General features: G+C 42.2%; 3 protein-coding genes across 3 annotated transcripts; 1 reads left to right on the forward strand and 2 right to left on the reverse strand.

The window, feature by feature from the left end:
• The first annotated feature begins 33,635 nt into the window (after positions 1-33,635).
• LOC126088420 (uncharacterized) lies at positions 33,636-158,612 on the forward strand. The gene is made up of 6 exons (XM_049906561.1): positions 33,636-33,678; positions 94,524-94,744; positions 123,188-123,331; positions 135,256-135,462; positions 148,169-148,249; positions 156,512-158,612. The coding sequence occupies exons 1-6, from the start codon at positions 33,636-33,638 to the stop codon at positions 156,656-156,658; spliced, it is 843 nt and encodes a 280-aa protein (XP_049762518.1). The 3' UTR covers positions 156,659-158,612.
• Positions 158,613-160,957: 2,345 nt separating this feature from the next.
• On the reverse strand, positions 160,958-172,635 carry LOC126191108 (CDK-activating kinase assembly factor MAT1). Its single transcript, XM_049931848.1, has 3 exons — positions 172,424-172,635; positions 162,768-162,898; positions 160,958-162,395 (listed from the first exon to the last, which is right to left on the reverse strand). The coding sequence occupies exons 2-3, from the start codon at positions 162,889-162,891 to the stop codon at positions 161,584-161,586; spliced, it is 936 nt and encodes a 311-aa protein (XP_049787805.1). The 5' UTR covers positions 162,892-162,898; positions 172,424-172,635; the 3' UTR covers positions 160,958-161,583.
• A 26,970-nt stretch (positions 172,636-199,605) lies between these two features.
• On the reverse strand, positions 199,606-202,928 carry LOC126088421 (uncharacterized). Its single transcript, XM_049906564.1, has 2 exons — positions 202,892-202,928; positions 199,606-201,329 (listed from the first exon to the last, which is right to left on the reverse strand). Exons 1-2 carry the CDS (start codon positions 202,926-202,928, stop codon positions 199,606-199,608), a joined length of 1,761 nt encoding a protein of 586 aa, XP_049762521.1.
• Between the last annotated feature and the right edge of the window lie 85,430 nt (positions 202,929-288,358).

Consider the following 288,358-nt stretch of genomic DNA (forward strand, 5'->3'; position numbering starts at 1 on the left):
TTGTTATCACGAAGAAACTGTTGCGTAACGTTAGCTCGATGTGCGGGTGCGTTGTCTTGGTGAAACAGCACACGCGCAGCCCTTTCCGGACGTTTTTGTTGCAGTGCAGGAAGGAATTTGTTCTTCAAAACATTTTCATAGGATGCACCTGTTACCGTAGCGCCCTTTGGAACGCAATGGGTAAGGATTACGCCCTCGCTGTCCCAGAACATGGACACCATCATTTTTTTAGCACTGGCGGTTACCCGAAATTTTTTTGGTGGCGGTGAATCTGTGTGCTTCCATTGAGCTGACTAGCGCTTTGTGTCTGGATTGAAAAATGGCATCCACATCTCATCCATTGTCACAACCGACGATAAGAAAGTCCCATTCATGCTGCCGTTGTGCGTCAACATTGCTTGGCAACATGCCACACGGGCAGCCATGTGGTCGTCCGTCAGCATTCGTGGCACCCACCTGGATGACACTTTTCTCATTTTCAGGTCGTCATGCTGGATTGTGTGCACAGAACCCACAGAAATGCCAACTCTGAAGGCGATCTGTTCAACAGTCATTCGGCGATCCCCGAAAACAATTCTCTCCACTTTCTCGATCATGTCGTCAGACCGGCTTGTGCGAGCCCGAGGTTGTTTCGGTTTGTTGTCACACGATGTTCTGCCTTCATTAAACTGTCACACCCATGAACGCACTTTTGACACATCCATAACTCCATCACCACATGTCTCCTTCAACTGTCGATGAATTTCAATTGGTTTCACACCAGGCAAATTCAGAAAACGAATGATTGCACGCTGTTCAAGTAAGGAAAATGTCGCCATTTTAAGTATTTAAAACAGTTCTCATTCTCGCCGCTGGCGGTAAAATTCCATCTGCCATACGGTGCTGCCATATCTGGGACGTATTGACAATGAATGCGGCCTCATTTTAAAACAATGCGCATGTTTCTATCTCTTTCCAGTCGGGAGAAAAAAAATCGGAGGCCTTAGAACTTGAATGCACCTCGTACATCTCTTCGGAAGCGTTGTGGAAGGTACCAAGCACAAGCTTTCGATCAACAGATCACCATCAAGAGTGCTATTTGCTCTCACTGTGTAAGACACATGTTTGCGTTTTAACCCGAGACATTGACTTACAGTCTCAGAGTAAAGAAGTGAACACCACTTCCTTTGTACCCTTGTCGGCCACATGGAACGGCCATCTACTGGCATAGTTTTTGGGCCACTACCAGTTGAAATGTGCGAATTCCTAAGAGACCAAACTGCTGAGGTCATCGGTCCTTAGACTTACACACTACTTAAACTAACCTATGCTAAGAACAACACACACAGCCATGCCCGAGGGAGCACGCACAGTCCATGACATGACGCCTCAAACCTCGCGATCACTCAGCGTATCACTACCAGTGTATATTAGTAACCTTGGTTACAGAATGTTATTACCCCCGTTGGTGGTACATTTTAACAGAAGCAACAGTGTAAATTGTCATCACATTTAGAATCACTTCTTAACATATATTTTGATCAAATTAAAAATAATCATTCGATGACTGAACTGTCTAACACAAATTAAACACGAAGACGATAAAAATCTAGTCACTATTCTGCCAACAGCAGGATGTTGATGCATTGCCATTACATAGTAGTGCTACTCATAAGGTGCACACAAAATGCGTAAATCCTGTAACATACACTCCTGGAAATTGAAATAAGAACACCGTGAATTCATTGTCCCAGGAAGGGGAAACTTTATTGACACATTCCTGGGGTCAGATACATCACATGATCACACTGACAGAACCACAGGCACATAGACACAGGCAACAGAGCATGCACAATGTCGGCACTAGTACAGTGTATATCCACCTTTCGCAGCAATGCAGGCTGCTATTCTCCCATGGAGACGATCGTAGAGATGCTGGATGTAGTCCTGTGGAACGGCTTGCCATGCCATTTCCACCTGGCGCCTCAGTTGGACCAGCGTTCGTGCTGGACGTGCAGACCGCGTGAGACGACGCTTCATCCAGTCCCAAACATGCTCAATGGGGGACAGATCCGGAGATCTTGCTGGCCAGGGTAGTTGACTTACACCTTCTAGAGCACGTTGGGTGGCACGGGATACATGCGGACGTGCATTGTCCTGTTGGAACAGCAAGTTCCCTTGCCGGTCTAGGAACGGTAGAACGATGGGTTCGATGACGGTTTGGATGTACCGTGCACTATTCAGTGTCCCCTCGACGATCACCAGTGGTGTACGGCCAGTGTAGGGGATCGCTCCCCACACCATGATGCCGGGTGTTGGCCCTGTGTACCTCGGTCGTATGCAGTCCTGATTGTGGCGCTCACCTGCACGGCGCCAAACACGCATACGACCATCATTGGCACCAAGGCAGAAGCGACTCTCATCGCTGAAGACGACACGTCTCCATTCGTCCCTCCATTCACGCCTGTCGCGACACCACTGGAGGCGGGCTGCACGATGTTGGGACGTGAGCGGAAGACGACCTAACGGTGTGCGGGACCGTAGCCCAGCTTCATGGAGACGGTTGCGAATGGTCCTCGCCGATACCCCAGGAGCAACAGTGTCCCTAATTTGCTGGGAAGTGGCGGTGCGGTCACCTACGGCACTGCGTAGGATCCTACGGTCTTGGCGTGCATCCGTGCGTCGCTGCGGTCCGGTCCCAGGTCGACGGGCACGTGCACCTTCCGCCGACCACTGGCGACAACATCGATGTCCCACGCCCCACGTGTTGAGCAATTCGGCGGTACTTCCACCCGGCCTCCCGCATGCCCACTATACGCCCTCGCTCAAAGTCCGTCATCTGCACATACGGTTCACGTCCACGCTGTCGCGGCATGCTACCAGTGTTAAAGACTGCGATGGAGCTCCGTATGCCACGGCAAACTGGCTGACACTGACGGCGGCGGTGCACAAATGCTGCGCAGCTAGCTCCATTCGACGGCCAACACCGCGGTTCCTGGTGTGTCCGCTGTGCCGTGCGTGTGATCATTGCTTGTACAGCCCTCTCGCAGTGTCCGGAGCAAGTATGGTGGGTCTGACACACCGGTGTCAATGTGTTCTTTTTTCCATTTCCAGGAGTGTATAACTGCAAGATGACTGTAGCTGGGCATCATATATGACTGAAATTGTTCGCTTTTGTGCAATCAGTCATAGAGAAAAGTTGTGCAAACAATAATTTACCCCAGAAAATTACAGCGTAAGACATTAATGCGTGGAAATGTGTTGATGTGTTTTGTTTCAAAACTAGCAATTATCCGAAGCACTAAAGTTGCTGAATTCTGGAAAAAAGTCTAGTTCAAGAAAGGTTTAAATGTATTCTTATAGCTTTGAACTGTAGTTCCGATATTTTCTTCAAACGAGGTTCCACAGTTGAGGCAAGCTGCCCCATGTTAAGGAAGAACGTGTTTCATATCCTCATCGGCTCATCATAATATTTTCCATGCTTTCCTTAAATCTCTTACTGAATGCCAGAATGATTCTTCAGATTGGGTGTAGTCGACTCTTTCGCCCACATTTGTTCAGTCCAAGTTGCTGTCAGTCTCTAATCTGTCAATAACGATGGAACATTAAACAGTAACGTTCTTCACGCGCATTTTCAACTCTTCGCGGCGTTATGAATAGTCCATTAACTTTTGGGCGTGCAGCCGCGCAAATAAAATTTCTTCCACTGATATTTCGACCGCGTACGGTCTGGCCATCCTCAGAATATATTTCTTGATGCAATAATTTAGCAAGAGCCGTATGTATTGTAGAAGTTTATTTTATGAACTTCTTAAGTACTATCAGTTTCGGCATTACACTGATGCCATCTTCAGGCCCCACACGTCATAGTCGTAAAATCGCTATACACGGAAGGAGCCATATAACTGGATCCGTGAATCAAATCGCTTTGCAAAGAGCTCTTGGTGGCCAGGTGACACGGACTGGTAGCACAAAAGAAGTTCATAAAATAAACTTCTACAATACATACGGCTCTTGCTAAATTATTGCATCAAGAAATACATGCCAGCCGTTGTCCCACAGTCCATAATGGATCAACAAAGATCCTCAGAATGAGTCGCAAGACTCGTGCGACTCACTCTGAGGACGGCCGGACGATACGCTGCCGAAATATCAGTGGAAGAAATTTTATTTGCGCGGCTGCATGCCCGGTGTTTAATGGACTAGTAATGTTCTTTCTCTCTAGACCAACGGTCGGCAACTGGCGGACCGAGATCCAGATCCGGATCGCGGAGGCCAAAAACTGGTCCGCCAAAAATATTTTGAAAGTATATTGAAGAAAATTATTTAAAAAAAATAGTTTTTTTGTAGATAGCAATACGTTTGAGTGTCACTCTTACCACTTTTAATAGTATTTTACAAGTAACAGCGAGACGCATTTGAGTTCTTGACGGTTGTTAGGTAGTTTCAATACACAGTCGCTATGCCGAGTAACGCAAGAGGGTTGCGCTGGAGAGCGGAGGCGAATGGGAGCTAGCTGGCCCGCGGGCACAGCGTTTTGTATTTGATCCACACTTGCTCTGTCCACCCGAAGGCAAAAGTTTTATTTAATGAAATAGGAAATTTTATAAGTCTATCACTGACTTTGGCAACCTATGAAGCCTCTTATAACCGGGGCAAGCATATTCATTTTAACACAATTTTTGTGTTACTAACTTGGACGAAAGCTTAACGCCGCTTTATGAAACTCTGATGTGAAATGATTATTTTGTCTTCCGGGTGGGTGTACACGGCGGGGGCGACATGTGGCATGGAAGCGTCTCCTTTAGAGGGCGTCGGCACGCTCTTTATGCCGGGCGGCGGTATCATTATAAAGAACGAATCTAAATAAAATAAACAAAGTTTATCGTCACTTCGTCAAGAGTTGTTGCGACTTCGTACGGAGCTGTCATTAATTGGTCTGATGATAACAATAAGCTAATAACGTTTCTTTGCATCGATATGGATCCTCCTAAAATACGTAAAGATGATAGTGACAATAGGAAGTTTTTAACTGAGTGAACTGATTTTTTTTTATGCTGCGTGATAGGCCTGAAGTTATTTCAGTTTGTCTCATACGGAATAAAACTGTCGCTTGTCTTAAACGTGCCAATTTAAAGTGGCACTACCGAAAATCTCATCAACAGTTCCATAAAAATTTTCCTCTGTGTGGTGAATGGAGCTCGCCAAAAAAAAAAAAAAAAATCTATAGGCATCTCCACCTTCTTGCAAAAGAAGCACGCCCTTACAAAATAGCTCTATAAACGTGTAAGCAAAATCTGCCGAAAAGGTGTTGCGTGTGTGTTGGGCGCTCAATAAAGAGTAGAAGCCATTTCCACACTCTGAGATAGGAGAAAAGGAATTATGTTGCAAGTGACTGCGGTACTTTTTGAAGGAAAAAATTAAGTTGTTGCCGCAGTTCATGGTATTCAGTGTCAGCAACAAGCAATACAAGAAGTACCGAAATTTTGGCTGCTGGCAGTAGAAGCAGTTTGCACGAACGTCTGCAGAAGACACCTTGCCACGCCTTAGCACTTGATGACTCATATGACGTTTTAGTAAATGTCCACTTTCGTGTGATTTTTGGATGTTGAAAACAAATCATTTGGGAAAGCGATGATCGGCAAAGAAAAGAGAGCAGTATAGAAAATGGAGGATAAGAATGCCGGGCTGGTATCTTATCATCGCACAATACACCAGGCAGCCCTTTGTGGAAAACTTATACCACTCTGATATGAGTAATGGATAGCTTGGCCAAGTTTTCGGAAACAGCCGCAAGTCGCAGTTTGTATTTTTTATTGACCGGTTTCCTTCTTCAAATGAACAAGAGCATCATCAGAATATACAGTTTAAAGTTGTCTGACAGCGTTAAAGATTGCCTATAAAGTTGGCTGGCAGCTTTAAAGATCAATTTGGCTGTACCGTAGACTTTAAACGTTTCACGCACAGTAGTTAATGATATTAACAGTCAGTCCCCCTCCAGACAATGCCTGCTCTTGGTGGCTTGACCAAGTTGATTGACTTTATGAGGTCCACTTCTGATCTTAGGCACAAAGAGTTTCCTATCTGAATATTCCGACTCAATGCAGCACAACCATATTCGCTGGCTAAGTGATTGAATGTATTTGGCAAACAAGAGAAGAGGTAACCTCTTTCGTAGACAAGAAGCTAGGACTTATCTGGAGTTCCTAGCAAACGAACGCAATATTTTATCTGTAGCGTTCCTGAAAGAAAGTCTGAATGTTCAGATGCTCCCAGTACCGAGCTACACTTAAATGGGAAATTAATACACGACCTGATACAAAACATGTCTTCTTTCAGTCACAAGCTGGATATCTTTGAAAAAGAAATGCAATTCAAGAATGTATTCACTTTTCAACAATTCTTAAATATAAAAATAATTCTGAAACAAACATTGCAGTATTTTCAAATTTTAGTCCCATCTCTGGAAGGAATCTGCAGCACGATGCCAAGACTACGAAGATATAGAGAAGTTGTCGCCATTTTGAAAATCGTCTTTTGAAGTTTCTCCAGCGGCAAAATGGACTGATGTGGCTGCGAAGTTGTTCCGCCATTCAAAGCCTTTCCTCCAAATGGAGATAATGAATTTGAAGGAAGAAAATTCCTTCCTTTCAAACTTATAAAACTCTATCCAGCGAAGAATTTTGGAGTAAACGTTTCCCAGAAAATGAGGTATGGTAAAAAATTAGCCAGCTACCTGCTATCATGTTTGCCACATATTTTTGTGAAACTTATGTTCCAGTGTCTGTCGCATGTTGTCTGTTTACTGTTGAACCGACCATAATGCTGCTTTGATCGTCTCTCCAGGGGTAGTTTTGCACAAAGGCTTTCGCTTGAATAAGCACACGACGCGGATGGTTTGAAAACGGACACAGGTATCCAAAACTAGTGGCATCGAGAAATAAGATGGATACTTCCTAATGCAACTTATGACCAAGCTACAGCCATTTATTTAATTCATTTTTAAAAATGATTTTTTTTGAAGTACTAGTATATCTCAAGATTAACGGTCGCCCACTTTGCAGACGCTCTCTCGTAACCTGTTCCCCAAGGCTACGTACCTTAAAAAATGGCTCAAGATCGCAAATGTAGTTCCTCCCACAGATTTTCGAGTACATGTTTGCCTACCTATTGCAGTTCATATTATTTTCTGAGTGAAAATTAAAATAATATTAGGAAGGAATATGAGTTGCTTTTTTTGGGGGACCTCGATACGGATATTCAAAAGTATCCACACCCCACTAAAAATTAATTGCCTACCCCTGTTATAGACATGAAAGTGAGGGGCCATCCTCTGATTGCCTTGTTGTTACAGCTCGGCGTTCGACAAAATGAGATTTGCGATTATCAGTGTTTGAGATCTCACAAACCTACTACGTGGCTGCAGGAGTGTTTCATTATTTTGACCCAGTGCCTGAACAATACACGACATACGTTTCCCTGATAAACGGTATTGACAATAAAACAGCAAGATCACACCACATAATGCCTGTGGCGGCGAAAGCACCTAGTGGACGCTAATGAAACCAATCAATCACAGAGAAGACTTGTCGTTTGACGGTGGCCTATTACACAGCGGCGCTTAAATATGACGTAGATAGTGACGTTAGGAAAATTGTAGCTGGTTCTCACTTCCATTGCACTTCTCAGGACGGATGTATTTTGATAACCAGAAAAATCTTAATTTTATTTGCAGCATATTTAACAACGCATAATAGCAATTGGGAACGAAACATGGGTTAGGACTACTCTCTGCTTTTTCACCACAGAAGTATTGTTGAGCTCACCTAATAACTCAATATTCTCCATGAACTATTGTAATATTCCATTCTTTGCCTGCATCTACAATATCTTCTCTCTATTACTCTCTATAATGCTGTACATTTTTTCTCCATTGAAATATCTGTTTGTCTATTCCTTGTATTATCACTTAGTTTCGTGCATAAACTATCCTCTTTATTTTTCGAGATATTCAACGACAGTATGTTCCAATTTTTTTCTATAGTATTTTTGGTATCCACATTTTACTTTCATACCCAGTCAGTCCAAAAAGTTTAGAGACTGAACCAATAAAATATAGTGAAAAGTTAAGTTGGTAGTTTTAATGCTTCAGGTGTTCTACACAGTCTCGCCCCACCTGAGCACAACGCACAGAACTCTCATACAACAATGTGAAATTATCAGAAAAGTTGGGATTTTGTTCAGCTTACAGGTCACATTCGCACCTTCTTTGGTCTTGACGAATTATCGGAGACCCATTCTGCACTTTCTCGTTTTGCGGTAGGTTCTTGTTGATAACACCGAGCTCGTCACCCGCTAGGATTTTTTTTCTCAGAAAAGAACTGTCCGTACTTTTCATTTCAATCAGGTTGCGGCACATGTCCACACGTCTTTGTTCTCGGTCGGGAATCAAGGTGAATGCGTCAAACGATGCACAACACTTGACTCTTCTTCAAACCATTCTGAAGAATATTATCAACAGTTTTTTTTACAGATCTTCTGTTCGTTGCCTCATAGCGATTCGTTATACGACGTTGACACACCACGGCAGCACTACTGACTGATCGAATGCCCATTTGTTGTTTACAGTTGTTAGTTCAGGCTGCCACCGTAGTTATTGCGCTGACGTCACTTATACTCCAGAAATGAAATCATTCCCATGACGGACGGTGTATACTGCGGTCCTCCAGATATATATCTTCTAACATTTTTTTTCTTAATTTAACTTCTGTATTAGATATCAGAAGACAGCTTTTGCTGTAGAACTGTTTTTTCCCTCATTTCCTGTGAATACTCTTTGTTTTGACCATAGAGGAGTAGGGACGCCCTGTCCCGACAATGTTAGTGACTTGGCTTCCCTGTATTTCAGGAACCGCTGTAACCATTGACATGAAACTTTTACAGGACACTAAACTGTATGTTGTGAGTCTATTGAACTACAACAATTGCATCTCAGCCACTGCTTTCGGAAATAAAATTTTTTAATTACACTGTTAAAATTTTGTGTACTTTTTTGTCCACTATCCTAAATAATTTTAAGTATACATAACATTATGTTCTTCTTTTAGTTCAGTAGACCCAGGATATGTATGTTATTACTCCCTGAAAATTTGAATACTCTACTCGAAATGGTTTATGAGATTTAGGGTAAAATGCAACAGAAAATGTAACTTTTCAGGAACTGCTTCTAAAGTTTCAAAAGACTGTAACTCACTTAATGTGTGCTTAATTTTTTATTTTTAGTCACTCAGAAGCATCCTGCACCATACTGTATATCATCCTCTTGATCTTTTTCCAAGTTTTTTTGTTTTTTTTTGTTTTTGTTTTGTTTTGTTTTCTGTTTTGTTTCTGTACTCCTTAGTGGCCAACTGCGCAGCATACTCTGCTTTATTAATGTGAACCTTGTCCATCCGTTCAAGTTCTCTGATGCAGTTTGCTCCAGGATTAATTCCCATACGCTGTAGCACTTTCACCCTACCAATGTTGCCATCATTAAAACCAATAACAGCATCACTACCCTCCCCCCCCCCCCCCACTTTAGTGTCTTCATTGCAACAAAAACATTTTTTGGTAAGTGAGTCCATACAAGATTATTGAACGACTCATTGGGATTTTGAGTCTGACCATGCAGACACTTCTTCAGTAATTCAGGATTTTCCAGGTCTCTGAATGTGACACCGTAAGACAGTAGTGACCGAAAACACGATAAATGAGTCAACTTGTTGACATTAAGCTATTATCCATACCACTAATGTAAAAGCTGGACAGCTTAGACATTTCAGATCTGTCACATGTGAGTACCACTTCATATTCTCGTTCTCATCAATATAGGTACACTACCTGACCAGAAAAATAAAGGATCCAGGGGGGGAGGGGGGGGAGGAGGAAACGAAATGTAACTTCACAGGCTGAGAGGATATGTGATGTTATTTCAGTGACTACAAAATCAGGTCACATTTACGAAGAATTCGGCAACATGAGTGTAGTGTTAATGACTGAGAGGAACAACCTACTAAGATTGATGTGCCTAGGTAGCCAATAACAATGGAGCTTTATTGAGTGTAATAAACAAAATACAATAACAGTTTCTTGGAACAGAAGTCTGTACTGCACAATTCAGTCTGATAATTAATCATTGAAGCATGGGATGTCCTAGCAGGTATCACTGACGTTGTGCTGGAATGTTCTTATCTGAAAGATGTCCATTGTGATAATGTCCTGTGAGGTGGTGAGCTCAGATATAGTGAAAGATGAAGTGCCAAGAAGCACTGAGCTGCGGTAGACTCTAATTGATTGACTGCTAGGCGTCTCCGACATAGAGGACAGAATGCTCGGGGCGCTCGGCGGGAGAACTGGAACTAAAGCCGTCGGCACACGGACCGTGCATCCGAACGTTGAGCGTTGGGCGTGCCGAGTTTCTGACGTCATGGCGTGGAATAGCACGCTCGGGAGTCTTTCCGAACGTGCAGAGCAGTATCTGGCATGTCAGATATTCTGAGCGTGCGTCTGAGCGTTGACCAATGAGATGGCACAACGCCACCTACGTCACAAGCACGCCGTCTCCCTTCAGTACAGAGTTGTGAAGCGCCATATTGGCATTCATTTCTAGCCTATATGTATATATGCCGTTTCTGAGCACCAGCAAATTGAGAATCACTGGAAAACCCGTGATTCGTTCCAATAAAATAATGAGAAACATCATATTCGTGGCAAAAGAATTATTGTAACTTGCGTATTATGAGAGTAGGCTATTTTAAGGCAGGGACACACTGAAGATCCACACAAAAGGTATTGTTCTTGGTACAATTTGTTATAATTAAATTTCAATTAGTAACATATCTACGATTAAGGTTTTCAGCAAAGGGTAACATAATATGTTATAGTAGCAGGGGTCTGATGTTGGTTACTAGCCGGCACGGCAGCTCAGCGTGTTCGGTCAGAGGGTTACGTGCCCTCTGTAACAAAAAAAAAAAAAAAAAAAAAAAAAAAAAAAAACTGAGTTAATCGATCATCAACGAACTTAAACGGATGTCTTACGACGTCCGCCCCGAGCAGACACAACGGACACAGCGAACAAAATGAGACTAAAAAAAAAAAAGCGTAATGAGTAGCGTCACTGTCCTATATGCAGTTATTAATCGGGGCGGTAGTTCGCGTCGTGAGTCTACCAAATTTTCTTTCCTAACATTCGCGTTTTGATTAAGTTCTGATACTATATTATCAGTTTAATATAAATAGATACTATAATATTTGATGTTATGTAAATGTAAGTTCATCTTTTTGTGAGGGGTAAGTTTGTTCGATTGGCTTAATCTACAGGACAGCTTGCGCTACTTGTACAAAGATATTTTGCTCCTTTTTCTTTTACGCTTCGTAATTTACTTGTTGCAAACATTCTGCTACTGGGTAGGAACAGTGATCGAGTGAGACTGACCTTGGGGTTTTACTAAAATGTGGGAACGATGAAATAATGTTTATCTGATGTGGAGAAGTATTCCAAATTTGTAATGCACTGTTTGTTATGGGACTTTTATTAGCAGCCTGTGCCCTTATTGATTGGACATGGTACTTTCCTTTTCGTGGACGATGGAGGAAATGTGCGTTCTAATAGAGCTAGCGTAGGAATTTTACACGCGCGTTGAGCAAACAGTGTGATTTACGAACTAGAAGCATCCCTCAACTGCCGCTGGAGTGCGTTGCGATCGCGTATGCCACGTTGGGGCCCACGTACTGTATGCACAAGTCGCATCGTTCCTGAGCGTTCAGCAGCACGTTGAACTTGGCACGCTCAACGTTAACGTTCGACAACACGGTCCGTGTGCCGACGGCTTCAGGAATACTACGCGCGGCTAGCGTGGAGCACGGAGCATAGAAGGCGCTTGGTGGAAGAATTGCAATTGAGGAACAGTTAGGCATAGGGAGGTATGAAGTCCGGAGTCTGCACTGACGGCAAAGTGGTTGAACAATGAAACAATGAAACTCGTTCGGTGGACAGATATTGATAGAGGCACATGGCCTGCAGAAGCGAGGTAGTGCCACGTTGGCAGCCCTGTTTGTGGCAGAGCTTCCTCCTCTGGCGGCGAGGTAAGAGCCACATGGTACTGTGGCGGTGGTGGAGGCTCGGTTGTAAACAACAAGCGTATTTGTGTCTTGTTGCGGATTGTTTTCGTCTGAACGCCAGAGGAAGTGTCGTTTGCAGGCTCAACCTGGAGCACTCCGCGGTACATGATTATATGGTTGATGGCTGTGTCGCCACAGGAGACAGCAATGAGCCCACATATCACTATGATGCACCCTGTCTGGTCTGACCGTTCGAGATGGCATGGTGGTTAGTACACTGAACTCGCATTTGGGAGGACGGTGGTTCAAACCTGAGTCCGGCCATCCTGATTTAGTTTTTCCGTGATTTCCCTAAATCGCTTCAGGCAAATGTCAGGATGGTTTCCTTCGAAGAGGGAACGGCCGACTTTCTTCCCCATACTTCCCTAATCTGATGGGACCGATGACTACGCTGTTTGATCCCCTCCCGCAGATCAACCAACCAACCAAGCAATCTGGTCTGCTTGCATACATGCAGCAAGCTGACGCACAACTGTTGTAACTGTTTCTTACTATCCTCTATTCCGGCACAGATGGAGTTGACATCCAAGAGGCCCCACACATGTTTTGTCAGGGACAGATTGGAGGGTCTTGTTGACCACGGGAGTACCACAATATCATGCAGATATCTTTTATAAATGATGATGCCGCCGTTTGACTGTAATAACTTTTATTTTGTTGCTGTACGATCTAGATTTCGGCGTTAGACGACTTTCAAGAACAAAAACGTATTTGTGTCAAAAGACATCAGACTGGTATGAAGTACAAATCCTTTCCGAAAAAGCATGTCTGGTAATATAGGCCAGATCTGTAATTAGTAAAAGTGAGAACATCTCTAAAACGCCTAAAGTATATTGCAGACTTTCATCTCTGGACCCTACAGTACAGCTGTTAAATGAAAACACTAACCAATCCTGTGCATACATGTTTGTTGGTAAGGTCTGCTATAGGGCCCAGAAACGGAAGTCTGCTGTATACTCGTATTTAAGCGTAGTAGACATTTTCTCACTTTTACTAATGACTGATCTGGCCTATATGATCAGATATGCTTTTTTGGCATGGACTTGTATTTAATACCAGTCTGGTGTCTTTTGACGTATAACGAAGTTTTTGTACTTGAAAATGACAGAAAGCCGAAATCTGGATCATATAACAATAAAATAAAAATTATTACAGTTAAATGGCTGCAGCATCATCCAAGAAATGTAACATGGCTGTGGCTCCAGCCAAAATAAAAATTAACTGGCAGATAGTCCATGCAGATCCCACTTGGCAGTTTCATTCTTCGTCGTGTGTGCTCCAAGTGGGTTTTAAGTGTGTTGTTGCGGAGTGTTTTTAATACTGTGGCCGACTTTTAACCTGTGCATGCGCATTCAGTGTCTTCTCTGTGTTTTAAGAATCGCCAACTGTGTTTTTCTTTTAACTTTCTGGTGACTTTTTTAACTGTCCCCCATGAACATCTCCCTGTCAGTGTATTTTTACCTCCATTTTCTCCCCTTACTCCGTTTTATGTTCCCCTTCTTTATCGCCTTATGTATGTATCATTTTATTCTTGTTTTATTTGTCGTGTCACTCAGTTGAAGAACGGCGGATTGTGCCACTGACAGCCCTCCCCTGCCCATATGGGGCAGGGGAATGAAATCACAATAAAGAAAAGAAAAGTCCATACAGATAGGTGTCATGTGTGGACTAGAATTGTCCTGTCGAAAAATGGCATCGTGATACTGTCGCATGAGAGGTAACACATGAGGACACAGGATGCCCGTGGCCTACCGTTGTGCCATCTGAGTTTCCTGACTCATTACCAGTTGTGATGTGAACTCATACCTATCACTGCCGCACTTATCCACAACATTGTAAGATTGATACCTCCTCCCAGCACCTTATACAAGCTAACGATGTTCGTCTGGGGTAGCTCAGAACAACGATTCATCTCTGAGCACAATACGGCGCCATCGCCAGCAGTCCATGCTTTCTCGACACCATTCCAGAAACACTCGTTTGTGTTATGGTATTAGCGGCACCCTATACGTGGGACAAGTTCAACTGCCGGCCGCGGTGGTCTAGCGGTTCTGGCGCTGCAGTCTGGAACCGCGGGACTGCTACGGTCGCAGGTTCGAATCCTGCCTCGGGCATGGGTGTGTGTGATGTCCTTAGGTTAGTTAGGTTTAAGTAGTTCTAAGTTCTAGGGGACTTATGACCTAAGATGTTGAGTCCCGTAGTGCTCAGAGCCATTTGAACCATTTTTTTTGGACAAGTTCAACTGCTGTTAGTCTCAGACCGAAAGCATGGCATGAAAAGTGCCCTAGTTAGTTGAGCGAGGATATTCAGCGCACGGGAAACGCGGCCGGGGATGGGCAGAGACAGTACTAGTGGAGACGCGATAGCGGACACTTCTGGCCTAGACATGAAAGGGAACAGTACGGGTGGAGACGTGAAAGTGGACGGTCGGTTTTTAGGTAGCTAAGAAGTGAAATGACTTAGAAAATTTCGCGTTGTGCGGTATCGCAGGACTTAAGTCTCTGGGTGGTGAGCAGCTGCGCGCCTGGTGTGAACTCTAACTTTCCGCGTAGTTAACGAGATGGAGTTCAAAATGTTCAAATGTGTGTTAAATCTTATGGGACTTAACTGCTAAGGCCATCAGTCCCTAAGCTTACACACTGCTTAACCTAAAGTACCCTAAGGACAAACACACACACCCATGCCCGAGGGAGGACTCGAACCTCCGCCAGGACCAGCCGCACAGTCCGTGACTGCAGCGCCTGAGACCGCTCGGCTAATCCCGCGAGGCTAACGAGGTGAAGTGTTGGACTTTCAATTCACGATGAGATTGTGAATGATCAAACTGTGTCAAATGGATATGCGCTCGAGTGTAATAGTAATTCTAAATATGACCACTTTCGTTATTAGTTTGCTTTCAGAATAAACATTATTCTAACCAAATCGCAAATGTGTGGCCTACATCATTTATGGGTCGTTAATTTAGTTACCGACATTATTATTACTGTTATTATATGTTACATTAACTGTGTACTTCGCAAACTTGCCATCGGCCAGACAATTTAACCAAAAGGTCACAAGTGCCTAATTTAGGGCGCGTAATGAGACACGTGTGGTTCAACCCCTAGACGAGTTTGAGCCTAGACATATTTCGACGAATAGGAACCGCGTGTGAGCCCGAACATCTATGGAATGTTAGCTCGCACATGTTATAGACCGATGCTACTCTCGTCACCCTTTGGTCACTGCTATCCATGAGTTCCTGTATGCCCTTGGCTGTGCCGCCTGCTCAGTTGTCTATCTCTGGATTCCAAGTCATGAGGATATCCCAGGGAATGATCTGGTCTACAATCTGGCTATAGAAACAGATACTTCCCCCCTCCCTCCCTCCCTTCCATTCTATCAGGAGATGTTAAGGAAGATCTTTCGGGGACCTAGACTAAAAAGCGTCACATTCCCATTAAAATGACCGAGGTGAACGGAATAATTGACAATAGGTTTGACCATAATGCTCACATTAAAAATAAAACTTTGGTGCAGTTCTTAAGACAGTGCCTGGAGGCACTCTATATCGATAGTGACGGCCCCAAAACAGTGTCTTTGTTGGAAGCGAGTTCTACATTCCATGTCTGAAAATATCAGGATTATTCAAATAGCTAACAGAGGCAAATATCACGACCGCGATTGCTATAATAGAAACACTATGTTACTGCTCACTAATGACAGCATCTCTATAGTTACTACTCAGTGACTCCGCATCTGTTCTAACAGAATTTAAAGGACTGTAGCACCGTTTGCCTGAAAACTCCGTTGTACACAGGATTATCGAACTGCTGGAAACGAAAAAAGCTATTCCGTTAATTCCTTGGGAGAAACCACACTGTGCGGTCACTGGCAATGAAGCTGCAAACTGCACAGCCAAAGAAGCTACTGTAAAGGGGCATACCACGTGGGCTGCAATCACAAGTACAGCTTACCGACAACTGGCAACAAGAGTGGGAGGAAACAAGACACAAAGACGAGGTACACAATAATTCACCTATCACTCTCGTATTACATGAAATCTCATAGAAATTCAAAGTCTAGGCACCTCACCTTTCCGATAGCCACACTAAAATTTAACCCTGGACGTTTCCACAAACATCTTCACAAGCTGTACACCGTAAAGACACCTTTCCACACATGTGAACATCAAGAGGACGCAGCTCACCTTTTCTTTGGGTACTCCAGAGCACTTGGAAGTACTACAATCCTTTTAGAACAGCTTCCTGAGATTGGTCATCAGTTGCCAACCTGTACGGCGGCTTTTTTAGCTAGAGCAATCGAGCAAACAGATGTTCTAACAGTAATCATCGATCAATATGTGTATATTTTATTTAAGAATGAGCTGGCTGTGTAGTGTTAGCTTAAGGCCAATAAACTAAATTTTAAGAAAAAACAGAGATCCGTGGAATACGGTTTGAGAAACATTGCTGTGTAGGACTGGCAGTTGATCCACAACACAAGCATATCTAGCGTATTGTGGATAAATAGGAGGAATAGGAGGATTCCATTACACATTACTCTTCATGGTGAGACATGAAATACCCAAGAAGACAGTGTAGCGAATTGCCTAGACACATGCTAGCGATTTTTAAGATTTACATTTGCCGAATTGTGTTATCGATTTCTTTTTATTAATGGAACTACGCACTATTTTCTGTTATCTTGGAAAGAGCCTTAGAGAGACAGTTTCTGCGGCGTCTTTCTTCGATTGACTGCAAGTCAGAGTATTTCAAATTTATTTGGGGTGGGAGGGAGGGGGGGGGGGGAGAGGGAGAGGTAGGGGTGCTCAACGACTACGCTATCAGCGCCCATACGAAAATTAGTCGAAACGAATGTGGTTAGACGTTGAAAATGGACGAAAGAAATAAGAATCAGTCTGAGATAAAATTGCACTCACTCATTCTCCCTCACCCATGATCACCAGCACAAGCTCACTAGCTCACATCCTTGAAATATATAAAATAGTCACATGTTATGTAACTGACAAAGGACAAATAAGACAAGAGGACAACTAAAATAGGTTCTGTAATGCCCCTTCTTTAATACCTATGATTTATGTAAGAATTTATCTAAACATTTTCACTAAAGAGTCGATGTTCATGTTTGTATAACATGTGTAATAAAATGAGGTGCAGCCCTCAAATTTTTTGAGAGCAGCTAGGAGAAATCTGGCTGTTTGAACTTCTCTTTCTGCTTTCAACCTCCATGATGTAAGCATCGTGAGCTGTAGTTTTAGTGATTTCAGAATGTACTAACTTATTCTGAGTCACTTAAATGCTGTTTTATTATCAGTTAACCAATCCACATGTTTATTTGATTGTTCATTGTATTTCAAGTTTTTAGTTTTTCTTGGTTTCTAGCAGGGAAGACGCCACATTTAAATGTGGTACCTATCCGCCATTGACGTGATTTCATTATTAATTTACAATGTCGATTCTTACTCATTTTGTGTGCTGGACCTACAGTCATCCAGAAAAGAAGTCCAAGGTTTTCCAAATCTGTCATACAGCATACAGCGACTACCAAATGGCGATATGCAATTTACGTTTTCAAAAAGTCAATCGGTCCACATCCTCAACTGAGCCGTTCCCACCACCAGTCTAGAATCACTGTCTTCATTGTGGTAAAGCAATATAAAATAATTGAGTTGGCGAACGTGGAAGCCAACTTAAGTTCTCAGGAATATGTGGCTGGCTGATCACTATCAAAGTATGTGGATGAACTTGCCAATCTTATAACACATTAACAAACGTCGCCGGATATGTCCTTGACCATTTGCACGCCTTTCTTTTATACGCTCGATGTCCCCTACTAGTGTCACATGATAAGGATGCCATTACTTGACCAGTATTTAGGTATACGCCGTACAGGTGTTGTGCGTGCTGTAGACGAATTATAGGTTCCCAGTATCCTACCGATGAATCGTAGGTTGCAAATTTTTTATCTACAGCTCACGCTGTTCAATCGTTTCACTTCATTTCTCTGCGCATTCGAGAACAGTAAATGTATTTAAACATTTCTATTCTGTTGCTTTTGGAAGCTCTGTTAGGTGGGCATGTCATTTTGATTTTTGTGAGTTATCGATGTGCACTTCAGAGAGAGAGCAAGTTATGTTAGTGTTAAACGATCTTTGGTCTTAGACGAAGAAAGTTTTATTGTAAAGGACAGCAAGGATAAATGTGATGTATATATTTGGAAGGCGAAAAGAATATAAATTTTGAATAACGTTACTATTTTTGAAGAGAAGTCTGATGTAAGACTGCAGCACTGCTTAGCTAATTTGTTAGAATAATTATTGTCAGCTAGTTAACTTGCTCAGACCTGAGGCAAAGACCACCCCATTTCCCTGAGTCATGCATTAAGATAGCGACTGGTTAAGGTGTTTGGTATTTGTAGAAATTCTCTCTTTACATTGTGCCCTTTACAAATTATTGTTCACTCTGTTACGCACAATATTGTTCAGACCAAAGTTATGTGTGAAGATCACGCGAAATTTTACTCTGTCTTTTTAATACATACTGCATTCTAAAATTGTTGACTTGGAATATCATTTCATAGGAATAGTTACTCTTCCCATCCCACCTGTTTAAAGAAGGTTTATCATTAAGCTTTACCATATTGCATCATATGGTATGCAACAGTCAGAAAATTGTTCGGAAATTTTACTTAAAAAATTGAAATCTAGCTTAGCCGCTGCTGCTTGTTGTTTGCTGTTGTGCTTTCGGTAAACCTGCAACGATGTTATCAAGATGCGAGGTAAGTGAAAATATTTATTAGGGCCAGATAATTGTTTTATTTCAGTTGCGCATTTGATATAAATACATGTTGTAACCCCCCCATGAACCATGGACCTTGCCGTTGGTAGGGAGGCTTGCGTGCCTCAGCGATACAGATGGCCGTACCGTAGGTACAACCACAACGGAGGGGTATCTGTTGAGAGGCCAGACAAACGTGTGGTTCCTGAAGAGGGGCAGCAGCCTTTTCAGTAGTCGCAAGGGCAACAGTCTGGATGATTGACTGATCTGGCCTTGTAACAATAACCAAAACGGCATTGCTGTGCTGGTACTGCGAACGGCTGAAAGCAAGGGGAAACTACGGCCGTAATTTTTCCCGAGGGCATGCAGATTTACTGTATGATTAAATGATGATGGCGTCCTCTTGGGTAAAATATTCCGGAGGTAAAATAGTCCCCCATTCGGATCTCCGGGCGGGGACTACTCAAGAGGATGTCGTTATCAAAGAAAGAAAACTGGCGTCCTACGGATCGGAGCGTGGAATGTCAGATCCCTTAATCGGGCAGGTAGGTTAGAAAATTTAAAAAGGGAAATGGATAGGTTAAAGTTAGATATAGTGGGAATTAGTGAAGTTCGGTGGCAGGAGGAACAAGACTATTGGTCAGGTGACTACAGGGCTATAAACACGAAGTCAAATAGGGGTAATGCAGGAGTAGGTTTAATAATGAATAGGAAAATAGGAATGCTGGTAAGCTACTACAAACAGCATAGTGAACGCATTATTGTGGCCAAGATAGACACTAAGCCCATGCCTACTACAGTAGTACAAATTTATATGCCAACTAGCTCTGCAGATGACGAAGAAATTGAAGAAATGTATGATGATATAAAAGAAATTATTCAGATAGTGAAGGGAGACGAAAATTTACTAGTCATGGGTGACTGGAATTCGAGTGTAGGAAAAGGGAGAGAAGGAAACGTAGTAGGTGAATATGGATTGGGGCTAAGAAATGAGAGAGGAAGCCGCCTGGTAGAATTTTGCACAGAGCACAACTTAATAATAGCTAACACTTGGTTTAAGAATCATGGTAGAAGGTTGTATACATGGAAGAACCCTGGAGATACTGAAAGGTATCAGATAGATTATATAATGGTAAGACAGAGATTTAGGAACCAGGTTTTAAATTGTAAGACATTTCCAGGGGCAGATATGGACTCTGACCACAATCTATTGGTTATGACCTGTAGATTAAAACTGAAGAAACTGCAAAAAGGCGGGAATTTAAGGAGATGGGACCTGGATAAACTGAAAGAACCAGAGGTTGTAGAGAGTTTTAGGGAGAGCATAAGGGAACAATTGACAGGAATGGGGGAAAGAAATGCAGTAGAAGAAGAATGGGTAGCTTTGAGGGATAAAGTAGTGAAGGCAGCAGAGGATCAAGTAGGTAAAAAGACCAGGGCTCTTAGAAATCCTTGGGTAACAGAAGAAATATTGAATTTAATTGATGAAAGGAGAAAATATAAAAATGCAGTTAATGAAGCAGGCAAAAAGGAATACAAACGTCTCAAAAATGAGATCGATAGGAAGTGCAAAATGGCTAAGCAGGGATGGCTAGAGGACAAATGTAAGGATGTAGAGGCTTGTCTCACTAGGGGTAAGATAGATACTGCCTACAGGAAAATTAAAGAGACCTTTGGAGATAAGAGAACCACTTGTATGAACATCAAGAGCTCAGATGGAAACCCAGTTCTAAGCAAAGAAGGGAAAGCAGAAAGGTGGAAGGAGTATATAGAGGGTCTATACAAGGGCGATGTACTTGAGGACAATATTATGGAAATGGAAGAGGATGTAGATGAAGATGAAATGGGAGATACGATACTGCGTGAAGAGTTAGACAGAGCACTGAAAGACCTGAGTCGAAACAAGGCCCCCGGAGTAGACAACATTCCATTGGAACTACTGACGGCCTTGGGAGAGCCAGTCCTGACAAAACTCTACCATCTGGTGACCAAGATGTATGAAACATGCGAAATACCCTCAGACTTCAAGAAGAATATAATAATTCCAATCCCAAAGAAAGCAGGTGTTGACAGATGTGAAAATTACCGAACAATCAGTTTAATAAGCCACAGCTGCAAAATACTAACACGAATTCTTTACAGACGAATGGAAAAACTAGTAGAAGCCGACCTCGGGGAAGATCAGTTTGGATTCCGTAGAAATACTGGAACACGTGAGGCAATACTGACCTTACGACTTATCTTAGAAGAAAGATTAAGGAAAGGCAAACCTACGTTTCTAGCATTTGTAGACTTAGAGAAAGCTTTTGACAATGTTGACTGGAATACTCTCTTTCAAATTCTAAAGGTGGCAGGGGTAAAATACAGGGAGCGAAAGGCTATTTACAACTTGTACAGAAACCAGATGGCAGTTATAAGAGTCGAGGGACATGAAAGGGAAGCAGTGGTTGGGAAGGGAGTAAGACAGGGTTGTAGCCTCTCCCCGATGTTATTCAATCTGTATATTGAGCAAGCAGTAAAGGAAACAAAAGAAAAATTCGGAGTAGGTATTAAAATCCATGGAGAAGAAATAAAAACCTTGAGGTTTGCCGATGACATTGTAATTCTGTCAGAGACAGCAAAGGACCTGGAAGAGCAATTGAACGGAATGGACAGTGTCTTGAAAGGAGGATATAAGATGAACATCAACAAAAGGAAAACGAGGATAATGGAATGTAGTCGAATTAAGTCGGGTGATGCTGAGGGAATTAGATTAGGAAATGAGACACTTAAAGTAGTAAAGGAGTTTTGCTATTTGGGGAGCAAAATAACTGATGATGGTCGAAGTAGAGAGGATATAAAATGTAGACTGGCAATGGCAAGGAAAGCGTTTCTGAAGAAGAGAAATTTGTTAAATCGAGTATAGATTTAAGTGTCAGGAAGTCATTTCTGAAAGTACACTCCTGGAAATTGAAATAAGAACACCGTGAATTCATTGTCCCAGGAAGGGGAAACTTTATTGACACATTCCTGGGGTCAGATACATCACATGATCACACTGACAGAACCACAGGCACATAGACACATGCAACAGAGCATGCACAATGTCGGCACTAGTACAGTGTATATCCACCTTTCGCAGCAATGCAGGCTGCTATTCTCCCATGGAGACGATCGTAGAGATGCTGGATGTAGTCCTGTGGAACGGCTTGCCATGCCATTTCCACCTGGCGCCTCAGTTGGACCAGCGTTCGTGCTGAACGTGCAGACCGCGTGAGACGACGCTTCATCCAGTCCCAAACATGCTCAATTGGGGACAGATCCGGAGATCTTGCTGGCCAGGGTAGTTGACTTACACCTTCTAGAGCACGTTAGGTGGCACGGGATACGTGCGGACGTGCATTGTCCTGTTGGAACAGCAAGTTCCCTTGCCGGTCTAGGAATGGTAGAACGATGGGTTAGATGACGGTTTGTATGTACCGTGCACTATTCAGTGTCCCCTCGACGATCACCAGTGGTGTACGGCCAGTGTAGGAGATCGCTCCCCACACCATGATGCAGGGTGTTGGCCCTGTGTGCCTCGGTCGTATGCAGTCCTGATTGTGGCGCTCACCTGCACGGCGCCAAACACGCATACGACCATCATTGGCACCAAGGAAGAAGCGACTCTCATCGCTGAAGACGACACGTCTCCATTCGTCCCTCCATTCACGCCTGTCACGACACCACTGGAGGCGGGCTGCACGATGTTGGGGCGTGAGCGGAAGACGGCCTAACGGTGTGCGGGACCGTAGCCCAGCTTCATGGAGACGGTTGCGAATGGTCCTCGCCGATACCCCAGGAGCAACAGTGTCCCTAATTTGCTGGGAAGTGGCGGTGCGATCCCCTACGGCACTGCGTAGGATCCTACGGTCTTGGCGTGCATCCGTGCGTCGCTGCGGTCCGGTCCCAGGTCGACGGGCACGTGCACCTTCCGCCGACCACTGGCGACAACATCGATGTACTGTGGAGACCTCACGCCCCACGTGTTGAGCAATTCGGCGGTACGTCCACCCGCCCCCCCCCCCCCCCCATGCCCACTATACGCCCTCGCTCAAAGTCCGTCAGCTGCACATACGGTTCACGTCCACGCTGTCGCGGCATGCTACCAGTGTTAAAGACTGCGATGGAGCTCCGTATGCCACGGCAAACTGGCTGACACTGACGGCGGCGGTGCACAAATGCTGCGCAGCTAGCGCCATTCGACGGCCAACACCGCGGTTCCTGGTGTGTCCGCTGTGCCGTGCGTGTGATCATTGCTTGTACAGCCCTCTCGCAGTGTCCGGAGCAAGTATGGTGGGTCTGACACACCGGTGTCAATGTGTTCTTTTTTCCATTTCCAGGAGTGTATTTGTATGGAGTGTAGCCATGTATGGAAGTGAAACATGGACGGTAAATAGTTTGGACAAGAAGAGAATAGAAGCTTTCGAAATGTGGTGCTACAGAAGAATGCTGAAGTTTAGATGGGTAGATCACATAACTAATGAGGAAGTATTGAATAGGATTGGGGAGAAGAGAAGTTTGTGGCACAACTTGACCAGAAGAAGGGATCGGTTGGTAGGACGTGTTCTGAGGCATCAAGGGATCACCAATTTAATATTGGAGGGCAGCGTGGAGGGTAAAAATCGTAGGGGGAGACCAAGAGATGAATACACTAAGCAGATTCAGAAGGATGTAGGTTGCAGTAGGTACTGGGAGATGAAGAAGCTTGCACAGGATAGAGTAGCATGGAGAGCTGCATCAAACCAGTCTCAGGACTGAAGACCACAACAACAAACAACATGTTGTATTCAGATCAGTTACAATTCAATTCAGATTTGGTTCTCTTTAGTCTTAGCTTAGCATAAGAGTTTAAGTGGGATAACAGTTTGTAGGGACACGATATACTTTTATAGAGTGGGAGGTACAGGTGGACTAAATGTCATGCACACACATATAGGACGGATGGTACAGCTTCATACATCTTTCGGTTTCCCACTTTTTGAAATCCGTCCGTCTCTACACCTTTAGGAGAGTGGGAATATTGCTGTGCAGCCGGAAGCTTCTAGGAGTTCACCGAGGGAACTACTTTTTCCTGTTCGTAGATAGCGATGATGGATGAGCGCAAGGATCAGTTTAATTAAAAAGTGCGCCATTAACGTAAAATCGCGGATACAGTGTCACGGGCAGGGGAGCATAATCGCATCGGAAGGTATTATCGGGAGATAAGTGAAGCGTTTCTCTGGCGGTGACACTCATCTGCAATGGTACAATGAAATGCGCGTCCGTGAGCGAGCAATCTCAACAGAGGCGGGGACAGTTGTTCGGCGACAGGTGTCGATAAATATCGCAGACGGGGGACCGCGTCATACAGAAGGCGAGTGTCACTCGGATGTCAGGGGCCCAGCGGTGCTCTGGAATGCTGCGGGGCTGATTTTCTCACCTCACAACGTGAGTTATTTTCGCGCGTGCGTCTGCATTTGTAATCCGTAAACTTCCGTACCGACTGTGGCAATGGGCACCCAGTGTATCGATACCCTTTTACCGCATTTCTGTCTCGTTTGCTGGTAGACTTATTTCACTCTCCTATATTAACCTAAATTGCTGTGACTTTAACGTCATGATCATTAAACAAGTAATTTTGAGGGTTCTATGCCTCAGTCGGTAAAAAGGGATGACACTGTTGTCCGCCAGTCTGTCCTAGAGTTTAGTCCTCTTTTTCTCAGGAACAGGTAGACGCATAAAGTCGACATGCATGTCGCATAGTAAGGTGTACAGTCCCTTGGCTTGTAAAAGATTGATGCTTCTATGTTTGTGCAGTCATAACATACGGCAATTTACGTCACATATTTTGATACATACAGACACCCACTGGGTACTTCCCCTTGGCCTAGAATCATGTAATTTGGCAAGAATCAGGATTTCATAGTAAAACTAAAGCAAATAATCCGAAAAACGTTAGTTTGTAATTATATGACACGAAATTTTTTTGTCATTTGTTACCCGACTGTCTGTCCGTCCGTCGGTTAAGACTTCTTTTTCTCAGAAACGGATAGGAGTATCAAGTTGAAATTTATGTTACCTACTAAGGTCTATAGTCCCTTGGCGGTGTAAAAAATTTAGCTTCTCAGTCAATGCAATCGAAAGATATAGCCAGTTACCTCACATATTTTGATACCCGCAAACCCACTCATTAAAATATATAAGGTACTTCCCCTTGAACTAGAGTAATGAAATTTGAAGAAAACAAGATTATACAATACGAATAAAGGAAAAATCAGAAAATTGTCAATCTGTAACTGTATCAATCAAAAAACATTTCTTTTGTCGTTTGTAATTTGACTTTAGACTTGATACTGAAAGAGTTTAGAAAGTCTTGGAATTCCGAAGACCAATATCTTGGCAGTATCAATGTCCGTAACAGCCAAAATCGTTGACTTTTGATTGCTAAGATAGATGGACTGTCAATATACACAACTGCGTGCAGAACCCTCAGAGCACGAGTCCTACTATCCATTGGCCAGTTCGTTTAATTCTTTATAGTTATTTTATTTTTAATATTGTTGGAAACAATACAGCCGTTCAATAGTCCAAATTAACTTCATTGAGCAGTGCTGAAAAATTACCTGCTTCGACCTTTTGTTCCAATGTTTCCCGAGGTGTTTCAGCATCTCTTAGTACACTACTGGCCATTAAAATTGCTACACCACGAATATGTGCTACAGACGCAAAATTTAACCTACAGGCAGAAGATGCTGTGATACGCAAATGATTAGCTTTTCAGAGCATTCACACAAGGTTGGCGCCGGTGGCGACACCTACAACGTGCTGATATGAGGAAAGTTTCCAATCGATTTCTCATACACAAACAGCAGTTGACTGGCGTTTGCTGGTGAAACGTTGTTGTGATGCCTCGTGTAAGGAGGAGAAATGCGTACCATCACGTTTCCGACTTTGATAAAGGTCGGATTGCGGTTTATCGTACATTGCTGCTCGCGTTGGTTGAGATCCAATGACTGTTAGCAGAATAGCGAATCGGTAGGTTCAGGAGGGTAATACGGAACGCCGTGCTGTATCCCAACGGCCTCATATCACTAGCAGTCGAGATGGCAGGCATCTTATCCGCATGGCTGTAACAGATCGTGCAGTCACGTCTCGATCCCTGAGTCAACAGATGGGGACGTTTACAAGACAACAACCATCTGCGCGAACAGTTCGACGACGTTTGCAGCAGCATGGACTACCAGCTCGGAGACCATGGCTGCGGTTACCCTTGACGCTGCATCACAGACAGGAACGCCTGCGATGGTGTACTCAACGACGAACATGGGTGCACGAATGGCAAAACGTCATTTTTTCGGATGAAACCAGGTTCCGTTTACAGCATCATGACGGTCGCATCCGTGTTTGGCGACATCGCGGTGAACGCACACTGGAAGCGTGTATTCGTCATCGCCATACTGGCGTATCACCCGGCGAGATGGTATGGGGTGCCATTGGTTATACGTCTCGGTCACCGCTTGTTCGCACTGACGGCACTTTGAACAGTGGACGTTACATTTCAGATGTGTTACGACCCGTGGCTCTACCCCTCATTCGATCCTTTCGAAACCCTACATATCAGCAGGGTAACGCACGACCGAATGTTGCAGGTCCTGTGCGGGCCTTTCTGAATATAGAAAATGTTCGACTGCTGCCCTGACCAGCACATTCTCCAGATCTCTCACCAATTGAAAACGTCTGGTCAATGGTGGCCGAGCAACTGGCTCATCACAATATGCCAGTCACTACTCTTGATGGACTTTGGTATCGTGTTGAAGCTGCATGGGCAGCTGTACCTGTACACGCCATCCAAACTCTGTTTGACTCAATGCCCAGGGGTATCAAGGTTGTTCTGGGTACTGATTTCTCAGGATCTATGCACCCAAAATGCGTGAAAATGTAATCGCATGTCAGTTCTAGTATAATATATTTGTCCAACGAATACCCGTTTATCATCTGCATTTCTTCTTGGTGTAGCAATTTTAATGGCCAGTAGTGTATTTTATACGCACTGCTGAAAAAAATGCAGCACCCTCAAGTAACGAGTTCAGTGGCACAGGTTATAATATGTGCAGGTTGGGGGAGGGGTGGCGATTGTAACGTTAGTGATTCATTTATCAGTCATCGGCGATCATATGTCGCTCACGAGGTTTGTCTGTGCACCCTCTGTTTTTTTTCTATAAACAGTAATTGTTCTGAGTATGGAGATGAACAGTGATTGCATGATGCATTCTAGGGTACAACCAGGCCCCACCGACGAGTATATACTCCTATTGGACAACTGCTGCCATTTGAATGTGGTCGCATTGTAGGCATGCACGAAGTTGGATGGAAGCATCGACAGATTGCTGCACATATTGGGCACAGTGTATTGGTGGTGTGTCACCGCTTTCAGCAGTGGTCTGTGGGATATTCCCACACCTGCAGACCACCTTCTGGGCGTGCGCATAGTATAGACGCACTTCAAGATCGACGCATTGTTCGAGCAGCATTCGCTGGACGAACATCATCCAGGGAAGAAATCTGAGCATATGCTGCACCTGGTGTCATCAAGGATCATTGGGCGATGACTGCTTGTAGATGGATTAAAGTTACGTGTGCCTCTAGCCAGGCAGCCAAGGACACCACAACTCCGCCAAGCACAGCTACTGTGGAGGTGTGAAACAGTCGACTGGAAGGTGAAATGGCGCTCTGACACCGCCAAGTACAGCTACTCTGGTTTCGTGAAACAGTCGACTGAAATGTGCAATGGTGTACTGTCACCACCAAGCATAGCTGCTGTGGTGTTCTGAGACTGTCGACTGGATGGTGGAATGGCACTCTGTCACTGCCAAGCGCAAATACTCTGGCGCAATACGGATCAGTTGCTTTCTTTCGCCTACTACATTCCACTTCAAAAGAACACGTATTTTCGAATTTTTAATCATTTTCTACAGACCTCTAGCAGACATCGGACAAATGATTTTCCTTATACCTCTGAGTTTCCGGAACTTCTGCAGGGCTACTGGACCACAGTCACCGTTCTTGTAAAAGAGCTTTGCCTGAAGGGCGCGACTCTTCATGGAGACAGTGATTTGGGCGTCTGGGACGAAAATTGACGCCCACCCTTGTGCCAAGCGTCTGTTGGTTTGCATGTTATGACGCATAGAGCGTCATCTATCGGTCAAATTTTCGTTAAATTTTTGTTGTTACATGACGTTTCCCCTTGCATCAATAATATGCTGTTAAAATTTGACGTCATTCTGAGCAGTGGTCCTTTTTCTAGAGTATTTTGAAATTGAGCCTTGACTTGTGGAGACCCCTTATGTTAGAGTCCAAAGTCATGATTTCACTTGTGGAAACCCCGTACATTGAAGTCCACAGTCATCATTTATAGTCACCAATTTGAGGATATTTGTGGAAAATAACAACGTTATACTGGCTGTAAACTTTGTAATAAATGACGTAAACACTGCACCGTTTTGCAGCCCTGAAGCATTTTTGATGCGTTTTAGAGTATTGTGACGTTTGACAATCATCTTAGATGTGAAAAATAATTAATTTAAGGCTGTATTGTGTCATACACCAAGAATGCTACATATAACAAAGTTTAACGTTTTTAGCAGCGCAGACATCTGCTGGTAACAGTAAGCAACTGGGGTATAAATCAGCAGTTTATTTTATTTAACCTTTTTTTGGTCTTTGAGGATTAGTATTTAAAAGTAGAACTCATCTTCAACAACTATGTATTACTAACTCGTTAGTTACTTTTTAGTAGCAGATGTTGGTTTTTAATTATTTATAGAGAGAATATCATATAACTGTTCCAACATTCCATTGAGAATGATATATATCTTCAAATGAAATTTATCGGTGCAACTGGCCAGTCAATTCAGAAACCACTTTTTGTACTCAATAATGGAAATATAGCTGATAACATTCTCGCCATTTTACGCTCTTCATATACTGTTTAAAGTGCGTAACGTATTTTTTGGTAAATGTTTCAGGTAGGTTGGATATTTTTGAGAGCTCTCACGTGAGGATACGTTGTTATTGACTCTTTCATTTTAATGTCACTGATATGCTAGGCTCTGACTGGTGAGCAAAGGATGGGGGTGGTACGTTATGCTGTTTGTGTTTACCCAGTTTTACATAAATATCACAGAAGTAATGCAACTTTGAGCCATTTTTACCCATCATTTTAACACTACACTCTTATTGGCCGGAAAGAGGAGTAGGAGGGAGAACGCAGCGGTATAAATCAAATCACAATTGAACTGGTTCCCCCATCTTGGATTTACAATTGGCTGTTCCATGCTTAATACTATGCTGTAATTGGTTGGAGACAGGGAGAGGTGGTTGGGGCATAAAGCACTTTTGAACTATTTCACCCATCTTCAATTTTTTAGTAGGGTGGAATAGGAGGAATGGGGAGTGAGGAAGGGGAGGTTTTTAATTTTCCATTAAACACAGTTGGGTCAGTTCCATCATTTTGGATTTTTGTTGACTGTTTGATTTTTAATACTGCACTATGGTTGGCTGGAAATATGGAGGAAGTGAAGCGGAGGGGAGTTTAGGAGGTTGGGCCTGATTACATCCCGAGGTAAAGATAAAGGTCAAGGTCACAGTCTAGATCAAAAGTCATTGATCCCGTTGTTATGAACAAGGTGGCGCACATTGCACTTTTCACGGTCATTTAAGTTCAAAGTGGCCCAGATAGTTGGTTTCTACACTACTCTTACGACTTTCAATAAATGTTGGGGATGTTGAGCATAGTTTCTAAAACGCAAACCAAAAAGAAAATCTTGATTAAATGAAGGTAGCTGGTAAGAGTAGACATGAGTAAAATTGCTGATGTGAGAGGATACAGATAATTTCAGGTACTCTTACGTTGCAGCTGAAAGTGTCTGTTATATTACATCGGAACCAGCTTTTAAAATGTGAAAATTTCGTTTGTATCTACATTCACATCTACATGAATACTCTGTAAATCACGGTTAAGTGCCTGGAAGAGTGTTCATAGGACCACCTTCGCATAGTTCTCTGTTATTCAACTCCAGAACAGCGCGAGGGACAAACGAACACCTGCATCTTTCCATGTGAGCGCTGATTTCCCTTGTTTTATTTCGACGATCGTTCTCCCTATTTAGGTCGGCGTCAATAAAACATTTTCGCATTCGGAGGAGAAAGTTGGTGATTTAAATTTCGGGTAAAGATTCCGCCGCAACGAGAAACGCCTTTGTTTTAATTATGTCCACTCCAAATTCCGTATTATTCCCCTGGCATTCTCTCATATTTCTCGATAGTCCAAAGCGTGCTGCCCTTCTTTGAACTTTCTCGATGTATTCCTTTAACCTTATCTGGTAAGGATCACACACTGAGCAGCAGTACTCCAAAAGAGGACGGACAAGTGTAGTGTAGGCTGTCTCTTTAGTAGATCTGCTGTATATCGAAGGTTTCCGCCAATGAAACGCAGTCTTTGGTTCGCCTTCCCCACGACGTTTTCTATGGGTTCTTTCCAATTTAAGTTATTCGTAATTGTAATTCCTAGGTATTTAGTGGAATCCATGGCCTTTAGATTTGATTACTTTATCGTGTAACCGAAGTTTAACGGACTCCTTTTAGCACACATATGGATGACCTCGCACTTTTCATTATCTAGGATCAATTGGCAATTTTCGCACCATGCAGATGTCTTTTCTAAATCGTTTTACAATTTGTTTTAATATTCTGATGACTTTAGTAGACGGTAATCGACAGTGTTATCAGCAAACAAACTTAGACTGTTGCTCAGATAGTCTCTTAAGTCGTTTATGTAGATAAGGAACAGCAGAGGGCCTATTAATACTACCTTGGAGAACGCCAGAAATCACTTCTGTTTTACTCGATGACTTTCCGTCAACTACTAATAACTGTGACCTCTCTGACAGGAAGTTACGAATCCAGTCGCATACCTGAGACGATATTCCATAAGCATGCAATTTGATTACAAGCCGCTTGTGAGGCACTGTGTCGAAAGCCTTCTGTAAATCTACGAATATGGAATCAATTTGAAATCCCTTGTCGATAGCACTCGACACTTCGTGTGAAGTGTTTCACAAGAACGATGTTGTCTAAATCCCTATTGACTGTGTGTCAATAGACCGTTCTCTGCGACGTAATTCATAATGTGCGGACAGAATATATGTTCCAAAATCCAGTTGCATATTGACGGTAATGATATGGGGCTGTAATTTATTGGGCGATTCCTGTTGCCTTTCTTGAATATTGGCGTGAACTGTAGCTTCCCAATCTTTGGGTACGGATCTTTCGTCGAGAGAGCGTTTGTATGTGATTGTTAAGTGCGGAGCTACTGCGTCAACATACTCTGAAAAGAACCTAATTGGTATACAGTTTGAACCGGAATACTTGCCTTTATTAAGTGATTTAAGTTGCTTCACTACTCGGAGAATATCTACTTCTGAGTCACTCATGTTGGCAGCTGCTCTTGATTCGAATTCTGCAATATTTACTTTATTCTTCTTTTGTGGAGACGTTTCAGAAACCTGTGTTTAGTTAGTGCTTTAACAGCACTGCCATCGATTGTATTTCCATTGCTATCGCGCAGAGAAGTGATTGTGTATTGCCGCTAGCATATTATTATAAATACATGATGTATTTATGTCGGAAGTAATTGGCTAGATGTAGATTGAGTGCTTGCACTCCATCTCAGACTGGAAAAAGTGGCAGCGAATCCGAACAGAAGTAATTTGTTGACATCAGCAGTATCCAGTATGTTACGTTAAATATTACTTAGTATATAATGGCTACACATCTAAAAACGGTAGCATTACAAAAAACAAACGGGGCACACCGTAATAAGTACAACAATGTGTTTGTCGTGGAAAGAATTTGCTAATTGTTATTTGATGTTTAGACCTCTTACAAGTTGGCTTACTAACAGCCAACTTGTTTTGCTAAGAGGTGAGCGAAGTCAAAGTATGTAAAACGATTTATAAATTTACTCTTTTATATGATGAAGTTCAAAACAGGTTTTAAAAACATTGACTTGTATAAGAGAGAGGTAGAGAAAAAGTCAACGTCGCTTATATGTCTCCTATAGAAGATAATTTACTGTTTGCCTTGACTTTAGCACACATCATTAAGCTAATAGATTTAGATTAAACATCGTGTAATTTAAACATCGTTTGAAACAAATTATCTTCTCTTATAAGTAATAAGTTATTGTTCATTATCTGTCTCACTTTTAGTCGCAATGCTGCTTCTTTAACAAGTTCCTGTCACAATCTCTTCACATTTATTAATAGTTAATGCACTTTATTTTTGTTTTGTATTATCACGTAATAGGGGAGAGAGTGTGGCAGATATGATACGCGAGTTGGGATGGAAGTCATTAAAGCAAAGACTTTTTTCGTCGCGGCGAGATCTATTTACGAAATTTCAGTCACCAACTTTCTCTTCCGAATGCGAAAATATTTTGTTGAGCCCAACCTACATAGGTAGGAATGATCATCAAAATAAAATAAGAGAAATCAGAGATCGAACGGAAAGGTTTATGTGTTCGTTTTTCCGGCGCTGTTCGGGAGTGGAATGGTAGAGAGATAGTATAATTGTGGTTCGATGAACCCTCTGCCAGGCACTTAAATATGAATTGCAGAGTAATCATGTAGATGTAGATGTAGATGTGGATCACATTTTCTCCGCATCTACGTTATTGTCTCGTGTCGTGTAGATCACTGCTCCTTGCCGGGTATGTCTTAACACCACTGCCCTGACTCCCATTGACTCTGACTGACCAAAGTTGAAAGACTGCATGCGATCTCGATTGAAAAAGCCCCACATTGTTAAAGCTGCAACGCCTCGTAATCAAATAAGCCAACCTAGTAGATAAGGTGTGCTACAACCAACCAGTTCGCGCCAGAGCAACTGAAATGTTTCCAAATGGTTCAAATGCCTCTGAGCACTATGGGACTTAACTTCTGAGGTACCGAGCGAGGTGGCGCAGTGGTTAGCACACTGGACTCGCATTCGGGAGGACGACGGTTCAATCCCGTCTCCGGCCATCCTGATTTAGGTTTTCCGTGATTTCCCTAAATCGCTTCAGGCAAATGCCGGGATGGTCCCTTTGAAAGGGCACGGCCGATTTCCTTCCCCATCCTTCCCTCACCCGAGCTTGCGCTCCGTCTCTAATGACCTCGTTGTCGACGGGACGTTAAACACTAATCTCCTCCTCCTCCTTCTGAGGTCATCAGTCCCCTAGAACTTAGAACTACTTAAAGCTAACTAACCTAAGTACATCACACACATCCATGTCCGAGGCACGATTCGAACCTGCGACCGTAGCGGTCGCGCGGTTCCATACTGTAGCTCCTAGAACCGCTCGGCCACCCCGGCCGGCCAAATGTTTCCAAAAGCAATCTCATCGGCTCTGACCGACTCCTGTCAGAGGAAATAAGTCTTACGTTAGGAGCTACACTGTTTGACGAGTGGTACACAATTAGATTGGAAACAGTTCATGAGTTTTTTGCATGCAATTCGCTGTCATCAGCAACAGTGTTTTCATTATTTTGACTGCTGTTTAAAACAGCAGATCATGTACTGACTGTAAGATGACAGTGTTCAGTTAATTATTTTGCAGGTCGCACGCTGGGACGATTTTAGGCGAGTCCTACCAGCCTACTTGCACTACGTTGGCCAAAGATGCTTGAAACAGACAGATCGCTTGCTAGAGGGTTTGTAGCAGGTAAGTAAAATTAAATGCACGTTCTTGTTTTAAGGGAACGTATTTCTGTTTTTTATTTTTAGTTTCCTTTTCGATGCAATGTCATTTAGTTACCGAAAGAAGGGGCGCACTGGTTAAGACCCTGGATTTACACTGAGCTAGACAAAAGTCATGGGATAGCGATCTGTACATATACAGATCGCGGTAGCATAGCGTACACAAGGTGTAAAAGAGCAGTGCGTTGGCGGACCTGTTATTTGTACTCAGGTGATTCATGTGAAAAGCATTTCGACGTGATTATGGCTGCACGACGTGAATTAGCAACTTTGAAAGCGGAGTGGTAGATTGTAAGTAGGCTGTTTATGTTTTCTTTATGTAAGTAGGCTGTTTATGTTTTCTTATTGGCAACGTTACGTAGCGCTCTATATGAAAATCACTGGCTGTGCTGTGTGCAGTCTGTGGCTAGTTTGCATTGTTGTCTGACATTGTAGTGTTGGGCAGCGGCAGCTGGATGTGAACAGCGCGTAGCGTTGCGCAGTTGGAGGTGAGCCGCCAGCAGTGGTGGATGTGGGGAGAGAGATGGCGGAGTTTTGAAATTTGTCATGAACTGCTATATATATTATGACTATTAAGGTAAATACATTGTTTGTTCTCTATTAATATCTTTCATTTGCTAACTATCCCTATCAGTAGTTAGTGCCTACCGTAGTTTGAATCTTTTATCTAGCTGGCAGTAGTGGTGCTCGCTGTATTGCAGTAGTTCGAGTAATGAAGATTTTTGTGAGGTAAGTGATTTCTGAAAGGTGTAGTTTAATGTTACTCAGGGCCATTCTTTTGTAGGGATTTTTGAGAGTCAGATTGCGTTGCGCTAAAAATATTGTGTGTCAGTTTAAGCGAGCTAGACGCATGGGACAGTCCATTTTGAAACTCGTTAGGAAATTCAAAACTCCGAAACCCACGGTAACAACAGTGTGCCCAGAATACTAAATTTCAGGTATTACCTTTCACCACGGACAACACACTGGCCGATGGCCTTCATTTAAGGACAGAGAGCAGTGGTGTTTGCTAGAGTTGTCAGTGCTAAGTGACAAGCAACACTGCTTGAAATAACAGCAGAAGTCAATGTGGGACGTGCGACGGACGTGTCCGTTAGGACAGCGCGGCGAAATTTGGCGTTAATGGGTTCTGACAGCAGACGACCGACGCGAGTGCCTTTGCTAAAAGCACGACATCGCCTACAACCCCTCTCCTGGGCTCGAGACCATATCTGCTGGACCCTAGACGACTGGGAAACCCTAACCTGATCAGATGAGTTGCGATTTCAGTTGATAAGAGCTGATGGTAGGTTTCGAGTATGGTGCAGACCCCACGGAGCCACGGACCAAATTTGTCAACAAGGTACTGTGAAGCTGCTGGTGGCTCCATAATGGTGTGAGCTGTGTTTGCACGAAATCCTGGTTATGTTCGGCTACTTGGAGACGAATTTCAGCCATTCATGGACGTCATGTTCGAAAACAACGACGGAATTTTTATGGATGACAATATGCTATGTCACGGGACCACAATTGTCTGCGATTGGCTTGAAGAACATTCTGGAAATTTCGAGTGAGTGATTTGACCACCCAGATCGCCCAGCATAAATCCCGTATAATACACTCCTGGAAATTGAAATAAGAACACCGTGAATTCATTGTCCCAGGAAGGGGAAACTTTATTGACACATTCCTGGGGTCAGATACATCACATGATCACACTGACAGAACCACAGGCACATAGACACAGGCAACAGAGCATGCACAATGTCGGCACTAGTTCAGTGTATATCCACCTTTCGCAGCAATGCAGGCTGCTATTCTCCCATGGAGACGATCGTAGAGATGCTGGATGTAGTCCTGTGGAACGGCTTGCCATGCCATTTCCACCTGGCGCCTCAGTTGGACCAGCGTTCGTGCTGGACGTGCAGACCGCGTGAGACGACGCTTCATCCAGTCCCAAACATGCTCAATGGGGGACAGATCCGGAGATCTTGCTGGCCAGGGTAGTTGACTTACACCTTCTAGAGCACGTTGGGTTGCACGGGATACATGCGGACGTGCATTGTCCTGTTGGAACAGCAAGTTCCCTTGCCGGTCTAGGAATGGTAGAACGATGGGTTCGATGACGGTTTGGATGTACCGTGCACTATTCAGTGTCCCCTCGACGATCACCAGTGGTGTACGGCCAGTGTAGGAGGTCGCTCCCCACACCATGATGCCGGGTGTTGGCCCTGTGTGCCTCGGTCGTATGCAGTCCTGATTGTGGCGCTCACCTGCACGGCGCCAAACACGCATACGACCATCATTGGCACCAAGGCAGAAGCGACTCTCATCGCTGAAGACGACACGTCTCCATTCGTCCCTCCATTCACGCCTGTCGCGACACCACTGGAGGCGGGCTGCACGATGTTGGGGCGTGAGCGGAAGACGGCCTAACGGTGTGCGGGACCGTAGCCCAGCTTCATGGAGACGGTTGCGAATGGTCCTCGCCGATACCCCAGGAGCAACAGTGTCCCTAATTTGCTGGGAAGTGGCGGTGCGGTCCCCTACGGCACTGCGTAGGATCCTACGGTCTTGGCGTGCATCCGTGCGTCGCTGCGGTCCGGTCCCAGGTCGACGGGCACGTGCACCTTCCGCCGACCACTGGCGACAACATCGATGTACTGTGGAGACCTCACGCCCCACGTGTTGAGCAATTCGGCGGTACGTCCACCCGGCCTCCCGCATGCCCACTATACGCCCTCGCTCAAAGTCCGTCAACTGCACATACGGTACACGTCCACGCTGTCGCGGCATGCTACCAGTGTTAAAGACTGCGATGGAGCTCCGTATGCCACGGCAAACTGGCTGACATTGACGGCGGCGGTGCACAAATGCTGCGCAGCTAGCGCCATTCGACGGCCAACACCGCGGTTCCTGGTGTGTCCGCTGTGCCGTGCGTGTGATCATTGCTTGTACAGCCCTCTCGCAGTGTCCGGAGCAAGTATGGTGGGTCTGACACACCGGTGTCAATCTGTTCTTTTTTCCATTTCCAGGAGTGTAGTATAATACTTTTGGGAGATAATCGAGAGTTCAGTTTCTGCACAAAATCCTGCGGCGGTAACACTTTGGGAATAACGGACTGCTATTGAGGCAGCATGGCTCAGATTCTGCATGGCACTTCCAACGATGTGATGAATCCAGGCCACGACGAGTTGCTGCACTATGCTGGGCAAAAGAACGTCCGACACGATATTAGGAAAAATGGAAATGAGCGTTTGGCGTCATTGGCCGGGAGCCTCCTTACGGGGCAGGTCCGGCCGCCTTGGTGCAGGACTTATTACGTACGACGCCACATTGGCCGACCTGAACGCCGGATGGGGATGAAATGATGATGAAGACAACACAACACCCAGTCCCTGAGCGGATAATATCCCCGACCCAGCCGGGAATCGAACCCGGACCCGTAGGACTACAATCCGTCACGCTGACCACTCAGTTATCGGGGCGGACACGATATTGGGAGGTAGCGTTTGACTTTTGTCACCTCAATTTGTAACCCCAGGGAATACGGTCCAAATCCCCGTTTACTCATGCTACTTTCGGTTTTCATAGTTCCTCTAAATAATGATTCCTTTAACATCCAAATCTAGGCGAACCATACTAGGTAGCAGCGAAATTGGAAACTGGAGTGGCAAGTACAGGAGGTACCCCATCACCTTTATTCCCTCCACCTTTACGCCCGCCACCTTTACCCCCTCCACCTTTTCTGCACGTTTACCCCAGTCATGTTGTCGCAATACTCCTCAGTCGTCACAACTCGAAAGCCTTCAGTCCGAAGTCCTCCACGTGTTGAGCCGAACCCAACAACTATATCGTTCAGACAATGGTGTCTGACAGATGTGTGCACAACGTGCTACAAGCGCTCGCTTGAAAACAACGTAATAATTGAAACTGGAAGATAGCATACAGCAATAACGGCTTTAGCACGAGAACCGGGTGACGTTTTTTCTTAAAAAGTTATTGTGAGTGCAAATTCACATGCCAAGCAACGTTTTGAAAATGCTGCAATGAAATAACTACCTTAGCTCCATTCTTGAGCATTTCCATGTTAATGTCCATTGCCTGATAAAAAAGAAACTGAAGCACCCACAATCGGAGATCGGAACGAAATGAAACTTCGTGGGTTGAGTGTTTATGAGATGTTATTTCGGTGATTACAAAACGGAGTTATATTTACAAAGAACTTAGCAGTATGAGCCCACTTACCATTATGACGTTGTGTCCTCTCTGGCCTGGATGCACTCGTTGATTCAGTTGGGAAGGGTGTCGTAAATCCATTGTATCCTGAGGCAATTTGGCTTACACCTGTTGTAAATGGTCCTTGATATCGTGGATACTGCCACTGGAACGGAGTTGACGTTCAAGTTCTTTTCAGTCCGAGCTCGTCTCACACATACTCTATCGGCAAGACATCTGGGGATCCTGTTGGCTACGGTGGTATCTCAATATCATGCAGACAATTGACAGAGACTCATGCGGGCGAGCGTTATCCTGCTGAAAAATGGCAGCACGATAATGTCGCATGAGAAGTAACACAAGAGAACACAGCAGGTTTGTGACGAGCTGTTGTGCTGTTAGAAAACCCTCAGTCACTACCAGCCGTGACCTATAGTCGTACCTGATGGCTCCCCACACCATGACCTCAGGGATAGAACTGCTGCGCCTCTCTCTAGGTCATCTCCATACTCGCCGACGATGATCATCTGGGGTACTGCAGGACCGCGTCTCTTTGCTGAACACAGTGCGATGGCAATCATCGCCAATGTATCCTTCCCGGTGGCGACACCACTCCTAACGCAGCTGTTTGTGTTGTGCTGTTGACGGCAACCTGTGTTTGAGACGGCACAGTAATTCTCTAGCGCTGCTGCTGCTAGTCTCCGACGAACGGTGTGGGATGGCGAAATGTTGCAGGCAGCACATTCTTTTTCTCAGATAGCAGGTGTAGATGTGAAGGCGTTAACGATCCTCCCTTTTTGCAATCAGATGTGGTCGACCGGAACCGTACCGCCTGCCCTCATGTTCCCATAGAGTTCAACAACAGGTTACCATCACATCCAAATGCTCAACAAATCTGGATAGTGTACGATTCGACCAGTCGGCCAAATGGAGACCCACAATAAGCCCCCTTTCAACTCTGTCAGGTGCAGATAAGGCTGTCCAACACGAGTACACGGCATCTCTGTGTCCTTCACAGCGAACATCTCTCGCTGTTCACACCCCTCATACAGGATGAACATTAATAAAACCGACAAATTGTAGGGACGTATGGAGGAAAAAAGGCCCTATGGCAGGGCTTCACAACATACGTGCTCGCGGAGCAAGCTGTGAGCAGCAAGGCGCGGGCACGGAGCAGCGCGAGCACGCTACCCCCACTACCAGACCAGAGCGGAGAGTGGGGAGTGTCACGTGGGGCACACAACAGCTGCCGCCAGTCAATGTAAATCTGCGGCCACCTGCAGGGATATCACTCACGAATTATTACTGCGACAAATGAAACAAATAAAGGAGAATGTACATGTGCCACATAATTTTATTAGCTTAGTGTATGCCTCTACATTCGTATTAATTTGTGAACTGTTACACAATAAAAGATGTCACTGAAGTGTGGGATTCTCGGTTATCTTGTACTTTTTGCTCTTTACAATTGCGTCTATGTTCGGGGTAATTGTTCTTGTGCATTGTAGGCGCAGCGTGCAGTTTAAATTTCGATCAGACAATGCGTTTCTCAGGCGCGTCTTGTTACATTTCATTGCAGAGAATGGTTGTTCACAGACATACGTGGAACCGAACATTGATATTATTGTAGCCGCCAATTTGTGCAAACGAGGAAATCTATCTGGAGGGAAGTGTCTGTAGAATTCCAAAATGTTTTGCTTGTTCTGAAATTTGTCTCTGTATTCTCTGTCACACTGCAGGTCAATAATTTCTAGTTGCAGCTCATGACGAATCTCTTCAATGTTCGCTGAATATGGAGAGGAGAACAGATCAAAATCACTGTCTAGTGCTGTCAGATCTTGAAAGCGTTGATCAAATTCTTCCTTAAGGGCAACTAAACTATGTGAACAACGTTCACAGTCTTTGTGAACATCATGCACGGATGATAATTTAGGAAAATGAGCTAAATTTCCTGTTTCCAGTTGACTCACCCATAGCGTCAATTTCATTTTAAAAGCTCGTGTTCGATCTATGAAATGAGTAATTAGTAGATCTTTACCTTGTAGTGAAATGTTCAAAGCATTCAGATGGCTAGTTAAATCTGCTAAGAACGCGAGATCACATTTCCATTAAGGCTCTTTCAATTCAGGAACACACATGTTATTTATTTCCATGAACATATTTATCTCATCTAATAGGCAAAAATTCGATTTAACTTTTCGCCACGACTAAGCCAGCGGACCTCGCTGTAATAAGGCTAAGGCAGGCTACCATACTGGCTTTCTACATCCTCAAGAAAGCTTTTAAATTGTCTGTGTTGTAGCCCATGCTTTCTTATATAATTGACTGTACGAACAACAACACTCATCACATTTTTTAGAGTGATACTCTTTGCACATAAGTTTTCCTGGTGGATCACAAAGTGAACGCCCCTTATTTCATTCGGCACGGTCAGTTTTTACATTTTCTCCTTCAACAGCGCAACAAAACCTGACTTCTTCCCTGGTGCACCGTCTGTAGACACTGAAACTAAAGAATTCCACGACAATCCTATATTTTCAACACTTTCTTCAACACTACTTAAAATATCACCTCCGGTTGTAGTGTTCTTCATGGCTACTACATCGAGGAGCTCCTCCCTCACCTGAAGATCTCTATTAACACCTCTAATAAATATGGCAAGCTGCGCTGTTCCAGTGGTATCAACACTTTCGTCCAGAGCTAGACAATACGCCATAAAATCTTTACAGATATTTGCAAGCTGGCTCTGGACGTAGTCTGCCATGTCCTGTATGCGACGCATAATGGCCCTGTTAGATAATGGCACAATCCGAAACTGTTCAACTTGAGATGGACTCAAACGTTCCGCTGCAACTACCAAACATACTTTTATTAAATCGCGATAGTGAAGGGGCGCAGGGATTTTGCTAAAAGCAAAGCAATTTTGTAACTCACTCTGAGAGCTGCCTCAGTTGATTTTTCTTCGTCGTCCAGATCTTCTTCGGATAGCTTTCTTTTAAGTTTAATAACTTCCTGTGTACGATCTGGTGCATCACATTTTCCACTTCCGTAGTCTTTCGCGTGGTACGACATATAATGTCGCTGCAAATTAAATTTCCTAAAAGAATTCAGCGTTTTGTGACATACTAAACATTTTGCAACACCATCTTTTTCTGTAAACAGATACAATTCCTCCCAATGGGGGTTGAACTGCGAAAGCATGGTTGGGGTTACACAACGGCGACTTGACATGATTCTTAACCAGCGAAGTGACTGTTAGAGCTGATCTTAGTACTTTAAAAGTTACACAGTCGGCACGAATTCAATAGGCACGCTGCGGCCCTATTCAAACGTGCGCGCGCATTTCCCTTCCCTCCCTTCCCTCCCCTCCCTCCCTACTCCGCGACCTTGCACCTGCTCGCGAGCACGTGCCTGAGCAGACGCGAGTACTCGCGCTCAAAACCGGCCAGTTGTTAAGCCCTGCCCTATGGACATGTGTCTGTAAATGCATCGTTCCCATCGTAGACGGATCTGACGAATGACTGTTCCTCTGGCAATGCGCAGTGTGTTCTTTTTGTGTTGAAGGGATACCAGTGGTTGTCATGCAGGATACACATAATCGTACTTTGGCTTACACCATGATGGCGGGCCACTTTGCTGGAGCTTGTACTAGGGTTCGTCTCAATATCCTGTAGAACCCGGACCTTCAAATCTGGCGTACATCCAGTCCATCACCTCCGTGTACGTTCGTCTCTCAGAAACGACCGACGATCATACAACTCCCAGAAAGGGATTGAAATTTTGTGTGATGTGTTTGGTGTGTGTGAGGGCACTTGTTTTGGTATAGCTGTGCTGCCTCTCGACCGTTCCCATCTGCCTGACCGTACACAAACGCCAACTCGGCTTGTTCTCGACATGAGTACCGGACCATTCTTCTACTTAGAGTACGCTGCTTCAGTCACACAGCTTCCAACACACACAAGGTACACACGACACGTAGTCAGAGGAACTGTCATTCATCAGCGCCACCTCCTGTGATAACGATGCATTTGTGCACACACATTCATAGGGCCTTTTTCCCTCCATTTCCAGTCACGAATACGTCCCTGCATTTTGTCATCCCTGTATACCCTACGAGGTTCTGGTAACAGCAATAAGCAGGACCAATATTAAGTGCACATTGATGGCCGCTCTTACTTGTCACAGAGAACTGCAGTTTCTAGTCATTTACTGTTACGCCGTCGTCAAGGTAGCCCCTGCGGGCCAGCAACACATCTGACACCACACAGGACCGAGGTTGTCTATGCCCAAGGCGTAAGCAATGGTAAACATAGGCTGTTTTGGAAACAGACATTCTGCGTACTACTTCCTGCAGAGGGAGTTCGAGATGGCCTGCAGGAAGTATTACTACACCAACATCTGACTGGCTGGCGAATACTATTTAAAGGTTAGAAGCAGCACCGGACGTCAGTTCACGCCGAATACCGACCTCAAGGACGTCTCCACGGAAGACTACGTCTTCGCCATCAGAATAAGACTTGGAATTAAGTGTATGTGTGTTACCACGGACTCTTGCGGGAAACTTAGAAGTTATCTTTTGTTGCCTCTAGTAGAAAATTCTTACTGGCCTTGTGATTGTGACTTTTCGGTGTTATTCAGTCATTTCCATGTGTACTCACGTAAATAAAAGTTGTGTTGTAAAAACTTTCAATTTATCGGTTACAATATTTACATTACTGCCTATGATGTGTACATATACAAAGTTACACTGTGATCCGACCATGTCTTTTTGATGCTTCACTTTTTTGTTAGGCAGTTTATTCTCATGAAACTGTGAGGTATGTTATAGCAAAGCCTCTTTCAGTGCACATCTGTGAAATTATGAAGTCTCTTTCAGTTTTTATTACGTCAAGATTTGAGTATTAATCAGCTCTGCGTGTTAGTTTCAGTACTAATCAGAAAATACGGGTCTTCTCTTCCCTCACAACTAACATTGAAACACACACCAGCACAGTTACTGTGTACTGCGCGACCCATCTCCATCGTATTGATAAATTGTCGGGGAAAGGGATCAAAGAGGAAGCCGACAGGAAAGGAAGCGGATGGAGGTAAAAGTATTAACAACTTTGGAGAGGAGAAAGAACAAGAATGTAATTTATTATTCTTTAATAGATCTCTTCTGAGGAACTGTGTGAATCCGAGAACTAAGCAGCAGAAAGGTCATTCGAAAGAACGATAGTGCTATCAATGAAATGATCTCTGGTGGCTTCCTTCAGCAAGTTATTTTCTTAGAAATATTCTCCACACACCTGTAATTCGGAATGTTCATCAGTTCGTGCACTTTATATATGACTCACTTTTCTTGCTCCGTGTATCGTGTAACTGAATCATCTAAATTAGATTAGAGTACATTAAAACGTAACCAAGAATAGTAGTAGCATGCAATGAAATTTTAAGTTTTCTGTAAAATAATGGTAATTCACTGATGGTGGCACAAATCTCTTGAAATGTGTTTGGAAGAACATAAGAAGCAGTTTGTGGTTTGGTGAAACAGACAGAACTCAAAATTATAGTTTGAGTATTTAGAGATCAGATGTCATAGGTCTGAAATGAATAATTAAGGTGGTGTGAGAGATGGAATGAGCGATGTGCTTGAGTAGTAAGGCTTTATATGGAAGTCCGTTCAAGTGCAGATACCCGCAGATATATTCGTTGATATCTGATTTTGCAGATAAAAGCCTGCATCGATGCGGATATCCAGGCTATATCTATGGATATTAGCAGTAGTACATTGAGATGATAAAAGACATGGGATAACGATATGCACGTATACAGATGGCGGAAGTATCTTGTACACAAGGAGCATTGACGGAGCTCTCATTTATACTCAGTTGATTCTGCTGAAAATGTTTCCAACATGATCATGGCCGCACGAGAATTAACAGATGTTGAATGCAGAATAGTAGTTGGAGCTAAACGCATGGGACATTTCATTTAGATAATCGTTAGGGAATTCAATATTCCGAGAGCCACAGTTCAAGAGTGTATCGAGAACACCAAATTTCAGGCATTACCTCTCACAACGGACAACGCAATGGGCGACGGTCTTCACTTAACAAGCGAGAGCAGCGGCGTTTGTGAATAGTTGTCAGAGCTTACAGAAAGCACCATTGCGTGAAATAACCGCAGAAATCATTGTGAGAGGCACGGCGAACGTATCGTTCTGGAAAGCGCGAAGAAATGTGGTGTTAAGGGTCTATGGCAGCAGACGAACGACACGAATTCCTTTGCTAACAGCACGACATCTCCTGCAGCGTCTCTCCCGGGCTCATGACCATATCGATTGGACGCTAGACTAGTGGAAAACCGTGGCCTGGTCAGATGAGTACCGATTTCAGTCGGTAAGGGCTAATGGTAGGGTTCGAGCGTGCCGCAGACCCTACGAAGACACGCACCCAAGTTGTCAACAAGGCACTGTCCAAGTTCATTGTGGTTCCATAATGGTATGTGTTGTGTTTACGTGAAATGGACTGGGCTCTCTGATCCAGCTAGACCGATCATTGACTGGGAACGGTTATGTTCGGTTACTCGGATAATTTTTGCAGCCATTCGTGGACTTCATGTTCCCAAACAACGATGTCACGTTACTGGCCCACAATTGTTCACGATTGGTTTGAAGAACGTTCTAGATAATTCGAGTGAATCTGACCACCCAAATCACCTACCATGAATCCCGTCAAACATTTATGGTACTTACTCGAGAGGTCAGTTCGTGCCCAACATCCTGCATCGGCTACACCTCCGCAATTATGGACGGCTAGAGAGGCAGCGTGGCTCAATATTTCTGCATGGGACTTCCAACGACTTGTTGAGCCCATGCCACGTCGAGTTGCAACACTACACAGGGCAAAAGGAGGTCCGACACGATATTAGGAGGTATCGAATGACTTTTACCACCTCAGTGTAATTACTCTGTGGCTCAGTTTCATCCATTGATAATGGTTCAAATGGCTCTGAGCACTATGGGACTTAACATCTATGGTCATCAGTCCCCTAGAACTTCTAACTAACCTAAGGACAGCACACAACACCCAGCCATCACGAGGCAGAGAAAATCCCCGACCCCGCCGGGAATCGAACCCAGGAACCCGGGCGTGGGAAGCGAGAACGCTACCGCACGACCACGAGATGCGGGCTCCATTGATAATGATATAAATGACTGATAGTGATATTGGCTTGAAAGAGGAGTAGCCTTGAGCTGTAAATGCTAACGATGGCGATATAGCGCCCTCCTGACGTCTTTAAGTTTCCGAGGTTGAGGAAACATCCCGCAGAAAGTTTCACAAAATGCGTTTGAGCAATTACGACAGAAAGTTATAACAAACGGAATGTATTAAGAATGTGGCAAACTATGTTGTATTAAAATGTGGCCATGATCGCTCTCAACGTTCTTAGTGTGTGGGATGTAAGTTACGCGTCTCAACTTCAGCAGACAAAAATTTCGGACTTTCGCTTGCCATCAGAACTTCATCGTTCCGAATGCACTGAGATCATGCAGATGCAGATAAGAGACTTCCGGAGGCAGTACGGATACGGAAAAGACTTCTGTCATTCGCGCAGATGTCTAGTATATAAGTTCACATATAACGACGTCAGTTACACAGGTGAATCAAAACATTATGACAAATTGCTTAATAGCTTGTTTGTCCGTTTTTGGAACGAAATATATCACTGATTCTGCGTATCCTGGATCTGACAGTTTGTTGGTAGGTCTGTGAATGTATGTGGGCAACGGCCTTGCCGCAGTGGATACACCGGTTCCCGTGAGATCATCGAAGTTAAGCGCTGTTGGGCGTGGCCGGCACTTGAATGGGTGACCATCCAGCCACCGTGCGCTGTTGCCATTTTTCGGGGTGCACTCAGCCTCGTGATCCCAATTGAGGAGCTACTCGACCGAATAGTAGCGGCTTTGGTCAAGAATACTATCATAACGACCGGGAGAGCGGTGTGCTGAGCACTCGCCCCTCCTATCCGCATCCTCCTCGGATGATGACACGGCGGTCGGATGGTCCCGGTAGGCCACTGGTGGCCTGAAGACGGAGTGGAGTGCTGTGAATGTATGCGGCATTAGATGTCTATGCACAGGTCACGTAATTCGCGTAAATAACGGGCCGCTGATTTGTGTACACGGTGATGGCGCCCCATAGCGACCCAGATGGATACCATAGGATTTATATCAGGCAAATTTGGTCACAGAGACATGAACGTGAATTCACTATAATGCTCTTCAAACTACTGTAGCACGGCTCTGGCTCCGAGACACGAATAATTATACTGCTGAAAGATGACATCGCCATCGGGGAAGACATCAAGCATGGAGGAATGCAGGTGGTTCGCAGTTGTCAGCGTGTCTTCGATTGCTACCTCAGGTTCCATGTAAGTGCAGGAGAATGTCTTCCACAGCATAATACTGCTCCCACTAGCCTTCGTCCGTGACGCGCTGCACGTTTCGAGCCATCGTTCACCTCAATGACGGCGTTTGTGGAGACGACCTGAAACGTAGTGTAGCAAAAATGTGAACACCCGAAGAGCCGACACTTTTCCATTGATCGACGGTCAAATCCCGACAGTCCCGTACCCATTGCAGTCCTAACTGAGTATGTCGTTGGGTCAACATGTGCACACATAGGGGTGGTCTGCTGCGGAGCTCCATGTTCAACTACACTCCTGGAAATTGAAATAAGAACACCGTGAATTCATTGTCCCAGGAAGGGGAAACTTTATTGACACATTCCTGGGTTCAGATACATCACATGATCACACTGACAGAACCACAGGCACATAGACACAGGCAACAGAGCATGCACAATGTCGGCACTAGTACAGTGTATATCCACCTTTCGCAGCAATGCAGGCTGCTATTCTCCCATGGAGACGATCGTAGAGATGCTGGATGTAGTCCTGTGGAACGGCTTGCCATGCCATTTCCACCTGGCGCCTCAGTTGGACCAGCGTTCGTGCTGGACGTGCAGACCGCGTGAGACGACGCTTCATCCAGTCCCAAGCATGCTCAATGGGGGACAGATCCGGAGATCTTGCTGGCCAGGGTAGTTGACTTACACCTTCTAGAGCACGTTGGGTGGCACGGGATACATGCGGACGTGCATTGTCCTGTTGGAACAGCAAGTTCCCTTGCCGGTCTAGGAATGGTAGAACGATGGGTTCGATGACGGTTTGGATGTACCGTGCACTATTCAGTGTCCCCTCGACGATCACCAGTGGTGTACGGCCAGTGTAGGAGATCGCTCCCCACACCATGATGCCGGGTGATGGCCCTGTGTACCTCGGTCGTATGCAGTCCTGATTGTGGCGCTCACCTGCACGGCGCCAAACACGCATACGACCATCATTGGCACCAAGGCAGAAGCGACTCTCATCGCTGAAGACGACACGTCTCCATTCGTCCCTCCATTCACGCCTGTCGCGACACCACTGGAGGCGGGCTGCACGATGTTGGGGCGTGAGCGGAAGACGGCCTAACGGTGTGCGGGACCGTAGCCCAGCTTCATGGAGACGGTTGCGAATGGTCCTCGCCGATATCCCAGGAGCAACAGTGTCCCTAATTTGCTGGGAAGTGGCGGTGCGGTCCCCTACGGCACTGCGTAGGATCCTACGGTCTTGGCGTGCATCCGTGCGTCGCTGCGGTCCGGTCCCAGGTCGACGGGCACGTGCACCTTCCGCCGACCACTGGCGACATCATCGATGTACTGTGGAGACCTCACGCTCCACGTGTTGAGCAATTCGGCGGTACGTCCACCCGGCCTCCCGCATGCCCACTATACGCCCTCGCTCAAAGTCCGTCAACTGCACATACGGTTCACGTCCACGCTGTCGCGGCATGCTACCAGTGTTAAAGACTGCGATGGAGCTCCGTATGCCACGGCAAACTGGCTGACACTGACGGCGGCGGTGCACAAAGGCTGCGCAGCTAGCGCCATTCGACGGCCAACACCGCGGTTCCTGGTGTGTCCGCTGTGCCGTGCGTGTGATCATTGCTTGTACAGCCCTCTCGCAGTGTCCGGAGCAAGTATGGTGGGTCTGACACACCGGTGTCAATGTGTTCTTTTTTCCATTTCCAGGAGTGTATTTACGATGAATGGTGTGCTCCGAAACATTTGTGCGTACACCTGCTCTTTTAGTAGAGACGCCACAGATCACCATTTGTCATACTTTACAGAGCAGACAAGCCTCCGAAACCCACGTTTTGTGAAGAGTCGTGGACGCCCAACTATTTGGCGCCTAATGGTAGTTTCACGGTCCTTCCACCTCTTTCCGTAGATGCTCACTACAGTAGCACGTGAACATTCGAACAGCTCCGTCATTTTCGTGATACTCATTATACAGGATCTATGTAATAATAATCTTCTTTCTTCAAAGTCGCTTATCTCAACGAATTTTCCCATTCCCAGCCTATATCTTCGCTAGGGTGATACCCTGTCCACGTCTGCTCTATTTGCATACTTTTGTTACAGCGTCACGTGCCCGCAGCGCACCAGACGGCATCCAACGTCGCGGTCACCAGTGATCATACTGTTTTGGCTGATCAGTTATCTCTGATGTCATAAAACTTCACTCGATCTGTGGTATACAGAGAAGATGCAGCATTAGAAAATTGCAGCGAAATGCAGGAAGATCTGCAGCGGATAGGCACTTGGTGCAGGGAGTGGCAACTGACCCTTAACATAGACAAATGTAATATATTGCGAATACATAGAAAGAAGGATCCTTAATTGTATGATTATATGATAGCAGAACAAACACTGGTAGCAGTTACTTCTGTAAATATCTGGGAGTATGCGTGCGGAACGATTTGAAGTGGAATGATCATATAAAATTAATTGCTGGTAAGGCGAGTGCCAGGTTGAGATTCATTGGGAGAGTCCTTAGAAAATGTAGTCCATCAACAAAGGAGGTGGCTTACAAAACACTCGTTCGACCTATACTTGAGTATTGCTCATCATTGTGGGATCCGTACCAGGTCGAGTTGACAGAGGAGATAGAGAAGATCCAAAGAAGAGCGGCGCGTTTCGTCACAGGGTTATTTGGTAAGCGTGATAGCGTTACGGAGATGTTTAGCAAACTCAAGTGGCACACTCTGCAAGAGAGGCGCTCTGCATCGCGGTGTAGCTTGCTGTCCAGTTTCGAGAGGGTGCGTTTCTGGATGAGGTATCGAATATATTGCTTCCCCCTACTTATACCTTCCGAGGAGATCACGAATGTAAAATTAGAGAGATTCGAGCGCGCTCGGAGGCTTTCCGGCAGTCGTTCTTCCCACGAACCATACGCGACTGGAACAGGAAAGGGAGGTAATGACAGTGCCCTCCGCCACACACTATTGGGTGGCTTGCAGAGTATAAATGTAGATGTAGATCCTATAATAGTAGTGGTAGTAGGGCTATATATGTTCCAGCACAGCAGTGCCATGTCCAACTACAGCACTTATCTTTGACGCCACGATTACTTCATCGATAAAGGACGCACTAATAACAGCAGTATCAGTGTTGAAAATTTGTATTACTATGAATTAAAAAAAATTATGCAGCCGTGATGTTGCTGTGCTCAGAGATGCATTGCTTTTCTACTATGGCATCGAGTGATGTCTTGTGACAAACGAGACAGGTGACTTAGGTGGGCATGAGCCGTCGTTGTGCCACTCGAGTGAGGCACTTGTTGGTACACTGCTGATGTTTTGTAAGAAACAATTGCCTGCCGTGCCGATGTAGGCGAAGCTGGTTTGAAAATCAATACACTGTCATCTGTCCACAGTGAATCATCATTATGGAAGACTTTTCCTCATGGAAACGTGTAGGTATTTATTTGATGTTGGTTTAGCAAGATGTTGTGCCCAGAAAGTGAAACGAATGCAATGAGAAAATACACACATAAAGTTTTGCGTCACCCCAGTTCCCGGAACACTTGAAGATAGACGCTGTCTGTGGATACTGTATCACAGACACAGTCCCTTTGGCTGTTCAGAGATGTCACTAAACCGCGCCAAAGATGTAAACAACCATGCCTGCATGGACATGGAGGAGATACAGAAAGACAGGAACTGACGATGGGATACCTCGCTCAGGCCGCCCAAGGGCTACTACTGAGTGGGTGACTGCTACCTACGTATTATGACTCGAAGGAACCGTGACAGCAACGCCACCATGTTGAATAATGCTTTTGGTGCAGCCACAGAAATTCGTGTTACGACTCAAATTGTGCGCAGTAGGTTGCATGACGCGCAACTTCACTCTCGACGCCCATGGCGAGGTCCATCTTTGCAACCACGGCACCATGCAGCGCGGCAGAGATGGGCCCAACAACATGCCGAATGGACCTCTCAGGATTGGCATCACGTTCTCTTCACCGATAAGTGTCAGATATTCCCTCAACCAGACAATCGTCGGAGACGTGTTTGGAGGCAGCCCGGTCATGCAGAACGCCTTAGACACACTGTCCAGCGAATGCATCAGGGTGGACGTTCCCTGCTGTTTTGGAGTGGCATTCTGTGGGGCCGACGTACGCCGCTGGTGGTCATGGAAGCCGCCGTAACGGCTGTACGATACGTGAATTCCATCCTCCGACCGATAGTGCAACCATATCGGCAGCATATTGGCGAGGCATTCGTCTTCATGGATGACAATTCACGCCCCCAACATGCCATCTTGTGAATGACTTCCTTCAGAATAACATCGCTCGACTACAGTGGCCAGCATGTTCTCCAGACATGAACCCAATCGATTATGCTAGGGATAGATTGAAAAGGGCTGTTTATGGACAATGTAACACACCAACCTCACTGAGAGATCTACGCCGAATCGCCGTTGAGGAGTGGGACAATCTGGAACAACAGTGCCTTGATAAACTTGTAGATAGTATGCCATGACGAATACAGACATCCATCAATGCAAGAGGACATGCTACTGGGTATTAGAGATACCGGTGTGTACAGCAATCTGGACCACCAATTCTGAAGGTCTCGCTGTATGGTGATACAACATGCAATGTGTGGTTTTCATGAGCAATAAAAAGGGAGAAAATGATGTTTACGTCGATCTCCATTCCAATTTTCTGTACAGGTTTCGGATGCAACACTTTTTTTGATGTGTGAATTTACAAGAGTCGTCATCTTCATTGGAAGAAATTTATCACAAAGGACAGAAGCTTATAGGAAATTGAGTCATTCACGTCACGAAGAGAGGGGAAAGTTTCTCGAAAAAGAATTGTTCGATCAACAGAAATTAAGGAGCAGCTGTTGGATATTCCCTGTGCAGTACACACGTCGAAGAATGCAGTTTGGAGATAACTAGCGGAACAGCAATGACACTTCAATCTTTTATTGCTATCTATAAAGCCAAGCTATTTCGAACCCAGAGCTCTGCTGAAATGCATGAAACAATACAGACTGTTGTAGTTTTGAAAGGTTTTTGTCAGGTTAAGTTTGCAAGTTGTAACTGTTTTATGTCAAAAACATTAAATAATAATTTAAAATCCTTTGTTCCCTGTTTTAGGTTTGTATACTCTCACATCTGTAGGGTTCTGATCCTACTGGATCTGGACACCCTGCGTGCGATGCACGGTTGCCAGGTATTAAGGGGCGGGGTTAACCCTAGCATTACCAACGTATTTTTTGTTACATGTAATACCAACGGGGGGGCCTCAAAGGCCCATAAAGAATACCACAATTTATTTTATCATAAATCAAGTTTATTTACTTCTGATACCTCTAATAACAATTCAAAATGCTTAGACATTGTTATTGTATACTGGATAATAAAAGATGTTATTATAATAGGAATAAAATGAACAAATCACGAGATTCAGTTTATATATTTTCTGGAATAATGTTTCAAAATAGTGTTTTCTTATAAAAACGACTTTTTTAATTCGATACACTACATGAAGCAAACAAAATTTACTGTCTCATTCTGCAACGCATTTTTCACACAACACTGTCTTCCTGCAGTGTTTCCCACAGACGTGTTTGTGGCACTGAGAGCAGGTAACAGTTGACTTTCCCAGCTTGTTGTACTTGATCTTTTTAGATGCAGCTTCTTGGCAGCATAGGTGGCACCGTCCACGTGTTCCTGGTTCTGCTGTTGAGGATGATGGTTCTACAGAGCAGCTGAGCTTCCGTTGTGTGATGCTTTCCATTGCCATTATTACTGGCTTCTGAAGTCCATACAAATTTTGTGCCCGTTTATCTACTTGAGATCTTATTAGTTCGAGACCTAAGTTAGTGATAAAAACTCTTCTGCGGTTTAGCAAATTCTTTTTCCAATTCGGAAAGTTGAGGAGGAAGAGTGAATATGCATTTATTGCTGCTATGTCAATGAGTGTGTAGAAGAGGGACAAAGGCCATCTTCTTGTTCCTCTCTTTGTGCTGTAGTGTCTTGCCATCTGGTCTATGGTGTCCACGCCTCCCTTTGTAGAATTATAAAAAAGATTTATGTTAGTCTTTTTTGAGTCTTCATTCAACACCCCTTCTGAGTGATAAGTTGAAAGCATCAACAGCAGTCGTTTTGGCTTCTCGCGGACTAGCGTTGATGCAAGAGTAACTGGTGGCCTCTGTGTCTGAGGGTCAGTATAAGCAAAGATGGAAGAGTGTAAACTGCGGCCAGTTGTAGTCTTCAGCTCTTCAGGTATGTGTCGTCTGTTAGACTGTAGGGTGCCAACAAGTGTGAGGTGAAAATCATTCCATAGAGTCTCAGCAAGCTCCACTGAAGTATAGTACCGATGTGTGGTAACATTACGGCCTGATTTTTCAATAGGTTTTATTAGTCTCTTTACAATTTCCATCGGTCCATTTGAATGCTGTGTATTTCCTGACTTGCCTGTATAGATGTCCATGCTGATCACATATCTAGTCTCAGAATCAGACAGCATTCGAATTAGAATGCCGTATTTTCCAGGTTTTTCTTTTAGAAACACCTTGAATGGACAGCGACCACGGAACAAAGACAACATCTCATCCACTGTTGTATGTAGACCAGGAATGAAATACAATGGAAGTGAAGAATTGAAGCTTTCAAAAATTTCCCTCATTGGAGCAAACTTGTCAGTCTGGCGACGAATTTCTCTTGTGTTCTTATCATCAAACCTCAATATTTTAGTCAATTCGAAAAATCGGGTCCGACTCATTGATCCATAGTACACTTGTCGGCCCTGAAGCAAAGACCATAAATCTTGGACACAAATCTTATTGTCATGATTTGAACCCATGATTAGCAAGAGTCCTATATAACAAAATAACTCATCTTCATCTGTGTGCTGAATACCTAGTCGAGAAGCCTCTTCATTTGAGTGTAGTTTTATTAGATTCATAATTTGAGGTGTAAAAAAGAGCTCTATAGCCTCTTTCGGAGACGCAATTCTTCCTTGTTGTCCTAGCCCCATTCTTTCTCGCACTATATTTTGTACAGAACGCCGATATTGTCGAGATGGCTTCGTAATATACTCTCGTCCACTTTTTGCAATGAATTTATCACATTCCGTATCATTATCATCTGGTGGATTGGCTTCAACCTCATCTTCATTCTCAGACGATGAATCAGTTCTAATTTCTTCCACATCATCATCCACTTCACTTTCCTCTAAATATGATTCGTTCAAAACTTCTTCTAGCACTCTTTCAATGGAACTATCACGTAAACGATGTCTACTCATGTTGCTGGTTCAACAGCAGCAGAAACACTGAAAATAACAATGGTCCGCTTCATAATAATATGTCTGAAGGCAACAATGCCAAAATTCGTTTCATGGTAAGAATTTGAAACGAGAGACTCAACCTCGTAAATCTTTCCTTGCTATTACCAACGGGTGGGCTTCTAAGACCCACAGAGAATTAAATCAAGTAAATGAATTTTAATTACATTTTTATTCCGAAATTCTGTAATGACTCAATAGTACATTCAATAACGAACAATTACCTTTGCTTTCAAGTTCATATATCAAAGGGTGTGGATACAACATAGAAAAACTGAGTCAGTGGGCCTACGAGGCCCCCCGTTGGTAATGCTAGGGTTAAGGCCCAAACGACAGCTGGCAGTGGCGCCAGAGGCACCAATTTCTGTATAGGATGCAACACAGTTAGTAGCAGCGACTTGGGACGCCATACTGAGAGAGGTGCCCAAAAGTGCAAGACTTGCACGCTGTGTGTACTACAGTTAGGAGCGAAAACAGGCATGGGTGAAAGTGGTCGGGGGAAGGGGAGGTGGCGCCAAATGATAATTTCTTCGCGTGAAAAAGCGTTTCAAAACCAGCTCTGCGAGTATCCCGATTGTTGAAAACATGGCTCTTGATTGAATTTCGTCGGCATACGTAAAGACTTCGATTGAAAAAAATGGATAATATTTAACATAATGATTATGTGTCAACAAACGACGATCATGCCAAAATATTCAACCGAGAAGCTACCAGTTTGTCGTATAGAGTATTTTGACAAGTGTAGCTACATTGACAAGCGTTTTGATTTTGCATAAAATCTGTACAGAGAGTTCTAACCATGTTCATTGACAAAGAAACAACACTCAGTTACAGAATTCTTAGTACAGACTTCTCGATAAGGGCTCTGTGTTACTGAAGATTTGATTTTCAAAGAATGTGTTCAATAAAGTGACATTGTCAAAGAAGACGGGAAGAGCTTTTTTAAGCTCTAGAGTGATGAAAAGTGGATGCCGTTATTGGGCTGTCGAGCAAAGTTTGAGAATTTGTTTCATGGTGTCTGCTATGTGTTTCCTGTACCTCACTCTAGTGCCATCATGGAAAGACTTTTTAACCTCCTGAGGAACAGATGGTAAAATGAGAGACACCGTTTGTTGGAGGCCTCTTTAGAAGCTAAATTACTACTGAACATGCTTATGTACTTGTCCTTAGTTTTGTCGATGCGAAAGAAGAGAAAGTTCTGATGATGAGCTTGAAAAGGAAAGGTATAACAATAAGGTGAAAGCAGTGTTTTGCTTCAATTCAAACTTTTGTGTGCATTATGTTTTCGTAACAGCTGATGGACTGAAAACAAGAAATCACTAATAGCAGGCTAAATGTTTAAACTTTGGACTTGCAGTTGTTAACCTTAGTTTTAGAGACTTCGGAGAAAATACTGACTTTTCTCAGTTTGGTAATGTTATATTTATTTAAAAAATCTCGATTTTATTTGGAAAAATCCTGGTAAACTTGTTCCCACGGCAAGGTGAAAATTTTTTGGCCAGAGAACAGAGAACAGAGGACGAGGAGATGCATAAGAGTGTGGATGTGTTCAGGCACGGATGCAGGACGGGTTTAGGGTGAGGTAGGGGTGGGAGTCGAAGTTCTTACTTTCTTTTCCCCCAAATATGATCTGCTTGCTGTCACTCCCACTTTTAACGTACCACAGTTGCAACAACAATAACATATATATATATATATAGTAAACAATAACTTGCTTACATTAATTCTTAGCACACTGGGTGAGCATAACTTGCAAGAGTAACAATTTACACAACATAAAATCTAATCGAATTCTCGCAGTTATCAGTATGCTGTTCCTTTCAGTCGTTTCCTCCTACGGTCAGAAAGTCGCCTTTTCTGTTATTTTTTTCCTAGCGAAAGGGCTTTCATCACTCTGTCTTGCCTACTTCTTGTTGTTTGCCGGTTCTACTGTGCTTGTGGGCTCAAGAACAGTGTCGGGTTTGCTGTTGTCAAGAAGTATGGTTAGCCAATATACAACTGCAAGTTCTTTCCCTAACCATTAGTCTATCTGAGTACGCTTCCAGGCTGTAACGTACCCCTCAGTTCCTTCTAAAGTATGTAATATAATGTAGCCTTTCACAGCTGATGTTTGAGTTATTGGTGATAATATTTTATGAGCAGTGAATTATGCTTTGGACCACGGCCTGATTTCCATAAAACTAATATTACCAGTGACTTACGAGGTGCGACAATAACGTAAAGAGAGTGATTTTCTCTGCAAGATGTGGCAACCCTGCAGGCTTGCGTAGGCACAGTATCATTGACCTTGGTCTATAAGGTGCTTCTGGTCCAAGCGGCACATCGATGCAACTGCTTCAGTCTTGAGTAGTGCTGTAATAAGTTAACACGTGTTTGTGTCTCTCGTCACGGAAATGGAAGTGCATGATATTGCGCAACGGTATGCCATTTCTTTTTGCATTAAATTGGGTGAAAACGCGACGTCAACTTACGGTAAGCTTCAGAAGGCTTTTGGAGAGGAGATTATGTCAAGAGCTCAAGTTTTTCGTTGGCATAAAAAGTTTAGTGAAGGCAGAACGAATGTTGAAGATGAAGACCGCAGTGGACGACCATCAACCTCACAGACGGATGTCAACTTGGCCAGGGTGCATGAACTCGTACGATGATGAAGATTATCCGTGAAAATGATTGCAGAAGAACTGAACATCAATCGAGAAACGGTTTGTCTAATAATAACTGAAGATCTTGGTATGAGAGAGATTTATGCAAAACTGGTCCCCAAAAATCTCGCACCACAACAGCGAGAAACACGGAAAAATGTGGCAGCCGATCTGTTAGAGCAAACGGAAATCAATCCAGAATTGTTGAACTGTGTTATCACTGGTGATGACTACAAAGAAATTTTAGAAAGACTTCGTAAAAGAGTTCCTCGTGTCCATGCTAACATTGCTGATAATTCGATTCTGCGTCACCCTAATGCGCCATCCCATATTGCTCTGTCAGTACAGAAATTTTTAACCTCAAACCAAATTTCAACACTACCAGAGCCACCTTATTCACCAGATATCGCTCCGTGCGACTTTTTTCTATTTCCAAGAGTCAAAACGGCGGTCAAGGGAGCCCATTTTCAAACAAGATGGCCAAGAAGCTGTGACGAGGGTCTCGGAGGATATTACAGAAGATGTGTTCCAGGGATGTTACCATCAATGGCAGAAGCGCTGGGAAAAGTGTGTGCAATCAGAAGGGAACTACTTTAAAGGAGACAACACTAAACTTGACTAAAACGGTAAGCAAATTTTTTTTCACATCAGTCTCATTATTTTATTGTTGCACCTCGTACATCTACTGGTAAAATTCGCTCGAGCTTCCATCCGCGTCAGTTGGTTTAAAATCCACGAGCTTGCGGTCGAGTACTCTTCGGCCATTGTCAAGTGTAACTGTCTTCTGGTTGCTGCTACCGTCCTAATCTAGCTGCGCTGCCTTCTGCGACCTCGCTGATGCTCTCTGTAGCGCTGTATTAGGTAATGTTCTCGTTGCGCGCTCGATTCATCCTTCCAATCACCGGGTCCCAAACCGTGCTTAGCTGTAGGCCGCTGTCTTTATTGAGGGCGTTGTCACAAATTTTTACCTCAATCGCTTCTTTAATTACGGTATCCCAGAAACTATTAGTCCGTGTAATAATAGCTGTCTCGTTGAATGTAATACGATGTCCGTTTTTTAGAGCATCCACATCTACATCTACATTTATACTCCGCAAGCGACCCAACGGTGTGTGGCGGAGGGCACTTTACGTGCCACTGTCATTACCTCCCTTTCCTGTTCCAGTCGCGTATGGTTCGCGGGAAGAACGACTGTCTGAAAGCCTCCGTGCGCGCTCTAATCTCTCTAATTTTACATTCGTGATCTCCTCGGGAGGTATAAGTAGGGGGAAGCAACATATTCGATACCTCATCCAGAAACGCACCCTCTCGAAACCTGGCGAGCAAGCTACACCGCGATGCAGAGCGCCTCTCTTGCAGAGACTGCCACTTGAGTTTGTTAAACATCTCCGTAACGCTATCACGGTTACCAAATAACCCTGTGACGAAACGCGCCGCTCTTCTTTGGATCTTCTCTATCTCCTCCGTCAACCCGATCTGGTACGGATCCCACACTGATGCGCAATACTCAAGTATAGGTCGAACGAGTGTTTTGTAAGCCACCTCCTTTGTTGATGGACTACATTTTCTAAGGACTCTCCCAATGAATCTCAACCTGGCACTCGCCTTACCAGCAATTAATTTTATATGATCATTCCACTTCAAATAGTTCCGCACGCATACTCCCAGATATTTTACAGAAGTAACTGCTACCAGTGTTTGTTCTGCTATCATATAATCATACAATAAAGGATCCTTCTTTCTATGTATTCGCAATACATTACATTTGTCTATGTTAAGGGTCAGTAGCCACTCCCTGCACCAAGTGCCTATCCGCTGCAGATCTTCCTGCATTTCGCTACAATTTTCTAATGCTGCAACTTCTCTGCTGCTGCTGATTTCTCAGGGTACCGAAGGCGAAGACTTCTCACGTGTACTGCACAGCGTTGTTTCATAGTACGCACAGTCTGTCCGACATAAAACTCTCCACAGCCACACGGTATATTCCATACGGAGCCAGAGACAGATGGTGCCTTGCTGTTCCTTGACGTCCTCGTCCGCCGTAAAGCAAATCGGTGTCTCAGTCACAGCGTCTACTGGAAGACCACAGGTCGCCACCGTGGGACCGATATCTGCACCTTAACAGGTATCATCATCTGTCGCATAAAGGTTCTGCTCTGAGGACTTTGGTGCATCGAGCGGAAGCCGTCTAGGGCGCTGAAAACATGCTGAAGAAACAGAGCCACTTACGGATAGTATTCAAGGGAAACGGCTACAACAACCGCCAGATGTCGCAAGCCATCATTCCGATAACACATAACCAGAAGGACCTCGAGGAGGACATGAAGAAGCCGGCCGGTGTGGCCGTGCGGTTAAAGGCGCTTCAGTCTGGAATCGCGTGACCGCTACGGTCGCAGGTTCGAATCCTGCCTCGGGCATGGATGTGTGTGATGTCCTTAGGTTAATTAGGTTTAAGTAGTTCTAAGTTCTAGGCGACTGATGACCTCAGACGTTGAGTCGCATAGTGCTCAGAGCCATTTAGGACATGAAGAAGCTTGCGATTTTGCCATACTGTGGCTCAGTAACAGGAAAGATCAGCCAGCTCCTAAAGAGGCATAAAATCGATTCGGTCTTCAGGGTTCCAGATCTCATGAGGAACACGTGAGATATTTTCGCCATTGGTACCCTAGGAAATCAGCAGTAGCAGAGCATGCTCTAGGAAACTGACTTCGTATTGCATTCGACAAGACATCTGTTATCACACGGACTAATAGTTTCTCGGATGTTGTTGTTGTTGTGGTCTTCAGTCCAGAGACTGGTTTGATGCAGCTCTCCATGCTACCATATCCCGTGCAAGCTTCTTCATCTCCCAGTACCTACTGCAGCCTACATCCTTCTGAATCTGCTTAGTGTATTCATCTCTTGGTCTCCCTCTACGAGTTTTACCCTTCACGCTTCCCTCCAATACTAAATTGGTGATCCTTTAATGTCTCAGAATATGCCCTACCAACCGGTCCCTTCTTCTAGTCAAGTTGTGCCACAAATTTCTCTTAATTCTATTCAATACCTCCTCATTAGTTATGTGATCTACCAATCTAATATTCAGCATCCTTCTGTAGCACCACATTTCGAAAGCCTCTATTCTCTTCTTGTCCAAACTATTTATCATCCACATTTCACTGCCATATAAGGCTACACTCCAAACAAATACTTTCAAAAACGACTTCCTGGCACTTAAATCTATACTCGATGTTAACAAATTTCTCTTCTTCAGAGACGCTTTCCTTGCCATTGCCAGTCTACGTTTTATATCCTCTATACTTCGACCATCATCAGTTATCTTGCTCCCCAAATAGCAAAACTTTAAGCGTCTCATTTCCTAATCTAATTCCCGCAGCATCACCCGATTTCATTCGGATACATTCCATTATCCTCGTTTTGCTTTTGTTGATGTTCATCTTATATCCTCCTTTCAAGACACTGTCCATTCCGTTCAGCTGCTCTTCCAGGTCCTTTGCTATCTCTGACAGAATTACAATGACATCGGCGAACCTCAAAGTTTTTATTTCTTCTCCATGGATTTTAATACCTACTCCGAACTTTTCTTTTCTTTCCTTTACTGATTGCTCAATATACAGATTGAATAACATCGGGGAGAGGCTACAACCCTGTCTCACTTCCTTCCCAACCACTGCTTCCCTTTCATGCCCCTCGACTCTTATAACTGCCATCTGGTTTCTGTACAAATTGTAAATAGCCTTTCGCTCCCTGTATTTTACCCCTGCCACCTTTAGAATTTGAAAGAGAGTATTCCATTCAACATTGTCAAAAGCTTTCTCTAAGTCTACAGGACTGGCTCTCCCAAGGCCATCAGTAGTTCTAATGGAATGTTGTCTACTCCCGGGGCCTTGTTTCGACTCAGGTCTTTCAGTGATCTGTCAAACTCTTCACACAGTATCGTATCTCCCATTTCATCTTCATCTTCATCTACATCCTCTTCCATTTCCATAATATTGTCCTCAAGTACATCGCCCTTGTATAGACCCTCTATATACTCCTTCCACCTTTCTGCTTTCCCTTCTTTGCTCAGGACTGGGTTTCTATCTGAGCTCTTGATATTCATGCAAGTGGTTCTCTTTTCTCCAGAGGTCTCTTTAATTTTCCTGTAGGCAGTATCTATCTTATCCCTAGTTATACGCGCCTCTACATCCTTACATTTGTCCTCTAGCCATCCCTGCTTAGCCATTTTGCACTTCCTGTCGATTCTTTTTTGAGACGTTTGTATTCCTTTTTGCCTGCTTCATTTACTGCATTTTTATATTTTCTCCTTTCATCAATTAAATTCAATATTTCAATATCTCTTCTGTTACCCAAGGATTTATATTAGCCCTCGTCTTTTTACCTACTTGATCCTCTGCTACCTCAGCTATTTCATCTCTCAAAGCTACCCATTCTTCTTCTACTGTATTTCTTTCCCCCATTCTTGTCGTTCCCTAATGCTCTCCCTGAAGCTCTCTACAACCTCTGGTTCTTTCAGTTTATCCAGATCCCATCTCCTCAGATTCCCACCTTTTTGCAGTTTCTTCAGTTTTAATCTACAGTTCATAACCAATAGATTGTGGTCAGATTCCACATCTGCCCCTGGAAATGTCTTACAATTTAAAACGTGGTTACTGAATCTCTGTCTTACCATTATATAATCTATCTGAGACTTTCCAGTATCTCCAGACTTTCTCGGATAGCGACATAAAAAAATTGAGATAAGCGGCTATATAAGGTCGGTAGCAGTAACCAGATAACCGCGACGCTTGACAATGACCGAGAAGTAGTCGGCCGAAAGCTCGTAGATTTTAAATCTCCTGACGCGGCTGGTGGGTCGAGAGAATTTTATCGGTACATGTCGCTGCAAAACTATGCATTCGAAAATATATCTACACGGTTGTTCACTCAGAATTAATGGCAGTAGAACGAGTAAAGTGACTTATTACAACACCAACCCAAGTGGGTATCATGTAACCTACGTGTCTACTGCCAATCCTTGTTCTGATTCCTATTATTGTAGGAAACTTAATTAACCACATTTCTTCAATCAGCAAAGTCATTCAGTTATACACTGTTTATTTCAGCTTCCTATAATAGAACTGGCGTAAAAGACCCTACACACCTACCAAAGTATTGTCCAACCAACTAACCAACCAATTTCGTGGCAGCCTACACACGTCCCAACTAACTCTACTCAGCAAGTGCAGCGCCATCCTACACACGTCCCAACTAACTGCATTCAGCAATTGCAGCGCCATCCTATTCCTACTAAAGGTTGCGAATAGTTTATAGTAAGTTCATTGATGTTATGCGAGACGAGATGCCACTATTTTGACGCAGAAGCAAAAACTGAGATTTACATTGCCTATCTTAGCGGTAATAAGGCCAACAAAAGCCGAGTGAAAGCTATGGGCAACAAGTGGCTTATACAACGAAAGAAGTTCACCCACTCCCTATTACTTAAGGAGCTGGGAGCCTGTGATTTTCTTAATTATCTAAAAATGGATGAAACATGCTTTTCAGAGCTGTTGAACATTATGAAACCATTCTTAACGAAACAGAATACAGGCTGTCAGCTGGGAGGAGAGGTTGTTAGCTACATCGCGGTTTATAGCCACCAGAAGAAGTTAATAAGACCTCAAATTCAGGGCTGTTGTATCTCCACGACAATGTATCTTGAAACGTGCAGCGTAATTATAGTTGCCTGAGGAAATAGATCGAGGTAATGCAAGATAAACACAAAATTAAAGCAAATTATATTCGTGTTAAGTTTATGATTGTACGTCACAATAAATAATAGTAATGAAAGCAACAGGAGGTCCCACTATTTGGAAAATAAAAAATTCTCACAGGCTACATTCTCCACACCCATTCCCCGCTATGTATAATTCAACGGGAGTGGGGATGATAGTGTGATGGTTGCGGGCCTTGAAAGAGGAAGAGGAAGACGGGATGTGTGTAATAGTAGTTGGGGAAAGGACTGGAACAGAGAAAGAGGTAATTTGTAGCAGAAGAGTGATCCTGGATAGCGCAGAAAGTAGCCCCAAATTGCGTAAACAAATGGCTCTAAGCACTATGGGACTTAACTTCTGAGGTCATCAGTCCCCTAGAACTTAGAACTACTTAAACCTAACTAACCTAAGGACATCACACACATCCATGCCCGAGGCACGATTCGAACCTGCGACCGTAGCGGTTGTACGGTTCCAGACAGAAGCGCCTAGAACCGCTCGGCCACTGCGGCCGACTTTGCGTAAACGTAACGACGAATGATAGTGGCTTCCGTTGCTGAACATTTCATATGCGGTGTCCCACAAACATTTAAAATCTCTATACCACCCCCCAGAACTCTGTCATCATACCTGTATGGCGTGCGGGGTACCCGCTGGTCTAAGGCGCCTTGTCACGGTCCGCGCGGCTCTCCTCGTCGGAGGTTCGAGTCCTCCCTTGGGCATGGGTGTGTGTCTTGTACTTAGCGTAAGTTATTTTAAGTTAGATTAAGTAGTGTGTAAACTTAGGGACAGATGACCTCAGCACTCTGGTCCCATAAGATCTTACCACCAAATTCCAAATTTTCCATACCTCTATCTTCCTCGCTATCTACCGCATTAACCATTTTAAACAGTGTATACAGAGGGGTCCACAAAAATGTATCCACTGTTTAAAAGTGAATAACTTGCAAACTAATTGACGAAGTTGTCTCATTTTTGGTGAAAGTGTAGCTTAAAGTCCAACTTAAGGTGTAACCTCCCCACAAAAATACATTCTCATTTAGTGTAACCTCCCCACAAAAATATTGTTTCTCATTTAGTGTAACCTCAAAACAGAAAATTTCCTAAACCTCTCAACAGTAAAAAATATAATTATGTCGTTCATTCTCATTCAGCGTAACCTCCCTCAGATAAATTCCGTAATCTTGCAATAATACAATGTGACTCAGTTACAACCTTTGAATAATTGAATGTTAATGTAACCTGGTAAATTGTGGACGTCAGCAGTGCTGCGTCATGGCCCTGAAAGATCATTCTCAATAAAAAAAGAAAAATTCTTACCTCAATGAAGGTCGCCGGATAACGCATATAGCCGGCCGGAGTGGCCGAGCGGTTAAAGGCGCTACAGTCTGGAACCGCACGACCGCTACGGTCGCAGGTTCGAATCCTGCCTCGGGCATGGATGTGTGTGATGTCCTTAGGTTAGTTAGGTTTAAGTAGTTCTACGTTCTAGGGGACTTATGACCACAGCAGTTGAGTCCCATAGTGCTCAGAGCCATTTGAACCATTTTTTTTGATAACGCATATATATCTACTCTTACAATAAATTTTTCTCGCACAGCCCTGTGCAATGCTGGCCGATAGATTTGTCATTTATGAAAGGAAACAACTGATTTTTCTCTTTTGCAATAATCGGGAAGATCATGGATTGGAGAAATTAGTAAATTCTTTAAATTGAAATGAATGGTTGTTAAAAGTTACTTTTTATGAGAAAGATTATTATTAGGAGATTTTTAAAACATTTACATGGGACTTGAGATAACAATACTACATATGCGTGAGGCTGCTTTTTACCTCATACAATAATGCTCAGGCTCCGGCATCGCTGCACCACGACCGGCCCAGCCAACACGATACACCAGACCAGACCAGACTGCTGGCTAGCAACAACTAACTGCTACAGCTACACAGTTCCTACTGCAGTCAACACTCCTCTCTGGTCTGAGATTCTCTTATACCTTACATATCGCAGGCAGCGCGTGAGCAATACATCGAAATTACATCTGCTCGGACCTCTTACAAAGGATATCACTGTAGGTGTACGAAATGGCCACCATTAACATCCACACACAAACGATGCCGCCGAACTGCAGTACGAACTACTGATTGCAACGTATTCAGTTGGATATTTGCACATGAATGTATGATGGATTCTCGAAATTCATCCAATGTGCGTGGCTTTTGTCGATAAACGACGTCCTTTAGTGTTCCCCACAGGTAAAAGTCCAGAGGAATTAGATCTGGGGAACGTGGTGGATACTCCACAGCACCTCTACGGCCTATCCATCCTCCTGGTGGATTTTCGTCGAGATACGCCCTAACACGATTTTGGTAGTGGGCTGGGACACCATCTTGTTGAAAGTAAACTCTTCCGTCTCCATACAAGTCTAGGATGGTAGGTTAAATGGATGTCTGAAGCTTCTGAAGGTACACCTCACCGGTAACGGTGCCGTCAAAGAAGAATGGCGCAATCAAGCACCGGTAAGACAACCCACACCACACATTTACTCCTGGAAAATTCACGGCTTTGTCTACATGGACGTTCGGGTTTTCGGCGGCCCAGTAGATGCAATTGTGGCGATTTATTGTATCATTGAGGTAGAACTGCGCCTCATCAGACCACGCAATCATCTCTGCAAACTCTTCATCGTTGCGCACCATGTTAGTAAACACTCGCAGTACTCCATTCTACGATCTGGGTCGTCCTCGTTCATTGCGTGTAGCAATCGTGGGATGTAGCATTTCCACTTTGCTGTCTTCAAAATTCGCCGAACACTTGAGCGACTCACTCCAGTTTCACGGGCACACTGTCTCATAGATTTCTGTGGTGAGCGAGTGAATTGTTGTAACACAGGACGGGAGTTAGCTGGACTTGTTACTGTTACAGGTCGTCCAGATCGTTGTTTGTGTACATCTTTAACACAGCCTTCGGCTTCAAATTTGTCTCGAATGCGACGAATCGTTAAACGTGTCGATGGCTCTGTCTGATACTCATTTCGCCATTGCTGTTGAACCTCATCAATGTTTTCGTACTTAAAATACCACTTCAAAACTGACTTCCTTTCATCGAATGTAAGCCTTGCACCAGCCATGTTTACTCGAGTAACTAGGTGCAACTAAGAACAAAACATTGACTATCTGGCGACTGTCATCTGACAAACAAAACAACGCAATACAAGCCTTGTGTGGCGATTGCCAGAACTACAAACTATTACACTACCAAAGATGAGACAACTCCGTCAATCAGTTTGCCTTGCTTTTAAACAGTGGAAAAAGTTTCTTGGACCCATCTGTATTTTCGCGTGCTCAGATAGCAGACGATCGATTCAGGTAGTTGATTGGATAGCGCTACACACGGCACAGTTTGTTGGGGGAAGCGGTGGAGGGGTCGGCTGACGAATGGTCAGATCCACCCGACCGCCGACAAGAAAAATTGGTCGGGCAGCGCCTACACACGTTCAACTAATCGGACGTTGATGAATTGGTCCGCATAAATTGATACGTGCGTAGGGGCATTAAGATGATCCCTGACAGCTAGTAGCACTGTTGTCAGCTTTCAACTGCAATGCGCAAACGGTTGCAGGCGAAAACAATAGTCGTTTATAAAACTGTGACAGCACTGAGGCCTTGCTATAGAGAAGTCTGGGAAATCGCATTACGTGATCGGTTGAGGTCGGCGCGATACACTCCTGCGCCCAACCCACTACGGCCATCACCTTACACCAAGTCGACTATAGGGCCTAGGTTCGATTCCCAGCCGGGTTGGGGATTTTCTCTGCCCGGTGATTGGATGTTTGTGTTGTCCTCATCATTTCATCATCATCATCATTCGTGACAATGGCTAGATTGGACTGTGGAATCAAATGGGACTGTGTAAAAATTGGGACTTTGTACGAGCGCTGATGACTGCACCGTTAAGCGCCTCACAAACCAAACATCATCATCATCATCACCGTCTACTATGGGTCAATTTTATGAGTCCTAAACAGGCACACTATGACAACAACCACAAACCGCGTGGCCGAGCGGTTCTAGGCGCTACAGTCTGGAACCACGCGAATCGTGCCTCAGGCATGGATGTGTATAATGTCCTTAGGTTAGTTAGATTTAAGTAGTTCTAAGTTCTAGGGGACTGATGACCACAGCAGTTAAGTCCCATAGTGCTCAGAGCCATTTGAACCATTTGAACCACAAACCGCGTTTAGCCGCAAAGATCATAAACGATCGTATGATGAAATTTAGTTATTGGGAAACTTTGCACAGAATACAAGGTGTATCAAAAAGAGTCATCTGATTTGGCACGTCTATATTTCTAAAACTGATAAACATATACAAAGAATTTTGTTTTTTGATGAACGGGAAACTCAAAATGTTTTTTTCACACCTTTTCATAAGTGTCTGCTGTTATGCGACGTCTCAGTTCATTCGTTGTTGTTGGTAACGGAAGCACATAAACAGGGTCTTTTGTAAACCCCCACAACAAATAATTACATACAATCATGTCTGTAATTAGGCTGAATCGTTTGGTCTAGTGAGACCGATCCATCGTTCAGTAATACTTTGTTTTAAAAATTCTCGCAGTTCCAGATGCCAGTGTGGCGGTGCCTCATCCTGTTGGTAAATGAAATCGTTCATATTAGTCCCCAGCAGTGGTTCAAATGGCTCTGAGCACTATGGGACTTAACATCCACGGTCACCAGTCCCCTAGAACTTAGAACTACTTAAACCTAACTAACCTAAGGACAGCACACAACACCCAGCCATCACGAGGCAGAGAAAATCTCTGACCCCGCCAGGAATCGAACCCGGGAACCCGGGCGTGGGAAGCGAGAACGCTACCGCACGACCACGAGATGCGGGCCCCCAGCAGAGGGGAAAAAAAGATCTCAAGCATATCGAGATATGTGCTTCCTGTAACAGTGTTCTCGATAAAGAAAAATGGACTACACAACTTTTCCCATGAAACTGCACAAAACACTTTAAATTTTGGAGAGTTCTTCTCTTGTTGTATGGCCTCATGTGGTGGTTCCGCACACCATATTCTCACATTATGACGATTCATCTTTCCATTTCAGTGGAATATTGCCTCGCCACCAAACACTAATCGCGGAAGAAAACTGTCATCCTCCATCTTACTAAGAACGAAATTACAGAACTCAACACGTTGTTATTTGTCACCTTCACGAAGAGCTTGGAGCAGCTGAATTTTATATGGTTTCCTGTGTAAACGTCGATTCAGTACAGGCCATACCGACATAGGCGGCATGTTGAGCTGTCGACTGCAAGGCGAACGGATTTCTGCGGACTCCTTGCGAAACTACGGTGGATATGTTCGATGTCTGTGTCAGGCGCTGAGCAGTTATTACTGACCCGCAGTGCGCAAAACGTAAAACACAAAACGCTTTCTGTTGTCCCGACACCATTTTTACTAGAACTAAAGGGGGCGCGCACAGCTGCTACCTTGCGGGAACCATGCAAAACACGAGAGCTTCGGTTCGTTCTTTTTGATACACCCTGTACTTCATGGCTTCTTCCAATATACGAAGTTCAAACACGGTCGTCTATAAAAGAAATAATTTGCCATGTTCTACACTCCTGGAAATTGAAATAAGAACACCGTGAATTCATTGTCCCAGGAAGGGGAAACTTTATTGACACATTCCTGGGGTCAGATACATCACATGATCACACTGACAGAACCACAGGCACATAGACACAGGCAACAGAGCATGCACAATGTCGGCACTAGTACAGTGTATATCCACCTTTCGCAGCAATGCAGGCTGCTATTCTCCCTTGGAGACGATCGTAGAGATGCTGGATGTAGTCCTGTGGAACGGCTTGCCATGCCATTTCCACCTGGCGCCTCAGTTGGACCAGCGTTCGTGCTGGACGAGCAGACCGCGTGAGACGACGCTTCATCCAGTCCCAAACATGCTCAATGGGGGACAGATCCGGAGATCTTGCTGGCCAAGGTAGTTGACTTACACCTTCTAGAGCACGTTGGGTGGCACGGGATACATGCGGACGTGCATTGTCCTGTTGGAACAGCAAGTTCCCTTGCCGGTCTAGGAATGGTAGAACGATGGGTTCGATGACGGTTTGGATGTACCGTGCACTATTCAGTGTCCCCTCGACGATCACCAGTGGTGTACGGCCAGTGTAGGAGATCGCTCCCCACACCATGATGCCGGGTGTTGGCCCTGTGTGCCTCGGTCGTATGCAGTCCTGATTGTGGCGCTCACCTGCACGGCGCCAAACACACATACGACCATCATTGGCACCAAGGCAGAAGCGACTCTCGTCGCTGAAGACGACACGTCTCCATTCGTCCCTCCATTCACGCCTGTCGCGACACCACTGGAGGCAGGCTGCACGATGTTGGGGCGTGAGCGGAAGACGGCCTAACGGTGTGCGGGACCGTAGCCCAGCTTCATGGAGACGGTTGCGAATGGTCCTCGCCGATACACCAGGAGCAACAGTGTCCCTAATTTGCTGGGAAGTGGCGGTGCGGTCCCCTACGGAACTGCGTAGGATCCTACGGTCTTGGCGTGCATCCGTGCGTCGCTGCGGTCCGGTCCCAGATCGACGGGCACGTGCACCTTCCGCCGACCACTGGCGACAACATCGATGTACTGTGGAGACCTCACGCCCCACGTGTTGAGCAATTCGGCGGTACGTCCACCCGGCCTCCCGCATGCCCACTATACGCCCTCGCTCAAAGTCCGTCAACTGCACATACGGTTCACGTCCACGCTGTCGCGGCATGCTACCAGTGTTAAAGACTGCGATGGAGCTCCGTATGCCACGGCAAACTGGCTGACACTGACGGCGGCGGTGCACAAATGCTGCGCAGCTAGCGCCATTCGACGGCCAACACCGCGGTTCCTGGTGTGTCCGCTGTGCCGTGCGTGTGATCACTGCTTGTACAGCCCTCTCGCAGTGTCCGGAGCAAGTATGGTGGGTCTGACACACCGGTGTCAATGTGTTCTTTTTTCCATTTCCAGGAGTGTATAATGGCTGCTCAGCGTGTGCAAATGTATCACTCTGTGGTCTGTAACTAGTAAAAAACTCTTAATTCTCCAAACTAATTTCGCAATAATACTTCCTGAGTACACTTAAATATTCTGTGGCTATAATGCTATGGGACCGCGGAAATCGCGACGCGACGCGACTGGGACGCGACACGCGCCTGCGCCAGGTCGCGCGGCGTTGTGGTTGAGGCACAGTTTCTCGCGCCGCGCGTCGCGCTTGCCTCGATAGCACCGTGAGAAATTTGTGGCGGGGAGCGGAAAAGTAGCCCGGCCATATGCTCACACCGGAACGGCGCATATGAGCAGTGGTAGTACTGCCCACACGATAAATTTTGCCTCACTGTGTACTGAATTTTATTGCCTTTGGGTAGTGTTTCGTTTTTCGCCATTTAAACGCTCCAGCTTTCTTCGCTAGCACGTTATACTTTTCTGTATCTGCATAGTTTTGTTTGGTTTTTCTTCTGTCAAGAAAAATGTATACTTCAGTTACTGATGAGCCATTGGCCGCTGGAATTGCACCATATGCCTCCGCGATGTTTTCAGATCGCAAGAAGGGACAGAGGGTAGTGAATAAGGAAGCAAGGAATATTATAAAATCATGTGATTAAGAATCAAGGCAGGAAAGTAAAGCAAGGTTATCTTCTCGCTGCCTAGTAAGCTAGCGTATCTGTACGATCTGTTACAAAAATTTAGAAATGGATAATCTCCACAGGTGTGATCCCTTTATGCTTCTGGTAAAAAGCTTCCAAGATCTGAAGTATAGAAGTTTTACTGTGATTACTCTGATATGGATGTAATAATGTAATACGACACACTGTACTACATGCATGTGAACAACAATATTTCCAATGCAAGCTAGAAACAGTCGAAAAGCAGTCACAAATAAAAATGTTTTAATTGGTTCGCCGTGATAAGAAAAAGCATTTCAATTGTTGCATTGACATTATCAGCATTAATAAACTAATTATACAACAACAGGCTACACAAATGGAGAAATTGGTCGGTATTATTACGAAGGTAGGAATATCCTAAAAGAGTGTTATGATTAGATATATTTAATTTGTTGAAATGTACTGCTGACAAAGGCAGATCTATTTTCGTGACAATGTTTTTCGAACTCCATCTCACAAGGCACACATGGCTAGCTTGTGCATTCCTTTCACGCGCATTGTCCTTCGCTTCTGACAATACACTGACCATTGTGTTGTGCGACAGATCAATTGTTTATTTTTCTCAATAACAACTATTTTATTCGCGATCACGCATTGACAGTTTGGCAAGCCCTAGGTGAGTAAACAGTATCTGGAATGTGCCTAACATTCCGCCTGAAGGAACGCTGGTCATTATTTTAATACTGCTCAGATTAAGAGAAGGAATAAAATCCTTTGGTCAGTTTCCATTCCAGTCGCTCCGTGTTAAAAATACGATGGGTTTCGGGGATTCCACCAAAATTCCAACAGAATTACCAATCTGTTTTTGTGTGAGTTGTTAACCTTTTCTCATTCGAAGAAGCATCACCATTTATGAGTAAAGGCCACATTTCTGTTGCTGACTGGTTTAAATGCACTTCCTTTGTCACAATGTAATTTGCCAAACTCATCTCACAGCAGCTATTGAGACAGAATTCCGAAACTGAGGGCCTCATTAAACAAGTAACTGGCAATCACAGGGCTCAATAGCTTACGAAAAACCTCATAGTATCGGTTTGCAGTAACATGAAAGAAGAAATTTCATGTTTATTTTCATACTAGAAAGCTCTTGTTTCGCTAGCTGTCGATAACTCTTAAAAAATTACAGTCGCTGGAGTGAAATAAATAAAAAAAGAAGTATAAGCACTGATATATCGCCACAGATAAGAAAGTTCCGTGTGTTTAATAATTGTCAAAACACTGTCCTCCTTGTGTGCTATCATTCGCCAAACTTTCGTTTCGATGTCTCGAGCGGTTTATGAGATGATGATGATGATGATGATGTCCTCCTCGCCGTGTCCGGCGACAGCGACTCCGTCAGTCTTCTCTGTCCTTGTTGTGGTAGGCTCGGATGTGGCTCGCGAATCCGAATTTCGCTTTAAATATCCTGTTGCATGAAGCACAGTGAAGTTGACCAGCAGAGTTGTAAGTATACGTGTAGACAGTCTTGAGCTGAGATTTTCGGAGCTCTCTTTTAGCATCCAGGTTCATTAGACGCTTTTGCTCGAATTGTTCGATGCTCTTATGTACAGTTGCTCGCCACTCCGATCGGCGCAATGCTAGCTCCTCCCAACGGTTGCTTGGGATGCCACAGGCTGCAAGGTGGCGTTTAATGTGTTGACCACCTTTCCTCCTCTTCTCGCACGAGAGCTGCGAGTAGAACACCTCTTTAGGTAGCCTACTGTCATCCATGCGTACTATGTGACCACTCCATCTCAGTTGATGTTTCATTATTACAGCTTCAATACCAGCCAGTTTCACGCGGCGCAAAATCTCCGTGTTTGGGACACGGTATTCCCATTTGATGCGCAGAATTGATCTCAGACATCGAAGATGAAATTTATCTAGCTTCTTTATGTCAGCTTTGTAACAGCACCAGGTTTCCGAGGCATAGAGTAAGGTGGATAATACTACTGCTTTGTAGACTGCAATTTTTGTTTGTAGTTTGAGATCATGTGATTTCCGTACTCGGTCATTAAGCTTACCGAAGGCTGAGGCTGCGCTGGCTATACGCGCTGCGATTTCCGTTGTCAGGCTGTTGTCACTTCTAATTTGGCTTCCCAGGTATTTGAAATTTGACACATTTTGCAAGGGTTTGTTAGTTATCTCAATACTGGAGTCATCTGCATTAAGACCTCTAAGTGGCTGTTTGAGAACTTGCGTCTTAGTGATGCTAATGGCTAAGCCAAATTTTCTGCAGGAGGCATTTAGCAGATTTATGTAAGTCTGAAGAGTTTCGCAAGAATTAGCCATCATGCATACATCATCCGCGTAGAGAATCTCTAAGATGGATAGTTTGGTTACGCGACTTTTTGTTCTGAGGCGAGAGATGTTGAAGACACTTTTGTCTGTCCTTGTGTCGAGACTAATTTGATTACTACAGGCTTTGGTCGCGTCTCTCATAACAACTGCGAAGTAAAGTGAGAAGAGTGTGGGAGCCAGAACACAGCCTTGTTTTACACCACATGTCACGGGAAACTGTTCTGAGAGCTTGTCCTCATGGCGGAGTTTTGCCATCATGTTTTCATGAAACTGCCGAATCAAACTGACAATTTTGTCAGGGCACCCAGTTTTCTTTAGTATGATCCAGAGAGCTTCCCGTGGGACACGATCAAATACTTTTTCCAGGTCTACAAAGCACATGAACAAAGGCCGATGTTGCTCTAAGCTTTTCTCTTGCATTTGTTTGACAACAAATATGGCATCCACTGTGTCTCTATTTGGGCGAAAGCCACACTGGGTCTCTGGTAGCAGTTTTTCTGCAAAGTGTGTTAACCGGGTGTTAATTATGTGGGCAAGGACTTTTCCCGCTGCTGAGAGAAGAGAAATGCCCCTGTGGGAGCTCCAGTCTGATATGTCACCCTTGCCTTTATAGATCTTGGAAATACAAGCATCTTTCCAGTCTTGTGGAATCATTTCATACTCCCAAATCCTTAAGATCAGAGCAAACAATGGTTTCTTGATGTTTGGCCCCCCATATTTATATAGCTCTGATGGCAAGTTATCTAATCCTGCCGTTTTGTCATTTTTCAGCTTAGCCAGTGCTGAAATGAATTCATCGTAGGAAGGGGCATCCGCAAGTTGTTCCTCAACTGGCAGGTCTTCAAGTGCTTCTATGTATGGAATATCGGTTGTTTGATGGTTAGGTTAGGTTAATACTAGTTCAATGGATCATGAATACGATATTTCGTAATGATGTGGAACGTGTCAAATTTTCCAATACATGACATAATTAAGTTAATTTAACAACATACTTAAGTTAATATAACAACTTTTTCATTTTTTGTGTTTTTTTTGTTTTTATTTTTTTATTTTTTATTTTTTTTATTTTTTTAAATTTATATCTAAAAATTCCTCTATGGAGTGGAAGGAGTTGTCATTCAGAAATTCTTTTAATTTCTTCTTAAATACTTGTTGGTTATCTGTCAGACTTTTGATACTATTTGGTAAGTGACCAAAGACTTTAGTGCCAGTATAATTCACCCCTTTCTGTGCCAAAGTTAGGATGATCTTCACTATTCAAGATTAAATCTTTCTCCTAGTATTGTAGTTATGCACACTGCTATTACTTTTGAATTGGGTTTGGTTGTTAATAACAAATTTCATAAGAGAGTATATATACTGAGAAGCTACTGTGAATATCCCTAGATCCTTAAATAAATGTCTGCAGGATGATCTTGGGTGGACTCCAGCTATTATTCTGATTACACGCTTTTGTGCAATAAATACTTTATTCCTTAGTGATGAATTACCCCAAAATATGATGCCATATGAAAACAACGAGTGAAAATAGGCGTAGTAAGCTAATTTACTAAGATGTTTATCACCAAAATTTGCAATGACCCTTATTGCATAAGTAGCTGAACCTAAACGTTTCAGCAGATCATCAATGTGTTTCTTCCAATTTAATCTCTCATCAATGGCCACACCTAAAAATTTGGAATATTCAACCTTAGCTATATGCTTCTGATTAAGGTCTATATTTATTAATGGCATCATACCATTCACTGTACGGAACTGTATATACTGTGTCTTATCAAAATTCACTGAGAGTCCATTTACAAGGAACCACCTAGTAATTTTCTGAAAGACAGTATTGACAATTTCATCAGTTAATTCTTGTTTGTCAGGTGTGATTACTATACTTGTATCATCAGCAAAGAGAACTAACTTTGCCTCTTCATGAATATAGAATGACAAGTCATTAATATATATTAAGAACAACAAAGGACCGAAGACTGACCCTTGTGGAACCCCATTCTTGATAGTTCCACAGTTTGAGGAATGTGCTGATCTTTGCATATTATGAGAACTACTTATTTCAACTTTCTGCACTCTTCCAGTTAGGTATGAATTAAACCATTTGTGCACTGTCCCATTCATGCCACAATACTTGAGCTTGTCTAGCAGAATTTCATGATTTACACAATCAAAAGCCTTTGAGAGATCACAAAAAATCCCAATGGGTGGTGTTCGGTTATTCAGATCATTCAAAATTTGATTGGTGAAAGCATATATGGCATTTTCTGTTGAAAAACCGTTCTGGAAACCAAACTGACATTTTGTTAGTACTTCATTGTTACAGATATGTGAAGCTACTCTTGAATACATTACTTTCTCAAAAATTTTGGATAAAGCTGTTAGAAGGGAGATTGGATGGTAATTGTTGACATCAGATCTATCCCCCTTTTTATGCAAAGGTATAACAATAGCATATTTCAGTCTATCAGGGAAAATGCCCTGTTCCAGAGAGCTATTACACAGGTGGCTGAGAATCTTATTTATCTGTTGAGAACAAGCTTTTAGTATTTTGCTGGAAATGCCATCAATTCCATGTGAGTTTTTGCTTTTAAGCAAGTTTATTATTTTCCTACTTTCAGAGGAAGAAGTGGGTGAGATTTCAATTGTATCAAATTGCATAGGTATGGCCTCTTCCATTAACAGCCTAGCATCTTCTAAAGGACACGTGGATCCTACTATATCCACAACATTTAGAAAATGATTATTAAAAATATTTTCAACTTCTGACTTTTTGTTCGTAAAGTTTTCATTCAATTTGATGGTAATACTGTCTTCCTGTGCTCTTGGTTGACCTGTTTCTCTTTTAATAATATTCCAAATTGTTTTAATTTTATTATCAGAGTTGCTGATTTCAGACATGATACACATACTTCTGGATTTTTTAATAACTTTTCTTAATATAACACAATAGTTTTTATAATGTTTGATAGTTTCTGGGTCACTACTCTTTCTTGCTGTCAGATACATTTCCCTTTTCCGGTTACAAGATATTTTTATACCCCTAGTAAGCCATGGTTTGTTACAAGGTTTCTTACAAGTATATTTAACTATTTTCTTGGGGAAGCAGTTTTCAAATGCATTTACAAAAATGTCATGAAATAAATTATATTTTAAATTGGCATCAGGTTCACAGTACACCTCATCCCAGTCTAACTGCTGTAGGCTTTCCCTGAAATTTGCAATTGTTAAATCGTTGACTGAACGTACTACTTTGGAGGACTGTTTAGTATTGCCGAATGGAGCTATGTCGTATATTGTAACTAGCTGTGCACCATGATCAGAAAGACCATTCTCAACAGGCTGAGCATTTATCTGATTAAACTTATCTTGGTCTATAAAGAAGTTATCTATCAGTGAGCTGCTATCCTTTACCACCCGAGTAGGAAAATCAATAATGGGTGTTAAATTGAAAGAACTGAGTAATACTTCAAGGTCATTTTTCCTATTACCCTCTTTCAGAGAATCTACATTGAAGTCCCCACAAATAATAATTTGCTTCCCCCTGTCTGACAGATAGCACAATAAGGAGTCTACATTTTTCAGAAATAGATGAAAATTTCCTGATGGGGACCTATATACAGTTACAATTATAAATGTGCCTTTATTTAATTTAAGCTCACAGGCACATGCTTCTATATGTTTCTCTACACAAAACTTTTTTGTTTCTATACTTTTTGCACAATGATAACTTTTGACATATATGGCAACTCCTCCTTTCTCCATATTTTCTCTCATTACATGTGCAGAGAGCTTATATCCACTTACATTTACCTTATCCATATCAGTAACAATGTGATGCTCAGACAGGCATAGTATATCTATTTCATCCTCAGCTTCTAAATCTTCTAAACAAACCAGAAGCTCATCTATTTTATTCTTTAAACTCCCAATATTTTGATGAAATATACTTACATTATTTTTAATTATACTTTTATGAGAACCTTTCCTTATTCTAACATTTGCAGTACTCTCCTGTCTGAGTTTCTCATTGTGCTTAGGCCTAGTTGCTATACCAGTGGTCACATGGTGTTCAGAGAGGCAGATTATGTCAACAGGGTTGGGTGACTTTAATTCATCAATGGGATTACTTAGGACTGAGATACAACTTGGTGGAGATAAAATTTCTGATGATTGGTGAAAATTTATAATTGACAGCTGTGATTGGTGATCCAATGTGCTAGAATTGTGCTGTTTAATTTCTTTCCTAAACTGAAGATTTGTTTCAATCCTGACCTCTCGTAGAACTTGACGTCTTTCTGTCTTACCTATCCTAAAAAAGGTGCTGCTCCAACACCTGTAACCACTGGTATTTTACCAGTCGGGATTAAGAACGTCATTAAAATGTTCCGCCCACCGAGACAGGATGTCACTCTGTTGCGTCAGCCGACAACTTTTATCTTTGTTATAGACTGGTGCTATCTTCCCAGCTCTTGGACCAAAGATAGTTTTCAGGGACTCAAAGAATCTGCCCGTTTCGTGTGTGTCGGCATATAACTGTATTTCATTTGCTTTATTTGCCCACCAACTGTCTTTGAGAGCACGTACCTTCACTTTCAGATTGCAATGCGCTGCTCTACGCTTGTTATCATCAGGGGTGCGAAGAGAGGTTCTGAAATCATTAATTAGCTTTCTGATCTCTGGATCTGAGTCGTCAAACCAGTCCTGGTGCTTCTTCTGAGGCTTTCCCAAGACTTCTGAAGCACAGCCACGCAGTCTGCTAGCGTATGCACTCCACTGTTCATCCACAGGGGCAGATTCAGATACCAAAAGGCCATCGACACCAAATTTTTCATCCAGTTTTGCTCTCATAGTCTGATCATTGGCCAAGATTTTGCAGGACAATTTTGTTGGTATTTTGTGTGAAGCTCGGCGTGGTGCCTTCAAAGTTATCTTTAATTTGGACCTCACGAGTCGATGGTCTGTCCATCCCTGAGCGCCTCTCATTGCACGTGTGACCAGTACGTCACCAAGATCTTTTTTCCGTACTATCACATAATCCAGAAGGTGCCAGTGTTTAGATCGCGAATGCATCCATGTCGTTTTATATTTTTCAGGCAGACGAAAATATGTATTTGTCAGACAGAGTTCAAACTCGGCACATAGAGTTAGAAGATCCAAACCATTCGAGTTGCATTTTCCAATCCCATGGCGACCGAGGACTCCATTCCAAGCACTGAAATCATTCCCAACACGAGCATTAAAATCACCAAGTAACAGAAGTTTATCTGTAGAAGGAATATCCCTAAGGACATGTCGGAGGTCTTGGTAGAACTTGTTCTTCTCTTCATCCGGAGATGGCACTGTAGGTGCGTATACATTGATTAAGTGAAGATATTTCTTGGATGCCAGGTGAAGTCTGAGTGTTATTATTCTGTCACTGATACCTTTTGGGAGTTCTGTTAGTGAGCATGCCAATTTATTGCGTATGGCAAAGCCAACCCCACTTTCCGCCCTTTCAGTGGATGATTTTCCACTCCAGTAGTAGGTATAACCTCCGAGCGGTTCACATAACTGTCCAGAGTCACTAAGATGTGTTTCACTTATGGCGGTAATGTCGATGTTATATCTAGCCAATTCTCTTGCGATAAGTCCTGTCTTTCTCTCTGGGCACTGATTATGGTCGTTATCCTGTAAAGTACGGATGTTCCAGACTCCAATCATTAGATATTTAAGGTAACTGTTTATTTTATTATTTTTTTGACCGCATATGTTAGTGAACAAGTGACCGCAGTTTGCCACTTGTGCTGGGTTGAGACGGGCTATGTTTAGGCCACCTTTTCTAGGCCCCTCCCTGGATTAGGGAAAGCAGAGCGATCCTAAATAGGGCTGCTTTGTCGTCTGACGAGCTGCCGAACCAGTCCTCCCGTCTCTCACGAGTACCAGAACGACCATCACCGTCTGACCGCCTAACGTGCAGAGCACCAACTAAGGTTCAGGTACACCAAACCCTTGCCTCACCATCAGTACTCCATCGCCGCAGGACTTTCAAAGCTCATAGTCCATTGAAACTTTGCCGAAGTCATCTGCGCGTGAAGGTATTTAAAGTGGACAAGCAGTTGCGCAGATGCAGATCCACTCTCTCGTCCTCTGCCTCTGGTTGGCAGTGGATCGTAGGGCCGATACGACTGGCAAGAGGCAGGGGATGCAGTGAATGGCCCTATGCCACTGGAAGTATCCTGACATACGCCCTTAAGGCACATCACAGGTGCCTTGCTTCGTCGGTACAGAAGCCGTGAGTGTTTACCTATCGATATTACCCGCCTCCTACACCGATGAAGAGACTGACAGAAGGGAAGAAGGAAAGGGAAGGGACTGGAAGGGAAAGGGAGGAAAGGACGGTAGGTCGTTGTGAGGCACACTTCGACTGGCTCCTCTGCTGAGACCTGACCGGCTAGGTTGAACCTGCCAGTAGCTACGCTACCACCGGTATAGCTCTCAGCATCACAGGAACACGCAAACTCTCCCACCCGCACGGACAGTGCTACGATAAGGTGGTGCCTCCAGGGAGAGATGAGATATGAGAGATGTTGCGAGTATTTCATTCTCGCGGGCATGAGATCGGAAGACGGCGCGCTACATGGGATCCATTTTCCCGAGATCGGAGGCAGATAGAGATCTCCTCCCAAGTCTAAACAAAAATTCAGCATGTTAGCTAAATTTCACACGCAGCAACATATGGCGTAATACGCACCAAACGCAAAATCATAGCGACCCCTAATTTTCGTTGCAAACTTTTTGAGTTTTGCGTAGTGTCTTACTAAAATGTGTACATCACAATAAGAATGGTCATCAGCGAGGTGATGGGCACTTCGCCACGAAGCTGACACATAACGCTACAAGTAAGGCAAAAATCATATATTTGCAGAGAATAGTTTCTGTAAAATCGTTTGAGAAAGATAAGAGGTTGCGCGTGCTTCGGTTCAGTCAACGCAGAGCGTCGCCAATCGGCGCGTGCGAAGTATGGTGTACGCGTCGCAATATGCGCTGCACCCGCGCGACCCCTTGCGGCACGTGCGTGTCGCGCTGTAGTGTCGTGTCACGTCACACGTGCTGTACGCTTCTCAATTTGCGCCTAGCCATCCACCAGAAGTGAGCTGCTGCGTCAATAGTTCGTAAGGGTATTGATAACAGTGCCTTTACAAGTCACATTTTAAACGCTCATTGTCACTCAACATCCTCCTTATTCCAAACACAGATATTTCTTCATTGTCGAAACAGGACTAAGAGGAACAGATATGACATAGGGTCATGGATCAATCTTCCGCAAGGAAAATAATGCAGTTGAATTAATTCACTGATGTGAAATGGTTGGCAATTGACAACGTTGAATTAAATGACGTGTGATTGCATGAAATTGTACCAGTGAAGTAATGCTCAGAAATGCTGAAATACAGGTGTGAATGGTGCACATAGAGCCGTCTAGTCATGGAACTGTGCTAGCTGAGTAGGGTTGTACGCCCTACGTCCCGTCAGCCGTATGGCTGTGTGTAGGTCTGGTGAATGGCTAGTGTGTCTTATTGTGTTGTGGCGACGGTGAAAATCGTTAGAGGTAGCTGAAAGTTCTGGGCCCGTTTTTCCTAGTGTGGGCTTTGCCAATAGGTTTGGTCGACGCCAGAATGAACAATGTTTACGAGAATATATGAGAACAAATCAGGAATTGCAAACTGTGGCAACGTTCTTAGAATGTGTCCTTTTCTATTTCGGTATAATAACTTCAGTTTAGTTAGCAACATGAGCAACATATACAGTGTTATTACAAATGATTGAAGCGATTTCACAGCTCTACAATAACTTTATTATTTGAGATATTTTCAAAATGCTTTGCACACACATACAAAAACTCAAAAAGTTTTTTTAGGCATTCGCAAATGTTCGATACGTGCCCCTTTAGTGATTCGGCAGACATCAAGCCAATAATCAAGTTCCTCCCACACTCGGCGCAGCATGTCCCCATCAATGAGTTCGAAAGCATCGTTGATGCGAGCTCACAGTTCTGGCACGTTTCTTGGTAGATGAGGTTTAAAAACTGAATCTTTCACATAACCCCACAGAAAAAAATCGCATGGGGTTAAGTCGGGAGAGCGTGGAGGCCATGACATGAATTGCTGATCATGATCTCCACCACGACCGATCCATCGTTTTTCCAATCTCCTGTTTAAGAAATGCCGAACATCATGATGGAAGTGCGGTGGAGCACCATCCTGTTGAAAGATGAAGTCGACGCTGTCGGTCTCCATTTGTGGCATGAGCCAATTTTCCGCGGGCTACGCGTGAAACTTGCCCGCACGCGTTCAACCGTTTCTTCGCTCACTGCAGGCCGACCCGTTGATTTCCCCTTACAGAGGCATCCAGAAGCTTTAAACTGCGCATACCATCGCCGAATGGAGTTAGCAGTTCGTGGATCTTTGTTGAACTTCGTCCTGAAGTGTCGTTGCACTGTTATGACTGACTGGTTTGAGTGCGTTTCAAGCACGACATACGCTTTCTCGGCTCCTGTCGCCATTTTGTCCCACTGCGCTCTCGAGCGTTCTGACGGCAGAAACCTGAAGTGCGGCTTCAGCCGAACAAAACTTTATGAGTTTTTCTACATATCTGTAGTGGTCGTGACCATATGTCAATGAATGGAGTTACAGTGAATTTATGAAATCGCTTCAATCATTTGTAATAGCCCTGTATTTATTTCTATTTATGTTTGTTGGCTCCATAGACAACAGACAGGGTGACTTTATGTAAATTAGTTACAAAACTACGGCGTGAACACACTTTATTCAACATGTAAACTTCACTACAGAAATTTGGATTTAGGTTATGACATGTTCGATATGCCTGTCGTCATTGACGATGATGTGGCGCAGACGAATAGTAAAATTCTGCATTACCCTCTGAAGTGTGGAACATCGATGTTGTCGATGACCTCCTGAGTGGCTATTTTCGGCTCAGCAATGGTTTTGGAGCTAATGCTGCACACCTTGTCTTTAATATAGCTCCACAAAAGGGAGTCGCGTGTGTTCAGATCCGGAGAATATGGCGGCCAATCGAGGCCCATGCCAGTGGCCTCTGGGTATCCCAGAGCCAGAATGCGGTCCCAAAGTGTTCCGCCAGAATATCAAACACTCTGCTGCTTCTATGGAGTAGAGCTTTGTCTTGTATGAACCACATCTTGTTGATATCAGGGGATGATATCATCTTCCAAAACCGTCACGCACCGTTTGGTAGTTACAGTACCATCAAGGAATATCGCACCGATTATTCTATGACTGGACGTTGCTCACCACACAGCCATCCGTTGAGGGTGAACAGACTTCTCAATTGCGAAATGCGGATTTTCAGTCCCCCAGATGCGCCAATTTTGCTTATTGACGAACCCATCCAAAAGAAAGTGGGCTTCGTCGCTAAACTAAACCATCATGCGAATGCTAATTCGCATCATGCCTCGTGCCTGTTCTAGTGCAAACCGTTCAGAAGTTATGACGATTTTATTTCGTATAGTTCAATAATTGTCACCCTGTACATACGGTCTCTGTCAATGTAGACAAGTGTAATGTGCTGCGAATACACAGAAAGATAGATCCTTTATCATTTAGCTACAAAATAGCAAGTCAGCAACTGGAAGCAGTTAATACCATAAATTATCTGGGAGTACGCATTAGGAGTGATTTAAAATGGAATGATCATATAATGTTGATCGTCGGTAAAGCAGATGCCCGACTGAGATTCATTGGAAGAATCCTAAGGAAATGCAATCCGAAAACAAAGGAAGTAGGTTACAGTACGCTTGTTCGCCCACTGCTTGAATACTGCTCAGCAGTGTGGGATCCGTACCAGATAGGGTTGATAGAAGATATAGAGAAGATCCAACGGAGAGCAGCGCGCTTCGTTACAGGATCATTTAGTAATCGCGAAAGCGTTACGCAGATGATAGATAAACTCCAGTGGAAGACTCTGCAGGAGAGACGCTCAGTAGCTCGGTACGGGCTTTTGTCAAAGTTTCGAGAACATACCTTCACCGAAGAGTCAAGCAGTATATTGCTCCCTCCTACGTATATCTCGCGAAGAGACCATGAGGATAAAATCAGAGAGATTAGAGCCCACACAGAGGCATACCGACAATCCTTCTTTCCACGAACAATACGAGACTGGAATAGAAGGGAGAACCGATAGAGGTACTCAAGGTACCCTCCTCCACACACCGTCAGGTGGCTTGCGGAGTATGGATGTAGATGTTGATGTAGACCAAGTCGAATTTGTGTCACAAGCACTGAAAAGAATACATATGTCTAATAACTAGCATTTAGCAAAATATGATTGTACACATCAACATTTTAGGCCCTTAACATTTTAATTACATCATATGTGCTCTATGTGTTTATATTTCTATATGGTTCGAGAGTTTCTCACTCTTTTTAAGGACATATTTCTCGTTTTAAGAAAGCTACATCTCATTTTGTACATTGTATTACATTGCAATTTGCTTTACTCTGTAGTACACACAAAGTCGTTTATACTACAGTAACAGTTTTCTGTCGAAAATGTTTTGAGAGATTCTTTGAAAATATTTTTATTGTTTATCAAAAATGTTCAAATGTGTGTGAAATCTTATGGGACTTAACTGCTAAGGTCATCAGTCCCTAAGCTTACACACTATTTAACCTAAATTATCCTAAGGACAAACACACACACCCATGCCCGAGGGAGGATTCGAACCTCCAACAGGACCAGCCGCACAGTCCATGACTGCAGCGCCTCAGACGGCTCGGCTAATCCCGCGCGACTATTGTTTATCCATCTCAAGTTGAGAGGCAGTGGTTCTAGTGATTTTGGTCCTGCATATGATGATTTATTTGAATTTCGTTGTGTTGTATCACGGAATAAATTCTCTTTCTTGTGTCATAGTTGTGTCTTGATATCTTGATTATTGGGGACGTATTTCAACTTTGTCCAGCATAGGAGTTAATATAGGTATGAGATTGATGGTAGTAGTATCTGGAGTGCTTTAAATGCTGGCATACATGTCCATCCGTTTAAGATTGTCTATCATTCTTATTGCTCTTTTCCGTGTTTGGTTGGGAGGTGTCTTCGCACAAAGTTACTCTATACATCTATACTGCACAAGCCGCCTTATAGTGCATAGCAAAGCTTACTTTCACTACCACTATCATTTCGGTATTTTCCTGTTCCATATGAGAAAGATGCTTAGAACAATGACTGTCAATAATCTCTTTATGAATCATAATTTTTCTGATTAATTGCACAAGATGTGTATGGGAGAAGTTGTTATTTTCTTTTTTTAGTAGCTACATTTTGGTCGCTCTTGATGAATACTCCTAAATATTTTATAGTTGTTATTTTTTACAATGATTTATCTCCTGCTATCGAACAATCATTTGTCTTTTCGCCTGCCGTATTTATGAGTAGTGCATGCATTTACGTCAAGGGCCAACTGCCAGTCTATGCATCAAGCGCCAATCATCTGTGGGTTTCTGGTGATGCAACTTTTCTGTACACAACAGCATCGTCTATGGACAGTCTCATGGAACATCTAACATTATCCACTAGGCCATTTATACAGAGTGACACACGGGAGACGGACGGTTTTGAACTGCGTAGTACTGAGGGCGCGGTGGTGGGAGGTGGTCGTGGTGGGGATAGTTCTGATCCACACAAGACGCCATTTCATTTACTCAGTCACTATGGAGCAGTGGGACTTGCAACGTCGAGTGTTTGTCTATGACAGTTTCGTGAAAAGTGGTGAGTCTATTATTGCTACACAGCGATTGTTTCGTGCGCGGTTTAATGTCGGTCGACATGGAGCTGTTCCGAGCCGTAACGCAATCCTCAGGTGGGTGGAAAACTTCAGATCAAGTGGAAACATACTGGATAAGAAGTATCCTGGCACAAGACGCAGGGTAACGACACCAGAAAATGTTGAAAGGGTAAGGCAAGCGGCAGTCAGAAGCCCAGGACGGTCAGCTAGACGCCATGCTAGTGAGTTACGAATCAATCGTGAATCGGTTAGACGAATTTTGCATAAAGAATTAAAATTCCATCCCTACAAAATGCTCACTGTCCAACAACTTAAGGAAACTGATTTTGCTGTACGAGAAGACTTCGCTTACAGAATGCAAGTGATTTTGGGATCGAATGAAAATGAAATTTTATTGAAGAGCGATGAAGCTCATTTTCATTTAAACGGGACGGTGAATAAGCAAAACCTACGTTACTGGGCTCCAGAGCATCCCCACCTTATCCACCAGCGTCCTCTACACTCAGAAAAAGTAACAGTCTGGTGTGATCTTGGTGCTGTTGGCATTATTGGACCTTATTTTTTTGAAGAGAATGGGGCCACAGTTATTGTTAATTCGGTTCATTACATCCGTATGCTTGCAACATTCTTGAAACCAGAACTAAGAAGACGACGAATCCCTTTAAAACGCGTTTGGTTTCAGCAGGATGGGGCAGCATCGCCCACCGCAAACACTTCAATGACAGTTCTTGGACGCATGTTTCCTGGCCGGATTATCTCACGTTTTGACAATGTTCCTTGGCCTCCCAGGTCTCCCAATTTGTCAGTATGTGATTTTTTTCTGTGGGGGAACCTTAAGAACTGTGTCTATAACCAAAAACCACGAAATTTGGACGAGTTGAAGAATGCAATTATTCAAGAAATTGCTGCCATCACTGCAGAGATTTTAGTCCGTGTGATGGAGGATTTTGAGAAGAGACTTGAGTCCTGCATTCAAAATGATGGACATCACCTTGGCAACATTATTTTTCACAAATATCTTTGTTAACTAAAACGACAAATAATGAGCTTTGATTTTGTGTAAATAAACATGCATTAATTTTAAAGTTGGCTGAGTATTATTTCATTAAAAACCGTCCGTCTCCCGTGAACAATAACAGTCCTATAACACTCTTTTAAAGTACTCCCTGCATTACGTTTACATTTGACAGTTTCATTTCGTTCAGAACACGCTGAGTTCTACCTACCAGAAAGTTGTGAAGTTGTGAACCCAATATTCCACTTTGTCTGATATTCCATAAGTTCATATTTTGTTCTGTCGTTATTAGAATGAAACATCATAACTGTTTCGAGCGAGTCAGTTTACAGGATATTTAACCATTTGTAAAGGCATCAATCTTTTGAATAGTTTATGCTATCCTTTGCTCTTCTTTTCTTGTGCTAAACATCCTCTGTAAGCTGTTACTGTTTTTTCCCTCTACTGCTTCCTCCAAAGCCAGCCCCTCCTTCTAGCAAGGATCTTCCACAGAGTTTTCCGCAGCTATTCTTTTTACTATTAATTTATTTAGTGCATCACCTATCCACATAATTTTAACACTCTTTGACAGTAACACGTTCAAAATCCTAGGAAGATTCCTTTCTCAGCTAACACATCCTGCTTAACAGTCAAGATGAAACAGAGCCTCATGCTAGTTTCCTCTAAGCAGGCCTCAGTCAAATAAATTATAAACTGATGAATAATAAATTCAATTTAAAATAAATTAGCTTCCTGATTAGCATTTGATCGTAATCAGAGTAGAGATGTTTGTATTAAACACATAATATAATACACTCCTGGAAATTGAAATAAGAACACCGTGAATTCATTGTCCCAGGAAGGGGAAACTTTATTGACACATTCCTGGGGTCAGATACATCACATGATCACACTGACAGAACCACAGGCACATAGACACAGGCAACAGAGCATGCACAATGTCGGCACTAGTACAGTGTATATCCACCTTTCGCAGCAATGCAGGCTGCTATTCTCCCATGGAGACGATCGTAGAGATGCTGGATGTAGTCCTGTGGAACGGCTTGCCATGCCATTTCCACCTGGCGCCTCAGTTGGACCAGCGTTCGTGCTGGACGTGCAGACCGCGTGAGACGACGCTTCATCCAGTCCCAAACATGCTCAATGGGGGACAGATCCGGAGATCTTGCTGGCCAGGGTAGTTGACTTACACCTTCTAGAGCACGTTGGGTGGCACGGGATACATGCGGACGTGCATTGTCCTGTTGGAACAGCAAGTTCCCTTGCCGGTCTAGGAATGGTAGAACGATGGGTTCGATGACGGTTTGGATGTACCGTGCACTATTCAGTGTCCCCTCGACGATCACCAGTGGTGTATGGCCAGTGTAGGAGATCGCTCCCCACACCATGATGCCGGGTGTTGGCCCTGTGTGCCTCGGTCGTATGCAGTCCTGATTGTGGCGCTCACCTGCACGGCGCCAAACACGCATACGACCATCATTGGCACCAAGGCAGAAGAGACTCTCATCGCTGAAGACGACACGTCTCCATTCGTCCCTCCATTCACGCCTGTCGCGACACCACTGGAGGCGGGCTGCACGATGTTGGGGCGTGAGCGGAAGACGGCCTAACGGTGTGCGGGACCGTAGCCCAGCTTCATGGAGACGGTTGCGAATGGTCCTCGCCGATACCCCAGGAGCAACAGTGTCCCTAATTTGCTGGGAAGTGGCGGTGCGGTCCCCTACGGCACTGCGTAGGATCCTACGGTCTTGGCGTGCATCCGTGCGTCGCTGCGGTCCGGTCCCAGGTCGACGGGCACGTGCACCTTCCGCCGACCACTGGCGACAACATCGATGTACTGTGGAGACCTCACGCCCCACGTGTTGAGCAATTCGGCGGTACGTCCACCCGGCCTCCCGCATGCCCACTATACGCCCTCGCTCAAAGTCCGTCAACTGCACATACGGTTCACGTCCACGCTGTCGCGGCATGCTACCAGTGTTAAAGACTGCGATGGAGCTCCGTATGCCACGGCAAACTGGCTGACACTGACGGCGGCGGTGCACAAATGCTGCGCAGCTAGCGCCATTCGACGGCCAACACCGCGGTTCCTGGTGTGTCCGCTGTGCCGTGCGTGTAATCATTGCTTGTACAGCCCTCTCGCAGTGTCCGGAGCAAGTATGGTGGGTCTGACACACCGGTTTCAATGTGTTCTTTTTTCCATTTCCAGGAGTGTATATTAAAAAATCAAATAGTGATTGAAGGTGCAGATAAGCGGATGGCTTTCGAGAAACCCAGACTGGAAAGTTGGTTGGACTGTATGAAATAACATTAGGATTGCAATTAAGAAATAACTGAATATTTTTTCTGGTTGAGTTATTAATAAAAATGTCAAATAACATCGTAATCAGAAGGGAATGATAGTGCTTGATAGTCATTACACAACGCAGCACACACATGGATTTTACATCAACACATGAGAATTATGTAGGACAAGTGAAAAAAGGGATTTTTTAGGCACAGGCACACGAATATTCATACTAACAGTCCACATAGCGTGAGAAACAAAATCTGCGATGATATTTTCACATACCAAACTAATATGCCTTGGGCTACAGAGTAACTAGCTTTACCGGTCAGCTGCATGGTCAGTGACTTACATAAAAGTTCCCAACTGCGCAAATATGATAAACACTGAAACATTTGGAACAAGGGTAATCTGGCATACGATACAAAGTTAGACTGAACAATGAACGTGATTACAACAACAGTTATACTATACAACAACGAACAAAGTCCTACTTCAGTAAACATACATAAAAATCACTGATCTCTCGATAAACGCTAGCAGAAAGAAGCACATTATCAAGAAGGTGAATTTAGTATTCACTGCAAGCAATAAGTGATTATATTAGGTCGATAGCTCACATTTGTCGATGACGTGGGTGGTGTGCATCAGATAGGAAACACAATACAAAATGCAGAACTCGCGACAGATATTCGTATTAAGTAAAATCACAATCATATGGGAGATTATTAAAAAGGCTACAGCAAGAGAAGATGAATTACCATAGTTGAAGGCTCAGCACGCCACATGAGAAACATGTGGAAGCAATCACACAATCTCAGACGCTATAAGAAACTCACAAACTGAAATGAGATCGAACGACAGAAAAAGAATTCTGGTGCGAACATATGGAAAATACACAATTATTTCACAGATAAGAGACACAAACTAATTGAATTTGGATGTACATTGGCTAAAACACTCTCCCATCGCTGTGTTCCTGTAGGACAAAGGGTCAAACTAAAGAAATAGAATTAATGAACATGATACCACTTCCCAACTAAAATGAATTATACTGCATGTATTTCAGTGGTTACAACTGAAACAGAGACATTATCAAACGAAACTATGTCTTACACATTCCATCTTCCTAACTTACGTTACTAGAGATGACCTGAAAGAGAACATTCTCACTCACAGAAGCCATAGAGTACAGTGAGACCCTCCATGTTATCAGACTGGGGTCCACACGGTAGCACTGTCAGAGAAACTACACACTAGATACCTGTACCAACTTACACAATAGCTACAGACCAGTAAGCACTAATGTCTCTTTGGTCCAGCATATCTCTACTTAAACTCTACACTATAGTTGGATAAACTGCCGCTACTGTCCAAAGAACACATGCACGTGAACTAAAGCGTTTGAAGCATCACACACAGACAATCACGCTCTCTCTGTAGCAGCTGAGAGCAGGAGCGGTAAATGGAGTACATAAATAATGGACAAGGTGATGGATTATCACCTCTGTTATTTAACTTAGTTCTGGATAGAGTCATGGCAGAATGGGAAAAAGAACTCAAAAAAGAAAAGTACTGGAAACCAATATCACTGGGAACCAAAAAAGATGACCTACAAATCCCCTACTTAGCCTACGCAGACGATCTTGCAATAATGGCAGATTCTAGTGAAATGGCAGTCAAACAGATAGAAACCTTAAAAGAGTGTGCAGGAAAAGTTGGCCTACAAATATCTTTTGAGAAAACGGTGTTTACAACAACAAATCTAGAAATTTCTAAGTTACAAACCAAATACGGAGAAATTAAGAGGGTACCATACTTTAAATATTTAGGAGAGATAATTTCTGAAAAATACTCACAACAAGAAAGAATATTAAAAGCTCGTAGGGGTCTAGGGCTGGTCCAAAACATTTGCAATAAAAAATGTCTATCTATAAATACAAAAATTAAACATTATAAGTCGGTAATTAAACCAATAATGCTATATGCCAGCGAAACCTTGACACTTAAAAGAAAAACAGATATGGAAAACCTGAAGAAAAAGGAAAGGAAAATCATTAGGAAAATTCTGGGACCAAGATGGACCAAAGAGGGGTATAGGTTACAGAAAAATTCTAAAATTGAAGAATATTCTAACATAGAGATAGACATGAGGAAGAGGCGTCTAAAATTCTATGGCCACATAATGAGACTTCCCGATCACAGACTTACAAAAAGAATAGTAAGATACGTAGCATCCCTTGTTAATGGAGGAGAATGGATCAAAAATGTAAAGAAAGATCTGGAATTAGCCAACATTACTACTGAAGACATGAACAAAAGAAACAATTTCAAACTTAAAGTTGACAAATGGGAGATCAAACCAGAGACAAAAGCGCCGAGAACTGGAACAAAATGGAGCGGAGAAAGAAAAGCTGAATTCTCGCAAAGAATGAAGACCTGGTGGGCAAACAAGAAGAATAAGAAGCCCCAGAAGTGAACCATCTTTACTTAGCGTCTTCCATGTTGGGAGCTTTACGACTAATAATAATAATAATAATAATAATAATAATAATAATAGACATATGGGGTGTACATTAATAAAACCTACAAACTGCAGGGACGGATTCCTGATGGTAAATGGAGAAAAAAAGGTCCTATGAACATGTGTCCGGAAATGCATCATTGCCACAGTAGATGCATTGACTAATGAAAGTTCCTCTCACCACGTTTCGTGTCTGTAGCCCACAGGTAACTATTATGCAGATTGGTGATGCCAGTTCTGGAAAAGGTTGCTTTGTCGATAAAGAGGATTGATGTCAGAAGTCCCATATCTGTGGTGGTCTGTTGCAGAAACCATCACAAAATCCATCCTGTTGAGATAAATGCACTGCTGATAATCCTTGCACTCACTGCAGGGATAGTAGCGGTTATCATGCAGGATACACAAAATCGTACTTTGGCTTACACCATGATGGCGGGCCACTTGCCTGGAGCTTGTACTAAGGTTCATCTCAATATCCTGTGGAACCCGGTCCTCCAAATCTGGTGTACGCATAGTGCACCGACTCCCTGCATGTTCGTCTGTCTGAAAGGACCTGTGATCGCACAAACGCCCAAAAATGGCTTGAAATGTTGTGTTATGTGGTTGGTGTCTATGAGGGTACTTGTTTTGGTTAACCGTGCTGCCTCTCGACCGTTTCCATCGGCTTGGCTACATCTACATCTACATTTATACTCCGCAAGCCACCCAACGGTGTGTGGCGGAGGGCACTTTACGTGCCACTGTCATTACCTCCCTTTCCTGTTCCAGTCGCGTATGGTTCGCGGGAAGAACGACTGTCTGAAAGCCTCTGTGCGCGCTCTAATCTCTCTAATTTTACATTCGTGATCTCCTCGGGAGGTATAAGTAGGGGGAAGCAATATATTCGATACCTCATCCAGAAACGCACCCTCTCGAAACCTGGCGAACAAGCTACACCGCGATGCAGAGCGCCTCTCTTGCAGAGTCTGCCACTTGAGTTTGTTAAACATCTCCGTAACGCTATCACGGTTACCAAATAACCCTGTGACGAAACGCGCCGCTCTTCTTTGGATCTTCTCTATCTCCTCTGTCAACCCGATCTGGTACGGATCCCACACTGATGCGCAATACTCAAGTATAGATCGAACGAGTGTTTTGTAAGTCACCTCCTTTGTTGATGGACTACATTTTCTAAGGACTCTCCCAATGAATCTCAACCTGGTACCCGCCTTACCAACAATTAATTTTATATGATCATTCCACTTCAAATCGTTCCGCACGCATACTCCCAGATATTTTACAGAAGTAACTGCTACCAGTGTTTGTTCCGCTATCATATAATCATACAATAAAGGATCCTTCTTTCTATGTATTCGCAATACATTACATTTGTCTATGTTAAGGGTCAGTTGCCACTCCCTGCACCAAGTGCCTATCCGCTGCAGATCTTCCTGCATTTCGCTACAATTTTCTAATGCTGCAACGTCTCTGTATACTACAGCATCATCCGCGAAAAGCCGCATGGAACTTCCGACACTATCTACTAGGTCATTTATATATATTGTGAAAAGCAATGGTCCCATAACACTCCCCTGTGGCACGCCAGAGGTTACTTTAACGTCTGTAGACGTCTCTCCGTTGATAACAACATGCTGTGTTCTGTTTGCTAAAAACTCTTCAATCCAGCCACACAGCTGGTCTGATATTCCGTAGGCTCTTACTTTGTCTATCAGGCGACAGTGCGGAACTGTATCGAACGCCTTCCGGAAGTCAAGAAAAATAGCATCTACCTGGGAGCCTGTATCTAATATTTTCTGGGTCTCATGAACAAACAGAGCGAGTTGGGTCTCACACGATCGCTGTTTCCGGAATCCATGTTGATTCCTACATAGTAGATTCTGAGTTTCCAAAAACGACATGATACTCGAGCAAAAAACATGTTCTAAAATTCTACAACAGATCGACGTCAGAGATATAGGTCTATAGTTTTGCGCATCAGCTCGACGACCCTTCTTGAAGACTGGGACTACCTGTGCTCTTTTCCAGTCATTTGGAACCTTCCATTCCTCTAGAGACTTGCGGTACACGGCTGTTAGAAGGGGGGCAAGTTCTTTCGCGTACTCTGTGTAGAATCGAATTGGTATCCCGTCAGGTCCAGTGGACTTTCCTCTGTTGAGTGATTCCAGTTGCTTTTCTATTCCTTGGACACTTATTTCGATGTCAGCCATTTTTTCGTTTGTGCGAGGATTTAGAGAAGGAACTGCAGTGCGGTCTTCCTCTGTGAAACAGCTTTGGAAAAAGGTGTTTAGTATTTCAGCTTTACGCTTGTCATCCTCTGTTTCAATGCCATCATCATCCCGGAGTGTCTGGACATGCTGTTTCGATCCACTTACTGATTTAACGTAAGACCAGAACTTCCTAGGATTTTCTGTCAAGTCGGTACCTAGTATTTTACTTTCGAATTCACTAAACGCTTCACGCATAGCCCTCCTTACGCTAACTTTGACATCGTTTAGCTTCTGTTTGTCTGAGAGGTTTTGGCTGCGTTTAAATTTGGAGTGAAGCTCTCTTTGCTTTCGCAGTAATTTCCTAACTTTGTTGTTGTACCACGGTGGGTTTTTCCCGTCCCTCACAGTTTTACTCGGCACGTACCTGTCTAAAACGCATTTTACGATTGCCTTGAACTTATTCCATAAACACTCAACATTGTCAGCTGCATACAAACACCATCTAGGCTTGTTCCCGACATGACTACCGGACCATTCTTCTGTTTATGGAACGCTGCGTCCTCTGCATCATACACAGAAGACACGGCACGTGATCAGAGGAACTGTCATTCGTCAGCGTCATCTGCTGTGGCAACGATGCATTTCCGGACACAAGTTCATGAGACCTTTTTCCTTCACTTCCAGTGAGGAATCCGTCCCTGCACTGAGTCGGTTTCATTACTGTTCACTCCGTATAGGAGCATGAAACATAAAATATAAACTGAAAAATTACAAGATCTGAATACTGAAATGGCTGTCAAATGAAGCACTGTACTGTTCTTCTTCCTCCCCAGTTCAACGGACAGATGCACCGACAGTTACAGATGCTAAAAAATATCGAAAAACCGAAGTCAGCTCAACAGAACTAATGGAACGGCTCACACGGAGATGTCTCATTTCTCCAGTTTCTTTTGCACCAGATTTCTGATTTCGTAGTTTCTGTTGCGTCTGTTCCACTACACGAACGCAGTCTGCAAGCTGGAGACCACAACGACAAAAACAGTGATAGGTGCATTTACACTCATGCTCATAAATTAAGAATAATGCTGATACATGGTGAAACAACGCTCTGGTGGGCGGTTTGCGAGTTTAAATCACCTCGGATTATGACTGTGCAGTGCATTTGACTTGCGGTCGTCGCACAGTGGTGCTGGCAGCAGTCCACATGCGCAGAGGTGTGTTGGTGCACGTCAGAGTACAGTGCAGCGAGTAAGTGTGCAGACGTGCTAATAGTGACTGTGTGTTGAAAATGGCTCAAAGAACACATATTGATGACGTTATGAGGGGTAGAAGACTATGGCAACTGGAGGCTGGTCAAACACAGCAGGTTGTAGCACGGGTCCTCTGTGTGCCACAAAGTGTGATCTCAAGAATATGGCAACGATTCCAGCAGACAGGAAACGCGTCCAGGCGCTAAAGTATGGGACGTCCACAGTGTACAAAACCACAAGAAGACAGATATCTCACCATCAGTGCCTGCAGATGGCCACGAAGTACTGCAGGTAGCCTTGCTCGGGACCTTATCGCAGCCTCTGGAACAGTTGTCTGCAGACACACAGTCTACAGACGAGTGAACAGACATGGTTTATTCACCCGGATACCTGCAAGATGCATTCCACTGAACCCTGGTCACAGGAGAGCCCGTAAAACCTGGTGTCAAGAACACAGTACATGGTCATTGGAACAGTGGTCCCAGGTTATGTTCACGGACGAGTCCAGGTATAGTCTGAACAGTGATTCTCGCCGGGTTTTCATCTGGTGTGAATCAGGAACCCGATACCAACCCCTTAATGTCCTTAAAAGGGACCTATATGGAGGTCGTGGTTTGCTGGTGTGGGATGGGATTATGATTGGTGCACGTACTCTCCTGCATGTCTTTGACAGAGGAACTGTAACAGGTCAGGTGTATTGGGACGTCATTTTGCACCGGTATGTCTGCCTTTTCAGGGGTCCAGTGGGTCCCACTTTTCTCCTGATAGATGATAACACACGGCCCCACCGAGCTGCCATCGTGGAGGAGTACCTTGAAACAGAAGAAATCAGGCGAATGGAGTGGCCTGCCCGTTCTCCAGACCTAAACCCCATTGAGCACGCCTGGGATACTCTTGGTCGACGTATCGCTGCACGTCTTCACACCCGTAGGACACTTCAGGAGCTCCGACAGACACTGGTGCAAGAATGGGAGGCTATACCCCAGCAGCTGCTCGACCACCTGATCCAGAGTATGCCAACCAGTTGTGCGGCCTGTGTACCTGTGCATGGTGATCATATCCCATACTGATGTTGGGGTACATGCGCAGGAAACAGTGGCGTTTCGTAGCACATGCGTTTCGGGATGGTTTTCTCAACTTTCTGCAATTACCCTTAATTTATGAGCATGAGTGTAGAACAAAGCACTGGGCTCAGCATTTATCCCAAACTAAGATTTGCGAGGGTTTGCAAAGCACCCATCTTCATCTGCCATAACAGCAAATAATTAAATCATATCACAGTTACACGTCCCCCCCCCCCCTCCCATGATTTTCAGGTTTCTTTTGACCCTAATTTCAAGAGCTGTCACCAGTCTGTGGCGTCTGACGTGCTGCAGGTGCTCGGCGCGCCGTGTGCCTGGAGGCTTCAGGTTCAGCGTCGCGTTTGTTTGGGCAGCTGTCTGTGAGGCGGATGGCGGCGGTGGCGTGCGCAGAGTTCCTGGGCTTGGGCCTGGTCGTCTTCCTGGGCTGCATGTCCGCCGTGGTCACGCCAGATGGCGAGCCGGAGCTCGTACAGGTCGCGCTCGCGTTCGGCTTTGCCGTCGTCGCTGCAGTGAAGGTATGTACACAGACAGGGCCGGCCTTAGCCATCCAGGTGCCCCGGGCGAGTCGTCCAGTTGGCGCCCTTTATTGTATAAACAGCGAACCTGGCAGTGCTTTGCAACACGGTATTTGACTGTTTTCTAGAAATCGTCTTAAGTGGTTAATGGCGTCATCTTATGATCATAACATGGTTTTTTCCATCGTAAATTTGAGTATTTTATTTTTTTAAATGGAAATGAAATCCAAATAACCTGAAAGCCCGCTAAGACGCTCCATGTGAGTCTTGTGTAGCCTGTGACGTCAGTCCAGCATGCTGCTGTCGCTGCCGTAACAGTCAGTATAGCAGTGATATATTGTTTGGGCATTCACGTTTTGGGAAATTGTCTAAAAATATTGCTTTTTAGTTTCTTCAAGAACTTTTTCTTTTTCAGCTTTTCTTTTCCGATTTTCTGAACCAGAAAGCTTTTTTTTAATCATTTCCTTCTCTTCTGGCATGATTTAATAATTTGACAAATTATTGCTTGGACACTGCTCTATTTCGCGACCACAATATTCGATCTATAACAAATAAAGAAATTCACCTATCAGTAGACGTAACTAGAAAAAAACCTGAACTGAAAGATAAAAATGTTTTTCGCACTTACCAGAAAATTAAAATGTTGACACAGTCACGACACTCGTTTGACTCACAATTATTCAGCCACGTAAACATGACCGCTGCCTCCGACTCTTACTGACAATTACTGACATGAGGGTGCAAATTGTAGCGCTGCCAACATATGCAGTCTAACAAACATTGTGTGGCGCTGTATTATTTCAGTACGTTAGGGGAGAATTCTCTATGAATGAAGTGCACGCATTGCATGATCTATTAATCAATGTACATGAGCCATTAAGTCACAAATATTCGATATAAATACATTCGTATTAATTAAATCATAATGTAATGTATATTTCACAGTCTGTATTTTCTTTTATTTGGAGCGACCGGTAGTTTCTGTTGTGAACGAGAGATGGTACGGCTGCATGGGCTCTTCCTTGTTGCAGTTCTTGAAACAAATAAGAGAGGCGCTTTGGTAGAGCCCGTGCTAGCCCGCGTCAAACGTGGATGGTTGCAGACAATACGAAGATTGCACTCAGCATGATTTCTCTTCTGCTACCCCGAATTCATCGCGCATTCGTGAGATTAGTGACGTATGTTGAATGAGACTGAATAATATTTTAGTTTCGCGAAATGGGTGATTGTAAATTGTAATTTTTTTTTTACATGCGTTTAGTACGTGGCGCCCCTTGGGCCCCGGCGCCCTGGGCGACCGCCCGGGTCGCCCCACCCTAAAGCCGGCGCTGTACACGGATCTACATCTGTCTCCTTAATTTATAGCATAAAAATCCGTTTCTGTTCACTTAACCAAATATTTTGTGATTACTTAATCTGCAAATCACTGTGAAATGCATAGTACAGGGTACCTTCCATTCATGAGCGTCCACAGAAATTTATACAAGAGGGAGCGAGAGTCTAAAGTACATTCGCCACATGCTGTGGTGCCCCACACGGCTCTTTTCTTGGCCCTGCTCTCTATATCTTCTTCATAAATAACCTTCCAGAACACATACTAATTCTAATTAATTTGTTATACGCAGATGATGCAAATGTATTGATTACAAGTTTCGAGCACACAGTCCAGTCTAGGTTTGAGGCAAACACTTTGCTGATAATTGCACAAAAAATAATCATCGTGAACACCCACATCCATGTCAATCCACGCAGTCAACATGTACGTATTGAAAGAAATAAAATTAGCACAATACGGGAAACAAAATTTTTTGTCCACAAACCATTAAGCTTGAAATTACGTGCAGACATGGTATCGAAAAAGCTGAGTAAAATCTGTTCCTTATTGCCATGATTGAGCGATACATCCAATGTTGACACTTGAAAGCAAGTCTACAATGCTTTATCTGTGTCTGTTATAAGCTATCGTCTGATTCTATGGCCAGTAGCCCTGAATGTCACACCATTTTTAAATTTAAGAAACAAGCAGTGAGAATAATGTCATTTAAAAAGAAATACGGACACTGTAGGCCACTTTTCAAACAGTTTAAGATTCAGCCCTAGCGTCATAATACAGCATTTTGAGTTTCTTCATAAGAACTTCGATCGCCAGTCATATGACACAAGACACAAAAGTCATTTACAGTTCACACTACCCAATACAGAACTATACGACAATAGTGTAAAATGCAAGAAAATCAAAATATATAATTATCTTGCAGTGAAAAGCATATGACAACAGTGTAAAAGTGCATGTGAATAAAAATTATAGGGTTTTTCATAAGCACCTCCAGCAATTCAGAAGATGCCTGCATGAAAACTACAACACATTATAGGAAATAGACATACGAGTGGATAGAGCACCTCTCCAAGTTTTTAACTCACGTTACAGATCCTCAACATGGGCACTGTCTGTGACATGGCAAAAATTATGGGTGGAAGAGCATGTGTGTACCATTCATTGCTGCCTGAGGAGGTTCAATGTCAGCAGTTTGCTTTGAAATCCGTTCACCAGATTGCCAAATTGCAGGATGAACTAATTTGACGCGACCGTATGGAGCGCATGATTTGTCTACATTTTATGGCACATCTGTCCCATACTGGTACATTCCACAACTATGCCGTAGCACGTATTGCGAATCTAAACTTCGAGACACTCCTATCCAGTGATATCTGTCGGTTTTCTGTTTATCTTGTAGGTCTACACAGTCGCCTTCTGAAACGCTAGAGGTACACTTGAATGTATAATCGTCTCCCAGTGGACCTCAGCTCAGTTAGATCAACAATAAAATTGGAAGTCAAATTGAAACAGCTGTAGTGGTCGCCCACTCTCAGGCTGGAAACCACAACCGTTGCTCAGGGTTTAGGCCAAGGAACCCGGGTGGCATCATCAGATGCAATAAAACAGGATTAAATATTACTTCATTTATATTTCTGAAAACACCTGATTGCCACATCTTCGGTGGCAGCTGGTGGCGTAGCAAGCTGGCAAGGAATCTTCTGAACCTAGGGGCTGGCTCAGGCTGCCGTATCTCGCTGCATCAGCCCTGCGCTCAGGCCATTGAATTCTAGGAGGACGATTCTCGCCTGTGATATGGAAGGCACCCCCTGTCTGAAACTCAGATCACGCATGGCAATGACCATGGTGTGTGTGTGCTGTGACTCACACACCATTCTGTGAGTGCTCTGTCTCTCTCCGGTCTCAGCCTGTGTTGTCCCATCAGATAGACAGTGATGTCGGATGTTGTAAAGCAGTGTTGAATGCTGATCCTGGCCCACCAGTGTGGTATGCCATCTGGCTCAAGTGATGTTGGAGTTTAAAGCAGTTTGTGCTCCAGGCTGGAACGGTATTGGTAGACCGTTGAACTACCCATCAGTGGCGGCTCGTACTGGAGGCTGTCTTCTATCATCCATGTGTAAGGATCCGTCGTCGTCTCGTAATGCGGCAGGAGTACGACCAGTACTGGAACAATCTCACACACAAGATTTACAATACAAAAATCAGAGAACTGAAAGCGAACGACATAAATGTCATCAACCCTACTGATCGACTGGTTCTAGCCTAGCGAGGTGGAGTATTTTTGACGTCGAGGAGGGGCTGTGCTTTGTGACATGACTGAACTGGTTCTGCTCTTCACAAATTGTCAGCAGTCTTCAGTCCTGCTACATTCGCTGAATCAATTTGTTTCACTGTCTTAACTGCTTTGTCGAACCCCTGACGGATGTTGTTGCGTCCTTCTTAGCGCTTTTTACGTAATATTACGGGAGTAACAGAGGAAAATTGGCCAGAACTCGTCAAACCCTTTCCTGCAGAACTCACTTGCACACACAGACGGAAGGGCTGATGTCAAATTTTGGTGACCAACTAACCGTGTCATATGTTTATGCCTAGCGGATGGCTCATGTTGATACTTCTGTGTCATTGCTTCTACTCTGTCGATCAGTTTCTACAAATGAAGTTCTGATGCGTTAAATCAGTATTTTCCGTTTCTCTTCATGTAACTGTAATTTCCAGATGAGTCACTGTGTTTTGACTTTCAGCTCTTGTAATTTGTTATGCTGTAACGCTTCTTTTATTCTGTAAACAACAATGCATGTTAACTTTGGCTGTACTACAATTGACTTTATCCCATGCTTACAGTACAACTGCGTACTTAACTGACCTATGGGATGAATAAACAATAAATCAATCAAAAACTGCTGTTTTGTTTTTTAGAACTGATTACATGAGCTGGAACTGAATTTCCTCGCCATAATGAGATTATGGACGTCAAAAATAAGATTATGGATGCACTTCTTTTGCGGTAATAGTCTGTGATTAAATCCATATACTGTTAAATTCAGCGTATCCAACGAGTTATGAAACAAAACTACAAAATGTAGAAAAGAGATATAAGGGGCAGTCAAATGAAAACTAAACAATGGGAAAAACGGGGCCATGGAATGTTCTATTGAAAAATAATCACCAGACGTCTTCACAAGACACTGAAAGACGAGATGATCCATTCTTGTTTCGGAGAACGGAACGCGATCGGCCGCTGATGGATTGACAGCTGCACCCACTTCTTGCATTTCCTTGTCCAACTGAAACCGATGTTCGTGCGTCTTTCTTCAGGTCGCCAAAGCTGTGAAAATCACACGGTGAAAGATCCGGGCTGCAAGGAGGATGTTGCATTGTTTCCGACCAAACTGCTGAAGCGCAGCTTTCGTCCGATTGGCAGTGTTGGCAGGCAGTGGCCTGGCAGGGCGGTGGGGGGAGGGGGGGGGAGTGTTAGAAAGGGTAGGGGTAGGAGGGGGGGAGGCGGGCGTAATTGTTGTGGAACAGGATGATTCTGTCCGACAGCATTCCTAGGCGGTTTCACTTTATTGCAGACCACAGTTTCTGCGGAGTGTCTTTATCATAGCCCCGCGTATTAATTGTTGTTCCACGTTCGGGGAACTCTAAGAGCAGAGGAAGCATCCTGTTACGGTCTACAAATCAGGAATTGATGGTCTCGTCTCCCAATGGAATAAATGTCTTAACGCGTGTGATGATTACTTTTGAATAGAACCATTCCTTGTCCTGTTGTGATGGCCTTTCGATTTTCATTTGATTACCCTTTATATTTTAATTCATGTATCAGTAATGTTAGGTTGATACTGAAAATTAAAACTTTGAAATTGGTGTAAAGTCAGAACAACTGTGAAAATTCAGTTACATGTCAACAAATTTAACCATCAAGAAACGCCAGCGGGAAAGTGGAAATAAACTTTAAATATGAATTACTCAGTTTTGATTCCATTTGGAACACTTGATTTACAAAGATTAAGATCTGATCATGCTAATGGATGTACTGCAGTATTTTCGTGTCTTTTATTCTTTATGTTCACTAGCGTAATTCTTTGCTCATTTATTTAGTATATGGCAGAAGACATTTTATTGTTATGCAGACGTAAAACAATGGTATTAGTGAAAAATAGATAAAACAGAGTGTGCAAATATTTTACACATATAGTACAATAGTTTGTAATATTGAATGTAATTTATCAGTGTTATGATGACGTCGAACGAATCGTCGCCAGTGTGAATGACTGGTGGCAATGCTAAATAGAAACATACAAATCTGTTCTTTGCATATACAGCAGGTTTGTCAGTGAAGTCGATAAGGAGCTGTCTGGACGGTCTAGCTCTACAACGACTAAAATAATTGGAAGTCGTTGGTAAAAAAATAATACCTTGTACTTAACTGGTGGTACAGGAGTCTTCACAGTCAGGAGGAATATAATTAAAAACAGAGAGCTATAGAGGCATCACATAGGCCATACTTTAACTAATCGTCTTGTTAGAGGTTGCTTCCTATCAGCTGAAGGCTATATTACTTTCCTACTCAACGTCCCGAGTAGAGGTGGGTCCAAAGGAACGGTTTACCAAGATGAACGGAACGAGCGAGGAACGAATTCTAATTACATAGTTCACTTCGGTCGCGGCTTTCTGCTTGTAGTTCCCGGGAACGGGAAACCGTCGGTCTCGTTTCCTCAACGGCAAACGGCCGGTCTCGTTCCAGCCTCGGTCCCGTTCCCGTCTGTCTCGGTCTCGCTCGGCCGGACTCGTCCTCGCGTGGCCACTCGTCGCAGTTCCACTGCCGACTGCTCACAGTTACTTCAGTATCGAGTTGTTGCCGTTCGTTTCGTTCGCTTCACACGCCCATTCTTGAACTGTTTCAAACCTTTTCTTAACTCTGAATTTCTGGTTCTTTTCGTATTCTATTCAGCGTCCACGACCGGTAATTAATATGTGTTTTATAATTACGTAAACTACGAGGGCAGTTCAATAAGTAATGCAACAAATTTTTTTTCTGAAACAGGGGTTGTTTTATTCAGCATTGAAATACACCAGGTTATTCCCCAATCTTTTAGGTACACAACACTATTTTTCAACGTAATCTCCATTCAATGCTACGGCCTTACGCCACCTTGAAATGAGGGCCTGTATGCCTGCACGGTACGATTCCACTGGTCGATGTCGGAGCCAACGTCGTACTGCATCAATAACTTCTTCATCATCCGGGTAGTGCCTCCCACGGATTGCGTCCTTCATTGGGCCAAACATATGGAAATCCGACAGTGCGAGATCGGGGCTGTAGGGTGCATGAGGAAGAACAGTCCACTGAAGTTTTGTGAGCTCCTCTCGGGTGCGAAGACTTGTGTGAGGGCTTGCGTTGTCATGAAGAAGGAGAAGTTCGTTCAGATTTTTGTGCCTACGAACACGCTGAAGTCGTTTCTTCAATTTCTGAAGAGTAGCACAATACACTTCAGAGTTGATCGTTTGACCATGGGGAAGGACATCGAACAGAATAACCCCTTCAGCGTCCCAGAAGACTATAACCGTGGCTTTACCGGCTGAGGGTATGGCTTTAAACTTTTTCTTGGTAGGGGAGTGGGTGTGGCGCCATTCCATTGATTGCCGTTTTGTTTCAGGTTCGAAGTGATGAACCCATGTTTCATCGCCTGTAACAATCTTTGACAAGAAATTGTCACCCTCAGCCATATGACGAGCAAGCAATTCCGCACAGATGGTTCTCCTTTGCTCTTTATGGTGTTCGGTTAGACAACGAGGGACCCAGCAGGAACAAACCTTTGAATATCCCAACTGGTGAACAATTGTGACAGCACTACCAACAGAGATGTCAAGTTGAGCACTGAGTTGTTTGATGGTGATCCGTCGATCATCTCGAACGAGTGTGTTCGCACGCTCCGCCATTGCAGGAGTCACAGCTGTGCACGGCCGGCCCGCACGCGGGAGATCAGACAGTCTTGCTTGACCTTGCGGCGATGATGACACACGCTTTGCCCAACGACTCACCGCGCTTTTGTCCACTGCCAGATCACCGTAGACATTCTGCAAGCGCCTATGAATATCTGAGATGCCCTGGTTTTCCACCAAAAGAAACTCGATCACTGCCCGTTGTTTGCAACGCACATCCGTTACAGACGCCATTTTAACAGCTCCGTACAGCGCTGCCACCTGTCGGAAGTCAATGAAACTACACGAGACGAAGCGGGAATGTTTGAAAATATTCCACAAGAAATTTGCAGTATTTTTAAACAAAATTGGCCGAGAAAAAAAATGTGTTGCATTACTTATTGAACTGCCCTCGTACATAAAAATTACGTGGTATGTAATACATACATATTTTCAGGTTACAAAACGGTGTATCAGCTTGTATTGTATGTATTGTATGTTAACCGGGTATCTAGAAACGACGGAGAGGCTTCGTCCCCGCCGCAGCCGGAGTGGTCCACAACCCCGCGACGACTACCGCAGTCACTTCACCCCTCCACCACCCCGCACCGAACCCAGGGTTATTGTGCGGTTCGGCCCCCGGTGGGCCCCCAGCGAACGTCTCACACCAGACGAGTGTAACCCCTGTGTTTGCGTGGTAGAGTAATTGTGGTGTACGCGTACGTTGAGAACTTGTTTGCGCAGCAATCGCCGACATAGTGTAACTGAGGCGGAATAAGGAGAAGCAGCCCGCATTCGCCGAGGCAGATGGAAAACAGCCTAAAAACCGTCCACAGACTGGCCGGTTCACCGAACCTCGACACAAATCCGCCGGGCGGATACGTGCCGGGGACCAGGCGCTCTTTCCCGCCCGGAAAGCCGTGCGTTAGACCGCACGGCCAACCGGGTGGGCGCCTATCAGCTTACTTCACTATTTCGATAAACAGCAGAAGAAATACTTGTAAAAAGACAAGATTGTTTGTTATTACACACGCAAAGGAAGTCGGCACGCCACACACAAGCGGCTGTTTTCCGTCTTTTCTTTTTTTTTTTTTTTTGATCCAAGGTAAAGGAGCATGTTCATTATTATGGAAGGCAGACCGACTTACAGCCGAATCTACATCTACATTTATACATCTACATTTATACTCCGCAAGCCACCCAACGGTGTGTGGCGGAGGGCACTTTACGTGCCACTGTCATTACCTCCCTTTCCTGTTCCAGTCGCGTATGGTTCGCGGGAAGAACGACTGTCTGAAAGCCTCCGTGCGCGCTCTAATCTCTCTAATTTTACATTCGTGATCTCCTCGGGAGGTATAAGTAGGGGGAAGCAATATATTCGATACCTCATCCAGAAACGCACCCTCTCGAAACCTGGCGAGCAAGCTACACCACGATGCAGAGCGCCTCTCTTGCAGAGTCTGCCACTTGAGTTTGTTAAACATCTCCGTAACGCTATCACGGTTACCAAATAACCCTGTGACGAAACGCGCCGCTCTTCTTTGGAAGATCACAAATCGTGCGTGATTGGTGAGCAGTCTGTACTCGCGGCCGGTTTTTCGTGCGCCACCATGTATTATTCGTAATCGAATGTATGGTGTCACATTTTGTAGAGAGAATATGATAATTCTTACAATATTATTTCAGTATTACAGGGTGGCGCACGAAAAATCGGCCCCTAGTACTAGACTGCTCATTGTCGCTTACCAATCGTCATCTATTGTTCCGAAGTTGTTTGCATTAACTTACTTGTTATTTCTTCACTGCCTAATTATTACATGTTTATCTATTCTGCTCGTCGTGGTCAACAAATCGTGCGTTATTGGCGAGCAGTTTGTACTCGCGGCCGGTTTTTCGTGCGCCACCATGTATTATTTCACTGCGATCAGCCAGATAACACTACAGTTGGCTAAACGAGATGTTTTGCAGAATCACGAAAATAACGAGTGTGAGAATTCTGTTATGAATAAAAACTCTGCACTCCAGGGGGGAGGCAAGTGACCCATCTTGGCGCCTTCCATCCTTCAGTCACTCATGATACTAATTTTCAATTTTTCATAAGAAACATATACCAAGCACAGTGAACGGTGAACGAGTAAAAATGAACGGTTCCCGAAAAAGAGTGATTACCAGTGATATAGTTCCCAAGGATGAACGACTTATCCCATCTCTAGTCCCGAGCAAGAGTGGACGAGCGCTCGCTAGAGACTTGGTACAAGCCGCGGAGCGGCGCTAGCGGCGCTGGTCGCGACTCGCGGGTCCAACGATACTAATACGGACCGCGGTCGGTAACTGTAACCCCTAACAAGTGTGGTATCCAACGTTGATACCACAATCAGTCCCTTTAAGAGCACCCAGGGTCAGTGTCATGAAGTCTTTGCACTGCCAGATATGATGCCAAAGAACACTCCTAAAAGATGACCTTTTTCTACTTGAAAACGGGTCACATGAGTTATATTTGCTATCTTCCTTGTACATTGAAGCAAATCAGAATCCGTTGATTTAGTGATGGTGTTCAGGTCTGTTCCTACTCCTGTTAATGCTTGATTCGCAATTGCGTCCATTTACTGCGCCAATCAAATCTTTCATTAAGAAATTCTGTAGTAGTTTTTATTGTTAGTTGTCTGGATTTTAAACTGTCACATGTGAAATATGGGATAGTCATGAATGGGAAGCTCTGGGTTGCCCAATATCTTTTTATTGTCCTGTAATAAGGCTTCCTGCCTTAGAAGTACGGGTGGAGAGTATGGCTTAGATTTGGGAGCCAGTAAGTCGGTGCAGTATACAAGGGGGTGCCGAATAGTTTCTGGCTCTGCATAGAAAGAACAAAACTAGGGTTTTGATATTACCCATTTATTCGACACACTCTCCCCTGAGATTGACACACTTAGTGCATCGCTGTTGCAGCTTTTTTAGTCTGTGAAAATAAGTTATGTGGTCGGTCGAGAAACTATCTCTCTGTAGCCTCTTTGACGTCTTCGGAGTTCTGAGTACAGTTACCCTTGCCCACCCAGTTAGCCGTGCGGTCCACTGACCCAGCCAGTCTGTGGATGGTTTTTAGGCGGTTTTCCGTCTGCCTCGGCGAATGCGGACTGGTTCCCCTTATTCCGCCTCAGCTACACTATGTCGGCGATTGCTGTACAAACAAGTTTTCCACGTACACGTACACCACCATTACTCTGTCATGTGAAACCCAGCTCGCGCTATTCGTCCACGAGACTCAGAGGGCCATAGACACGGGTTCACAGGTAGATGCCGTGTTTCTTGACTTCCGCAAGGCGTTCGATACAGTTCCCCACAGTCGTTTATTGAACAAAGTAAGAGCATATGGACTATCAGACCAGTTGTGTGATTGGATTGAGGAGTTCCTAGATAACAGGACGCAGCATGTTATTCTCAATGGAGAGAAGTCTTCCGAAGTAAGAGTAATTTCAGGTGTGCCGCAGGGGAGTGTCATAGGACCGTTGCTATTCACAATATACATAAATGACCTGGTGGATGACATCAGAAGTTCACTGAGGCTTTTTGCAGATGATGCTGTGGTGTATCGAGAGGTTGTAACAATGGAAAATTGTACTGAAATGCAGGAGGATCTGCAGCGAATTGACGCATGGTGCAGGGAATGGCAACTGAATCTCAATGTAGACAAGTGTAATGTGCTGCGAATACACAGAAAGATAGATCCTTTATCATTTAGCTACAAAATAGCAGGTCAGCAACTGGAAGCAGTTAATACCATAAATTATCTCGGAGTACGCATTAGGAGTGATTTAAAATGGAATGATCATATAATTTTGATTGTCGGTAAAGCAGATGCCAGACTGAGATTCATTGGAAGAATCCTAAGGAAATGCAATCCGAAAACAAAGGAAGTAGGTTACAGTACGCTTGTTCGCCCACTGCTTGAATACTGCTCAGCAGTGTGGGATCCGTACCAGATAGGGTTGATACAAGACATAGAGAAGATACAACGGAGAGCAGCGCGCTTCGTTACAGGATCATTTAGTAATCGCGAAAGCGTTACGGAGATGATAGATAAACTCCAGTGGAAGACTCTGCAGGAGAGACGCTCAGTAGCTCGGTACGGGCTTTTGTCAAAGTTTCGAGAACATACCTTCACCGAAGAGTCAAGCAGTATATTGCTCCCTCCTACGTATATCTCGCGAAGAGACCATGAGGATAAAATCAGAGAGATTAGAGCCCACACAGAGGCATACCGACAATTCTTCTTTCCACGAACAATACGAGACTGGAATAGAAGGGAGAACCGATAGAGGTACTGAAGGTACCCTCCGCCACACACCGTCAGGTGGCTTGCGGAGTATGGATGTAGATGTAGATGTAGATGTAAACATGGAGGTTACACTCGTCCGATGTGAGACGTTCCCTGGAGGGGAGTCTCTCCATCGTTTCTAGGCCCCTGGTTAACATATAATACAATACAATATAGTTAGCCTTCAGGTGTTTCTTTAAGTTTAGATACTGATAACAGTCTGAGGAGGCTAGGTGTGGCAAGTAGGGAGGATAGTTGACCAGTTGGAAGCCCAGGGTCGTCAGTTTACCAGCCACAACATTGAATGTGCGCGCAGACGCGTTGTCATGCAACAGAAAAATCCTTTTGGTCAACTTTCCTCAGCGTTTACTCTTAACTGCTTCCTTCAACTAGTCCAGCTGGTTAACAAAATATTGTCTGGTTATAGTAGATGCCTGAGAGAAATAGTTCATCAACAGAATGCTATCTTTGTTCCAGTAAACGGACGCCACAACTTTTTTGGCCAGTTGATGGGTGGAGAACTACTTCAACCGTGGGTACCCACTGTGGCGCCATTATTTTGATTATTCCTTGATTTCAGAGTCATACATGTGAATCTAAGTTTCATCCTCAGTCACTAATCTCGCCAAAAGATCTCTGGAGCTTGAGAATGGCGCAAAATGACTTTCGATGTCTCCACGCGTTCATAGTTCCGTCATTTTGGCACCCATGTCGTTGAAAGTTTGTGCATGTCTAGGACTGTTGCATTAATGAAATCAACACACTCCTGGAAGATGTCCAGTATCTCAGCTATCTTTTTGGTGGATATTCGTCAGTCTGAAGAATCAGCTCATGGACATCATGTGATGTTGAAATGTCTGTTGCGGATTGAGGCTGACCAATGCGGAGCTCGTCTTCAGCAGTGAAATGGCCTGTCTTGAAATGTGGTATCTAGTTTTAACAGTGATTTAGGAAGAACACTTCTCTCCCAGTGTTTGCGACGTCTCAGTGTGAATGTCTTTTGTGGACTATTCCTGGAGAAACAAAAACTTCATGATGGCTTCTAACTCCAATGGTGAGGAACTTACTTGTGACCATGCCATCTCGGCTACATCTGCAACAGAACAAATTGTATGATTTTTTTTTAATTTCAACTAAAAGGCAACAGAGCCAGGTTATTTTCAGCAACCTCTTGTAGTCGACAGCCTGTGAGCACACATACCGTTATACTGAGTTGGGTGCCAAGCTTGCTTGTATGCCTGCTGTTCTGCCACACAGTAGCCCAATGTTCTGCTGTGTGGAAGGGGCACCACAAAGCTTCTGAAAGGTTACCGTTTGTGGTGTGAACTCTGGCTGTGTTAAGGTGATCGATAGATCGAGGATCCGTCAAGTGTGACACCCATGTAGCTCAGGGTACAGTTGGATTTTACAGGATTTTCATTAAAATGGATTTGCAGTTGATGGTTGACTTGTCTGTTATTCAGATGGAAGCACAAGCTTTCTGTTTTACTTATGCTGATTTTGAGTCAACTGGCATAATTAAAGTTGAATAGATTTGTTTTTTAAGCTGCATTTTTTGGGTTGTTCATGTATAGTGTAACCAAAGACCAGTGTATGATTAGGCGAATGTGAGAAAAAAAGCTGTGCCATCCTTCGCCTCCCCATTTTGACATGTTATTGTGAAGAGATGCTTACCAAAGACCAGAATTTGTAGCTCTGTGACTGCATGTTGCACTGTGTTGCATTCTGTAGAGTTGGGCTGTATGAGGAAGCAACAGACAAAAGTATGGCGATTATTCTGTCGATGTTCTATGGAGGTTCATATCCAATTTCACTGAAGGGTGCTGGTGAAACCACCATCGTAGGCCAGGAAAACCACAAAATTCCCATCATAAGTTTGACAATTAAGCAAATCCAATTGTAAGTTATGTAGCAATTGCTAAGTCACAATATTTTCCATCCCAGCAGTGCTAAACCCGCAGCTTAGTACAAATGCAGGCAACCATTTATAGAAATTTGTGATCAATTAAACGCCACACGGGATTAGCCAAGCAGTCTAAGGTGCTACAGTCATGGACTGCGTGGCTGGTCCCGGTGAAGGTTTGAGGCCTCCCTCGGGCATGGGTGTGTGTGTTTGTCCTTAGGATAATTTAGGTTAAGTAGTGTGTAAGCTTAGGGAATGATGACCTTAGCAGTTAAGACCCATAAGATTTCACACACATTTGAACAATTTTGATCAGTTAAACATCACACTAAATTCCAGAAGCGGGCAAGTGACCTCCTCGCAGACACCTATGTTATCTTTGCACAAGGCACTAAGTTTTTTACCTGTTCCATTTGACTACTGGGCACAGGAAAATGGATTGCTTAAAAGTCTCTCTGAGCACTGTAAATAGTCTAATCTCATCGTCGCAGTCCATATGGAAGTGATATGTAGTGTATACCTAGAATACTCATTTAATGCAAGTTTTTGAAACTTTGCAGGAATGCTTTTAGGGGTAGCCAACGTCTACATTCAGGCATCTGCCACTTCATGTTTTGTACCATCTCCATGACTCTCTTCCTTGGCATGGGTCCCACACACTTGACTAATGTTCTCAGATACATCACATAAGTGTTTTCTAAGCAACTTCCTTTGTAGACTGCATTTTCCCAGTATTCGACAAACTCCATCATTTGTTTTACCTACGACTGATGGTGAGTCTATGAGATAATCCATTTTCAAATCCTAATAGACTTTTATATCTCTTTACTTGTATGAATTGACTGAGTGCAGTTGTGTCTCAGTATTATCATACTCATTGAATACCATGTTTTTGCATTTTGTAAAGAGCATATGTTTAAATTTATGAACATTTGAAGCAAGCTGCCAATCTTTGTATTACTTTGAAATCTTATCAGGATCTCACTGAATGTTTGAGCAGTTTTCTTTTCAGATAGTAATAATAATAATGACGTGTGACGAGGGCCTCCTGTCAGGTAGACCACTCGCCTGGTGCAAGTCTTTCGATTTGACGCCACTTTGGCAACTTGTGCGTTGATGGGGATGAAATGATGATGATTAGGACAACACAACACCCAGTCCCTGAGTGGAGAAAACCTCCAACCCAGCTGGGAATTGAACCCGGGCCCTGAGGATTGACAGTCTGTTGTGCTGACCACTCAGCTACTGGGGGTAGACTTTTCAGATAGTACTTAATTGTAGGTAACTGCATCATCTGCAAAAAGTATCAGCACAAGTCATTGAGCCACGCCTGAAGTTACTTGTGCATCTGTGGATGGCTTCCCATTCAAGGTAACATAATACATCCCTTCTACTTAGAAATACTCAGTCCAGATAATAATCTCATTTGGTACCCAGTATGATCATTCTCTCATTGATAGATCTTGTTGTGATTATGAATCAAATGCTTCTCAGAAAATAAGAAAAACTGCATACACCTGCTTGCCTCGATTCATGGTTTTCAGTTCATACTAAGGACTTTTCTTTCAATTTGTCTAATGCACTCCATGAAATGCTTTTTCTGCATGAACAAACATAAGGACTATGGCATTTTACACTGATATAATAATCAGCTATCAACAGCATCTCATTGAATTCCTGATATCATATGCCAAGCCTCACTGCTCAGGACAACCTCCTCTCACAAACCATGATTGTTTAGTACTCCTTGATGAACAACATATGAGGTCTGATTGAAATGGATCTGTGGTGTCACCGCCAGACACCACACTTGCTAGGTGGTAGCTTAAATCGGCCGCGGTCCATTAGTACATGTCGGACCCACGTGTCGCCACTGTCAGTACTTGCAGACCTAGCGCCACCACATGGCAGGTCTAGAAAGACGGACTAGCACTCGCCCCAGTTGTACGGACGACATTGCTAGCGACTAGACGTACGAAGCCTTCCTCTCATTTGCCGAGAGACAGTTAGAATAGCCTTCAGCTAAGTCCATAGCTACGACCTAGCAAGGCGCAGTTAACCATATCTGGAGAGAGTCTTACTTGTATTCACCATAAACGATGTATACCAAAAGGATGGATTAAAGTTAAGTATTCCCAAAGCAACGTACTTTTCTTATTAGCATTCATTGAGCATCCTGTTTCAGACTTCACGATATTCTGGGTGAGCTGATAGCATGCCTATTCGGCCCTTCTAAATAACACTGTGTCGGCACTTCTGTCGACACATAACAGGATCCACTTCTGCTTACTGGTTTGGCGGACAGGTACACGGAGGGTGGGGAGTGAGTCATTGCCTTGTCCTTCAATGTCCTCTGACAGAAAACTGCATTTCCTTTATTCAGTTCATTGTGGCAGTGGTTGAGTATGGGTCTGTTAGGTCTTGTTGCCGGATTCCGTCTGCGTGAAAATGGATGTAAAAATGGAGGAACGAATTTATGTGAAATTTTGTTTTAAAGCCAGGAAATCAGCTTCTGAGCCTTACAACCTATTAAAAAAAGATTTTGGAGATATTTGTATGAGCCAGTCAAATATTTTTGTCTGATTCAACAGATTTAAAAATGGCTGAGAATCATTTGAAGATGAACCACGGTCCAGCCGTCCTTCCACCTAAAAAATGTTGTGAAAGTTCGCGACTTAGTGCTCTCTGATCATAGACGTACAATTAGGGAGATGGCTGATGAACTTAATTTAAGTTTCCATGCAGTTCAGCCAATTTTAACTGAAGATTTGAACATGCATCGAGTATCCACAAAATTCATTCCAAAAGTTTTGGCAAGTGTCCAGAGATAATACTGACTTTAAGTGTGCCAAGAATTGATTAATCAGACTAAAAATGACCCAAACTTGTTAAACAGGATAATTACAGGTGACAAACTGTGGGTATATGGATATGATCCTGAAACCAAAGTGCAGTCTTTGCAGTGGAAGACTCCAGGTTCACCACGACAGGAAAAAGCACGGTAAAGTTGGTCGAAGGTGAAAACAATGTTGGTGACTTTTTCCAATTCTACCGGTATTGTGCATCATGAATTTACCCCTGGAGGACAGACAGTTAACCAGGAATACTGAAAGTGTGTCCTTGAGTGTTTGTGCGAAAAGGTGCAGAAGAAAAGGCCTGTATTGTAGAAAGACAGGAATTGGGTGCTACACCATGACAAAGCTCCAGCTCATTGTGTCTTCTCCATCGTTGAATTCTTGACCAAATTCAAAATTCTTGTGCTTCCACAACCACCATATTCTCGATTTGGCCCTTTCAGACTTCTACCTGTTTTCTAAACTGAAATTTTCACTGAAAAGGAAGGGATTTGACTTGGTTGAAGACATGCAGGCAAAAACCCAGAGTGTCCATAACACACTTCAGAAAAAAGTTTCCAGGGATGTTTCCAAAAGTGGAAACACTGTTGGAGTCGGTGTGTTCAGTCAGAAGGGGACAGTAGCATGTAAGTACCACCATTGTACAATTACAAGCCCACTGTTAAAACTTTCCAATCACACCTCATAATATATCTTGTCTGCCTCCACTCTTCTTCATCTACATCTACATCTAAACTAAATCTACATCTACATCTATATTCCACAAGCCACATTAGGGAGTTTGGCGAAGGGTACTGTGTGTACCAGTGTCACTTCCCCTTTTTCCTGTTTCAGTTTTGATTGGTTTGTGGGAAGTATGATTGCTAGTAAGCCTGCATGTGGGCTCAGATCTCTCTTCTTTTATCATCATGGTCTTTTCAGGAAATATAAGCATGAGGAAGCAATATATTGGTTGACTCTTCTAGGAACGTACACTCTTGGAACTTAAACAGTAGACCAGTCCACAATGCAGAAGGCCTCTCTTGCAGTGTCTGGCAATGGAGTTGGCAGAGCATCTCTGTGGTGCTTTTGCTCTTACTAAAGAAACCTGTAACGAAATTTGTTGCTCTCGTTCAGATCTTCTCTATTTTCCAGACTGATGAGCAATAATCAAGAACTGGTGAAAGTAGTGTTTTGTAAGCTACTTCCTTTGTTGATGAACTACATTTCCTGAAGATTCTTCCACTGAATCTGTCTGACATCTGGAATACCTGCAGTTAATTTTATGTGGTTGTTCCACTTCAAATCACTCCATGTTGATACTCCTAGATATTCTATGGAAGTAACCGCTTTCAGAGACTTTTCTGCAGTTGTGTAATTATCCAGTGAAGGGTCTCTCTGTCTGTGTACATGCAGTGCCTTACATTTGTTTATGTTGAGGGTCAGTTGCTCTGCAGGTCTTCCTGCATTTTGCTACAATTTTCTAGCAATGTGTTTCCTCTGTCTCCAACAGCATCATTCGCAAAAGCCTCATGAAACTTCTGACATTGTCTGCTAGGTCATTTATATATTTTGGGAAAACTAATGGTCCTATACCACTTCCTTGGGGGGCACCTGAAGTTACTTTTACGTCTGAAGACATCACTCTGTTGAGAATGACATGCTGTGTTCTGTTCATTCTCAACAGAGTGATGTCTTCAGATGTAAAAGTAACTTTGGGTGTGCCCGAAGGGAGTGGTATAGGACCATTTGTTGGAGATAGAGGAAACACATACAGAACGAGCTGCATTTCACACGATCATTGTTTTAGAAACCCTCATTGATTCCTATAGAGCAGATTTTTGGTCTCCAGAATGTCACATTATGTGAGTAATGTTAGTCTGTCAGATTCAATGAATGTGCATTTCAGCTTAACCATCTTCTTTCAGTTCTGTCCTATTGTCACTCCATCTAGTCAAATTCTTGCTCTTGGTTTGCTGTGGCATATTCTCATTTGGTGAATATGTTCCAAATATAACAGTTCCCACTTGGTATATAATATTTCATATGCAGCACCAAATCCATAGAGGGTAAGTGCTCAAAGCTTTCTTAATTATAATAGAGACAGCAGCTTTTTTCTCATATATGTTAAACAATTCCAGCCTGGGAATGGACATAATTTCCAAATTCCTCATTTTCTCATTGCATTTTTATTGCTTATGGTTATGTACGAGGGTACTCCAGGTGTCAATAATCTGTTGTGTGTTCTTGCTGAGCATATTGTTGTTAGGTCAACTGGTTTCTTTGACATCCTTTCACAATGATCTACAAGTGCCAATAAAAATAAGTAGTCATTGTGCATTTTGTGAGATTTTAACACGAACTGACTGTGAGGTCAAAAGTGTTAAATGTTTGGAAGTTGAAACTATCAGAAATTTACTGTCAATTATGTGAAGTAATGTGGTGGTGGTGGTGGTGGTTGTTGGGATGTTTAAGGGGGACTAAACAGCTAAGGTCATCAGTCCCCCATTCCAAAAACAGGCGAGACATAAATGCACGAAGCAAGTAAAACCCCAAGGGGAAGGAGACTCCCCCCAGGCCCTAAAAGAACACAAATGCGGTAACGAACACAACAGACACGAAGAGTACAGATGAACACCAGACAAAGAAAAACAGAAGAAAAGAAGATGGCCGGAGACTGGTTGACTGACCATGACTACAAAAAAGGGAAAGAGTCAACCAACCGACTACACACTAAAATCTGCAACCAAATACGAGAGACTCGAGGACAAGAGACACACAAAGGGAAAGGAGCAGGACCTCCCTAAATGGAACCATAAAAAGGGCTACCACGGATAAAATGTAAAATGTCATCAGCCACGGAGGCATTGTCGCTTAAAACCAAAGGCAAAGTGCCCGGGAGATTAAAAGACTGCTGGAGGGTGCGCAGTCGGGGACACTCCAATAAAATGTGGGCGACCGTCAGCCGGGACCCACACCGACACAGGGGGGGGATCCTCCTGACGCAAAAGATGGCCGTGTGTCAGGTATGTATGGCCGATGCGGAGCCAACACAGGATAACAGAGTCCCTGCGAGAAGACCGCAGGGAGGAGCGCCACACATCAGTCGTCTCCTTGACAGCCCGCAGTTTATTAGGTGCTGTCATGCCTCGCCACTCAGCAGACCACATCCCAAGCACCTTACGGCGCAACACCAGCTGCTGATCGCGAGCCGTGAAGCCGATTTCCAAAGCTGGGATGTCGATCGCCCCTCTGGCCAGCCTGTCAACACGTTCGTTCCCCGGGATGCCAACATGACCTGGCGTCCAAACCAAGACCACCGAACGACCAGAACGGGCAATGGCGGAAACAGACTCCTGAATAGAGGACACCAGAAGAGAAGAGGGATAGCAGCGGTCAATGGCCTGAAGGCTGCTCAGGGAGTCACTGCAAATGACGATGGACCTACCTGAGCAGAAACGCATATGCTCAAGAGCGCGCAATATGGCCACCAGCTCTGCAGTAAAAATACTGCAGCCAGCTGGCAAGGAGTGCTGCTCAACATGGGCAGCGTGAGCAAAAGCGTAGGCAGTGCGACCATCAACCAGGGAACCATCAGTGTAGACAGTCTCACAGTCCGAAAATGAGGCGAGGAGCGCAAGAAAACGGCGACGGAGGGCCACAGGCGGAACCGAGTCCTTGGGTCCCTGTGCCAAGTCCAGACGGACGGACGGCCGGGACAAACACCAGGGAGGCGTAGGTGCACGGACCCGGAAGGGAGGCAGAAGAGGGAATGACCCCAGTTCCGACAGCAGGGACCGGACGCAGACAGCTACGGAAAGCCCAGACCTAGGTCGCCGTTCGGACAGATGGAGGACCATGGCAGGGAAAAGGAGGCAATGATTGGGATGGCCTAGTGAGCAATGCACGTGGACAGCATAGTCGGCGAGCAGTCGATGGCGGCGAATCCGCAGCGGGGGAACCCTGGCCTCCACCAGTAGACTATCCACGGGGCTGGTACGAAAATCGCCAGTTGCAAGTCGAACCCCACAGTGGTGTATGGGGTCCAACAACTTCAACACTGAGGGTGATGCAGACCCATAGGCCAGGCTCCCATAATCAAGCCGGGACTGCACAAGGGCTCTGTACAATCGCAGCAGCGTGCAGCGATCTGCACCCCAAGACGTGTGGCTAAGGCAGCGGAGGGCGTTGAGGTGCCGCCAGCATTTTTGCTTCAGCTGAGTAATATGAGGGACCCATGTGAGCCGGGCATCAAACATGAGTCCGAAGAAGCGGCAAGTGTCCACCACTTCAAGCAGGTGGCCGTCGAGGTAAAGTTCAGGATGAGGGTGGACCGTCCGACGCCTGCAGAAGTGCATAACTCGAGTCTTGGCTGCAAAGAACTGAAAACCATGAGTCAGAGCCCATGATGCTGCCTTGCGAACGGCGACTTGCAGCCTGCGTTCGGCGACTCCCGTAGTCGTGGAGCTAAATGAGATGCAGAAGTCGTCGGCATACAAAGAAGGAGTCACCGACGACCCCACGGCTGCAGCCAGACCACTAATGGCCACTAGAAATAAGGAGACGCTCAACACCGAGCCCTGCGGGACCCCATTTTCCTGTATATAAGATGAACTAGAGGCGGCACCGACTTGCACCCGGAAAGAGCAGCGTAATAAAAAGGTTTGAAGAAAAGCCGGGAGCCGACCATGAAGACCCCACTCATACAACGTGGCGAGGATGTGATGCCTCCATGTGGTGTCATACGCCTTCCGCAGATCGAAAAATACAGCAACGAGATGCTGACGTCGTGCAAAGGCCGTACGGATAGCAGATTCCAGCCGCACCAAATTGTCCGTGGCAGACCGGCCCCGACGGAAGCCACCCTGGGATGGAGCGAGGAGACCGCGCGACTCAAGGACCCAACACAAACGCTGCCCCACCATACGTTCGAGCAATTTGCACAAAACGTTGGTGAGGGTAATGGGACGATAGCTGTCCATCGCCAGTGGGTCCGCACCGGGCTTCAAGATGGGGACAATAACACCCTCTCGCCATTGCGACGGGAACACGCCCTCGCTCCAAATGTGGTTAAAGATGGTGAGGATGTGTCTCTGGCAGTCCCTGGAGAGATGCTTCAGCATCTGTGCGTGGATGCAGTCCGGTCCTGGTGCTGTATCAGGGCAATCGGCGAGGGCAGCGAGGAATTCCCTCGGAAAGGAGCATTGTATGTTTCAGAACGACGCGTGCGGAACGATAACGGAGTCTGCTTGGCTCGCTCCTTGAGAGTGCGAAAGGCGGGGGGATAAGTTGCAGTCGCAGAGCTCTGAGCAAAGTGCGCAGCAAGGTGTTCAGCAATGGCGGCAGCGTCCGTGCAGACAGCGCCGTCCAAGGAGATCCCAGGGACACCCATAGGGGTCTGGTGTCCATAAATCCGCCGTATCCGGGACCACACGAGCGAGGGGGAGACAAGGGAGCCCAAGGATGAGACATACCGCTCCCAGCATTCCTGCTTACGCCGTCTAATAAGACGACGGGCGAAGGCACAGAGCCTCTTAAAGGCGATGAGGGTCTCGAGAGACGGGTGCCACCTATGACGCTGGAGGGCCCGCCTACGGTCGCGAATAGCCTCAGCAATCTCCGGCGACCACCAGGGTACAGCCTTCCTCCGAGGGAGTCCAGAAGAGCGGGGGATGGCAGCCTCGGCCGCCGAAATGATTGACGTGGTTAAGACACGGACCACCTCGTCAATGTCACCCTGTGGGGGAGACTCAACGGTTGCCGCGGAAGTAAAACTCGGCCAGTCAGCCCTGTGGAGAGCCCAGCGGGGCAGGCGCCCAGAAGAATGACACTGGGGCAGTGACAAATAGATGGGAAAATGGTCACTACCACACAGGTCAGGATGCACTCTTCAGTGGAGGGATGGGACAAGTCCGGGGCTGCAAAGAGAGAGATCAATGGCCGGATGGCCGAAAACGAGCCATGGGCCACACTGAAATGCGTGGGAGCACCGGTATTCAAGAGGCTAAGGTCGAGCTGAACCAACAAATGCTCCATGGCACGACTGCGGTCATCGGAGACAGTCCCACCCCATAGAGGGTTGTGGGCATTGAAATCGCCCAGCAACAAGAAAGATGGCGGCAGTTGGGCTATCAGAGCAGCCAGGACATGCTGCGCGACAGCACCATCCGGTGGAAGGTAAATACTGCAGACGGTAATAGCCTGTGGCGTCCACACCCAAACAGCGACAGCCTCTAAAGCTGTTTGTAGAGGTACAAACTCGCTGTGAAGAGAGTTAAGGACATATATGCAGACGCCACCAGACACCCTTTCATAAGCTGCCCAGTTCTTAAAATAACCCCGAAAGCCACGGAGGGTGGGGGTTCGCATTGCTGGAAACCAAGTTTCCTGCAGAGCAATGCAAAGGAAAGGATGAAGGCTGATAAGTTGGCGGAGCTCAGCTAGATGGTGGAAGAAACCGCTGCAGTTCCACTGGAGGATGGTATTGGCCATGGATGGGAAAGGCGTGAAGGGACTGGGGAGGCAGATTACGCCTCCTGGGCCCCTGCTGCTACTGAGTCACCACCTGGACAACAGCCATCTATTGCGTCCGAGGGACTGGCGAGATCCATGTCCTCAGCGGACGCCAGGATCTCCACCTCATCCTCAGATGCAGAGCTTGTAGGAAGCGATGGAATGGGTGCCACCGCAATGTCGGTAGCCTTGGGGAGTTTCTTCTTCTTCTGCTTCTCGCGCTGTGCCTTTGGTGGTTCAGGCTGGGAGGGCGGCACTGGGTCAGTCTCAGGGACAGACGACGACTGTGTGTCCCGACGACCAGGGACCGGCGGTTGTTTAAGCCACTTGCGGCTGTCGGCCTTGGTACCAGTCGGAACTTGAGAAGGGAGGTCCCCAAGGGACCCCTTCCTTACGAGAGTAGCCGAAGAAGTCTTACGCCTCTCCGGCTGGGAAGGGGGAACTGATGTCCCCGATGGTTGGGGGGGTGTTGCTCCTGAAGTAGATGGAGCAGGAGCAACAGTGGGTTTAGTGCCCCCCACCATCAAGGGGGCAGGTGTGGGACTTCGACTCTGAGAGCTGACTGGAGCGGATGGAACTGTAGCAGGAGTGACAGTTGCGGCATAAGAAGCTGTCATGTGCACTGGATGAAGCCGATCATATTTCCGCTTCGCCTCAGTGTATGTCAGGCGGTCGAGGGTCTTGATTTCCATGATCTTCCGTTCCTTCTGCAGAATCGGACAGTCTGGCGAGCAAGGCGGATGGTGTGCTCCACAGTTCACACAGATTGGAGGTGGGGCACAGGGATGATCAGGATGGGATGGTCGACTGCAATCGCGACAGATGAGGTCAGAAGCACAGCGTGAAGACATATGGCCAAACTTCCAACACTTGAAGCACCGCATTGGGGGAGGGATATATGGCTTGACATCACAACGGTACACCATCACCTTGACCTTCTCAGGTAACGTATCACCCTCAAAGGCCAAGATGAAGGCACCGGTGGAAACCTGACGATCCCTCGGACCTCGGTGGACGCGCCGGATGAAATGGACACCTCGGCGCTCCAAGTTGGCGCGCAGCTCATCATCGGACTGTAAAAGGAGATCCCTGTGGAAGATAATGCCCTGGACCATATTCAGACTTTTATGGGGCGTGATAGTGACGGAGACATCCCCCAGCTTAGTACAAGCGAGCGAGGCCCGCGACTGGGCGGAGGATGCCGTTTTTATCAACACCGATCCGGACCGCATCTTGGACAAGCCCTCCACCTCCCCATACTTGTCCTCTAAATGCTCTACAAAGAACTGAGGCTTCACGGATAGAAAAGATTCCCCATCAGCTCTGGTACAGACAAGATATCTGGGCGAATACGTCTCACTGTCATTCAATGCCTTTCGTTCCTCCCATGGTGTGGCGAGGGAGGGGAACGATTTTGGGTCATAAACGTTACCTTTAAAATGGGCTCTCGAACGCTTAGAGACTGCTGGTGGCTGGCCACCAGCAAGAGAAGATGTGCCACGCTTCATTGCGTGTCATCCACCCTGATGCCACCTACTCCGACCAAGGGCCCTCCCCACGGGCGCCACCCAGCCACAGCAAAGGCCACCTGGCAGGATGGCCATTGCCGGGAGTCCCGATGCCCCAGGGAGATGGGCATCTACTCCTTGGCATACAAGGGGAGTTAACGGCGCAGGCATCAGTAGAGCGATCCCTGTGTTGTCAGGGGGCTACAACCAACAGGGTACATGGCGGCCCCACCACAACGGACTGGCTACCGTGCTGGATCTTAGGTGCAAGAAGGTCCAAGGTCGTCGTCACAGTTAAAAGCAACACTGCAGAGTGCAGTGTGGTAATCGCACCCAGGGACGTATCCTCGCCCAAGAGATGGAAAACGAGCGGGACACCATTGCAACGACGAAAAACCCGGCTAAAGGTGTCAATGCATGACGGATACAGTGCACCATGTAAGGCGCCCTTCCACAATTGGCTCGCTCTTCGGAATAATTTAGAAAGATGGAGGTCAAACCCGAGAGGGGACCATTACATAAGGCCGAAACAGTTGAGACTCCTTTTAGTTGCCTCTTACGACAGGCAGGAATACTGCGGGCCTATTCTAACCCCCGAACCCCCAGGGGGGAAGTAATGTGAAATTTTCAGTACTGGATGATTAAATTTGCTCCTCAGAACTTGACCTGCACATCATTCACTCATCACATATGATTTTAAGAATCAAGTGAACGAAATTATACAAGAAATATGTGTAGAAGGGGTTACAGTTTTTCTTTTTCCCAAGAATGTTTTGGTCTTTTCGTGGTGAAACTGTGCCTGAACACCTCAGCTGTACAAAAATTAGTGCACTATGGATCCCCCAGCATAGTGGTTAACACAAAACACGGAGAAAGGCTGGAGCACTGATGTTTTTTATGTAGTTTCAAACAGAAGGAAATGCCTTTCTTAATCAGACTGTCACTGGTGATAAGACATAGTGCTCTAACTTCACTCCAGAGATGAAGCACCTAACGCCTGAGTGACCTCGATCCCTATCACCCGTAAAACCATGAAATTTCCAACTCTATCAACACTAGTTTATGGCACCTGCTTTTTGGAATTGTAAGAATGTTTTCTTGGTGGATTTCTTGTCAGAATAGACACTATGATGAATGCAAACTGGTACTGTGATTCTTCTTCTTCTCCAGTCTTCAGTTATCTACGGAAGGGAAGTTGTGTGTGCTATCTGTCTGTGAAATTTGTGAACTTTGTTCTGTATTTTGTTATTGTATTTTGACTATTTCTGTGTTATGTTTTCTGAGTTGAAAGGTGAGAATCAGCCAAGTATTTGCCTAAATGAGTACGGGAACTCACCTATAAATGACCATCAGGCTGGTTGGTGTGTCAGCCACGGTCATTAATCTGCTGTGCAGATCCGATACAGGTCTGATTCACCTTCCTGTCTCACAAACTAGTGCCCTGCGCATTGCACCACATGAGCAGTGCATACCAATATTGTGGTACCCTAAGAAAATTACAGTGAGCAACACAAAATCATTTGTGCTGATTTCTTTCTTGTGTTATTGTGTTTTTTCACGACTATGTCCATTCTCACACTACTGCTGCTGCAATCAGAGCCTCGCTGGATCAGTTTGGATTGGAAATTTTTTATCACTCACCCTACAGTCCAGATTTTGCTCCTAAGGATTTTCTCCTTTTCATAAAATTTAAAGAACTTCTGGTCAAGAAACGTTTGGGAAGATGAAATTAAAGACTGCCACGCACAACAGGTTTCCCAATGATGTGCAGCCAGCTGTCATTCACTATCACGAATGTGTCAGCCATCTTCAGTTGAGCTATCAAAGACTGACATTTTTGTTCTTTTTTGTTATTTCAGTTCTCCATGAAAGGTGGGACTGGCAGCAGATAAAACTGCTTTTCAGCCAGTGATTATATGTATCTAAAAGAAGTTTCAAAACAGATGGCAATAAATGATGTTTTTTGAAAAACACATTGGTGGACAATTTTCATTAGTTTTAAAATGCTTTATGTGATTTTATATTACCATTAAAATATTATTGCAGATGAGAATATCAATGATGCTATTATATAATGGTGATGCTGGTGGTGTATGAAAATGATCATAACCGTGATGGAGGCTGTATGATGAGAGTGTCATGGGGCCTTGTGTTAAATTCCATTATTGCAGTCTTTGAAGTACTTACATTTAGATGGCTTTCATTGAAATACTGGATTATTTCATTGGTTACATTGTTGCACAGCACTTCCAGACTGTCATAGGCTTTGTGTTTGCACACAATTGATGTATCATCCACATACAATAGTTTTTTTACAGTTAGAGGAACAATACTGTATATCATTAACATAAATCAAGAAAAGAAGGGGTCCCAAGACAGAACCTTGAGGCACTCCATATTCAATATCAGTAATTTTGGATTTGAAAGACCCACTGTTTGTTTTACACAAGACAAACTGTTTTCTATTGCTCATATGTGGTTTTATTAACTCATAGCTGGTTTCTCTAATACCCAGGATCCATAACTTGTCAAGTAATATGATGGTATTGACACAAAAAAAAGCTTTTCTAGATCAAGGAACACTCCAGTAACATACTCCTTGTTTCCCATGGCAGTTATTATTTTGTCTATTAATTGTGCTGCAGCTATTGAAGTTGACTTGTTTTCCATAAAGCCATTTTGATTTTCAAATAATAAGTTGTGTTGACTTATGTATGTCACAGTCTAGTATAAATAACTTCCTCAACTACCTTAAAAATGCAGGTAAAATTAAGATGGGGTGGTAATTTTCAGTTTCAAATTTATCACCTTTCTTGTGAATAGGGGTTACTTGTGCTACCTTTAGACTATCTGGGAAACAACTTGATGCAATTAAATCATTTACTGCTGTCACAATGCATCACTTATGTTGTCTATGTGCCTTTTCAGTGTGTTGATAGACTTTGTATCTTTTAATGTCCTCACTGTGTTTTTTTTATTTCCTTGCTATCACTTGGGGCCAAGTATATGCTTTTTTTTGTTGGAATGTCCTTATATCTATACATAAGATTGTAGGAATGGCCACTGATGGATTTTCCAACAGAAGAAAAGTGCTCATTAAAACATTTGTGATCTGGTATTGGGATTTCACGATACGCCCTTTATGGTTTATAGTAAGATCACTAGTTGATTTGTTCTTACAATCGCTAAAGCTATTTATTACTTTCCAAACAGCTAAGCCAGTTTTAGTACAGTTTCTTAACATTGTAGCTATGTATTTACTTTTAGTTCCTCTCATATCCCTGAATACTGACCACTCCTCCTGGGACACTCTTTAAACAAGCAAAAGCTAAATTGTGGCAAAGTTCTCAATCCTTGCGTATAGATCACAGTCCCACTGTTCATAAACCCACTACATTGATTGTCAGAATTTCAACACCTTCTAGCTGCTGCTCTAGCATCAGCTCTTGGTTCCAATAATCCTGTATGAGTCAGAAGTGTGCTGTATGGCATCTGACACCAATCTCTTGCACCTCTAAATTCTCCAGAATAATGCCTTGACAGTAATATCAGTAGCTGTTAAGTTATGTCCCTAAGACAATAACATAATCCACTGTGTCACAACATTCCATGGTAACCTATCTGATCTACTGCATTTTGATGTTAACCCTAGACATTATGATTAGTGGTCTGACACTTCCACTCTTAACCATCAGGGCACACTCAAAGATCAAGCAATGGTAATATCATGTTGTCAGTACTCTGGTATCAGACTACTAAAAAGTCTGCCTAAAAACCTGCAAGATAGTGTACTTCACAATGACTTTCCAAAGAAACTTAAAGACTATCTCAGTGAAAAAGAGTTTTACAGTGTTGCAGAATACTTATGCCATTAAATTTGTATAAATTGTTATTCATTATCAATGATGTAACAATGTAAGCTAAAGGTGTAGAAAAATAAGTGATAATGAATGTTAATACTTTGACATATCCTATATTACACGTACATTTACTGTACACAATGTAATTTCACAGGATCAAATAAAATTCAATTCAATTCCATTCTACCTAATGCCTCGTGTACCTGAAAGTCATCCATTGCAGAATGGTAAGTAAAACTGTGTTCGGGCCGGCAGTTCACCCATCAAGTTTCAGAGGGCCACCTGAACCCAGCCGTGACACTGGGAGCAGCACTGCGTGGTGACATCACACTACCAGCCGCTGCTGTCTACATCATCGCTCAGCTCGCTGGAAGCTCTCTGGCCTATGGCCTTCTACTGGTGAGTACTGCTCAACTCCAACTAAAGTAATCACAACACTCAAATGCAGTAAGAATCTTTTTCCCTACTGAGGAAACACCAAACTCCTTGTTTTCATGATTTGATTTGCTTTGCTTTATTTCATCTCATAACATACAATATTCAGGTCGTGTGATCTGTTGTACTGGAGACATGTCAATATATAATTTTAGGGCTTTAGTTTACAGACTTAAAAATAATAACAAGTATAGTTGTCAAACAATTTTCTAACAGTACAATACTTTTACATTCTTCATTTTTTTTTTCAGAGATGTTAGTTGCCCTGTTTAAATTATCACCTCATCATTCATAAACTCCTCCACTGAATAATAACATTTTTCCACTAAGCGTTCATGTAATTTTTTCCTTAGATGACCAATTTCCATGTTCAGAATATCACAGCCCTTTAATTTGTTGTATATTTTCATGCTCATGTATCAAGGAGTCATAGAATATAGCTATAATCGGTGTGGAGGGAGCATAAAATTTTGTTTTTGCCTCATTGTGTAAGTGTGTTTGAAGTGAAATTCTTTGCAAAGTTCAGGTTTACTATACAGGAAAATTAGAATTTCAAAAATGTGTAGTGATGGGACAGATAATATATTTAGTTTTTTAAACAATGGGTGACATGAGGTTCTTGGATGTGCGGCACACATCTTCCTAATGATCCTTTTTTTGGAGTTTTTATATCCATACCATGTAACTTGGATTACCCCGAAACATTATGCCATATCTGATGACAGATTTGAAGTAACTATGGTACACAATTTTTCGGCTGTCCATGTCTATTACATCATGTAACATTTGCATTGCAAAAGAAAGGCTATTTAGTTTGTTAACTGAATATTCTGAGTGTGCCTGCCACCTTAAGTCTTCATCCAAGTTTAGTCCTAAGAATTTCACTGTGCTTGCTGGTTCTATTTTCTCATTTCATGTAGGACATAGATCTCACTTGGTTTAGATTGTTTTGTTTTGAACTTTGTGAGTTGTGTTTTTGTAATGTTTAGTTTCAGAACATTTAATTGAAACTAGACTTCCAGAGAATCCAAAGTGTTTACAACACATTCATTGATTTCTGCAGAGATATTTTTTTGTCAATCAGCACTTAAGTGTCATCTGCAAATAGGACTGACCTTGCATTGATGTTCAAGGGTAAATCATTTATAGAAAATGGGAAGAGAATTGGTCCGAGAACTGAGCCCTGTGGAATACTTAGTGAGATAGTTTCCCATTTTGATATGTAATTTGCAGAGTTAGATGTTATTATAACTCTTTGCATCCTGTTCGTCAAATATGAGGTCATCCACTGGAGGGCACTACCACTGATCCCATATCTGTCTAATTTATAGTGCACCATGGAGTGATTCTATGAACTGAATGCTTTGCTTAGGTCACAGAAGGTACCTGTAACTTTGTGTTGTTATCCAATGAGGAGCTAACTCTTTCAACAAATGTGTTTATTGCATCTAAGGTACTTTTTCGTTTTTGGAACCCAATTTTATTTTTATTCATGATATTACATTTTGAGACAAAATTTTGTATCTGTGTTGCAGCAAGCTTTTCAAATAACTTAGAGAAAACTGACAGGTTAGAGACAGTTCTGTAATTTCCCATTTCTTCTTTTGGGCCTTTTTTGTGTACTGGTCTTACTTCGGCATACTTCAGTAATACTGGAAAGCATCCTTGCTGAAATGATTGATTAATTATTTCTGTCAGAGGATGTGATATTCTTTTAAACACCATTTTAATTACTTTAGTTGGTATACCATCCCATCTAGCAAAATTATTGTTTTTCAGGGATAATATAACATCATCTACATCTTTCGTATAACATCTGTAAATGCAGGAAGCTGGTCAGAATCTTGAGTAAGGCCAAATAACTCCACATTATCCTTATAAGTAGACACATTTACACTAGATTTAGCTACATTTATAAAAAAATTATTGAAGCAATCGGATATTTGAACAGGGTTTACAGTGGTAACAGCCTGGTCTTTGATTTTTGAAATTTTCTGGCTGTTTGTTGATGTACCTAGTTCAGAATTGATAATGGACCAGACAGCTTTTGACTTGTTCTTGTGATCTCTGGTGAACTTATTGTTAGACATTCTTTTGGCAGCCTTTACAAACTTTTTGAACACAGTTTTATATTGTTTCACATTCAACAAAGTCTAGATTTGTATTGAATTTCAGTTCATTATGCAAGTTTCTTTTTCTTATAATAGATTTTTTAATGCCTGGAGTAATCCAGCTTAGTGTATTTTTAGTCTTTTTATGCCAAATGCTGCGTGGAAATACTTCATTGAATATTGCTAAAAATGTTTCTAGAAATCTTCTAAAGTTCTCAGAACTTGAAATATTATAATCCAGGGACCAGTTTATTTCATTTAGCTTAATGTAAAACATATCCATATTGTTTTTGCTGAAGTTTCTTTTTATACACATTTTGCTATCACTTTGTTTATGTATTTGAGATGGTAGCTGCATAAACAACTATCTCTATTGCCTAATAAATTTCTTTATTACACCATTTTGGCTATTGCCCTCATCAAATATCAGGAACTTAGAACTTGCAAAATAAGGTCCAGTGTCAATATTAAATACCTATATCTACTCTCAGAGTTAGTTGACACCCTGAGTAGTTACAGGTTTTTAATATTCACATTGAACCTTGTTTTGAAAGTTCTATGTTTTTGATACCTGATAATGGCAGTAGCCAAAACAGCATAATAAAGAAAGCAATCTAGACAGTTTTATTCATAAAATTATTCACAGTGATCATGGAAGCATACAGGACATTAAGTTTCTTTATTAAAAACTTCATTTACACATTCAGCCATTTGGCTCCCATCTGCTTGATAAAAGTCTCTTACAAATTCCCCATACGTTACATATTACTTTACACATTTCAATGTTGCCCACGGATATTTTCTAATATCATCTTCCATCTTAAATTATACTGCCATCAGTCTTTTTTTATCTCTTAGATTCCAGCATAGAACTTTCTTGGTTCATCTACCATTCAGTTCTCTCATTACAATTCCATTCACCAACAGTTTATTTTATTTGCAATCATTATTCCACTCTAGTTTGCCCTCTGATTGTTACTTTGTGTTCTTGCCTCCCACAGTGAATCCTGTCATACATGTCCTATTGCTCACTTACCAACCATCAGTTTTTGAATGATTTTTCACACAGAAAGTCCATGTCTTATTGCCATCAGCCAAAACTAATCGTGAAACTTAGCATTTGAGATACAATAGATGTTTTGAATTGTGAAGTAACTAACAACAGATGGAAAACCATACAACCATTTCACTAAAATTTCAAGAGAAGTATTAGAAAGAGTGATATTGATTCTTGAAGTTTTCCCGGCGGACATAATGTTCCATCATCTTTCGGGCGTGCACTCGGGACAGCGACAATTCTTCTTGTGATATTTCGGCTAGAAACCTACAGCCATCTTCAAGGCAAGTCGGAGACTGAGTTCATAGCTAAACCGTGACGAAGGATTTCATCTTGACAATGCTTGGAAACCGCTTATTTCACACCTTCATTCGGAAAGAATTTTTGCATCTTCACTTCCAACAGATGTTACCACTTTTAAAGATTAATTATTTATTTACAAGCACTGTGGATTTGCGGCAGCACTATTTTTTTGCACTCTGCGCTTATATGTTTATCTTTGCTATATACATCTTATCTATGACTAGCGCAGTAGTGGCGACTTTGATATCTTTGACGCATGCGCTTTCAATCCTCAGCAGCTTTGTATCACGTGAATCTCCCTATAAATAGGCACACGCAAACGCTATGAACTCAGTCTCCAACTCGCCTTGAAGATGGCTGGGAGGTTTCTAGCCGAAATATCGCAAAAGAATTGTCGCTGTCCCGAATGCACACCCAAAAGATGATGGAACAGCCAGTCCATAGTGCCCATTGGACACTATTAATATGAGGGTAATCCCAAAAGTAAGGTCTCCTATTTTTTTATAAGTACAGAACTCTGCTTGTGTGGGAGTTGGTCACACTGTTATGAAGAGTGAGTCACGCACTGTGTGTAAACATGCACACGCCACGCTGAGGCGCTCAGTCTTGGCTTGGCACCCATGGAGAATGGAGCTCCCATTGGATGTTACTGCCAAGTGCGAATTGCATGCAGTTATTCGGTTTTTTTAACACAAAGGGCACTGCACCGATTGAAATCCATCACCAATTTATGGAAGTGTATGGTGAGTCATGCATGGATGTCAAAAATGTTCGTAAGTGGTGTAGAGAGTTTGCAGCTGGTTGGACCAAAATTCACAATGAACAAAGGAGCGGGAGACTGTCAATTTCTGAGGAGACAGTGTTGAAGGTTGAGCAAAGCATACGTGAAGATCGACAGATCACCCTGGATGATCTCTGGTTCCTGAGGTTTCCCAAAGCACCACTCAACAGAATTTTAATGGAAACATTGAACTACTGGAATGTGTGCTCAAGATGGGTGCCACGTATGCTGACCTGGGACTACATGTGGCAACGAGTTGATGCTTCCCGCGCATTTCTTCACTGCCTTGCAACTGAACAGGACAACTTTCTGGAGTCAATTGTCACGGGAGACGAAACCTGGGCATACCACTTTACACCTGAGACCAAGCAACAATCACGCTAGTGGTGGCATCCTTCTTCACCAAAGCCACGGAAATTCAAACAAACACAGTCTGCCGGTAAAGTGATGACAATCGTTTTTGGGATCGGAAAGGGGTATTGTTGGTCGACTTTATGCCTACTGAGACCACAATTAATGCTGACAGGTACTGTGAGACTCCGAAAAAACTCAAATGGGCAATTCAGAACTGGAGAAGAGGAATGTTGAGCAAGGGTGTATGCATTCTCCATGACAACACTTGCCCACACATTGCTCGGGAAACCGTTTCTCTCCTGCAACGGTTTCAGTGGAACATAATCACCCACCCACCCTACACTCCTGACTTGGTGCCCAGTGACTATCGCCTGTTCCCTAAGTTAAAAGAACATTTGGCTGGAAATTGAATCAGCTCCGATGACGAGGTGAAAGCAGAGGTTCATAACTTTCTGAACAGCATGGCTGCGAGCTGGTATGACATGGGCATACAAAAACTGCCACAGCGTCTACAAAAATGGATTGACAGAAATGGTGATTATGTTGAAAAATATCTAAATGTTCAAGCTGTAAACTGATTTAAACCATTATAGAAATAAACAGGTCTATGTACTTATAAAAAAATAGGAGACCTTACTTTTGGGATTACCCTCGTATTATTTTTCGAATTCTGGACAGGTCAATATTATCTCAGTTGCTCTTCTGAAAACTTTCATGTAATTTTATACACAGTATGTTATATTTCAAGCTAAAATTTATGAATAGGAATAACTTTATAAAATATTTTAGTTTCAACATTATAATCGATAAGTGTTAGTTCTGAATGTACAATTTTTTTTTCTTTTTAGAAACATTTGCAATTACAAATTATTTGCACACTTAAAATTTCTATTATTAATTACACAATCCTGTGCTGTTTACTATGTTTATTTCTGGATTCATTTATGAAATAATAATCAAAATTAATAATGCAACAAAAACTAGTAGGAATACATTTATTGAGAAAAATTGTAAACCCTTTGGAATATTGTTATTTCCACAAAGTGTGGAAGTCGTAAACTTGTCTCTCATATGATCAGACACGTTTTTGAAAAATAGGTGTGAACAATGTAATTTCGGCTTTGTTAATTTGAAAAATCAAAATACTGTATGATACACTAAAATGTGGGAAAATCAATGGGAAATATATTCACATAAAAAAGTCTGCAACAACAATCTTCCAATTTATTTAGTTCAATCCAACCATGAGGACCTGATGTTAGATTTTCAATTTCAAGAATCAGACTTATAGACTAGAAGAACTGGAGCCATCTCAACATGACAAACTAAGTAAACTTGAAAGTTTATTTTAATCTTTGCTCCTCTCAAATCTTCATAAAGGATTTTGCTTATTAATTACCTGGACTGGGCATTGTTCAGTGTGGACAATAGATGGAAGAAGGAAGGATATTACTACTGGCAGTACACCCATGGACTGTTTGATCAATGTATCATTTATATGAGTGACTTATTCTTGAAGAAGACGAATTACTCTGCCAGCATAGCACATAAAGCAGTGCACCAAGTCTAATTGGAATGGTGTGCCCAAACAAAAGGCCAATTTGTGACACCGTCAATTTGATGTCTGTCTCTCTTCCTTTTTTAACACAACATCATATGCATCAGCCATTCTCTATCATCACTGGGCAATGCTATGTCATCTTTCATGTGTGCTTTCAGTTTGTACTATAAATTCCCCCTTGAAACATGTGCATATTGTGTTCCACAATTCCTTTCACACACATGGGATTCACAAAAGAGGAAGGAAATGAGGTTTCATGCTAAATCAACATTAAAGTATTGTACGAGGGTCAGAACCAGTAGGGCATCATGTCTGCGCATCCTGTCACATGACATCCATTCACAGTTGGCCACTCTTGGCCAGTCTCTTACTATGCCACAATTACATTTTAATGTCTCTACCACTGTTGGTTGCATGGTTGTAATGCTTCATTTGTCACCATGTCAGTCAGTAATCTTGCCAATTGTGAAGTGTGCTCGGGTATTCTGTGTCCATTTTGGAGTGCTATCACAAGGATGATGCAAATTCTTGAGTCACATTGTAATCGGTGAGGAAACATGGATTGTGCACTACACTCCAGAGAATAAACATCAGTTTAGTGAGGCTTCTTTCAAACTCCCCAATGATACCACAAAAATCATGGTCACAGTTTTTTGAGACTGAAAAGACGTTCTTCTGTGAGACTTTTTCCCAAGAGGGATGACAATAAATGCTGAGAGGTACTGTTAAGCATTATTAAAGTTTAGGCATGCTACTCAAAATCGGCGGTGGGGACTGCTCTCTAGTGATGTTCTTCTTTACCAAGACAATGCTCGGCCTCACATAGCAGTGAGAACAAAGATGCAACAGGACAAGTTTCACTGGGAATGACTGGATCATCCGTCATACAGCCCCGACTTAGCACCATCATACTTTCATCTGTTTCAAAAACTGAAGGAATTTCTTGGTGGAAAGTGCTTAGAAAATGATGACATGTTGAAAGAAACTGCTACTAACTGTTTTAACGGTCAGGCAGCAAAGTTCTTTGATGCTGGGATCCAAAAGCTGGGGCCACGACTTGACAAATGTTTAAATGTTCATTGTGACACATGTTGAAAAACTGAAAAAATGTGCATATTGTAAATTTTGATACAATTTGTGTCCATAAATAATGTTTCTCTTACTCCATTACAAACTGGTTCTTACTGTAAAAATCATATCAGCCTGGGATCCACCTCCAAGCAAAACAGGAATGAACCTCAGCCTGCCGCCTCATTGGCTACTGCAAGATATACAGGATGCTCATGGAAGTTCCAATGCAAACCCTTGGGTGACACCTAGTCTCGTTGCTGTCACCGACTCATGGTGGCCGGCTTGCCTACCTTAACAACAGCCCTGCCCATCTGTGGTTTCTCAGGTCTCTAATAGTGGTGACCTTTCCTGAGGGTTGCATCATCTTCCTGGCCTCTTGGCATGGTTGCATTACGGGTGGCTGCTGCTGGTCAAGAGTCACCTTCCAGTGGCCAAAGACATCTGCCGACACTGCCCATGACTCACCAGCCTTGAGACTCCTCCTATTGCCAGCACCCTTATTACCTTTGTGTTGATTTCACCACCTCTTCTTAAGGGGTGCACCTACAAGCAACAGAGGCATGTACTACTGGCCACCACCTCTCCAATCACTTGCGACACTACTGTAGGAGATGAAGGAAAACAAAAAAATAAGCTCACCAAGTTGTCAACCACATGGCCACCATGGTAATGCCTGGTGCCAACTTTGCTGCTAATGGTGAGAGAATCACTGCAATTAGCACTGCATTGTGGGCACTGAATCTTCTTACACAGGTCACATGCCAGCCTTTCATTACAGCAATATTCTTCCACCAGTCAGCTATAAACAATGCCACCCAACCGGTCAGCAACAGTTCACATTGGGATTTGCCCAGACCAAGTGTTGAACGCATCCTGCTAGTCCCTGAATTGAAGATCTCTTCGCTCCATTGCAGTCATTTATTCTGAGCCACATACGAGTGCTCACTCTTCTCCTTGTCCAAGATCTCCACACTGGGCTCAAAGCCAGCCACACCCACAGCCATTCATTACAGCAATATTCTTCCACCAGTCAGATATAAACAATGCCACCCAACTGGTCAGCAATAGTTCACATTGGGATTTTCCCAGACCAAGTGTTGAACACATCTTGCTAGTCCCTGAATTGAAGATCTCTTCACTCCATTGCAGTCATTTATTCTGAGCCATGTACGAGTGCTCACTCCTCACCTCGTCCAAGATCTCCACACTGGGCTGAAAACCAGCCACATCCACAGCCTGTCTATCAGTCTGCAACTCACGATGACTCCCGTATAATGCAAATTGCACCCATGGCCAGCTGACAGAGCTCATCCATCTGCATTGTCTGCAGCAACCACACTATCTGTGACTGGCTAAGAGCTTCTGCCTCACTGGGAGCCCTGCTGCTGGACCGTCCTTGAGCTGTACCACTCTTCACCAATACAGCTGCAGTGTCACTGCTCTTGTAAGAATTCTCTAGAGGAATATTAGTGACTATTGGTGGACTGAAACCAAGCAGGGTAGATCAACGTCAAAATAGCTGTTTGGCTATATTCAGTTTACAAGTATAAATAAAGTTCATTAGTCTTGCTACCTGAGGCATGTTAATTGACATGGCTCTCTCAGAGGTCATTAGAAATGGAGCACAAGCTAGGGCTGAGGAAGCATGAGGAATGAAATGGGCTGTGTCCTTTTCATAGGAACCATTCTAGCATTTGCCTTAAGTGATTTTGTGAAACTGAGGGAAAAATAAATCTCTGTGACCAGATGGAGTTTTGAGTTATGGCTCTCCTCAATATAAGTACAGTAACTTCCAACTGTGCCATCTCTCTTGGTTATCACTGTAGAAGACTAAGTTTTACACAGGAAAATATGCCTGGAAACAGTATATTTCGTGTTTCAAGAAAAGTAAAATCATCTCATATTTTCAGCTCTTACACTTTTCAGGAAGTCCTTACATAGAAAAAAAAAAAGCTATCCAGCACACTCATCGCACAAATTCTATCTGCACAGTGGCATCTGATACACTTAGTAAAAAATACCTAGTGTGCAGTGTACTGTTTTGGCTCATGCGTAACCTGTCAACCTACTTATCCTAAAACTAAATGAGTGGTACTTAGTGTGGGACAAATACCACCTCTAACCGGCATTGGATCTGATTGTCAGCTTTGCTACTGAAGATGCCCAGAATAATTTCAGATTTACATCTCGATATATATCTACATACATACTTAGCATGCCACTGTATGGTGCATGGTGTATCATTACTAGTCATTTCCTCTCCTTTCCATACACAGGTAGAGCACAGGAGAAATGAGTGCCTATATGCCTCTGTACAAGCTCTAATTTCTCATTTCTTATCTTTGTGTTCCTTATCTAAAATGTACATTGATGGCAGTAGAATCAGTCTGCAGGTAGCTTCAAATGCCAGTTCTCTATACTTTCTCAACAGTGTTTTGCAAAAAGAATGTTGTCTTCCTTCCACTAATCTCCATTTGAATTCACAAACCATCTCCATAATATTCATGTGCTGATCAAACCTACTTGTAATAAATCTAGTGACTCGCCTCTGAATTGCTTCAGTGTCTTCCTTTAATCTAACCTGGTGGGGATCCTAACACTTGAGCAGCATGTAAGAAAGGGTTACACTAGTGTTCTACATGTGGTCTCCTTTACTGATGGGCTAAACTTTCTCCCAGTACATAATATAGCGAGGTACAGGAGAGTGCATACTTTTTAATTCAATGCATTATAATATTTTAAATGAATGCTGCAGCTACAGAGCTATATTTACAGGCGAGTGCAAGCACAGGGCATTCTTGGCTGCTCAGTGGTTAACCATGAGTGTGTACTGCAGATCAGAAAAAACCTTAACTTTGCTGATGACAGAAAATTCAAAAATATTGTATTTTAAATATCATGTAACTTAATACAAGACTGTGCACCTATTTTTGCTCATTTCCTTGTACATTACTACTGAACAAAGCTCACCTGAACATGAAATGTTGGCAAGATTATGTCTGAGCAAGAACTAACCTAGAATATCCTGGATGAGAGTGCTCACCAAATGTGAATAACATTACATACATCTTCATGTACTGGTACATTCAGAAATGTTAATTAACAATCAAAGTTTCCCTGAGATATTTGTCTTTTATTGTTATTGGCTTTGGTCAATAATCATTGCTAAATACTTCAACTGACACCATTAGCCTTTCAGCTATAACCAAAACTCATTTCCTCTATCTCAGCAGGCACCTCACCAGACTCTCAGCATCCGGTCAACTATCTTCCACTGAACTGAGTCATATGCACCTATCTCAATTGGAAACAAACAAGGGAATATATTTAATCACTACTGTGACTGTGTTCTTGAATAAAACTTCACCTCTTGTGCTGAAAGAGTGTTATTACATGTACTATATGAGAACAAAATGGATGGGAAAAGGCTGCAAGTTCTGTGATTGAGATATCACATGTACTGATAACATTACCAGTTATGGAAGAAGCAGTTACTTATGACCTATTGTGCACCTTGCAATGGTAGCCCTCCTACTTATAACTGAAATATTATTTAATTAATGGACATAACAAACAACAGTTACAATTCAGTCAGTGATTACCAGACATAGAATTGATTAAGATCAATTACAAGACATGGATCCAAGAAATAATTTGTTAGCACTGCTCATTGTAAAAAGTAAACAGTAGAAAATACTAATCATCTTTTTGATTGTCACTGTTGACATTGTTGTGGTTGTTGTTTCTCATTGCCCTGAAAATAAATGAGGTATGATTTTGCTGAGAGGGTTCTTGAGTCTTGAAAGTGTTTAAGCTCATCATCTCACTCTTCCTCTTGGTCTCAGTATTGTGGCATAATTCCTTCATCCATCACTTGTCCACAATCATTTGTGCTCTCAGAATGACATGTTTCAGGTATAAATATAACTCCTTTAAAATGGAACACCAGTCACTTTCACATATATTTTTCACTTTTAAATAACCACAAACAATTTTTTCACATTTTATGAAATGTTAACAATATAATCCACAAGGGTACATCAAAGATGAGTTACGTTTTGTCTTCTCTCCATCACAGCTCACATTCAACTCTTTGGTACCTGCTACTAGCCAGAGAAAAATGTAAAAGAAAGATGCATAGGAATTACCGGTATATCAACAGATCGATTTTTCAACACAGATGACATATATGGGGATAGCTTGTATCAAATAACTTCTGTCTTTAGTTAAGTAAAAGGAAATTATTAAACATGACATAAAAAATACGGGTCTTCAAACATTGAAATAAATTAAAAATCTCATATAAAAATATGCATTATCAATGTAACAAAATATTATAATAGCAAAATGGTGTATCATGTTGTATGATTGGTTACAGCTGTATTGCCCTCTACTATACTCCAGAATTACACAGATGTAGTCTTCTTATAACCTCCAGGAACATCTGGAGGAGATAACCTACTAGTGCAATGAATGGTAAAAAGAAATTAGCATGACTGAAAGCCCAACATCCAGAAAGACTTCAAGTTGTGAAGGTGTTGTGGAAACACCCTGTCTTAGCCTGTCCCACAGACAACAATCCTGTAGCCACTTAAGATACTACTCATTTTGAAAAATCTTCCAGTCATGGCAAAAACTTTATGCTTGCAGGCTGTGATGCCCGAGTCTGTAACATGTGATTGCACCACAGTGCCCAAGAAAGGCTGTACAGAGGCGCAGGCTTTCGGCATCGAGGCAATGGGTGCCACCGGGCTTGTGATGACTGCACATGCCATCTGGGACCGCCGTAACCGGGGCACTGGTGATGCAGCACCTGTGAAGCTAGGTCTGCTGGTTTCTAGCTATGCCTTGGCCTCTGTGAGTAACCACCCAGAAGTTAATACACTATGGTTATTGAAGTTTTCCCAGTGGATTGAGAGTTCCATCAGGTACTGGGCATTCAGCTGGGAACCCATTACTTCACCTTCCAGTATTTTGGCTGAAAACCTTCCAGCCATTGTCAAGACAAACTGGTGATTTACAATGATCACTGAGTATAAACTAGTGCCTGTTTGTCACTTGAGACATCCAGAACTTGTGGCACAACAATATATTGTGAAACCATGTGAGTCAGGCAACACAGGCAATAACATCATCACAGTCAAAGATAAAATTTGTTCTAGATATGAATATAATAGAGGGAAACATTCCATGTGGGAAAAATATATCTAAAAACAAAGATGATGAGACTTACCAAACAAAAGTGCTGGCAAGTCGATAGACACACAAACAAACACAAACATACACACAAAATTCAAGCTTTCGCAACAAACAGTTGCTTCGTCAGGAAAGAGGGAAGGAGAGGGAAATATGAAAGGATGTGGGTTTTAAGGGAGAGGGTAAGGAGTCATTCCAATCCCGGGAGTGGAAAGACTTACCTTAGGGGGAAAAAAGGACAGGTATACACTCGCACAAACACACATATCCATCCGCACATACACAGACACATGCTGCTTGTGTCTGTGTATGTGCGGATGGATATGTGTGTGTGTGCGAGTGTATACCTGTCCTTTTTTCCCCCTAAGGTAAGTCTTTCCACTCCCGGGATTGGAATGACTCCTTACCCTCTCCCTTAAAACCCACATCCTTTCATATTTCCCTCTCCTTCCCTCTTTCCTGATGAAGCAACTGTTTGTTGCGAAAGCTTGAATTTTGTGTGTATGTTTGTGTTTGTTTGTGTGTCTATCGAATTGCCAGCACTTTTGTTTGGTAAGTCTCATCATCTTTGTTTTTAGATATATAAAATTCATTCTGTTTAATAACAAATGTATCAGAGTTGAAATTTCACTAGCTTCCAGTAAAAACAAATATAGAGCTGCTCACTAGAAACTGACAACCTACAATGGTTGTGAATCTGATTGGCCATTGTTACAATTGGTGGCAGTTTTGAAGAGCAAAGCAGCAAAAGCTCAGAACACAAATTCCTTTAAGAGTCAAAATTGAGAAGCAAATGTATTTCACAAACCGTGTAAGTGGGAGTTCTTGTCCTGATTGACTTGGTTGTCTGTGAAATACATTTCCAATGCTTCCTTGACCACTGAATTGGGAAAGGATGAGGGTGTGACCAGGACATGATTGTCATAATTTATGGTGTAGCCAGTATACAATCTTCAGCCACAACAGAGTAATTCAGCTGAGAAAGATAAATGTGCCATTGGTGTTCAATACACTGTTCTTTTAATTTATCCCATACAACATTTTCCATTTTCACACAGAATTTGGAAGAGGAATTGGAAGAAGAAGAAGAAAATGAAATAATAATAATTTCCCAGCTGGATGCCTAAAAATTGATGGAACTTTCACACACCAGTTTATATACATTGTACAAAAGTCACAAAAACAGCTGGGATAAACAGCTTGGTTCAACAGCACTGAGGTATCACTCACTGGAAGAAATACAATGTAAGATCCCATGCAAACTGGAGACAGTTCAAGCTCAAAGTTGTCCGGGTAGTTATAAGTTTGTTCTTTTGCAGTTGTCCACTACAGCATGCAGAAGACTGAGATGGGGCTACAGGTACTGGCAATCGATGATTTTAGCTGTTATGCCCTTAGAGGAATAGGACACCTACCCCTACAATGTGACATTGTAGCTGCCACCTGGAGAGTGATATGATCAAGTAGTGTAGGTGCAGAAGACTTCACAATGGTGTTATGATTATGAGGCACACACCTACTGTTCACCATAGCAGGGAGTGTAAAGAGTGGACATCCCAGCTTATATACTGCAATATAGTCAATGGACAATTATTCTCTGCCAATGTATCTGTCCCTCTTTCCCAATCCTCTCCTTTTTTGCTTCTTTTTACCCCACCTCCCAGCCCCACCACTTCCTGACACGGCACCTGTTGGCATTCTATTCCCAGCACATTCCACCATATAGCATTTATCCCTCTCCCCACCTATACACTATTATCCCTCCACCAACCCCTCCAGATTGCTCTTGCATCCCACATGATAGTTGCATTCCATCCCAGGATGCTGGAGTTGGCTGTCACGTATACATGAGTTGTGCTTGCTTGTGTGTATGAATGATGTGTGTTTCTCTTTTGCTGATGACGGCTGCAGCTGAAAGCTTTATGTAAGTGTCTTTTAATTGTGCCCATCTGCAACTTAATGTGTCTTCTTTACAATGAGTAGCAATCTGTCTTTTCCTGCATTGTTGATATTCCTACCTGGAGTTTCCATTGATTGAACTATCAGTTTAATAATTAATGTCTGCAAAATACTGACATGAGCTGTTTCTATAAGAATGGAAAAACTGACAGAAACTCATCTCAGGGAAGATCAGTTTGTGTTACAGAGAAATGTAGGAGCATGAGAGGCAATACTGATCCTACAACTTATCTTAGAAGACGGGCTAAGGAAAGGCAAATGCTCATTTATACCATATGCAGTCTTAGAGATAGCTTTTGATAATGTTGACTGGAATACACTCTTTGAAAGTTTGAAGGCAGTAGGGGAAAAAATACAGGGAATGATAAGTTGTTTATGACTTTTACAGAAACAAGATTGCACTTATAAGAGTAGAAGGACATGGGAGGGAAGCAGTGGTTGAGAAGGGAGTGAGAGAGTATTGTAAACTATCCCCAATTTTATTCTGTACATTGAGCAAGCAGTAAAAGAAACCAAGGACGATTTGGAGAGAGAATTAAACTTCAAGGAAAAGAAAAACTACTTTGAGACTTGCCAATGACATTGTAATTTGATCAGAGACAGCAAAATACTTTGTAGAGCAGTTGAATAGAATTGATAGTGTCTTGAAAAGAGGCTATAAGATGAACATTGACTAAAGGAAAACAAGGGTAATGGAATATAGTCAAATTAAATTAGGTGGCATTGAAGGAATCAGATTAAGAAATCAGACACTTAAAGTAGTTAATAAGTTTTTGGGCAGCAAAATAACTGATAATGGCCAAAGCAGATAGGATAGAAAATGCAGATTGGCTATAGCAGAAAAGCATTTCTGAAAAAGAAGAATTTGTTAACATCTCATATCAACTGAAGTGTTAGGAAGCCTTTTCTGAAGGTGTCTCTCTGAGCTGTGTGATGTACTCCTTACCTGTTGATGCCCTCTGTTCCACATATCTCCAAGTCTCGTATCGTGATGTTCTGGAATAATATTCTGGAAACTGATTCTCTGAAGGATTGTGCCAAATGATGTAGACCACACAACAGATGAATTTTAAAAATGCCTCCTCCCACATTATTCACACTACAACTGTAGTGTTATTGTTAATCAGTTCCAGTTTACAGATCACAGTTTATACAGGTAAAAAAAAAAGACATGCATCTCTTCCTTTGTAAGCATATTCAGATTGGAACTAATTCAACCATCAATCAGAGTCACAGTATTTGTTGAACTTCACAGTAGGATACTAAAAAACAGTGACAAAAGTGCGCAGTCAATAGTGCACACTATATAACTTGCTGTACAGTCAGCAAAATTAAATACACTGTTCAATAAATAACAGTAGTCAAACATTAATATTTTGAGGTTATAGATGTGATACATAGATGTTATACATACAATGTCAAAGCAAAGATTTTCCCATGCTATATTATGGTTTTGATAAATCACCTAGTATTGTAATCAACATAGTTACGTTATCATAGACTTTCCCATTAACTGGCATAGTTATTGCATGTTCGTTTGCCTGACTGAGACTCTTAACACAATCTGAAATAGAGGTGTTACCAGGGTGCTTGTCAGTTGCAGACTTTTTGTACAAACTTAAACTCATAGTAACTGCTCATAATGACAACTGCAAACCATAGTGTATACATTACACCATGTTCCATTGACAAAACTAAACTCTGAATTCAAAACCACTTGGCCTCATTACTTGCAGAAGGTGTTTATGAGAGTGGTGTAGTTGCTGGTGCACCTGTACTCTCCAACAGCATTTTTTTGTAGTATAAATTTCACAGAAAAGTTGATTAGTGCTTATTGATGAATCTTCTCATATGTGATCAAACAGTGTTTCCTCAGATTTTACTGTGTGAACAGTTCTTTTGGTGAGAATCTTGGACACATCTCAGTGGCTAGACAAATCCAGTTTATTGGAAGTTTCTTTCCATAGTGATACATATCTTCTAATTAGGATTATGCCTGTAGCAAAACTTTCCTACATGCATTTGTGTGAGTTTCTCAGTGCTACATATTTCTGCACAGTATGTTAAATGATCATTTGCAATTTCCTTTAATGCAGAATTCAAATTTCCTGACTTGAGAAATGCTTCGTTTTCAGCAACCAGTCATGAATTGTAAACTGTGGTAAACTCCTCAGCACAGACAACTGAGTATCATTTTTCAAGATAACACTACCAACTTCAATGTGGTGGGCACTTGTTTGTGGTTAATCATTAGCAGTTCACAAAAACTTGCCTTGTACACGTTGGTCATTCAAGACTTAGGCCATCTGAAACATTCATTTCAACTCCTGACTGCTTATCTCTTCTGTCACCTGTGTAAATTTGACCATACAAGTTTCAGACACTCCATATTCTTCAAAACAAATTTGCAGATACTTGTACTTAAAAGAGCTATATAGCAACATAAAATTAACTTCTACTGCTTGTTACAGGATTTATTTGCCACAAACTGTATCTCCCTACTTTACCCACACAGTATCCTGTGTTCCTCACTTATTCTAAGTTTCATCACATTTAACACAGCACTTTTTAGTTGTCCATTTATTTGAGATTTTTCTCTGTTTGTGGCAACCAGTGTAATTAGCATTCCAATTTAGTCTGTCCACTATGTTTAACACTAGCAATTCCAAGGGGATGGGGTAGGTGGGGGGATACTTCATGCCCATCTTTTGAAAATAATGTAATCTAGTCTGTTACTTTATATTTTGCAGTTTTGAGACCAGTATGTGTTGTTTTAATTGAATTCTCCTACCAGATTCCATAAATGCTTTAAAATTTTTAATTAAACATAACCCAAAATTTTAAGTCTTCATAGTAGGTGTCACTTTCCAAGGCAAATGCCATATTCAATATTTTCCAATTCAGGGCCTTACTTACACATCAGTCTCTCTTTAAAAAGTATATTGTGAATAAAAATCAACAAAAAGTAATGAAATTTACAATTTTAAAATTTTTTGTGGTGGTCATAAAAGTGCCCCCAGCTTGGTAACACACATTATTGAAAATGTGTTCATATTGCTAAAAATGTGCTAAAATGTCATGCACCATTTCACAAGGGTGTGGTATTTCTTGCCTCTTTGCTCCTGTGCAGCAGTGACCATTGTAAGTGGTGGCCTGTGTTATGTACACTCCAAAATTGTTAATGAGAAGGGTACCTAGTTACAGTAAAAATACTGGCCAGAAGTGATAGGTCTTGACTTAGCTCATTATGGGAATTTTGAATAGATACTAGAGTCTGGTAAGAAAGATTTCCATTTTCAACTACGGTGAATTATAAATCCAGAGGGGTAAGAAAATATTAGAGTAAATATGAAAATCTGTAGAGTTTATTCACAATTTCAGAATCTCATATTTTACATGGGATGCTGTCATACATGGTTGTGCAAATTAAGGCACAATTCCTTACCTTGTAACTGATCCTTACAGGCTCTGACTCTACAGATGCAGATCAAGGTTCAGTTTGGGAGATAGCACAGTTTCTTACTATATCTGTCTTCCCCTACTACCAATGGTCTGGCACACTGGCTACCCTGAGTGTGATTTATAATGGGTTTCTAAACTTTTCTGCACAAATGCCTGGCTGTTTCCCTCCCCAGAAAAACAGAACACAAACACTTAAAATACAAAAACACACAAAAGAAAGTTTACATGATTCACATGCAGATACAACACACAAATTTCCTCCATTTATGTAACTATTTTCAGAAATAATCTTTCACTCTACAGTAAGATGTGCACTCTTCTGAAATGTTCTTTGAGATGAAAACTGTGTGCCAGAATGGGCTTTGAATCTGGACCCTTTCCTTTCATAGGCAATGGCTAAGTTATCCAGGCATGACTCATGATTCAGCCTCACTGCTTCAATTCTAACAATACCTCTCTCCTACTTTGCGAACTTCACTCTTCACTGAGGAAGAAATGCAATGTTGGTTCTACTAAACCCTCTTGGATAACTTTAGAGAATCAGCATCCAAGGAAGACTGCATGAAAATTATGTTATCACCATTGTGTATCTTGTGTAAGAATCATGAGAATAAGAAGAGAAAGATTATAGCTGTACACAGGTATACAGACAATCTTTCTCCCTTCACTCAATATGTGAGTGGAAGGGGAAAGAAAACACTAATACAGTATTAAGTACCCTCTGTCTGAAACACACTGAATAGCAAGTTGTGGAGTATATTTATAGACACAGAAACTCTACTGGAAACCTGGCTGGAAATGATATCATGGTTTATCCACAGCCTAGGGGTCATTTCTAGAATGAATTTTTCATTCTGCAGTGTGCTGTGTTTTGAATTTAGTGGCAGATTAAAACTGAATGCTAGGCAGCATTTTCAACCTGGAGTCTTGCATTTTGTGGACAATGCTCTTACCAACCAAGCTCCTTAGGCACAACTTATTACCTGTCTTCACAGCTGTGAGCAAGATTAGTTCAGTAGGTAAGACCACTGCTCTTGAAAGCCAAGGTTTAATATTGAGCCCAGAGCCAGAACATAGTTTTAACCTGCCAGAAAGGGTAACCAGTGTTTGGGGTAATAAAATTATTTGTTACAGAATAGAAATTGAAATATTTACCAACTAGTGTGACGCTGATTGCCCGTCATTAACAGACCCTGACATTATCTGGACAAACAGTGAAAAAAGAAGAAAAAGTCTCTATTTTCAATTTCTTTTCAGGACCTATGAAACTCATACTTAGTCTATAGTGACAGAACCAACTTTCTTGTTAATCTAACAATGTAAACTTCAGGTAGGAACATCAACAATGTAGAAAATAACAGATTGCTACTTACCGTGAAGAAGACAAGTCAAGTTGCAGACACGCACGATTAAAAGACACTCACATAAAGCTTTTGGCTACAGTATTTGTCAGTAAGAGACACACACACAACATTCACACACACAGAAGCAAACACGCCTCACACACACAACTGCCAACACCAGCATCTTGGGCTGGAATGCAACAACCACATGGGATGCAAGCAGCAATCTGGATAGGGCGAGGAACAGGAAGAGATAGTAGTGTAAGGGTGGGGAGAAAGACAAACACTGTCTGTTGGAGTGTGCAGGGACTACACTATCAACAGGTGCAGTGTCAGGAAGTCGTGGGGCAGAGAGGTGGGAAAAGAAAGAGCAAAAAAGGAGACAAGTGAGGAAAGCATGCAGATGCATTAGCCAAGGACTGCAAATAAACAGAGTGGGACATGAGAATGGCAACAAGATGATGGATAGATGGGGTGGAAACTGTTGGGTGGAGGGTGTGGGGACAATACATTACCATAGGCTGAGGCCAGGATAATTAAGGGAGTGGATAATTTGTTGTAAGGATAACTCCCATCTGCGCAGTTCAGAAAAGCTGGTGGTGGAAGGAAGGATCCAGATGGCTCAGGTAGTGAAGCAGTCATTGGAATCAAGTGTGTTATGTTCAGTTGCATGTTGTGCCACAGGGTGGTCTACTTTGTTCTTGGCCCCAGTTAGGTCGGTAGTCATACCAATACAAAAAGGTGTGCAGTGACTGGAGCAGAGCTGGTAAATGACATGGCTGCTTTCACAGGTGACCCAGGCCCTGATGGGGTAGGATGAACCTGTGACAGGACTGAAATGGGAAGTGCTGGGTGGGTGGATCTAGTGGGTTTTGCACCTGGGTCTTCCACAGGGATATTATACTTGAAGCAAGGGGTTTGGATTGGTAGTGACATAGGAATGGACTAGGAAGTTGTGGAGTTTGGGTGGGTGATGGAACACCACTTTAGGAGGGGTGGGAGGGATCTTCGGTAGGATGTCCTTCATTTCAGGGCACGACAACAAGTGATCAAAGTTTGGTGAAGGATGTGGTTCAGTTGTTCCAAACTGTGGTGGTACTGGGTGGTGAAGGGGACACTCCTTTGTGACTGGTTCTTGGGGGTAGTGGGAGGATTGGGGGTGTGAGGGGAAATGGCAAGGAAGATCTGTTTGCAGACTAGGTTTGGGGGTTGTGGCCATCTGTGAAGGCCATGGTAAGACCCTCAGTATACTGAAAAGGAAGTTTCTGTCACTGAGGACATACCACCCAAGGTGGCCAAATTATATGGGAGGGATTTTTTGGTGTGCAAGGGATGATAGCTATCAAAATTCAGGTACTGTTGGCGGTTGGTCAGTATAATGTAGACAGAGGTGTGGATGGAGCCATCAGAGAGAAGGATGTCATCATCTAGGAAGGTGGCATGCCGGATAAACGAGGACCATGTGAAGCAGATGGGGGAGAAGGTGTTGAGGTTGTGATGGAATGAGATAGGGTGTCTTGACCCTGGGACCAGATCACGAAGGTATCATCCGTGAAACAGAACCAGACTAGGGATTTAGTGTTTTGGGAGGTCAGGAAGGTCTCCTCTAGATGGCCTTATAAGGTCAGCATAGGAACATGTCATGCGGGCGCCCATGGTTGAGCAGCAGATTTGTTTATATACGGTACCTTCCCTTCAAATGAGAAGTAGTTGTGGGTCAGGATAAAGTTAGTAAGGTGTATCAAGAATGAGATAGAGGGTTTGGAGTCTGAAGGACATTGGGAAAGGTAACGTTCAATAACAATAAGACCTTGTGTATAAGGCATGTTGGCACATAGGGAGGTGGCATCAACTATGACAATTATGGATCCAGGAGGTAAAGGGGTGGGGATAGCAGAGAATTGGTGATGGAAGTGGTTGGTGTCTCTGGTGTGGGAGGTTAGATTATGGGCAATTGGTTGGAGGTGCTGGTCAATGAATGCTGAAATTCTTTCAGTGGGGACACAATAACCAGCCACAATGAGGTGTTTAGAATTGTTGGGTTTGTGTATTTTGAGGAGCAGGTACAAGGTTGGTCATAGGGTTGAGGAAGGAAATGGATTCAGGGGAAATGGTCTGGGAAGGGCCTAAGCCTTTAAGTAGGGATGGAGTTTCTGCTGGACTTCTGGGATGGGATCACTCTGGCAGAGTTTATAGCTGGAGGAGGCAGACAATTGATGAAGGCCTTTTGCCAGGTAGTTGCTGCAATTCTTAACAACAGTGGTGGAACCTTTGTCTGCAACTGGGATAATTAGGTCAGGATTTGTTGTGAAGTTGTGTATGGCTGTTCTTTCTTCTACTGAAAGGTTGTTCTCAGGAAGAGACCTGGATAAGGATGGTGAGCCTAAGTTGGAAGTAAAGAATTTCTGGAAGATGCGCAGCAGGTGGTTAGGTGGGAGGAGGGGAGGATCACAGTTGGATGGTTGTATGAACTGGAAGAGGTATGGTTCAGTGTTGGAATTACACAATTTCAAAACAAATCCTGATCCAATCATCCTACCTGCAGACAAAGGTCCCACCACTGTTGTTATGAATCACAGTGATTACCTGGCAGAAGGCCTCTGCCAATTATCTGATTCCTCCACCAGATAATTGGTGGACACCATCTGCCAGGTAGTCACTGTGATTCATAACATCGGTTGTACAACCTTTTTTCTGCAGAGAGGATGATTAGGTCAGGATTTGTTTCGAGTGTATGGCTGTTCTTTCTTCCACTGAAAGGTTGGTGTTCTCAGGAAGGGACCTGGGGAAGGATGGTGAGGCTAAGGTGGAGGTAAATAATTCCTGGAAGGTAACCAGCGGTTGGTTAGGTGGAAGGGGGGGAGGATCACGATTGGGTGGTCTAATGAACTGGAAGAGGCAGGGTTTAATGTTGGAATTAGGGTAGTTTTAGTTGGAGGGATTGGCAGCAAAGGAGTGCTTCCATTGCAGGGATCGGGAGAAGGAGAGTAGGTCTTGTTCATCTGTTCGATATGAAGACACACAAAGTACAAAATGATTTACACTCAAACACATCTTAAATGCACCCTGTGATCCTCAAGTTGTTGTCAAATGCTTACTGAAAGCATGGAGCTCTCAACCTTACCTTAGAGGACTAGGCCTCAATACAGCATCAACTCATTGATATCACATGGGCTACCTGCCACTATTCAGTGATTATATCCCATTAGGTATGGTTTGGCACATGTATCTACTGTGCAATCTCTCTAACAGAGGGCTGAACTTGAAGGCTTCTACTGTCATGCCCCATTCTCCGTTAACACTTTACCAATGAAAATACATTGAGATAAAAAAAATTGCACCACCAAGGAGTGTGCAACATACCTGAAAGCCGGAACGCCTGCTTCTACATCAGAGTGATGATGTCTATTCTAGTTTCATGCCTGTCATGTAAGAGCAGTGCTAGTGGCACCACAGTGAAGATGCAAACCAACCTCCCTTTAAATACACAATGTAATGGTCATGAATATTGGTTATCTTTGGGATTGGATGTGGTGAGTTGATGTTAGTCAACAATGCCGTTAAGATGACAAAGCTGCCAGTAACAACACCTCATTGAGTTTAAGTGAGGACATGTCACAGGGAGACGAGAAGTTGGATGTTCCTTCTGCAATATTGCAGAAAGACTTGGAAGGAATATAGCCACTGTATGTGATTGCCACTGACGGTAGCCACGAGAATGTACGATACCAAGACGACTGGGCTCTGGATGGCCATGTGGACCTACGAAGCATATGGCTCTAGTGCATCGTACTGCAAATGCAGCAGCAATATGAGCAGCAGTTGGCACTACAGTGACACAACGAACTGTTATAAATTGGTTACTTCAAGGGTAGCTTCGAGTGAGATGACCAATAGTGTGGATTCCATTGACCCCAAACCACTGTCATTTGCGACTTCAGTGGCATACAGAGAGAGCTCACTGGAGGGCAGAGTGAAAGTCTGCTGTGTTTCCCAATGAAAGCTGGTTCTGCCTTGGTACCAGTGATGGCTGTGTGTTAGTTAGGAGGAAGCTAGTTGATGGCCTGCAACCAACCTTTCTGCATGCTGGATACTCTGAACCTACACCTGGAATTATGGTCTGGGGTGCAATTTTGTATGACAGCAGCAGCACTCTCACATGCTGACTGAAAATTTGTATGTCAGTTTGGTGATTTGACCTGTTGTGCTGCCATTCATGAACAGCATTCCAGGGGTATTTTCCAACAGGATTAAGCTCCCCACATACTGCTGTTGCAACCCAACATGCTCTACAGTGTGTCGACATGTTCCTTAGCCTGCTCAATCACCAAATCTGTTTCCAATTAAGTACATACGGAACATCATCGGATGACAACTCCAGCATCATCCACACACAGCATTAACCACCCCTGTATTGACTGACTAAGTGCAATAGGCATGGAACTCCATCCTACAAACTGACGCGTGTCACATGTACAACACAATGTATTCACAGTTGCATGCTTGCACACTACATTCTGGCAGTTACACCAGTTATTAATGTACAGGCATTCCACATTTGCGATGCTTATCTCACACTTAAATTAACCTGTCATCTTGTAATGACAATCACTTAAATATGTTACATAGACAAATGTATTCCTAATATTTCATTACTCTACATTAATAATTTTTTGATGCTGTGATTTTTTTCGTCATGGTATGCCTACTGTGCTGATGCATTGTAGTAATGCTTACTGATTAACTAACGCATAATCAGACATTACACAGAGCAAGTTTAGTCCAATGTCTGAAAATATTTGGCAACATAGTGTATACTTCATAGGTAGAAGGAGTTTCTACACAGTAGAACTCATTATATCCTGTCCCCAGACCCATGTATTTCTTGATGACAGTTAAAATTTATTCTGAGTTCTGTAGAGCTTTTGGTGAACCGATGTTGGCCAACTATCATATAAATTTTTATTTCTTTAACTGAAAATGGTTCAGATTTAATATACAGCATTTGTATACAGTCTCCAAGAAGTTATTAACTCCCCACTTATATCCATACTGTATGTGTAATTGCATATAAACTTTGTTTTGACTGTGCTTCAATATTAAAAGGTGGGAAGAAGTTTGAGAACAATTATTTCTCAGTAAACTCCATGAACAAATATTTCTGTTACATTCATGATCAGTGTTTGACACAATGTGATGGGGAGAATGCCTTACACTTAATATTTCCACTTCACTTAGCACCATCTGCACAATCACATAAGAGAAAAAATGAATATTAGAGTTTAATGTCACATTTACAGTGATGTCAATGAACATTCAAAATCTGCTGTACTCGAAAACAATGGTAGAGAAAATGACAATATTGGAGGAACCAAAATCACGATAGCCAATTAGAAATTTGCACCTTGCTCCTTCTGCACATGACTCCACTGTCTTAATAATTGTGCAACCTTATTAACTATGTTCTGCGTAAGCTCAGGAAGCATTTCTGTCTCTTCTCTACACAAGCTTTACAGTATTCTAGTAGCTACAGTCCTTATTGATTCTTTTGAGTGCTTCTGTAAGTATTTCCATGATGCATCTGCTGGCTGCAAACTTTGCAGGGCCATTACACTGGAGGCAGCATGAACCCAGCCCGCACTTTTGGTCCTGCCATCTGGCACAACATCTGGGATGGACATTGGGTGAGTTATATTGCATGTGTTATTTCAAAAATTAACAGGCACATTTGTTTCCAAATCAATGTTTTTATATAAATTATCTGAAAACAGTACACTTAATTTCACAACTGATATACAGTTGAAACATTATTAGCAAGTCCAGTTGACTGTAGCACTGCAGTACCAGAACTGTCCAGCATTAGAGTGAGAGCAATGGGAAGTGTGATTTCTTCTCCTGTACCACACTCATCATCTAAGAGTAATCTTTATACCTAGTGTCCATAATTACTTGTTGTATATGTTCTAATTTTAGTCTTGCCTTATCACTTTTGCCTTCTAAGATTCTACTTAGTGCCGTGGAAGTTATTTGCTGATGTTTTAATACACGTATTATCATCCTACTTATTCTTCTAGTTAAACAATGGAAAATTCAGGATGAAATAATGATAATATATATACACACACACACACACACACACACACACACACACACACACACACACACACCAATGACAACGTCTCTGGCTGCTGAGGTCAGGCTGCGAGCAACTACACAATTCCTGTTCCCAACCCCTTGTCTCATGGCTTACATCCCTTTAATAGACAGATATCCGAGACCTGCCCCATACATCCTCCCAACTCCACCTACTCTGGTCACAAGCATCACCTATCCCATCAAAGGCAGGGCTACCTGTGAAACCAGTCCAGTGATCTACATGCTAAGCTGCAATCACTGCGCTGCATTCTACATGGGCATGACAACCAACAAGCTGCCTAGCCACATGAATGGCCACAGACAAACAGTGGCCAAGAAACAACTGGACCACCCAGTTGCTGAGTGCACTGTTCAACAGTGTTCTTCATTTCAATTACTGCTCCACACCCTGTGCCATCTGGATCCTTCCTGCCAATAGCAGCTTTACTGAACTGCATGTATGAGAACTCTCTCTGCAATATACCCTACGTTCCTGTGCGCTGCCAGACCTGTCTTCATTTGTCAGTGTCTTTCACCTATCTATCCCCTTCCCTGTCACCACTCCAGCACTACAAAGGCTTCTGTTATTCCACCAATGCACCCTCAGTCCACAGCCCTTTACCTCCCTACATTTTTGCTCCCCCCCCCCCCCCCTGTCTAACCTCTCAACTGCAACTAACTGCCCTACCCTCTCCCCTACCATTTCCCTGTATACTTCCACAAGCAACAATTTGCCATCTCCCACTCTTACCCTGCATTCCCTCCTCTTCCTCACCTCAGCGCTCTCCTCACCTCCACCAGCCACATTGCTTTTTCTATCATTTCCAGTTGCTCGCAGTCTGGCCTCGGCAGCCAGAGACAGTGGTCATATGTGGGTGAGTTGTTTGCATGAATGGTGTGTGTGTGTTTTGTCTCATTCAGAAAAAGGCTTTTTGGTCAAAAGTGATTCTACAGAGAACTTCCTAATTTTTTATCCTATTAATCCAGTTAATTTTCAGCATCCATATAAATCTTTATATATATATCTTAAATGCTTCTGGTCTCTCATTTTCCAATTACTCCACAGTCCATGATTCATTTTTGTCCAGTTTTGTGCTCTAGGCATAAGCTTCTAGTAATAGTTTTCTCAGATTAAGGCCTATGCTTGGTGTCCTACTTGCTTCACCCTTGATGCATTATTTTGCTTTCAAGTTAGCTGAATTTGTTCTCTTAATCTACTTTGTAGTCTCCAGTTTTGATGCTAAGGTTGTTGCTAATCTCATTTATGGTACAGGGTTATTACAAATGATTGAAGCGATTTCACAGCTCTACAATAACTTTATTATTTGAGATATTTTCACAATGCTTTGCACACACATACAAAAACTCAAAAAGTTTTTTTAGGCATTTACAAATGTTCGATATGTGCCCCTTTAGTGATTCGGCAGACATCAAGCCGATAATCAAGTTCCTCCCACACTCGGCGCAGCATGTCCCCATCAATGAGTTCTAAAGCTTCGTTGAAGTGAGCTCGCAGTTCTGGCACGTTTCTTGGTAGAGGAGGTTTAAACATTGAATCTTACATATAACCCCACAGAAAGAAATCGCATGGGGTTAAGTCGGGAGAGCGTGGAGGCCATGACATGAATTGCTGATCATGATCTCCACCACGACCGATCCATCGGTTTTCCAATCTCCTGTTTAAGAAATGCCGAACATCGTGATGGAAGTGCGGTGGAGCACCATCCTTTTGAAAGATGAAGTCGGCGCTGTCGGTCTCCAGTTGTGGCATGAGCCAATTTTCCAGCATGTCCAGATACACGTGTCCTGTAACGTTTTTTTTGCGTTCAACCATTTCTTCGCTCACTGTAGGCCGACCCGTTGATTTCCCCTTACAGAGGCATCCAGAAGCTTTAAACTGCGCATACCATCGCCAAATGGAGTTAGCAGTTGGTGGATCTTTGTTGAACTTCGTCCTGAAGTGTCGTTGCACTGTTATGACTGACTGATGCGAGTGCATTTCAAGCACGACATACGCTTTCTCGGCTCCTGTCGCCATTTTGTCTCACTGCGCTCTCGAGCGCTCTGGTGGCAGAAACCTGAAGTGCGGCTTCAGCCGAACAAAACTTTATGAGTTTTTCTATGTATCTGTAGTGTGTCATGACCATATGTCAATGAATGGAGCTACAGTGAATTTATGAAATCGCTTCAATCATTTGTAATAACCCTGTATTCTTCAATACTTTTGTCTTTCCTGGTTTATTCTCAGTTCATATTGTGTGCTCAGTAGTGTTAACTCCATTCAATAGGTCCTGTGAATCTTCCTCTTTATCAAATAGGATAACATTCTCATCAGAAAATCCTGTCATTGCTATCCTTTCACCCTGAATTTTAAATCCTCTTCTGAAACTTCATTTTACTTCCATTATTGCTTTTTCAGTATACTGCTTGAAAAGTAGTGGAGAAAGACTGCAACTCTGCTTCACATCTTTTTCTTTTCCTATCCTACTGTGTATTACCTGTATTTCCCTCAAGTGCATACTTACATTTCTTCGGATTTTGAATATCTTGCACCTCTTTACACTGTCAAATATTTTTTCTTGATCAACAAATCCTCTGACAGGATACTGATAAAAATTAACCTACTCAGGGTTGTGACTGAATCAGTATGATGTACATGTGTCTTTGGCACTCCCACAGCCTGTATTGTTCTTTGAATGTTTTGAACTCTACAGAAGTAGATGTCTGGAGACCTTTATTTTCATTCCCCTGAACATAGCAAACTTTTTCTCCATCAACTTGGGTGATTACCAGTCGCCATGTATTCGGTACTGTAACACTCAGATTAAGTCTGAGCACAGATTCAGAACAAGGAAATAAAAGTGTTTGAACAGCCTTTTTAAGACTCTTGGAATTCTTATACCCATATCAACATATCTATTCCTAAATGCCAGAATGAGATTCTCACTCTGCAGCGGAGTGTGCACTGATATGAAACTTCCTGGCAGATTAAAACTGTGTGCCCGACCGAGACTCGAACTCGGGACCTTTGCCTTTCGCGGGCAAGTGCTCTACCATCTGAGCTACCGAAGCACGACTCTCGCCCGGTACTCACAGCTTTACTTCTGCCAGTATCGCAGGAGAGCTTCTGTAAAGTTTGGAAGGTAGGAGACGAGATACTGGCAGAAGTAAAGCTGTGAGTACCGGGCGAGAGTCGTGCTTCGGTAGCTCAGATGGTAGAGCACTTGCCCGCGAAAGGCAAAGGTCCCAAGTTCGAGTCTCGGTCGGGCACACAGTTTTAATCTGCCAGGAAGTTTCATATTCCTAAATGGTTTCTGTTCCTAACAGTAAAATTCAGTTTCAGGTGAACTATGATCTAAACAATTACAACACAAGACACAGCAAAAATTTTCATGTGGACTTCGCCATCTCTTATATGGAATTATGTAGTCTGCTGCAAAGGTATGAAACAAGATCCCATCTAACAAAATCTGCAATTCTCTAGCAGTTCAAAAAGAAAATTAACAATGTACCCCATTAGAAACTCTTTTTACAAATTATCTGAATATCTAAATTCAAGGATTGAAAAGTTCTGCTAGCTACATGACTTTCACCAAAACCCTGCATGATAAGTAGTAATATTCAATAAACAGGACTTTCTTTGCAAATATGGGTATCTATATTCTTTGTAAAATACCAGTACAAACCAGGAAATATTAAGCTTCCAATAAGAGATAAAAAGCAGGTAATTAGTATAACTGAGGAGGCAGCAGTTTCTAAGAAAATAGCAGCTTTCTTTCTAATTTACTTTGTTAAATTTGCCTGACATAAGCATGAATAACAGTAAGTGGTATTGTGACTGTTTATTGTTAATACACTATACAGATTAAGTTTCTGTGATTCACTTGTTTTTTGTTAGTGGGTACCAAGACACAATGCATGTTCTCCCTTCTTGATGAGTTGTAGGACATAATGAATAAATGAAAGACACTTAAAGGTAATGAATCATGACCTTGGGTTGACCATTTGGTTTGTTTTAATTAGATTTAGTCATATTGCCCAGTTATGGCTTTTGTTAAATAAATGGGTGCATCACCATCTTTAAAATGGGAAAGACTAGTTCATAATTGTTTTTGCAGTAGGAGTACAAGACTATTGTCCTACCATTGCCATTTGCAGTATTCCTGACATGAGGAACTGAAGCCAATGGACAAAGAGCAAAATTACAAAATTCCACATTTACAACAGTTCATTCTCACAAGCAATAATCTCCCCCCCCCCCTCACCACCACCACCACACACACATACACATACACATTCACTAGGGGCAAATATGGCCAACAGAGGGCCACAGCATGATACAGTTCATCACAGCACGAGACACTCACCTGTTTTTCTGAAGCTCAATGAACAACAGTTTTGCTACTGCTATTTTGTGATTCTTATTTTATAAGTTACATGTTCTTGTTGGTGAGATCTTTAGTGCTTGCTTTTGCAGTAGCCCTTCTCTTAGATAGCAAAATGGAATTTTGGCCAGAGAGGCAATTGACATAGCAGCTATTTGCCCTGCAGTAGGGTGACACAAAGCTCCACACTACCAGCTCTGCAACAGTATCAGGGATTAAACTACAAACTTCTCTGCATAGAGTGAAGTCATGTCACACACTTGATGTTGATCTGACTGTTGAATGAGGGGCTTAGCAGTCTCTTTATTTCAGTGTAATTTGAATGGAGTTAATTGGGCAACAACATTGGGTTTCAATCTCACTTCTTTTTGTCATCAATGTCAACCATTTATTCGTAATGCTGCATTCTTCACCCTCCTTTGACAACCATTTACTGTAATCAACACAGATACATTTAAAATATGAGGGTCACAGGTTCGGGATATTATTACTAGTAACATGTCACCTTCAGTCACAATATTTTAACATTCTGTTTAATTCCACTGGCTACTGGAGTTGCATCTTCAATTTCACGAACTAAATTAACATTTTGGCATTGCAACTGTTTCAGTTTATCATTTGGCAGTAAATTAGTGGTACAACTGTTAAGTTTTATGAGATTACTGAATGAATGAAGTATTAAATTTTTCACTGCAAAAGTGTTTGTCTTCTGGATTGGTGAAACACTAACTTCAAATGATTTAACATGTTTATGACTCTACTACAGAACTCAAACAACACAATTTAATTTGTAGAAAATCTACATACACAAATGAACACATTAAGTGGCAGACAGGCAAAATTAAAAAGCACTTACATAAAGATTTTGAGTACAGCCTTCATCAGTAAAAGAGAAACAGGGAGACACACACCGTTCATACACATGAGCAAGCACACCTTATGCACAGATGACTGCCAACTGCGGCAACTCAGACCCGAATGGATATTAAGTAGGATGGCAGCAGCACTTTGGAAGGGGCGGGGAAGGGGAAGGGACAGTAGTATATAGGTGGGGGAACAGGGGAACAAGTGCGGGGACAGCGAAATGCTGTCTGGCAGAGTGTGCAGGGCCAATAATGCCAACAGGTGCAGTGTCAGGATGTAGTGGGGCAGGCAGGTGTGGGGTGCAGGGGGGAGGGGATGAAGCGAAAAGAAGAGGAGTGGGGGAAAGACGGGCAGATGCTTTGGTGGAGGACAGCAAGCAAAGAGACTGGGAAACAAGAATGGGGAGGAGATGATGGGACAGAGGCTGTGGAAACTGGGTGGAGCGTACGGAGAGTGTATGTCACTGTAAGTTGAGGCTGGTATAATTATGGGAGGACTGAATGTGTTGTAAGGATAACTCCCATCAGTGCAGCTCATAAAGGCTGGTGGTGGAGGGGTAGTGAAGCACTATTGAAAACCAGTGTGTTATACACAGCTGCATGTTGTGCCAAAGGGCGGAGTACCTTGCTCTTGGTCACAGTTTGGTGGTCACCGTTCATGCTGGTGCACAGCTGGTTAGCAGTCATACCAATATAAAAAGCCGTGGAAAGGTTGCAGCAAAGCTGGTAAATGACATGGTTGCTTTCACACATGGCTCAGCCCCTGATGGTGTAGAATGGACCTGTGACAGGAATGGAATAGGAAGTGCTGGGTGGGGTCTTCCACGGGGATACAATCCTTGTGGCAAGGGGTTGGGATTGGGAGTGACGTAGGGAGGACCTAGGATGTTGTGAAGGTTGAGCGGGTTATGGAGCACCATTTTAGGAGGGGAGGAAAGGATCTCAGGTAGGATGTCCCACACTTAAGGGCATGATGATAGGTAATCAAACCCCTGGCGAAGGATGTGGTTCATTTGTTCCAGTCTGGGATGGTTACTGGGTGATGAAGGGGGCACCCCTTTGTGGGAATTTGTTGGGAGTGTTGGGAGGATTGGGGGGATGTCAGGGGAAATGGCATGAGAGATCTGTTTGCGGACTAGGTCTGGGGGATAGTGTTCGTCTATGAAGGCCTTGGTAAGACCCTCAGCATGTGCAAGGGAGTCCTTGTCACTTCAGATATGCCATCCCCATGTAACCAGGATGTAGGGGAGAGATTTTTTGTTGTAAAAGGGATGACAGATGATGAAATGCAGGTACTGTTAGTGGTTGGTGCGTTTAATGTTGACAGAGGTGCAGATGAAGTCATCAGAGAGGAGGACATCAACGTCTAGGAACGTGGTATGCTGGGTTCAGGAGGACCTGGTGCAGTGGATGGGAGAGAAAATGTTGAGGTTGTGCTGGAATGAAGGAAGCACGTCTTGACCTTGAGTCCCCACCTCCCTGCTCCAGTAGCTCCTGCTGCAGCACCTGTTGGCGTTCTAGTCCCTGCACAGTCCACCAGACAGCATTCCTCTGTCCCTCTAACCATTTCTCTGTCCCACCATGCACACACTATCTATTCCTCTTCCCTGGCCCTACCAAATTGCTGCTGCAATCCTATGTGATGGTTGCATTTGAGCTTGATCTGCCAGAGTTGGTGGTCATGTGTGGGCGAGATATGCTTGCTTGTGTGTATGAACTGTGTGTCTCTCTCTGTTTCTCTTTTACTGATGAAGGCTGTGGCCAAACACTTTGTGTAAATATCTTCTAACTATGCTTGTCTACAACTTAACATGTCTTCTTTATGGTAAGTATATATCTGTCTTTTCCTATATTATTGATGTTTGTATATGGAGTTTCCATTGTTCGATATAAAATAAAATTATTCTTAAGAGTGGCAGATAAATGCTTTTTCATTTCAGTACACACTAAAGTAGATGTGGCGTGTCTATTAGGATAATACATGGCTCATTTCTACATTTATATAAAAAAAGATGAAGCAAAATAAACTAAAATTTCTCAGAAGAGTGGCCGTTAAAATTGTTTCTACATTCTTGCATATGTTGGATGACCTTTGGCATTTTTGTTAGCATGCTGAGTGACAATTTACTCATCACTACTTCCTACCTCTATTGATGGGTATATAATTTATTTGTCTGATATTCTTATCTGAAGTGTATTTGTCTATAGTGTCCTTGTTTTTCATTATGTAAATCCCAGACATCAATAACTGTTGAACATAGTATTTTGAATTCACCCAAAGTACCATAGATGAAATACCAAATAAGAGGACCCTGACAGCCATGTATGCTTAAACCGACCTGTGCTATGCTTATTTTGACTGCTGTAGCTAGTAAAAGTCTTTATCAGGCACCCAAAATCTTATCAAATTTCAACATGCTTTAGTCATATTTTGCTCCTATGTATATACATTTCAGAAGTGTGTTTCATCACTGATGGCAAGCTAGTGCAATTCTCCTTTGTTGCAACTGAAGTTGCATTTCATAACAATGATTGTCATTGATACGACTTGTCTTGCACACAGGTGTACTGGGTTGGCCCCATGACTGGTTCAGTATTGGCGTCCCTAGTCTACCTGACAGTATTTGAAGATCACCGTGCTTCACAACCTGCTCAGCATAAGAAGGCTGGGATTGTTGAAGTTTCCACTGTCTGCAGAGATGGTATATGAAACAAGTACCTCCCAGGAGCTGTACGAACACGCAAGAATGAACCAGTATATCTCTGGTACTGTTGCCAAGAATGTGTGATACATGTTACGATACCCAAAGGACAAGTATAGCTTGTTTAAGTACCAACAAAAAGTTACAGCAGAATGGCAATAATCACAAGAACACTCAGAATTACTATGATGGGTATTTCATATAAAATATATTCACAACTATCTCTCATTAACAGTTCTTGGCATCTCTTTTTGGATTTGGTACTCTGAATAGAAAGTATATGTAGGTTCTTTTCTTCATCAGTGAAACTGCAAGTTTATTCGTTTGTTGCTATTTCATCAAACATTCATTATTTCAAAATCAATGATAATGTGGCAGCATATGGGCTACATTTATGTAAGCAACTGATGTGAAAGTCTTGAGACTCTTGTAAATAAATAAAATAAAATCAAATAGCAAGTCAGTCCCAAAAATACGTATAAATTGTTGCACAACAATCAGAACAAACAGTTTGGATTAATATTTGTAAGCTGCCTGATAAACCTGTTGTGAAGTATCTTTCTGGACTGTTCTCAGAGAAAGATAATACAATCACACAAATTGTAGTTGCTTCCATCATTCAGCATTTATTCCAATTTACTGGATAAGAAATATCATACAGCATATTAGAAATTCACAATACCTTTCGAAACAGGTAGAACAGGGACCAACAAGAACTCTGCTTGCATGCGGTGCTTGTGCACACGTGCCAGGCTCTCTTCTGCATACTTTCCCCTCTACCACATCATGTTGCCTCAATGGGAAGGGGGAGTGGATAGAATTCAAAAGCACCGCATGCATAATGCAGATCTGTTTCATATTTCTCAACGAAATAGATCACAAAGAAAACAACTTTTGGTATTATTTAATTATTTTTGGCACAATGAGGACATGATAAAATTTATATTTGGCACAAACTGTTGGCGTACACACAGGTGCAGAGAATTTCATAGATTTTCAGCACTCAGGTTGCCATGTAATCAAGACATACTTAGTTTCATAATAGAAAAAAGCCTTTCATGTGCATAACTTGATTGGAACACTGATATCACATTTGCAACCTAATTATGTAAATGTAGAAAAACTTCCTGAGGAAAACAATTTAGAACTCCAGAACAGTTTTAACATAAAAGAATTTGTCTTTTAAATCGAAATTACACTGTGGAGTGACCAGTTCCATCTGCAGATGCACATGTGCACTTTCAACTGAAATGGCAAACAGTCTTGGAAAAAGCTCAAAAACAGATGTAAGGTTGGCACTGTCCTCAAACATTGAGAAACGTATTCCTGGAATTCTTTCAACAACACAGTTGTCAAAATTCTTTAATGCCAGTGAGCTCAGCGAAATGAATGGTCATCCTTGTCAGAAGTTGTTCCTTCCAAAATGCGATTTTCTTTTTAAATGCATCCACGTTCACAATGAAATCAAAAGTATGTTGCTTCTTACCTTTCAGCGTCTTACTCAAGACAGTCTGCAGTTAACTCTGTTAAAAAAGAAATGTCTGCAAGCCATTCTGTGTTGTAACCACAACCAACAGCGGGAACGCCTTGGGCTGCGGATTGGAGCCGCCAGGTGGGGAGGCTGCCGGCGGTGGAGCACGCACCACCGGGTAAACACAGGACGAGTCGGACGACAGACCAACGACAACCGACAACGGCCGACTATGAGCGACACAACAAGGAAGAGATAAACGGAGGCTTGTGGAAACCACAACACCAAACACCAAACGTAAATCCACTCGGAACCAGAGCCATGCAAATGTCAACGTGCAATGACCAGAACGCAGTACCGCCGAGATAGAAATGAAATCCAGAGCGAGTACCAGACTGACTGGACTAGGGCAGAGCGGGTCCCTATATACGAAACTGGAGGGAGCGGCTATTGGCTGCTGTCTGCACGTGGCTTAGCGGTGGCGCCCTCGCTGCGCGGAATAGCTGCCGCGGAGGTGGAGCCCTCTATGGGCTGACCACGTCCATTTGTTCTGCCGCGTGTTCGACTTCCGCGGCGGAAAGTACTAGATTGTGGATCTTCAAATTTTTATTCTTGCTTTCCTTTTTCCTTCAGAAATTCAACAACTCTTTCAAGGCATGTCCTTTGACTTAACCAACGTACTTTGCAGTAATATGTCTCTGTGCTCTTTGTCCAATTCCATCATAAACTGTTGCAACTGACAGTGTAACATGTGGGCAACTTCAGAAATTTACTATTCACACTACCAGTTCCATTATATGTTTCATACCTGCATATTTAACACAGATTGCTTCTTGATGTAGAGGACATTGAATCCCATACAAATCATCTGTCAATTGTTATAATTTTTAGCTCTTTCATCACTTACTAAATTTTTAAGTTCTTTCTGCATGGTGTTGTAATGCTGTTTCATACCAAATTTGTGGTACCCATTGACCATGCAACTGCATATAAGATATTGAGAGTTCTCATGCTTCTCCTAAGTGGTTCCCATTCATTTTTAATGGACTGCAATGGCAGATCACTTGACTGCCTCTTTTTGCACAAACAGTCACTGGACCTGTAAACTTCCTTTATACCATGAACTAGTAGCAAAGGATAAGCAGTGCTTACAACATGATTGTGCCAAAGTCAAGAAAGTCATCCTGAGCAAAATAAGCCACACCAAATGCTGGAAGAAAGTGTCACTTCGCACAGCTAAATGAAAGATTGTGCTATACTGAGGAGGACTGAGCATATTAAGTAGAGCCAAGACAGGCTGAGCCTCAGCCCACATGCAGGCAGCACATTGTGCTCATGTGAAGTTTTGCACACCACGACTGCCCGAGGTAGGGCATTCTGATGGGCGTGAATGCATTCAGCTGATCGGTATTTGACAGTAACAATGTTACATTATGGAAAACTATCATAAAACACTAAATTTTTATTTGTAAATGGAAACCACACAAACAGCTAGTGATCTAATACAGTCCACCCAGTAGACTCCACTCACAGGGGTAAGCCGATTACAACGGAGGTGTAGCAGGTGGCACTTGGGCATCCTTTTAGCAAATGTTTTGCCTCAGCAGCCATCTCCCCACCCCTCCCCTCTCCAAATTGGCACACAGCTCACAAAGAATTTCTTCGGTGGCAGTGGTGGTGGCGGCAGTGGTGTGTGTGTGCGTGTGTGTGTGTGTGTGTGTGTGTGTGTGTGTGGGTGGGTGGGTGGGTGGTTGGGCACTCATGTAGAAGTTTGCACAATCTTTGTGATGTGAATATTTCAGCCAAGACCCCCATTTCCACTGACACACAATCTTGTTGAACAGCTGTCAAAGAAGCTGGATTCTCATGTTTGCTAAAAACATATTCGTGTGTCACTAATCAAGCTTCCTTAGATTCTTATTATTTGACATACCCAGAAGGCATATGCATCTTATGGAATTCTGTGGATACAACAAGCTTTGCGCCCCCATAGTGAATTATCATTTCTCAGAAATTCACTTATTAGGGTTTTTTCCCTATTGTCACATATGTACACTTGCAGGTTTCTTTACTAATTGTCATCAAGGTCAAAAAGCAAAACTGAATGAACATAATTTAAAAATCAACATGTTTTTGCCTCCAACCCCTTTTGTGAGTAGTACTTTCTTTGTGCTATTTGAAATGTAGTGGCAACAAAACCCAGACAGCTGCTAACCAATGTATCGGACTCTGTAAGGAAACGGAAGACTGTTAAAAGCAGTTCCCACACAATGAAAAAGTGAGATATTCTGCAGAAGAACACAAAGAAGAAAAAAAAAGTATTATAGTCTCTTGGTTATGGAATTTACTCCCACAGCTGCATATTTTTTTATTACAGACAAGAAATGTAAATGGATTACTGCATACCTGAAAGCCGTCTTCCTATTCAAGACATAACATACATGCAAAAGAAACAATGACGGAGTGTTTTCACCTTCAACTTTCTAAGTAGTAGGTATTCACAATAATAACCAGTGTGAGGTGGTCTATTCTTTCACTCTTCACAGTACATGACTTTTGATATGAAAAATTCCTGATCACCTGTTATATTCACACTTTATGGACGCACTCTTATAAATGTGTTTTATACCGTTTCCATTTTCAATGGGACAAATTATAAAATATTCTGTAACACAGTTTAAATTAAACGTGTCTTAGTTAACATTTCTAAGTTTTGTGAGATGCACACATACATTTATTTGTGCCTTTCGGACACAAACTGGTAGTCTTTTTTTCTGAAGGGCTGATAAAATATGTTATAGCTGGAAAGAAGTTTTAGATAACAACATGGACTCCAAACATTCAATTATGATTCATTTTCTGTGAAGTATAAAAGCTGTAATATGGTAAACATCTGCTATGAACAGGCACATAAAATCATAACTCATACACCCAAATGGGTAAAATTAGCACTACTTCTTAAAATATTGTTCTTACACCATCAACAGAAGTATAAAGGAAAATAATATTGCATTCTTCTTTTAGCCATATGGTTTCATTCTGTATTGGCAATAGTGTGGTTAAAGTGGTGCTAATATGTCTCAAAGAACAAAATAAAATGGAATAAATAAAAATTACTGTCAGCCTTTACAAATCCATTTCAAGTTAATAAATTTAAGATAAAGGGCATATTGTACAAAGTACTGACTGATGAGGTAAAAATTTACAAATAAATATATTAATTGAGCAGCAGTAAAACACTTATTAATAATGGAACTATCCCGGTGATATCCACAGGAAGAGCTCTGTCTACCGAACCACATACTACTTCTGAGACTGACACTATGATCTGAAAACTGTAGTGGTCATGTTTCAGCTCCTCAGAAGTAATAAGTACACCACAACAATTAGTGGTGATAGGCAAGTACGTCTCATACCAACCACATGAATGTTGCTGACACACACTGGGTTTACGCATAGGTATCAATGTGAATAGTAGAGGCCCATAAGACCTTCCTGCAATGCACGCATACACGCAATTTCTGCTTTGTATCCACCGGCTCTCTCGGCAAGTGTTTCACTGCGCACATATTTCGAACAACCTCTCCTCTGCATATCTTCCCAGGTTGGTGGTTCTGGACCACCACAGTCAAATTTAGGTAGTATGTATGTGAATGGTGTCCCTTCATCTTGCTTTGGAATGGGCAAGAAGCCCTGCTGAGATTGTCGGCCGAACTTGATGCCAGTTGAAAACTGTGTTACACGGGTTGCGGGTGCCTGCCTTGCTTCCTCTTTAACTTGCTGAATATTCTGAGCATATGTTTCCACAATATTTTTTGCATTTGCATCTGAGAACATAAGTTCATCAATCAGAGCCTCTTTTTCCCTAATCTTTTTCCTCTTCTCTTCCTCCTCTATCTTCTGCAACTCTTTCTTCCTAAGCTCCTCCTGTAACTTTTCTTCTTCCAGAAGTTCTTCCAATTCCATCTCCTCCTTTCCAAGTTTTACTTTGTTCTTTAATATAGTTTCTCGGTTTTCTTTCTTGTACTGCTCAATTCTCTTATTTGTGTTTACCACATCTATATTGTTTGTTAAGTTGAATATTATTGTTTCAACTTCTTCTAAGTAATCATTATATTCCCTCAATGTACTGAAATCTTCTTCCTTTTTATTAAAATCCCTCAACACACGCTTTCGTATGTCCACTTCCTTCTCCACCATAGGGTCTTCAAAAAGCTGGACACGAAAATTACTTCTTCGAAGTGGTGCAAAACATTCTGGACAAGATCCTGAGCCTGTAAAGACAAAAAAAATTTAGCCAAAAATACAGTATATTGACAGGTGTGTGCAAATAAAAACATTATGCTTCCATAATGAGAATTAGAAGTCAGTTACAGTTACACACTCAGGGCATGGAATACAAACCTGAAGCATGATAATCAAATGAAGTAGCCAGACCTGATTCAGCTTTTGGAGCTGAATAGACAGCACTGAGGAAGTAGTGAAAGGAAATGGCAATACAATGAAAAAATTTCAGTTAGGTACGCAAAGTAACTGTGACAAAGCTTACTCAATTTTGACTTCCTGCCTTTTCCTGCTTGTAACATGAGGCAGTTAGAATAATTAATTACATTGCACAGATATCTTCAAGTCACTGACATACGTACCTTTCAAGAAAAGAAGATCCACACAACTTTCACATAATGCATGCCCACATACATTAACCATCAGTTTCAGTGAAGGATTACGGTACTTTGTTGTTTTACATCTTGGACAGGCTTGGTCATCCATCTTGGTACTGTAATTCACAAATGCATGGATATAAAAACAAGCATAAGTGACAGTGAAGGGAAAATAAGCAATACTGAGGAGAACGGAAGACTGTTCATCTTGCATGCAAAGGCAATTATGCTCAGCTGTAATTCTATTAATTTATAAAGATGACATTTAACTGTAATTTTGTATTAGGGCGCAAAAACAATTAAGTTCATATGCGCCCATTTGACAGTAGAGCACATATCATAAAACATAAGACAAAGGCAAAAAGCCATTTTTACCAAGGTAACTACAAATAGCATATAGAATATTGCATAAAGAAAATGAAGGGCTAAAATCAGTTTCTCAAAAGCAGAGTTTGCCTCTTTAGCTTAAGGTAGAAATGGAAACTTGTAGAATGCAGTTAGAGAAGGATTATGTCATTTACAACCAAACTAAGAAGAGAGATATATACTACACTAAATGTACTCCACTTAAATGGGGGACAGTAATACATGGTAACATCACGTTACCAATCTTCTGAAAGCGTAAGCTCTGCAACTTTAGCATACACATAGTATCTGATTTTGGAACTGAAAATGTCAAGCTGGCTTACTTTTCCTATGGCATCATTAGTTTTTGAGGCAACTCACCATTGAGGAAAAAAGTGTCTGAGGCACGAAAGGTAATGTGTGGGGTTTACTCTCAAAGCTCTCGTAGACAGCTCTCTAAATGGTTGGGTATACTCAAAACTGCTTTGCAGTACATTTATTCCTCATAAGCTTGTTGTCAACAATCAAACATGGTTTTAAAGACAACAATATGATTGTGTGTGTGTGTGTGTGTGTGTGTGTGTGTGTGTGTGTGTGTGTGTGTGTGTGTGTGTGGCTAGATAGCTTTGTTATGAAATGGGTTTTTATTAAATGTTGTATGAAAGTTCTGGTAGAAAGTGAATACTTTTGAATTAAGGGGGACCACTCACCAATAGGCAGAAGAATTGAGTTGATGATAGGCACACACAAAAAGAAAGAAAACTTGCTAGCTTTTGGAGTAATCCTTTTTTGAGCTAGAATAACACACACATAAACACACACTGGTGGAGTTTGGGTTGTGTTGGATGGGGTGGATAAAGGGAGAGAGAGGCAGGAAGGTGGGAGAGGGAATGCGGCTGAGAGGCTAGTAGCCGGAGGATGAAGTTAGTTCGCTTGCTAGGGATGTGGGAGGGAAGGGTGGCAAGTACACAGGCTATGCATATGAAGCACAGTTGTCAAAATCGGTGGGAAAAGGTGCATGCTGAATGTGACATAGAGATGTCAATTATGAGGGGGTGGCAGAATGGAGGGAGGGGAAACTTTTGAATGGAGGGTGTGGGGTCTGTGGGTTACTGGAACTGAGGGCAGGACGATTACGGGAGCAAAGGATGTGTTGGCAAATGCATCAAGTGCCACCAGGTGGTAAACTTTGTCCTGGACAACAGTTTGGTGGTGGCCATTTACCCTGCTGGATGGCTGGTTGCTATTCATACCAACATAAAAAGCTGTGTAGCATTTGTGACAGAGTTAGTATATGATATGGCTGTTTTCACAGGTGGTCCTGCCTCTGATGAAGCAGGATAAGCCTGAGACAGGACTGGAATAGGAAGTGCTGGGTAGGTGGATTGGGCAGATCTTGCACCATAGTCTACCACAGAGATAAGATCCCTGTGTCAAGGGACTGAAAGGGCATACAAAAGGAGTAGGATATTTTATAGGTCGGATGTAAGGGATCTTGGGTAGGCTGTCCCTCAGGGCATGATGAGAGATACTCAAAGTCCTGACAAAAGAAATGGTTCAATTGCTCCAGTCCATTATGAAACTGGGGGATGAGGGGTTCTAGTCACCCATCCCCGATCCACCTCCTTGCCTCCTGCATCTCTCTCTACGCACTCTGACACAATCCCCACCACCTCGCCCAACTGCTGAAATGCAGCATTGGCACTGTTCGTCAATCTGGCACCATGTAGGGGTACAAGCTTTTTTCTTTGTGTGTGTGTGTGTGTGTGTGTGTGTGTGTGTGTGTGTGTGTGTGTGTACACACACATATGGAAACACTTATGAAGAAAATCTTCTTAACACTCCTCTGCCATATAAAGAATAACAAAATGTACAGTCGAACCTTGCATAGTCAGCATAATGCATTCCAGAATCTTACTCATAGTGTGAAACACTCATTACATGAAACAATTTATCCCATATAAATTAATGTAAAATACAATGAAGCATTCCATGCAGAAAAAGTACTAAAAGTTTTATCTTATTCATGCCATTTATTCAAAGAAAATTATTCATACAGTATTAATCGTTTACTTTATTATTCACGATACATAACTAATTCGTTTTTACTAGGAAGCTATCTATAATCATTTGTTCCTGCCGATGCTTCAACACTTGGTGAAAATGCGATTCAGCATTATTGTCAAATAAATTTGTAGCTCGTGTAGCCATGCTTTATTGGGGTGATGATTTTTCAATGCAAGATGCAACCAATTCTGATGCTTTCAGCATTTCTCTTACTGCACCAGAAGTCTGCTGCTTTGCTGTTACTGCTCCCTCCTTAGAAGACCTCCCCACAACTTCCTGCTGTGAAACACACTGCAACTCCACAAGCTTTTCAGTGGTTATTTCTTGACTTTGATCTTCCACTAGCTCATCGATATTGTTATCCACCTCTCGTTCCACGCTCTTAGCCAAAGACTACAGACTCCACAGGTACTGACTCAAATGCCTTAGAGTCACATTTGACAATGCACTCCAGGCAAGGCTTTCTTCCAAGCAGAAGTGAGAGTTTTCTTGGTAACCCCTTCCCACACCTTTTCAATCATCTTGACATGGACAACGATATTGAAGTAATATTTCCAAAACTCTCTACGAGTGACAGTGGTAGCTTCAGTCAACTCAAAGCAATGCTTGAAGAGTGCTTTAGTGTAGAGCTTCTTAAACTTAGAAATAATCTGCTGGCCCATAAGCTGGAGTAATGGAGTGGTGTTCAGAGGCAGAAACTTGATCTTGATGAATAGAAATTCTTCAAGGAGGTGGTCTTATAGGCCTGAAGAATGGGCAGGAGATTCATCTCACGCAGATATTTTTTCACTGAAGGACCAAACACTTCATTGATCCAATCACACAAAAGATCATGTGTCACCCAAGCCTTGTTGGTGGATCTCCACATCACATTTAACCAGTTTTTCTGCACTTTACACTTCTTGAAAGTTCATAGAGTTTCTGAGTGGTTTAATTTTCTAATCACAGCTTGCAATGGCACAGAATAGCAGTGCGACACAGTCTTTCATTGGCTTGTGTCTGGGCTATGTAATCTCTTCAGCTGTTATAAAAGTATGCTTCGGCATCTTTTTCCAGAACAGACAGGTCTCGTCACAATTAAAAACCTGTTGTTGCAGATAATGCTCAGAATCTACAAGCATCTTTAAGTTGCTGATAATCTCTTACACTTCCCTTCAACACTTCTTTAGCTACTGATGATCCTGGTGTCTTCTTAACAAGGTCAATGAAAATCATTCTCGCCTTCTCACAAATGATGTTCTCATTAATAGTATTGCCTTGGAATTGCTTTTCATTTATCCATACAAGGAGCAACCTTTCGTCATTGTCCAGAATACGAAACGGTTGTTTAGGTACTTTTGTCACTCCCTTTGAAGCATCTATCTCCTTAACCTTCTCATCGTTCGTGAGGATAGTGCAAGTAGTTGATATAGACCGACTGTATGTGCGTGCTAAATCAGCAACGTTCACACCATTTTCACGTTTTGCAGCGATTTTAAGTTTCATTTCTAAGCTCATTTTCTTTCTCTTATGATTGTATTCTTGCAGCTTTACCTTCAGGGCATTTCTACAGTGGTTATTAAAATTTGCACACAAAAAAACACTGTGTGAACACAAGTTTAGAAAAATTTGTGATCACAAGCTGCACTAAGTTAATAGCAGAAAGAGTGCTACCTACACCCTAACTGCAGTATGTACTAAAGACATTGTTCATATGCCACTGCCAACAATGAGAGACGTTCATATTGTTGAATGTTTTCCCCGCTGTCGTGCATGAATGGCTGGTGACATCACTTCTAAATTGTCTTCACTCGTCATTCAAAACATCATTTGTTAAGCGAGTCATTTTTTTAAACAATTTGGTTTGCTTGTTACGAAAATTGCACATTATTGGGGGGTGGGGTTTGTTAAGTGAGGTACAACTGTATTTTATTCAAATGAATGAGTTATCTGCCATTTTTTGAAATAAAGTGTCAGAAGAAAAACAAATAAACTATGGCATAGCACATTCTCTCACTCTTTAAAACAGCAATAAAAAAACTGTTAATTATGGAATTTCATGTACCAACTTAAGTAAGGTTTCCTTTCCTTTGGAGGGAGCAACAGGCCCCTAAACTGTTGGCTGTTACATCCTGTAATTCATTTGCCATGAATGAAATAAACTGGATGGGTAAAATGGGTTCATGTAACTCTGACTTGAGTAACATAATCATCATTTAACTCTGCACTGTGGCTCAGTTTTAGAATAATAATTGAGCAAGCACTGGATATATATGTACCTAGTAGAACAGTTCATGATGGGAGAGACACCCCTTAGCCCCATGGTATTCAGTCACTGTAAAGAAACTACCATGCAAAGAGTGCCTACTACACAATAGGCATGAAACAAAGAACAGGGCTATGGATACAGACACTAATAGAAATGCATTTGGCTGTCGAAAGGCAGTGTGTAAAAGCTTCAATGACTACCATAAAAGAAACGTATCGATAGAACTTTCACAAAACCTGCACAAATTTTGATCATATGTAAAGGCTATCTGTGGTGTTTCAATTAGTGCCCAGACTCTTACTGGCGACACTTGAATGAAATTATTGGTTACAAAGAAAAAGTAGGTTTTTTTTCCTAATGTTCCTTTACATTAGGGGGGGGGGGGGGGGATGAGAACAGGTCCTACAGCCACAGTTTAACACTCACACAGCTGCAATGATGAGTGATGCATATATTACACTAAGAAAAATTGCAAACCCCCTACCTCATTCTTCATACACCTTGTCAGTTATAACCTCACACACAACAGCTGCTCTTTTTCAGGGAATGTATACAAACAAATCCATGGCACAGCCATGGATACCTACTTGGCATCCTCCTACGCCAATGTTTCCAAGGGCCATCTAGAGGAAACCTTCCCAGCTTCCAAAAGCCCCAGACCCCTTATCTGGTTCAGGTTCATTGATGATATCTTCATTGTCTGGACTCTGGGGCAAGAGACCCTATCCTCATTCGTCCACACCTTCAACACACACTCTCCCATTCACTTCACATTGTCCTCCTCAGCTTGACATGCCACATTCCTGGACACTGACTTCCACACATCTGATGGCTCCATCCATTATTTTCCTCCTCCTCCTCCTGCCCCTCCCTGCCCACACATTTCAGCAGGTGTTGCCCCTTCCATTCCAAAAAATAGTTCCTATATCTGTGGATGGCGTATCTGAATTCTCTTGCCCAGAAAGTTGAAGGTGTCATGAGTGCCTTCATAGAAAGGCACAACCCACAAACCTATTCCACAAACAGATTTCCCATGCCTTGTCCTCACACAACCCTAAAGAATCAGCTACAAAAGAGCACACCTTTCATCATCCAGTATCAAAAGTGGTATTCCATTTCCCACCCAACCTACACAACATATTGCTCCATTCCTATCCCACTCCCAACCCCTTGCCACAGAAATGATATACTGAAGACACAGGTGCAAGACCTGCCCAATCAACTCACCCAGTGCTTCCTACTCCATTCTTGTCACAGGCTTATCTCACACCACCAGAGGCAGGGCCATCTGTGAAAGCTGCCATTTCAGATACCAAGTCTGCTGCAATCACTGCATGGCTTTTTATGTTGCTATGACAATCAATTAGCTGTTCACCAGCAAGAATGGCCAGCACAAAACTGTGCTCAAGAACAGAGTTGACCACCTAGAGACACAGCACGTAGCAGATTGTGACATGTTTGAGTTCAATGTCTCCTTCACAACCCACAGCATCTAGACCCTTCCCCTCAGCCCCAGCTTTTCTGATATACGAGGGTCACTCCAAAAGAAATGCACACTTTTTTTTAATAATCCATCTTTTATACTACATGTTTGAAAGTTTTACAGTGTGTAGATACATCCTTTAGGAACAATATTTTCATTTCTCCACATAATTTCCATCCCCCTCAACTGCCTTACTCCATCTTGGAACCAGCGCCTGTATACCCGCATGGTAAAATTCTGGACCAACCTGTTGGAGCCACTGTTTGGCAGCGTGCACAAGGGAGTCATCATATTCAAACCTTGTTCCACGAAGAGAGTCTTTCAGTTTCCCAAAGAGATGACAGTCACATGGAGCCAGGTCATGACTGTAAGGCGGGTGTTTCAGTGTTGTCCATCTGAGTTGTGTGATTGATTCCGTGGTTTTTTGACTGACGTGCCCGTGCATTGTTGTGCAACAGCAAAACATCCTGCTTTTGCCGATGTGGTTAAACACAACTCAGTCGAGCTTGAAGTTTCTTCAGTGTTGTCACATATGCATCAGAATTTATGGTGATTACACTTGGCATGATGTCCACAAGCAAGAGTCCTTCGCAAGTAAAAAACACCGTAGCCATAACTTTTCCAGCAGAAGGTGAGGTTTCGAATTTTTTTTTCTTAGGTGAATTTGCATGATGCCACTCCATTAATTGCCTCTTTGTCTCTGGTGAAAAATGATGGCACTATGTTTCATCGCCTGTCACAATTCTTCCAAAAATTTCATCTCCACCATTCTCGTACCGTTCCAAAAGTTCGCTGCATACCGTTTTTCTTGTTTCTTTGTGAGCCACTGTCAACATCCTGGGAACCCACCTGGCACAAACCTTTTTTAACGCCAACACTTTCAGTATTCTACAAACACTTCCTTCCCCTATCCCAACGTACCATGACAATTCGTTCACTGTGATGCATCAGTCAGCAGTCACCAATTTGTTAACTCTCTGCACATTGTCTGGAGCGTGTGCAGTACGAGGTCTGCCACTGCGAGGACAATCCTCAATATTGCCGAGCCCGCTTTCATCACATAACCAGCCTGCCCACTGACTAACTGTACTGTGATTGACAGCAGTATCTCCATACACCTTTTTCAACCTGTTGTGGATGTTTCCCACTGTCTCATTTTCACAGCACAAGAATTCTATGACAGCATGTTGCTTCTGACAAATGTCAAGTATAGCAGCCATCTTGAAGACATGCTGTGACGGTGCCACTCACGGGAGCAGGTTGAACTAAGTTTGAAAACAAGTGAGAAGGACGTATCTACACACTGTAAAACTTTCACACATGCCTAATGAAAACTGTATTTTTATGAAAACAGTGTGCATTTCTTTTGGAGTGACCCTCGTATGCACACGGGAGTTAACCTTACAGCACATCCTACACTCCCGTAACCTTCCAGGCCTCAACTGAAATTAACGTACTATCCTCACACCCTCTACCCAAGTTTCCCCTTCCTCCATCCTGTCCTCCCTCCCAGTCCATACCTCCGTATCACCTTCGTCATGTGCTGTACCTCACTGGTTCTGGTACCCGATTCTCACATGCCTAGCCTGTGCACCTACCAAACGTCCCTCCCATATCCCTAGCCAAAAAATCTGGTGCTTCCCTCTGAGACACAAACTACCCAACTGGCTTTTCCTGTCTCCCATCTCTCTTTCCCTCTACCCACTCCATCCTAGTCCACCTGCAGAAATGCAATTCTGGCAATGTGTCCAGTTGTGTGTTTGTACTCTAGCTCAACAAAGGATTTATTCCCAAAGGTACCAATTGTTATTCCTCTTTTGTGTGTGCCTGTTGTTAACTTAATGTTCCTGCTACTTTGGTGATAGTCTCCTGTGCTCCTAAATGACATACATATATTAGAGTCTGTGGTGTTGAGAAACAACTGAACCACTAAAACTGAACAAAGCTCCAGAACCAGATAGAATCCCCTTCACTAACTATAATATATCAACGGTATCTCCAACAAAAAACTTTGTCCAGTAGTTGGAACAAAACACAAGACATGCCTGTCTACAAAAGGGTAGCAGAACGAGTAAACGAAACTTATGTTCAATACATATTAATGAATAGTAATGCAGTGATATATGATGATAAAATTCTCTCAGACTTCCTACCACACCAAGTGGTTCAATATCTTTGACTTTCATCCATTAGAGTATTTTAGAACATATTCTGAACTGAGCTGTAGAGCAAGATAGTGAGGTAGATGCAGTGTTTATAGGCTGCAGAAAAACATAGTACTCAAAACATATGGTTTTTGACCAACAGGACAGCTTCACTGAGATGCTTAAAAACATCAGCTAGCAGAAGTTTGAAGATAGACGTCAATTATACCAGCAAAGTTTACTTTCAAAATTTAAGATATGTATTAAGTGAAAAATCAAGGAATATACTACAAACCTCTACATACTACTGTCTTTACAACTAATAGAATAGGACTGGCTAGACTCATTAAAGCACACCCTGAGACACTTATGCAATCTTTCTGTCCACACTCCATATGAGATTGTAATGGGAAGAAATCTTAATATGTGGTTACCTCTGCCATGCACTTCACAACAATTTACAGAGTAGAGCCCATATATGTAAATTTAAAAGGTCATCATTTCATTACTCTTCCAGCAGATCCAGAATTTAACTCTAAAAATATTTCAAAATCTTAAACATGACTGCCAATCAGCAACTGCATAAATCTGAAGCGATTGAAAAATATTGCCAGTTAAACTTCAGAAAAATTAAAAGAAGCATATTGGGACTGTATAGCAGTCCTATTTGATACCAGAACTCTCACTTCTAATCATTTGTTTCAGATATTAAGTATGAGATGACATTAACCAGAATGTACTTGTCTGGATTGTATTGCTAATATTCTAGATATTTAGTATTATGGACGGAGCACTGGTTTAGCTTTATGAGTAATTGGCGATGGCTTGTTGGCAAGACTTTTAACACAACAGGATGCAAAATGCCATTGGAAAATTTAGAAAGTATCTCAACGGTACTCCCCTGAATAGAACGTTGTATATTGATTATTGACGCAATTACGCTGCTTTAGATGTTTACTGAAAACCTCTTTGGACCCACAGTTTGATTTACCAAGTCTCCTGAGAAACATGTGTTGTGACACACAGCAGTCTCTTCATAGACCGGCAGATTGTTAGCCACGTATAAAGTCCAAATGAAAGTAGAACTAATCACTGCACAGAACACCTAGCTTACATTGTTGATAGGTATGCCTACTGCAGACGAAGTGTTTCGTAGCGTGGCAACACAAAACTATGAAGTTTTGTGGGATGTTAATGCACCATTTTTATGTCTGCAGCCATATATAGATAATGAAGGTTCATGATTCAGCTATAATACTTTGCTCACGGCATAAATTATGAAAGTGTTCGGAAAACCAGATGACGAAATCTGAGGTTAGCATATGCCTGCTGTCACTACGGTTGGAATACTTACTGCTGTTTAAGCGTTGGAGTGAGGCAAACGCAGGATGCAACTGAGATCAACAGTTCTGCGAAAAAGATGGTAACAGAAGTTGCGTTTCCGACACTGTCACATGCTTGTCTTTCCACTTTCAATCACAACTGATATTACTATTCATTCATACTCTATTTACATGTCGAAACCAACTGTAAACATACAATCTAAATTTGAATTCATCGATTCTCCATGTGTGATCGATCGATCGATAGTATTAGCTTAAGTCGTGTGTATGGAAATGAGGTTGAGGTAACGCAACTATTTGGAAATAACAGATGCACTAAATAAAAAGCTTTACACGGAACATCTAGCAAAGAACATACATTACATAACTTCTGAGTGTAGGTTTTACAGAGTAAGAAGCGAATAGGTATGTTCAGTTTAATAATTGAACATGTCGTTTTGATCTGTCTTATGAAATATTTGTTAGTGTTTACTACCATCCCCATGAAATGGTTTCTACAGTTTACGTCTATGTGCCACGCACAGTCTAGTGCTAAGCTTCAGCGCTCTGTAGCGAAGATGTTGGCAGTTATGGACCATAAATATGGTCCATGTTGGCAGTACATGATGTCCAGAAGGACAAGGACGCAACCATGGGAGGATGGGAAATACAGAAGCGTCCGATCTTACCCGTCGGCTTTGACCCATGACGTCACAAATACCGCGGAAACGACTATAAACAATTCCAATATGGCGGATATAAAAACATCGCATACGTATTGTAAACACTGAAATACACAAGTTTCACAAAAAGCCTAATGACTGTAACGGGACAAGCGTGGGAAATTAGGGGTTTTTGGGTGCGGAGAAACTAAATATACAGAAATGTAGCCACCGACCGCCATTCAAAACCACGCAAAACAACGAAATAAATCAACATCACAAAACTGACCAAATACCAAAAAACACATTCCTATCCATAATCGGACACTTCCCTTAACCTATATAGCTCAACAGAACCTACCGATCACATCCCCCAATAGAAAACTAAGAAACGAAAGCTTCCCTTACACCTACATACATCGGCACTTATGCAGTTTAGCAGGTACGGAAAAAATTTTTCATTTTTTTTCAAAATTTGATCATCATGTGTCGTTATGCGGTGGGGGGAGTCTGCAGTGCCCCCCCATCCCCCCACAGGCTTCATTAGTGTCAAATCAATATTTTCGAATCATAGGCGGCCGCTGCCGCGGCCGCATTCCAAAAAAAAAACTCCCAACCTAACCTCAAGTGGGCTACGCTACAGATCAATATGTTCATCAAATTGCTTCATATTACGTATACATGTTCATTAGTGTCAAATCAATATTTTCGAATCATAGGCGGCCGCTGTCGCGGCCGCATTCCAAAAAAAACTCCCAACCTAACCTCGTATTCAGGGCTACGCTACAGATCAATGTGTAGGTCCCTTACGTCACGGGTCAAAGCCGACGCGTGAGATCGGATGTTTCCAACCTATACCCAATACACAAAACATACATAAATAACCAAAAAAAAAAAACGGAACTTACCTCAAAAAAGTTCCAGCTCCACAAACTAGATTGGCCACCACAATCACACACAAATGCACACACGCACGCACGCACACACACACACACACACACACACACATACAAAAACACACACACACACACCAACGAAAAAATACTGAACTAAAATAAAAACCCAACCCACCCAAACGTCAACCCCCTCCCCCACAACTCCAAAATACAACACACAAACACTATACAACAAAATAAACCACCCACCCACCTACCTAGCCCACCCTAACTAACCACTTTCGGTCTATACATTTTACCCACAGCCCTTAAAAAAACCCGAAGAATGCAATAGCCCTCTGGGACACTCTTCTGCCAACAGTACTCATCTAAATGAGACTGAAGGTTGGAAGAGCGCCTCTTCCCCCTCCCAAGAACTGACTTAACCGCTCCCCACATCCCCTCAATTGTGTTAGTGCAAGCCCCAGTATCATAATTCTTAAACTCTAGACTGTGGTTCACTACTAAATGATTAAATCCCCTCTCACCCAACCCCCTATATGAAGAAAACGCATCTGAAACTACTGTGGACCCCGGCTCTACATACTCCTCAATTAACCCCACTAATTCAGGCTTCGACCTCCCCTCCACAACCCTAAAAACACATTCAGTACCCCCACCCCCCTGAACAACAGCCCCCCACACCCAAAGACCAGCCACAGACTTCCCCCTCCCATACTTCCTTTTACCAAACTGCGACTCATCCACCTCCACAACCACCCCATGCCCACCCAACTTACCCCTGTACTTAATAAATTCGGAACACACCTTACGACAAAAGGAATACCAGTCTAAAACAGTCCTCTCACTCACACCAGTCTCAAACGCGCAAAAACTCTGCCCGCAACTATAACAAAAATAATACGTAATAAGCACAATCTCACGCATGGCCAATCTAGACTTCTCGAACCAGGTACCACGCCTTACAGAACGCCATACGCCATCTTTCCGGCAACACCACATGTATCCGTCCCTGGTCCGAGAGTCCGGAACTTTAACCAATTTCATAGGTTCACGGCACACACCGCACTTCACGACCTCGGCAATTAAGCCAAATAGCTGAAGAAATTTAATCAGCTCTAAAGCTGTCTCCCCCATCATCGCCCTCAACCGAACACTGTTAAGGCGGTCTTTCATATCCATTCCTGAACAAAAAACCACAACCAAATACACTCAATAACAAACTCACCCGACGTACAGCAATGAGCATTAAATTAACCGGAAATACAGAAGCGTCCGATCTTACCCGTCGGCTTTGACCCATGACGTCACAAATACCGCGGAAACGACTATAAACAATTCCAATATGGCGGATATAAAAACATCGCATACGTATTGTAAACACTGAAATACACAAGTTTCACAAAAAGCCTAATGACTGTAACGGGACAAGCGTGGGAAATTAGGGGTTTTTGGGTGCGGAGAAACTAAATATACAGAAATGTAGCCACCGACCGCCATTCAAAACCACGCAAAACAACGAAATAAATCAACATCACAAAACTGACCAAATACCAAAAAACACATTCCTATCCATAATCGGACACTTCCCTTAACCTATATAGCTCAACAGAACCTACCGATCACATCCCCCAATAGAAAACTAAGAAACGAAAGCTTCCCTTACACCTACATACATCGGCACTTATGCAGTTTAGCAGGTACGGAAAAAATTTTTCATTTTTTTTCAAAATTTGATCATCATGTGTCGTTATGCGGTGGGGGGGAGTCTGCAGTGCCCCCCCATCCCCCCACAGGCTTCATTAGTGTCAAATCAATATTTTCGAATCATAGGCGGCCGCTGCCGCGGCCGCATTCCAAAAAAAAACTCCCAACCTAACCTCAAGTGGGCTACGCTACAGATCAATATGTTCATCAAATTGCTTCATATTACGTATACATGTTCATTAGTGTCAAATCAATATTTTCGAATCATAGGCGGCCGCTGTCGCGGCCGCATTCCAAAAAAAAACTCCCAACCTAACCTCGTATTCAGGGCTACGCTACAGATCAATGTGTAGGTCCCTTACGTCACGGGTCAAAGCCGACGGCTAAGATCGGACGCTTCTGTTGACCCGGAGGATGATTTGGGATAAGCATTGATAAGTTCGTGATTAGATGTGCCGCAAAAGACGAATTGCTTGCGTGTTGTAGACGCACTTTCTTACACTTTCGGTGTTTGTCCCATATTTACGATTTTTTTTTTGGGTTGTGTCATACTTTTGAATTTACTTTGTATGTTGAAATAGAAATTAATAGTTTAGCCCGTGAAATGAAACTGTTATTGTGGTGGCTGCCTGTTGTGTAGCGTATACCTGTGTTGTCTGAAGGGAACATTACATCGTTCTTCTTAACAACACAGGCACTGCAATACCGTATTTATCCCCTGACGTCAGGCAGCAATTAAAACGTCTTCCCACGTACGGGAATTACATAATGTGGCCACAGGTTGTGACGCAGGAACGAAGACATATGGTGATAATGGGAATCTGGTCTGGCCCTAGGTAGTGCACGGATAGGCAAAGTAATTAAGGCTACCGCTCGAGTAAAGCGGGAATTCCGTGTTCGAGACTCGATTCGGCATAATTTCTCACTGTCGTCAGTCCCTTAAACAGCTGATGGTTGTTCGTATTCGCCTCAGCGAATACATTTTATGTACTCCAGAAGAAGGCAGACAAGCGTGGTGTACGCAGTCTCTTTAGAAAACTTATTGCACTTTCTAAGTGTTCTGCCAATAAATAGCGGTCTTGATTTGCTTTCCCCACAACGTTTTCTGTGTTATCGTTCCAATTTAAGTCATTCGTAATTGTAATCCCCAAGTATTTGCAGCCTTTACATTTGTATCATTTTTCGTGTAATCGAAGTCAGCGGATTTCTTTTACTACTCATGTGGGTGACTTCATACTTTTCATTATTTAGAGTCAGTTGCCAGTTCTTGCATCATACAGATATCTTTTCTAAATCGTTTTGTAATTGGTTTTGATCATCTGATGACTTAACAAGATGGTAAATATCATCATCTGCAAACAATTGAAGAGGGCTGCTCACATTGTCTCCTATGTTATTTATGTATGAGGGTTACCCAGAAAGTAATGCACCGAATTTTTTCTCCAACAACTCTTTATTGAACATATTGAGAAATCCACATACAGAAGAATGGTGTTTTATCTGCACACCATTTTCCCCACGTAATCTCCACCATGTTCTGATGGCCTTCCTCCAGTGCGAAAGAAGGGTGTGTATGCCCCGTCGGTACCAATCTTTGTCCTGGTGGCGGAACCAGTGCTTCACTGTGTGAATCACTTTCTCATCGCCCTCAAAATGTCTTCCACAAATAGCATCCTTTAATGGCCCAAACAAGTGGACATCCGAAGGAGCTAGGTCAGGTGTGACAGCTGTGGATGTTCTTCCAGGCTGCTGCAAATCGTGGAGGTCTGCCGAATCGCCTCTGATGACCTCACGCTCGGTGACCAGCGACTAATACTTCTACCTTTTTTTAATTATTATTTATTTAATACTTCTGTCGACAGCAGATGCTCCATAGACTTTGCACAAGCGTTTGTGAATATTCCACAGTTTTTTTCTCTGCAGTGAGAAATTCAATGATGGCACATTGTTTTTAACGTACGTCATCTACACACCTCATTTTGAAACTGTCTTGCACCTACAATATCTGTCGTAAGTGACGGAAACTTGGCGCGCTCGTAGATCAGATCAACAGAGGGCCTATAACACTTCCACGTGGATCTCCAGATATTACTTTTGTTTTCCTTGATGACTTTGTCAGATACTACAAATTGTGATCTTTTTTCTGGCGTCTGTACACGGGTGTACTTTTACATATGGCCGGAATCTCGTTGGGTTTTCTGTCAGATTTTGAGACAGAGCTTCGTTATGGAAATAATTAAAATCACCTTGCATTGAAGTTTATGCTAATATTCATTATTGACTGCTATGGTTTTAAGTAAATTAATCTCCTCATTAAACTTTTCTGTTGAAAGTGGTATGAAGGTGGCTCAGTGGACGGCAGAGTGAAAAAAGGCCGTTTTTTGAGACTGTGGATGAAAAGAGGAAGCAGACACGATTTGGTCAGTATACATTTCTTTTCGTAAAAGCTTGGTGTCTGAACTGCATACTAAGTTTTTAATATTTTGGACCAAAACGTGGCCGTTAGGAACGGAATAATTATTTTCGAAAACGAAGGATTTTTTCAAAATTTCGAGTAGAAATCGGGCCAAATCGTGATATGCGCTATTCATGCTATTGGAGATTGGACGTATTGGATGATTAGGTTTATGAATTTTGAACTGGGACCGAAGTTTAGGGGGCTGAGGGTTCATATTGATGAGTAGTTTCTTTTTGAAAGGTTTTATAAGAAATTTTGCATTGTTAATGGCTGACCTTACTTCTTTCTGTAATTTAGTAGTTGGATCATCATGCAGCTCCGATATATTGTTTTCACTGAAGAAATTTTCGGTTTTAGAAATATACTCAGAAATATAAGCAATGACTAGACAACAACCTTTATCGGATTTGGTTATTAAAGCATTTGCTGTTTTAAATTTATTATTAATGGAAATTACTAAAATTCTGTCGTTATGCGTAGCATTAGACAAAGCAGCTGCATTTTTCTCTAGCATGCGGGTTACATCATACGCAATTCTGGCTTGAGAAGCATTATCTATCTTATTATAATCAAGACCGATTTTTAAATCAACAAGCATATTTTCTTTTACATTTGGGGGCATAAGCTTAGTATATAATTTTTTTGTTGTTCCTGGGCTCAGTGTGGAAATTATCCTGGGCATAGACTGGTTGACAGAGTGTAAAGCAGGAGTAAATTGTGGGGACGGTTTTGTCATTTTTTATAATGAAGGATTAGAAACAAGTGTGAAATTTGATGGAATGATAGTGGGTAGCAATGATTTAGTTGGTCAGTTGAAAATGAGAGTGATGACAGTAGGAGTCAATATGAGAGAATTAGAGTTGAACTTGGATTATAGGGGTAGCAGAGAGGAGAGAGAGATAATAGAAGAATTGAAGAACCAGATGGACAAGGTAGAAGGATTAAGTAAACAACAGAAAGATGAGTTAAGGGAAGTATTGTAGATAAATAGAGAGGTATTTTTGAGACAGACCTGGTAAAGTTAAGAACTTTGAGTGTAAATTAGATGTGAAACTGCATGAACCCTTTGCAAGAAAGCCGTTTTCTATACCATTTGCGTTGAGGGAAGCTGTACATAAAGAGATTGAGAGAATGGTAGACTGTGAAGTTATAGAAAGAAGAAAGAGTGAATACAATAGTCCCTTAATAGTGGTGGACAAGAAAGATGGTAGTGTAAGAGTGGTTATTGATGCTAGAGCTTTGAACGACATAGTGAGTAGAGAGATCGATCACCCCGAAAATATGGACGGGATATTACAGAAGAATTTTAATATGAACTACATGACTAGCCTTGATCTCACGGCCGGGTACTGGCAGGTTCCACTTGCGGAGGAATATGGGAAGTATACAGCCTTTTTGGTAAATGGGAAATGTTACCAATATACTGTATTACCCTTTGGTTTGAATATTAGTGTATCCGTATTGATTGAGTTGAGTTCTAGAATAACTGTGTACGTAGATAATTTGTTGATTGCCACCGAGTCATGGCAGGAACATTGTAGTTTATTGGATGATGTGTTTCAGGCTTAAGAAATGTGAGTTTGTGAGAAAGGAAATAAAGTTTTTAGGTAGAATCTTGTTCACTACAGGTATCAAAGTTGACCCTGAGAAGATCAAAGCTGTTAAAGAATCGAAAACAATTGAAGTCCTTTCTCGGTTTATGAAACTTTTATAGAAATTTAGTATCAGGACAAGTATTTAACAATCCAAGTTTAAATAAGTTATTGAGTCCTAAAGTGCCATTTGTTTGGACCAGTGAGTGTCAGGAAGCTTTTATGCAGCTTAAGGGAGCTCTAAAAGAGGATAGAATTTTGCATCATCCTGACCTTATTAGACCTTTTTGTTTGGGGACTGATTCTAGTGGATGTAGTATTGGAGTAGAATTATTTCAGGATTTAGGAGAAGGTGGGAAGGAAGATCATAGAACAATTGCATTTGCGAGCAGGTCATTAACTAAGTATGAAAAGAATTATAGTGTGACAGAAAAAGAAGCTGGGGATTTAGAAAATTTAGGGATTATCTGTGGGGAAATAAAACCATCATATATACTGATCATAGGGCTTTGATATTTTTCAAGAAATTTAGGTTGATGCATGCTAGGTTGACAAGATGGGTAGTGTTCATGCAACAGTTTGAATTTGAAATCAAGTATGTTAAGGGTACTCAAAATAAAGTTGCAGATGCTTTATCCCGATTACCTTTAGGGGAAAATGGGGAAATAGGACAAGATATAGACGAAGAGCATGTGAAATTATTCTATATTAAGGGAGTTCAAGGGGAAAAGAAAATAGAAAATATATGTAAATACATGAGGAGGTATCAAAATCATGATGAGATATGGAAAATGATTAAGAGAGAGTTAGATATGCCAAATGGTAGTGATAAACTGCTGAAATACTATAAAGTACATGGTGGAATCTTGTTCAGGCGAACTAATGAAAGTTCAGAGGATTGGAAGGTGTGTGGGCCTAGTAACTGCATTGATGAAATAATTGACTACATTCATTTGAGTTTTGGGCATATAGGTGCAAGGAAATGTATACAGAAATTAAGAGAATGTATGGCCTTTGACAACATGGTAAAAAGAGTAAACAACAGGATTAGGGCATGTGATAAGTGTCAGAGAGCCAAGGTTACAAATCATAAATGCCTCTTCCTATGCAGAATGTAAAACCTAATGATTTGATGGAGTTATTAGCTGTCGATTTCTATGGCTCTTTGCCAAAGACAAAAGGAGGTTTTGCCTACATTTTTGTGGTATTGGAGCATTTTCTAGATTTATTAGGTTGTACCCTTTGTGTAAAGCCACTGGTAGGGCGATTCTGACTAAACTTGAAAAGGACTATTTTGTAAAATTTGGCAAGCCAAAAGCAATACTTTCTGACAACGGATCGCAGTTTACTAGTAAGCATTGGAAGGAAGGTCTTACTGACCAGGGAATAGCGGTAATATATACGTCAACTTACCACCCAGCCAGGAACCCGGCGGAGCACTATATGAGGGAAATAGGAAGGTTATGCCGCATGTATTGTAGTAATCATCACAGTTCCTGGGGAGATTTTGTGGAAAATATTGAGTATGTAATGAACACAGTGCCTCATGATGTACATGGGTTTATCCCATATGAGATTATGAAGGGAGAAAGATCCTTGAGTTTTGTAGAGGAGAAATTGTCGTTTCCACTGAGGGATGAGTTAAGTTGGGATGAGAAGAAGAAAAGACTGTGAGAATTAGTGGAAAAGAGGTTAGAGGAGAGGAGGAGGCGGCATGATAAAAAATTAAAGAAGGTTGAAATTAAGGTGGGAGACTTGGTATTGGTGAAGACTTATGAAAAATCTAATGAGATTAACAGTGAGATATCAAAGTTTTTTGATGTGTTTAAAGGTCCGTTTGAGGTAGTGTGTATACCGCATCCGAATGCTTATTATCTGGTGTATCCAAAGTAAAAAAAAAGTTTGGTCTGAAGAATATAGTAGATTTGAAACCATATAAACCCAGGGCATGAGGTTTGGGTGATGAACCCCTTATCCCTTTTCTTTTTTTTAAAATCTGAACCAGAATTTAATGAACTGAGTGACATGTTTAAGGAGTATAGGATTATATTAATCGCTATAGGCAATCGAATTTCAGTTGTAGAATCAGTTATTTGAATACATTAAAATACACAACATTTTGACAGTCTCGATAATTTAGAGCCATAAATTTTGTGTGGAAACATGACTTGTTACAAAGACTCAAAAGTATGTGATAAAAAGTGATGTATACAGTGAGGACTGGACTAACGAGATTAGTCTTCAGTTATATTGTATAAGTTTGTTGTAATTATTTTTTTATATGAGAATTTTTTAAAAATTGTTACTGCTCATACATTTCTTAGTGCTGGATTCAGAATATAAAATAATCATTCATTTAATTGGATTGCTTAATTGAAATCAGTATTCTGTAGGAATTTTGTTGAATACCGTTTCCATGATTGTCAGGTAGATTACATGTTATCAAATAAGAGCTTACTGAGGTAATATTTGCAAATAGAAGCTTTGGATAAGTCAAGTCAACATATACCAGAATATTATCTAGTTTTATGAGGTCAGTTGTCTCATATGGGTCATGTACATTTTATCTTGAGAGGTTTTTGGGAACATCTCATGATAAAATGGGGGGCACATGTGAAGACATCGTTATTTTGCGATATATATACATATATATATATATAGTTCTTTTCCCCGTCTGTTCATATACCTTTGATGTTGTACCGCATTTTTCTTTTGTCCTGTAATATAGAGATAAAAGTTGTTTTCTAGATGTAATATGTAACTGGAAATTATTTCTTTTTTGTAAGTAGATAAATATGTTTAGAGTTTATTGATTGTGGAAAGCTTTTTTTTCTGTTTATCGCTTACTGTAATAAGATTGGTAGAAAACAGTTGTGTAAAGATATATGTAATTTACTTTGATGTTGTATAAACTGTGGGCGAGAGTATTGAGAGAGAGAGCAATATCGATAGTCGATCCAACAAAGTAGTGATGAGCTAAACTGCGATTTTCCGATATCAGTGATTTCTGTGAGTGCTACTTTTCAGTATCTGTTATTCTTAACTGTGATTTGTCGCAGTTAAGAGTCGCAGTTAAGGAACGTAGGTCGTGTATCCCTCCCCCACTGCTATTTCTGCTACTTCCGCGATTTCTGCTACTTCTGCGATTTCTGCTACTTCTGCGATTTCTGTGACTCCTGCGATTTCTGCGACTTACCACCGTATGAAAAAGTTACATCTGTCAACACAGAAAATTGCATCTCAACAAACCTGTCATTGGCAAGTATGTTTTACGTTTTTTCTTCCGTTGGCTTTAATTTTGTATTAAAGAAACAACTGTGAAAATATTAATAGTATAATTAATATGTAAGTAGCCATACAGTACCGTAATAGTTCGTGTTTAGAAAATGAATTCTAACATATTATTATGTTCACAGATACCTGAACTACATTTCAGTCACTCAGTAAAGTGATAACTCAAAATATCATTGTCAACAGATCTGAAGAAATTGCCACTGCATCTTTAGACCATTTTCGTCAGAGGAGAGTTTAGTTTCTAAGCGTTTCGATGGACTTAATTACTTCAGTGAGATCGTTCTTGCGAATGTGATACTCATTATAGCAAATATTAGCAATCTACTCTGTCAATTGTATTGCTAGTAATTAGTGACAGCAAAAATTGTTTAATAATCCTTGTGTTTTTGCAGACGCAGTTCTGACTCTGATTACTGGTTGCTGTACGTATCTATCCACATCAAGGCTGTTGAGAGAGATTCGTGAAGATTCAAGACAGCTCTTAGAGGATTTGCAGTTTAAAAGTGAAATAATTGTGAAATAAGTGTGTGAATGATTAAACTGTGTTTTATTGAAGCTGTTGTGCGATTTTAAAGGAATAATAAATGTTAAATACAGTGAGTGAATAATAAAAATCTCATTTTCCACATGTTAAGCCGTCCAATACCCGTAATTTTCCGCCACTTACTTTTTAAAACACTTGTTGGAGAGTGATATGCCGCCCCCCCCTTTCTCCACAATCTTGGTGTGATACTGACCTGTAACATATCTCGAAGTCTACAATATGCATTTTGAGGCTGTTGATATGAAAGTGGGAAGTACAGATCTTCCAGTTAAATCAGGAATGGCTTAAGTGCATTACTTGAAAGTAACAAAGGAAAAGCTTACTTATGTAGGTGGTGGTAGTGTCAGCAAAAAGTTCTTGTGTGTGAAGTTGCCATTTAGAACACCAGGTGTAAAACTTTTCTCCCGAGTCTTGAACTGTGTCGGGACAAAAGTGAGGCATTCATATGACTGTTTTCATTTCACTACACTTATACAGATGTCTGAGTTCTGCTGTGTTAACATTGCAAAGTCCTGTAGGCATGTGGAGTATTAACCAAAACTGTCATATTGGAAGCAGAATCAAACACATTTGTTACGTTACTTGATATTTTCAGGAGAAAAAGGCAATGTTGCTTCGTATTAATATAAAACATTCAGAGTCACAGCAGTATTTGACCAACCATAACTGATGCTGAATGTGCATGCCGTCATATAATATGAAGGGCGTATTTCAATAGTGGTACAAGTCCATTACCTCCACTTTTCTGTCTATAATGCTTCTGAAATTAATGATCCAAACAAACATAAATAAAGGTTCATCTCTAGCAAGAAGCCATATGCTTGAATATTTCTGGTATCTCAACTGCCGATTTTTCAGCGCTCATTTAACTTTACGACTCTGTATTTCAAAATGAACAAAAATGGACTTGTACCACTATTGAAATAAGCCCTTCATATGCACCATGGAGGTAAGAATAAGGCGAGATGGCGCTACGTATCCCAGCCGTACTACGTTTTGAAGCCATGGGGGCGTGGCTTTCTGCCATGACACTCTGACCAAAACATTGCCAGTGTGCTATAGCGCTGCGTGTATTACAGTCGCTAATTGCACCATATACGCATGTAACGTCATCAGATTGGTTGTTTCAAAGTTTTTGTTTACAATAAAATCTCGTAAAGGCGAAATTCCGCATTTCTTCTGATTAAAAGTAGTTTTTAATGTAATATTACGAATAGCTAGCCTTCAATGTAAACGATACATTTTTGTTAATTCAGTAATAAACGTGTATCACAAACTAAATAATAGAAACTGAAAACTAAGTTAGCTATACCCTCCCTCCAAAGCCCCATAAATACATCTTGTTTGTAATTCGTACTAGGACATTTCAGTTACGTTACACTACTGGGAAACACTGTTCATTACCACCAATATTTACTGAAATACGGTACATAGGATGGCAAATTTAGACAGTGTCCTGTTTAGGCCTATACTTTACGGCAGTTAATGTAGTGTTAGCTTTTAATTTGGTACATGATGAAGACAAAGTGAGTTACTCAACATTTCGATTATCGACGATACGTATGTATTATACTGAAACGTGAACTTGAAAACTAAGAATTTAATTCTTTGAATTAACATACCTTTTGCAAATGTTTTGGGTGTGTAGGGAAAACTGATGGTACAGCATTTTCTCGGAGCCTTACTGTTGAAAGGAAAGTTCGGTCTATGTCCTCTTCTCGGAAATGCTGATAACATATAGTGCTCCATTTAGATGCACGCCAGTTCTTCCTCCTCACGGCATTCTCCCACAGAGCTTTCTGTCTTTCATTTTTAGGAAATCTAAAATCATACAGGAGAAAAACACGCTATAGTACAAGTACCGATGTAGCACACGTTCATTCACAATGAAGTTGTAAAATCACACTTAACGAGACAACTTACACATGAAATGTTATTCCCTTCGATTTCGCATCACAATCAGAATGATTCGTACATCTGAACACCACACAAGTCACCATAATAGCGCAAAATCCTTACAAAAGCGAGCGACAAGCCTATGCACACAAGCTTACAGCAGCAATGTTTTGGTCGGATTGAGATGGCTACCCTCGGCTTAACATAGCTTCACAGCTGTGACGTCACAGCGTCTCCCTCTATTCTTACCTCCATGATATGCACACACAGCACATCGATCTCACGAGGCACAAGGCTCTCATAACGAAGTACGTACGTCGGTCAACAGATGGCACTAGGAAGAGTATGTTAACTGCGCTTTTTAGTTGCTACTTGCGACTCTTAGTTGCGATTTGTCACAGAAATCGCAGTTTGACTCGGTAGCGAATAGTGTAGTATGAACTTTGCTCAACAGATGGCAGTGCTAACTGCGCTTTTTAGTTGCTACTTGCGACTCTTAGTTGCGACTTGTCACGGAAATCGCAGTTTGACTCGATAGGGTAGCATTCATCTCACGCTAGGTGAGGAGAGCCCTAGGTCATAGTGACGTAGGCACGCGTCATCATGAGGTTCAGAGTTGTCCTATCGACTGTTGTGTGCATTCTTTATATATCGACTGTTGTGTGCGTCTTGAATCTGCATTGTTATTTGTTTATGTGCTTTCATTGTCCTATTGTCCGGTGTTGCTAGTGTGTTCGTCGTTCTGAACATGGGCTCTAACGGAGATGGGAGAACTTTCGAGCAGATCCATGAAGATAATCTGAAAGATTTCACTATCTTTCTTAGTTGATTTACAACACGAAGGCAAAATTAAATGGAACTAGATGGTTTAATATATCTAGCAATATTCGGAATTATCTTCAGAACCACTTCATTTTCTCAGTTTAACGTTTCTGCCCACATGAATTATGTACAATTCATTGGGTTTTATAAAAATACGAAACACTTTAATTTCTTCCTATTTCACGTTTTTATCCACATAATTTATTCAATATTGATCGCTAGACCCTTTCTTAACTTTCGTTATGGTTATGATTCCTTCATTCAGATATTCGTTATGTTCACGAAACACACAATAACATCCCACATTCTTTGGATTGCAGCTTAATAATTAATTACTTCACTTTTCTGTCCACACGATTTATGCACGATTTATTGGATTTAAAAAGAATGGCAAGCTTTTTTTTTATTTCGTTATGGCTCCTTCGCTCAGACATTAATTATGTTCATGAAATACACAATAACATCGCAAATTATTGGGATTACATTTAACAATTCATTCATCTGGGATGAGCATATCACACAAATCCTACCACTTCGTTTGTACACATCTATTTACATTTAGCTTTGACGTTATCGGTACAACTGCAAAGTTCGATATACGTACTCATTTAGTCGATTTAGGTTAGTTACGTCACGATGACGTAGCCTTACGTCATTATGACGTAGGGTTCTCCTCACGTAGCGTGAGATGAATGACCTGCGTCTCGCGACCCGCTGGTCGCGATGCTGATTGGCTGACAGTAAAATTCATGACGTCATATACAGTAGCGAATCAGAAGCGCAGCATTGCGACCAGCGGGTCGCAAGACTCTAGTCGAGACGCAAGTAAATAACAGCAGTATTGAAGCCTGCGATTTTGCGTATTACGAAAGTAATGATCCACCATATTAAAGATCTCTCCAAAAAGTGCCATTTTTAATTCTGTCTTTCATTTGTGTATGAGGATGCTAGTATTATTGAGTGATTACTGATAGATAAATTGTAGTTGCACATTCTACAAATGATTAAATTAATGCAGTGCTGGCGTTAGATTCATATTCTCGTACTGGCACCTTCAGTGATCTTAAACAAAACACTTGCCAAGTGGTTTTCCGAAAGGAAGTACCAAGGTTTCTAGTAACAATATAATTCCAGTCTGACTGTATCACTTAATAAAAGAGATCGAATATATTACAATGTCTGATAGTGTATTTGTACGTAACATAACTCCAATATCTGTAATTGAGTAACTTTAACATTAAAGATCTCGCACAACTTCACATTTTGATATACCAGGCCGTATTACGTTGGTTGTATTGATAGAGAACGGTATTATTGTTTTACGTGACAGTTTGTCATATAATTTCCGAACACAGATTGTATATGCGAGATTACTGCGTTATTAATAGATGTAACACAAACATATACGATGTTTGATAAACCAACAAGAATAACGTTTACGTTTATAGGTCCTTAGATCATCTTACATGCTTGAAACAAGCAAGAAAAACAAGAGTTTTACGTTACAGGACTGATAAGAATCGTACATATTTTTGGATACACATTATCAACATAATTTTCCCAGATTTATCACCACACCCAAATACTAAATACAGCTACTTGTCTGTTGTAGGTCTGTGTTCCCATACTTTAGGCTGATATTTTCAGTATGGATATTCCTGCTGGCTTGGAACTGCATTTACATTGTGTGTGTACCAATTATGAACAAACTGTTGCTACTGAAATACTGGTTTGCATTTTCTATGTCCAGAGTAAGTTTTTTCTCCAGGTCATTGTAAGTGCTGTCACTAGCTACAAAATATGCATTATCTGGATTACAGAAGTGTCCGATTCCACTCGTCTGCTTTGACTCTCACTAATATGGTGGAAACGGCTTCTCAATATCTCCAATATAGCGCCTATAACGTCATTACATGAACACAAAAATAGATATAAAACCAACAAACACATCTTCCTCCAAAAATATAATCAAACTAACGAGACCAATGCGAGAAATTGGGGTTTATGGGTGGGGACAAATTAAATATAAACACATACAGGCACACACCACGATCCCAAACCACACAAAACGACTACATAAAAACACCACAATATCACAAATTCCGCTACACTCACAATAACGACAGGCGTCGGTCACTTCCCTTCACCTGCATAGATCAACAGCAATTGTCGATACCACAAAATAAAAACCAACTACTCCAAAAATTATAATCACACCGCAACTATTAATACCACAAAACCAACACATGAAACAACGGGAATCGCACACTTTCCTTGACCTATATAGGTCAACAGCAGTTTACGATACCAAAACAGCTATGACGACATATTGGTTTCCGACACTTCCCTTGACCTATATAAGCCAACAGCAGCTCACGATACCAAAACTCACATAGCTACGATGACAAATTGGAATCAAACACTTCCCATGACCTATATGGCTCAAATACAACTGACGATACCAAAAAAATTGGAATTGAGTTCTTCCCCTAAGAAACATAAATCAACCACAAGTGCCGATACCAAAATATCAGCTACCAACACATGCAGTAAATAACACCAACCGAACAACATGTGAAAACTCCACCAAACATCATAACACGTGAACAATAGACCCAAAACAATGACTATTTACCCCAAAAAAGTTCTGGCACTAAACACTAGGTCAGCCACCCCAATCTCTCTCTCTCTCTCTCTCTCTCTCTCTCTCTCTCTCTCTCTATCTCTCTCTCTTTCACACACACACACACACACACACACACACAACACACACACACACACAAAACCAACTCCCAACCCACCTACAACCAACCAACGCCCCTCACCCAACCTTCACCCTCCCCCCAAAGACAAAAACCCACCAACAGTCCCTGGTCCGAGATGCCAGAACTCTGGATAATCACATATTCAGTGTGCATACACCACATTTCACTATCTCCACCACAAGCCCAAAAAGTTGCAGAATCTTAATAAAAGACAATATGTCGTCCCCCATTTTAGGCCGCAGACGCACACTATTAAACCTAGAAGTCATATCCATACATAATAATAGAAGCCACAAATAATCATAACACAACAGAAACTTAATTCTTAACTCACTGAAATCAATTTTTGTTCTGCTATAGAAGTCACAACTGATAAAAGCACACTTCTAGCACCGAGTCCCAAATGAACCCAGTGTACACCACATAACATGTGGACCATACACACACCACCAACCGCAGCAAGACAGCATCTACAAACAAAACACACTCATAAACTAAACTCTGCACCATAATACGTCACACACCACAACACCTTTACATCATGGGCCAAAGCTGACGGGTGGGATTGGCCACCTCCATTGACCCATGTCATCAGAATATATAATGACATTTGGACACTTTAGTGTACTCATATCGTTTATATAGAGAATGAAAAGCAGTTGACCCAATACTGTGTTGGTTTTGAGGCTCAGGGATTCTTCCCTACACTTGTTTATTAGAAACGTCAGTGGCTCCACTGGAAACTCTGAACAGTAATTAACTACTCTTGTACATATGTCATCGGGCCCTATGGCATTTTTTCTTTATTTTCGTTTTGCAGATTATTTTTTATATTTACAGATCATTTGTGAGAAACAGAAATAAACACTCTGTTACATTTAAAATGCTTAAAGAAATATATCATTCTTTTTGTTTTGTGTTGTGGGATTTTGTCATATGAGATTGTCTACCATAGTTACAATTGTGTTCATAGAAAATGGAATCGATGAAATGTGGGTCCAAAAATTCACTTCCTTCTTTTTTTTAGGTATTATGTTTTCATTATTGTTGGCACGAATTTCTTTTCTGTCTGTGCTAATCAAAGTCCAGACAGTCTTTGCCATATTAGGTGGGTAATTGATTTCTTGAAGTACATTGTCTTTCTTTCTTTCGGCAATCTGCGGTAATATCTCTCTCTCTCTCTCTCTCTCTCTCTCTCTCTCTGTTTGTGCAGTCTTCATTACTAGTTTGATTTTTAATATTTTTTGTGACTCTCATATGGATGTTTCAGGTCCCTTCCTCCCCATGGAATGACTGGTGTGATCCATTTCTTTCCCATTATATTTTTGCTTTTCTTACAGCATGCAATATTTTTGCAGTAGCTTGGAGATGAATAGAAAGTTTCTCAATGTTTATTCATGGATTTTCTATAACCATGTTACTGTTATATTATTTTCTGCACTGTACTAAACTGGTAAATCAGAAGTGTATAAAGAATTGTATTGTAGAGCTAAGTGTAAGTATGAGCAGGCAATCAATGAAGCAAAGAAACTACATGATATAACAAACATTGAAAAGTACAAAAAATTAATAAATAAATAAAATAATAACAGAAAAAAATGCAAAGAAGTCGGAAGTGAAATTAACTCTATTGTCTACCCTAACCAAAAAGATGATATTGCCATAGCCCCAGACAAATGTAAGAAATTTTGTATCCAATCCATTGAAGAAATTGTTGTTGTGGTCTTCAGTCCAGAGACTGGTTTGATGCAGCTCTTCCTGCTATTCTATCCTGTGCAAACTACTTCATCTCTGAGTAGCTACAGCAACCTACATCCTTCTGAATCTGCTCAGTGTATTCATGCCATGGTCTCTCTCTATGATTTTTACCCTCCATGCTGCCCTCCAATACGAAATTGGTGATCCCTTGATGCCTCAGAACATGTCCTACAAATCAATCCATTCCTCCAGTCAAGTTGTGCCACAAATTCCTCTTCTCCCCAATTCTATTTAGTACCTCCTGATTAGTTACATGATCTATGCAACTAATCTTCAGGGTTCTTCTGTAGCACCACTTTTTGAAACTTTGTATTCTCATCTTGTCTAAACTACTTATCATCCATGTTTTACATCCATACATAACGGCACTCCATACAAATACTTTCAGGAAAGACTTCATGACACTTAAACCTATACTCAATGTTAACAAATTTCCCTTCTTCAGAAAAGTTTTCCTTGCTATAGCCAGTCTACATTTTATATTCTATCTACTTTAACCATCATCATGTATTTTGCTCCCCAAATAGCAAAACTCATCTACTACTTTAAGTGTCTATTTCCTAATCTAATTCCCTCAGCATCACCTGATTTAATTCGACTACATTCCATTATCCTCATTTTGCTATTCTAGATGTTCATCTTATATCCACCATTCAAGACACTGTGCATTCTGTTCAATAGCTCTTCCAAGTCCTTTGCTGTCTCTGATAGAATTATAATGTCATCGGCAAATTTCAAAGTTTTTATTTCTTCTCCATTGATTTTAATACCTACTTCGAATTTTTCTTTTGTTTCCTATACTGCTTGCCCAATGTACTGATTGAATAACATTAGGGAAAGGCTACAACCCTGTCTCACTCCCTTCCCAACCACTGCTTCCCTTTCATGTCCCTTGACTCTTATAACTGCCATCTGGTTTCTGTACAAATTGTAAATAGCCTTTCGCTCCCTGTATTTTACCCCTGCCACCATCATAATTTGAAAGAGAGTATTCCAGTCAACATTGTCAAGTGCTTTCTCTAAGTCTACAAATGCTAGAAACGTAGGTTTGCCTTTCCTTAATCTAGCTTCTAAGATAAGTCGTACGGTCAGTATTGCCTCACGTGTTCCAATATTTCTACGGAATCCAAACTGATCTTCGCCGAGGTTGGCTTCTACCAGTTTTTCCATTCGTCCGTAAAGAATTTGCGTTAGTATTTTGCATCCGTGACTTATTAAACTGATTGTTCGGTAATTTTCACATCTGTCAACACCTGCTTTCTTTGGTATTGGAATTATTATATTCTTCCTGAAGTCTGAGGATATTACACCTGTCTCATACATCTTGCTCACCAAATGTCAGGACTGGCTCTCCCAAGGCCGTCAGTAGTTCTAATGGAATGTTGTCTACTCCGGGGGCCTTGTTTCGACTCAGGTCTGGGTTTCCATCTGAGCTCTTGATGTTCATACAAGTGGTTCTCTTTTCTCCAAAGGTCTCTTTAATTTTCCTGTAGGCAGTATCTATCTTACCCCTAGTGAGATAAGCCTCTACATCCTTACATTTGTCCTCTAGCCATGCCTGCTTAGCCATTTTGCACTTCCTGTCACTCTCATTTTTGAGACGTTTGTATTCCTTTTTGCCTGTTTCATTTACTGAATTTTTATATTTTCTCCTTTCGTCAATTAAATTCAATATTTCTTCTGTTACCCAAGGATTTCTACTAGCCCTCGTCTTTTTACCTACTTGATCCTCAGCTGCCTTCACTACTTCATCTCTCAAAGCTACCCATTCTTCTTCTACTGTTTTTCTTTTCCCCATTCCTGTCAATTGTTCCCTTATGCTCTCCCTGAAACTCTGTACAACCTCTAGTTTAGTCAGTTTATCCAGGTTCCATCTCCTTAAATTCCCACCTTTTTGCAGTTTCTTCAGTTTTAATTTACAGTTCATAACCAATAGATTGTGGTCAGAGTCTACATCTGCCCTGGAAATGTCTTACAATTTAAAACCGGATTCCTAAATCTCTGTCTTACCAGTATATATTCTATCTGAAACCTGTCAGTATCTCCAGGCTTCTTCCATGTATACAACCTCCTATCATGATTCTTAAACCAAGTTTTAGCTATGATTAAGTTGTGCTCTGTGCAAAATCCTCCAGGCGGCTTCCTCTTTCATTTCTTAGCCCCAATCCATACTCACCTACTACGTTTCCTTCTCTCCCTTTTCCTCCTACTGAATTCCAGTCACCCATGACTATTAAATTTTCGTCTCCCTTCACTACCTGAATAATTTATTTTATCTCATCATACATTTCATCAATTTCTTCGTCATCTGCAGAGCTAGTTGGCATATAAACTTGTACTACTGTGCTGTTTGTAGTAGCTTACCCGCATTCCTATTTTTTATTCATTATTAAACCGACTCCTGCATTACCCCTATGTGATTTTTGTATTTATAACACTGTATTTGCCTGACCAAAAGTCTTGTTCCTCCTGCCACCGAACTTCACTAATTCCCACTATATCTAACTTTAACCTATCCATCATCATCATCATCATCATCATCATTTAAGACTGATTATGCCTTTCAGCGTTCAGTCTGGAGCATAGCCCCCTTATAAAATTCCTCCATGATCCCCTATTCAGTGCTAACATTGGTGCCTCTTCTGATGTTAAACCTATTACTTCAAAATCATTCGTAACTGAATCCAGGTACCTTCTCCTTGGTCTGCCCCGACTCCTCCTACCCTCTACTGCTGAACCCATGAGTCTCTTGGGTAACCTTGCTTCTCCCATGCGTGTAACATGACCCCACCATCTAAGCCTGTTCACCCTGACTGCTACATCTATAGAGTTCATTCCCAGTTTTTCTTTGATTTCCTCGTTGTGGACACCCTCCTGCCATTGTTCCCATCTACTAGTACCTGCAATCATCCTTGCTACTTTCATATCCGTAACCTCAACCTTGTTGATAAGGTAACCTGAATCCACCCAGCTTTCGCTCCCATACAACAAAGTCGGTCGAAAGATTAACCGGTGCACAGATAGCTTAGTCTTGGTACTGACTTCCTTCTTGCAGAAGAGAGTAGATCATAGCTGAGCGCTCACTGTATTAGCTTTGCTACACCTCGCTTCCAGTTCTTTCACTATGTTGCCATCATGTGAGAATATGCATCCTAAGTACTTGAAACCGTCCACCTGTTCTAACTTTGTTCCTCCTATTTGGCACTCAATCCGTTTATATTTCTTTCCCACTGGCATTACTTTCGTTTTGGAGATGCTAATCTCCATACCATAGTCCTTACATTTCTGATCTAGATCTGAAATATTACTTTGCAAACTTTCAATCAAATCTGCCATCACAACTAAGTCATCCGCATATGCAAGACTGCTTATTTTGTGTTCACATATCTTAATCTCACCCAGCCAGTCTATTGTTTTCAACATATGATCCATAAATAATATGAACAACAGTGGAGACAGATTGCAGCCTTGTCTTACCCCTGAAACTACTCTGAACCATGAACTCAATTTACCATCAACTCTAACTGCTGCCTGACTATCCATGTAAAGACCTTTAATTGCTTGCAAAAGTTTGCCTCCTATTCCATAATCTCATAGAACAGACAATAACTTCCTCCTAGGAACCTGGTCATATGCCTTTTCTAGATCTATGAAGCATAGATACAATTCCCTGCTCCACTCATAACACTTCTCCATTATTTGCCGCAAGCTAAAGATCTGGTCCTGACAACCTCTAAGAGGCCTAAACCCACACTGATTTTCATCCAATTGGTCCTCAACTAATACTCACACTTTCCTTTCAACAATACCTGAGAAGATTTTACCCACAACGCTGATTAAAGAGATACCTCTGTAGTTGTTACAATCTTTTCTGTTTCTATGTTTAAAGATTGGTGTGATTATTGCTTTTGTCCAGTCTGATGGAACCTGTCCCGACTCCCAGGCCGTTTCAATTATCCTGTGCAGCCATTTAAGACCTGACATTCCACTGTATTTGATGAGTTCAGACTTAATTTCATCCACCCCAGCTGCTTTATTGCACTGCAATCTATTGACCATTTTCTCCACTTCCTCAAATGTGATCCTATTTCCATCATAATTCCTATCCCATTCTACCTCGAAATCTGAAACATTACTGATCATATTTTCACCTACATTGAGCAACTCTTCAAAATATTCCCTCCATCTGCCCAAGGCATCCACAGGATTCACCAGCAGTTTTCGTGACCTGTCCAAAATACTTGTTATATCCTTCTTACCTCCCTTTCGAAGACTGCTAATTACACTCCAGAATGGTTTTCCAGCAGCTTGACCCATGGTCTCCAACCTGTTTCCAAAGTCTTCCCAAGATTTCTTCTTGGATGCTGAAATTATCTGTTTGGCTTTGTTTCTTTCTTCAACATAACTTTCTCTGTCTACCTGAGTTCTAGTATGTAGCCATTTTTGATACGCCTTCTTTTTCCTTTTACAGGCTGCCTTGACTGTGTCATTCCACCAAGCTGTTTGCTTCATCCTGCTTTTAAACACTACTGTTCCAAGACATTCTTCAGCCACTTCTAGTACTGTGCCCCTGTACCTTGTCCATTCCTTTTCCAATGACTGTAATTGACTACATTCAACTAACTGGTACCTTTCTGAGATCGCTGTTATGTACTTGTGCTGATTTCCTTATCCTGAAGTTTCTCCACTCTTATCCTCCTACATATGGACCTGACCTCCTGCACTTTCGGCCTCACAATCCCAATTTCACTGCAGATTAAATAATGATCAGTGTCATCAAAGAATCCCCTGAATACACGTGTGTCGCTCACAGCCTTCCTGAATTCCTGATCTGTTATTATATAGTCGATGACAGATCTGGTTCCCCTGCCTTCCCAAGTATACCGGTGAATGTTCTTATGTTTAAAAAAGGAGTTTGTGATTACTAAGCCCATACTGGCACAGAAATCCAGGAGTTGTTTCCCGTTCCTGTTGGCCTCCATATCCTCTCCAAATTTACCCACAACCTTTTCATACCCTTCTCTTCGATTTCCAATCCTGGCATTAAAATCACCCATGAGCAGAATACTGTCCTTGTCCTTTACTCTAACAACTACATCACTGAGTGCCTCATAAAAACTATCCATCTTATCTTGATCTGTCCCTTCACAATGCGAATATACTGACACAATCCTAATTTTCTTGCTAGACACTGTCAAATCTATCCACATCAGTCGTTCATTTACATACCTTATTGCAACTACGCTGAGTTCCATTTCTTTCCTGATGTAAAGCCCTACACCCCATTGTGCTATTCCTGCTTTGACTCCTGACAGGTAGGTCTTGTATTCTCCCACTTCCTCTTCTTTCTCACCCCTTACCCGAATGTCACTAACAGCTAAAACGTCCAGCCCCATCTTACTTGCAGCCTCTGCCAGCTCTACCTTCTTCCCAGAGTAGCCCCCATTGATATTAATAGCTCCCTATCTCATTAGCATTTGTTTGCCACATCGTATCTTAGGAGTCCCTGGTTTGTCAGTTAGAGGTGGGACTCCGTCACCTCCAGAGGTCCGAGGCATTTTGCTCTGATTGTTGCCAGCATCATATTTGAAGTACCAGCGAAGCAGGTTGCTAGCCTTACTTGTCCAAAGTCCCATTGAGTTTCACCCCTAACGGTTGAAGGACTTACCGGTGGATTTGGTAGTCTTTGCCGTATGAGCACAAAGGTGACCACGACTCAGAATATGTCTGAGATGCCCAGCCTTATTCCAAAGTAACTGGTATCCCGACTGTCGGGACCACTTACTTGGCCACTCATACGTTGCCCGTGGTTCATGAACTAGGACATCACTACAGGAACCCACACCATGAACCATCCATTTCCCTTTTTAAATTTTCTAACCTACCTACTCGATTAAGGGATCTGACATTCCACGCTCCGATCCGTAGAACGCCAGTTTTCATTCTCCTGATAACGACGTCCTTCTGAGTAGTCCCAGCCCGGAGATCCGAATGGGGCACTATTTTACCTCCAGAATATTTTACCCAAGAGAACGCCATCATCATTCAACCATACAATAAAGCTGCATGCCCTCGGGGGAAAAATTACGGCCGTAGTTTCCCCTTGCTTTCAGCCGTTCGCAGTACCAGCACAGCAAGGCTGTTTTGGTTAGTGTTACAAGGCCAGATCAGTCAATCATCCAGACTGTTGCCCCTGCAACTACTGAAAAGGCTGCTGCCCCTCTTCAGGCACCACACGTTTGTCTGGCTTCTCAACAGATACCCCTCCGTTGTGGTTGCACCTACGGTATGGCTATCTGTATCGCTGAGGCACGCAAGCCTCCCCACCAACAGCAAGGTCCAGAACTCCTACCTAGTCCTTGGACTAAGGACATTTTACAGACTAAGCAAAGATTTTAAAGAATTACCTGTAAATGTTTTTAAAGTCAAATTTCATAAGTTACTAGTAATTGATCCTTTTTACACTGTTGTTGAGTTTTTTAAGAGGAAAGTACTGCTTGGTAACATGTGGTTTCTACTTTTATCCATTTCATGCAAACTAAAATACATTGGGAAATGTATTTTTCTTGACTTAGTCTATTGCTTTAACAAGCTGAATGACAATAAAATTTTATTATTATTACTATTCCATTTTTCTGAGCTAAATGGAACATATTTATTTATTTTTACTGTGTCTTACATCCATAAAAGTAAATGAATTGTGTTTTGATTTGTCAATTATTTCTATCAACTACTTGCAATGGTCTGAAATTAATATTTAATACATGAACTTTTTATATAGACTGATGACATGATTTACCATGTCATACAGTAGTAGTCCCTCCCCCCCCCCCCCCCATCAATTTAGGTTGTGAAGATCTTATTAGATCATATAAGTCTCTTGAATGAGAACTGCCTTCTAGTGTTTTTACACTATCACCTACTACTATTACTTAAGGGAATTCTCTGGTATCCTTTTCTAGTAGTACATGCAGTTAGTTGAAAAAATGTCTTACCTGACAACTTGGAGATTAGTACTGCCCTAGTATTAAGCTCTTCTTCCTTTCTCTGTATAGCCACTGCTTCAAGACAATTTCTGTGTGTTTGTCTGTCCACAAAGTGGTATCCTTTACCTTTCTGTTTAAATATATAGCAACTCTACCTCCCTTATGTCCCTGTCCACTGAAACATTGCAAGTCTCTTGTATCCAAAAATGTGGCTGGAATATTTACATTGTTTTGTGTATTATAAAAGCTATGTCTTGGTTTGTCTCAATCTTTGACATCAATGCCATCTGGTGCAAGTTAAAAACAATACAATCCTCAAGTCTGCTGCCTTCAGTTCGACATGAAGCTCCCAGATAATATCTTCTGTTCCAAATGTTGCGTACCGGCAATTGCGTACGAGACGGTGTGTTTTTCTTGTATTGCTAACTCATATGAACCTGCCTAAGCATATTGTAGGTACTTGTACCCAGTACGTATTTTCATTCCTGATGTTACTTTTGCCTCATAATTATTATGAATTAGCTTTCATAATTTGTCTTTAGTGTAAATTTGACACAATTATCTGATGACGACTCAAAACCCATAAAGTTTTTAGCAATTAAGGCATTTCCATGGAATTACTACATCGAAAGTCTGAATGGTCACATACCTTACAAATAGAAGAACGTTGTACATCTTGATTACATTTTCTTCCGGTCCACTTTCACACAATCTCTGGTGTCTCTGAATCAATTATTACTTGTATTGCTCTCAATTTCCTAGCAGCATAGTGTCCATTTTGAAGTAAAATTCTTACATTTGAAGCATATCATGTTAAGAAATATGTGTAGCTAAAGAAAGAATAAGTTACAGCATCTTCTGTACCAATAAAAATTGGGTGAATGACTCCAAAATAGTTAAAAGGTTTCCTCTTTGCTATCTACTGGTTGGTAAATTCTGCCAACCAAGCATTGCACAGTATCAATCTACATAAAAACTATTCTGAAAGATGAATCTCAAAAGGTACTGAAGACAAGTAAAGGTATATAAATCTAAAAACATAATTGCTAGATGTAAAGCACATGAGCCTGCAAACTCTAAAAATAATTCTAAAGCAGCTTGGAATGATACTGAAAAGGAAATGATTAAATGTAGTAAAGAAAATAGTGTCCCACTTGTCTTTACAATTCTCAGTATTCTGTAAATCAAACTAACCACACCACACTGCTCAGTAACTGCACGTTGTTTCCTCAGACTGAGCACTGTGTGAAATTCTTTACCACAAATTTCCTTGGTCAATAATTACTGTAGGAATGCACATACAAAATTTTTCAGGAAGTTGCTACATTCAGAGCCTTTAAATAAATATAAGGGAGCATCAGATACTTAGCTTAAGTGCACTGAATTTTATTCTGTTGAACTCTTAGTAATGAACCAAATTGAAATGCGATTCAGAAGTGAAAAATACGTTTTTAATTTTTATGCAAGCAATTTTATTTTGCAATGTATTGTTACAACAGACTTCAGTACATCATATGATAAGGGGCTTCAAATTTATGCCACACAAGCTCTGCAGATGTCAATTTTCTCCACTAGTTACACAGCAATTCATTTTAATGTAATCAAGTAGTATTTCAAATAAAGGTTTTAATTGCACATACAAATAAAAGGATAAAGGTATCAATTGAAAGACAACACTGCAAAAAGATTTTATTTTCTTTATTAATATCACTTGGGTTTCCACATCACCAACAGGGGTACCAAGCACAATACGTTACTCTTTGTTTTACATGGCGAGTTTCCCCAGTAGGCCTACAAACCATGGAATGTACAGAAGCACACACACATCTAAAACTTAGTACCGACAGTAATTATGGTCAGAATTTACGTGAACATTTAATATTTCACTTTCAGGCTGCCTCAGTGCCGAAACAATATTTGCTTTTTCAGCAAGAGTTGGTTTCTTCAAACTGCCCTTTGGCTGTTTGTTACATTTACCAGGTCTTCGTTGCACTTTTACCTTCTCGTTGCTGGGGCGTCGTGGAGCTTCCCTGCAGTCTGATTGAAAATGTGACAGCGAATGAGCTGCGTCCTTCTGTAGTGACTTCAGGATTTCTGTGGACACTTTACCCGAACTGACACGGTTAATCAAAATTTGGTATGTGGACACTAATTCTCGGGCCACAGATGTGTTCTCGTGATCATCAGTATTCGTTTGCAGTGAACATAAAATGGCAGAAGCCTCTTCTGTCACCGTTGCTTCACTTGGTGTAAATGTGGCACTTGAAAGTAATGCATACGTCATTGACACTGCATGAATGTGCTTGCATATGTTCAAACGAATTAAACTGTCCGCACAAGAACAACTGAAAGCATGTATACATATATTACATTTGGAGCACTTCAATTTGCACTCCAATTTACATTCAATGTTATTTAAAATTACAGTATGTGTTACACCACAATGTGTTTGGGATTTCACATGAAACTTTGTACCATCAGTATTGACTGTAATGTCATTCTCCTTAATACTACATGAAGCTTTATGACGAGCCTCAATAAGATTGATTCTATATGAATGGCCACCCTTATACAGTTTAACCATTCGAGCACACAGTTTGTCACGCACCAATTTCATCAACACAACAATTAGTCTGTCAAGTCTATTGTTTGTTTTTCCCTCTAGATAACAATATTTTAAAACTCTATGCATTGCTTCAAGGTGCATATTTGTATTTATACCCAGATTGCGACGGTGACAGTATGCCCACTGCTGAGGCCGGAATAAGTAATTTGACGAGAAATATACACCAAAGTCTCTTGTACCCTCATCTGCTTGAAGCTGCTCGACGAACGATTCCAGCAGCTCATTAAAATTGTCTATGTCTGCTTCTTCAAGCAATGTACGAAGAGCTTTGTACACAAGTGCTTTCTTCTCTTCATTGCCATGGACTTTCTTCAAATTATTCCGCCAGCTGCGGTCTATGTGCCAAGCACACAGTAGATTATTTTCTGCAGGTCCCATGACTCGTGACCATGCACTACGGAAAGTATTAGTGTCGTCGGACATGAATACAGATGTTTTTATGATGCCAGCTCTCTCTTTCACAGCACTAAAGAAATGTGTCATTATGGAAGTAGTCTCCCGATTTGAAACACAGAATGCTACAGGCATACCTGAACCAAAATCGTCTATCACTAACAATGTGGTCACCAACAGTTTGTAAACATTTGTACAATGTGTGGAGTCTACACATACAATATTTTGTCCAAATCTCTGTAATAACTGCTTCTGGTAGTCAGTCATTAACACTATCACCGAGTCAGTCCTATCAAAATCTTCCCTGGCCTCACCTTCTTTCTTATAGAAGAGAACACAGTCTTTCATTTTCTCCAACCCCATACTAACACTGACTTCATCAATTTTATGCTGCTGATCATCACCAATGGCGAAGTCTCTCTTAATGTTATGAAGGTCATGTCGAGTCAGGAGATGCAGCCTCTCCACTCCGCTGGAATGAACTGAGTCCCGCACATCATCCAGAATTCTCTGGAAAGTGACCCCCTCAGCAATTTTACCTGCAACATTTTAAAATTACTCCAACTACAAAGAGGCCAATTCCGAGTATGTACATGAAAACACTATTCAGAAAGGACACTGTAGTTAACCACCCCCAATAAAATAAATTCATGCAATATAACAATTGCTTAGTACTTATAAACTAGATAGTTTAACAAATGGCTTAACAGTATATTCAGTGTACCCTTCCAACAGTACTGAAGATGCTATTAACACGCTGGGGATGGGAGAATAAACAGGCCTGATTAAAGCACCTGTTGCAATGTGATATTTCCCAGTTTCAGCTACCAAGGCTATTTTCAAATGGTTACGAGGTACATGTACATGAGTACATGTGAAGAGAATTGTAACTGGTGTTTTTGTATAGTCACAAATCCATTTTTGTAGTTGCAAATGCCCTGATCCACTATGTTTAACACGCTGGACAAGAAACAATAAATGTACTGTCTTTAGTCTACCCAGATACATTAATGATCTATTCTTAAATAGATTACTATGACGCAAGCAATAACACAGGGCAACACATAAGTATTTCAGAACTTATTTCCACACTTGCATTACTGTAATGCATTACACCTGCTCTCACACACACCTAAGTACGTGGCATTACAGTCACCAATATTGTGGTCAATATGGATCACAACTGGTCTTTTACAACTGCTTTCATGCTACCTTCAAAAATTATATTCATATGAACTGCCAATCGATATATTCACACCTTTTACTCCAGATCACATATCCATAACAATATTAATTTCTCAGCAGTAAAAAACAATGCTCCTTCACTGCAAAATAATAAAAGTCAACTAGATATAACTAAAAGCAAGCCTGAAAATGGAATCAAACTTTCACGCCATATTTACTTGGGGATCACTGAAAGGCCAGCAAAATTCTACAAGGTAGGATACTCACCAGCGATGGCTTCTCTATCAGAACCACTGAGATGCAGAAAAGCAATGTTCTGGTCGTGGCCGAAATGTGTTCTGTAGTAAATGACACTACAGATTCCACTTTCTTCTTCGTGAAGCTCTATGGCAGCAACGCAATGGTTTCCCATCTTGCAAGTGCCCTGGGACTTACACAACCTTTTGCCACCTGACTTCGAAGAAAATGTGCCACTTCTGTGGCATACAAAGGTGGTTTTTGCAGTGCCATCCTTTAAACGCTTAGTGCCATAACTAGAGACAAAACTACTTTTTGTTCTCCTCTCCTCTTCAGACTTCCACTTCATAAAGTCTAAAACAAAAGCATCGATGAAAGACAATTGCATTTAGATTCAACAAGTGCCAAGCACATAGCAGGAGTAAAAAAACCTGCACTGTTAGATACACTCACGAGTTACTGGTGTGATTTTAATCGTTTAAATTTGCAACAATTTAACCTATACTTAATGTAGCAGACAGTAAGCTTACAGTTAACGTGAAATGCGTCTTTTTCAGGGTTTCAAATAAGCACATGTTCTATTGACCAACAAAAACAAGATCTAATGGCCACTGGTCAGGCAAGTATGTAATAATAATGGACGATATTAATTTAAATAGGCAGTGTACACTTAACTTACCTTCCTTTGTTTGAAATTCACTAATTTCTTTTACCATCTCAACCATGTGCTCCTGCTCCACGTGTAGGCGCAACTTAGCCAAAAAATTGCATTTAAAGCTGCAGTTACTTTTTGAGCACTTTATCGTACCTTCTTCACCTGGCTGAATTTTATGCACATTTCTCAAATGAGAATTCAAATGCTTCCTTGCTGAATATTCTCTATCACATACATAACACGCTACAGAACCAGCCATTCCAACGAAATAACTCACTCTCACAAGGTGCAATGATATTCACTCACATCAACTGTTCATACGAGAATGTGTGTAGCAAAGATGTTGCATTCGCTCAGATGTCACCTATGCTTCTGATTGGCTACTGTATATGACGTCATGAATTTTACTGTCAGCCAATCAGTATCGCGACCAGCGGGTCGCTACCCGACTCGATAGCGTGTCGCAGAGATGAGCGTGGTACGAACTTTGGCCAACAGATGGCACTGTTAATTGCGCTTTTTTAGTTGTTACTTGCGACTCTTAGTTGCGACTTGTCACGGAAGTCGCAGTTGGACTCGACAGCGTGTCGCAGAGATGAGCGTAGTACGAACTTTGGCCAACAGATGGCAATGTTAACTGCGCTTTTTAGTTGCTACTTGCGACTCTTAGTTGCGACTTGTCACAGAAATCGCAGTTGGACTCGATAGCGTGTCGCAGAGATGAGCGTAGTACGAACTTTGGCCAACAGATGGCACTGTTAACTGCGCTTTTTAGTTGCTACTTGCTACTTGCGACTTCTAGCCGCGACTTGCCACTGAAATCGCAGAAAGGAGTACGGAATTCGGCCCAAAGATGGCTCACGGCGTTGAATGTGAAATGCTACTTCCGACTGCTAACTGTGACTGAAATTGCAGTTAGATTTTGTAAAGTTGTTATTGTGATATCTGTGACTTCTCAATCACTGTGATTTCTAACAGATACGCGTTTTCCTGCCCACCACTACAACAAAGGGGTTTTGTGTTGTTGGGTAGCTAGAGAGGCGGACACATGTTTTACTGTGGGAGTTGTGACTTTTACGAACTGGTGAAGATTGAGTTTAGTGGCAGGCGATGTACGTTTTGAATGACTGTTTTATACCAGTGCGTGGTATGATAATAGTGAGTGTAGACACTGGGCGAAGTAAATACTGAGACTGTGCCGTGAGACGAAGTAACTATGACAATGCAACCGAGAATGGGCGGTATTGTAGCTTTGTGTCTGTGAATAAACTGCACTTGTATTTTGACTGTGTTTTCGTACACTCAAGTACTGTGAACTTACATATTTATTCGCGTTTCGATGAACTGTCGGACGCCTATAATCAGTAACAGTCGTTATGAACTTATGCGAACTGTCTATTGTGTGTGAGTACATTCCCGCCCAGAACGGTTTTTCGCGATCGCGGCAGTCTTCATACGAATTGACTTTCTATAGAATTCGCCGTCGGCAAGTTTTATAAACTGTGTGTGGCATAAGTAAACTTAAATTGTGTGTGCCAGAAACATTAATACTGTGCACATACGGACATCTGTAATAACAATTACATCGACCAACCTGTGGCCTGCAAAACACCACTGTAATCAGATTTGCAGCTTAATGAATACCACCGCCCGCCCGCTTTCGAGGAAAAACCATCAGCTGCAATCACACGACCGTGGGAGCAGAGCTCAGCATTCCACCAGTACCAGCTAGCTGCCGTCGATATCGCGACCATCGTCACAGCACACAAGGTAAGATTTAAAAGCAGCGCTCTCCTCTCAAAGACTCAAAATTATTGCAAACAATTTTAATTTCCTTTTGGCTGACATACACGTAACATTTATCTTCTTTAGAATAAAAGTGTTCCCTACGAAGTGGTGTGTTCTATGTAGACATTGTTGACTTTCATTAGCAGTAGCCATTTCCCTTATCATTATTTCCATTTTCATTTTTTTACATTTTAAATCCGCTGCCGCTGCATGTGTATTTTTTTATAACTTTTGGAGGGTATGTGTCTAAATTCGTGTGCCGTAGCATTTACCAGAAGTATTGTAATGCTTTGCTACTTGGACAAGGGCGCCCACCATGAATTTCTTAAACGTCGATCAATGACAGTGAAGCTCGCTTGCTATTGGTGCTAACATTATATAGTAAGTAATTCAAAGGTAGGTAGCTGTCAAACCACACGGGTTGTGATTACTTTGAATTAGTGATGGGCTAAACTGCGATTTTCCGATATCAGTGATTTCTGTGAATGCTACTTTTCAGTATCTGTTATTCGTAACTGTGATTTGTCGCAGTTAAGAGTCGCAGTTAAGGAACATAGGTCGTGTATCCCTCCGCCACAGCTATTTCTGCGATTTATGCTACTTCCGCGATTTCTGCTACTTCTGCGATTTCTGTGACTTCTGCTACTTCTGTGACTTCTGCTACTTCTGTGACTTCTGCTACTTCTGTGACTTCTGCTACTTCTGCGAATTCTGCGATTTCTGCGACTTACCACTGTATGAAAAAGTTACATCTGTCAACACAGAAAATTGCATCTCAACAAACCTGTCATTGGCAAGTATGTTTTACGTTTTTTCTTCCGTTGGCTTTAATTTTGTATTAAAAAAACAACTGTGAAAATATTAATAGTGTAATTAATAGGTAAGTAGCCGTACAGTACCGTAATAGTTCGTATTTAGAAATTGAATTCTAACATATTGCTACGTTCACAGGTACCTGAACTACATTTCAGTCACTCAGTAAAGTGATAACTCAAAATATCATTGTCAACAGATCTGAAGAAATTGCCACTGCATCTGTAGACCGTTTTCGTCAGACGAGAGGTTAGTTTCTAAGCGTTTCGATGGACTTAATTACTTCAGTGAGATCGTTCTTGCAAATGTGATATTCATTATAGCAAATATTAGCAATCTACTCTGTCAATTATATTGCTAGTAATTAATGACAGCAAAATTTGTTTAATAATCCTTGTGTTTTTGCAGACACAGTTCTGACTCTGATTACTAGTTGCTGTACGTATCTATCCACATCAAGGCTGTTTTTGAGAGAGACTCGTGAAGATTCAAGACAGCTCTTAGAGGATTTGCAGTTTAAAAGTGAAATAATTGTGAAATAAGTGTGTGAATGATTAAACTGTGTTTTATTGAAGTTGTTGTGCGATTTTAAAGGAATAATAAATGTCAAATACAGTGAGTGAATAATAAAAATCTCATTTTCCACATGTTTAAGCCGTCCTATACCCATAATTTTCCGCCACTTACTTATTGGTAAACACTTGTTGGAGAGTGATATGCCGCCCCCCCCCCCCCTTTCTCCACAATCTTGGTGTGACACTGACCTGTAACATATCCCGAAGTCTACAATATGCATTTTGAGGCTGTTGATATGAAAGTGGGAAATACAGATCTTCCAGTTAAATCAGGAATAGCTTAAGTGCATTACTTGAAAGTAACACAGGAAAAGCTTACTTATGTAGGTGGTAGTAGTGTCGGCAAAAAGTACTTGTGTGTGAAGTTGCCACGTAGAACACCAGGTGTAAAACTTTTCTGCCGAGTCTTGAACTGTGTCGGAACAAAAGTGAGGCATTCATATGACTGTTTTCATTTCACTACACTTATACAGATGTCTGAGTTCTGCTGTGTTAACATTGCAAAGTCCTGTAGGCATGTGGAGTATTAACCAAAACTGTCATATTGGAAGCAGAATCAAACACATTTGTTACGTTACTTGATATTTTCAGGAGAAAAAGGCAATGTTGCTTCTTATTAATATAATACATTCAGAGTCACAGCAGTATTTGACCAACCATAACTGATGCTGCATGTGCATGTCGTCATATAATATGAAGGGCTTATTTCAATAGTGGTACAAGTCCATTACCTCCAATTTTCTGTCTTATAATGCTTCTGAAATTAGTGATCCAAACAAACATAAATAAAGGTTCATCTCTAGCAAGAAGCCATATGCTTGAATATTTCTGGTATCTCAAATGCAGATTTGTCAGCGCTCATTTAACTTTACGACTCTGTATCTCAAAATGAACAAAAATGGACTTGTACCACTATTGAAATAAGCCCTTCATATGCACACACAGCACATCGATCTCGTGAGGCATAAGCCTCTCATAACGAAGTACGTACGTCGGTCAACAGATGACACTAGGAATAGTATGTTAACTGCGCTTTTTAGTTGCTACTTGCGACTCTTAGTTGCGATTTGTCACAGAAATCGCAGTTTAACTGCTAGCGAATAGCGTAGTATGAACTTTGCTCAACAGATGGCAGTGCTAACTGCGCTTTTTAGTTGCTACTTACGACTCTTAGTTGCGACTTGTCACGGAAATCGCAGTTGGACTCAATAGTGTATCGCAGAGATGGGCGTAGTACGAACTTTGACCCATAGATGGCACTGTTAACCGCGCTTTCTAGTTGCTACTTGCGACTCTTAGTTGCGATTTGTCACGGAAATCGCAGTTAGACTCGATACCGTATCGCAGAGATGGACGTAGTACGAACTTTGGCCAACAGATGGCACTGTTAACCGCGCTTTCTAGTTGCTACTTGCGACTCTTAGTTGCGACTTGTCACGGAAATCGCAGTTAGACTCGATACCGTATCGCAGAGATGGGCGTAGTACTTTGTGACTTTGGCCAACAGATGGCACTGTTAACCGCGCTTTTTAGTTGCTACTTGCGACTCTTAGTTGCGACTTGTCACGGAAATCGCAGTTGGACTCCATAGCGTACCGCAGAGATGGACGTAGTACGAACTTTCGCCAACAGATGCCACTGTTAACCGCGCTTTTTAGTTGCTACTTGCGACTCTTCGTTGCGACTTGTCACTGAAATCGCAGAAAGCAGTGCTAAATTCGACCAATAGATGGCTCACGTCTTTGAATATGAAATACTACTTGCGACTGCTAATTGTGACTGAAATCGCAGTTAGAATCTGTAAAGTTGCTACTGTGATATCTGTGACTTCTCAGTCACTGTGATTTCTAACAGATACGCGATTTCCTGCCCACCACTACTTTGAATGAGAATCGTGTAAAATTGTGGGTTCATCACTCAACTTTGGTATTCTTTTGTTTATTGATGTTAGAAACAAATTTTTTTGTCAATGTCCTTAAATCTTATTTAATATGGTTATTCTATGCTAAACTGGGATAAATGCACGGTCAGATATTGTGTTGGGAAGTAAAATTTGGAGAAACGTCTATTTAGATACGGCTTAATTTGGACTGCATTAGTTAACACGGTGTTTTTCGGGTATTTTGGCGATAGTTAGTGACAGGGTAGAACTGCAGTCGTCACAAATGGCAATAATTTACATGACATTCAAAATCATCAACATGCAACTCCTGGTGCGTAGAAATATGGCGAGGATGAAATGTATGATGATGTAGAATTTTCAAAACCAACTTTTTGAAATTCCCGATTCCTGCTCAGTTTGTCTGCTACTGATGTGGAGATTAGCCTCAACTGCAGCTAAAGCACTTATTTGGACATCCTCATTTGTTGCAGTTCTTGGTTGCGTCTTCTCATTTGGCTGAACACTTCCGGTTTCTGTAAATACATTGGGTCATTTGAATAAAAACGAGAACATTCTCCAGAGTTGTTACTCAGAGCAAAAGCACATTCTCAGAGAAAGTTCTCAGTTTCGTATGAATAAAAACTATGAAGCATATACTCTGACCCAGGAGTACTTTCTCACTAACTCCCCTCCTTATCGAGTAAGTTCTTAACAAAGTGATTAAAATCCAACATCTTTGGGTCTCAGTTTGTTTCGTTTGCATGTGTTTGTGTTAGGCCAGTATTACATTATCAATTTTTTTTGTCAAATATCTTTGTCAAAGAAATTTGATGGTGTAATAGGGAACTTTGTCAAATCTCATATGTTGTCAAATAAATTTGATCAAATCTAGGGCCTCGCTGTAGATTTGATTAAAGTAGTCGCTTGTTTTCTGTTCACTGCAATGTGACATATTACCACGTGGAGTGCTATCATCGCTGCAGCGTTCTGTCATCTGTAGTGTTTTTATAAACATTGCCGGTAAATATGATTGGCGTGTACCAACAACTACAAAATTAATATGATGAGGCGCTTTACCATGTGAGGCACCCTGAATACAAAAATAGATTAAGGAGATTGGAGACCTGGCCTAACATAACCTAACTCTCTCCTGTAGCGAGGAATCTGAGTGTTACAGTGAGCCTGTCTTCTGCAGATATAGCAGTTCTGAAGTGAGTATTGTGCTTTGTGATGTGAGGATACACTTCACTGAGCACATACTGAAAGGTATACTCATCCACTCTTAAGTAATTGATGTATGACTTGACGTCCTCCGCTATAAGCTCACGCAACAAGTTTTGTTGAATGCTTTTATCGTGTCATTGTAAAACCCATGGCTTTACCCAGGTACGTTTCCTTTTTTTTTTCCCGCTTCTCTTCCGTAGGTGCGCACAGTGCAATTGTGGTACATGCAACTGCGGAGGTTAATAACAAGTTGTTGTTGTTAGCCATCTTGAACTTTGACAAAAAATACGATGACAGTGTGATACCACTTTTTAGCACCACGTCAAAGATGTTTGTCAACTATATTTGATGAATATTTGATCAAATCTTTGACAAAGAAATTTGATAGTGGAATACCGGCCTTATCAAAAGTTTTTCTTACGTCATTTCTGTGCCGAAATGGAAGATTCCAAATTAGCCTTTGTGAATATTGTAAAAGATTATCCAACTTCTCCAAAGCCGGTCCCAAGCCCGGTTGAAAAAGGAGGAGGGGGTGGAGTAACACCTCATTAATAAAAACCTTGGTTCACCTGGCCCAGGTGATAGTTCCTCGTGAGGGTCCCTTGCCAGGGAAATGGTGAAGACCTCAACGGCAGTGAAGGCAATGATGAAGATCATCAGAACGGCGGAACTGGCAGAAGAGGCAGGCCTTTTTTTTTTTATGAAAGCACCAGACTGTAGTGTCTGTTCCCACAGCGGGCAGCTACAAAAGGTGTCTGTCCCACATGTTAGTGGTGGCTTCACTTAATTCTAAGCTAAATGCTTGAATTTTTATCATCAAAAGGTTCAACTACCTTTCCCCAAACCAAACTTTAACCTAAGACATGATGGTAAATTTCAAAAGGAGAACTACTCCAGGAAGTAACCAATCTTCCATCGCTATTCATGGCAGTGCAACTAGGCCTTTGGATTCTGGAGAGCCTAGAACATAATGTAAGGAAGAGTTGGAGCTTCCTAGTACTCCTTCAAAGATAAGACCCAAGAAAAAACATCTTCTGGGGACTCTAAACATCGACAAACTTATGACAGTTGGAAAACTAAAACACCCAACAGACACTCTCAATTAACGCAACATACTTATATTAGCACTTCAAGAAACAAGGTATGTGGATGAAAATGCATTTGAGTCAGGTGGATACAGGATACACAAAGGAAAACCATCCATTAAAAATTCCAATAATACGACTATATTAGGGACCGCATTTATGGTCAGACAGCAACTTACAGAATCAATAACTAATTTTAGCTCCCCATCAGAATGAATTTCATTTCTGACGTTCAAGTCAGGCAATAAATGTTACACTATTATAAATGCACATGCACCTATCAACCAACATAACAGAACAAATGTTGACAAAGTGGAAGACTTTTGGGAAATGCTAGAACACAAAACATCCATTTTACCAAAAGAACATATAAAAATTTTAGTGGGCGACTTTAATGACAACTTGGCAAAGAAATAAAATTTAAATCCGTTGTTGGAGATTATCTAGCACATGCAAGAACCAACAGAAATGGGGAAAGACTCGTAGATTTTTGTAAACAATTTAATCTCAAACTAATGTCGACATGTTTCAGGAAACTTGCAAGAAAGAAAAGAAACATGGGTATCACTTAGTCGAAATCAATGTGAAAGTCAGTTGTACCATGTGGTAATAATGACTCGTAACTAGAAGGAAATCTTGGATGTCGGAGTGAGGAAGAGCCTAAACATAGACTCAGACCATTATCTAACTGAAATAAAGACCATGTTCCAACTGAACAAACCTAAACCAAAACCAAGAAGATTTCCAAGAGCAAACACTAAATTTTTCATGCAAAATCAGGACAAATTCTGTGATATACTAAACACAAGAAAAATGAATGATTGGGAAGAAATTAAAGAAACAATGCTAGAGTCAATTAAAGAAATGGCACAACCATGAAAAATACCAAGAGGCAGAAAGTGGAATGAGCTGTGTGATGAAGCAATTGACAGTCAACTAAAGGCATGGAAAAAATGGAACAGTAATAAGAAACATGAATACTGGTAAGAGTTTAAAGAAGAAAGGAAAAATACAGCAAAAATTCACACATCGGTGGAAAGAAAATATGAAAAAGACACAGAAGAAATGGATTCAGACTTTAAAAGGAACAACACTAGAGACTTCTATAAGACTTTCAGAGAAGTTTTAACAAGATTCCTGTCACCAAGTTTACACTTTAAAGATAAAAATGAAAAAATGGTTTTAAGCAATAAAGATAACTGCCAAATGTTAGCTGAATACTTTGAAAATCTATTAAATTGTGAAGAGCCTAATGACAGATTACAATTTTAAAAACCACAACATGAAAATCCACCATCGGAACCACCTACAGTAGAAGATATAGAAAAGATTATCAAAGCATTGAAGAATAACAAAGCACCAGGAGAGGATGGGATAGTAGCAGAAATGTGGACAGTAGGGGACATATCCACATAGCAGAAAATTTACAAAGTAATTAAAGACATTTGGACAAAAGGAATCATACCAAGTGACTGGAAACAAGCAGTGATCCATCTTCTCCATAAAAAGGGGATAAAACAGACACCAACAACTACAGGGGCATATCTTTGTTACCAGTGACTTCCAAAAACTTACTAAAGCACTTTTAAGTCGAATAGAGGAACAAGGAGGACCTAATATAGGAGATTATCAAGCAGGATTTAGAAAAGGTAGATCATGTGCAGAACAGATTCTTAATTTAAAAACAATTTTGAGAGTGAGAGCTACGCAAAATAAAAATACAGTAGTTACTTTCGTAGACTTCAAGAAGGCCTATGACTCAGTTGACAAACAAACACTATTCCAGATACTTTATAAATTAGAGATATATGAATACACCAGAAGACTTGTTGAACAAACGCTCACAGATACAACATCAAGAATTAAGTTTCAAGGCAAAATTTGTGAATCATTCAAAATCAAAACAGGAGTTTGACAAGGAGATGGACTGTCCCCAATTCTCTTTAACTTGGTTTTAGATAAAATAGTAAAAACATAGGAAAGCACATTAAAAACAGAGGCACAAAGGGTATAAGCATGGGCCAAGGAAAGAACAAATTTAAAGTGAAATGTTTAGCCTTTGTGGATGATATGGCATTGATAACTGAAAACCGAACAGACGCAACAGTTATGCTTGATCTGTTACACGAGATTGCTGAAAAGACTGGGCTAAAAATATACTATGAAAAACTGAGTATGTAGAACACAAACATAATACAAAAATTTTATCAAAACAAAGTATGGAAAAATTAAAAGAGTTGATAGATTCAAATACCTGGGGGAGTGGATCCAAGCCAATGGACTGGATAACACAACAAATAAAGAAAGAATAAAAAAGTTAGAATTTGCATATAAATTAACACAAAACTACTACAATAAGAAATCAATATCCATACAAGCGAAGATGAGACATTATAATTCAGTTATTAGGACACAAACATAGCTGGCCAAATTCATAAATTAAAAGAAAAGATGGATTGTCCACCTACCACCAACAAATCACAAACTTCAGTAAGAAGGGAGAAGGCAGACAGTATTAAGGAAATACAGCACTGTTACAGGGTTAGTTTTGGAAAAGAAATTTCAGACAGACAGGTTGCGAAAAAACTGCACAATATGAAGTCACTCATCAAGTCTAAGATGGATGTAAATAAGATGGGCAACATTAAGATCTCCCTAAAAATTTTTTGAAGTTTTTAGATGGGGATGACTGCAACCCAACTATCCACAGAACTCCTGGTAAGTCCCATAATTTCTGTTTTTTCAATTACATGCGTAATATTTCGAAATTGTGAATCAGAAAAATATTTATTTTTAACGTGTGAAAAGGAAACAATGTTTGGTAAAATTCATCTGATATTTTATCACTTTTCTGTAAAAATATCACATTGTACCGTGCATGAAATTTGACGCACTCCTCCCACATTTCTGCATAAACCTACTTGCTGTATATACTAACTTGAAACTGAATCGTGACACACATTACTATTACTTGTTTTTTATTAGGAGCTTGTGCTGCAAGTGGTTCCACCTCTGTTATCATCCCTTCCTCAGGGAGTAGTTCGGAGGTAATTAATACCGATTACACATTCTTCAAACCACAATCAGTTTTGCAGCAACTGCAAATTGTCGCAGCAGGTGATACAGATCTGTTGGGTCCAAAAGTCGATAAACTTGCTCAATCGCCTGTTTTGGGACACGAGAGTGTGTCAAAACAGCGGAGATTGATCATAGAAACTGATAAGACAATGAATTTGTCCAGTTCAGACTGCAAAGGCTGGTGTTATCATACCAATTATTAGATATCCTGAAGAGAAAGCAGCAGAAATTGATGTGCCAAGAACAAGATAAACAATAGAATGCATTGTGTAATGTCATAGTACAGCATTGATTCTTATTAAGAAAAACATATTTTTAAGTGAATGTTTGATTAGATTCCTCATTTACCAAATTCCATATCCCCTTAAATAAGTAATTCAGTACAAATTTCACATATTTTACAACACACACATTCACCTAACACCCTTGTTAGGATGTGTAAATCTATCAGAATATAACCTACCCTACCATTTACATCATTTGTGTTTTGAGAAAACTGTGTATCATGACGTTTTATTTTAGTCTTCGAGAGCACTGATGGCTGTTTCTGTAGATACTGACGAGTTTTCCTGTATTTCATTGTCTGTAACTTCACGAGCCACATGTTGAACACAGTGTTTCCCTTTATTCGAAAATCTATTACCATGAAACCCACGTTTATTAAAAACACTTGGTTTTGGTGTCATACTTTACTTTTTGAGAGATTTACCAATCTATTCATCAATATTCCTTGGAAAAACGTTAGCACTTCTACATATAACGCATGTTTATACTATGAAACTATACTGTACTCTATTTGACTGTGTTTTCTTTCTTTCCTTTTTTTTCAGTGAACACATACAGGAAACAGAAAGACAGCAAAACAAACAAACATGGTGGACAAAAACGTGAGACAGACATAGTAAAATAAATGTAACCGTTCACGGATGCGCTGTTTCAATAAAAGAAACATTCATCACTAAACACAATGGGGAAGGACGAGTTTACACATGTGAACGGAGGAGAACAAACGGAGAGACACTGAAGCTCTGACACGAAGAGACACTCAAGCACTGGCAACAACCTCCCGCGCACGAAGATGCACTATTCACACACAAAGCCAGAGACCTGCCAAAGGGAAGAGTTGCAGGTAGGAGGGAGAGGGGGAGGGTGTTGATGCCAGTGGGAGAGGAGAAGGTAGGGGAAAGGGTAGGGTAGGGTTTGTGGAAGCCCGGAGGGGGGGGGAGGGGAGGGAATGAGGAAGAGAGGAGGGAGAGAAGGGAAAGAGGGTGCTCTGGAGGAAAAACACGGGGAGGCAGGGGAAGATCAAAGTTGGTAGGAGGGGTAGATGGAGGGGATGAGGGCATCATCAGGGAGGGGGAGTTGGGAGAAGCCACCTCGGGCAAGGGTGTGGAGAGATGGAGAGCTGATGGGATGTGGGAGTACAGGCGCGGCAGTGGACAGGGGTGGAAAGGATGGGAGAGACAAGCGGGTGAGAGTGATCAAGTTTGCGGGAGGTGTAAAGGATCCGTATCCGTTCGAGGGAAAGGAGGCGGTGTGGGAACAGAATTAAGTCATAGAGGATCTGCATGGGGGATGGAAGGCGGATGTGATAGGCGAGGTGCAGCGCATGGCATTCCAGGATTTGAAGGGATTTGTAGAAGGTAGGAGGGGTGGCGATCCAGGTGGGATGGGCATAACAGAGGATCGGACAGATGAGGGATTTATAGGTGTGGAGGACGTTGGAGGGGTCCAGATCCCATGTGCGGCCAGAAAGGAACTTGAGGAGGTGTAGTCGGGAGCGCGCCTTGGCTTGGATCGTTCAGAGATGGGGGTCCAGGAGAAGCGACGGGCAAGGGTGATGCCAAGGTACGTGAGGGTGGGGGTGAGGTTGATAGACCGGCCGTAGATAGTGAGATAGAAATCGAGACGGAAAGAAGGGGTGGTTTTGCCTACAATGATTGCCTGGGTCTTGGAAGGATTGACCTTGAGCAGCCTCTGGTTACACCAAGTGGTGAACTGGTCAAGATGGGAATGGAGAAAGTGCTGGGAGCATTGCAGGGTGGGAGCGAGGGCAAAAAGGTGGTTTCATCGGCGTACTGGAGAAGGTGTAAGGGAGGGGAGGGCAGCGGCATGTCCACTGTGTAAAGAAGGTAGAGAGGGGGAGAGAGGATGGAACCTTGGGGCACACCGGCGGAGGGGTAGAAGGTGTAGGAATCCATGTTATGGGTAGTGACATAGGAAGGACAGTGGGAAAGAAAGGAGGTGGTCAGACGGACGTACTTAATAGGAAGGGCGAAGGTTTGGAGCTTGAAGAGGAGACCGGAATGCCATACACGGTCATAGACACATTCAAGGTCGAGGGAGAGGAAGATGGCGGAGCGATGGGAGTTGAGTTGTTCAGACAGGAGGTGAGTGAGGTGAAGGAGAAGGACATTGGCAGAGGACGGCTGAAAGCCACATTGGGCAGTGGGAAGGAAGCGGTGCTGCTGGAGATGCTGGTGGATGTGTCGGGTGAGGATGGATTCCAAGACCTTGCTGAAGACCGAGGTAAGGCTGATGGGACAGTAGGAGGAGACAGCAGATAGCGGTTTGTCAGGTTTGAGGAACATCAGGATTCGGGAGGTTTTCCACAGGTTGGGGTAGAAGCCGGTGGACAAGACCACATTATGTAGTCTAGCCAGGGTGGAGTTTGACAGTGCTACAAACACGTAATTTAATGTTTATAATCCAGCAACGCACAGCCTTCTATATTAAAAATTACCGAATTTGCTAGATCTGGAAGTAATGCACATAAAAATTTTGACATTTTCCAGCGGTGTAGATTATATTTTAAAAAATAAAATAAAATTCTTCCTGTGTGTGTGTGTATGTGTGTGTGTGTGTGTGAGAGAGAGAGATAAAAATCCGACAATGTGAAATTTTTTTTTCCCCTATTCTAACTCCCCTTAACTACAGCATAACTTACTCAGCTCATAGTATGCTATGGAGCTCACTTATGAAAACAGTGAATCCTCTCTGCTTGTGAGAAACTTCTCTGGTTTTATTCATACAAAATCGGAGAAAATTCTTTGTTTTGAGCAACTTCCCCCACCCTTCAACCCACACTGAGAACATAATCTGGTGAAGTATATTCTCAGACTCGCTTTATTCATGCCAACCAGAGAACTTTCTGCAAACTTCTGAGTGTAAAGTATATTCTCTGTTTCACTCATATGACCCATTAATTATCTGACGAAAGGTCCGGACAATTGGATGCTGCTTGTCAGGATAACAATCAACATACATAGCACAAGCTCATTGGGCATTTTGATCACGATAGCCATAAACAAACAGCATATCTACCTTTTCTGCTACTATTAAAGAATTAAACATCCCATTTTAATAAGATTATGTCTGCAGCATACTTATTATGACTGGACAAGTGCTTTTTTTTTTTTAAATTGTGATTTCATTGCCCTGCCCCATATGGGCATGGGAGGGCTGTTAAGCGGCATAATCCGCCGCTCTTCAGCCAAGTGACATGACAACTAATACAAGAAAAAAATGTTACATAAGATAAGAAAGGGGGACATAAAACAGAGTAAGGGGAGATAAGGGAGGGGAAAATACACTGACATGGAGACGTTCATCTGGAAAAGTGTATTATCATATGTAATTTAAGTAATGAATTGCACACAGTGCTATCGAGTGCGTTGCCACATTTGTGAGAATATTACAGTGCCATCTATCACAAAGCGAAACAAATGTTCCAAATCAGACATTGCTGTTTATTTATTTACTATACGAATATGTAATAAAAAAATGCAGTTTCTGTCAATTTGATCTATGGTAGCGCCATCTAGTGGGCCATCCATAAAGCCATCTGTTTTCCCCTGTCACGTTCGAACAGATCTGTTCTTCTTATTTTTTCATTTGATGTTAACTTCATGGGGCATTTGACCAGGTCACTATCAGTGGACCACCCTGTATATTCTAAGGCCTTGGACAGTGCAGGAAGAATACAAATAGATTGGTAGTCAGAGGGTGCTGTGGCAGCATCCTTTTAGGTAAGAGCTTAACTAACTTATGTTTCCAGGCCTAAGAAAAAATACTTGTGGTTAAGGAGTACTTGAAGATATCTGTTATGGTGGGCAGTAAGGAGTCAGTAATACACTTCATCATCTAGAGTGTGAGACCATAGTGTCCAGTAGATGCTGATCTTATACACCTGATGGCTTTTTTGACGCTGTTGCAGGTAACATTCTTCATACAGAACTTTTATTTGATAAAGTTGTTTAACCCCATGAAGTAATCAATGAGTCTCTGTTTCATTTATGGTTCAGATGTCATTGTGGGTAACATGAAGTAGGGTACAGGTTCAATTCATCGGCGGAGATGTTGGGATCAGCTGCAGCTTTTACTCTGCCTACACCAAGTCCATGCAGGTTTCTTCATGGGACAGCTCGTCTATTCCTGTTTTCAGTTAATATATGGACATGTCTGTGTTTAGCACAGCTTGACTGACTCTGTCCCACTTCTGCTTGTAAGTAATATGATTTCCAGGTGTGAGGTACTGTTGGTATGCCTGAGATTCATGAGCTGTTTTAGTTCTTCAGTTAGCCAAGCTGCATGTTTCCTTCTTACTTTCGGGTCTTTAAGGAGGCATATTTGTCATATAGTTGAGTAAGTTTGTTAGTAAACCTGTGAAGTTTTTTATTTGTGTCTGAGAAACGAAATATATCCCAAGCACCTCAGTTGCAAGTTCAGATAAATAAATGCATTTGAAATCTTTGTATGTAATCAGTTGTGGATTTGTTCTGGGAAATTCTAGCAAGTATGTCATGAAAATTATGTCATGGGCAGAAATGACAGGTGCAGGTATTTGAGAAGTATGAATCTGTTCGGGGACTTCATTGTAAATATAGATGAGTGTGACAACTGTTCATATGATGGGTAAGAGCAAGTTGGTGAGTTGCTGGGTGGTGTGCTATAAAGGTGACATGGCAGAGGTATACAGGGAAGTTTCATAGTGTCACGTGGCTTGCAGATGTAAGCAAGTACCAGCTGTATCCTGTGAATGTGGTGTCCCCAATACTACAGCAGTTGTCACGTGGAATGAGGAGATGCATCAGCTTGCAGGTTTCTGACACAGTGACAAGCCACAGTGCTTTGTTGTATGGTGTGTGGCTGACTCATGAGACCCCAGCCATATGCCACATCCTGGTGCACAGACAGTGCTCCTGCGTGTAAAAAAAGAAAAAAAAAAGGAATAATGTCAGCCACTCTCCAAAGAAAGGAATATACTTATATTAATAATTCCATCAATCAATATTAAAGCTTGCCGCCCCCCCACCCCTCCTTTTTTTCCAAAAAAAGTATGCTTGGAGATTACCATGTGAGAGCTCTGTCCATGGCTACAATACCGAAATACAAACAACATACACAAGGAATATATAAGACTGAGTTAATGTTAAAATAGCTTTAAATACATTCATATGAAGCAGTACAACAGTCTTGACAAGTGAAAAATTTTAAAGGAATTGACAAGTATGTATATACTTGTGTGTGTGTGTGTGTGTGTGTGTGTGTGTGTGTGTGTGTGTGTGAAGGAGAAGAATTTTAAGTGTGCTACTTTAGTTTTTGTAAGATTTATTATTGCACTCATTAAATGCATGAGTCTACATGTACTCTGTAACTCAAGTATATAGCAATCATTGTAAATTAAATTTTAGTTGTAAAACTAACAGTGTCTGTTTTAATGAGAGATAACTATTGATGATAAAGACACATAGTCTATTCTGTACCAAACTGTGACCCAAGCCAAATTATGTGTGCAACTGCTTGGTTCCACCTACTAATAACCCATGGTTGAATTCTATCCAGTAAACATTACTGGAAATTAACAGTGATGTGTAGGCAATTAAAATACTAATGTCTTGATTGCAAGGATTTATTAAAAACTAAGAATCATATATGAAAACGGTAACCGGTTTTGATTTTATGACAAAACACCTTCAAACCACGTCTCATTAGGTGGTGAGTAGAGATGAGTGAGCAGTTACCAATGGTGTCCTCCAACACTTACCAAACTCCGCCATTGTCTCTGCTCACACCTTATGAGACATGGTCTGAACATAATTTTTGATAAAATGAAAACTGGTTGTAATTCTGATGTGTGATTTTTAGTTTTTAATAAATCCTTGCAATCAAGACTGGTTAATCTGTCAACAGTGCCTTTAGCTAACTAACATATGCACTCCTGCTGAGAAGTTCAAGAATCGACTACAGGAAACTGACTTTACCCAAATTCTTATATTATATAGATGATCTTTTAAATGAATTGAGAGGCACGTCGAAATGCACAATAGTTCTTGGTGACTTTAACATTAATTTTAACAAAAATAATAAGAACAAGGTACAATTATTATATCTGTTTAACACATACAACATGCAGCCTACAGTGCAGGAAATTACTAGATATGGGTCTGAAACAACACTTGATCAGATATTTATCAATGAACAAAGCTGTGAGTACGATGTTGAAGTAACAGATACAGACTTTTTTGACCATATGGCTTTAAAAATGATGATAAGGAATTAGAACAATAAGAAGTACACAGTCACTGAAAAATATGTACAAAGAAGACTTATTAATGCAAACAACATAAGGGTATTTAATAGTAGGCTAAAAAGGGTGCAGTGGGGCATAGAACAAATTGGCGATGCAGACAAAAGTATGACAGTTTTCTTATTGATTATAAATATTGCTGCTGTGTAGCATCCCCATTAAAAAGAATTAAAGTCAGTGAGAAGACAAATACATGGGTAACACAAGGGATTAAAAAATCAGCAACCACCCTTAGAAACCTAAGCAAACATGCTAAAATAAATACAACAATAAAACCATACTATAGGAAAAACAGAAGGGTCTATAGGAAAGTTTTACAGGCAGCAAAAAGGCTAAGCAATGATTCATACATTAATAAGGGAAGCAATAAATCAAAATCAATTTGGAACGTTATAAACAATAGCATAGGACAATGTAAAACCAAGACCCATAATTTCAAAATTAAAAGTGAGGGTAAAGTGATAGAAGATGCTCAATAGGTAGCCAATATATTCAATGAACATTATGTGAACATAGCACCAAATCTAATTAAAAGTCTGTGCAGTTCAAACAACAAAAACATAAAAGTACCAACTTGTGAAAAGACAATGTTTCTGTACCCAGTAACAGAATGTGAAGTTAAAAACAAATGCTATTAATAAACTAAAAAGTAAAATGTCTTTTGGTATTGACGGAATTCCAGACAAGGTAATCAAACATAGTTCTACCAGTATAGATACTCACCTAACTGACATCATTAATACTTCTTTCAGGACAGGGGTATTTCCATCAAAACTAATACAGCCACTTCACAAAAGGATAGTACAGCTGACATGCATAATTATAGGTCAGTGTCATTATTGTCAGGTATCTCTAAAGTAATTGAAAGAGTAATGTATGAGAGGCTATCTGACTTCCTGAATAAAAATAAAATACTGACTCATGCTCAAAATGGATTTAGACAGAACAGATCCACAGAAGCAGCAGTCTTCCAATTCATGAAAATGGTTGTGAATGCCTTGGACAAGAATGAATTAAGCTGTAGAATATTCTTAGATTTATCTAAAGCATTTGATTTAATCAGCCATGACTTACTGCTTATGAAACTAGAATGTTATGGGGTCCGGGGACTTGTCTTCAAATGGTTCAAGTCTTATCTCTCTAATAGACAACAGAAAGTACAAATATGGCATGAACGCAAAGAGTATCTTTTAGATTAAAAAAAAGTAACTATGGAGTGCCCCAGGGTACCGTGTTAGGCCCTCTGTTGTTCTTGGTGTACATAAATGATTTGCCAAACCATCTGACAGTTGCAGAAATGGTGATGTTCACTGATGACACTACCGTTTTTACAAAAGGATACACTGAAGATAATCTACAGCAGAGTGTCTCTAGGTCAATAAATGGGACAGGAAAATGGTTTAGGGATACCGTATTTACTCGAATCTAAGCCGCACTCGAAGCTAAGCCGCACCTGAAAAATGAGACTCAAAATCAAGCAAAAAAAATTTCCCGAATCTAAGCCGCACCTGAAATTTGAGACTAGAAATTCAGGGGGAGAGAAAAGTTTTAGGCTGCATCTCCAAATCGAAACAAAGTTGGTCCATTGTAATATGAGATACAATTTAGGTCGAATGAATGACGATATAGCGACAGTAGTTTGGTTCGAGTCATAAGCTTAGCAGTTAAGCTTTACCAGGTAGCCATTGCTATGCGTCAGGCGCTCCGTCCGTATTTATACGGGTACCCTTCCTTTTTCATGTGCTTCATCTGGTTTGAGTTGACTGCTTATTTTTCTTTGATCTGATAAGCACAGTTCTTTTTGTTATAGGTGTTTACGTCACTCTAAGCTGAAAATGCATTACTGTACTGTGTCATGCATTGTTTGTCGCATTCTGATAGTACGTGTTTACGGTCTGTCGCCGCTCGTGCTGCTTTCTTTGATAATGATCAACAAGAACCAAATAATAGACTGCGTATTATAGAAGATGTTCTGAATGAGAGTTTAGCGAAAATTTTTTCTCCCTTTGAAAACCTTTGCAGGTGCCTCTTTAGTACATTACATTCTGCACAGAAATTAGAGTCATCTTAGATTTAAAAATCTAGTCAATTGCTGTGCTTCATTTCGGACTGTATCACTATTAGGCATAAGAATAATACGAATATAAACATGACATGATATGTATATTCTTCCGCGTTTGCTGTTGTCTCACTCTAGTTTCGTAGTTTATGAGGCAGACAGGATTTAAATGAGATAGCAGCAAAAACGAAACAATACATGGCAAAATGTTTATATTCGTATTATTCTTATGGTGAAGAGAATACTGCATGTGAGTCACAATTCATAAAAGATCCTGTTAGCAACCATCTCTTCTCACAGATAGGAAAAAATTCAGACTGTAGAGTTGGCCATATTGACAAACATCCCAAACAGTCTTGCCAGTCGGATTGTCGTAGTACATTGGAATGCTGCTATATTCGAAGATGAACAATACGAAATTTGTATTTACTTCGTTGGATAATGTATGAAAATGCAGTGGTCGAAACTTGGGGCGGAGAAAGAAGCTCGTCTTTTACCTTTTTTTTTAAATTTATTTACTGACGCAGAGGTTTTGGTGCCAGTACTTATCATTGTGCCTACAAAGCATGCCTGTGTAGCGGTACATATATTCGACGGCAGAAGTTAGTTGTGGCGGCACCCACCAATATTTTTCACAACTTCTGCTTGCTTTGCACTCGATTCTAAGCCGCATGCGGTTTTTTGGATCACAAAAACCGGAAAAAAAGTGCGGCTTAGATTCGAGTAAATACGGTAATGCTTTGATCATAAATAAGGATAAAACGGTATTGATGAATTTCGGTAATATTAAAAGAAAAACTAGAAGAAGAGTAAAAGCTGAGTTAGGAAACTGTGTTATTGCACAAGCTCCATACACAAAATTCCTCGGTATATGGGTGGATGAGCACTTGAAGTTTTGAGTAAAAACTTAAATAAATGCTGCTATGTGCTAAGATTGCTTCGAGAATGTTGCAACACTGAATCATTGCTGTGTGCCTATTATGCTTACATGAACAGTTTGCCTAGATATGGTGTGATCTTCTGGGGAGATACCGATATGGCAAAACAAGCTTTCAAACTTCAAAAAGGGGCTATTAGAATAATGAAAGGGGTTTCCTGCAGAGTGTCATGCAGGGAAATATTTAAAGAATTTAAAATAATGACTTTTCCTAGCTTATAAATCTATGAATGTGTATGCTTTCTGAAAACTCACCCGAAATTTTCAACATTAAATAATCAGTTTCATAACCATGAAACAAGGAACAGGGATGATTTTCACAGACACCTACAAAGGAGCACTCCACCAAAAAAAGTGTAAACTATCAGCCCAAAATACTTTTTAGTGATTGCCTTCTACAATAAAGAAAATTAAAGAATTTCATAAATTCAAGGCAGATCTTAAACTATTTTTACTAACAGATAGTTTTTTATAGCATTGAAGAATATCTGAATATGGAAGAGTATTATTTTTTGTATATATTGATGTAAAATATTTGTATTTATTGTCCAAGTTTTTGAAACAAATTAAAGATAAGAAACTATATTGTAATTGACTAAATCCATACAATGTATATTGTTAATGGAGGAATAAAGAGATTGACTGATTGAAAGTTGCCATGCCCCTGTTTGATGCCCATTACATAGCACAATTCAACGAACAAAGAAGTGACACTCTATATTCGCATTTGCCATGATGAATTTCTACCCAAGGTGACTTCAAACTAACCTGAGAGTGTTGGTGTAGTTGATGTTTTCAAATGAAGGCTGGTTAGATACAACTTTCTGTGCTAGTCTATCCTGTGGAAGCCTTCTCATTTCCACATTACTATTCCATTATTCCTGTTCCTCTACATCTACATTTACATCTACACTCTGCAAACCACCATGAGGCACAGGGCAGAGGGTATGTCCCATTGTGCCATTTTTTAGGGTTTTGTCTGTTCAAATCATGTATGGAGCACATGAAGAATAATTGTCTGAATGCCTGTGTGCATGCAGTAATTATTCAGACCTTATCCTCACAATCCCTGTGTGAGTGATATGTAGGGGGTTGTAGTATATCCCTAGAGTAATCATTTAAAGCTGGTTCTAGAAACTTTGTTAACAGACTTTCTGAGGATAGTTTATAACAGACTTTCTGAGGATAGTTTATGTCTGTCTTCAAGAGTCTGCTATTTCAGTTCCTTCAGTATCTCTGTGACACTCACCCATGAATTAAACAGACCTGTGATCATTCGTGCTGCTCTTCGCTGTATACATTCAGTATCCCCTGTTAGTCTTTTCCGGTATGAGTCCCGCACACTTGAGCAGTATTCTGGGATGGGTTGCATGAGTGATTTGTAAGCAATCTCTTTAGTAGAGTGATTGCACTTCCCCAGTATTATACCAATAAACTGAAGTCTACCATCTTCTTCACCCACGACTGAACCTATGTGATCATTCCATTTCATAACCATACAAGTGTTGCACCCAGGTACTTGTATGAGTTGGCCAATTTCAACAGTGACTGATTGATATTACAGTCAAAGAATACTATGCTTTTTCATTTTGTGAATTGCAAAATTTTACATTTCTGAACATTTAGAGCAAGTTGCCAATCTCTGCACCATGTTGAAATCTTATCAAGATCTGACTGAATATTTATGCAGCTTCCCTCAGATAGCAATTCATTATAGACAACTGCATCACCTGCAAAAAGGCAGACTTTACTTTTAATATTGTCTGCAAGCTCATGAATATACAACATGAACAGCAGGGGTCCTCCTCACTAGCACACAACTATTTCCCTCTATCACCAAACTGACTATTCTTCAATGTCTCAAGATGTGTCCTTATTGTTATGTTGGTAATCTGTTGTCTTATTTCATATTTGATGCAACTGTCTAAGAGCTGATAGACTATCTTTGTGTCATTGTTCTTTTATCCTCCTCTGAATATCACGTGAGGCTGATATTATTAACTACGTAATGCAACTATGTAGTGCATCCCACCAGAAACACTGGCACATTCTAATAGATTATGAGTAGTGAACTACGTATGTTGTGATGGTGGAAATGTAAATAACTGTACAAGAGTATTAAAGTTATGTGATCACATTGTTTGAGATACTTTTTAAGATTTAGTTTTTTGTCAAACTCATCAGTGGTTACTTTTTCCCAGCATTGGCGCAAGTGCACTATGAGTGTATGGAAGCATACAGAAGATGCTAGTACACTCATCCTTTTGCATGTGGATAAACCTCCATATACACATCCAAAAAAACACAACAAAGACAAAGGAAGCTTCTGATGCTCTGGAAAATCTGCTTGCTGGTAAGAATAAAATTAGGTGAATAAATATCTGGGAGGTCTGTTGGACATCACATTATCCAAAAACTACAAGGTGTACAACTTTGCTTCTGCTGTTTGTCGATAGGTGGTGACAACGGTAATTAGCGGTTGAAAGAAATAGATCACAGACATCAGACAGTTAGCTTGGACCTTGGTCAACATAACCTTAGTCAAACATAAGTAGATTTGTGTCTGCATCAGAAAGTTGTTCTTGATTGAAAATGTCAGTTTATGATCCTAATTCTCATCATTTGTGAGAGGTGTTACTGTTCTGTTTCAGTATGAAGAAAACAGCGGCTGAGTCTCGTCAAATGCTCTAAGTACATATGGTAAGGATGCTATTATTGAAAGAATGTGTTGTGAATAGTTTCAACGCTTCAAGAATGGTGATTTTAACATCGTAGACTGGCATAGTGCTGGACGAGAGAATGTTCTCAAAAATGCAGAACTGGAGACATTGTTGAGTGAAGACTCACGTCATACTCAAGAAGAATTGGCATGAATAGTGGAAGTGACACAGAAAGCCATTTCAAACGTCTAAAGGATATGGGCATGATTCAGAAATAAGGAACTTGGGTCCCATGTGAGGTGAAAACAAGAGACGTTGAATGGTGTTTGTGTGTTTGTGAACAGTTACTTCAGAGGCGAAAACAGAAGGGATTTCTGCATAGCATTGTGATCGGGGACAAAAAATGGATTCATTATGATAACCCTAAATGCAAAAAATCCTGGGGATATCCCAGCCATGCTTCCACGTCGATGTCCAAACTGAATATTCACGGCTCCAAGATCATGCTCTACATTTGGTGGGACCAGCTTGGTGTCGTGTACTATGAGATGTTAAGACCAAGTGAAACAATCACAGGTGTTTGTTATTGAACACAATGCATTTGAACAGAGCATTAAAAGACAAACGGCCATAATACAGTGAGAGGCACGATAAAGTGATTTTGCAGCACGACAATGCTCGACCCCATGTTGCAAAAGAGGTCGAAACGTACTTGGAAACATTAAAATGGGAAGTCCTACCCCACCTGCTGCATTATCCAGACATTGCTCCCTCTGACTATCACCTGTTTAGATCAATGACGCTTGGCCTGGCTGACCAACACTTCGCTCTCATGAAGAAGTCACAAATTGGATTGATTTGCGGATCGCTTCAAAAGATGAACAATTTTTTTGACACGGGATTCATACACTGCCAAAAAGATGGGAAAAAGTAGTGGCCAGTGATGGAAAATGCTTTGAATGATACATGTGTAACCAATTGGTTTCGTTAAAGCCTCAAATGCTGGGGAAAAATGGCGGATGCAAAGTTGCACACCTTGTAATATTCTGGATGTAGCCAATGAACTGCAGAACATGTGCAAACCAGATAATGGCAGAGTAATTGAACTCATGATGCTGAGAGGTTTACCAAATGATTTTGTGCATTACTGGATGGGTATTGAGTTCAGTACAACCGATGAAAATTTCGTAATGGAAAACACCAGAGAACAGTTGCTAAATGGAAGTGTGGAAGAATACCTCAAGTTGGACAGAGATGGTGGTGATAATGATTTATTCACAAAGTATTGTAAGAAATCACAAGAAGATTTTTCTAAAGACAAACAAGAAAAAAAGAAAATAGAATGTTTAAATTGCTGGAAGTCTCCAGGGACAAGTATCATCAAAGGAGGATTCCAATTCAGGAGTAAAGTAATTGTTTTGTTCACTTGGTGGGTCACATTCCAACCAGAATGAGTGGATTGTTGATTCTGGAGCATCATCCCATATAACTTCAAGAAAGGGATGGCTTCAAGATTTTGCACCAGAATATAACAAACAAAAAGTTGTGAAGTGTGCTGATAATGCTGAATTAGTTTGCGAAGGGAAATGAAATGTTGTTGTCAATTGACAAGATATGTTTCCAATCAGAAATTTTATTCTTGTCCCTGGCTTAGACATAAATTTGTTGTCAGTTTCTACTTTGGTTAAGAGAGGCTACTTTGTCCTGAATCAGAGTCAGTTGGCATTAATGAACTGAAATATGTTGAAACTGTATCAAATGAGCAGGCTTTAGCTATTGGTAAAATTTCTAAAATCAAAGACTTGTAGCATCATAGATTTGGTCATGTTAGTGTTGGCACTGGACTTAAGTCATGTTTACAGAGCAAAGGCATAAAATGCAGTGTTTTGATTCTGAATCTGTCAGCAAGTGTAAGTCATGTGTACTTGGTAAGATATCAAAATTTTCATTTCCTATTGCTGGAGGAAATCATTCATCTGAGTTTCCTGGCTTGATGCATATGGATTTATTTGGCTCCATGGAGCAAATGTCATGTGGTATGGTCAAATACACATATGTACTAGTTGATGAGTTTTCCAGAAGGATTTTCTGTTATTTTCTCAAGAGTAAAGATAAAACATTTGAGTTCTTCTGTTAGTTTAAAACTTTGACAGAAAATAAATTGGTGCAAACATCAAATTTGTTAGATCAGACGTAAGTGCTGAATTCATGAACTTTGATTCATTTCTCAGAGAGAATGGAACTGATCATCAGATTAATGTGCCCTATACTCAAAAGCAGAATGGTGTTGTGGAAAAGACTAAGAGATCAATTTGTGAGATGGCATGTAACATGTTATTCCATTCTGGTCTAAATAAACAGAATTGGAAAGAGGCTTGCAATGTGGCTGTATACATAAAGAACCATGTTCCTCATAGACTATTCAATGATAAGATTCCATAGGAGGTATGGAAGGGCAAAGTATCTTCTTTGAACCGTTTAAAAGTGTTTGGTTATTTAACCCTTCTCGATATACCGTGTCAAAATGAAACAAAATGGGATGTCCAGATTAAGGCGCCTGTTGTAGGTTATGATGAAATGACTAAAGATTATAGATTAGTTGATCTCCAGAAACCCAAGAAAACTGTGAAAGGCAGAAGTGTTGTTTCCCAGGAGAATGAGTGCAGGATTGACAGTATCAAGTCACCAATTGTAAGTAAAGATTACTGTGTACTCTGGTTGAATGAGCAGCATACTGAATGGGGTGAGGCAGAGGAAGTAGTGGAAACTGCAGTGCTGCGAGTGTCAGTGCAGACACCAGTCAAGACCCAGATTACATGCTGGTAGTAGACATAGTGGAGACTGAGATGCTGCTGATGGACTCTGATGCTCCAAAAGATGACCACTCAGCCAGGTAACCCATGTACCCAAACCCAAGGAGTATCTGTATTATGTCACCTATTTGGTAGTGATTTTTTCAGTCTGGGAGAACATCCTGTGAATCTAGAGGATGCCATGTAGATGAGTAACAGAGAAGACTAAATAAAGGCCATGAAGAGGAAATAAGGTGTTTCCAGGACAGTAGTGTTCATGAACTTGGGAACTTACCAAAGAGAAAAAATAAAGAAGCTAACAAGTGGGTCTTTAAAGGGGAAAAGGGATGCAGATTGTGCAGCACACTATCATGCTAGACTTGTTTCTCAGGGATTAACTTTTCACCAGTTGTGAGCTATAGTACTCTTAGAGCTCTCATCAGTTTAGCTGCAAATCTTGATCTTAAGAATAACCATTTTGATATCAGAACTGCTTTTTTATATGGGATCTTGGAGTAAACATTTCTCATGAAGCAATGAGACAAGGCAAAAAGTATACTTTTAGACCTATGCTGTATTGTAAATACTGATAAAGGTTGTGTATTCATTAAAAGGTCAGGTAAAAGTCTTGCAATTGTTGTTTTGTATGTGAATGATTTTTATGTCTTTTGTTGAGCTAGTGTGATAAAAGGCTAGATGTATCAGGGATCTTTTGAGCATTTTTTAAGTTTACTAAGGGATCTTCTGAGCATTTTTTAAGTTTACTACTGTGCAGTGGTGGATATCAAATGCGGTGCTTTGTTATCTGAAGGTTACTGTGAACTATGGCATTGTGTTTAACAAAGGGGATTTTAAAGGTATGCATGTAATTAGTTTCACTGAATCAAATTTTGTAGATGATTTAACTAGTGGGATGTTACAAAACGGGAGTGCTTTCTGCCAGGAGAAAACAAAATTTCCTGGGAGAACAAGAAAGTGGAGGTTTGTTCTGCATTAACTGTAAACTCTACAGCCAACGAGGCAGTGTACTTGAGAAGCTAAAAGGCATCTTGTTAAATTATAAATCAAAATCCTGTAACCATTTCTCATGATAATCAGAATTCTGTGCTGCAGTCTAGTTTGAAACATGTGTAAAGCACATTTTATTAGATAATGCATGAAAAGAAGTGAGACTGTTTTTGAAAACTTGTCAAAGGAAATGCCTGGTGATATATTCACTAAAACACTTTCTGGGAAACAACAAATGTATCTTATTCATAAGACAAAGTTGTCAACAGTTTAAGTGGTAGCATGATTACAGTGTTTAACAGACCTCTTCCTATGAATTCCACAGTCTATAAGTAGTCCTACTCCTTCGTCCACATTGTGACTTCAGGCACTACAGGAGATTCAAATTTATAGTCCGAGGTCGTTAACAAGTACGAACAGTTTGGTACTTAACTTATATCGATGGCTGCGTTGTCGTCTTCGTGAAGTCTAGAGGTGATTCCACTGCGATGTTCCCGCGGTTTTCTTTGTGTTTGGATGAGACTAACTGGTTTGTAGGGCGATGTGGTATTTTGATTTTTAGAGAGCAAACGTTACATTAGTTTTGCACATCACTATTTAATTCATTTATTCACATTTAACACTTCTACAATAATATGAAATAAGACATCTGTATTACCACCTCTTCCCCCTCACCCAAGATAACCGTCTCTTAGTTGTTAAACTCCCAGTCAAAGGTTATATTTACATAAAACATTACATGTAAAGAAATTACTGACATACATGATTTTACGTTCTGTTATAAGTGGTAATCTGGCATCTAATTCCATCTTTGCTGTAACCGTCTGAGTGTTGGTGGACTACCTTTTGTTTTGTTGTTCATTTGTCATACTATGTAAACAATGTAATGCTGATGTGTAAATACAAGTGTTATGAATTATGTAATTCCCATTTATCCATCCCATCACAAACACCAGCACATTCTTACAGTCCTATAAACTGATCCTTTCTTTTAGTTAAGTAAAAATTCAAAACAGGGCACCATAAAGTATGTAATACCATTGGGTTCTGTATTACATCTACTGCTGTTCTTCATAGTCTGCATTAGAGAACTCCCTTTGGGGACTTTGCCCTCTGAGCAATGACTGATTGTGTACAAACTCAGTGAATGGCTGTCTTTGTCAGCATATTTTGAGTTGAAATATATCTCTGGAGGGTTGCATGAGTGTTCAGTTTGTTCTTTGCTTTTCGACAGCCACTAGCTTGCACAGTGCCCCGTTCACAACTTGGGTCCATGGCTTTGTGGAGCCTGTACCACACTCGAATCTTGCCATCAGCTTAATATCTTTGCCCTGTGGGTTGCTTACCCTTGGCCCAGAGATGTCTCTCCTTCAGACACTATTTACAAATATCGCAAGGGCATTGTGTGTTGTGGGCACGATGCTCTGATTGTCACAGGCATCACCAGGGGGCACCAGCCACATTTCTGAGCAGTGCATGGATCACTAAACTGGTTTGAAACTAGCCATATGTTCGCTATCGTGGAGCCCTCAAATGATAATGTAAGTTAGGGTGCATAATCCAGGTGTTTTGTAGATCACACCGAAGTGTGTGTGTGTGTATTAAATCTGCACAAGGTTTGTAATGCAATCTTACAGTGGTCCCATGGCGGACGGCTAGCCTCTCATATAATTTATTCTTTAAATTAATTGACCAAAGTTCCCCTCCAAAAATGGCAACAGGAAAGGATCCTTGTAAGTGTGACTTTTTAACAGGTAAGTGCCATGCTAAAAGTTTACATTTATATTTAGTTTCCTTAAATGGGACACAAAATTGATCATGAATTTATACAAGGAATAATCATGTATACTAACATACCAGATATGTTAATAGTCATTCCTTGATAGAAGTGTTGGCAAGAACCTAGTAAATCTAGTGTTCTTCTCTAATATGAGAAGGATGGAGCAAAAAGAACAATTGAAATGTATAATATCCGAGAATAAGAGGGTAATTGGAGGCAGTACTACAATATTACCTAAGGATGCAGTTCTATGGATGCAACTGTTGAGAAACCTCAGTTCTAATTTGGGGCAGCTGAAAAACCAACTGAAACCCTACAGGCCAGAGCTGCATATGTTACCAACAGTACGGTACAAGGTGACATGCTGGTAATGGCTACTACTCTTGGTCGGCTGCACTTCATGGAGATGGGTTCCATTTGTAGACTTAATAAAGTGTCAGCATGAAAAGAAAACTTAAATGTTTGTCCATGTGGCTGGGCAAGTGGCACTGCAAATGGAATTATTCTGCAGCAAGGGTGGCAAAGTATGTGACCGACTCTGGCGGTGACCAGGAAACAGCTCTGAATTCTCTTCCAGCAAGCACCCAGAGGGTGGCCCTCTCTGCTTGTGCTAGAAATTGACCAAGCATTGCCAATAAACAAAGCTTTCACCAATTATGGTCTTGCAACAAATTCATCTAGACTTCCACTACCACACTCTTTCAACCTATGTGACAGTACCATTCCATCCCACCATATACCAATAGTGACTGCAAACATGTACTAACGTAACAGTCAAACAGCCTATCATATCCTCCACCAGGAGTTTGCGCAGGAAGGTTACTGGTGATGGGCATCAGTGGAATATGATGATTGAGTTGTTATGTGTGGCACTGTTCTGTCAGCTTTCTCATGGAGCTCTGCAACCACTTCTATGAAACATCCCAAACAATAGCATAGTTGGAGCACTGACCTGGTGTGTTCCTGCCCAAAACCTGAGGCTTTTGTGTGAAAACTTCACCCAGTCATTGTAAAAATAGTGAGTGTCTGTCACTCTGGCCCCTGAGGCATGACATAAGAAGATAAATCCACCATCCAGGGGTCGGGAAACTGTCCACAATTCCAAGTGACCAGATGTCCCCCACTTCCTGCTATTGTGAGTGGTTGGCCTCCTCACAGCCCAGAAGTTCCCACTCATCCTCTGCATGAAATGAGCTGAATAATAAAATGCATGCATCCTACTCCTGATTGTGTACATGCTGTTTCATAGCATCCAGTTACCTAATTTGCATGACAGCATATTACTGTTGTGAAATGATGTTAATTTGCTTGTATGCAAATTCAGATTTTAGAAATGCAAGATAGGCTGGTTTGATTGCCCTTAATAAATGTATGAAGCAGCCAGAGGGCCTTCCATCTTACATGGTGGTGGACATACTTCCATCTGATGAATTCTTAAGAGAAAGCACAACCTCAAGCAGCAGCATTCAGTTACTTGTTCAGTTCTGGGCCAGGAGCTAGCTACATCCCATTGCCCATCAATTGTAACTCGCCAACACTGGCCCGAATACTGTTGTACACTGCACCATTTCCCCACTGCTTTGCAGTATGTTACAGATGTGGCCCCTGTGGGCACTGCTCTGACAGCCTTTCACAATGAGGATTCTCTAGGAATTGGTGTTATGCCAAAGGGCTTTGTTGTTCTCAAGTGATCACAATCAATCTTTCAGTTATTATTAAGACTCAACTTATGGTGAACTTGTGCCATAAATAAGCTGTTCTTAAGTTCAACTTCAGAATACTATATTATGGAAGGGACAACAATGGACACCGGCAGCAATTCCCAGTCTTCCTGCCATGGCAACAAGTTGCCAAAGGGCACTGAGTACTCACAGAAGTATGCAACAGTGAGATCACAAGTAAACACCAGACTGCAGCAACTATTGGTAATGCAGTAGCGCTCTGATAATTTGAGCTAATTGTGGCTGAGGCTATCCTGAATTATCAAAAACTCAGATAATACAGAACTATCACTAAATCAGTGGGTAAATAATGAATAAATGTTTAATGAGCACAATAATGATTAAAAAATAAATAAAAAGACAGTGTAGTACATACCTGTGTTATATGTACATATATGGGCACACATTTCTAAGTTCCAAAAATGTAAGTTAGATTTTAAAGAAATTGTCCATAGTACTTTGTTTTAAATTAGAACTCCCCTTTTTTAGCAGCAATGTTGCACCATCTTCTAAGACGCATGGTGTCAGTTGGAGTAGCTTCTGTCTGCTGCTCAATATAACACAATGCCACATTTAGTACTGCCAAACCCTTGTTGTGAGTGATCACTGGTACAATTTCTTCAGAGAATTCCTCGTTGTCATTGTCTTCAGTGGGTTCACTAACCATTTCAACAACTGCAAGATTGTTCACTTCAAACTGTTCATCACTGTTCATCCATTCTGGAATGTCACTTGCATTTGCATTTTCACATGCAGCAAGCTTTTTCATTAGTTCTGCCAACAATAGGTCATCTTCTCTGTACTGTAGGTATCCATTTCATTCCATAAAATTTAGTTCCAAGACATTTTCAGTGTCTCCAGTGTTTCAGACCATGAATCAGTTATCCAGTAAACCATGTCTTCTATCATAGTTTTAGTTTTAGAAATTTTTTATGTTTACTTCATGATATCTTTTTTCCAGGCATTGTAAAATGCCTTGGGCTACAGGGTGTATTAAACACTTCATGTTAGGGGGTAAGAACAATGTGTGAATACTGTCACATTGTAATTCTTCTCCATCAGTGTGAGGATCAGTGTTCTCAAGCATTAAGACTGCTTAGGAAGGAAACCACTTTTTCTTTAGGTATCTTTTGGTCTCTGAAACAAAATCTTTGAAAAACTGTATCTTAAAAATATTTTTGTCCATCCAAGCTGATTTTTGGTGGACATATGTAACAGACAATGCAGAAACAGTGATATTTTTTAAAGCTCTAGGCTTAGCAAACTTCCCTATTACTAGCAGCTTCAGCTTATTATCTTCACTTGCATTTGATGCAGCAAGAACTGTTAACCTCTCTTTATGGTTTTTGGAGCCCAGGGCAGCCTTTTCTTCTTTTGAGGCTAGAGTTTTGAATGGATGGATCTTATAATTTAGTCCTGTTTCATCACATTTATTCAGTTGATGAGGAGTAAGATATTCTTCTAGTATAAGTTTTCCTAATTTTTCATAAAATTGTGTAATAGTTTGACAATCCACAGAAAGTTTTTCACCACCTGGGTCACACAAAAAAATCAGCCACAGCAGAACACAGCATAAATGAAGAACACACCTTCAAGTTCGAAAACACGAAGGTACTGTGCCGAGCATCTGGTTTCTGGGAAAGCGTTATCAAAGAATCCATAGAAATGAGGGTTCATGACAACCTGGTCAACAGAGATGAGGGATACCAACTCAGCGCAGCATGGAACCCTGCGATAGCAGCAATCTGTTGGGAATGCGCCTGTCAACATCCTCCGTCGCGGACACAGACAGAAGGCTGCTATCCTCATAACCATCTACTCCTTGGGAGATCTTTACAGGCAGAACAGAATGCAAGTGCTGTGTTTAGTGTCTCCCAGAAGGAATAATGTGGAGCTAGGCTCTGAATGCCTCATATAGTCCAATCTGGCAGGTGGCATATCAGTTTTAGCTGAACTAGGCGAATTATGAGTATCCTTGGAAACAAGTCCAAGAAAATCCTTGTGCATCAGTTGAATCTGTTCACAGAGAAGCACATAAACTCAAACTCAAATCTTTCAAAATAATTGCAGTGCACCCACTGAGCAATTTAGATACTACTATGGCTTGAGGAATGTAGTATGCATTTAGTGGAACTTAGATTATTAAACACATCTTTTCCCATCAAACCATAACCTTTGATAGGTAAGTGAAAGATCTACTGCAAACTTTTTGCAGAGAACTAACATCTAACAAAGATGCCTACAGTTTTAGATTAGATTAGATTAGATTTACTTTCATTCCAATTGATCCGTAGTGAGGAGGCCCTCCAGGATGTGGAACATGTCAGAAAAACAACAATACATGACAAATATTTACAACTAAAACAAATAAGCTAATGTACCATTCCACAGGTCCCAAGTGGAATGATCGTCATTTTTTAATGAACACTAAGAGTCATTTTACAAACACTAATGCACTGGATTTAAAATAAAAAAGTTTTTTATTTATTTATAAGGTAATAAACATGTAATACAACTACTGTAATACTTATTTACAATGAACACATTACTGCACTGAAATGGTGCAGAAGTTAGATTATACTCACACACACACAAACACACACACACACAGACACAGACACACAAATTTTCAGTGAACACATTGCTGCACTGAAATTGTGCAGAAGTTATGTTGTACTTATTTACAAATCAGTTGGTTTTACTAAGAAATTCATCAATGGAGTAGAAGGAGTTGGCCACCAATAATTCCTTTAGGCTTCTCTTAAACTGAATTTCATTGGTTGTTAAGCTTTTTATGGTTGCTGGCAAGTTATTGAAAACGTGTGTTCCTGAATAATGCACACCTTTTTGTACAAGACTAAGTGACTTTAAATCCTTGTGAAGATTATTCTTATTTCTAGTATTGATTCCATGAATTGAGCTGTTGGTTTGAAAAAGTGATATATTTTTAATGACAAATTTCATTAAGGAATAAATATATTGGGAAGCTGTAGTTAGTATCCCTAGTTCCCTAAACAGGCTTCTGCAGGATGTTCTTGAGTTCACACCACATATAATTCTTACTGCACGCTTTTGTGCCCGGAAAACTTTAGCTTGGCTTGATGAATTACCCCAAAAAATAATCCCATATGACATTATGGAATGAAAGTAAGCATAGTATGCCAGCTTTTTCATTTTTATATCCCCTATGTTTGACAAAATTCGCATTGCAAACAGAGATTTGTTAAGACGCTTCAGCAGTTCTGTGGTGTGCTCCTCCCAGTTGAATTTATTATCAAGCTGTAATCCCAAGAATTTAACACTGTCCACTTCTTCTATCTTCTTGTCATCGTATGTTAGACATATACTCTTGGGACACCCTTTACAAGTTCTGAACTGCATGTAGTGTGTTTTTTCAAAGTTTAGTGACAAAGAATTGGCTAGGAACCAGTGATTAATGCCCACAAATATTTTATTAGCTGATCTTTCTAAGACTACACTTGATTTGCTATTTATTGCAATGTTTGTATCATCAGCAAACAAAACAAACTTGGCATCTGGTAATGTTACTGATGAAAGGTCATTGATATACACAAGAAAAAGTAAGGGCCCCAAAATGGAACCTTGTGGGACCCCACATGTAATTAGTTCCCAGTTGGATGATGCCTGATAGCTTGATACATGTCTCTTTCCTAATAACACCCTTTGTTTCCTGCCAGAGATATAAGATTTGAACCATTTTGCAGCATTTCCTGTTACACTATAATATTCTAGTTTACTTAAAAGGATATTGTGATTTACACAGTCAAATGCCTTTGACAGATCACGAAATATACCAGTTGCCTACAATTTTTTGTCTAATGAATTAAGCACATTTTCACTATAAGTGTAGATAGCCTTCTCAATATCAGAACCTTTTAGAAATCCAAATCACTATAAGTGTAGATAGCCTTCTCAATATCAGAACCTTTTAGAAATCCAAACTGTGACTTTGACAGTATGTTATTTGAGATAAGATGGTTATAAAGATGACTGTACGTTACTTTTTTGAAAATTTTTGAGAATGCTGGCAACAGTGAAATTGGACGGAAATTTGATGCTATTTCTTTATCTCCCTTCTTAAACAGTAATTTTATTCAGGACAATCCAAGAGTACACACCACCAATGCATCTTTTATCACAAATAATACAAAACAGGAAAATATATTAAAGTAATAAAATTAGTCCAATGATATGTACTAACACTTTAAATGAAAACATTTCACGGAAGAACTGCACTCTTTTATTCTAAATATGAGGTATTTTCTAAGCCAAACACAGTGGAGCACATGTTAATGTTATGAAGTTGACTGAAACTTTTCGACTCTGTCCTTGGCAATGGACATTTTTTAAGGGACTGCCTCAGAAGGTAGAATGAAAAAACAATTTCTCCATATGCCTTATGATGGCAGATCGTCTTGAGTCCCATGCATGTTTTCTGGTTGCAGCAGTTCTCTCACATCAGTTCAGGAATACAATGGCTCTCCATAATGTGCAGCAGGCCATCCACTGTATTACTTGTGATAATTCTTCCTACTGCTTGACAAGTCCTCCCTGGTTGTTAGTAAAATCGCATGGATGTTGACTTGCAGTATATCTAGGGTGTTCAGAAATTCCCATCACAAGCTTCTAGTATTTGTAGAAAGAAGTGTGTACATAATGGTTGGAATACAAACCCCTATCTGGAAATGTACCATTTCTATTCTACAACAGTTTCAGTTCAGATGTTTAACTCATCCAGTTCTGCTTGAGCAATTGAATTAAGCATGACACAGTACTATTATTAGGTAACAGTTCAAAAGGAAACCTAATGAAACATCCATTTATCACTTGAGCACGTTTGTTTGTATTAACACTTAAACATTATGTGTTTACATTGTTCCAAAACAAAAAAGAACCCAGCATACTGTATGTATGGAACAGTAATGATGAATTACAACAGCAGCTCGATGTGGTGACTGTCAGTGTTGCTACAGACATTGTACGTAAGAAGCATGTGAGGGTATACTCTCTCCATCCCACCTGGTGGCTCTTCAGTTTCTAGTATAGCGACCAGAACTTGTGCCGGCGCATCTTCCTCTGTTTCTACAGAAGTCTCATAAATTAAACTTTGCATATGACCCCATAAGGAATTAAATCCTCCAATCCTGGTGACCATGAAGTTGGACCATCGAGGCCATTGTTCACTGAGATGTCTCTGAATCACACATGAGAAATGAGATGGTGCACCATCATACTGAAACCACAGTTCCTGATGGACATTTAGTGGCACAGCTTCCAAGAATTGGTCCAGTATGTTTTGTACATGGACCAAGTATGCAGGACATCGTAGCTTGAGTAGAAGGATGTATAGCCCAATCACATGACTGTCCAGAACACCTGCCCATACAAAAATCAAAACTAGTGCTGAAATCACTGAACATGCATGGCACGACAGTTTTCGCCTGTCAAGGTTTGGCTACTCCATGAATTTAGAGCACAGCCCTAGTAAAATTACATTCATCTGTGAACAAATCTTGTCATGGAAAAAGGGGTGTATTGATGCAGCAGTGCAGGAACCACATGCAGTAGGCAATGTGTTGTGGAAAATGGCTGGACCCACAGTGTGTACTCTGTGTAAATGGTGTGGATGTTTTGAGTACTCATTGAGGGGTTCTTTTCAATGGCAGTAGACAATTCTAGGCAACTAAGCCACATTACAAAACCAGTAGTAAATGGGCTATCTGACCATGACATGCAACACCTAACATTAAATTTTGAAAACTGTCAGGGTAAAACATCTATCAGAACTGAGTACAATAGGCCAATAAAACTGTCAAAAACTGAGAAATTTAGGAGATTGCTCAAAGAAATTAATTGGATGGATGTTTACAGCATCCAAGACTCAAATGGAAAGCACAAAACATTCATTAATGAAGTTAGCACCTTATTTGAAAATTGTTTTCTCCTGAAAGTAACTCAGATTAAGCAGAAGTCTAATAAGAAACTATGGGATCACACAAGGGATAAAGATATCATGTGAGACAAAAAGGAAACTCTATCTCATACGTAGGGACACCTTTGATACTAGCTATATAGCTCATTACAAAAATTACTGCAAAATATTGAAGAAGGTTATCCAGAAATCTAAACACCTTCATTATGAGAAGAAGACAAATATATCCAGCAATAAAATAAAACCAATATGGGATATAGTTAAGTCAGAGACAGGTAGGACCAGAAATGAGGAGGAACAAATAGCTCTAAAAATAAATGAGACCCTGGTAACAAATGCATGTTGTGTTGCAAAACCATTTAAACAAGTATTTTGTCTCTGTTACTGATAGCATGGGATTGTCAGGTTCAGTAAATAATGCAGTGGAATATCTGAGACCAGTACACACAAGCAATCTCAGTAAAATGGAATAGGCACTTACTTCACCCAAAGAAATAGAATCCATCATAAAGCTCTTGAAATCAAAGCATTCTAGTGGTTATGATAACATATCAACAAAGTTAATAAAAGAGTGTTCATGTGAGCTTAGTCATATCTTAAGTTATTTGTGTTAATCAATCACTTGTCACAGGAACATTCCCAGACTGGCTTAAATATGCTGCAGTTATAGCTCTCCAAAAGAAAGGTGACAAAGAAATGCCATCAAATTACTGACCGATCTCACTTCTGCCAGCTTTTTCAAAAATCTTTGAAAAGGTTATGTTCAAGTGTCTACTTAAGCACCTTAGTGAAAATAACATACTGTCAAAGTCACAGTTTGGGTTTCTTAAGGGTTCTGATATTGAGAAAGCTATTTACACTTACAGCAAAAATCTCCTTAATTCATTGGACAACAAATTAGAGGCAATAGGCATATTCGGTGACCTGTCAAAGGCGTTTGACTGTGTGAATCACTGCATTCTTTTAAGTAAATTAAAATATTATAGCATTACTGGTAGTGCTGCAAAGTGGTTTCTGTCTTATCTTACTAATAGAAAACAAAGGGTGTCATTATGTAACACTTCAGCAGTAGACAATCAGACATCATCTGACAGTGAAGAAATTACATGTGGTGTTCCCCAAGGTTCCATACTAGGTCCACTACTGTTTATTGTGTATATTAGTGACCTATTACATTACCAGATGCCAAGTTTGTCTTATTTGCAGATGATACAAACATTGCAATAAATAGTAAATCAAATATAAATTTAGAAAGGGCAGCTAATCAAATTTTTACTGACATTAATAAGTGGTTCATAGCCAATTCACTGTCATTAAACTTTGAAACGACCCACTATATGCAGTTCAGAACTTTCAAGAGATTTCCTTCTGGTGTGTGTATAAAATATGATGACATGGAAATAGGATAAGTTTATTTATTTATTTATGAATTTATTTTACCTGGCAAGATTAGGGCCTTCAGGCCCTCTCTTACACCTAACCAGGCATACTCAGATTCAACAAATTTCAGTTTCTACAGAACATTAAGGACATATAACATGTTATACAGTATTAATGTTACAGAAAAAAATTAGAGATTATAAAAGTAGTACAATGATAATTATAACAATCAAAAAATAATTATAATAATCAAGAATAATAATAATAGTAATGACTATGTATAGGAAAGTAAACATATTTTTTCTTTTATGAATGTCAGGCCTATTGCTAGTTGGGAATTTTCTCGTTATATTCTTGCAGCTTGTGAGTTATTCTCATCAAGCAGAGACATAAGACGATAGAATGGGGTGAAAGAGATATAGAAGAGGTAGATAGGTTAGAGGAAGAGAAATAGAATGGTAAAATTCGAAGCTATGATGGAGAGGAGAAAGAAAAAGATGAGAGGGGCACGACAATGGTGGCTATACCGTCCCTAATATGTATGTCTTGTGTTCCCTCTTGAATGTTTAGTGGTTCTGGATAAGACGCAGATCACAGGGGAGCGCGTTCCATAGTCGTATGGCTGAGATGGAGAATGACACAGAGAAAGATTTTGTGTTATGTAAAGGTACAGCCAAGATGCTAGACGTATCCGATCTGGTATTGTGGTTGTGGAATGATGATACGTGTTTAATATGAGAAGATAAGTATTGGGGGCACCAGTGGCTAAGAAATCGATGAAGTAAGCACATTGTGTGGAGATCGCGTGCCTTATGTGGGCGTATCCAACCTAGCTGGGAGTATGAAGGACTGATATGATCATACAACCGTATATTGCATACGTATCTAACGCAAGCATTCATCACTAGCTCGAGGCATCTCGAATTTTCACTATTTGTGCTGTGTTGAACTACATCACAGTAATAAAGATTAGGCAAAACTAGTGTTTGGACTAATTTTTGTTTAACATGGGTTGGAAATATTTTTCTAAATTTTTGAATTGCATGTAGGGAGGAGAGCGATTTCCGGCAAGCTGTGACTGTTTGTTCTTCCCAGTTTAGGTGTTCATCCAAGATTATTCCAAGGTCTTTTACTGTTTTTTGGTATGGTAGTTGGGTACCATTGATGAGTATTTGAGGGACTGTTTCGCGAAAGTACCTACTGATTAACTTTGGATGAGATATAAGTATGACCTGGGATTTCTTGGGGTTTAGTTTCAGACCTAGGTTCTGTGCCCATCGAGAAACAGAACAAAGATCTGCGTTCATACTCGCTACTGCGTCAGCAATGTTCTTGGGGCTTGCACTTATGTACAGTTGGATGTCGTCGGCATATAGATGGTAGTTGCAGGAGTGAATCACTGAAGAAATATCATTAATGTACAGTGAGAAGAGTAATGGACCAAGGACGGAGCCTTGGGGAACTCCAGAGCGCATGTTTTTCCATGATGACTTTTCCGACCCACAAATAACTTGTTGACTTCTGTTTTTGAGGTAGCTGTCGAACCAGTGTATAGCGCTGTTTGAGAAATTCAGCTGTTTCATTTTAATTAGTAATATATCAAAGTCAACTGTATCAAAAGCCTTGCTAAAGTCAAGCAGTGTTAGGATGGTAGCTTCACATCTGTCCATAGCATGTTTAATGTCATCAGTTACTTTGATTAATGCAGTTGCTGTACTATGGTGCTTTCGAAAGCCTGACTGATATTTGTTGTGGATGTTATGAGTTTTGAGGTAATCCGTCAGCTGTTCATGGACGATGTATTCTAGGGCTTTAGATATTGCAGGTTGTATGCTGATTGGCCTGTAGTCACCTGGCGACTTAGGGTTGTCAGTCTTGTGTATAGGTTGAATTAAACTTTGCTTCCACTCTGTAGGATATGTACTACTGACAAGAGACAGGTTGAAGATGTCTGTGATAACTGGAGTAATAGTGTCTATGATGTTCTTAATCATGCCAATGCTCACTCCATCATTTCCTACTGCCTCGGAAGAGATTCTCATAATTGCCTTGTGTACTGTGCCGGTAGTTACATGTTTTAGGAAAAACCTGTCTCTCGAGAGATTGATATCTTGGGGCTGGTAATTTGTCGCTGCGTGGCAGCATGTAAGAGTGTGAGAGTGTAAAATTCTTGTGATTACAACTTGATAATAAATTCAGTTGGGAGCAACATACTAACAAACTGCTAAAGCGCCTAAACAAGTCTAATGTTTTCAATGTGAATGTTCTCAGACATAGGAGATATAAATATCAAAAAACTGGCATATTTTGCTTATTTTCACTCCATTATGTCATATGGTATCATATTTTGGGGTAACTCCACAAACAGACAAAAAAGTTTCAGAGCAAAGAAGCGTATAATAAGAGTAATGAGTAGTGTAAATCCAAGAACATCATGTCAAAACCTATTCTAAGAATTGGGCATATTAACCGCAGCTTCTCAGTATATTTATTCCTTAATGAAGTTTGTTGCAAATAATACATCTCTTTTTCCAACTAACTGCTTAGTACACAGTATCAATACTAGGAATAAGAACAATATACATAAAGATTTAAAATCACTTACTCTTGCCCAGAAAGGAGTCCAGTATCCAGCAACACATATTTTCAATAAGTTACCAGCAGCCATTAAGAGTTTAGTTTCAGAGAAGGCACAATTTAAACATAATTTAAAAGAATTTTTGGTGACCAACTCCTTCTATTGCATCCAAGAGTTTCTCAACAAGTGCAGTAGAGAATTTTAATGAAAATTTATTATACTTTAATTTTTGACAATACTTGGTTGTAACAGCCAAGTAACTACCTACTGTGTGAATGATGGATGTATGGAAAGCAGATGTAAGTCTTAAGTCTGTAAATAGTGTAAGTTTAATTTTAAATCTTGTACATAATCTGACTGTTCTTAAGTGAGGAATTTTTGACAATACTTGGTTGTAATAGCCAAGAAACTAGCAAATATCTGAATGATGGATTTAATGAAAGCAGATGTAAGTTTTAAACCTGTAAATATTAGAAGTTTAAATTTAATTCATGTACATAATTTTACTGTTTATTGACTGAGAATCATTAAAAATAATGAAACTCAAGTTTTTCTAATTACATTTTTGTAATGTGTTTATCTGACATGTTCCACACCCAGGAGGATTCCCTCTTTTATGGGTCTATGGAATGAATAATTAATCTAATCTAATCTATTTTTCTGACAGCATGGATGACAGTGGACCAGCGATATTACATGTTTACATAGTTACCATCATAAATAAGTGATGTGTGAAATGTAGTTGTTTTTTCTATTTTTATAGGTTTGGTTCTAATTAAGTTTTTGCATGGAGTTTGTTTTATTTTTGTTTGATATTTTTATTTTACATTTTTAATTTTTTTCCTAAAAAAGACAGGATATGACAGCAGCGATGTTACATGTAAGGTAAAAACACGTAATGATGTCTTATAACTTCTCTGATCATATTTTACAGACCATTATATTAAGACCATCGCTTACTTATGTACTTACAGAGCACCTGATAGTGGCAAAATGCCAAAATGGGCTCATATTGAATGATATAAAATAAAAACAATTTACAGAGCAGTGTAGCTGGCTGTTATTCATAATAATCATATATTAGCTATTGTGCCTGCTTGCATCTTCACAAAAACCAGCCACAAAATGTGCAAGCTTCTCTTAACCTATTACTGTGACAGAGTGTATGTCACTGTGATGCATGTAGAATTTCACCATTGTCAGAAATGTCCAAACCAATCTTACAAAGTCTGGGCTGCAGCATTCTACAGGTTGAGGCATCATTGTAAATTTGTCACTAGTACCCATCATGAATCCTACACTGATCACATGGTGTGTGATGTTATTATTCGTCTTGCCCCAGATAGGGAAGTCCGTGAAAATGCACTTTGTGAAAATCCAATGCTTACAGATGTGCTGAATATCACACAATCCTTTGAAGTGTCATGGGTCACAGGTGATCAGACTGCTGCATGGGGAGAGGTTCAGAAGTTGTTCAGTCAGTACAACCTTAAACTCAGCATCTCATGGGGCAGCATCAGTTACAACCACAGCAGCAATAGGGTGCATCACAGCAGTGGCTGCATGCCCTCTTCCATCTTGCTCGTACTGCTTCATCCAGCAGCATGAGCATGCTGCATGTCTTAAGCATTGGACAGTTTGGAACAAGTGTTGAAAGGAAGGCTGGACTGTCTCCCTGAACAAATTGTTTTTTGACTTGTGTGTGTTTAATAAAACACTAAAAATGCAAGTGGACACAGGAGCTGCTGTGACTTTAGTAAATGCAAAGACATACACAGACTTGGGCTCCCCGCCCCTCACACAGCCTTCACGGTGGTTGGTTAGCTACAATAAACAGCAGATTATGATCACAGGTCAGTTCTCCTCTCCTGTCTCTTACAAATCTGTTGTTCACCATCTCATCTTCATTGTTGTGGATCATTGCCATACCACAGACCCGTTCGGATTAGACGTGTTTAACACTTTGGATCCTCCATTGCTGATGAGGCAAACTTAGCGTCATATCAAGTTCCATATCAGTGATTTTAGTCCCTCTGCTCTGAGTTTGTGTCTCTGTTTTCCCATGGGCTAGATTGTGCTACCAGTCTTCAGGCCCATATTACTAAGAAGGAGTCCACCTGCCCCAATTGTCATGCTGCATGACTCTGTCAAGGTGAAATTATACCGTTTGATGCCACATGATGTCATCTGGCCTATTTCTTCCAGGGAATGGGCTATACCAGTGGTCATTGTTAAGAAGCCGAGAGGTAAGCTTTGCCTTTGTAGTGACTTCAGTGTCACGATTAATTCACACTCTGTGATAGATACATCCCTTTGCCCTATTCTGATGAGCTGCTTACAAAACTGTCAACCAGCCATTATTTTTCCAAGACTGATTTGTCAGAAGCGTACCTCCAGCTCTCCTTAGATGAGGCCACTGGACACACTCTCATTGTCAATATCCCTTTTGGCCTCTAACAATATCAACATTTGCCTTTTGGCATTGCTGGCATATTTCAGAACAGCTGACAGCCTCTGCACCCAGGCTGCATCAATTACCTCAACAATGTCATAGTTTCAGGTTCTTCCACCAAAGACTTGCTTAGCAATCTCTGATCATGGTTTTCTGTTTTGCGTCTATGGGTCTCAGTGCAATCTTGCCGAATCTCAATTTCTTCAGCCGTCAGTTGAGTACCTAGGTTTTGAGGTTTCTCACACAGGGGTAAAGTCATTACAACACCATACTGACATAACTGCAGCTTCGTTGCGATTGAAATCCGTTAAGGAACTGCATGCGTTTCTAGATAATTTGCATACTATCGTAAGCTTTTACTGGACACATTCACCGTTTCTCAGTCACTGCATGTGCTTTTGTGTAAAAATGTACTTTTCTCTAGTCCCCAACTTGTGATCAAGTGTTTGTTTGCTTAAATTTAAGCTTCAATTTTCCCTTGTGTCTGGCCACTTTTCAGCTGGGTCAGTATGTCATGTTGGCTACAGATGCCTCTCAGCATGGTCTTGGCATGGTGTTGGCACACAAATACATGGATGGGTCTGAACAACCTACTGCTCATGCTTCTAAGACTTCAACTACCACTCAGCAGTGGTATTCTCAGATTGTCCTCAACCTCAAGAAATTTCAAGTCTTCTTGTATGGCTCTATATTCCATGGTCAAAAGCTGCTGGTTGTGCTTTTTAACCCTTCAGTTTCTGTGCTGGACAAGGTAGTGCATCATTTGCAGCAGTGCACTCTCTTCCTCTCCTGTTATCATTATCAGATCCATTACCAGGCAACGGCACAACACACCAACACCAATGCCTTGTCTCACTTCTGATCGTGCTGGACTCAGTGTATGATCTGGGTAAGTTCCTTTTTGTATCTATTTAGATACTGAGAACCAAAACGTGGTCAATGGTTTTCCCATCACTAGTGCCATGCATAACATCGGCCGTCACTGCAGGTCACGTACTAAAACCGTTTTTTTTTTGTGCAGCATTGTTGCCTGGGAAAACCCCAAGCAATGCCTCAGATCCCTTGTGTAATTACTTCTCCCTCCAGCACTGTCTTTCTGTGTTTGGTGGAATTCTTTTGGTCAGCTATGGAGGACACTGCTTCCCGTGTTGTGATTCCCACTTCCTTACACCATCATGTGGCTTCTGCATGTTTGTCATTGAGGGATCTCTTACACCAAAGCTTTCGCCCAGCAGCATGTATATTGGCCAGGCATAGATGAAGACATTATGTGACTTCTCACCATTTGCAATCACTGTGTTCAGCAACAGGTGGCCCTGCAGGCATCTTTTCACACCTGGCCGATGTCACAGTGCCACAGTGCCCATGTCTACATGTCGATTTTGCTGGGCCCTTCCTAAATCAGTATTGGCTCATTGTATGGATAGCTGTTCCAAGTTTTCCTACATGGTGCATTGTCCATCCATGTCCATGGTGGCCACTATTTCAGACCTGTCTAAGATTTTTGCAATTGAAGGACTTCTGTATAATGTGGTTATCGATAACAGCACCCAGTTTGTTTCTTGAGACTGCATTTTTTATCAGACTAGTGGTGTGCACCATCTCACAGGTTCCTCATTTCATCCTCAATCTAATGGTAAGGCTGAACACCTGGTTCAGGCATTTAAAATTCAGATGCAGAGGTATGTATCTGGTAGGTCCTATGAAGCTACTTTAGACTATTTTTTGAGTTCATAACATTTCACTCTGGTGGGGGAGAAGAGCCCAGTGGAGCTGCTACATGGATGCCAAACACAGACACTCCACTTACTGCATTTTGACACAGCATCCACTGGTGTCTCCTGATCCACAATGATTCTGGTTGGGTGCACCTATTTGGGCTCATGGGTTTGGCTGCCAGCTGAACTGGGCTCCTGCCATCACTGAGGTCACATGGGCTAGTGCCTTTGCATCATACTCACTCCTGATAGGTGGACCTCCTGTCATATCAACCAGCTGTGGCTACGCATGGCGAGACCTGTTCCAGATGGCTATCGCCTCTCCCCCCCCCCCCCCCCCCCTCCAATGCTGATACCTGTTCTGTCACAGATGGTCCGGTTTGAGCCACAGAGCGATCACTGCCTGGCAGATCACTGTCTGGGGTTCTTCCATCCTCCCCCAGTCCTGTCTGCGGCTCTTGGCCTAGGGGCTAGCATTGCTGCCTCTCCATTCCCGGTCAGATTAGGGATTTTCTCTGACCGGGGACTGGGTGTTTGTGTTTTTCTCATCGTTTCATTATCATCATCATCATCATCATCATTTGTGGGAGTGTCTAGATTGGAATTGCGAAAAGAAAGTGAACTGTGAAAAAAAACCTGAGATGACAGTGTAGTTGAGCGCCCTACAAACCAAACATCATCCCCCAGTCCTAAACTGCCATAACCAGTGCAACCCCCACTGCACCTGATGCTGCAGCTGTCACTGGCACCTCCATTTCTGGGCTCTGTGCAGCCGTTGTCCCTGATGCACCCGCTAATGCTTCTGACGCTTACTGCTGTCCTCAATGAGGATGTCACTGTGGAGATGCTGTCCCCAGTCCTCCCCAATGCCTTTCATGAGTAGGAGGATGGCTCGCTAACCTGCTCCCTCATGACTTGCACCCCTACTTGGCAGTGTGTGCCCACCAGATGCTGCAGCAGCTGCCATTGTCAGGTAATGAAATGGACATCAGTTTCATCATTGATGTTTACCATGACTCATTATCTCAGTGCCTTGTAAGATTAGCATTTTTTTATTTCTCACAGTACCACTGCTTTTTCAATACCAGTTCTTTTTTTATACCATGCATTTTTTGTGCCTAGTGCTTTTATGCATGTATGTAGTTTTCCCAACCCTAGAGGGGAGGAGTGACGTACCTTCACTCATGACCGTGTGATTTCAGAGAGTGCGAATCCATACAGTTCACAGGCCCACTGATAGAGGCCACATGAGATGCCCCCAGGTGCACTCTGATGAGCCACCAAAGAAACTACATTATTTAAGTAATCACGAACAAGTGCTCAGGCTATTCTTTTTGCTGTGTTACTGTCATTCAGTCAAGGAGTTCAGTGCTGTGGACAACCTCTATCTTGAAACTTTCTGGCAGATTAAAACTGGGTGCCGGACCGAGACTCGAACTCGGGAACTTTGCCTTTCGTGGGCAAGTGCTCTACCAATTGAGCTACCCAAGCATGACTCACGCCCCGTCCTCACAGCTTTACTTCTGCCAGTACCTCGTCTCCTACCTTCCAAACTTTACAGAAGCTCTCCTGCGAATCTTGCAGAACTAGCACTCCTGAAAGGAAGGATATTGCGGAGACATGGCTTAGCCACAGCCTGGGGGATGTTTCCAGAATGAGATTTTCACTCTGCAGCGGAGTGTGCGCTGATATGAAACTTCCTGGCGGATTAAAACTGTGTGCCAGACCGAGACTCGATTTTCTCTGCCTCGTGATGACTGGGTGTTGTGTGACGTCCTTAGGTTAGTTAGGTTTAAGTAGTTCTACGTTCTAGGGGACTGATGACCGTAGATGTTAAGTCCCATAGTGCTCAGAGCCATTTGAACCGAGACTCGAACTCGGGAACTTTGCCTTTCGCGGGCAAGTGCTCTACCAACTGGCAGTCAGGGCAGGTCAAATGGATTCCATATTTTTAGATTTCGAAAAGGCTTTCGACACTATACCTCACAAGCGGCTTGTAATCAAATTGCATGCCTATTGGACTATCGTCTCAGCTGTGCGACTAGATTCGTGATTTCTTGTCTGAAAGGTCACAGTTCGTAGTAATTTATGGAAAGTCATAGATCCAAACAGGGGTAATATCTGGCGACCTCCAAGGAAGTGTTATACGCTCTCTGCTATTCGTGATCTACATAAATGGTTTAAGAGACAAACTGAGTAGCATTCTTAGACTGTTTGCAGATGATGCTGTCATTTACCGTCTAATAAAGTCACCAGATGATCAAAACCAATTGCAAAACGATTTAGACAAGATATATACTTTTTTTGTATATTCATCCTTCTGACTGAACATTTGAGGACCTCGATCGTTCACTTACACTACTGGCCATTAAAATTGCTACACCACGAAGATGTCGTGCTACAGACGCGAAATTTAACCGACAGGAAGAAGATGCTGTGATATGCAAACGATTAGCTTTTCGGAGCATTCATACAAGGTTGGAGCCGGTGGCGACACCTACAACGTGCTGACATGAGGAAAGTTTCCAGCCGATCTCTCATACACAAACAGTAGTTGACCGGCGTTGCCTGGTGAAACGTTGTTGTGTTGCCTCGTGTAAGGAGGAGAAATGCGTGCCATCACGTTTCCGACTTTGATAGAGGTCGGTTTGTAGCCTATCGCGATTGCGGTTTATCGTATCGAGACACTGCTGCTCGCGTTGGGCGAGATCCAATGACTGTTACCAGAATATGGAATTGGTGGGTTCAGAAGGGTAATACGGAACGCCGTGCTGGATCCCAACGGCCTCCTATCATTAGCAGTCGAGATGACAGGCATCTTATCCGCATGGCTGTAACGGATCGTGCAGCCACGTCTCGATCCCTGAGTCAACAGATGGGGACGTTTGCAAGACAACAACCATCTGCACGAACAGTTCGACGACGTTTGCAGCAGCATGGACTATCAGCTCGGAGACCATGGCTGCGGTCACCCTTGACGCTACATCACAGACAGGAGCGCCTGCGATGCTGTACTCAACGACGAACCTGGGTGCACGAATGGCAAAACGTCAATTTTTCGGATGAATCCAGGTTCTGTTTACAGCATCATGATGGTGGCACCCGTGTTTGGCGACATCGCGGTGAACGCACATTGGAAGCGTGTATTCGTCATCGCCATACTGGCGTATCACCCGTCGTGATGGTATGGGGTGCCATTGGTTACACGTCTCGGTCACCTCTTGTTCGCATTGACGGCACTTTGAACAGTGGACGTTACATTGCAGATGTGTTACGACTCGTGGCTCTACCCTTCATTCGATCCCTGCGAAACCCTACATTTTAGCAGAATAATACACGACCACATGTTGCAGGTCGTGTACGGGCCTTTCTGGATACAGAAAATGTTGGACTGATGCCCTGGCCAGCACATTCTCCAGATCTCTCACCAATTGAAAACGTCTGGTCAATGGTGGCCGAGCAACTGGCTCGTCACAATACGCCAGTCACTACTCTTGATGAACTGTGGTATCGTGTTGAAGCTGCATGGGCAGCTGTACCTGCACACGCCATCCAAGCTCTGTTTGACTCAATGCCCAGGCGTATTTACGGCCAGAGGTGGTTGTTATGGGTACTGATTTATGAGGATCTATGTACCCAAATTGCGTGAAAATGTAATGACATGTCAGTTCTAGCATAATATATTTGTGCAATGAATACCCGTTTATAATTTGCATTTCTTCTTTGTGTAGCGATTTTAATGGCCAGTAGTGTATTTATGGTCCTAGAGAACGAAATGAAGCAGAGGTCGCACAAACGCTTGCGAGACGTAATCTTGAGTACTGAGAGTGTTTGGGTTTATGAGACGGTATCGAATTATTTCAAAGTCGTTCTAGTTGATTTGTTACCGATCGGTTCCATGACTATTAACAGAGTGTTACGGCAATGCTCTGTGAGCTTAGAAGGGAATCAGTGGAGGCAAGAAGACGATATTTTCGCATCACGACATTAAGAAAGCTTTGACAGCATTTGTGAAACAGATCAGAAGAATCCTACAGCTTCCAAAGGTCATTCCAAACTTGACTGTTAGCCAAGCGAAAGCCTTGCTTTGTTGTGTTCGAAATTTTACGTCGTTTTTGTGGTACATATGTATTGACACTGCGGTGTTCATATCTGACACAGGCAACAGAGCATGCACAATGTCGGCACTAGTACAGTGTATATCCACATTTCGCAGCAATGCAGGCTGCTATTCGCCCATGGAGACGATCATAGAGATGCTGGATGTAGTCCTGTGGAACGGCTTGCCATGCCATTTCCACCTGGCGCCTCAGTTGGACCAGCGTTCGTGCTGGACGTGCAGACCGCGTGAGACGACGCTTCATCCAGTCCCAAACATGCTCAATGGGGGACAGATCCGGAGATCTTGCTGGCCAGGGTAGTTGACTTACACCTTCTAGAGCACGTTGGGTGGCACGGGATACATGCGGACGTGCATTGTCCTGTTGGAACAGCAAGTTCCCTTGCCGGTCTAGGAATGGTAGAACGATGGGTTCGATGACGGTTTGGATGTACCATGCAGTATTCAGTGTCCCCTCGACGATCACCAGTGGTGTACGGCCAGTGTAGGAGATCGCTCCCCACACCATGATGCCGGGTGTTGGCCCTGTGTGCCTCGGTCGTATGCAGTCCTGATTGTGGCGCTCACCTGCACGGCGCCAAACACGCATACGACCATCATTGGCACCAAGGCAGAAGCGACTCTCATCGCTGAAGACGACACGTCTCCATTCGTCCCTCCATTCACGCCTGTCGCGACACCACTGGAGGCGGGCTGCACGATGTTGGGGCGTGAGCGGAAGACGGCCTAACGGTGTGCGGGACCGTAGCCCAGCTTCATGGAGACGGTTGCGAATGGTCCTCGCCGATACCCCAGCAGCAACAGTGTCCCTAATTTGCTGGGAAGTGGCGGTGCGGTCCCCTACGGCACTGCGTAGGATCCTACGGTCTTGGCGTGCATCCGTGCGTCGCTGCGGTCCGGTCCCAGGTCGACGGGCACGTGCACCTTCCGCCGACCACTGGCGACAACATCGATGTACTGTGGAGACCTCACGCCCCACGTGTTGAGCAATTCGGCGGTACGTCCACCCGGCCTCCCGCATGCCCACTATACGCCCTCGCTCAAAGTCCGTCAACTGCACATACGGTTCACGTCCACGCTGTCGCGGCATGCTACCAGTGTTAAAGACTGCGATGGAGCTCCGTATGCCACGGCAAACTGGCTGACACTGACGGCGGCGGTGCACAAATGCTGCGCAGCTAGCGCCATTCGACGGCCAACACCGCGGTTCCTGGTGTGTCCGCTGTGCCGTGCGTGTGATCATTGCTTGTACAGCCCTCTCGCAGTGTCCGGAGCAAGTATGGTGGGTTTGACACACCGGTGTCAATGTGTTCTTTTTTCCATTTCCAGGAGTGTATTTACGTGTACAAGCAGACTTCCGGTCTTTCATTTGTGTCCAAGAAAAATTAGGAGTGACATATAAATTCGTCTCCTCGGAATCTTAGGCTTAAAAATTAACATAAAAATTTAAACGCGTTTTTGTGTTGATTGTATGAAATTCAAAAATGTGTGAATTCCTAAGGGACCAAACTGCTTAGGTCATCGGTCCCTAGAATTACACACTACTTAAACTAACTTATGCTAAGAACAACACACACACTTATGCCCAAGGGAGGAGTCGAACCTCCGGCGGGAGGGGTCACGCATTCCGTGGCATGACGTCGCAAACCGAGCGGCCACTAAGCACGGTGTATGAAAATTCGTGCGGTTGTTGGGATTCAATAGTGTGTGCAGAGAAAAATGCACTGTGCTATAATATCAATCGCATCTTTTGTCAAAGAATCGTTCACCTCGAATTTCACTTTATACATGAATGTATATTTTTGAGAATTTTCGGAAGTTATGAGTGTCGCGCATAGCATATTTCATATTAAATTGACGATTGTGTTTTAATTATTGTTGTACATATTATAACTAATATATTGTGTTATACTTTTCTTTATCACCAGGAGAATATATTGCCTGAATTTATCGTAAATTGATGCTATTTTCCAATGCGTTAGCGATTATAAACCGAAAAAATTTCATCCGACTTTTCCGTTGCCTTGATAAAAAACCTAGTTTTGCGTAGTAATTGTTTCAGTTCTTAAAGGAATTTATTAATACTTTTATATTAACAAATCCAGCAATGAAAAGAGAATCAGCAGGGTTATTTTAAAGTTATTTGTTTATTGTAATGTGAAACATTACACTAGCCACAATACAATTCCGCTGTGAATGTTGTTACGGGATGAGTTAGTTTAGATTCGTAAGCAGCTGCAATCGTTTACGCAGCTGAAATCGTCCTGACTGCTTTCAATTGATTGGAAGCTGCTGCAAGTGGGTTTGTTGGGTGAGTTCCCGAGAGTCGTGTAGCTCAAGTAGGCTACTGTTCTTTCCCGTGGTTGCTTTCTTCTCTACAGGTAGTGCGGGACCTACTACCACTCGTCCACTTGACTGTGAGTAGCATGTCAGTGGTAGGGCTCGTTGTCCTGTACGGGAGAAACAGGGACCACAGAGAACTAGAGTGTTACGCTCATCACCCTAACCAACAAGTTTGGGGGTTGTCTTGCACTGCAGTCGAAACTGAACCAATGAGACTCACTTCACCTGTTGAGAAAGTTGCTGTGCTCTGTGTCAAGAAGAGACAAACCCAGAGAGTAGATGTTTATTAATCATTAGCATTTGAAGTGTAGGACAAATGATGATACAGCTTAGGGCAGGGGCTCCCGAACTTATTCTCTGTTCGATCACTTTGAGACTCCTGGTGCTATGGTGGAACAGCTTGTTTATGTTGAAGTTTAATAACACTTAAAAATGAGAAAAAACTTGTTATATTCAGTGATTACTTCAATTCTAAATCATAACTAACAACATAGAAATCATATCGAAATTTAAAAAAAAGAAAATTGTTGGCAAAAATGCCATGTTGTTAATAGTTTCTCATGGAGCACTTATTCGCTTCCCATGGAAAACCAGTGTTCCACGGAACACAGTATGTGACTTCCTAAGGGACCAAACTGCTGAGGTCATCGGTCCCTAGGCTTACACACTACTTAAACTAACTTACACTAAGAACAACACACACATATCCATGCCTGAGGGAAGACTCAAACCTCCGGCGGGAGCGGCTGCTGGAACACAGTTTGGGAAGTCCTGCCTTAGGGCAATAGCTGCAGGAAATGGAAAGAAACACAAGGTGCACTCAGTGTGTATACCTGGTGGCCTTAGTCAACATGTTCAAGAGACTATCCTGGCAACCATTGAGGAAACAGGCTGCAACCAACTGGAGATTTTGGCGCACTTTGGAACAAGTGACACCCATTGTCTAGGCTCTGAGGTCACACTAGGATCATTACAGCATCTGACTAAAATGATTGTGAAGACCAGCTTTACTCAAGGAATTTCAAAGAAGCTCACAATTTGCAGCGTTTTCCCAAGAATTGATCATGGCCCCCTGGTTTGAGTTGAGAGGAAGAACTGAATCAGAGATAATGAAGGTTCTGTGACAAGTTAGACTGCGACTACCTGGACTTTCACCAAAGGGTTGAGAACTGTAGAGCCTCCCTAAATGGGCCAGGTGTGCACAACACTTTGGTGTCTACAGCCTAGGTGGCTGACAGTGTCAGGTGCACACAAGGATTCTTTACGTTAGGTGACTTCCATCCAGTCCAGATAATGGGATGCGGAAGCCACAGTTATGGCAGAACAATACAACAAGGGGGTGATGTGTACATTAACTATTGAGAACTAATTAACCTGTGCAACCAGAAAGAAACAAGAATTAATTTTCGGTGCAACTAGCATCTAGCGTCCTGCGTATTTCCTCCTCTGTATTGCTATCGATTACAAGTGCCTGTTCACATTTGTACTGCGAATGCTGAGCATGTTAGTGGCCATAGCTGTGCTTTTCCACATCAAGGGAGAACACAAAAGTTGTAATTGTGTGCCAACCTGGTATCGTCCACTCATTTTCCTGTGCAGAAGCAGCTCGTAGGTGATGTGGGCGAGGGTTCTCAACGTTACTAATTTAAATGTCAAATTTGGTTCAGGGATGCCAACGGCTTTAACCGTAGATTACTAAACCACTGCAAAATTTATGATTGCAGTTGGTACCAATTTGAAGACTACGCCAATCTTGTACTGTCAGTATAGCGTGTTAAACAGGACATTTTGTTCTTTCTTGAATATGACATACCATCGCAGATCTTATATTTGTAATTGACTATTGCACAACTATACACTGAGACAACAAAAGTTGTGGGATACTCCCTAATATCGTGTTGGACCTCCTGCCAGGTGTAGAGCAGTAACTCGACGTGGCATGGACTGCAGAAATACTGAACCATGCTGCCTCTTCAGCTATCCTTAACTGCGAAAGTGTTGCCAGTGTAGGATTTTGTGCAAGAACTGACCACTCAATTATGTCCCATAAACGTTTGTGGGATTCATGTCGAATGGTCTGGGTGGCCAAATCATCGCTCTAATTGTCCCAGAATGTTCTTCAAACCAACTGTGAAGAATTGTGGCCCGATGATATGGCGCATTGTCTTCCATAAAAATTCCATAGTTCGGGAACATGAAGTCCATGAAAGGCTGCAGATTGTCTCCAAGCAGCGAAACATAACTGCCTCCAGTCAATGATCAGTTCTTTTACATCACGGGAGCAGTCCATTCCATGTAAACACAGCCCATTATGGAGCCACAGCCATCTTGCACAACAGTGCCTTGCTGACAACTAGGTTCTATGGCTTCATGGGGTCTGAGCCATACTCGAAGCCTACCATCAGCTCTTACCAACCGAAATCGGGACTCATCTGACCAGGCCACGCTTTTAGAGTCGTCTAAGGTCCAACCGACATGGTCACGAGCCCAGTAGAGGCACTGCAGGCGATGTCGTGCTATTAGCAAAGGCATTCACGTCGTTCTTCAGCTAACATAGCCCATTAACCCCAAATTTCGCCGCACTGTCCTAAAGGAAACCTTCGTCGTACATCCCACATTGATTTATGTGGTTATTTCACTCAGCGTTGCTTGTCTGTTAGCAGTGACAACTGTAAACAAACGCAGCTGCTCTCGGTCGTTAAGTGAAGGCCATTGGCCACTGTGTTGTCCGTAGTGAGAGGTAACTCCTGAAATTTGGTATTCTCGGCACTCTCTTGACACTGTGGATCTCGGAATATTGAATTCCCTAACCATTTCCGAAATGGAATGTTCCATGCAAATACCATCCCGCGTTCAAAGTCTGTTAATTCTTGTCATGCGGCCGTACTCACATCGGTAACATTTCCACATGAATCACCTGAGTACACATGACGTCTCCGTCAGTGCACTGTCCTTTTATACCTTACGTATGCGATGCTATCGCCATCTGTATACGTACATATCGCTATACCATAACTTCTGTCATCTCAGTGTATGACTTCCTTTGAATAAAATAAGGAATAGTAAAATTTACCAAAGTTTAGTAACAATACTAACATTTCCCCGCCATTAGTGTTCTATGGTTAACTAAACGGAGCGAATTAGCGGAGAAATCTTCGAGCCACTTACAACCGATGTAATAAAATCCCGACTATGAAATTTCACATAAAACAGTTCATATAGTTAACAGTGTTAATACTTTACAAAAAAAAAAAAACACATGAGAAAATCCTCTACATCTCCCGTAAACTCGATCCTCCTCACCCGCTGGTCTCTCCCATCCTCTCCCGCCCCCATCCGCTGCCGCACCTGTATCTCCACGTCCCACCTGCTCTCCATCTCTCCACCCTCCTTACCCTCTCCCAAGGTGGCTTCCGCCAGCTCCCCCTCCCTGGTGATGCTCTCCTCCCCTTCATCTACCCCTCCTATCAACTTTGATCCTCCCCTCCCACTTCCTGTGTTCTTTCCTTAGGGCACCCTCTCTTCCTTCTCTCTCCTTCCCTCCATCCTCCCTTCCTCCCCCCTCCTCCCCCAGTCTTCCCCAACCCCCTCCTCCCATAATTCCTCCCCCCCAACTCCCCTGCCATTGGCATCTCTGCTCTCCTCTCTCCCTCCTCCACCACCTTCCTCCCCTCTTGGCAGGTCCTCGGACTCGCACATGCTAAGTGGACATTCGCGCGCCGGAGATCATCGCCATCAGTTTAGTGTCTGTGCCGTCATGATTGTGATTTAGTGTTTTTTCGCCGCCACGCTCCTCGTTCACTTGTACTGTCTCGTTCGTCAGTGTTTGTCTGCAGTGCAGACAGTATTTTCGTGTGTTTTCGTCGAGTGTGAACGGCTTCATGTTTTTTATTTAAGGTACCTCCTGTTTTTTAACCTCCGATTTGTTACTTTTCTGGCTCCTTTTTCTCAATCGTTGCAATTCTTGTGGTTGAAGAGCGGTGTAGATGTAATCCGCTGCCAGCCCGTCTTTGTATAAGGCGAACAAATAACAATAAAGGAAAAGAAACACTTGATAAAAATCAGTTCTTATATACACATTCTGCTCTGCATTGCAAACAGGGTCGTGGTACATTAATATGTATATAATCGGCACGCAAACAAGATATCATACATGCGGACTTGGCTACACCGAGCGGTGCAGTTGCTGCTAACCGCGTGCTCATTCGGCCCCATCTTGCACTCAACAACAACAGTCGTTCCTAAACACTTTGCTTGGGCTTAATTGTTTGTGCGCCGAAGTGTTACATTACATAGTACTAGTTATCGAAAGAAAATGTTAATGAAAAGAATCTAAACAGTGTGTATGACAGCTTACTATTGAGGGTATCCGCAGTCGTCGTCAATCAAATCAGAATATAGATATTAGAAAGGATTTTTTTTATATAAATGAAGGAATGTCTACTTCTCGCTCACCACAGGCAAGGGCGTTAAAATCCTAGTGATTAAATGCCGAATTAGTATCTGAGTTCGAAGTACTCGGAAAGAGCAGTGTAGCTCACGTAATTCTACGTACAGAAAGCTGGTTAAAATCTTTGAGAAAGTGTACGTGTATATGGAAAGGATAGGTTAATGTTAAAATAACGGATGTAGTGTACTTGTTGCAGTAGACAAGAAACATAAATCCACCGAGATGGAGACCGAAACTGCATGGCAGAGTATCAGGTCAAGACTCACTATCAAGCATGGACATAAACTTACCGGGTGCTTTTATCGACAACCACACTCACCTCCAAATGTGACGAGAAACTGCAGACAAAATCTAAGTTCAGTAGCACGTAAGTTCTCCCGATCACACTGTCAGCTTTTGAGGAGACTTGAATCATTCAACAACCAGTTAGTGAAAATTACATTTTTGTCAGTGGTAGGCGTGACAAGATATCCTGTGAAAAATTACTAAATGCATAATGTGAGAACTGTATAGAGCAGATTGTTCGGAAGCCCATTCATTATAGAAGTGTATTGGATCTAACAGCAACAAATAGGCCTTACCTCTGTGAGAATGTTCAAATACCAACTTGTATCATTGACCATGAGGTAGTTGTAGCAACAATGATTACCAAAGTACACAAGAACTACTAAAACAACTAGAACGACTTATATTTTTAGAAAACTGGGTAAAGAAGCAGTAGTGTCGTATCTCAGTAAGGTATGCAAAGCATTTATCTCTGGAGAGGAGCTTGTAGAAGAACTTTAGCGCAGGCGTCGAAGAATAGTTGACAATGCTCTTGGGAGATATTAATTAGTAGAATGTGCTCTCCATGGTATACAGTCACTTTAAAGTAACTTCGAAAGAAACAAAGACTACTTCATAACAGGTGTACAATAATGAGAAATGCTGAATGAAACACGTTTGGCTGTCAAGGGAGCGATGTGTGAAGCGTTCAACGACTACCGCAGCAGCACTAAACCCAAAGAAATTTTGGTCATATGTAAAGGCTACCAAAGTCTCCAGACACTCATGGACGAGACAGGTACTGAAACTGAATGTAGCAAACCAAAAGCAGAAACACTGAACTTCGTTTTCAAAGGTTCGCTTACAAATGGAAATCCCTGGGTATAGTGCCAATTTAATCCTCGCAACACTACAAACGTGAGTGATACAGATATTAGTGTCAACGGTTTTGTGAAACAACTGAAATCGCTGAAATTCAACAAAACTCAAGGGACTGATGGAATCCATATCAGATTCTATTCCGAATTTACGGCTGACTTCTCCCCTCTTTATACCATAATTAATCACAGATACCTCGAACAAAAAACAGCACGCAGTAGGTAGAAGAAAGCGTATCTCACACACGTTTACAAGAAGAATAGCAGATGCGACCCACAAAACTACCGCCCGATATCCTGACATCGATATGTTGCAGAATCTAAGAACACATTTTGGACTCAAACTTAGTGAAGTATCTCGAACAGAATGACCCTCTTTATGCCAGCCAGCATGGATTCCGAAAAGATTGAACACGTGAAATCCAGTTTGCACTTTTATTACATACCATACTGAAAGTTACGTATCAGGCAATCAATTACATACAGTATTTCTCTATTTCTGACAAACATTTGACTCAGTGCCACATCTACGTTTATTACCAAAAGTACATTCGTATGGGGTACCAAGCAAAATTTGTGGCTGGATTAAGGATTTCATGGTAAGGAGGACGCGAGCACATTACACTGGATGGAGAGTAATCGACAGATGCAGAAATAACTGCGGTTATGACGCTGGCAAGTGGGTTAGGACCTTTGCTGTTTGTCCCATACGTTAATGACCTTGCAGACAATATTAGCAATAACCTCAGAACTTTTGCAGACGATATAGTTTGCTATAACGAAGTACCTTCTGGGGAAACCTGCACACTCAGTCGGGCACTGATAAGATTTCAAAATGGTATAATGATTGGCAAGTCGCCTTGAATGTTCAGAAATGAAAATTTAGCACTTTACAAAACAAAAGAACGTATATCCCATGAGTACAGCATCACTGAATCGTAACTGGAATCGGTCAATTCATACATGTTCCTCGTAGTAACAATACACTTTAAGACAAGAGAACTACACACCATGAAGAAACTACCCGAGTGTTACGGAAATCTGTAGATGTGATATACATATACAGACAAATCTGGTACCGAGTGCCACGAATTCCGAACCTCGATTACCATGAGAGGGCTCTCCAGCCGTCGCGCCGTAAGCTGCGCGCGTTCCTAGCCTGAGTATAACGTGAGGGCGTCGCGGTGGAGCACGTGGTCCCAGCAGCCAATAGTGACGTACCCTGTCCTGTATTTAAACGCATGCCTCTCGCTCAACTAGGATAGGGTCCTCCACACCTACAAATCCTTGATCTGCTCCATCCTCTCTTACGCCAGCGTGGCTCGGATTTCCTCCCCTCCAAGGTTCTATAAATCCCTCCAAATCCTCAAACGCCATGCACTCCGCCTGACCTTCCGCATCTGCCTTCCATCCTCCATGCGCATCCTCTACGACCTCATCCCCTTTCCACACCTTTTCCTTTTCCTTGAACACAGCCACACACTGTATATTGTCCGCCGCATTGATCCCCCTCACCCCTTGGTGTCTCCCTTCCTATCCACCCCCAGCCCGTTGCCGCACCTTTACCGTTGTGTCCCACCCTCTCTCCATCTCCACACCCTCCGCCTCCTTTCCCAATGCAACTTCCACTATCCACCCCTCCCGGATGATGAGCTTCCCCTGACATCTACCCTTCCTACCAACTCTAACCCCATCTTCCTCCTGCCTCCTCCTCAGGGCTCCCTCTCCTCCCTCTCCTGAGTGGCTTTCCCCTCCTACTCCCCCTCCCACTCTTGTGCTCCCCTTCAGTGTCTCTGCATTCCCTCCTGCCTTGTCTTCCCTCTTCATCTCCTGCCCCATCAGTCTCCTGCCTCTTGATGTACCCGCTGATGCCCCTCCTATTTTCTTCCTGCCACCTGCCCTCCTGCACCTTGCTCTCCCCTCGTTTTCCATCCTCTCCGGCCTCTCCCTCAGCAGGTCCCACCTAGCAGTTTTCTTCTTCATAGTGTGTGCTCCAAGTGGGTTTTAAGTGTGTTGTTCTGGAGTGTTTTTGATATTGTGGCCAACTTTTAACCTGTGTGTGTGCCTTCAGTGTCTTCTTTGTGTTTTAAGAATCGCCTGCTGCGTTTTTTAACTTTATGTCAAGTTTTTTAATTGTCCCCCCATGAACGTATCCATGTCAGTGTATTTTTACCTCCATCATCTCCCCTTACTCTGTTCTATGTCCCCCTTTTTTTATCACCTTATATGTAACATTTTATTCTTGTATTAGTTGTCTTGTCACTCGGCTGAAGAGTGGCGCTTTGTGCCGCTGACAGCCCTCCCCTGCCCATATGGGGCAGGGAAATGAAATCACAATAAAGAAAAAAAAGCTCAAATAGGCAGTCTGATATTCGCTTTAGTCTATCGATACCTCGCCTACAGACAGTGTGATTACATTACTTTGTTTCCATGTACGAATGGATGTTGTGGATTCGTTAGGTTGTCGCTTGTGACCAGTTGCTTCTTGCGTCTTGTTGTTTGTAAGGTCTTGATCGGTTGTTCATCATTGTTCGTGCCCCCCCTTTCCCGTTCATTTATTTGCTCACGGGGCGCTCCTGTCGCGCTTTGTTCTTGGCAACCCCGCAACCGATTTCCGTACCATTCTTATCATTCTTTCGTGGAATTTATTTATTTATTTATTTATTTTTGTCTTAGAGTGTATTTAGGGATATGAAATGGAACGATCAGATAAACTCGGCCGCAGGTGAAGCAAGTGGCAGTCTCGATTTATTAGTAGAATACCAAGGAAATGCGATCAGTTATAAAGTACTTGCAAAACAATCGCGCAGCCTATCTTAGAATATTGCTCAAGTGTTTGGGACTCTTACCAAGTAGGGCGAATAGAGGATACTGAATGTATCCAAAGAAGAACAGCATTTACGGTCACAGATTTGTCTGACCCATGTGAGAGTGTCACGGAGATTTTGGAAAAACAGAAATGTCAGACACGTGAAGACAGACGCATACCATCTCGAGAAAATCTATTTACAAAGTTTATAAAATCAGCTTTTAAGTGATCAATCTACCATTACAATTCAAACCTCTTTGTATCGCTCCCGCAGGGATCGTAAGAACAAAATCAGATCAACTACAGAGTACACAGAGCAATATTAACAATCGTTCTTCCTGTGCTGAAGACGTGAATGTTAAGAGATGAAGCCCTAATAACTGGTATAGTGGGAAGTACCCTCCGCCATGTACTTCACGGATTGCAAAGATGTAAGTAGATGTGGATGTACATCATAAAGACAAAAGGGAACTCGAACTCGTACAGAGGCATGTAGACAATCATACTATTTGTACTTCATTTGCGAGTGGAACAGGAAAATGGTGTTGCAAAGTACTCTCCGCTATGTACATTACAATTATTTGCAGAGTAGCAAAATACGAGAAGCGTTCAATAACTAATGCAACGATTTTTTATGAAAGTGGGTTGTTTTTATTCAGGATTTCAGTACATTATGTTGCTCCCCACCCTTTTGGTTATTGGTTAGAAAATTCTTTTTTGAACATACACTATGTGATCAAAAGTACCCGGACACCCCAAAAACATACGTTTTTCACATTAGGTGCATTGTGCTGCAACCTGCTGCCAGGTACTCCATGTCAGCGACCTCAGTAGTCATTAGACATAGTGAGAGAGCAGAATGGGGCGCTCTGCGGAACTCACGGACTTCGAACGTGGTCAGGTGATCGGGTGTCACTTGTGTCATACGTCTGTACGTGAGATTTCTACACTTCTAAGCATCCCTAGGCCCACTGTTTCCGATTTGATAGTGAAGTGGAAACGTGAAGGGACACGTACAGCACAAAAGCGTACAGGCCGACCTCGTCTGTTGACTGACAGAGACTGCCGACAGTTAAAGAGGGTCGTAATGTCTAATAGGCTGACATCTATCCAGAACATCCCACAGGAATTCCAAACTGCATCAGGATCCACTGCAAGTACTATGAAAGGCGGGAGGTGAGAAAACCTGGATTTCATAGTCGAGTGGCTGCTCATAAGCCACACATCACGCCGGTAAATGCCACACGACGCCTCGTTTGGGGGAAGGAGAGTAAAACATTGGACGATTGAAAAGTGGAAAAACGTTGTGGAGAGTGACGACTCACGGTAAACAATGTGGCGATCTGATGGCAGGGTGACAGTATGTTGAATGGCCGGTGAACGTTATCTGCCAGCGTGTGTAGTCCCAATAGTAAAATTCGGAGGTGGTGGTGTTATGGAGTGGTCGTGTTTTTCATGGAGGGGGCTTGCAACCCTTGTTGTTTGGCGTGGCACTATCACAGCACAGGCCTACATTGATGTTTTAAGCACCTTATTGCTTCCCACTGTTGAAGAGCAATTCGGTGATGGCGATTGCATCTTCCAACACGATCGAGCACCTGTTCATAATGCACGACCTGTGGCGGATCGATTACACGACAATAACATCCCTGTAATGTACTGGTCTGCACAGACCTGAATCCTATAGAACACCTTTGGAATGTTTTGGAACACCGACTTCGTGCCAGGCGTCACCACCGACATCGATACCTCTTCTCAGTGCAGTACTCAGTTAAAAAGGGGCTGACATTCCCCAAGAAACCTTCCAGCACCTGATTGAACGTATGCCTGCGAGAGTGGAAGCTGTCATCAAGGCAATGGGTGGGCCAACACCATATTGAACTACAGCATTACCGGTGGAGGGCGCAATGAACTTCTATTTTCAGCCAGGTGTGCGGATACTTTTGCTCACATAGTGTAATCTCCTTCCAATGCGACGGCATTACGCCATCTTACTATGAGGGTCCGTAAGCTCGCATGATACCACTCTACTGGTCGACGTTGGAGCCAATGTCTTGTTGCATCAACAACCTTTCATCATCCACGTACTGCTACCCAGAGAGTGCATCCTCCACTGTTGTTCGTGGTCTTCTGTTGGGTGCCGAGGAACCCAGTGGGCACACTCCTTTCAATAATGCCAACTGGTGGACAAGTGTGTCAACATTGCCAACAGAGACGTCCAGTTATGGAGATAGGTGCCTGATTGTGATCCATCTATCACGTCGAATGAGAGTGTCCACATGTCCTTACATTGCAGGAGCTACAACTGTCTACAGCCGGTCGGTACACGGTAGATCAGACATCTTTGCACGGCCTTGTTGCGATGATGACATATGCCTCGCCCAACGACTCACCATGCTTTTGTTCACTGCCAGGTCTCTTTAGACATTCTGCAAGCGCCTATGAATATCTGCGATGCTCCGGTTTTCTGCCAAAAGAAACTCAATAGAAGCTCTCTTCTTGTATGGACCTCCATTCCAGACGCAATTTTGAAGGCTACGTACAGTGCGACCACGTATTGCAACTTCATGAAAAATAGGCGTTGAAGCGGGAATATTCCTCGATGTCCCACAAATAGTACCGCAGTTTTTCGACCGAAACTGGCCGAGAGAAAAAATGTGTTGCATTACTTATTGAACGCCTCTCATAGTAACGTCAGACTTCTCGCAGATGATGTAGTTTACTACATTGAAGTCCTGTCTGAAGCAACCTGCACAAATATTGAGTCGTATCTTGAAAAGATTTGAAAGTGGTGCAACGACTGACAACTTGCATTAAATGTTCAGAAATATGAAATTTAGTACTTCGTAAAACGAAAGAAAACATATTGTCTTCTGTGTACAGTATCAACGAGTCATAACTGAAATCGAAAAACTCATATAAATACCTGGAAGTAACAGTGTGTGGGGATATGAAATGGAACGATCACATAGACTTGGTCGCAGGCAAAGCAGGTAACAGATTTCGGTTCATTAGTAGAATACCAGGGAAATGCAAGCATTCTTCAAAGAAACTGCAAAACAATCGCGCAACCCGTCCTACAATATTATTTACTTGTATGGGATTTTACCAAGTAGAACGAACAGGTAATATTAAATGTATGCAAAGAAGAACAACACGAATGGTCTCAGGTATTTTTGTTACATGGGAGAGTGTCATGGAGATGCTGAAAAACCCGAACTGGCAGAGGAAGCCTGCGTACAAAAGTTACAGAAACAGCTACAAGTGATCAATCTAACAATATACAACGACTACGACCTCTTACTTTTTGATCCTGTAGGGATAGTGAGAACAAGATTAGGTTATTATTACGGCGCATACAGAGAAATTCAAACAATCGTTCTTGCTTTGTTGCACACGTGTGTGAAAGGATGAAGTACTTACGAGGTGCTATCCAAAATTTTGGGGACTGGTGCTGCCATCTGTTGAAAACTTACCTCTGGACTAATCATCACCCTCTAAGTACTTCCCATCCGCATGTACACACCGGTCCCAGCGCTTCTGTCACTGGTCAAACGTTTTCTGGAAGTCCTGTTCTTTGAAGGTGTTTATCACCACCAGCGATGCTTCTTGAATCCTCTCTAGTGTGTCGAACCGACGGCCTTTCAATTTGAGTCTCAGTTTTGGGAATAGCGCGAAGTCGCAAGGTGCCAAATCTGGCGAGTACGGTGGGTGGGGTATAACCGTCATGTTGTTTTTTTGCCAAAAACGTCCTGGTGAGCAAGGACGAATGACAGGGCGCGTTGTCGTGATGCAGCAGCCAGTTCCCTTGACGCCAAAGTTCGGGCTGTCGTCGCCGCACGTTTTCGCAGAGCCGTCGCAAAACGTCACAGTAGTACGCGGAATTCACTGTTTGGTTGGGTGGGACGAATTCTTTGTACAAGGAAACGATGATAATGCTCTTCACTTTGCTCTTCACCTGTCTCGCTTTTTTGGGTCTTGGAGAGCTTGGGACGATTGTTGCTTTGTCTCTGGGTCATAACCGTAAATCCATTTCTCGCCGCCAGTGATAACCTATGACAAGAAGGTTGGATCATCAGATGTGGACTGACGAAGGTCCGTGGTGCACATTTCAACACACTGTGCCTTCTGATCGGCAGTCAAGATCCTTGGTACAAATTTTGCAGCAACACGTTGCCTGCCCAATTCATCAGTCAACATTAGTTGACATGTCCCGTAACCAATATTCACTTAATCCACAAGGTCTTGAGTGGTTCGACGTCGATCCGCACGAACCAATTGTTGAAGTTTGGCAACAATGTCTGGCGTTGTGCAGCTAACGGGCCTTCCAGTGTGAGTATCATCTTCGACGTCTGTACGGCCGGCCCTGAACCAAGCATGCCACTCAAACACACACGTATGGCTCATTCTCTGTTCCCCAAACACTTGTTGAATCATTACAAGGGTCTCCGTTGCACTTTTCCCGAGATTCGCACACGCGCTATTCTGTTCGCGGATCCATCGTAAAATCGCCACTCACCAAACACAGAGTATTACGGAAATCACTGTGGACACACAACACGTCCTCTCAGCTGAATGTCACTATGCACACTGACTCATCAGAATGCAGCTCTCGCCACCTAGCTGTGCAAAGATCTACTACTCCTACTTTCCAGATGGCAGCACCAGTCCCGAAAATTTAGATTCCACCTCGTATAACTGGTACAGTGGTAAGTGTCCTCTGCCGTGCACTTCATGGGTTGCGGAGATGGATGGAATTGTAGACATAGACCATAACAGACAAAAAAGGAAAATCAGGACTTGTGTAGAGGCATACAGACAATCACATTATTCGCACTTCATTTGCGAGTGTAACAGAGAAACATTGCTGCGAAGCACTCTCTGCTATGCACAGTCCAATGGTTTGCGGAGTAGGTATGTAGGTTTAGATATGGTATTCAAGACTTTTTGACCAGAAAGTTAAAAAAAATTTAGAAAAAGACCGAATCTGCAAATGAAAAAGAAAATCTTTCATCAGAAGATCGCCCATACTCACAAAGGCTAGATGGCAATGGGGAAACTGAAAGAATGGAAGTACGAATTACTGGAGCTACCACACCATTCATTCGCCGAGCGGTGTGGCGCAAGCAGTGATCAGCACTCTGGACTCGTATACGATAGAGCGACAACTCAACCCCCCCCCCCCACCCCACTGGCCGTCTAGAATTAGGATTTCCGTGATTTCCCTAAATCGCTCCAGGAAAATGTCGACACCGCTCCTCTGAAAAAGGCATGGTCGATTTCTTTGCCTACCCTTTTGCAGTCTACGGTTCATCTCCATCTCTAATGACCGCACTGTCGACGGGACAGATATGGCACCTTTTTACTTCCGTACGTCCCCTGATATAAAGGAATTTGTATCTGGAAATGTCTTGCGACTGTCGGCAGTAGATGGTACTTGGCAGACCTTCCAGAGCCGCACTTCGAAGGTAAACTTTTTTTAATTAGTCTTTCGACTGGTTTGATGCATGCTCCTGTCTTGTGCTACGAAACTGCAACAAGCAGCATGCTCGATTTTTTTTCTGTTGGCAAACCTGAAGCCGCTACTACCCAATCAAGCAGTCCCTCAATTGGAATCACGAGGATGAGTGCACCCCGTTCTAGTCTTTCCACCAAGCAAAAATTGTTGACAATACAGGGAATCGAATCAGAGACATCCGTAATCGGTAACGTAATTTACATATTCTAGTATTTTTTACCCCTACTATATCTTCCGCTCTCATGCACCACGTTAACTATTCCCAGATGTGGTAACAGATTCCAATCTAATTTGTTCCTTCGTCTGGTAAGGCCTTTCCTCGTTAGTTTTTATCAGCACATCTTCATTTCGTATTCCGTGTGCCCACTTACTTTTTAACATTCTTTGGTAGTACTTCATTACAAATACGTCCAATTACTTCTTCTCCATATTCCTGACGACCTTCCTTTCACTTCCATACGATACTGTGCACCACACATACTCTTCCACAACTTTATTTCCTTATAAGTATCTTGCTGGCACTGGAGCTCCTGTTGACATTTTTTCTGTGTCTGCAAATTAAGTGGGATTTAAAACTCAGTTTCTCCAAACACTTTTTTTCTGTTTTTCACCCAAAACAAGTTTGGCACTTACGTATCATCTTCAGTAAGTCCGGTTTCATTTCTGCAAAAATATAATGTAAAGTTTATGATTGGCTTTCTATTTTGTGCCTAAGCAATGTAATGAAGTGTCGGCAGAACTGCCAACACTGTTTTGTTTGAGGAGACCGAAATGCACGCTATAAGCTCACGCAGGCTGGCGTGAGGTCTGAAACAGGATACGTAATGAATGCTATAAAGAAAAGTACGTAGCTTCTGGAATACTTAACTTTAATCCACATTTGTAGAACATCGCTCTTGATGATACATTAATAGAATCTCAATATCTATACTGGTAATGGCGCCTTGCTAGGTCGTAGCAAATGTAGCTGAAGGCTATGCTAACTATCGTCTCGGCAAATGAGAGCGTAATTCTCAGTGAACCATGGCTAGCAACGTCGGCTGTACAACTGGGGCGAGTGCTAGTACGTCTCTCTAGACCTGCCGTGTGGTGGCGCTCAGTCTGCAATTACTAACAGTGGCGACACGCGGGTCCGACGTATACTAGCGGACCGCGGCCGATTTAAAAGCTACCACCTAGCAAGTGTGGTGTCTGGCGGTGACATCACATTTAACATGAGAATTTCATATTTTGTTCGACTGGTCATTTGAAACTACAATAATTATGAAGACACAGATATCGGCACTCAGACTGGTGCATAGTCCTTGACTTCAGGAGGGCATTTGGTAGAGTTCTGCACTGTCATTTAGTGAAAAAAATACGAGCTTGCCTAGTATTGAGCCAGATTTGTGTATGGATTCAAGACTTCGTTGCATCTAGAGGTCAACATGTCACAATCACCGTAACAAAATCGACAAATGTAAAGGTAACTTCAGGAGTATCCCAAGGAAGTCTGAGAGAACCATTACTGTTTACAGTATATGTAAATAATCTACAGGATAACGTCGGAAGCTCCGTAAGGGTGTTCGCAGATAACGCGGTTGTTTGTGAGAAGGTAGCAACGCCAGAAGGCTGTAACGAACTACAGAAAGACATGCAGACAGATGAATGGTGCAGGGACAGTTAGTTAACTCTGAATTTAAATAAATGTCACATATTGGCATACATAGGAGAAGAAATCACAAACTCTACATTTACATTATTGGAGACAAACCGATGAAATAGTAGCTGTCGTAAAATACCTTGGAGTAATCATCTGGAGCGACCTTAAGTGGAGTGACCACATAAATCGAATAGAAAAAAACAGATGCTAGACTCAGATTCACCACGAAAGAAGTGCCTCACAAAACACTTGTTCGACCGATTCTTGAGTATTGTTCATCAGTATGGGAGCCTTACCAAACTGGATTAATAGAAGATATAGACAGGATTCAAAGAAGAGCGGCGTGTTTTGTCACGAGATCGTTTAGTCGGCACGAGAGCATTACGGAGATGGTCAACAAACTGCGGTGGTAGACGTTAGAGACGCGTTGTGAACCAGGAAGAGGTTTACTATTGAAATTCCAAGACAGGACATTACACGAAGAGTCAGAAGACCTTACTTCCTCCGACAGACGTCTCGGGAAATTATTACAACGAGAAAATTCGAGAAATTCGAGCTAATGCAGAGATTTATCCAAGTCATTCTTCCCACGTGCCATTTGTGAATGGAACAGGGAATGGGGGCATCAGATACTGCCAGAAGTGACCTCCGCCACGCACCTTAAGTTGGATTACCAAATATAGATGTATCAATAGATGTATATGGAACTGAAGAGGTTGTATTGCTTTTATGCTTCTTTATTGTTTGCTTCCTCCTTTAGGCCATTGTGCTTCGTAGACAGGAGAATTGTTACACTTCTTGCACTATCGTGTTGTGCCCCATTTCGATGTTAGGTAACTCTCTACTACTCTTCGTCACTTTTGTCGTTATTTTATTTCTTATGCTGTCAAATTCTACGCCAATAAGGGTGTTTGTTACCTTCAGTAGGAGTCCTAAATCTGCATTACGCTCGACCAGTTTCAAATGGCTCTGAGCACCATGGGACTTAACATATAAGGGCATCAGTTCCCTAGACTTAGAACTACTTAAACCTAACTAACTTAAGGACATCACACACATCAATGCCCGAGGCAGGATTCGAACCTGCGATCGTAGCGGTCGCACGGTTCCAGACTGAAGCGCCTAGAACCGCTCGGCCACATCGGCCGGCACGCTCGATCAGTATCTGCTCTCTAAAAAAATGTTCAGCGATGTACATTATGTACTCGTACATTGGCCTAGAAGTACAATTTCACAGACAGGTCAAAATTTTTCACCTTACCCAAGTGACATGTCCCATGCGCGCAAAAGTGAGAATGGCAGTACGTGCCTTTCTCCCGTATTGTATGATTCACTGAATACGGGTCGTAGCGAAATCCGCCCACTAGCCACCATGCCGCAAGTCCGCACCTGCCTAAAGCAAAATACAGTGCGCCACCATCGTAACGGTTTCACGTTGGCTCAACAAACACAAAAGCACTTCCGCATGTCTGTAGAACACTGTGTGTTGTCGCAGTCAAAACTCGGAAGACTACATGGATGCCGTTCTCCACTATAGTCTATTCGTGCAAGTCTTTTCATATCTGAGTTAACTCTGTTTGAACTTATCGTATTCAAGCCTTTGTTTCCCTCGCCCCCTCCGCACTTCCCTCCGTTAGTAAATTAACTATTCCTTGATGCCTCAAGTCCGCCCCGATAGCTGATTGGTCAGCGCGGCGGTCTGTCACATCAAGGAGATCGGGTTCGATTCCCGGCTGGGTCGGAGATATTCTCCGCTCAGGGACTGGGTGTTGTGTTGTGTTCTGGTTATCATTTCATTATCATCAGTGGAAGGCAACGGGAAACCACCACTGGAATCACTTACCTGGACACTCATGCAGTGGACCTCTCTGACAAGACCTACCGTAATGCCTCAAGATGTGTCTTATCAACCTCCCCTTCACGCGTTCTTTTTTAGACCGCTTGCGTCATAAATTTCTTTTCTTCCCAATTCGATTCAGTACCTCTTCATTACTAATTCCATCTACCAATTCATTCTTCAACATTCTTATGTAACTCCACATTTTCAAAATTTCTATTGTCTTGAGCTTCCAGCGGCGCCAGGTGGTCTATACTACATTTTGTCGACATTTCACTTGCATGTGATGCAGCACTTCAAACAAACACTTTCAAAAAAGGCTTTGTAATCCTTAAATTTATTATAAAATGCATTCGGCTATACGATTTACTAGTAACATATGAAAATTTGTGCCGGACCGGGACTCGAACCTGAACCTCCTCTTCACGCGAGCTGCCGCTTGAACAGCCTCGGCCATCCGAGGACACCCCCAGGACCAAGTTAAACTTCAATGGGTCCCAGTTCATACGTCCCATAGTGCTCACTAACGAATCGTCTGATTCACAAACAGGGAGAGACACTCTTTTGCTCGTCAGATTGCCTTGCTTTGGCACGAAATACAGTGTCAGTATTTTTCACTATCTGTTCAATTTGATGCAAAATTCCTTTGGACATGAATGCATAGAGACACTGCCCTACTCTACCGCTGTAACGTATTTGTTCTTTACAGGAAAGCTTTCCTTGGTATTGGCGTTCTACAGTCTATATCAGTGCTTCCCATCCTTTATTAGACCATCATCCCTGTGTTCTTTCAGACATTAGCTAGTACCCCCGCCCTCCCCTTTACACTGTCATCTGTTGCTCGCCCATCCCTTTCCCGCATTATCACCAACCTTAGCACGTAATTGAACTTTAGGATGAAAGACTTTTCCTGGAACACTTTTATTTTTAAAGTGGTAAAAGATGAATGATATTTAATGTGTGTGTGTGTGTGTGTGTGTGTGTGTGTTAGAATAAATGACGAAGGAATTCGTGGTGCATCTAAAGTGCTACCCACAAGTCCTTCTTGGAAAAGAAAGCTGACTATCCACAGTGAGGGTACACACTTGTTACAAAACGTGCTTCACCTGCTTTACTCATCACTTGATTGAGCTGCACACTGCAACCCCACTTAAAATCAGACAAGTTACGATGTGTACACTATCCTTACTGTTCATAAATAACTTCACTGCTGCACTCCTTACTTCTGAACCGGCAAAATTGGACGACTTCAGGCTGTTAATGCTTTGTATCTAACCACTCTAATAATAATAATAAAACTGTGTACTGCGCTATAGTAGTCCTTATGTAGTTACTGCTGTCAATTAATTCATATATTTATTTCGAAGCGAATAATGAAGCAATTTTTGGATTGATGCAGGTGGAGAAGACATTTACTCGAGATATTGAGCCCTTGTTACGTATATGCCTCACTTTTATCATCAGCAATGTACAGTCGTGCTCAAAAGTATCCGAACGACCTGAATTGCATTTCTCCTGATTTGCATGCAACCGCCATAACGCGACTGTCTAGCAAGTCCTCTAATCGCTCCTTGGTATAGTCGTTTGACTATTGAAAATGGTTCCAACATGTCACCACTAGAAAACATTGTTCTGCATCGCAGTAACTCAAGATGTAAAGTAATACCACGATGCTACAAATATCACAGAACAACTTATCACAGATAACACTGTCCTTGAGGCTTGTAAGCTCACATTTATTTCAATAAATGACATACCTGAAATGTTACCACTCTCATTATTACGTCAGTTAGGTAATGCACGTAGTAAGTTCGTCGTATTCATGATTTCATCTTCAAAGTAACATACCATACTTATTATTTAACACAAAATGACATTAAAAATTTAAGTTATCCACGAGCAGCTAGTTGAGAATATGTATGAACTTCAAATGACACGACGAACCGTCTCGTTCTGCATATGGATTCAAACCCAGGTAAGGCAAACTAAGCAAAGATTTCGTGACTGACGCAAACTAACAGTCATTCCTGATTATGCATACAGAGAGTGATATACCTCAATTTTGGACAGTATCAGTTAGCAAATATCAACTTTAAATTACATAACTCAAACATTTTTAACGGACGCGAATTCCTACCCAGCATCTCTTGTCCCTGTTAACGAACTACGAGATGTGTTAAATATTGCTTCCTGACAAGTAACTTACTTGAAATGTCGTGAGGTAAAGATTTGTGTTGGACAGGGATTAGAACCTAGAACGTAATCGGATTGAAACCGAAACACAACCAACTGTGACATATCGGATTTCCTCGGCAGTAGCTAGATGTTTTAACTGAAATGACGAGACGAAACATTAATTTTTTCCTTCACAGGACTCCAACCTGGCACCTATCGCTGTTATATTCTAGAGAAAACTAACGTTAAATATGGGTTTATTGCACCAGCAGCGACATGTGAGCATGTTTGAACTAGAAATAATATGACGAAGTGTCAGTGTTCACTGGGAATAGAGCCCCACACATATCGTTGTTGACCACACACAAAGAGACGTCAGGTACCGAATTTATCTTCACCAGCAGCTCGGAATAACATATTGAACTTACAGTGATCTCGCAAATAGTTCTGTGTCCCACTGGGAGTCAAAAACGTCAGATATCGTTAGTGTTGACACAGAATGAAAAAAACATTAAAAATCAAAATTATTATCCACCAGCAGATAGGTGTTCTCATTCTAGAGCTTGATAATACATAATGAAGTCTTTAGTGCCGGGCCAGGATTCGAACCCACTCACGCGTAATATGTGGAGATGTTGAGGAATCTGCAGTTTTGAACAAACAACAAATTGTAGCCGAGCTGTATTGTCACGAAGGGATCAAATACCGCGTTAAGGGCGGTCTGAGTTACATTCTCAGTGCAGAACCAATTTTATCGACATACAGAAGCTCAGATAAAAGATGGAATAAGTGTCCTGTGGCCCAACATAACGTTTGTTTCGTCACTAGAAATAAATAACTAGTATAAGAAAGGTTACTGGTGACAGAGTTTCTGCGTGTCACCACTCCAGACTTTATTGTGGCTCAACCTAACGTCTACTTGACAGAGAAGGAATATCATCTTTAATGTGAATTTCAGACCACACTGCCATTATATCTTCTTCACCTGCTGTAGCCAGAAGAGAATGGAATCTTTCTCTCCCTATCTAACATCATTAACAGAAGTGGGAATCGAACCCAGACCATAGGTATAACAACCTACCATGAGTCCAACAGACCACCAAATCCTCCCTCCTTTGTGTGACTCATGTTTCTATCGTAACGCCGTTGCGCCACACTGGATGAGAATTCTGACACACATGCTGTCTGTAGTAAATTGCAGCATGTTCAGTAAATTCATTTACTTGGTTGACTGAATCACCATGAACTAGCTGCCTCGGCTACCCAGTGCATACACTCGACTCTGTTTTGTAATCACCGAAATAAAATCACGTAACTGCCAGCTACACAGAACTGCCAAGAATGTAGGATGCAGAAATTTAAATAGGAAGTGTTCCTTTACACTTGCGCTATTCTGTTGCGTTATCTGTTTGTAGAAAACGTCGCGCAAGAAAAGACGTAACTGTTTCTCTCAGAAGTCTAGACCCAGCCACTTGCATTATCTCGCAGTGCTGTGGTACGCAGAAGTTCTGGAGGAATTGTTGTTCAGCTCTGGAGCTATTGTAGTTCTGCGCTGGCTAGAAGCATGTTCGCCGGCGGACGGCGTGGAGGTAGGACGTAGTGTGGTGTGCGCTGCGCCGTCTGTGCTTCCGCGTGGTAAGTCTCGCACTTGCTGCAGCTTAAAGCTCTGTTTATCGAACACTTCGATAAGTAATGAGTAGTATGCAGAGATGGCTCAACCAAGTCGAAAAGATACGTTGAAACTTACCTTTGATTCTCGATATGCCAGGCCTAAGTCGTTTGAAGTAGAGAATTGGTTAGAAGAAGATGTGAAGTTCTCCTTTAACGATATAATCGGGATCCACTTGTCGATTGTAGCTTGTGTCGTGTTTGTTAAATTGCGTAGTTCAGAGTTGTGCGAGAAAATAGTTGAGTCTTCCGGAGGTGTCATGAAATTTAAGCACTCAGATGGAAACGTTGGTGAAGTCACCGTTGCACATGCTGGTTTTGGCATTCGCACAGTTCGAATCTTCGAGTTGCCTTTTGAGATTACAACAGACCAAATTAATGCCGTAATTTCACCCTTCGGGAAAGTGCTCAGCAACTTTGCCGAGAAATGGTCAAGCGCGCATAAATTCCCAGTACTAAATGGAGTACGGCAGCTTCGAGTAGAGTTACAAAAGCACATCCCGTCGTACATCAATGTCTGCGGATATACACTCCTGGAAATTGAAATAAGAACACCGTGAATTCATTGTCCCAGGAAGGGGAAACTTTATTGACACATTCCTGGGGTCAGATACATCACATGATCACACTGACAGAACCACAGGCACATAGACACAGGCAACAGAGCATGCACAATGTCGGCACTAGTACAGTGTATATCCACCTTTCGCAGCAATGCAGGCTGCTATTCTCCCATGGAGACGATCGTAGAGATGCTGGATGTAGTCCTGTGGAACGGCTTGCCATGCCATTTCCACCTGGCGCCTCAGTTGGACCAGCGTTCGTGCTGGACGTGCAGACCGCGTGAGACGACGCTTCATCCAGTCCCAAACATGCTCAATGGGGTCAGATCCGGAGATCTTGCTGGCCAGGGTAGTTGACTTACACCTTCTAGACCACGTTGGGTGGCACGGGATACATGCGGACGTGCATTGTCCTGTTGGAACAGCAAGTTCCCTTGCCGGTCTAGGAATGGTAGAACGATGGGTTCGATGACGGTTTGGATGTACCGTGCACTATTCAGTGTCCCCTCGACGATCACCAGTGGTGTACGGCCAGTGTAGGAGATCGCTCCCCACACCATGATGCCGGGTGTTGGCCCTGTGTGCCTCGGTCGTATGCAGTCCTGATTGTGGCGCTCACCTGCACGGCGCCAAACACGCATACGACCATCATTGGCACCAAGGCAGAAGCGACTCTCATCGCTGAAGACGACACGTCTCCATTCGTCCCTCCATTCACGCCTGTCGCGACACCACTGGAGGCGGGCTGCACGATGTTGGGGCGTGAGCGGAAGACGGCCTAACGGTGTGCGGGACCGTAGCCCAGCTTCATGGAGACGGTTGCGAATGGTCCTCACCGATACCCCAGGAGCAACAGTGTCCCTAATTTGCTGGGAAGTGGCGGTGCGGTCCCCTACGGCACTGCGTAGGATCCTACGGTCTTGGCGTGCATCCGTGCGTCGCTGCGGTCCGGTCCCAGGTCGACGGGCACGTGCACCTTCCGCCGACCACTGGCGACAACATCGATGTACTGTTGAGACCTCACGCCCCACGTGTTGAGCAATTCGGCGGTACGTCCACCCGGCCTCCCGCATGCCCACTATACGCCCTCGCTCAAAGTCCGTCAACTGCACATACGGTTCACGTCCACGCTGTCGCGGCATGCTACCAGTGTTAAAGACTGCGATGGAGCTCCGTATGCCACGGCAAACTGGCTGAACTGACGGCGGCGGTGCACAAATGCTGCGCAGCTAGCGCCATTCGACGGCCAACACCGCGGTTCCTGGTGTGTCCGCTGTGCCGTGCGTGTGATCATTGCTTGTACAGCCCTCTCGCAGTGTCCGGAGCAAGTATGGTGGGTCTGACACACCGGTGTCAATGTGTTCTTTTTTCCATTTCCAGGAGTGTAGAGGGATTGTAATTTATGACGACCAACCGCGAACCTGTGCCGCCTGTAACAAGCCTGGGCACGTTCGCGCAGAATGTATACAGCGGCGCGTTGCACAGCTGCCGGCCGGCGAGGCCGCCAGGCCACCGGCGATGACAACACTGCCTGGAACTTACGCCGCCGTGGCACGCGAACGGCCGACTGCTTCCTCGGCCCCTGAATCGTGTGCAAATACAAATTCTCCAGACACTGAAATTCCGATGAATGTCTGTGCCGTCGTAGCTGACGACCTACAAGAGTCCCACCAACCTACGAAAACAGTTGAAGTTCCACCGAAACAGGCACCCGCAACTGTTAAGGCAGCAGATCCGCCGGAAGTTGAAGACCGACACACCTTGGAGGAAAGCGAAACTAACTTGGCTACTGAAGAAAGTCCGTCGAGAGGCAATTCCCCCTCCCCCCCCCCAAAAAAAGAGAGAGAGAGAGAGAGAGAGAGAGAGAGAGAGAGAGAGAGAGAGAAACGCCGGCTGGCGCGCAAAGGTGCATAGGAGACAGCTCCTACACTCCGACAAAAAGCAAAGGAAATAGGTAGTAGCTTAAGCCAACAGATGGCTGGCAACACGAAAGCGACACCAGTTTCTGAGGAGCGTTCCCCTTCTGCGCTGGAAAAACGGGACGTCCGAGGAAATCTAACAAAGAAACCGTCCACCCACCCTCACGAAGCGAATCACTCTCCTGAAGATTCACTCGTCTCACCCACGACGACAACGTCAACCAGCTGGGCAGACGAAAGCGATCATAACAATGCGGATGAAGAAATGACAGAAGTTTCAGAAACTAAAACAGACTGTACTCCAGCCCCAAAGGTGGCTGATTTCTTCAACGAAAACATCTCCGTGAACGAACTTTCTAAAGAACAAGGACACACCACTGAAACATTTGCTACCGGTGAATATTATTAAAATGAGTTTTAAAGCTGACGCTTGCGAGACAAAACGGAAGAATGTTGTTTAAAGTTTGATCAAGTAGAACGAACAATGTCTGACATACAAGCGTACAAGATCGCTACAGTAAACCTTAGTAAGATTCATAGTTCCTTTAAATTACAGAACTTAAAAGATTTTATATATGCTTCTGACAGTGACATTATCCTTTTACAAGAAGTGACAGACATTGAGCTCGGTAACGTACCTGGCTTCAACGACATAATAAACCCAGGGCATGGAACGGAAATGGGCACAGCTCTGCTCGCAAAGGAGGGCATAGTAGTCCAAGATGTGGTAACACTACCAAACAGTAAAGGCATAGCGGCCACAATAAACAAAATACGAGTCATTAACGTATATGCCCCTTCAGGATCCAGCAACAGGCACTGCAGAGCAGAGTTCTTTAAAGAAGAAGTTGTCCCACTATTGGAACTCGATATGAACACCTTATCCTGGGGGAAGATTTTAACTGTGTTTTGCATGCCAAAGACCAAACTCCCAATTTCAACAAGTGTACTGAACTGGAACGTATAGTTAATGACCTAAGACTAATAGACTCATGGGAGCATATGCACGGTGCCGCCCCTGGCTTCACCCACACCACAAGTCACTCGGCGAGCCGTCTAGACAGGATATATGTAACTCATAATTTGAAACACCACATTTTGCACTCCGAAATATGGCCTACCGTTTTCTCGGATCATGCTGCGTACATATGCACAATCAATCTGACAAAACAAGGGACCCACCGAGGTAGAGGCACATGGAAGCTCAACGTGTCACATCTGGAAGACCAAGCTTGTCAGGAGGCATTTTACAAGTTATGGAGAGAGTGTGAAAGCAAATTTAGCTCGTACAACTCTGGTACTGACTGGTGGCTGAAACATGCCAAACCTAAAATACAGAGGCTTTTCATAAATTACTCAAAAGACAAAAACTTCTGGTACAAATCAACTATAGAATTCTACTTTCAGTGTCTAAGGGATTTGTACAAGTCCGATGTAACTGTTGTGGACAACTCCGAAAGAATTAACAAAATTAAAGCAAAAATGTTGGCTCTTCGGCGTAAACAACTGGAAGGCTAGCAAATACGGTCGCGTGCCCAGAATATAGGTCAGCACGAGGTCACTACCATTTGTCATGTCATTCGAGAAAGCAAAAGGTCGTCTCGCAAGATATTCTCTAAAATAACAACTGATGATGGAAGGAAGCTGACGAAGCAAAGAGAGATTAAAGAGGCAATCGTACAGCATTTTGAATCCTTAATGTCTAGTCAACCAGTTGACGAACAGCTTCAAGACGAGTTAATGATCAACCTCCAGGGCAGAGTATGCCATGCGGAAGCACAAACTCTCATATCGGAAGTGACTGAGGAAGATGTCGAAGAAGCTATAAATGGGCCGGCCGTGGTGGCCAAGCGGTTAAAGGCGCTACAGTCTGGAACCGCGCGACCGCTATGGTCGCAGGTTCGAATCCTGCTTCGGGCATGGATGTGTGTGATGTCCTTAGGTTCGTTAGGTTTAATTAGTTCTAAGTTCTAGGCGACTGATGACCTTAGAAGTTAAGTCGCATAGTGCTCAGAGCCATTTTTGAAGCTATAAATGGAAGCATGAAAAATAAGGCTCCTGGGGCAGACGGAATTCCGGCAGAATTTTATCGCAAATTTAGTGACCTCGTAAAATCCAAGTTAACTCTCATCTGCAACGAACTAATAAACCCTGAAAATGACATCCCGAAGGCATTTCGTGAGGGACTCGTAGTGTTAGTGCCAAAAACCACCAACACGAAAACTGTAAGCGCTCTGAGGCCAATTACGCTTTTAAACATGGATTACAAAATCTTTGGCCGCATCCTCGCTCGCAGGCTGAAAACCACAATGACCAGCGTCACTGGCCCTTATCAAACAAGTGTGGGCAAAGATAGGAGAATTCTCCAGACCCTTTGTGATTACAGGGACCTCATCTCGACGGCCGACGTCTGCAAAATAAAATGTGCACTCTTCTCACTCGACTTTGATAAAGCATTCGACAGGGTAAATCATCGTTTTCTCCTTCGGACCATGGGCGCAATGGGCTTCCCTCCGAGTTTCATTGCAGTAGTAAGAAATACATTAACAAACAACTCAGCCAGATTTGTCATCAATGGGCACATTAGCCGCCCGATTGACGTCACCAGCTCCATTAGGCAAGGGTGTCCAATGTCAATGGCACTCTTCGCCAGCGCCATCGAACCCCTGCTTGCCTCCCTTATGAAACATCTACAAGGGCTACAAATATATGGAGAAAAGATCGTGTGCAAGGCGTACGCTGATGATGTTGGCTTCCTGGTCGTGAATGGTACTGAAGTAGAGAGCGCGCCACAAATACACTCCTGGAAATTGAAATAAGAACACCGTGAATTCATTGTCCCAGGAAGGGGAAACTTTATTGACACATTCCTGGGGTCAGATACATCACATGATCACACTGACAGAACCACAGGCACATAGACACAGGCAACAGAGCATGCAAAATGTCGGCACTAGTACAGTGTATATCCACCTTTCGCAGCAATGCAGGCTGCTATTCTCCCATGGAGACGATCGTAGAGATGCTGGATGTAGTCCTGTGGAACGGCTTGCCATGCCATTTCCACCTGGCGCCTCAGTTGGACCAGCGTTCGTGCTGGACGTGCAGACCGCGTGAGACGACGCTTCATCCAGTCCCAAATATGCTCAATGGGGGACAGATCCGGAGATCTTGCTGGCCAGGGTAGTTGACTTACACCTTCTAGAGCACGTTGGGTGGTACGGGATACATGCGGACGTGCATTGTCCTGTTGGAACAGCAAGTTCCCTTGCCGGTCTAGGAATGGTAGAACGATGGGTTCGATGACGGTTTGGATGTACCGTGCACTATTCAGTGTCCCCTCGACGATCACCAGTGGTGTACGGCCAGTGTAGGAGATCGCTCCCCACACCATGATGCCGGGTGTTGGCCCTGTGTGCCTCGGTCGTATGCAGTCCTGATTGTGGCGCTCACCTGCACGGCGCCAAACACGCATACGACCATCATTGGCACCAAGGCAGAAGCGACTCTCATCTCTGAAGACGACACGTCTCCATTCGTCCCTCCATTCACGCCTGTCGCGACACCACTTGAGGTGGGCTGCACGATGTTGGGACGTGAGCGGAAGACGGCCTAACGGTGTGCGGGACCGTAGCCCAGCTTCATGGAGACGGTTGCGAATGGTCCTCGCCGATACCCCAGGAGCAACAGTGTCCCTAATTTGCTGGGAAGTGGCGGTGCGGTCCCCTACGGCACTGCGTAGGATCCTACGGTCTTGGCGTGCATCCGTGCGTCGCTGCGGTCCGGTCCCAGGTCGACGGGCACGTGCACCTTCCGCCGACCACTGGCGACAACATCGATGTACTGTGGAGACCTCACGCCCCACGTGTTGAGCAATTCGGCGGTACGTCCACCCGGCCTCCCGCATGCCCACTATACGCCCTCGCTCAAAGTCCGTCAACTGCACATACGGTTCACGTCCACGCTGTCGCGGCATGCTACCAGTGTTAAAGAGTGCGACGGAGCTCCGTATGCCACGGCAAACTGGCTGACACTGACGGCGGCGGTGCACAAATGCTGCGCAGCTAGCGCCATTCGACGGCCAACACCGCGGTTCCTGGTGTGTCCGCTGTGCCGTGCGTGTGATCATTGCTTGTACAGCCCTCTCGCAGTGTCCGGAGCAAGTATGGTGGGTCTGACACACCGGTGTCAATGTGTTCTTTTTTCCATTTCCAGGAGTGTAGTAACAAAATATGAACAGGCATCTAGTGCAAAACTTAATAGAACAAAGTCGGGGATTTTCAACATGGGCCGTGGAATTGGGACGCAAACGCAGGGTCTGTTACGCGAGCTTGTAACCATGAAATCTCGGCATAGATTTTAAAAGAAATATCAAACACACTATTGCTGCGAATTATCGAAAATTACTTAACAGCATACGCGCCTCTGTACAAGCACATAGCATTAGGAAACTCGATCAACTTCAGAAAGTAATAGTAGCAAATGTATATATCACATACAAAGTTAATTACGTAGCACAAGTTCTGCCAGCACCTGCGCCTTTGTCGAAAAGTATCGCATCTGCACTAGGACATTTTGTCAGCCGCGGACATATTTTCAAAGTCAAATATGACATTCTGATGCTCCCTACGAAATGTGGTGGGTTAAATCTCACCGATATCAGCAAAAAAGCGCAAGCCTTATACCTTTCAACCACATACAAACAATGGAAAGAGCCAAGTGGTACCCTTGCTGCACATTTGTTAAATGAAATAGCTCCTGCTGACATCAGTGCACCTATAAATGTCCAACACATACCCAACGGACTATACCACTTGAAATACTTTTTAGTGGAATACAGCTACATACAGGCACGAATCCCTGAAAAAGACGTCATGAAAGTGAAAGAACTTTACAATAACTTGATGAAAGACAAACCCAGAAACGACGTAGAACAAAAGTATCCTTGTTATAACTGGGAAACGATATGGCAAAATATTCACTGCCGGAACCTGCCAACGTATGTCAGATCGACCTGGTACTATGCTGTAAACAGGAAAATTACGACGAACTCTAAACTTCACTCTATTCGATTGGCCGAGTCACCGCTGTGCACAATATGTAATATACCAGATACCGAAGAGCATAGATTGTTGTGTGACAAGGTAAAAGACATATGGCTCTACATAAAACAAAAGATAGCGAGCGTCAGCAGAACTACGCCCAACGCCGTTACGCCTGCTGAATTTTTAAACCCCGACAGTATACATTACCCTAAAACAAAACGAAACGCAATCAACTGGTTGAAAGGTCAAACGATGCATTACATCCTAACAAAAGAATCAATCAATAGGGAGGCTTTCTGGGTATACCTTACAACTGAGCACCAAAAGTTGATGTGTACTAAAAAATACAAAGAAAACTACGCAAATTTTTTAACTAAAACAATACTGTAACCAATAGAAGAGCGTAATTTACATTATCCATCGAAGCATTTCGTATATTAGACGAATGCTTTGTGGTACAAGGTTGCACTTTCACGTAGCAAGAGGAGGATATCCAACAGCAAGTAATCAGAGTTGATCATAAATATAAACCAGTTAAGCCTATATGTATATATCACTTTGTTTTGAGGGAAGCATACGACACAGTGATGAAACTGGTATCTACCCTTTATTTAGTTTCTTTCTTTCATTCCTTCTTTTCACAGGAAGACATATTTATATTATTTATGTGTAAAATCAGGCAGCAGAAGCCTACTTTAATTCATTACCTTTCTGAAGAAGAGAATTTTCCTTATCAGCAATAATGAGTTTACTTCTTTCCGTTTTTCCACGCACAGAGAAAGAAAATTATAGATGCAGTTACGTTTCCATAACAATTATGTGAAAGCCTTCTCAATGGAATTTACATTTATTTTCATTCAAGCCATGCTGCAAACAAAGGCAGCAGAAGGGGCATACTTAGTTTGTCGGTCAGCAGAAGCGCGTTTCCACATCATCTAGTTAAAAATAATAATAATAAAAAAAAGTAGCGTAATGGCAAGTGTCGTGCACTATAGATAAGATGTCGCGAGTTCCAATACATTTACTGCAAAATTTTTTTAAAACGCAATTCTGCTGTCTGCTGAAGTTACCAATCTAATGGAACTTTGAACATAATTCCCCTCACTTCCCAACCCAAAATAGTCGCATGTGGAAAAAGGGCTAACTTCTGTGACATTTTGTTCTTTTCAGGTTTAATAGACAGCCAGGCAGCAAATGCATCTCGAAGCATTTGTATTATGTATGGAAGAGCGCATCGTGCCCAAATACGTCAGAAAAGTATTTTCTACATTAGCTGTCGTGTGGTAGTGGCATTTTATTCTTCTTCAAACCTTGTTTGACAGCTTTAACTCAGAACAAGTTTTCTACATGCATGTAATCATTAAACTGCATGTGCATTGTCAGACTGTTATAGATAACATCAGAGAATTCGCATATATCGTTGATGATTAATTTCGCTCTCATGTTTACTATTGTTTCAACAACACTAAAGGAAAACTTACGAAAATTGTGCACTGTATTATAAGAAATGAAATAAAACTACCCACGATAACCTTACGACGAAAGTCTGTTTTAATAAAACTGAGTATCTGTACACAAGCATGCCTCTATCGACATGTATTAGTGAAATACTACTCACTTGGATTTTGATTGGGTCTGTGTTTAATTGGTATGCTATGTCATACTCAAGAGGTATGCAAATGTGGCATTTCATAAATATAGTTATGTATTTCTAGAACCCAAAATTTGTTTGTCAGCAGCGGAAAGAGGCGTTACCTGTTGTGTAGCATTGTAAGTTTTTCACCATTGCACTATGAGCCGAAAGTATTTTCTTGCGATTTCCTTATTGATGTTTGATCTGACTGCTTGTAGCTCTTTCACAGAAGGGGTAAAAACGTTGAAGTCAGTGAGACTAGATCTGCGAACCCTAACAGACGCTTTTTCACAGGTCAGCACGTTAACACAGAGCTGGGGAAGAGGTATGTGTCTTAGCTTCCTCTTACAAGGCCAATAGTGACTAGAACTCTTAAACCGCTATTTAAAGGACGAGATTAGTTGCGATTTCCACCTGCAACGACTTTCCTGGGCTGAAAACCGTAAGTTTACAATCTTTTGTTACACCTCAAACGATAATAACTTAGATTACTCAATGGAAATGACAGGTAAAATCAAGTGAAGAGGCTTAATTCCGTGCACACCAGGAAGTAACTCGTCGATCACAGAGTTGCCAAACATACGTTTCCTTGTTGCCAAATCTCAGTTACAGTACCAGCAGGAAGAAGACGAACCGATGTGATCCTACATCGGGCTGGGAAGTGACCATAGCTGGTGTCTCCAAGTCGCAGCTGCTATGGCCTGGAATACGTAATGCGTCTGATTCGCATTTCTGTAACTAGGTTTAGGGACTGGAGCGTAGTTACTAACAATACTCAGAATTGACTGCAAACTAAGCATCTTAAATCAGTAACTCTCATAGCAGTTTTTATATTTCTTTCGTGAGTGTGCCCAAAACTAAGAAACTCATTCACAGGCGTTTTCGTGCCTCCCCGATACTCGAGCACACACACAAAAAAAAGTGAATGTGTGTGTGTGTGTGTGTGTGTGACAGCCACATCATTACGAAATGTTGTATTCATGATCTATGGAACAAGAATTAATCTAATCTAATCTAATCAATTCATATTGATAACTAGCCATGAAGAGTCATGAATTACCGACATTTTTGCCAATACCAGTAACCAAACCAAAACTTGAAAATAAAAGACAATTTTTGTAATAAACCGGGATTCCTATCAAGACCCTTTCGTCCCTGTTAGCTAACCACGAAAGATGTCTGATATACCTCCATTCTGATGTAACAAAGTGTGCATGCATTTTCATTTCTTATAATACAGTGCACAATTTTCGTAAGTTTTCCTTTAGTGTTGTTGAAACAATAGTAAACATGAGAGCGAAATTAACCATCAACGATATATGCGAATTCTCTGATGTTATCTACAACAGTCAGTCTGACAATGCACATGCAGTTTATTGATAACATGCATGTAGAAAACTTGTTCTGAGTTAAAGCTGTCAAACAAGATTTGAAGAAGAATAAAATGCCACTACCACACGACAGCTGATGTAGAAAATACTTTTCTGACGTATTTGGGCACGATGCGCTCTCCCATACATAATACAAATGCTTCGAGATGCATCTGCTGCCTGGCTGACTATTAAACCAGAAAAGAACAAAATGTCACAGAAGTTAGCCCTTTTTCCACACGCGACTATTTTGGGTTGAGAAGTGAAGGGAATTATGTTCAAAGTTCCATTAGATTGGTAACATCAGCAGACAGCAGAACTACGTTTTAAAACAATTTTGCAGTAAATGTATTGGAACTCGCGACATATTATCTATAGTGCACGACACTTACCATTAACGCTACTAGCCGATGCAGAACTACAATAGCTCCAGAGCTGAACAACAATTCCTCCAGAACTTCTGCGTACCACAGCACTGTGAGATAATGCAAGTGGCTGGGTCTAGATTTCTGAGAGAAACAGTTACGTCTTTTCTTGCGCGACGTTTTCTACAAACAGATAACGCAATAGAATAGCGCAAGTGTAAAGAAACACTTCCTATTTAAATTTCTGCATCCTACATTCTTGGCAGTTCTGTGTAGGTGGCAGTTACGTGATTTTATTTCGGTGATTACAAAATAGAGTCGAGTGTATGCACTGGGTAGCCGAGGCAGCCAGTTCATGGTGATTCAGTCAACCAAGTAAATGAATTTACTGAACATGCTGCAATTTACTACAGACAGCATGTGTGTCAGAATTCTCATCCAGTGTGGCGCAACGGCGTTACGATAGAAATATGAGTCACACAAAGGAGGGAGGATTTGGTGGTCTGTTGGACTGATGGTAGGTTGTTATACCTATGGTCTGGGTTCGATTCCCACTTCTGTCAATGATTTTAGATAGGGAGAGAAAGATTCCATTCTCTTCTGGCTACACCAGGTGAAGAAGATATAATGGCAGTGTGGTCTGAAATTCACATTAAAGATGATATTCCTTCTCTGCCAAGTAGACGTTAGGTTGAGCCACAATAAAGTCTGGAGTGGTGACACGCAGAAACTCTGTCACCAGTAACCTTTCTTATACTAGTTATTTATTTCTAGTGACGAAACAAACGTTATGTTGGGTCACAGGACACTTATTCCATCTTTTATCTGAGCTTCTGTATGTCGATAAAATTGGTTCTGAACTGAGAATGCAACTCAGACCGCCCTTAACGCGGTATTTGATCCCTTCGTGACAATACAGCTCGGTTACAATTTGTTGTTTGTTCAAAACTGCAGATTCCTCAACATCTCCACATATTACGCGTGAGTGGGTTCGAATCCTGGCCCGGCACTAAAGACTACATTATGTATTATCAAGCTCTAGCATGAGAACACCTATCTGCTGGTGGATAATAATTTTGATTTTTAATGTTTTTTTCATTCTTGGTCAACACCAACGATATCTGACGTTTTTGACTCCCAGTGGGACACAGAACTATTTGCGAGATCACTGTAAGTTCAATATGTTATTCCGAGCTGCTGGTGGAGATAAATTCGGTACCTGACGTCTCTTTGTGTGTGGTCAACAATGATATGTGTGGGGCTCTATTCCCAGTGAGCACTGAACACTTCGTCATATTATTTCTAGTTCAAACATGCTCACATGTCGCTGCTGGTGCAACAAACCCATATTTAACGTTCGTTTTCTCTAGAATATAACAGCGATAGGTGCCAGGTTGGAGTCCTGGGAAGGAAAAAATTAATGTTTCGTCTCGTCATTTCAGTTAAAACATCTAGCTACTGCCGAGGAAATCCGATATGTCACAGTTGGTTGTGTTTCGATATCAATCCGATTAGGTTCTAGGTTCTGATCCCTGTCCAACACAAATCTTTACCTCACGGCATTTCAAGTAAGTTACTTGTGAAGAAGCAATATTTAACATCTCTCGTAGTTCGTTAACAGGGACAAGAGATGCTGGGTAGGAATTCGCGTCCGTTAAAAATGTTTGCGTTATGTAATTTAAAGTTGATATTTGCTAACTGATACTGTCCAAAATCGAGGTATATCACTCTCTGTATGCCTAATCAGGAATGACTGTTAGTTTGCGTCAGTCACGAAATCTTTGCTTAGTTTGCCTGACCTGGGTTTGAATCCATATGCAGAACGAGACGGTTCGTCGTGTCATTTGAAGTTTATACATATTCTCAACTAGCTGCTCGTGGATAACTTAAATTTTTAATGTCATTTTGTGTTAAATAATAAGTACTGTATGTTACTTTGAAGAGGAAATCATGAATACGACGAACATACTACGTGCATTACCTAACTGACGTAATAATGAGAGTGGTAACATTTCAGGTATGTCATTTATTGTAATAAATGTGAGCTTACAAGCCTTAAGGACAATGTTATCTGTGATAAGGTGTTCCCTGATATTTGTAACATCGTGGTATTACTTTACTTCTTGAGTTACTGCGATACAGAGCAGTGTTTTCTAGTGGTGACTTGTTGGAACCATTTTCAATAGTCAAACGACTGTACCAAGGAGCGATTAGAGGACCTGCTAGACAGCTGCGTTATGCCGGTTGCATGGGAATCAAGCGAAATGCAATTTAGGTCGTTCGGATACTTTTGAGTATGACTGTACAAGACAAAGCATAACATGCGTGTAGTGGATGGACTGTGTGAGGAACCTGTAACCTCAACCGCGTTAATGCCACTAATTTAGGGAAAGTAGTTATTGATGGCTTTTGTAACCAGTGTTACAAAATTGTGGTAATAGTGATGATCTTTTGAAATAATTTAGTTTCGTCATTGAAACAGAATTGAATCGTTTAGTTTTTACCCTTCATAAAATTCCATTTTGCCCAGCAGGGGCTAATTATCCTCAGGTTGGCAATTACTTGTTTATATCCTCGTTTCTTCTGCTGAGTTATTTTGGCTTTATTCCAGGCGTGCTATATAGCTGGAGTCATGAAGTATGGCCGTCGAGTTCAGGCTAGTTCCGCGTACCTAAGTCATGCATTCTCTAACAGTCAAGTGTTCTGAACGCTCTGTTGTAAATGCGGTAGCCAATGCGAGCTTCAAACGTGATCGTTGAGAGTTATTTAGTGAATTTTTATTCCATATGTTGGGAATCGTCATCGGTATGGCGACGGTAA

This window comes from Schistocerca cancellata, chromosome 6 (assembly GCF_023864275.1).
Source record: "Schistocerca cancellata isolate TAMUIC-IGC-003103 chromosome 6, iqSchCanc2.1, whole genome shotgun sequence".
NCBI classification, from domain to species: domain Eukaryota; kingdom Metazoa; phylum Arthropoda; class Insecta; order Orthoptera; family Acrididae; genus Schistocerca; species Schistocerca cancellata.

Coding starts and splice junctions, on each gene's coding strand:
- LOC126088420 (XM_049906561.1), top strand. CDS start 33,636: ATGCTTGAAACAGACAGATCGCTTGCTAGAGGGTTTGTAGCAG. Junction 33,679..94,523: donor TGCTAGAGGGTTTGTAGCAG/GTAAGTAAAATT, acceptor GACGTGCTGCAG/GTGCTCGGCGCGCCGTGTGC. Junction 148,250..156,511: donor ACATCTGGGATGGACATTGG/GTGAGTTATATT, acceptor TCTTGCACACAG/GTGTACTGGGTTGGCCCCAT.
- LOC126191108 (XM_049931848.1), bottom strand. CDS start 162,891: ATGGATGACCAAGCCTGTCCAAGATGTAAAACAACAAAGTACCGTAAT. Junction 162,396..162,767: donor GGATCTTCTTTTCTTGAAAG/GTACGTATGTCA, acceptor TTGTCTTTACAG/GCTCAGGATCTTGTCCAGAA.
- LOC126088421 (XM_049906564.1), bottom strand. CDS start 202,928: ATGGTAAAAGAAATTAGTGAATTTCAAACAAAGGAAG. Junction 201,330..202,891: donor TGAATTTCAAACAAAGGAAG/GTAAGTTAAGTG, acceptor AAAATGTTGCAG/GTAAAATTGCTGAGGGGGTC.